Source organism: Carettochelys insculpta, chromosome 1 (assembly GCF_033958435.1).
Source record: "Carettochelys insculpta isolate YL-2023 chromosome 1, ASM3395843v1, whole genome shotgun sequence".
Lineage (NCBI taxonomy): Eukaryota > Metazoa > Chordata > Testudines > Carettochelyidae > Carettochelys > Carettochelys insculpta.
In genome coordinates this window covers 273,480,549-273,768,906 of record NC_134137.1, presented here as the reverse complement: position 1 = coordinate 273,768,906, position 288,358 = coordinate 273,480,549, and the positions used below count along the sequence as shown (strand labels likewise).

The window sequence follows — 288,358 nt, the reverse complement described above, 5'->3', positions numbered from 1 at the left end:
TGAGGGTTCCATTCAATTCATCCTCATGTAACCTGGATTTTGTGTAAGTGGGGATCTGGCTTTTTCCCTGGTAGAACACACATTTTGCAGCCGGGGAAGCAGCAGAAAAGTAAGTCCTGGGGTGTGGGGGGCAGTTGGGGGGGCTTAAGCCTGACAGTGTGTTGGGACCATGGAAGGTGGGCTAAGCCTGAGGTGGGTTAGGGCTGCAGGGGGATGAGGGGTGGAGTTGAGCCAGAGCTGTGCACGGGGGTAGTGAGCCAGAGTCCTGCTTGGGTGGTGAGCCGGGCCGCAGGGGGTTTGAAGCAGAGCAGGGGGTGATCTGGAGCCAGAGCTGGGCACGTGGGTGTTGAGCCCACAGGGGGGTGAATCGGGGCTGGGGAGGTTGTGCTTGAGTCATGCCTGACAGGTGGTGAGCTAGAGCCAGAGGCGGGGTGAGGGGGTGAGCAGGAACTATGTGCTGGTGGGGAATGGAGGTGGGGGGAGAGGAGGGCTGAGCCGGGGCTATGCAGAGCTGGGGAGGAGAGGGTTGAACCAGTGCCGATGGCGGGGGAGGGGGAGCGAGTTAAGTGCAACTGGAAAACGTGCATTTCCAGGGTTTACTGTAGTAATTGGGGGTTAGCTGCGTAAAAGTGGGGTCACATACTCTGGGTTCGCGTACTCGGAGACCTTACTGTATTCAAAATTAAAAAAAAAGAAAAAAAGAATGGAGGATGACCACAGCCATGTAGTAACTAAGAACAGTGATGGGGATGGTTAGGCAAATTTACTCAGGTTGCAACATCTGTTTTCTGAGAGCTGCCACTACCAGGATGGAAGCTTGCATTTCAAAGTGGGTTATCAGGGGACCAACAGCTAAAGAAGGGACTATTGCTTAATTAACAAGAGTTAAAAACTGACTCATGTCAAAAACTAAATCCTAAGTAATTGACAGGACTGTGCACAGTGGGTCCCAATGGGTTAGAAGTACTTGGTCCAGTCTGTGTTACGAACCTATTACTACAAAAACATACTTTGGCAGAGTTTGAAGGAGTATATACAGAACCCTTGTTGGAGCTGGTAAGCTTATTAGCCTACGTGTAGGTTATTTTATTGTTTTAATATGTTTGCTCTCTAATGCTTTTTACCTTGAGAATAAATGTGCTTGCTTAGAAAAAACTGTGTGATAGCTTATTTGACAATTGCATGGTGTACTGTCTCTTAGAGAAGCACAGCAGGCCTGGTTAGGCAGTCTGGAGAGCTGTAACTATAACTAGGGGTGGGCCAGAAGACAGCTACTCGGAGTGGAAAGCCATGGGGGTGAAAGAATGGGGCAGAAAAACGCTGGGAAAACTCATCAGAAGATGCAAATTTACTCACTCAATCCAGAACACTAAAATGTCTAGTTCAGCTCTGTCAGCATGTCTTTTGCTGGGGATATCAATGTGTAGTCTGGGAATGGTGCAGCCTGGAAATATCCCAGTCAGTGCAAGAGATAGAAACATGTCTCCAAACAATGGGTGTGACAGTTGGGAAGCCTAGAGCCTGGAGTCGGAGCTCTTGCTGGAGCACAGAGGGGAAATACAGATGGCAGTTGTGCCAAACTGAAGAAATGATTTTAAGGAATATGTGTAATTTGGAAGTTGGTTTTGCCTGCAGCAGAGTGCCCTGTAAATCCAGCTGGGATAATGGCTGAGTACTAACTCAGAGGAAAGAAAGACTGACAGCCTGAGTGTGTCAATGTTTTCCTGCTTTAGTGTTTTAGAAGCACTGAAGTTGAAAAGTGTTGAACTGCAATGTACCTGCAGTCCTTTTTTGCATATCAGTAAGATGTTGGAAATGTCCCATTCTCCACAGTGCTCAAGTGGAAAAAGAGATCAGTGTTTTCATTTCACATGCCAGTCATCTATCCAGCCTTACATGTTCAGCATTAAAGAACTTACCTTTACATTTTCCTTCAACTTGTTTAACTGTGCACTTCATGAGGGACATATTTCAAAGCTATTCATGGTCAACAGAAAGAAGAAGTACAAAATCTATCCTGCTCATGACTTCACAAACGGCATTGCAGTCTACTCTGTCAGCTGCTAAAGCTTTGTCTGGACACTTTTATAAGCTCATGAACCTTCTTTATTTGCATACTGGGCCAGATATATTATGAGTTTCACCTAAAAATTCAATGGTGTCCTTAGTTCCTTCTCCTCTTCGTATTCAAAGTTTATCCAAAATAGAAAAAAATCTCTGTTGTTTATCAAAGGCTGGTTACCCGTGAGTTCTTCATGAAGGAAACCAAGACTGCCACATAACTGAAATAGAAATACTCCATTTTGTTTTTCTGAATGATAGGCAGTTGCAATATTTTTACTTCAGAGATTATTGCTACAAACTACTGCAGTGGTTCCCAACCTTTTCAGTAACATGGGACACTTCAATGAGATAAACGATTCCATGGCACACATTTTATTCATTTGAATCAATTAATAGAATCATAGAATTCTAGGGCTGGAAGAGACCTCCAGGAGGTCTTCTAATCCAGCCCCCTACCTAAAGCAGGATCAACCCCATCTAAATCATCCCAGCTATGACTATATCAAGCCAGGACTTAAAAACCTCTAGGGATGGAGATTCCACTACCTCTCTTGGTAACTCATTCCAGTCCTTCACCACCCTCTGGGTGAAATAGTTTTTCCTAATATCCAACCTACGTCTCTCCCTCTGTAACTTCAGACCATTGCTCCTTGTTCTGTCATCTGTCACCACTGAGAACAGTCTCTCTCCATCCTCTTTAAAGCCCCCTTTAAGAAAGCTGAAGACAGCTGTCAAATGACAGAGTCTTCTCTTCTGCAAACTAAATAAGCCCAAATCTCTCAGCCTCTCCTCATAGGTCATGTGCGCTAGACCCCTCATAATTTTCTTTGCCCTCTGCTGAAGCCTCTCCAATGCATCCACATCCTTTCTATACTGGGGGGCCCAGAACTGGATGCAATACTAAAGATGAGGCCTCACCAGAGCCAAGTAGAGGGGAATAATAACTTCTGTAGATCTGCTGGAAATGCTTCTGCTAATGTACCCCAATATGCTATTAGCCTTTTTGGCTACAAGGGCACACTGTTGACTCATATCCAGCCTCTCATCCACAATAATCCCCACATCCTTTTCTGCTGTACTGCTACTGAGCCAGTTGGTCCCCAACCAGTAACAGTGCTTGGGGATTCTTCTGTCCCAAGTGCAGGACTCTGCACTTATCCTTGTTGAACCTCATCAAATTTCTTTTGGCCAAATCCTCCAATTTGTCTAGGTCACTCTGGACCCTATCCCTACCTTCCAATTTATCTACCTGACTCCCTACCTTAGTGTCATTTGCAAATTTTCTGAGGTTGCAACCCATCCCCTCATATAGGTCATTAATAAAGATGTTGAATGGTACTGGCCTAGAACTGATCCTTGGGGCACTCCACTGGAAACCAACCAGCAACCAGATGCTGAACTATTGACCACTACCCGTTGGGCCCATCTGTCAAACCAGTTCTTTATCTATCTCACAGTCCACGTATCCAATCCATACTTCCTTAACTTATGGGCAAGAATATTGTGGAAGACTGTATTAAAAGCTTTGCGAAAGTCAAGGTATATCACATACATTGACTTCCTCATGTCCGCAGAGCCTGTTGCTCATCACAGAAGCTAATCAGACTGGTCAGGCATGACTTGCCCTTGGTGAATCCACATTGACCACTCTTGATCACTTTCCCCTCTTCTGAGTGCTCCAAAATGGATTCCTTCAGGGTAATAGCCCCCCTCAAGGATTGAGCTCACAACCCTAGGGTTAGCAGGTAGTGCTCAACCCACCATGCTCTCCCTCCCACATTTATTCATAAATGTCACATTTACTTGCATTTGCTATGGTTATGGTCTTACTAGAGAGATTGCAACACAGCAGTACATTCAACAAGCTAAACTAGGATCAAATGCACTCATGTTTCAAATCTACCATAGAATACACTGTCTTAGCGAGCACAGATATATTTTCAAAATCTGCTCACTGCCATACTAGAGAGGTTGAGTAACTGAGTGACCACTGAAAGCAGGCTCCCTGCCCCACCAACCCACTGGAGATAGGACATGGGATTTAAATTGCATCCCAGCTCCAACAGGGTCCCACCCTCCTTTCCGTTTGCCAGCAGGGAGTGGGGGTGGGCTCCCTGGTAGCTTGTTTAGGCCAGGAAGCAGCATTTCAGCTGCCTCCTGGCAGGAAAGGGATCCTGCAGGGTCAGCATTTCCCCTCATGGTAGCTCTGCAAAGAGGCACTGTGGGGGGAAATTGATGAACCCTGCACCAGCTGGGACTCAGGCAGCCTTGCTGCTTGAGCCCCACCTAGCACGGGGTCATCAGTTTCCGCTTCTGTGGTGGCTATGAATGCTACTGAATGCTGCAAATGGAGACAAGGGGAGAATATTGTTCCAGCAGGTATGTGAGGGTGACTATGAAGAATTAAGATTAAGAGATGTCAAAGCCTAGACTCATAAAGGACTATCTGTCAGATCTGACAGTGATCTGTGCATTTGGAGAGTTAGTTTTCTATGACTCATTTGACAGAATTGAAAAACTTTTTCTTACGCTGAAGCCTGAAAATATAGGTTGTTTATTATTCAGAAATTTGAACAAAAGTAGAATGACATTCCTGGAATTCTGTTAAAAATGCAGTTGCAGTGGATTACTTAAATGTTTCCATATGATTCTTAACAAGAGAATAAATGCTGTGGGTATGCATACAGGCCCATCAAGGAGATGGGAATTTGTAGAGGAGAATAAAGTGGCAGCTATGTACCCATGAATAAAATTCTATTTGTAACAAGTTTCATGGGAGTTTTTCAGCTCATTCTTGTGAGATACAGGACATTTAAATGACCCATTTAAACGTCTCGTGTTGGGGGATTGAGATAAAATGGAACCCAGGTCCAAACCAACTCTGTTGTTTGAATTGCTAAATCAAGAAACCACAGATGCAGTTTGCAAAAACTTGGCTTTTTTCAAAAAAGTAGATTTACCCAGCTCCAATAATTACACAAAAGTGGAATGAATAGTAACAGAGAGGAAGCCGTGCTAGTCTATACACTATCAAAACAAAAAGCAGTCATGATTGTGTGTTAGGGAATGTTTAAAAGAGTTAGGAAATGTGAGAAAGTTAAGGCTTGTCCTGTGCATGTAGAGGTCATGGTATAATCAGAAATGCAGCGTAGCTAAGTGTTGACTGCCTTAGATTATATTGTTTGCATGTTGAAGTTTATTTTCATTAACATTTGATTGTAGTGTACAGTATAAAAGCAATATATAAGAATGTGTGGGCCAAGCTCAAAAGAAGTTTGGTCTCTTAAGTAATTAAGAGATTTTGCTTAACTAGTCTACATCAGAATTAGGCAAAATTTTTCTAATAGTTTATTTTATTCTTTAAAGGCCATAAATGAAGTCTTGAACAGTCTTATCGTGAAGCTTTTGCTGCAAAATGGTGTAAGTTATCTTTGCTCTCTGATGAATCAAAGGCAGTTTTCGAGCTCAAGATTAAATTATGTTCAGTACAGCTTCAGTGCTCAGTATATGTTTAGCGATCTGGGTGTATGCCATTTGTTCTCCGTAATGAGATGTAGTGTCATAATATAACCTCCTTTGTAGAAAACTTTGTATACACCTAAGTGCTTCAGAAGCCAAACCCCTCTGCCATGTAGTATTACTACTGGATTGGTGAGTGCATGTGCACTATTTTATGCTTTCTATTGTATTCTGATTCTTTAAAAACTGGTATTCCATTGGTAAAGTATATCTCTCAATTAACCAAAATATCTGATTAATCAGCACTGCACATTTCTCCAACATGCAGGATAACAGCTCTTTTACTGTACGGAACCTAGGCAGTGCTGAAGTTGGGACATTGCTTGCTGGGGCTCGGGCTTGGCAGTCCATAGTCCCGGCACCTCTGGGCTTGGCACCAGTGTTGCCTCTAATTTTTTCTATCTATGGATGGAATAAATTTTGTTATGTGCACCAAGACATGTGTAGCTGGGAACTCCCACTAGAAACACACGCTGCCCACTGCGGGTGGCTGTGGGCACTCTGCTAATCAGCTGGATGGCACCTGAGTTTCTCATGGGCAGCCACTCAAGCGCTCAGCTTACAGGGAACCCTGGCCGGCACATCAGTCATGAAAGTAAGGAAAGAAAACCCTATACCCCACCCCCCCATTTAAATTTGTTTTTTCTCAAAATTTTCAGCACAGTTATAGCCATCATGACCATAACTAGGATGGGGTGAGAAGGACAGCTGCCCAGGGTGCAAAGCCGGGAGAGGGGGGACCCATAAAGATAGGGTGAATTGAAAAAAACAAAACAAAACAAAACAGTAAGTGGCAGAGCCCTGCCAGAGGACTAGGACCCATGGATCCCATTAGCATACCATACCGCCCTTACTGCTGCACTGCTGCTGCTGGTGATGCTGCCTACAGAGGTGAGCACCCAGCATGGTATGGTAATGGGACTTGTGGGATCTCAATCCCACTGCAGAGCTCTAGCTATCTCATTTTCTTCACCCAGCCCATCTTTCCACTCCTCCGACCCTGCTTTGCACCTTGGGCAGCTGCTCCTCTCACTCGGCTCTGGTTGTGGCCCTGCAGCTGCCAGAGGAGTGTCCCTGGAGCGTTGTGCTGCTGCTTGTGTGATGTTTGAGCCCTGCTTAGGGTTGCCATCTTTCTGATTGCTGGTAAATGGATCTCCGAGACTGTGCTCCCAGCACTGCTTCTTTCCTCAAGGTCTTGTCCCTACTCTGCATCTGTCCCTCAGGCCCCACCACCTGCCTCACCTCTCACCCCACCCTGGCTCTGTCCCTGCCCTGCCTCTTCCCCACAAAAGCCCACTCCCATTGTGCCTCTTCCTTCCTCCCCACTTTGCTCACTGGATCATTTCAAGGGACCTACCTGCTGGTAGGATATGGCCTGGGTTAAGCAGGGACTGGATGGGTTAATGACATGGCACCTCCCCACATCCTGCAGTCACCTGGCTTTTGAATTGGGTGCCATTTAGGGTTGCCAGGTCACCTTTCTGAGGGGACTCTCTGATTGAAAACTAGGCACCTGTTAATTAGGGTTGCCACGTGGACACAGAAGACTGTCCAGGTAAAACCTAGATGGGCAGCCACTCTAACCCTGCTGCCCTGGCATCTCTGGCTTGAGGCCTAGCACCTCTTTACAAATGAAGCACTGGATATAGGTTAAGTGCTATAGTGTGCTCCTTTAAATTAAGGGGCTGGGGCATACAGTGATGAGGGAAACAGTATGTATGGAGCCTCTCTCCCCACAAAGGCAATAGGGCAAGAGCACTTCATGGTCTCCAGAGTCATAGGAGACACAGGGTAAAAAGTCATTCCATGTATCAATTCCTCAAGGGAGATTGGTCTGCTAATTAGGAGTATGTCAAATGCTTCCAGCGATAAGCTGCAGTCAATACCAAGTACTAGTCTATCAGAAGTAGCTGTAGCAATCTATTATGTATTGCTCGCAGGAACAAAATTCACCGAGAGTCTGTACCCTTTCAGCCATCCCTGGAAAAATTAGGCACCAGATAGGAATCCTTTAGCACAGAACACACTGCTTCTGTTTAATTCAGTCACAATCAAGGCAGGATTTAATCTTAAAATTAGTTTTAATACACAAAAGTGCTTATGGGTCATTAGCCTTTGAAAACACAAGCCTGATTTGATCTTTGTGGGAAAAAGTTCTAAAAACCCGATTTCCTTGGTGATCACTGTGTCACTAGGATTTTTAGGAGTCTGGAATGTCGTGTGTAATAGAACAAACCAGTTCTCAGATGTATATCTCTGACAAAATGCTAACTTGTCTTAACTCACAGCTAAATCGAAATCTGGGCAAATGTTGACTCCACTTGTATATGAGGCAATAAACAACGTCTAACTTTTTCAAAGCATGCGAACCTGAAATATTTATCATCATCTGAATTTGTTTTTCATGCACAGCAGTTTTAGAACTAAGGATTACATAAGTTTCCTCTAACCTCAGTTTAGTTGAGAGTTTTGCAGGCAGTTAAGTTAGACTTGACATTCCTCCCTTTCCAAACTAGGTCTTCAAAGACTTTGCAAACAAGAGAAGAAAGGAGATATTTATTTAACAGGCCTATTAAGAGTTTGGGCTAAATACTTATACATTTGGAAGAATTGTAACAATTAAGTGTTCTGGCCAGAAGTAGAGCTGCTAGACTGTTTCCTTAGCTCAGAGAGGACTACTCAGCATCATACCCAGTCTCTTTTCAGGATCATCCTTCAGGGCATATCTTATTCTTCAAACACGATAAACCAGTTCAACATAAGTTCCACATGTTAATCTGCACTTCCCCCCGATGCAAGGTTTTCTACAGCAGTTCAGAAAGATCTGTCATGGTATCTCTAACTGCAGTGCAAGCCTGGGCTGAGACTCAGGCTTGAGCTTAACCACTTTGTGTCTACATACACATCGCTCCGACTTGGAGTTGGACCCATGGGCCTAGAACTCTTCAGTGTGTAGGTTCTGAACTTGATTCAAGCCAGGACCCAGCTTTCAAGCTCTAATGCGTTGCAGTTTAGACTCAGTCGGCCCTGGCTAAGGTCCTGGGAGTCCTCCAAAAGTATTCCACAATCCCACAGGACCAACTTCCAGTAATACTCTTTGTATTGTTTCTGTTCCAGATATCACCAGTTGACTCCAAGGGGATGGAAGCAGCCCCCCTTCTTGTAATTCAGGAGTGCAGTGAGTCAGTGTTTAACGTACCATTGTTTTGTGAGCACTGTGCTAAGAACACTAGAGGAGAGCCTTCTATGTTTGCTTATAGCAAGCTGAACCGACAGCGTTGCCCTTGTGTGTGTGTCTTTACTCCTAAGGCCCCGGGCAAACTGCTCACAAATCTTCAGGCAATTCTATGAAAGTTCTGGACCCACTGCTGATCGTCCCAGGTCTGCAAGATAACATGATCCCACCAGTCTGCTTCTAACCCTAGTCCAGAAGCTCTGGTCCATGTATGGGAAATCCATGTCTTTAGCAAGTGTCATGAGTAGCATCTCATGGAAATCTGTATGTTTTCCTGACACATAGGACTGAATGTTCAAACGAAAGAAGTTCTTCAAATGATGCCTTCTCCATATTGGTGGGTCCAATTGCAGGGAGCACACAGACCAAAATTACCACTTAGCAGACAGTATTGGCTGTAAACTCTCTGTCATGTGCTGTGGTCACATTTCAGGCAAGCACTAGGCAAGCTGTGATGTGGCTGATTTTACTTGGGTCTGCAGCATGGATGCGAGAGCGCTAGGTTCCAGTCTAGGTTAGACAATTCTTGCTGAGATGCCTATCTAGCCCCATTGTTTGTGTCAGGAGCTCAGGTGCCTAACTGGGCTTTGCTGATTGCAGTGTTGTTTCTGTGACTTTCTAGACACCTAAAAGTTACATGCACTGCTACACTGAGAGTTACAACAGCCATATCCCTTTGTAAAGCTGAGCTGCAGTAATTACCAGAAGCCCCTGAACACTTTTTAGAAATGAGTCCTTCAAGCATTTTATATACATAAACCCTTGAGAAGTGCAAATCATAACTGCCCCTCCCACCCCCTGGCTTCTCCAGCTGAGAGACCCCAGTGCACGCAGTTGCTTGCAGTGCAGTTTCTCCCAGCTGGGAGAAATTGCACTGTAAGCAGCTGTGTGCCCCCGACCTGGGAAGAGCCGGGTGCCACATGGTTGCCTCCCTCTTCCCCCAGCTGTCTGCTCCCCCATTCGGGGGAATTCTGGGGATCTCCCCAATCCCCCTCCATCCCAATTTATGTGAAATGTGATTTATGCTGACGTTGCCTGGGATGCAACCTTGGCATAAATCAAGGGGTTACTGAATGCTTAACTTTAAGTGCAGAAGTAATCTCACTGACTTCATTGAGTAGTTCCATTGACATCATTTGGGCTACTCACATGATTAAAATTAAGTGTTTCATAGCCTAGATTAATATTTCAACAAACATCTTAAGTGCAGTTGTTTTTTAACTCATTTCAAAAGATTGCTGTCAATGACAAGATCAAAAGAGTATTACTGGAAGCCATTGAAAAGGCCTGATCCATCACTTTAGTTATAATTTATAATATTAGCTCATTTTAAAAAAAATGACTTAAAATCTGCTTCTGTTCTGACTTTATCAGGCATATTAGAAATACCGTACCCCTTTGTTTGCTCTTTAAATTTTCATATGACGTAGGTGCTTATACTGCAGCTGATACCTTCAATGAGAACTGGGATATATGGAATTTTTTAGTTATTGCTGAAATCTTTCTGGCATTTATCTGTGTATATTTGTGAGAGATGACCTGATTAGAATGAAGGGTATTTTGAAAGTGTCAAAACAGGAGATAAAACCTGTGAGATTGGCTAAATTATACCTAGGGAAATAATTGTAGTATAGATACCTGCACATCCACCAATGTGATTCATGCCATCATGTGCCAGCAATGCCCCTCTACCATTTATATTGGATAAACTGGATAGTTTCTGTGCTAAGGGATTAATGGACATAAATCTGACATCGGGAATGGGAACAAACATAAACCTATCTCACTAGCAGGGTGGTGAAGCACTGGAATGCATTACCTAGGGAGATGGTAGGTCTCCATCCCTAGTGGTTTTTAACTCCCAACTTGACATAGCCATAGTTTATGATGATTTACTTGGGGTTGGTCCTGCTTTGGGCAAAGGGTTGGACTTGATGACCTCCTGAGGTCTCTTCCAGCACCTATGATTCTGTGACCATTTTAGTCTCTTTGAAAATTCAATAGTGGATTTAAAAGTAGCCATTCTTTTACAAAAGAATTTTACCACAAGATTACAGAGGGAGACATCTGAATTGATACTCATTTACCAATTTGACACCTGAAACCATATCTTTATCTATCTTACGCATTACAAGGGCACTTTGGCTCTGTGGATAGGGGAAAATCAATGGATGTGATTTATCTGGACTTTACCAAAGCTTTTGATACGGTGTCCCACAACATTCTTGTCAGCAAGTTAAAGGAATGTGGATTGGATAAACGGACAGTAAGATGGATAGAAAGCTGGCTAGAAGGTCAGGCTCAGAGGGGAGTGATCAACGGCTCGATGTTGGGATGGCAGTTGGTTTCTAGTGGAGTGCCCCAAGGTTCAGATCTGGGTCCTGTTCTGTTCAACATATTTATCAATGAACTGGATGAGGGATTGGATTGCACCCTCAGCAAGTTTGTGGATGACACTAAGCTATGGGGAGAGGTAGATATGCTGGAGGGTAGGGACAAGGTCTAGACTGACTTAGACAGATTGGAAGACTGGGCTGCAAGAAATCTGATGAGGTTCAATAAGGGCAAGTCCAGAATCCTGCACTTGGGCTGGAAGAATCCCAAGCATTGTTACAGGGTGGGATCCGACTGGCTTGGTAGTAGTTTTGCAGAAAAGGATCTGGGAGTTGTAGTGGACGAGAAGCTGGACATGAGTCAACAGTGTGTCGTTGTAGCCAAGAAAGCTAATGGCATATTAGGTTGCAGCAAGAAGAGCATTACCAGTAGATCCAGAGAAGTGATTATTCTTCTTTATACGGCTTTGGTGAGGTCGCATCTGGAGTACTGTGTCCAGTTCTGGGCCCCCATTTATAGGAAGGATGTGGATACACTGGAGAGGGTCCAGTGGAGGGCGACCAAAATAATTAGGGGTCTGGAGCATGTGACTTATGAAGAAAGGTTGAGGGAATTGGGACTGTTTAGTCTGCAGAAGAGAAGACCGAGGGGGGACTTGATAACAGCCTTCAACTTACTGAAGGGAGGCTGCAAAGAGGCTGGAGAGAGGCTGTTCACAGTGGTCATGGATGGCAGAACATGGAATAATGGTCTCAAGTTGTGGTTGGAAAGATTCAGGTTGAACGTTAGGAAAAACTTTTTCACTAGGAGGGTGGTGAAGCATTGGAATGGTCTACCCAGGGAAGTAGTGGAGTCTCCATCCCTGGAGGTGTTTAAGTCTCGCCTTGACAAAGCCCTGGTGGGGCTGATCTGATGGGTTTGGTCCTGCTTAGAGCAGGGAGCTGGACTCAATGGCTTTTTAGGTCTCTTCCAGCTCTATTGCTCTACGATTCTGTGATGTACATCCTACTTAATTTGCTTCATTAACTGGTCCTACTAGTAACAGGTAACTCCCTCCCCCTAGCTCCACACTGTATAAACCCTGGATTCCGTTTTTCCTCTTCATTTTCATCTGATGAAGCAGGTTTTACCCACAAAAGGTCTTGATCTAATAAATTTGTTAGGTGTCACAGGTCTGCGTGTTATTTGTGAAGCTACAGACTAACACAGCTACCTCTCTGATACTATGCACAATACAAAGAGTATTTTTAAAACAGTCCTGATGTTTCAGTATTGCTGGTTATCTACACCTGCAGCAACATGTTACAGTCATGCTGTTGTGCAGGAGAGTGAGAGCACACACAACAAAAATGTTTCTCTCAAATGACTCAAGAATTATCAGATTTTCTGTCGTGTACAACTGAAGGAAATTTTAGGTCAAACTGGACAATCACAGAAAAGGCACAAGACGTGGCATCTGGTACATAGTTATTTTGGTGCCACAACAGGTTTGGCCTTGTTCTTTTATTAATTCATTTAGGGCCCCACGCAAGCAGAGCACTTACGCACGCTTCACATAGAAGTCAGTGAAACCATCTGTGTTCAGAAAGTAAAGCATGGGCCCAAATGCTTTGCTGGACTGGGGCCTTCATTCAGAAGGAGAAAGAAAAGAAAAATAACCACATTTGTAGCTCATGTAAATCAACAAAGGAATGTTGGCTTAAGTGAATTTGGCCCATTTGCACCAGAAGAGAGTTTGGCTCAAAGAGTACTTCTTGCTTAACAGTATCACTTCTGTTTTTGTTGCAACGGAAGCACCATTTCTATATGGTATGCACAAAAACTTAGTCAGACCCTAAGCTGAGCTCAGTTGGAGTCAGTGAAACTATGCTAATTTACATCTGTTGAGAATCTAACTCACTATTTTATTATAGCACAACGTATATGTGGCAACTCATATCCTTGCCTGATTAAAAGCAAATATAGCAAATTTTTTTTGTACATTACTGCGTGAAGGTTAAAATGTCACTCTCTAGGCAGTTTGGAGCAGAAAGACCTTGCCCCAGAGAGTTTACAGTCTAGGCCATGGGGGGGGCAATAAAAAAGCAGCAGCCCACTAGGGTTAATCCCTGGTGGGCTGCTGCCTCTATATTTACCTGTGCATCCACAGCTATAGGACGATCACAGCTCTTGTTGGCTGGGGATCACTGTTTGTGGCCAATGGGAGGGGCGAGAAGTGGCATGGACTGGGGCATAGCTTCCCTCTGCTCCCATTGGCTATGAACAGTGATCAGGGCCCAACAAGAGCTACAATTGCCCAATACCTGTGGAGGTGCAGGTAAATATAGAGGTGAGACCTGCCAGGGACTTTGCCCATCCCTTGTCTGTGTGATAAACAGAATGTAACAAGTGGGCAAACAGACAACTGAGGGTTAGGAGGTAGGTTGGGCTGATGAAGTAACAATAAAACAAACCCAGTTTAGTAGAGACACTATGAAGTTCTTTAACGTTAATCGGTACTGGTGAGGCCACATCTGGAGTATTGCGTCCAAGTCTGCCTCCCCCCGCCGCCCAGTATAGAAAGGATGTGGATGCATTTAGTTAGGGTTGATCCTGCTTTGGGTGGGGGCTTGCCTCAATGACCTCCTGAGGTCTCTTCCAGCCCTCCAATTCTATGATTCTTTTGACAGAAAACTCTCAAATGCCAGAAACACACATCTGCATTAGAACCTTTATCATGCCTCTCTTATTCTGTTGTGTTTGCTGCTGCACAACCACCCAGAGCTGTGCAGACAGGACTCCTGTTGTGTTACTATTACCAAGGTTATCCTGGGAATTATCCATATTCATTTCATTTGAGAACTGAATCCCTTTGAATTCTAAAGTCTCTCCCACATTGTTCTCTTCCTGACCAGGTTCCCATATATTATATCAGAATATGTACCACATATGAGCTACGTCTACACGTGTATGCTACATCGAAATAGCTTATTTTGATGTAGCGACATCGAAATAAGCTATTTCGATGAATAGCGTCTACACGTCCTCCAGGGCTGGTGCCGTCGACGTTCAATGTCGACGTTGGGCAGCACTACATCGAAGTAGGTGCTGCAGGGGAGCGTCTACACGCCAAAGCGGCCCACATCGAAATAAAGGTGCCAGGAACAGCTGCAGACAGGGTCACAGGGCGGACTAGCACTTCCGGGGCAACAGCTAGCCGCTCCCTTAAAGGGCCGCTCCCAGGCACACTCAGCCTGCACAGCACGTGGTCTGCAGAGCCACAGGCATGCACACCCGTCGAAGCAGTATGGACCCCCAGCAGCCGCAGCAGCAGCAGCAGCAGCAGCAGCCAGAGGTCCACACAGCCACCCCTGCAGGAGCAGTGCTTGCCCTGCTCAATGCTATGCAGGAGGCAGCTGACCACCTTTTATTCACAGAAGAGGAGCTGCCCCCAGGGGAGGAGGAAGCAGCCCCAGACCTTGCTGTCCTCCGCCCCCCACCAGCCCGGCCGCACACGCCGCCGGCTGTGGAGCTACCCCACAAGCACTGACTGGTGGGAGTGGCTGGTGCTTGGTGAGTGGGACAACGAGTGCTGGCTCCAGAATTTCCGCATGAGCCGGCAGACATTCCTGGAGCTCTGCCAGTGGCTCACCCCTGCCTTACGGCACCAGGACACCTCCATGCGATGTGCCCTCACCATCGAGAAACGGGTCGGCATCGCTGTCTGGAAGCTGGCCACTCCAGACAGCTACCGCTACGTGGGGCAGCAGTTTGGCATGGGCAAGGCCACCGTCGGAGCTGTCTTCCTGGAGGTAAGAGGACCCACGGGGGGAGAGACCTGTGGGGGAGGGCAGCCCTGGGGGTGGTGGGAGCCCTGGGGGGTAGGGCAGCACTGGGGGGGAGGGAGCCTGGGCGGGGAGGTCCAGACACACCCTGCACACCCCTCACTGGTGCTCTCCCATGTCCTTCCCCTGCAGGTCGTCCGTGCCATCAATGCCCTGCTCCTCCACAGGCTCGAGCGGCTTGGGGACCCGGATGCTGCCATCGCGGGGTTTGCCAGCCTGGGCTTCCCAAATTGCTTTGGGGTTCTGGATGGGACCCATATCCCCATCCGTGCTCCGGAGCACAGCGCAGGACGCTTCCTGAACAGGAAGGGCTACCATTCGGTGGTCCTCCAGGCCTTGGTGGACAGCCGGGGCCGCTTCCTGGACATTTATGTTGGGTGGCCTGGCAGCACCCACGATGCCTGGGTGTTCAGGAATTCGGGCCTGTGCCGCCGGCTGGAGGTGGGAACTTACATCCCCCAGCGGGAGATCCCTGTGGGGGACACCACCATGCCCCTCTGCGTCGTTGCAGATGCGGCATACCCCCTCCGGCCCTGGCTCATGCACCCGTACACAGGCCATCTGTCAGCCAGCCAGGAGCGCTTCAACCAGTGCCTGAACCATGTGCGCCAGGTGGTTGAGTGCACTTTTGGCCGCCTCAAAGGGCGCTGGAGGTGTCTCCTCACCCGCCTTGATGCAGGCCCCACCAACATCCCCCAGATTGTGGGCACATGCAGCGCACTCCACAACCTGGTGGAGAGCAAGGGGGAGGCCTTCTTCCAGGGCTGGGCTGTGGAGGCTGGCAGGGCTGACGTGCAGCCACCCGCTGCCCCCAGTCGCCAGGTGGACCCCGAGGGGATCCGGGTTCGGGAGGCCCTGCGGGCCCATTTCAACCAGGCCGCGGGGTGAACACTGGCAGGCCCCCCATTGCACCCCCCCATCCTCCACAACACTCCCTGCCGCTACGCCCACACTACAGAGCACCCAAGAGCACCCCCCCCACTTTTCTTGCAAATAAAAATAGACCTGTTGTTTTTTAAACCAAAACCAGTGATTTTTCTTATCATTAATAGTACAAATAAATATATATATATAGAGAGAGAGCAAAACAAAAGGGGGGAACTATTTACATGGGGGGGCAGGTACCATATAAAACAGAGCAGGGGTGTAACACAAACTATTTACAACAAATAGGTATGATGGGGGATATGTACAAAGGGGGAGGGGGGGCCACGTCCTCGGCCCCTCACCCCTCTACTGTCCAGCGCCCAGGGTTGGCGGGCGCGACCCTCGCCTCGGCCTCAGCTCTGGCTGGGGCTGGCTGGGGGCCGGGCGAACCGGCAGGTATGGCCAGCGGTTGTCAGGAGGCCCCAGGTCCCCCTCGTTGGAAGGCCCCGGGGTGGCGGACGGTGGTGGGATGGCGGTCGGAGCAGCAGGTGGAGCGGCGGGCAGGGCTGGCAGAGCGGCAGGCGGTGCAGTATGGGGGGTCAGGTAGTCCTCTATGCACTCGAAAGTACACATAAAGGCCCCCCATGCCTCCTGGCGCCAGGCCAGCGCCCACTCTTGCAGTTCCAGCCGCCGCTCGTCCACCCGCAGGCGCCGCTCCAACACCTCCAGTTGACGCTAGAGGGTCGCAAGCAGTTGGGGGTCCATCGCCGTCCTCTGGTGGTTGTGGCTCCGCCGTCGCCCCCACCCTGGGGCTGGTTGGTGCTCCGCCGAGGGGCTGGCCTGCAGCGATGGCCCTGGTGGGCTCTCCGGGACCACAGACACCTCGCTGGCGCTCTCTGGGCCCTCCGATGGTGCAGTTGTGGAACACGGGGGGGAAGAAGAGTGGAGACAGCCGTTAGTGTGGCCCCCGAGCTGTGGCCCTTGTCCTCCCACCCCTCTGCTGCTGGTTCCCCAACCCCGTCCCTGGGAGATGCTGCTGCTGCTGCTGCTGGGTGTCCCACCCCCACCCCTCCGGGGGACCCTAGGTTCCGCTCCCCCCATCCCCAGGGATGGGGCATGGCACTGTCCTGCTGGCGGGGCAGGGGCTGATGCACTCTCCTGAGGGACATGCCACTGCTGTCCTTGGGGCCATGGTCATCTGGGTATGTGGAGGGCCCTGGTCATGTCTCTTGTCCCCACCCCTTAGCCCCGGGGGTGTGCACCGGGGGGGTACATACCTGACGGTCTGCTCCCACGGTTGGGGGACACCCTCTGGGCAGACGCCCTGCTGGAGCTCCGGGACGGCAGGATGATGTGCAGTGCCCCATCGCTGGAGGAGGATTCCCCCTCCTCCTCCTCCGGCATCCCAGGGGTAGGCTCCTGGAGGGGCCCCTGGGGTGCGGGGCTTGCCTCTGGGGCGGACTCCGTCTCCAGGGCTTGCTGGGGCTTGGCAGCCGAGATGTCAAGAGTGGCCGGCGGGGAGGAGGTGTGCCGGGGGCCCTGGATGGACCTGAGCTCCCTGTAAAAGGGGCAAGTGGCGGGGGCGGCCCCAGATCGGCTGGCCGCATCCTGGGCCTGGGCGTAACCCTGCCACAGCTCCTTAACCTTACTCCTGATGTGGTCAGGAGTGCGGGCAGGGTGACCCCAGGTGGCCAGGCCCTCGGCCAGCCGAGCGAACACATCCGCGTTCCGCCTCTTGCTCCCCATTACCTGGAGCACCTCCTCCTCGCTCCAGAGCCCCAGCAGGTCCTGGATCTTGGCCTCCATCCAGGAGGGGCCCCACTGCCTTTTCCCAGGCTGGCTGGATGCCTGGGAGCCCTGGATCCCCTTGGGGTGGGTGCCCTGGGGGCGCTTGGGGGGCTGGCGGGCGGCCATCGCAGCGGGGGGGTGGCTTGGGGCTGCAGAGGCGTGGGCAGGCTAGCCGCGTAGCAATGCTGCTGCCTGCACAGGAAGGCAGGGGGAGGGGAGCTTTAAGGGGCCACTGCACGCGGCGACCATAGAGCTCAGGGGCTGGAGAGAGCGTCTCTCTACCCCTCAGCTGATGCCGCCATGGCGGACCCTGCTCTTTCGATGTTGCGGGACACGGATCGGCTACACGTGCCCTACTTCGACGTTCAACGTCGAAGTAGGGCGCTATTCCCATCCCCTGATGGGGATAGCAACTTCGACGTCTCGCCGCCTTACGTTGATGTCAACTTCGAAATAGCGCTCGCCCCGTGTAGACGTGGCAGGTGCTATTTCAAAGTTGCCGCGGCTACTTCGAAGTAGCCGGCATGTGTAGACGCGGCTATGTAGTGGTAGTACTCGTGATGAACTAATCGCATGTATCCAGGTCCTTTGACGAGCTCACCTGCAGCCTGCTTACTACTTCCTTTACCCCTCAGGCTTATTCTAACATTTTAAAACCTTTGAATGGCTTAACAGGCTGCCATTAAAAAAAAATCCCTTCCATCCCCACATAACATGTTAGGCTTAAGACCCAGGATGGGCTCTGTACAATCCCGAGCTAGTGATAGGTTTACTGTTTGTCATTTCTCACAAATTACAATAGCTAGAAATAGTAGGTTTAATTCTCCTTTCATTTACACCAGTTTTAGACCAGTGTCGCTCCATTGACTAGGTGCAGGGCAGTGGTTTTCAAACTTCTTCTCTCATGACCAGTTGAAGAGAATTGTTATGCCCGTGACCCAACTGACTAGAGTGCAGCATCCAGGATGGGTGCTGGGATGTGGGGGTTTGGTGTGTAGGGGGCGCAGTCTCCATTGGGAGGTGTGGCAGATGAGGAGTTTAGGGTGCAGGAGGGGGTTCAGAGCTATGGTAGGGGGTTAGTGCTTGGGGTTTGGGTGCGGGCTTACCCTATGTGGCTCTGGCTGAGCAGCACAGCAGGGGTGCCAAGGCAGGCTTTCTGCCTGTCCTGGGACCGTGGTCTGCGCTGTGCCCTGAAAGTGGCTCGCAGCAGATCCCGCTCCTAAGCAAGGAGAACAGACCTGCTGCTGTCTACTTCCAGGCCAAGACAGGCAGGAAGCCAGAATTAGCACCACCACTGGTAACGAGGTCACCCCTCAGCAATTCCACCCAGTACCTGACCTTCTGTGACCCACTACTGGGTTGTGACCTGTAGTTTGAAAACCACTGACATAGAGTTACTCCAGATTTACATGACTATAAATTACTGAAAACATTAGCTATAGGCAGTGGAGAAAGAAAATCTACAGCTTTTCAGTGAGACACATAGCATTTGCTCTTAGAACTGGAAGGGTCTGAATGTACATACTTGACTTCTACAGCTTTGATTTCACATTTAATTTGTCTCTCTGCAACAGCAATTAACTCAGAGATTAAGTGCCTTTTTCTTGTATTAGTGGAGTGTTTGGTGTGGGAATGATGTAATGGTGATATGCTCTGTTGGAAGAAAGATTTTTTTCTCATCCATTCATTTATCCAAATGCTTCTTGCCTTATTTTTTAATCCTGAAGCATATCTGTCAAGAAATAACCACAAGTCCATTTTTATGTTGCTGTTGTCCCTTAGCCTCAATCTCTACTTCCGTAAGGAAAAGCCAACATGATTTGCACGCTTGAGCATAGAATATGCTGTGAAATCAGCTGTGAGTTATTTTTGGGTTGGCAGCACACCCTAGTGGACTATAGGATTGCTCACCCATTAATAAACCCTTTTAAGTGTGGGGCTGAAAACTAAGGCAAATTTGTTCTAGGCTATAACATCTAAGAAGTCTTTTTATTATATTTGTCATAAGTATCTTAAGAAAATATGAAAGAGTTGGATGAGAAGGGGCTAAATAACTGTGTGTGAATCGGGCAAATCACCAGCTGAATGCAATGCGTCATCTGTACTTCGCCATGAGAATATATTAAGCTGAGGTTGCAAAGAGCCAGTCCATCGGTATAGCTTTGCAATTATTATTTCAGTATATATTTCTTTGTCTAAATCATTTGAGTAGGTAAAAGATTTTTTTCTGTTTATCCTCTACATCACCATCTCACTGCAAATTCATCATGCCTTCTCTCTCTTCTGATCTGTCCTGCAATCAGTGCACAGGCAGGGCTATGGCTACGCTGTTGTTGCTATTTCGGTATATAAATGTATCCTGAAATAGCAACTCTGGGGCTAAGCACCATCCGCAAAATAGCAGTGCTATTTTGAGCATGGTGTACCCCTTGTTGTGAGAGGGGTAGTGGAAACCTAAAAATACCCTTATGGACAGCACGGAATTCAAAATAAGGTAACTTGATATACAAAGCAAATTGTGTAAGTTATTTCAAGTTACCGCTACAGGGCAGCTGTAGCCCAGATGTCCAAATGGTGGATCTTAGTAATATCCCCAATGAAAATACACAAATAAAGATCTTTCAGCAACATTGATCAATACCAGAGAAAGAAATTCTGTCTTCTCAAAGTCAGAGGCGCCATGAGCAAAAAGGCTAATGTATGAGACTAATACAACTAGTAAATTTGGCCACTGAATTTTATGAATGTAGAATATACAGAAACCAGCATTAATGTCTTAATGAATATTTGGAAGCACTTTTTACTGAGGAACTATGGCTGTTAGTTCTTACACACTGGACCAAAGACTATAGCTGGAGAGTACACACAAAAAGAGAACATCAAAAAAGAAAAAGTAGCTTCAGGTTTTCAACCTCCCCACAAAAGTAACTGTCCTTAGAACATCTCCTTATTCATAATGGCCTTCTTTGAAATTGAAAAGTTTATTAAAGGACCACTGGTGGCCTTATTGCATAGCCAGCTGTTCTAAAAGGAAGGGAACAACTTCTCAGTGAGAATGTACGGAAATGTATATTGAAATGAAAGGTCAACTTTTTCTGTCCATTGCACATGCCAGCAAACCAGCTGGTGGATGGGAAAAAGGGAATAGTTCTGCTTCTACCAAAACTCAGATAAGCCACCTCATAGACCCTCAGAGATCTGCTTCAGACCCTTGATCCACGACGCCAGGTGCACAACCTCACAACAATCCAGGCAGATCAGTTTTATTCCTAGAATAATAAGTAACGTTCACATCATATAGCAGCTGGTGGGTAAGCAACTAGCAGTGCCACCTAGTGGTCAGAGTGGGTGTGGCAAGTGGCATCCCTGTTGAAAATAAAGTCCTGTCATTTACTGACTCTTCCTTCCCGACACCTGCCAGGGTTTCCCATCCTTCCTGTTAATGGGGGCACTTTGGGGTCTGGGTTCTTGAATAAACAATAGGGTTGCCAGATGTCCTCCACAAAAATACTGGACACCAGGTGCTGGGGGGCTTGTGTGCCTGTAAAAAAAAAAAAGTGTTTTCTGTGGGATGGAATGGGTGGGCAGCCAGCCCCTTCACCAGCCAGGATGGGAACAGGCCAGTGAGGGATCCCCAATACCTGAGACATAGCGGCAGTGGCTGGGAGCAGTGAGTTACACGATGGCTTCACAAGTTCAGACTCCGCATGTGCTACAACTTTGCCTCCAGCTCCACCACACCTACTATTGCACCCCTTTGCTCAATCACAGAGGCCAGCAGGATAGGGGCAGGGATGCGGAGGCCGGCAATCAATCAGAGTTCCATGGAGGGGCGGAGATGAGAGAGGCATCCTGTCCACACCAATCGTCCCATGCAGGAGGCAGGCTCAGGGGTGCCGTGCTGCCGATCACCAAAGGAAGCCTGTGGTGAAGACGCCCACCACCAATCCTGGAAGAGTGTGGGACAAGACCAAGAGCCTTCCCCCCAATCAGACACCGCACTGAAGGCGGGACAGGGTGGGGGCAACGTATGGTGAGGCCAATCGTGAAGCCATGCGTATTCAGAAAGGCCCTGCCCTTCCAGTGGCTGAGAACTTACAATAAAATTGAAATACCAGACATTTACGTGTTCGGTATTTGATTTCTTTTTAACTGGACAGAGAACCCAAATACCAGACTGTCCGGTGCAGTATTGGACACCTGGCAACCCTAGACAAGGTCTTAAAAGTCTGGGTTTTTCCCTGAGGCGAAGGCACCTGTGGTCATATCTGTTTGGAATGGGATAGAGGAGCCTGAACCACCCTCTACTGGGCTCCGGTCAAGGTTCCAATGGTGGGCAGCTATGCTTCGCACCTTGGGGTGAGAAGCAGCCTCTCCCATGTTTCCTTCCCCCCACAGAAGCTGTGTCTACACGTGAGCACCCTTTCGAAAGGGTGAAAATCGATGTTCGGTGGTCAAAACAGCGGCCGTCGAGAGGGAGCGACTGCACGCCAATAGCAGATGGATGTGTTGATACGCCCTTTCGAAGGGCTGCTGCGATCTTTTGAAAGGGAGTGTCCACACAGCTCCAAGCCCTCCTTCAAAAGAAGGGAGGTAGGAGACACAGTGGAAAGGGTCCCATGGCTGACAAGTCTTTCCAGGGCCACAGCCAGCTGCTCCCTTAAAGGGTGCCTCCCTCCACCCTGTACGAGCTGAGTGCTGTCCAGCTGCCTCCAGCCCAGCAGAGCCCACTTGTGCTCCAGGATGGAGGCACAGCAGCAGCTCCTTCATGAAGACACCCTCATCCTAGAGACCCTGCTGTCAGTGCTCTGCACCGTCGCCACAGCCACCCTGCATCTACTTGGGTGGCTGGGCAGTCCCCCTGGGGTCGTGGGGCTCCCTCACCCAGGGCACCACTGGGTTCCTCCCCGGGTGCCCTGTCACCTCTGGACCCACACCAGCAGCAGTGACTCACTCAAAGGTGGCTGATGAACTTCCCCATGTTCAGGCAGACCTTCCAGGAGATCTGCCACTGGCTCGCTCCTGCACTCCGGCACCAGAGCACCTGCATGTGGCCTGCTCTCACCCTGGGGAAATGGGTCACGATCGCCATCTGGAAACTGGCTACCCTGGACTCCTACCGCTCCATGGGACAACAATTCGGGGTTGGCAAGGCCACTGTTGGGGCTGTACTTACGGAGGTAAGGCAGGGCAGGGTCATGCGTCTGCCATGAGTGCGTGGGGTGGCTGGGGCGAGGGGAACCCCTTGCTGCAGGGGGCAGGATGGGAGGGGGCAGGACGGGGCTGGGGGCGGGTGGGGATGGCCCACCACACCTGCACTAGAGCACGTCCCCTTCTCCCCCATGCAGGTTGTCAGAGTACTTTGGATGGCACACACATCCCCATCCGCACCCCGCCACACAGTGCCAGCCAGTATGTCAACAGGAAGGGCGACAATTCAGTGATGCTCCAGGCCTTGGTGGATGCTAGGGGCTGCCAGTTCATGGACATCTATGTGGGCTGGGCCGGCTGCACCCATGAAGGCCGGGTCTTCTGGAACTCGGGGCTCTGCCGGCGCATGGGGCCCAGCACGTTCGTCCCCCAGCAGGAGACCTCAGTGGGGGGATGTCACCATGCTGCTCTGCAGGGTGGCAGATGTGGCGTACCCCCTCCAGTTGTGGCTCATGTGGCTGTGCACAGGACACCGCGACCCCACCTGGGGGGGCATTCAACCAGTGCCTCAACCATGTCCGCAACATCGTGGAGTGCGCCTTTGTGCACCTTAAGGGGTGGTGGAGGTGCCTCTATATGCAGTTAGAGGTTGGGGTCCTCAATGTGTCCCAGGTGGTGGGCACCTGTGGCATCCTCCATAATGTTGTGGAGGGAAAGGGGGATGCCTGTGTCCCAGGGGGGCGATGCAGATGGCGCTGGCTACGAGCAGCCAGGCACCACCCCTATCTGCCAGGCCCACCAGGACAGCCACCACATTAGGGAGGCCCTCAGGCAGGCCTTTGTAGATGGCTGCCTGTGACCCCCCCCATGCACATCTGCTACCCACCACCCACCATCCCTGCCCCCACCACCCCTGCTGTCACCCCTACCAGCACTGCACCCACACATCTGCCACCCACCACTCCTCTCCGAGGAGCACAGCACAAGGAGGTGTATAGGAATTAAACATTTATCAAGAACAGGATGGTATGTGGAACTATGTACAGGTGTGGGAGATGTGGTGTGGAGGGGGGCGATGGGGCACCGAACCTGGAGGAGCGAGGGGTTCATTCTGGGGCTGGGGTGGTGGGCTGTGAGCTGTCAGCCCCTGGATCCCCCGTCTCCCCAGGCACGGGGCCCTGGCGGGGAAGAGAGGGTGCAGGGAGCACCGGCATGTGAGGCTGGCGGGGAGCTCAGCAGGGGCGGTGGGAGCAGGCTCGGTGGGAGCAGGCTTGGCAGGGGCGGTGGGAGCAGGCTTGGCAGGGGGAGCTGCCGGGGGGGCCAGGAGGTGGGTGACGTTGGCCTCGTGCTCCTGGAGCGTCTGGCCAATGCCCTCCAGGGTGTGCATCAGTCTTTCTCTGCCCTCCACCACTCCGGCTCAGCCTCCGTGAGCCGCATGTGCCTCTCTGCCACCTCGGCCTGGTGGTGGTAGGCTGGGTCCTCCTCAGTTCTGCAGTGGGACCTCCAGCTGTGGCCCCAACGACGCATGGTGTGGGTTGGTGCCTGGCCACCTCCGATGTCTGCTGGGGGGCTCTCGGGGACCAGTGACAGCACTGGGCTCTCCTGGTCCATGGATGGTGCAGCTGTATGGAGGAGGGGACAGCATGCTGGTAAAGTGCCACGGCCAGGGGGAGGTCTGGCCACGGGCCAACTCCCTCCTGAGGCCCCCCACAGGGCACCTGACCCCCACAGAGCGCCTCCCCTCCATGGGCTGGGTATCCCATACTATGGTGGTATGGCCAGGGGCTTCTCATGCAGGCGGGCCTTCCCAACCCACAGTGTGCAGTCCCCGGGTGCTGCCCAGCATTGACTGGATGTGGCCCTGCGTGCGGCTCGTGGCGCTGTCCCCTGCTGGTGGGTGTTGGGCACAGCTGGTGAGCCACCATGGGGTGTTGTGTGCCACAGCAGGCTGGCATATGTGCAGCCCAGGACCACTGGTCGTATGTGTGGTGGCTGGCTGGTGCATTGCCCCCACCCTATGGAGCAATGTCCAGGCAATGTCTAGGGATGCCCGGCTCCCAGTCGCCCAGCTGGATGAGTGGGAGGGGATATAGATGGCGACATCTCCCTCCTCGCTCAACCACTCTGTGGTGCCCTCGTCCTCCTGTGTCCCTGGCCTGGGCTGCTCCTCCACTTCCGGCTGTGGCTCGTTGGCCGATGTGTCCAGGAGCACCGGGGCTGGGGAGCTGTCCCGGAGCCTCAGGAGGCCCCGGCGCTCTTGGAAGTAGAAGCAGGTGGCTGGGGCTGCCCCAGAGCAGCTGGCTTGGTCCCTGGCCCAGGCGTAGCCCTGCTGCACCTCCTTCACCTTGGAGCATACCTGTTCCACGGTACGCTCCGGGTGGCCCCTCATGAAGAGGCCCTGGACCAGGCGGGCGAATGCTGCGGCATTGCGCCGCTTCACCCCCATCTTGTGGAGGACCTCCTCCTCTTTCCAGAGGCCCAGGAGGTCCCTCAGCTCCTGCTCCATCCAGGAGGGGGCCCTTTTTTTTCTCCCCTCCAGAACCCTGGAAGCCCCTGCGAGAGCTTGGAGCGGGGGCCATGGGGCTCGTGCAGGGGCTGGCTAGTGGCCATGGTTTTGGCACTGGAGCATGGGGCTGCAGCACTTGTGGGGGATGCTCCTAGCACACTCTCAGCTTCCTGCCACAGAGTTCCTGTGTTCATGCTGCTTGAAGGCAGCCAGATGCAGGGATCATAGAGCCCCGCTGCTGCCAGCTGGAGCAGCCCCATGCTCCAGCTGACCAGCGCCATGGCAGACCCCTCTTTCAAAAAAGCAGGATGTGGAGCATCTACACGTGTACCCTTTTGATTTAGTTTTTCGAAAGGGGACCAGTGCTGGATTTGGATGTCTGCGCCCCATTCGTTTGATTTCCTTTCGAAAGATGGTGTTGCATGTGTAGATGCTCCTCCCATTCTTTTGAAAGAGGGCCACTTATTTCGAAGTTTCGTGCATGTGTAGATCCAGCTAGAGTGAATCAGATCACCTTAAATAAAGTCTGTGGCCTGCACAATCAATCAGTTGCCTGTCTCCCTTTGTAGGTTTGCATTGTCAGATCTCCAGCAATGAGATCCTGGGCAGAACTTGCCTTCAGAGCAACCATCTGCTCCCTTCTATTGCTTGCCTCAAAGCTGCTGTTCCCCTGTGTAAGCCCCACTTCCAGCTTGTGCAGGCTTTCCAGGTGGGGATGCTTGGGCCTGGAGCTGTTCCCTAACCTTTGCTTTCCAGTGTGGGATTTGTCTACTCAGTCACACAGCTAGATGTTGTTATTCAGACATACAATATTGCTGCATTTTCAGTATGCCCGTGTGCCTGTTTTTATGGCCAAGTGGTCCAACAACAGAATTTGGCTGAGAGTATTATTTGCAACTGGCATTTTTGATCCTTTTTCTGGTTGAGGTTGTCCTGCTGAAATGTGATGTAAGTGGTTCTTCTGGAAGAGTCTGAGCCAGTTTCTAATCTCCTGCAACAGTGGTTTCAAAATTATGTGTTTAAACACAAAGGTGATTAAGAAATGAAGAGGCTGATTCTTAAGCAGCTGCACTCGCTTAGTTCTTAACATTTGCAAAGTGGGCATAAAAAGCAGCCATACTGATTTGCATGGACTTTTGGTGTAAATGACTATATAAGGTGCAGGGCATTGAAGAATCAAGCCTGAAAGCTGATTGTCTGTTTTGCTGTTGCACAAACAGTTTGATCATTTCAAACGCATATGCATTATTTAACTTTTAAAGAGCCCCTTTGCAGATTGAGCACTATCTACATTGATCTCAAGCTAGATCTTTAAGATGGTATGGCTGGATATTCAGTTTATGTCCATCACTGGTATCACTCTATAGCTGTGTCTACACGTGCACGCTACTTCGAAGTAGCGGCACTAACTTCGAAATAGCGCCCGTCGCGGCTACATGCGTCGGGCGCTATTTCGAAGTTAACTTCGACGTTAGGCGGTGAGACGTCGAAGTTGCTAACCTCATGAGGGGATCGGAATAGCGCCCTACTTCGACGTTCAACGTCGAAGTAGGGACTGTGTAGACGATCTGCGTCCCGCAACGTCGAAATTGCCGGGTCCTCCATGGCGGCCATCAGCTGGGGGGTTGAGAGATGCTCTCTCTCCAGCCCCTGCGGGGCTCTATGGTCACCGTGGGCAGCAGCCCTTAGCCCAGGGCTTCTGGCTGCTGCTGCCGCAGCTGGGGATCTATGCTGCATGCACAGGGTCTGCAACCAGTTGTCGGCTCTGTGGATCTTGTGTTGTTTAGTGCAACTGTGTCTGGGAGGGGCCCTTTAAGGGAGCGGCTTGCTGTTGAGTCCGCCCTGTGACCCTGTCTGCAGCTGTGCCTGGCACCCTTATTTTGATGTGTGCTACTTTGGCGTGTAGACGTACCCTCGCAGCGCCTATTTCGATGTGGTGCCGCGCAACGTCGAAGTTGAATATCGACGTTGCCAGCCCTGGAGGACGTGTAGACGTTATTCATCGAAATAGCCTATCTCGATGTTGCTACATTGAAATAAGCTATTTCGATGTTGGCTTCACGTGTAGACGTAGCCAACAAGTCTTGTTAACCACACGATTGCCAGTGGATTTGAAACATTCCTTTGCAAACATGCTTCAGAATTTATTGGTCTTCCATCCTAATATGTCCATACCAAGCTGTTGAAATCAAATTAGTGCTGGTAAAGATGGTTGCTGGTTTGGCTTTGAACTGCCTCAGCTGGGCCGTGGGCAATGTGTATGTGTGTGGGGGAGGGGTGGGGGGAGTCAGCTGTAGGGCCCCGGGAAGGGGTAGAACCTTGGGCAGAAGGGGCAGAGCTAGGGGCAGCCATCCCTTAGTGCCACATGGACCATAGTGTGTGTGACTGATGGTGATTTAAAGGGTCCGAGGCTCTGGCCGCCACTGCTGCTGCAGTAGTAGTCCAGAGTCTTGGTCCCTTTCAAATCACTGGGTCCCAAGACACCTGCCTCTCTACCTACCCTAAGGGCAACCCTTACAGTAGTTACCATAGGGCCTGCTCTTGCTCCCATTGCAGAACTCCCACTGACTTGAGGGGTACAAGATCAGGCCCTAGATTTCTGGTTTTTTTGGCTTGGTTGCATGCCATAATAAAAGAATAAGACATGTTCCATAACTTAGGTTTCTACTGTGATTTCAGTATCACCCTGATTTTGTGTTTTCCCGAGCTCCAATATCCACCAAAACTCATATCACCCTCAAAATTGGCAGGTTTAATCAGGGGGAAAGAAAAAAGTTTGCTACAGAATTGGAAGTGAATTGAGTCGGGGTGTCTGAACTATGAAATGCTAAACATAAAGGGTAAAATGGTGTGATGTTAATGGGGCAATGGTTATTATGCAGCTGAGTACTTCTTCAGAGATGTTCAGGATACATTTATTTGAAGCAAGCTAGCTTGTGAACTTGTTAGATGTATGCTAAGACACACTAATGTGTCTATTCTGTGTACTATCCTTATTGGTAAAATAATCCTAGAATAAAACAGTGAATAGCACAGCTGCCCTATTCTAATTACAGTATGTAACATTCCTCACTAGGTTTGGGCAGTGAAGAGTGACTCAGATTTGACACTGGTCAGCAAGACCACTTTCCCGATGACTATAGAATTACCACCAGTGACTGTCATTACAGAGCGTTTGTCTTGAGATTCTTTGTCGGAATGTTCTCACTAAGCTAACAGGGAGGCAGTGCCTCTAACATATATCTCAGTTCTCAAGGGTAATGGGTTTTGTAGGCAACGTTGCTACTTCAGTATTATTGCTGCACCAGAAAATGCAAAGAGAATAAATTTTGAAATATATTTAATATCCCATTAGAAAATATACTGGAGACAAAATATACAGACAAATTAAAATGTCTGTTTGGCCTCTGTGAAGTGGTCTTAGTTCAGTTCCCAGTTCAATGATTTGAACAAGTTGAGAAAACAATTCAGCTCTTGCAAACTTTCACTACAGTATAGTTGCATCTCAGTTACAGCATGCATGAAAATAGCTCTGCTTTAGCGTCGGTATGAAATATCTGCTCTCACTACAAATGTCTGTTAATTGGATGAGAGCATTGTGGATGTAAAATGTGTAAAATATGGATTTCTTAGAAGCTCAAATGCAAGGATATTTATTCTATTGAAGATGTGACTTTGTTCTTGTATAGAAAGCAGGTTTATTTTTGTATTGTACAAGTAATTTGAAGTCATGAACTGTACTTTACTCCAGTGTTTATAACTAGAAGGAAATTCATGTTTTTATTATATATATGACATCAACCCCCTTTTCATATGTGTACCAACAGCCTTATCCAGCCCCATTGAATTCAGTGAAAAGACTTCCATTGACTCAATGAAAGAGCTGTGGGGATTCAAATAAGTTCTGCTCAAAACCACCAGTAGCTCTGTCGCTAGGTATTTGCCTTCTCAGGCTTTGGACCTTCTATTATTTGACGCGTTAGTCTAGATGCTTGCATCATTAGATGACAACTGAATTTCCTGATCAAAGCTCTAAGGCAGGATCCAGGCATAGTTGTCTAAAGTGGCTACTGTTGCTTCAGCAGTAAAAGTATAATAGTGTTTTTCCATTGTTTTCATTGGTATTCATGCTTGTTAGCTTTTGTTCATGGAAAGGCACCTATTGAAATCCTCTGTGTCTGGGCTCACCTCTGAAATTTTGCAATTACTCGTATTATAGCAATGCTATAAGATATCAGAGTGCTATTTGTACAGCACATGTGTTGGTAATGTGACCTGCATAATTTTGAGCTCCAGTTTTTATCAGATTACCACAGCATTATAGCTTTCTGTTGAATCAGTGGGAATTCAATACCATTTTATAATCTCTTTTCACCATGTGCAAAAAGTCCTGGTTTTACCTGATATGCCTGCTTTACACAACCAGCACGAGTTACACTGGCTAGCTAGACCCATTCTCAGCTCTTATAGGCTGTAGGTGCCTGAAACCACTCTATAGCCGTGTCTACACCTGCCGGCTACTTTGAAGTAGCCACACCAACTTCGAAATAGCGCTCGCCACGTCTACACGAAGTTGAAATCGACGTAAGGCACCACGAAATTGAAATTGACGTAAGGCGGCAAGACGTTGAAGTCGCTATCCTCATCAGGAGATGGGAATAGCGCCCTACTTTGACACTGAACGTCGAAGTAGGGCATGTGTAGCCGATCCGCGTCCCGCAACATCAAAAGAGTGGGGTCCGCCATGGCGGCCATCAGCTGAGGGGTTGAGATATCATACTTCCCCTATACAAAACTATGGTACGCCCACATCTTGAGTACTGCGTGCAGATGTGGTCTCCTCACCTCAAAAAAGATATATTGGCATTAGAAAAGGTTCAGAAAAGGGCAACCAAGATGATTAGGGGTTTGGAACGGGTCCCATATGGGGAGAGGCAAGAGAGACTGGGACTTTTCAGTCTGGAAAAGAGGCGATTGAGGGGCAATATGATAGAGGTATATAAAATCATGAATGGTGTGGAGAAAGTGAATATAGAAAAATTATTTACCTTTTCCCATAATACAAGAACTAGGGGACACCAAATGAAATTGATGGGTAGTAGGTTCAGAACTAATAAAAGGAAATTTTTCTTCACACAGCGCACAGTCAACCTGTGGAACTCCTTGCCCGAGGAGGCTGTGAAGGCCAGGACTCTATTAGGGTTTAAAAAAGAGCTCGATAAATTTTTGCAGGTTAGGTCCATAAATGGCTATTAGCCAGGGGTAAAGTATGGTGCCCTGGCCTTCAGAACAGGGGCAGGAGATGGATGGCAGGAGATAAATCACTTGATCATTGTCTTCTGTTCTCCTTCTCTGGGGCACCTGGCATTGGCAACTGTCGGCAGACGGGATACTGGGCTGGATGGACCTTTGGTCTGACCCAGTACGGCCATTCTTATGTTCTTATGAGACGATCTCTCCAGCCCCTGAGCTCTATGGTCGCCACGTGCAGCAGCCCCTTAAAGCTCCCCGCCCCCTGCGTTCCTGTGCAGGAAGCTGAGAGTGCATGCAGGCGGCAGCACTGCCACGCGGCCAGCCTGCACGCCTCTCTGCAGCCTCATCTCACCACCCCCGCAGCGATGGCCACTCGCCAGCCCCCAAGGGCACCCCCTCCAAGGGGAGCCAGGGCTCCCAGCCAGCCAGCCAGCCTGGGAAGAGGCAGCGGGGCCCCTCCTGGATGGAGGCTGAGATCCGGGACCTGCTGGGACCCTGGGGCAAGGAGGAGGTGCTCCAGGTAATGGGGAGCAAGAGGCGAAATGTGGATGCATTCGCTCGGCTGGCTGAGGGCCTGGCTGCCCGGGGTCACCCTGCCCGCACTCCTGACCACGTCAGGAGTAAGGTTAAGGAGCTGCGGCAGGGTTATGCCCAGGCCCGGGATGCGGCCAGCCGATCTGGGGCTGCCCCCGCCACTTGCCTCTTTTACAGGGAACTCAGGTCCATCCTGAGCCCCCGGTACAGCTCCTCCCCCCCGGCCACTCTTGACACCTCGGCCAACGAGCCCCAGCAGGCCCTGGAGACGGAGTCCGCCCTGGAGGCAAGCCCTGCACCCCAGGGGCCCCCCCAGGAGCCCACCCCTGGGGTGCTGGAGGAGGAGGAGAGGGAATCCTCCTCCATTGACGGGGGGCTGCGGATCGCCATGCCATCCCAGAGCTCCAGCAGGGCATCCGCCCAGAGGGTGTCCCCCGACCGTGGGAGCGGACCGTCAGGTATGTACCTCCCCGGTGCACACCCCCGGGGTTAAGGGGCGGGGACAAGAGACATGACCAGGGCCCTCCACATGCCCAGATGACCATGGCCCCAAGGACAGCAGTGGCATGTCCCTCGGAAGAGTGCATCAGCCCCTGCTCCCCAGCAGGACAGTGCCATGTCCCATCCCTGGGGATGGGGGGAGCGGAACATAGGTTCCCCCGAGGGGGGGGACACCCATCATCATCAGCAGCATCTCCCAGGGACGAGGATGGGGAACCAGCAGCAGAGGGGTGGGGGGACAAGGGCCACGGGTCGGGGCCCACACTAACGGCTGTCTCCACTCTTCTTCCCCCGTGTTCCGCAGCTGCACCATCAGAGGGCCCGGAGAGCGGCAGTGAGGTGTTTGTGGTCCCAGAGAACCCACCGGGGCCATCCCAGCAGGCCAGCCCCTCGGTGGAGCGCTGACCAGCACCAGGACGGGGCCAACGGCGGAACCACCACCAGAGGACGGCCACGGACCCCCAGCTGCTCGCGACCCTCCAGCGTCAGCTGGAGGTGTCGGAGCGGCGGCTGAGCTCATGGGAATAAGGGGACTTCGACGTAGGCGGGGTCCTTTCGAAAAGGAGCCCCATCTGGACGAGACGCGCGGCGGTGGGGCGCGTCAATTTCGAAGTGCCGTGGCGGCCCGCATGCTAATGAAGCGCTGAATATGCATTTCAGCGCTTCATTAGTAAACTTCGAAATGGCCATTTGCGTGGCCATTTCGAAGTTTGGGGCACTTGTAGACGTAGCCTATGAGAAATAAAAATCACTGTTCACAAAACTTTACAAAAGCAAGTAAGTACTAAGAACATTAGTAAGACACACCTATTTTTATTCCTCCTGGTAGTTGTGTTCACATATTCCTGTACCAATATGTGTGAAGGATAATAAATGATACGGGAGTTGAGTCAAAAGGATTCTTTTCCAGTCAAGTACCTCCAAATCTGGGGTGTATTACCAGGGCATAGGTAGAGCAGAATTGTGTGTGCCTTTGAACAAGTGAATCCTAAGCTCTGTTTTTTTGCTGAATTCTGGAACCACTATCTCAAGCAACGCTGTTGCACAACACAAATTGGATAATTAATATTCTGCTATAATTCCAGGAAGTCCCCAGGAGTTTAATACAGGTTGATCCTTTCTTGCCTGGCACCCTCAGGACCTGACTGGTGCAGAATGAGAGAATTTTGTGCACCCTGGGAGGTCAATATTGTCTAGCATATTACCAACACTTGCACTGCTTACTGGGCTCTTAGCAAACATTAGGGGTAAATTACAGCTAACAACAGCAGAGAGCACTGAGAGCCAGGACTGGTGGCTGTCAACAAACTTTATGGGACCATGGGGTACTTGTCCACGCTTATGATAAGTGGCTCTCCAGCTAACTAAAATCATGCTGGATTACGGATGTTGCCAGATGAATGAGTTCCGGATTAGAGAGGTTCAACCTGTAGTACTTCCAAGAAGGATAGCGTTGCCTTCTGGTTTAAGACTTTTGGAGTAATATTAATTGTAGGAGGAAGGTAAGTGAAAAGATCCAAGGATAGTAATTTTTCAGTCTCAAAACTAGCTTTGTTATCCAAAAATACAGAGAGCAACAAAACATCTCTGGACAAACATGACTGGCGAACTGACTCCCACGAGCTGGTCGAAAGTTTCTAAGGTTTTACAGCTGGATGTATTTGGTTTAATTGTTAAGGGTCTGGTTCTGAGAGATGCCAAATGGTTTTGTGGAGGCTCCAACTAATATTGTCTTTGGTGAATACTGAGCATGCTTAGAGCCTCAAGGACATGAACAGCACCTCATGGGATTGATCCCTCAGTTCTTTAACATACAATTTCTTTTTACAGAGTTTAGGGTACAAATTTAAAAAATAAACCTGTTTGTTCATTAGCTGATTATCTACATTACTTAATGTTTAACACCAATCTAGCGCAGAGCATGTTTAAAAGGTTGTGCAAAGGTTAGCTAAATTAATTCTCATAAAAACAAAAAAACAGTCAAGTAGCACTTTAAAGACTTACAAAATAATTTAATAATAATTGATAATTTTGATTGATAACCTTAATCTTTTTTTTCTGATTTGTCCACCTTGATTACTATTTTTGTTCTCTGTGCCTCAAATATTGAGCCTGTTCTGGTCTGGCTATGGTCTGAAGAAGTGGGTCTGTCCCACGAAAGCTCACCTAATAAATTATTTTGTTAGTCTTTAAAGTGCTACTGGACTGCTTTTTTGTTTTGATAGTATATAGACAAGCATGGCTTTCTCTGTTTTAAATTCTCATAATACCTCTGGCTACGTCTACACGTGCAGCCAACATCGAAATAGTCTATTTCGATTAATAACGTCTACACGTGCTCCAGGGCCGGCAACGTCGATGTTCAACTTCGACGTTGCTCAGCTCAACATCGAAATAGGCGCAGCGAGGGAACGTCTACACGTCAAAGTAGCACACATCGAAATAGGGATGCCAGGCACAGCTGCAGACAGGGTCACAGGGCGGACTCAACAGCCAGCCGCTCCCTTAAAGGGCCCCTCCCAGACACAGTTGCACTAAACAACACAAGATACACAGAGCTGACAACTGGTTGCAGACCCTGTGCCTGCAGCATAGATCCCCAGCTGCCGCAGAAGCAGCCAGAAGCCCTGGGCTAAGGGCTGCTGCCCACGGTGACCATAGAGCCCCGCAGGGGCTGGAGAGAGAGCATCTCTCAACCCCACAGCTGATGGCCGCCATGGAGGACCCAGCAATTTCGACGTTGCGGGACGCGGATTGTCTACGCGGTCCCTACTTCGACGTTGAACGTCAAAGTAGGGCGCTATTCCTATCTCCTCATGAGGTTAGCGACTTCGACGTCTCGCCGCCTAACGTCGAAGTTAACTTCGAAATAGCGCCCGACGTGTGTAGACGCGACGGGCGCTATTTCGAAGTTGGTGCCGCTACTTCGAAGTAGCGTGCACGTGTAGACGCAGCTCCTGTGATGTAGTTAAATAAATAATCCTCATTTTAGAGAGGGAGAAACTGAAGCAAAGAGGTGACAGGACTTGTTCCAGACCACACATCTGGTTTTTATTAATAGATAGTCATCACTTCTCCTGCCTGAGAAAATTCAGAACGAAAGTAACGTTTCTTATGAGAAAGGGGCTGCAACCAGAAGCTTGATTTTTCATTGCTCGAGATACTGATAACAAAGAAAACAATGTGAATTCTTCTGAGTGCCACACAATAATATGTGAGATCCTGAAGTTATTCCCTATTCTACGAAGAAAACTGTGGACATAAAAGTCATAGTCACTGCTTTGTGGTAACTTTTGACAAGTAGTTTTAAACTGCTATGTTTATTATATTCAGATGTCACTAAAATAATGGTAGGTAAGCTGCCAGATTCTTAACTGCAGTATGTTAGCAAAGTTAAAGAGTTAACCTATAATTTGTGTATTTTTAAAGGTTATGCGTCGTCTAATAATCCAAAAATACCTTCTGGCTGGGTCTACACGAGGCCCTTCCTTTTGAAAGGGGCATGTTAATGAGTGGGTTGGAAAGATGCTAATGAGGTGCTGCAATGAATATGCAGTGGTTCATTAGCATAATAGCGGCCCCGGCGTTTGAAAGTGTGGCTTTTTGAATCGCTTGCCACCCATGGAGATGGGACCTTCCAAAAGGACCCCCCGCAGTTTTCGAAAGTCCTTCTTCCTATGGGCTTTCGAAAACTGGAGGGGTCCTTTAGAAAGGTCCCGTCTCCTCGGGTGGCGCGCAATTCAAAAAGCCGCACTTTCGAATCTCCACGGCTGCCATTATGTCAATGAGGTGCTGCATATTCATTGCAGCACCTCATTAGCATCTTTCGAACCCACTCATTAACATGCCCCTTTCAAAAGGAAGAGGCTCGTATAGACACAGGGTCTGAGAGAGGTTGAAAGCTTATATTTTCCAGAATTTGACTCTGAGGGTGCATCTACACTTGCATTCCTCTTTCGAAAGAGTTATTCAAATGAGGTAAACTGAAAATGCAAATGAGAGATACATCTGCATATTTGACATCTCATTTGCATATTCTAATTTTGAAAGCGCGTCTTTCAAAAAAAGAAAGCCAGTGTAGACGCTGCTCTTTCGAAAGTAAACCCATCTTTGAAAGAATCATTCCTTTTATTTAACGGGAAGAAGGATTTTTTCGAAGATGGGGTTTACTTTTGAAAGAGCAGCATCTACACTGGCTTTCTTCTTTCGAAAGAAGCTCTTTCAAAATTAGAATATGAAAATAATGTGCCATATATACAAATGTATACCTCATTTCCATTTTCAATTTACCTCATTTGCATACCTATTTCGAAAGAGGAATGCAAGTGTAGACTCACCCTGAGTTTCCAATAGAAATGTACAAACCCACAATAAATATTTTTGCTGTAGTTTCCCCAGGAGACAAGCAATGCAATAATACAGAGATGTAATAAAGATAAAAGATAAAAGATGACATGCAACTCTTGACTAAAACTTTACAAATCAGAAAGTAGTGTAATTATAGCATGAGTTGTACCTCATCTAAACTAGGTAATATTTACAAATTATATTTATCATTAGTAGGTTATGCAATGCTTACAGAATGATTCCACTACAGTATCTACACTTCAATCTCCCTGGACACTCAGTGGGAGATTTAAGGGTGACGGTTCTGAAACAAAAAAATTTCAAAAATGAAATGGAGAGAGAAATCGCTGAGCTGCAATTTATTTGCAAATTTGACTCCATCAACCATGGATTAAACAGAGACTGGGAGTGGCTCGCAGTCTGCAAAGGCAGTTTCTCCGCTCTGGGTGCTAATATCTCCCCATTAGACTCTGACAAAGGCTCATATCCTGCTGTCTGATCTGACTTGTTTTTTCCTCTTTTGATAAGTGCTGTTGATACTGGGCCATTTCCACCTTGCTGAATAGACCTTGTCAGCTCTGGCCCTCCCTCTTACTAGGACCCCACTCTTTAAATACCCCTCTGAAACCACCCCCCCTCCACTCATGCATCTGACAAAGCGGATCTTTGCCCACGAAAGCTTATGCTTCAAAATATCTGTTAGTCTATAAGATGCCACGAGACTTCTTGTATGTCAAAAACTGAACATCTGAGGTGTTTTCCATTACATTTCTAGTTCCATATTACTCACAAGTGTTATCTATTTAAAAATATTAACTAGACTTTCAAATCCACTGAAAATTGGGTGTAAAATTCTAAAACAATGGGAAGAGTTGTTCTTTTAAAAACAGTATTTATACACACAGCAGAATTCCCATGGTATTTCACACGCACAACCTCAAACTTTAGGCTATGTCTAGATCACAGTGATTTGTTGATAGAAGCTTTGTCAGTAGATATCTTCCAGCAAAACCTCTGTTGACAGATCATGGCCAGATTGCCAAGCGGGCTGCCCACCTCTTCTCTCGACAAAACGGCCAACCGGAAGCACCGGGTTGCCCAGTGTCCCAGAAGCCCTGTCTGTCAACAGAGGGCCCCCTGGAACACCCGAATCAGCTTTTTGTCGACAGATCTCTTGTCAACAGAAGCGTTATGCCTCACAGGAAGCAGGATAAGACTGTTGACAAAAGTGCTGTGTTCTGGATGCTCCCTAGGTTTTGTCCACAAAACCCTCTACTGTAGACACAGCCTGAGAGAGACAAGTAATGTGTTATTGGCTGATTTCTGCTGGTGAAAGAGATAAGCTTTCCAGCACCGCAAATCTTTTCTTCAGCTTTGTGCAGCTTGAAAGCCTGTCTCTTTTACCAACAGATGTTGGTCCAAAATAGGCATTACCTCACTCACGTTGTCTGCCATATCCTGGAATGACTATAGTTACGACAACACCATAAACAACCTCTAATTTGTCACTCAGGTACAGTGCTCTAAGCTGAATGGATATAAGAACTCAATTCATATTTGACACTGGCTAAGCCTTTATAATATTCTATTACCATTAGTATAATTTTAGGATTAGTAGAAGAACTTCTCTGCAGTTCATTTATCTCAAAGAACACAAAGATTGCTTCTGCTTTTGACTTTCTTTTTATGCTCAGAGTTGAATGCTGATATTAGAATTAAAATATTCCTGCTCTTCCACATTCAGCAACCTCAAACAGATTTCAAAGGGTGACACAGTGGTGACAGAAGTGGGAGAATCAAATAGGGAGAGAGATTAAAAAATAAACAGCAGGCTTTTTAGATATCTTTTCAGATAATTATCATGACTCTTAAATACTGGTATCAAAATTTAAAGCCGTTAAAAAGACTTTTCAAGACATTTTTAATAAAATGATTGCAATGTTTTAATAACTTCATTTTCCTTGTATCTTATCTTTCCCATGAATATTTTATATCAGATTTCTTTATATCTTCTGTATAATGAAGAAACTGTGTAATATTTTTTTAAATATTTTATTTTACACATAGCTTCCAGGACAGCTACTAAATAGCTCTCTTCTCGCTTTCAATTTAGACAAGAAGCAATGGGAGCTTTAAAGAAAGAATTTAGATTTAAGGGGTAGTTATTTTGGTCCTGATCACACTGACAGCTTTGAAATCCAATGGTAAATTTTTGTTTAATTTCAGTTTCACAGATTTCAGAGAGGTAGCCATGTTAGTCTGTAGCTTCGAGAAGAACATGAAGTTTTGTGGCACCTTATAGACTAACAGATATCTGTTAGTCTATAAGGTGCCACACGACTTCTTGTTGTTCTCAAGTTCACAGAGTAATTCTTACAGCTACAATTACTCTTTGGCAAATCTTGACTTTTTTCACTCTACTAAAGGAAGCTGGAAAAAACATGGTAGTGAATCAAGATTTGGATATAGAAGTCTGATGGGAGAAAGACCCTGTTCCTCCGTACATTTCCAGAAAAACCTTCTCAGGCCCAGCTTGAGTGCAGACATCAGAGTTGTTTTACTAAACTTCAGAGGATCATAAACATGGAATCACTTCTGTTCAGAAATTCATCTGAAGATGTACTGAAAAATATCTCAAATAAACATTTTTAAAGCTACTTCTTGCAGTCCTTGAAGTAAAGATATTTAAAAAAAATCTATCTATGACAATATCACATTATCAAGTCAACAAGAAAGCATCAGTCCTTCAGAACTAGCAAATGATGATCCCATAACCATTTAGCTTTGTCCAGTGTAAATAAAGTCTCCTGGTCTCCAGGCCAAAGACTTGTTTCATTATGAAGCCATGCTTAAAGTAAAATTGTCTGTCCACCTATTACTGTCTGTCAAGCATCCCTACCAAGCCCTTACAGTACAATTAACTCCCTGAATTGCTCATTCAGACCCGTACCAGGTTAGAAAAACCTCTGCTCTTTCAGAAAGCAGCATAGTACCATGTGCCTGGGAGGTATCAACTCCTCAAAACACCTTTCCATCGAAAAAAATATCAATTTGGAAAAAAATTCATAAAACTGAATTACAAAGTAATTCACTTAAGTAAAAATATGGGGGCAATTATATGCATGTACACATGAAGGCCCGGTTTCAGGAAAGCATCACTTGACTTTAAATATGCTTGAAGCTAAATGCATTTGTTAGTGCTGGCCAGAGCCAGAGCCTACACTTCTGTAGACAGTGGAGAACATAATATTAAGAAAAAATGCACACACATTTCAGTACAGAAGCATTATTCAAGGGGAGATATAGTGGATAAATCAGGAGATTTGTAGCAGGATTCAGTTTCAAAGAGGTCCCCCAGAGCTCACAGCTGCTGTGGGCAGTGTGTGTGGGGCACCCTAGATCTCTCAGCCACTGAGGACAGTGGGAACCCTGGACCTGGCCACTGCAGTGGTGGCAGCTGCTGGACTCTCCTCCAGCCCATCCTGGAACAGGGCTCAGACTCAGCCCCATTTTGTTCAAGTTAGTTTTAGTCAGAGTCAGGGACAGGTTGCAGGGTCCCATGAATTTTTGTTCATTGGCCGTGACTTGTCCTTGATTTTTACTAGAAATAACCGTGATAAAATCTTAGCTTTAATAACGATTAAGTGTTTAGCATCTTATTAAAGGAAATGAGTAAGAACCTTCAAACCGGATTAAGGAAAGCACACTTCCTGTTCTCTCCACACCAATTGCTTCTGCAGTGTCTTTGTTTAGCCTTTTCTCAGTCCAAGGTCATTTTCAGCTGTAACACATCACTGTGAGACAATCTGGCAGCTAGCTTTGTTGCTTAAAATGTTGGGAATATTGTACTATAGCAGTGCATAACACATTTTCTGTTTTCCTATCATTGTACTTCACCTGCAGTGCCCTGGTGGGAGTTTCTTTAATATCTGCATGGGATCATTCTTAGCTCTTGCATAAAGGCTCATCTATTATGGATTTCTATAACTAGTTAGGGGCTAATCTGCAAACATATACAGTCATACCCCAAGATACGCCCATTCGAGTTACGAGAATTCGACTTTATGAGGAGTTGCATTTAATACCCCTACTTCAGCTTACGAGGCATTTACGAGGACCGATTTGGAGGCTGGTGGCTCTGGTAGGCAAGCACTGAGGGGATGGAGTTGGCTGCGTTGGTCTTGACAAAGAGGCCGTTCCGGGGGGCGGCAGTGCCTGTGAGAGGGTGGCAGTCTGGTGCAGGGAGGTAGACTCGTCCGAGTCCTGGCAGGAGATCATGCTGCTCTGTGAGACATGGATGCTGGGCACGCAGCCCATCCCAGCCCCGCTGCTGCCACTCGCCCCCCGGACGGCTAGGGGACCACCACCGCCCACCCTGCGCAGCTGTGCCTTGGGCACCACTCGCCATCTGTGGCACTCCCTCCATAGCACCTGGCTCACCCGCTGCTGCTGCCTCGGCTGCCGCTGGCGGGGCCTCTCTGATGTGCAGCCCTGCACAAGAGAGGCATTGCCCCTCGCCAGCCGGGGGCCCCCTGTGCCTGCCTAGCTCCCCACGCGGCCAGCCCCTGGCAGTGTCCCCTCCCCACTTAACCTAAGCTGTGCTTAGGCCATGCTGCCTCCCTGTGCCCTGTTCTGCCCTGCCCACCCCCTTGCACTAGATTTAATGGGATTTGGTGTTGTTTTAGCACAAATGGGTGTACATTTTGGGGCTCAGGAGTGCATAATATTTTTTCCCATTGAAATTAATGGTAATTACATTTTTGACTTATGAAAATTCGCCCTAAGAGGGGTTTTTCAGGAATGAATTACCCTCATAAGGTGGGGGAAGACTGTAAACCTTTGCATAGCCTTACTTACATGAGCTGGACTACGTCAGTAATCACAGACATCAACAGTAGCTGAAGTTACTGACGTTTGCTGAGCATCTTCAATATCTTAAAACAGGGGTGAGCAAACTTTTTACAATGGGCCCCACTTTTCATCCCTTCAATTAGGAGGGCCCCTCACCTTTTAAATGTAATCCAAACTGACAGAAATTTGGTTATGTTCATATGAAAAAAACAAACAAACCCTTTTGGAGCATGTGAGAAAATAAGTCTGTAGCATGTAAAAACTTTATTAATCGGTATATAAATGTGAATACATGTACATAAAAACTAAATTTCAACAGTTTTAAGGAGATGGATGAACCTGAGACCCAGCAGCTGATTGCGCTAAACCCCCATAATGAAATTTCACTCCCCCAAGAGGGTCTGCCCCCACTTTGTGCACCCCGTCTTAAAAGATCATATCCCACCTGATCAAAATTATGAAAAGCAAAGAATTTAGATAGTGATGTGATTGCATATGTAATTTATACTGCATACAGTATTTCAGTTTTCTGCACAGTGAAAATTAGGATGACCAGATAGGAAGTGTGAAAAATCAAGACAAAGCCCCAGGATTCAGGACTGCTCCTATAAAAGTGGGATATTCAGTCACCCTACTCAAAAGATGTTACCATTAAGCAAACACCACAAAAGCAAATGGTCAGAACCACAGTGGGAACAATTCTGCAAGCATTTTCATGTGAGTTGCCCCAGTGACCAAGAGGCCTCTCAGCCTAACAGCAGATTCTCAGAAAAATGCAAAAGAGAATTTTCAGTCCTGTGTCTGATTATCTACTGCCTTGCATCTTATATCGTCACTATGTGGGTGCAAAGTGAGCATAAAATGCCAGCATTCTAATTTGGTAACATGCACAGGGGTAAATAACTACACAGGGTGGAAGAGATGGGCCTTTAAAGTCTAAGGCTGCATCTACACTATAAGATAAAATCGAATTTATTGGTATCGATTTTGTAATGCTGGATTTTATAAATTTGAATTTGATTATCCTCACCCCCCACGTGCTCCTCACAAAGTCCACGTGCTGCTGCCACACTCAATTGGCAAACATCAGCTGTTGCAGTAGTGCATTGTGGGAACCTATCCCTCAGTTCCCTCATCCCCGTAGCATTCGGGGTATGCTCGCTGGTCTTTTACATCATCTTCCCACTTTGCATTGTCCTCGTTCCTCTTCTGTGCTAAGAAATGTCAGTTTTTCCCATTGGAAGGAAGGAAAAGTAGGGCATCTACAGAAAAGGCAAAAAGTTAACAGAAATCTCTTCTGTAACTGAATTCTCAACTGGCCATCCACTGAGTGTCCCCTCTCCTCGGATTGCAGCCAATCCCTGAAAATAATACAGGGACCCCAAAAAGCTTGAAGACAGAGAGGATAGGAAAGTTTTTGAAAAAGAGAGTTGCTGAGCGGCACGTCTTTGACTTCCCAGTGCACTATGTGTTCTCTACTGGCCATCCACTGACTGTCCCCCTTCGTGTGATTGCATCCAATCCCTGAAAATAACACAGGCACAGACCATATTCTCAAAGTTAGAAGAAAGATGATAGAAAAGTCTAGGAAGAAAGATCTTTGTCTTCTCTCTTCACTACACAGATGCTGCCAACACAGGGGATGGCAGTGAAATCTCATACACTGAACTTATAATGGAAACAGGAATCTCAACTGGCCCTCCACCCTGTGTTTTGGGGGGCGGGGGGAGATTAAAGCATGAAGGCAGACAGGAAATGTTAGGAAAAAGTTTTTATAACAGAAATATCAAAGCAGTGGGTGCCTGCAATGAACAACAAGCTCCCAAAAATGTTTTTGGGAGTGGTGGGCAGGAGCTGTGGTCTGTGGCTGCAGAGCCAGTTGAAATGTTGAAGTAGCTGAAGTAGTGCCCCCATGTATCTTAGTCACTGGGGGAAACTCCCCCCCAGAAGCAGCAAGCCCCACTGGTCCCTTGCTAAGGGCGTGGGGGTGTTTCAGTGGGGGGCCCAGTTGAAGTAGTCCCCCTGAATATCTTAGCTGCCAGGGAAGACTTCACCCCGGCAGCTGCAAGCCCCCGAAATTCTTTTCCACCAGGGGAGACTTCCCCCTGGCAGCAGAAAGGCCCCAAAATATTTTTGGTAGGGGGCCTGTTGAAGCGGTCCCCCTCAAATATCTAAGACACCAGGGAAACTTCCCTCCTGGTGGCTGCAAGTCCCCAAAATTCTTTCCTGCCCTTGGAGCCCTAACTGTGCGCAAGCCAGGACATGGTGCTGCCTGGCAGTGTGGTCAGCCCCAAAAGGCAGACGCATTCTTTTATTGGGTCAGGGGCTACCCATGTGATGTGGCTGAGCTGCGTGGCACCTGTAGGGGAGAAAGGGGTTGCACACAAATGTAATGCACACAAATTTTCTTATCTTTATCCAAACTTGTAAGAGGAATATACTTTATAAGACGCAATGCTGGAATATCTTTCCAGAACATACACTACTTGATCCTTAGTTCTCTCAGACTGAGAACCTTGCGGTGCCAACGCTCCATTAGAAGCAAAGAAAAACACTAACTTCGTTCGTCCTACTTAATGCTGCATTAGTTTTCCTTTGGGGGTTACTATTTGACCTGTGATGGTTGTACCCTCACCTGGTTAATGTTCTTGGTACTTGTGTCTTTAGAACCTGGAGATATTTTGGGCTGACTTATTGTCTGCAGTAAAAGAACAATGTGCCAATTCGTATTGATTTTGGTTGAGTTTAGGGATGAATTTGGTCCACCCTTTATAGTAAATGGACTATCTCCTCCTATTCTAACTTTTTTTTTTTAAATTTTGTTACAGGTGAGTAATTAGCGATTGGGGCTCCAGAATGGTCCTCAAAAATCTCCGTGCCCTTGATTGCTGCCATTATGCTGTCAGTCCCCCACGTGGCCACAGCAATATCAATAGATGAATGTTTCAACAAAATAACTACATTCGAGGAGGTGATGTTCCTACACTGATGGGGAAAAGACATTTCCATGTAATCTATGGGGTTTGGCAAAGTTGTGTTGACACAGCTACACTGGTATGGTCTCCGTAGTGTGGAAAAATGTTTTCTGTATCGTTTCATTTTTGTATGGGGGCCCTCATAGTGATAGTTCATGTGGATGGGTACAGGGACTTCTTGTCTCTGTGCCAAGGAGCTGTTTCATCAAGACAAAGTAATGTAGTGCTTCCCTCTCAGTAGAAAGAAGATTGATAATGAAAGCAAGTAACTATGGTGGGGAAATGCTTTTCCTTCCCCTTGCTTTCTGTCTTCTGTATGTTTGTGTTTCTTCTGTTTCCTGCGTATCCTTCAGAAGGTTGTAATTATATACTAACCAGAATTCCTTATCAAACTAAAGGAGAAAAGAAGAGCAAGAGACGAGAGTTTCCCTTGTCTGCCTTTTGGAAAAGGCTATATCTGCTCTTCATAGGAAACAAGAGGACTTGTGAGTCCATGAGATACAAGAACACTTCTACAAGAAAGGTGGAAAAGGTTTACTTAAAAACTGCAACATTTCAGACAGCCATGGCTCACGAGCCGTGGGTCTCAAAACCCAGACCTGACTGGGGAGATCACAGCAGCAATACTCACTGATGTAGGCCTTCACATCAAAGACAGATATTTGTCTTTGCTGTTTGAGAAGGAGCAGAGACTGCTCCTTGGCACACTAGGAGTTAAAGCAAAACTGTGGGTTCAGCTATTCCCACCCTGATACACCTGCAGCCAATGCCAGGCCTGGAGGGGATGGGGAGAGGCAGGGGAAAAGAAGGCAGCCTGCCTCAGTCAGGCTCAGCCCTGAGTGGTAAAGAGTCAGGAGCTCTTTGTACGTTTGCCTGAAGACAAGGCTGCAACTTGCCTGCCAATGCAGTGTCACTGGAGGCAAGTAAGACTTCCCCTGCCAACATGAGCCTACAGGTAAGCTTTAGCTGTGGGAAAACTGGACTAGTAGGGCCATGCCCCAAATTAAAAGGACTTGCTCTGCTCATGGCTGGGAGAAATAGCCGTCTTTCATGTTTTGGGGTTGAGTGACCCAGGACTCTGGGCCAGGACCTGAGGGAGAAAGAGGCAGAGCTATCTTGGCCATAGGATGGTTTGGGGCAGCTGCTCTGCACTTTGATGGGCCCCACAGGCCCCAGGGCAGGCTGGGGGATTACTGAGGGGAACCTGGTGCTGGCTGCGCTCACCAGTGGCTGCAAGAGCTGCAGGAAGTAGAGCAACACCCACTCTACTCCAACACAGCTAGGACCTAGGCCTAGGGGAGCAAAGTGGGCTGGGAAGCTCTGCTTCAGGCTGGTGTGGTGAGTGCAGAGGGAGAACCCCCTGCTGCCATTTCCAGGTTGCTCTGGTAATCCCCTTGCTTGTGTTGCTTGGGGCAGGAGTGCATTGGGGGTGGGAGAAGGCAGAATAGGGTTGGGAAGAAGCAGGGTGTGGGCAGAGCAGGGGCAAGGCTTGGGGGAAGGAGAGAAATGGGGGAGGGGGGAAGCAAAGGTGGGATGAGGGCTGAGGCCTGGGCCAGTGAGAGAGTCTTGTTCCAGTCTCTGCATCCATGTAGGGATGGTCCTGGGAGGAGGGATCAGGTTCCTCTATAGCTGCCAACCAAGGATCTTGCCACGAGGCTGCCCAGTGACTGAAGGTCCTATCACAATATGCTGTTTTTTCACAGGGTAAATTATATGCATGGTCACTTTTGGAGACAGAGAAAGTGAATTTGGAATTGTATTTGCAGTTGTAAGAAGCAGCTTGGGTTTGATGTTTTACTTTGTTAGCGGGAACAGTGCTTCTTCTTCTTTGTTGAAATAATGAGTTTATAAAGGTTTTGAGAACAATTTAAATCCTGAACCTGGAATTTTGAACTTTCTCCTAAATCCCTACTCCCTCTTCTTGCACATATGGTTTTCCTAACTTTTTTGCAGTACATATTGGTCTATTTGAGTGGTACTCAGGAAACTTTAAAAAATCCACCATATATAGTTTTGTGGTCTAAAGATGTGAATGAAAAATTCTATAACAGTTAAGTATCAGAATGGCAAAGGATATTTTAAAGCAGTACTTAGAGTGTTTTTATGGAATTATTTTATTTGTTACATTTTGACATGCTGCTTATATTTTAAGCTTCATACATTTGGTAATTGGTATGAGCAAGTGTGAGTGGGAGTTTGAGAAATACTAAGTTGGCTGAAAAAATTACCTTTATATTGTTAACATGGCTGTTGGTATTATGCTGAAAAGAAACATAGTGTATGCCACAATGGGAGGCCTGACTAACAGTAAAACTATGAAGTTGTGTGTTCTAGTAGCATAGTTCCCACATTTCCACCCGTTCTTATACAAAGAAACTAAATGGACACTATTGAAGATAAAATGATATTGGGGGTCAGAAAACAATGCAAAGTTATTCTGTATTGGAGTAGAAGAAATCTGATCGCCATTATTTCAAACAAAAATCAGACCTGTTTCTAAATCTCTTCCATTTGGAGAGAGAGACTTTCTCCAGAGGGCACTACATTTAATTTTAAGCATGAAGAGAAGAAAAAGGGTGTACAGTTCACATGAATGAAAACATGGAATTTTTCAAGTATTTAAAGTAATAGCAGCTACACTGAAAAACAATTGGAAAAAAAAAACTGGGTTTGTTTAGTCTGGAAAAGAGAAGACTGAGGGGACAGGATAACAGTTTTCAAGTGCCTCAAAGGTTGTTACAAGGAAGACCGGAAAAGATTGTTCTCCTTAATCTCTGAGGACAAGAAGCAATGAGCTTAAATTGTAGCAAGGGAGGTTTAGGTTGAACATTAGAAAAAATCTGTAGCTGGCAAGATGGTTAATCACTGGAATTAATTTGTAACAATATAACCAATATGGTTTCTCTAGCCATTTTGAGAGACCTATAGCTTGTCTGCAGCTAGACTAAAGAGCAGCAGCCATTAACTGTGAGGGTACAAGTCACATACTCACATTCCATCTACAGTCCAGTAAAATAGTGTCACATCAGGCTGTTAAGAAGAAGACCATATCCTAATGCCACCCACTGTTAAACAGGTCTCAAGATGGATAAAGAAAACTTAATTAACAGGATTTCATCTGGCAGGCAATGACTTATCAATAGCCGAGGTTGTGGAATTGCCATTCTATGAGGATTGTCTTCACTTTTCTACGTTTTCTGTATAATCTCTGTCTGGTTTCTAATTGCTCCCATCTGCTGCATAATTAATTTTGTTAGGTGTACATCAGTTAAGGTGGTGGGTTATGATTCGCTAGTGTAGGGTGCGAGAAGACATTGTAACGGTAGAGAGTGCAATCCGACCCCTCTGTGAATCCTCACGAGAATCTAAACAGACCAGTCTGTGCAAGGTGAAAAGCTGCAAAATAACTGCCATGGGAACTGCTGCAGAACAAGGCGCGCTTGCCAAGATTTCAAGGCTATGCTGGCAGTAGGCCACAAGAGATAGTGATAGGAATGCATAGGCAATTTTAGGCAATCTTATGTTAATGAGCTCAGCCTTATCAGCTAGGGTTAGGAGACCTGTTACAGAGCCTCTCCCCGAGTGAAGCTCCAACGCGTTGGGTTTTCCCCCACTGGTGACTGCAGCGTCTCCGGGGCTCCTGTCGCGGGTGTCACGTGCTTTCAGTAAACCAAATATAGCACTCGCCTTCTGGGTGCAGCCTTGTTTGGGGTACCCGAGCCTGGTTGGCTACAATTGGCGCAGCGAGCAGGGTTCTCCAGGTACAATGCCTTTTTGGTCGAAAGTGGGGGAGGCAGGGAAGCCAGCGCTGTCCCTGCAGCGCATACCAGGATGGCCCTCGACAGAGTGATGGGGGCTGGTAGCGTGGATGGTGGCCTGTTGGGCAGTCCCGGCAGACTGGCTGGAGTTGCAGGAGGCAGCAGGCGTGACGCCGGTACAGGTAGAAGGGGCGTTGCGTTGGCTGCGGCTGAGCTGCCAGCCGGGGATGGAAAAAAGGGCGGTGGGAGAGGTAGCATGTCTTTTCCTAACTGCCCTCTGGGCCCTGGATGATGAGCTTCTCCGCCTGCAGAAGGTGCTGGCGGGGACGGAGCAGGAATGTCGCCATTTGGCGGATGCGCGGGCAATAGCGCAGGAGGTGGTTTCCTCGCAGTCCAAAAGGATGCAAGAGTTAACCCATCATTGTGAGGTGTTGGCAGCGAGAGTTGCGAATCGGCAGCGCGTGAAATTAGGGAAACCACCGGTGTCGACGGCCCAAGTGTGTGCGGTCCTTGCGCTAGCCACTTGGGACCCTGAGACCTGGGATGGGAACATTTGGAGCTCTTCCTCGTCTGAGGGGGAGGAGGAGGTGAACGGGGAGGCTGTGCAAACTGTCTCGAGACAGGCATGCCCCATTCGGGAGCTGAGGTCAGAAGGGGAGCAACCGCGACCCGAGGTCTGGCGAATGTTTAAGACAAGTGAGTTGCAGGAGATGGTGAAGAGTTTAAAGCAGGAGCCAGGGGAAGGCCTGTTGGCCTGGCTAGTGCGTGTATGGGACAACGCGGGCAACACTGTGTTGCTGCTGCTTGCGGAACTCCACCAGATGGGCGTGTTGTCCCAGGATTCACAGGTCAGACAGGCACTGCAGACTATGCAAGGTCTGAATGATGCACAGGGACACGCCGTGGAAGCGCTGTCCCTGTACCGCTGGTTGACTGCGGCGGTGGACCAGGTCTACCCCTCCCTGGGGGAACTGGAAGCATTGGTGAGGCCCTGGCGTATGATCCCAGAAGGGGTGAGTGCGCTGCAGCAGCTGGGCATGGCGCGGGCTGTGGCTTTCATCGACATGGGACCGGATGATATAGCGGTCCAGAAATCCATCAAGGCCACTCTGTTACACCTTGCCCCCCTTGAGCTCAAGGCCTCCCTTATGGCTGTGGTCATGGCAGTGGGCGGGAGTATAGGTGAGTTGGTTGGAACGTTGATGCAGTTAGAGGCTGTCATAGGCGCGAAAGCGGTCCGCGCCACAAAAGGGAAAGGTGGTCGGGCGGGAGCACCTGGGCAGGAGAAAGGGCACGCTAGGGTGACCCGGAGAACCATGTGGACGGACTTGCTGAAGGCAGGAGTGCCCCGTGAGGAGATCAATGGTTTGCCAACAACAGACTTGTACAAGCATTGGTTACAACTGCTGCCTACTCAGCGGAGCGAGGATGTGGGTGCCTCCAAGAGGGCTGGTGAGACTCAGGCACCACAGAAAGGTACAGGAGCTGGGGGGAGGACCGAGCCCAGCGCCCCGGTCGACTGGACCCTTCCCCCCAGGAAGTGACGGGGAGGCAGGTCTCCTGTGTTATGGGCTGTGGCTGTGCGACAGGTAGCAGGGGACCGGCGCCCATTCGTCCCATTAACCATCAAGTGGCCCCGGGGAGGGGAGCAGCATGTGTTAGCTCTGTTAGACACTGGAGCTGAGGTGACCATTCTGCATTCTACCCAGACTGCAGGTCATGAGGTGGTTGTGCAGGGCCTCGGAGGAGCGGAGACCACCGCTTATTCGGTGGAGGTCACCCTCATGCTGGGGAAAGCCCCTCCCTTTCGGGCGACTGTGCTGGCTGCACCTTTGGCTGAATACATCATTGGCATGGACGTCTTGCGTGGCCGGTGTGTGGATATGCTGTACGGGCTGTTTGCCTTTGGGCACCCCCGCTACATTCGGGCAATCAGAACTGTGGAGCCCCTCCTGCGGGGACATCCCAAATGGGACCCTGTGCGCCTGCCGGTCCCCCAGACCCCGGTGTCAGTCAAGCAGTACCGCATCCCCGGTGGAGAGCATGAAATCAGTGACACTATTGCTGCATTGCTACAGGCGGAGATTATCCACCCCACGCTGAGCGCCTTCAACAGCCCCATCTGGCCAGTGAAGAAGCCGGATGGATCGTGGCGCATGACAGTGGACTATCGAGAACTCAGTAAGTTAACCCCGGAGCTAACGGCCGTAGTTCCGGACATGGTTACCATCCTGGAGCGTATCACCGTGGCGGCCTTGCCGTGGCATGCTGTCATAGACCTGGCCAATGTGTTTTTCTCTATTGACATTCATCCCGAGAGTCAGGAGCAGTTTGCCTTCACGTGGCTAACAAAGCAGTACTCGTTTACTGTGTTACCACAGGGCTTTAAGCACTCCCCAACGATCTGCCATCAGCTAGTGCAGGCTGATCTGGAGCGTCTGGACCTCCCTGACCAGACAGCCTGCTACCACTACATCGACGACGTTATGATCTCGGGACCAGATGAACCGACTGTGCAAGCTGCCCTGGACACTGTTGTAACAGGTTTGCAAGAATGGGGGTGGGCTATTAACCCCAAGAAAGTGCAGGGGCCAGCCAACAGTGTGGTCTATTTGGGTGTACTGTGGGTGGGTACAGACAAATGCATTCCGCCGAAAGTGCGGCATACCATCCAGGCGTTCCCCACACCCTCGTCTAAACAGCAGTTGCAAACCTTTCTGGGCCTTCTCGGTTTCTGGCGTGCTTTTATTCCACACCTTGCTTTTCTTATGCGCCCTTTACAGTAGCTTGTGCACAAAGCCACCCAGTGGAACTGGACAGAGAAGCACCAACGAGCCTTTGATCTCTGCAAAGAGGCGTTGGTGGCACACACCCGCCTCACTGCACCGCTGCAGGGCCAACCGTTTGAACTGGAGGTAACAACCGTTGGCGATGTGGCATCCTGGGGTCTGTGGCAGCAGGTAGGAACCCAGCAAAAAGAACCAATCGGCTTCTGGTCACAAACCCTCTGTGGAGCTGAAGGTGGGTACACCCCCCTGGAAAAGCAGATCCTAGCAGTGGTGTGGGCTTTGCAGGACACTGAGCGGGTCACGAGTGTTGCCCTGTTACTGTATAAACCCCGATCCCCTTAATGGGGTGGGTCACGGGTACCTCTAGACTGCTGTAGCAACAGCCTCAAAGTGGGGCCCACATATCAGTAACAGCTCCAACATATAGGTAGCATTGGCACAAGCTGCTATCAAATGCGTCTGCCTTTTGTCTGCCCCACAGTATGGCCGTGGGACAGCTCATGAAGGCTACGTCTACACGTGCAGCCAACATCGAAATAGTCTATTTCGATGAATAACGTCTACACGTCCTCCAGGGCCAGCAACGTCGATGTTCAACTTCGACGTTGCTCAGCCCAACATCGAAATAGGCGCAGCGAGGGAACGTCTACACGTCAAAGTAGCACACATCGAAATAGGGATGCCAGGCACAGCTGCAGACAGGGTCACAGGGCGGACTCAACAGCCAGCCGCTCCCTTAAAGGGCCCCTCCCAGACACAGTTGCACTAAACAACACAAGATCCACAGAGTTGACAACTGGTTGCAGACCCTGTGCCTGCAGCATAGATCCCCAGCTGCCGCAGAAGCAGCCAGAAGCCCTGGGCTAAGGGCTGCTGCCCACGGTGACCATAGAGCCCCGCAGGGGCTGGAGAGAGAGCATCTCTCAACCCCCCAGCTGATGGCCGCCATGGAGGACCCAGCAATTTCGACGTTGCGGGACGCGGATCGTCTACACGGTCCCTACTTCGACGTTGAACGTCGAAGTAGGGTGCTATTCCTATCTCCTCATGAGGTTAGCGACTTCGATGTCTCGCCGCCTAACGTCGAAGTTAACTTCGAAATAGCGCCCGACGCGTGTAGACGCAACGGGCGCTATTTCGAAGTTGGTGCCGCTACTTCGAAGTAGCGTGCACGTGTAGACGCAGCTGAACACATGCTTTATAGGTGTCAGTGCTACTCCTGCTCTCTTGCAAAGCTATACCCTTTTGTGTAACTTTGCTTTCACTGCTCTCATGTACTGTGGTCAAGTCTGTTCCACAGGTGCACACTGTGTTGCCAGGAGAGCATCAACCACCTCACTTGATTCCTACTAGCCTCGGAATTCACAAAGGGGTCACGGGGAGGAGTGTAGGGTGCGAGAAGACACTGTAACGGTCAAGAGTGCAGTCCGACCCCTCTGTGAATCCTCAGGAGAATCTAAACAGACCAGTCTGCACAAGGTGAAAAGCTGCAAAATAACTGCCATGGGAACTGCTGCAGAACAAGGCGCGCTTGCCAAGATTTCAAGGCTACGCTGGCAGTAGGCCACAAGAGACAGTGATAAGAAATGCACAGGCAATTTTAGACAATCTTATGTTAATGAGTTCAGCTTTATCAGCTAGTGTTAGGAGGCCTGTTACAGAGCCTCTCCCCAAGCGAAGCTCTGGCGTGTCAGGTCTTCCCCAACAGGTGACTGCGGCGTCTCTGGGGCTCCTGCCGTGGGCGTCACACGCTTTTAATAAACCAAATATAGCACTTGCCTTCTGGGTGCAGCCTCGTTTCTGGGGAACCCGAGCCTGGTTGGCTACAGCTAGGTAATTCTGTTACCGTAGGCTATGATTGTTTAGTAAAATTGTACTAAAATAATTGGTCAAGGTATAGCTAAGCAGAACTCAAGTTTCACTATTTAAAAATGGGGGTCCAGGGAGAAAGAAGAACAGAACATCAAACAGGAGGGAAGAAGGAACACCTTAAGGAGGATTCACCCCCACCCCACTCCCCCAAGACCCTGAGATGCAGCAACCAGCAGCCAGAGAGTGACTTTGTCTATCCAAACAGTGGAAGTCTGCCTGCCTACCTTATCAGGATTGGTGTGCATGATACTGTGTGCTTAGCATGTATTCTGCTTTCTTTGGCAATTGTAAATAAATAGAGAATAAGAATATTACTGTGTAAGGCTTTTTCAGTGACACAGATCCCACATACCTACAGGTAATTACGCTCTAAGCCCTAGGAACTGGATATGGGTGGGAGTTTAAATTAACAGGGTCACGCCTGGAGCCCTACTGGGTAAAGGTGTGTATGTCCCTGAGTGTGGAAGGGATTGCCCATGGGGATTATGGAATCTCCAAGACAGGACATTTTTAAGAGCAAGGAGACCTCTCAGAGATTGTCCATAAACAACAGAGACTGCTTGAGCCAAACAAGCATTGATGTTTCCAGATGTTCTATCTTCTTCCATTTTGCTGGACAAAGATTTTGAAGAGGGTGAGAGATCCTAAGCTGAAAAAATGTCCAGCCTGCATATTAAGGAAGGGCCCTTTTAGTGTGAGATGCTACTTGATTCAAATCCTTTAAGTGTAGAGAATTCAGACTGCAATTTTACTTTTATTTAAACTTTGTTCTGCATGTTTATTACAGTAAAACCCTCGATTCAGCAGACCCCAGTTTAACTGACTTCAGGAACAACGGATGTCCACCAGCCCCCCAAGAAAGTAAATGCCAGCAACTCACCAGAGCCGCTGGCGGCGTTGCCACCGCTGGACCCATCACCAAAGTGGCTGGAGGAGCCACTGTGGCTGGGGCTCTGGCAGCAGCTGGAGCCGCCATCTGCCCCTCCCATCAGGGGTGGGGGGCATACATGAGTGCCACCTGCCCATGTACATGCCCTACCTCTGGTGGGAGGAGCGCATGGTGGTTCCTCTGGTGGCGGCACCTCCAGTGGCTCTGGTGAATCACCAGCATTTATTTGTGGGGAGAACTGTGGGAGCAGTAAACCCTCAGATTTAACAAACTGTCTGCGTGAATGGACACCCCTTCCCCCATTGGTGCGTTAAATAGAGGGTTTTCTGTACTTTCTGTAGTCTGTAAATGTGGTTTATATTTTACCTAAAACAGTAAGTTTTGCTTGAGGTGTCTGGGAATGCTGCTTATTTATACAGGAGCTGTTGCATGTTCTCTCTAGTTGTGCAGGGAAAAGGGCAGGGGACTAGATAATAAGCTTACACCGGTCAAGCTTCCAGGAAGGACAAGAAGGTACAGCTCTGGGATCCTAGGCTAGGGAGCTGCAGGGAACACACTGGAGCCCATAGGGAGCGGATTAAGTTCTGCCTGAGACCCTGCTTGTGCTGCCTAGGACAGTGTAGGACCCAAGCACCCTTTTCTCCACCTCCGCCCACTGCTGTAGAGACAGGCCATCCCTATGCCAGCAGTGGAACATGTTCCCAGCCTTCCTAGCCCCATGAGAGTTGGTACCACAGGCCCAAGTCTCGGTGGGGCTGAAGCCCAGAGAGCCCCAGGAGATGGCTGGGGCAGATGCTCTGAAAGGAGGTGGGGTGTAGGGACAGAGTTCACAAGGGGCTGGCCTGCCTCTTCCACCTCCTGCCCATGCTGGAGCCTCTCTATGACTGGTTCCTGAATGGCTAGAACCATTTAACTCATCTGGGGATGTCTCTGTCTCTGTCCCTGGAACAGCTTGCAGCTTGGTACAGCATCGCAATGCGCGACGGAACCTAGGTTGGTGAACCAGAGGCCTGGGTGGTACTCCACAGGCAGATACACCCAAGGTAACCTGTGGTACCTTCTCCCTCTTTCTGGATTAAAAAACATCCTAACACTCCAAGTAGAAAAAATTGCAACACTTCCCTTAAGGTCGGGGCTTGCAGGGCCGCCCCGGCTGACAGCTTCACCTTAATGTAGGTGGTCGCACGGTGGACCTCCCCCGGGGTGAGGGAGGCCATCTCCCAGCAGCTGCACACAGCCCTGGTTTGGGGTTGTGCAAAGTCCTCGCTTTGCTCAGCTCGCGCTGGGAACCCGCTGCTTGGCTCTGGCCCGTCCCACGGGGCGCGGGGTCTGCTCGGGGGGCGCTTTCCCTTCCCCTCCTTAAAGGCTGAGGAGAGCCGCCGCCAAACCACGCGCGCAGCTGCAAAGCCAGCCCTGGGCGTGCCCGGGCCCGGGCCCGGGCCAGCCTCCCGGGGAACACGTGCAGGTCCCCGGCACGGGGAGCGCCGGCTCTCTTGCTGATCCCGCCCTGGAGGCGGCGCGCGAGGAAGTGACTTCAGCCGGCCGCGGGGAGCCACGCTGCGGGCAGCAGGGGGCTGCAGCAGCGGGCATGGCGGCGGCGCGTTCCCTGCTGGTCGCCGGGCGGAGCGGCGGGGCGCGGCGGTGGCCGGCGGCGGGCGCGGGGCTGTGCTGCTGCAGCGCCTTCTGGGCGCATCCCCATTGCACCGGTGCCCCACAGCCGCAGCCGTCGCCTGCGCCGGCCGGCGACATGAAGCGCTACCTGTGGGCGTGCTACCAGGAAGCCAAGAAAAGGACCAAGGGTGAGTGTTGCGTCCAGCTCCCGGCTCCCGCCAGCCCCGCCGCAGTGTCAGGCAGCCAGAGGGCGCCTCCCGCCTCGGCACGCGGGCGGCAGCTGCAGGCGGGCACCGCTCGGCTTCCCTGCCAAGGGGCCAGGCGGCCCCGGCTGCTTCAGTTATAGTCTCTTGCCACCGTACATCCCCGGCTCCAGCAGCTCCCCTGGGGCGAAGGGCCGTAGGTACACGGGGAATTTCGTCAACTCGGGTGGGGCACCCAACCACCATTAATGCCCTGGGGCGTATTGGATCCTTATACGGAGGCCCTCGCCCAGGCCCCACATGCAGCAGCTTGGTGCCAAGCTGGAACGTCTGAATGCCTTCTGCTCGGATTTGAGCTCGTAGCTGCAGGGAGCCCGGGCCAGGGCCAGCAGCTTTATGACACCAAGCTGGCTGCGTCAGTCGTCCCCATGCTTAAATTTGCCATTTAAGGCTACCAGTTGTGTAATGGATGCTTCCCCATAGGAAAACTGAATGAGTCAATAAAACGTTCCTAAGGAACCTATTTTTGTGTCATCAAAGGGCCAAACGTTGCATGTCTTGCTTTCAGAAGAAAGCAGCAGAAATGTAGCACTTTAAAGACTAACAAAATGATTATTCGGTTATGAGCTTTTGTGGGACAGACCCACCTCTGATCAGATCTGAAGAAGGGGGTTAGTCCCACGAAAGCTCATCACTGAATAAATCATTTTGTTAGTCTTTCAAGTGCTACATTTCTGCTGCTTTGTTTTGTTGGAGTATAAACTAAATAGGGCTACCTCTCTGTTGCTTTCAGAAGAGCATTCATATTGTAATCCAACCTGATGTCCATCTGTAGATAGTAAAATCAGAAAGCATTTTTATGATCCTCTGCACTGGCCTCCTGTGTAGAACAGGCCAAAATATTTCACTGAAAATAAAATATGTGGTTTTATTCACTTCTTAGAGATACCTGCGCTAGCTGGAGTTTTGTTTGCTAGATAAGAGTGAATGAACATAGTTTCCACATGATAGTGGGTTTAGGTGGTAAATTGAAGGTAAACTGAATCCATCTTGAGCTTTACTATCATACACATCCATTAAAGTGTATTTTGTTTTTACAGTTTGGAAATATTGCTTCTTATGTCTTCGTGGTGGCAAAATGGTGCCTACACCATGGTGACTGTAACTAGTTGCAGATGGCTAAAATATGAATCTGCGTATGAATCTGTGATATGACTGAAGACTGTTATGCAGCAGCTCAGTTTTTCAGTAAGAATATGATTTATGTGGATAGCTTTTTCTTTATGAAAACTACAGTAGCCTCTTTAGGCAACCATGCATTGACTTATGCCTGACTTTTCCCCACCTCTTATCTTACCAGAGATAAGAGACATATTAAAACTGATACATTTCTGAAGACAGAACTATCCACAGAAGTTACAATTCTATGTGCAAGGGCAGCATCTCAATTTTTCAGACCACGTATATAAAGAAGCGATTGTGAACCATGCTAATTAAATTTTGGAGCTAGAAGCTATTCAGTTCAAATATTTAAAACTATTTTGAAAAAAATGTTCTACGATGGTGCAGCATAGCATTGGTAAAACTCTTTTATAGATTTGTTGTGAAATCTCTTCCATTGTAGCAATTAGGCAACATTAAATTAGCAAATCGAGGTATTAATATACACGTGTGATCTTTTTGTTTGAGGCCCCTTTTTGCAAAGGCTCAAAAGTGTGGAATGAAGTGACCTTTGAATTGGTTCTCTTTTGGCTGAATGACCAATTAATTGCTATTTAAACCTGAGAGTGCTGTATGCAGTAAATAACTCTGAGGTACTGAAGCAAGGAATCAAAATGGATGGCAAGTAGCTTGTGTGGAATACCTTCAGATGGTTTTCTGAACTTTACTGGGTAGGTTACCCAACAGGGTTCTAACAACTCTTGCTGGCGGCCACTCTAAAAATTTCCACTGAAATATTTAATTACATTTTGAAGAAACAAGTAAATGTGTGCACATACTCTTCAAGCACTCTGTCCCTGCCTCCCACGGGCCTTCTGTGAGAGCCTGCCCCAGGGAAGGTGAATCTGGAACTCAGTGACTGCTTGTAGAGTCCCAGGCTCCCTGGCTATGTGTACACTAGCACACTACATCGAAGTAGCCTATTTCGAAGTAAGGACATCAAAATAGGCTACTTCGACGTGTATCGTCTACATGTCCTCCAGGGCTGGTGCCGTCAACGTTCCACGTTGAAGTAGTGACAGGGAACATTGAAAGGAGCCGCCTCGGAAGGAAATGTGGAGTGTCCACATACACAAGTGTTCCCCGTCAAAATAAGGGGCCAGCAAAGCCCCAAGCCACTCCCTTAAAGGGCCCCTGCCAGACACACGGCCTGCACAGCAAGAGATCCACAGAGCCAACAACCAGTTGCAGACCCTGTGCACGCAACATGGACCTCCAGCTGCAGCCAGAAGCCCTGGGCTACGGGCTACTGCCTGCAGTGACCATAGAGCCCCGCAGGGGCTGGACAGCACGTCTCTCAATTCGTCAGCTGATGGCTGCCATGGAGGACCCTGCTATTTCGAAGTAGCGGGACGCAGATCGTCTACACACGCCCTACTTTGACGTTGAACATCGAAGTAGGGCGCTATTCCCATCTTTGGATGGGAATAGCGATTTCTATGTCTAGCCGCCTAACATCGATTTCAACGTCGAAATAGTGCATGGCGCGTGTAGATGCGACACGTGTTATTTCGACGTTGTGCCAGCTACTTCAAAGTAGCTGGCTAGTGTAGATGCACCCCCTATGTTCCTTTTGGATGGGAGTAGGGGGTCTACCCAGGGGAGTGCACCAGCTACTGAACTCTGCAGCTGCTTCCACTGACAACAGCTGCCTCAGGTACAGCACACATCTTCCCCACATGTCCCCAGAGATGTGGCTCAAAGCAGTCCAGGAGGCTGTGCAGTGCAGGGCACCAATCCCTCCTGGTGGACTGTTGATAAAAACCAAAGAGGCACATCTCACTGTGCTTGGTAACAGCTAGTTGGGCGCAACAGCTGGGTGCTGATTTCTGGGAGAGGAGGCTAAGGAGAAAGAGTGCCATGACTTAAGCTATTCGAGGGTTGGCTGAACCTTTACATTTGTGCTCCCCGGCCCTATTATCAGTATACACAGTTTGGCAGGAAGATGGGCTCCCACCATTCCCCCCCCAGCCAGTGCCCCTCCAATCTTTGCCCAGGCTGTTATGGCCACAAACAAGTTTGCTGGTGCTGCATGTGGCCACGACAGTGGTATTTGAGAAATGCTGACTTACAGTATATTTTCCCTGCAATAAAAACCGTGTGGCAAAGGGTGGAGGATACAGCACTATAAAATTGCAGTGTAGATGCTTGGACATGAGCTCTGACTCCTTGCGGTGTCTCAAAGCCAGGGCCCCAGCCTGAGTCTGAACATCCACACTGCACTTGTATGTATTGATTCCTTGTATGCCTAAGTCAGGCTAACCATGGCTGTGCTGTTTTTCTTTTCTTTTCTTTTTTTTTTTTTTTTTGATTGCCGTGTACACACACCCTTAGCCTCTCTGTGCCACAGTTCCCATCTGTTAAGTGGAGCTAATACTCTTCCATAGATTGCCTGTGTAAGGTTGGGAAATACTCTAGAGATTGTGAATCCCTTGGAGATCTACTATGAAAAGCTGTATGTAAGAGCTCTTTGTCGTACATAATCGCCCGGCTGAGTTGCTAGATGGGAGTTTGAAGGCCAAGTGACTTCGTTCGCATGGGCATACCTTCGTTCGCATGGGCATACCTTCATTCACACGGGTATACCTTCACTGTATAACAGCCTGCTCTCTGCACCATCTCTTACAAAAAGTTGGTAGTGACTGAGAGTGCCCGATGGCTGTTTGGCCTGTGAGAAATTATTTTGATGGTCTCAGTCCATTTCCTGCCATGCACGTTATCGTTGTGGTGGGGGCAGGGGAAGCATTACTGAAGTGCACAGGTCTGCAGCTTCATTGGACAGACAAAGGACTCAGTGGGATCTGGTAACTGGGCTAGAGGTAGTTCCTCAGTTCCAGCATTCAGGCTTATTGAAAGATGTGGGGGAGGTTTGCCCTGTTCTGCCGGTGGCGTAATAATTCCGGGTAACACTTCAGTCTCCCTGCTTTCAGAAGTGCTAAAATCGCAGGCAGGTGCACACTCAAATGTGCCATTGCAAGCATGTTTTTGCCATATATGAGAGAGTTCAAAGGTTAGCGTAATTTTGGGAGGTGGGGCATTGTAGAGGTCATTCAAACATACGGTATTCTGGATCTTTTCTCTTTGGCACTCTTTATCCATATTGGCTGCAAATACCACACATAAATGTTGTGGAGGCATTGCCTTAGTGTGTTGCTGAGGAGGTGTGGCCTGGACTGGGGAAGGAGTTCTGTAAATGCAAGGGTGGGAACATAGAAGGAGGTGGAAAGTATTGTTAGGCTCACTCGGGAATTCAGGTTGTTACAGGCTATCTGACATTTAGTTTTTTATTTCACTGTTAATTCAGGACTGATTAGTCATTTTACATTGTCGTTCTGGATTAAGAAGTATGTGGCAATGGGATATGTTAGCCAGCCAAAGTACAGAGTGTACTTCCCTAATTTGACACCCTCAGGACCTGACCAGTGCCGGACGTGAGAATTTGCCAGACTATAGGAGGTTATATTGTCTAGTAACATTACCAACGCTTCACTGCTCTTAGAAGACGTTTGGGGTAAATTACAGCTACATTGCAGCACAGAACACTGAGCGCTGAGAGCCAGGACTGGTGGCTGGAAACAAAGTTTATGAGACCATGGAAAAAGTGGCCACACCCATTGTAATCAGTCTTCCAGCTAACTAAAATCATGCTGGATTACGTAGTTTTCCAGATGAGATAGTTACAGATTAGAGAGGTTCAACCTGTAATTAATACCTGTTTATGGAATTTGTTTATAACAGCTCTGTTTACAACTTTCAGCAACTATGAAATAGGTATAAAATGAACCCTGGGCAAAAACACTGAGGAAAAAGCAGAAATAATCATGGCTTGCTGAACACATTGTTGCTGAAAGAAAGCAAGTTCCTTTCAGACTCCAGAGCTATATCAATATCTACTTCACTGTTGCTTGGGAAGAATAATTGTTATTTTATCTTTATCTGTCTGAGCTGGAATTGACTGGCACAATTGTATTGTTAAGAGGGAAAAAATACACAGTCACTTCAGAAGACTTATACGGAGTTTTAGACTGTGTTTCTTGTGTTGCTTTATAAATCCTGTACTTGAGTAACTCTCTTTGATTTTCTGCTGTATTTTGTTTGTACTTCCACACATACATGGGCTTGAAACCAAAGTTGAAATGGCTAATAAACAGCTTATGAACTCATTAATGTTATGGAAAGAGGTACAGACTCGAAGGAGAGGATGCTGCTGGTAAAAGCAAAACAGAATGAAAACCTATTTATGAAGGCGTAGAAAATGCACGTCTTGTGTATGAAACAGGGGCCTCTGTTAAGTATCCCTACATAAATCTCTTTCTTACTTCAAAAGTAGTAGTAGATGTGTGTGTGGTTTAATATTATGGGTAGCCAAACCAGTTTAGTAAAATTATAAAGAACATTTTTTTTTGTTCTGCGTTGAGGATCAGCGCAGGGGTCAGCAACCCCCAGCATGGCTGCCAAGAGTGGCACACAAGCCGATTTTCATCACCATGTGAGGGGGGAGCTCAGCCCTGCCCCCAGGCAGCCTGGAGCTTGCTCAGGGCCGTACTGCGTGTGGATTAACAAAAGACCAGGTGATGCTACCAACCACCACTTAAATGGCAAAGCTTTGCATCTTCCTTTATTTATTAATGACGCTGTTGTAAGTAGGACTGTTAGTGACTTTGAAAATATCACTGCCGCTTGGACCGTACATAGAGGTCAAAAGGTTAAATGTCAGCACTCTGCTTTGGAATGGTTGCTAACCCCTGGTCTAGCCCAGTAGTCTGGTCTTCTGACAGTGGCCTGTGCTAGATGCTTCAAAGGGAATCATCAGGACAGGGCAGTGATCAAGTGATCCATCCCTCATCCTCCAGTCTCAGCTTTTGGCAGTCAGAGGCTTAGTGGCACTAGAGCATGGAGTTGAGTCCATGGCTGTTGTTTTTGGCTATTAGCTGCTGGTGGACCTATGTTTTGTGGATTTATCTGATTCTTTTTGAACCTTGTTATAGCGTTGGCCTTCATAACATTCCGTGGCAATGAGTATCGCAGGTTGACTGTGTGTTTTGAAAAAGTATGTTCTTATGTATTTTTAAACTTGCTGCCTGCTAATTTCAACAGGCATTTGTGTTATGGCAAATAACACTTCTTATTCGCTTTCTCTGCACAAGTTATGATTTTATAGACCTCTATCTTATCTCCCCTTAGTTGTCCTTTTTTTTTTTTTTTTTTAAAGATAACAGGCTTAGTCTTTTTAATTGCTCTTGATTTGAAGCTGCTCCATACCCCATAATCCATTGTTGTGGCCTTTTTCTATATTGTTTCCAGTTCTAATGTATCCTTTTTTTGATATGGGGTGATCAGATCTGCACATAGTATTCAAAGTGTGGAGGTACCGTGGATTTATATAGTGACATTAAGATAGCTATTTTCTGTCTGTTCTCTCTCCCTTTCCTAATTGTTTGGAATAGTCTCTTCAGGTTTTTTGACTTCCACTGCATGTTGAGCAGATGTTTTCAGAGAACTATTCCTATGACTCAAAGATCTTCCTTGAAATAACAGTTGATTTAGACCCCATTGGTTTGTGTTATTGGATTATTTTTTCAATGCGCAATACCTTGCAACTAACATTGTATTCCATTTGTCATTTGTTGCTTAGTCACCCTGTTGTGTGAGATCTCTGTAGCTCTTTGCATTCAGGCTTAGACTTTACTATCTTGAGTAATTTTGTATTGTCTGCAAACTCCCATTTACTCCTTTTTAAAGATCACTCATGAGTAAGTTGAACAGCACAGAACATATATTTGGGAGGCCCCCTCCATATTTATCTCTTTCTGTAGTGAAAACTGGCTGTTTACTTGTACTTTTTTTTCATATCTTTTAACCTTTTACTGATCTATGAGAGAATCTGTCCTGATGTCCATGACGACTTACTTTGCTCATGAGCATTTGGGATGGAATCTTGTCAAAGGCTTCAAGTACACACTTTGCAATGAATCGGGCCTTCCCGTACATTTACTGGCCCTCTCAAAAAAATTCTCTAATGGCTTGGTGAGACATGGCTTCCCTTTAAAAAAGCTGCATTAGCTTTTCTCCAATGTATCACGTTCATCTGTGTGTCTGGGCTAACGAAATTTGGTTTGCTGGTTTGCAAGTCCCAGAATCACCTCTGGAATCTTTAAAAAGTCTGTGTTGCATTAGCCATCCCTCAGTCATCAGGTGCAGAATCTGAGTTAAGTGGTAGGTTAAATATCACAGTTAATAGTTCTCAGCTGCACAGTTGGGAACTCGGGTGAATACCAGCTGGTCCTGATGACTTTGACTTATTATATTGTTCCAAAGCTGCTTCTATAGCTGTTCCTATCTGGGTCAGCTCCTTAGATTTGTCACCTGAAAAGAATGGCTCAGGTCTGGAAATGTCCTTCATGTCTTCTGCAGTGAAGACTAACGTAAAGAATTCTCTGCGCTTACCTGCAATGGTCTTGTCTTCCTTGAGTGTGTCTTTAGTACCTTGATCTTCCAGTGGCTCCACTGATCTTTTGGCAGTTTTCCTGCTTTTAATATGCTTACATTTTTTTTCTATTAGTTTGCGTGTCTTTTGGCTAGTTGCTCTTCAAATTCTTTGTTAGTTTGTCTGATTGTATTTGTACACTTGATTTTGCAAAATTTATGCTCCTTTCAGTTTTCTTTAACAGGATTTGCCACCCAGTTTTTAAAGGATACCCTTTTTGCCTCTAACCATCTCTTTTACTTGGGTGTTTAGCCACGGGGGCATATTTTTAGTCCTTACTTTAAAAAAAAAATGGAATATAGGTTTGAGCATCTCTTAGGGTGTTTTTAAATAGTTTCCATGCAGTTTGCAGGCATTTCACTCCAGAGGATGTTCCTTTTAATTTACGTTTAACTAGCTTTCTACTTTTTTAGGTGGTCCCCTCTTTTTTGAAGTTAAATGCTACTATGGTAGGTTTCACTGGCATTTTCCCCTGCTACAAGGATGTTAGATTTTATTACATTATATTTGCTGTTACCAAGTGGTTCAGTTGGACTACCTCAAGAATTGCCTCTCCCTTCATGGGTTCGTGTCTAGAAATATTTTTTCAGCATACTGTGCTATGGTGATAAATACCCAGTCAATATGGAAATAGTTGAAATCCCTAGCGGGTTTTCTGTTTTTGTATCCTGTCTTATCTGGAACATTTCACAGTCACTGTCACTATCCTGGTCAGGTGGTCCATACAGGTTGCACCTCCCTTGTCTGGCACCCTTGGGACCTGAGCCCTCCTGAATGAGGGAATTTGCCAGACAAAGGAAGGTCCCGTGCCTCATCTCCCCTCTCCCACCAGCCCTAGCAGCCCCCTTCCCTACAGCTGGCTCCTGCTGGGCTGATGCTGCCAGCACCGACCTTGCATGGCTGTGGCTTCAGCCTAGGCTGGAAAACTCGCAGAAGCCCTGGCCGGGGAGCCAGCTTCATTCCAAGGTGGGTTGCCAGCTTCAGCCCCAGCCATTGAGCCTGCACAAGTAGCTGGGGAGCTTGCACAAGCCCCCACCAGGCTGCTGGCCCCAGACCCAGCTGGGGATCCTGCACAGGGAGCAGGCTCTTGCCTTACAGGGAGCCTGGCAAGGAACTGGCAGGGGGAGCTGACAGATGCCCTTGCTGGGGAGCTGTCACCAGGAACACAAGCTCCTGGCCTCCTGTGCACAGGGCTGCCAGCCCCTTTGTCAGTGGGCTCCCACCTGCCCTTCTGATAGCAGCCTCTCTTCTGGGGCACTCTGACCCAGTAACATCTGTGGCCCTTCCAGAGGCAGATATTGCTGGATGAGAGAATTCTGGTTTTGAGAGGTGCAGCTTTAAGTATATTCCTATTGCAGTGATTGCTGAGGCCTCGCAACTTTTCGGACTATCAGCCTCGGAAAGACAGAAGTTCTCCATCAACCTGCACCTGGATCAAATGCTCCTGTCCCGAGTATCTCCATTGACAGCACTCAGCTTAAAGTAGTGGAGAACTTTAAATACCTGGGTAGTGTCATATCCAGTGATGGACCACTGGATAATGAGATCAACGCGCGAATATCCAAAGCGAGCCAGGCACTTGGCTGTCTGCATGTCAAAGTTCTAAACCACCGTAACATCCGGATGTCAACAAAACTGCTCGTGTACAGAGCTGTTGTTCTCTCATCTCTTTTGTATGGGTGCGAAACATGGACACCATGTAGGCGTCACATCAAGCAGCTCGAAGCATTCCACATACACTGCCTCCGTAACATCATGAAGATCCGCTGGCAAGACAAAGTGCCCAATCTTGAGGTCCTCAAGAGAGCCCAGATGACAAGCATCGAAATGATGATTACGAAGTCACAACTACGTTGGACCGGTCATGTCAGCTGCATGGATGCCAACAGAATCCCTCGCCAGCTTCTGTATGGTGAACTCTCCCAGGGCATCCAGCGTATAGGTCGTTCATGGAAACGCTACAAGGATACCATCAAAGCCAATCTGCAGTACAGCAGTATCAAACCTAGGGACCTTGAGGATGCCACCAGTGACAGAACACCATGGCCTGCAACAGTCAGAAATACCTGCATTGCCTTTGAGGAAGACCGCCGCCGGCATCTACAAGAGGTACGCGAACGATGTCACAGAGCATCAGCAATGCACAACCCACAGATTGCAAACTTCCCATGCACCAACTGCGGCAAAATGTGCACCTTTAGAATTGGCTTATACGGTCACCAGAGGGCACACCATAAGACCAATAACAGATGATCTACACAGATTTGTCATCGGATCGATGGACTACCATTATTATTATTGCAGTGATGTGTTTATATTGTAGCATTGGATATCTGTTCATGGAGATTATATGGTACAGATTCTTTTCAGTTTGTTTGTTTGTTACTATATTTGACTCTCTGTTTTCTTTCACATATAATGTTTCTGTCCTTCCATAGTGACCCCCTCTGTCATTCCTGTGTCTTTGGTGTTTGATATTATTGCATCCTATTGATCATCATTGTCCTACTATATTCATTTAATATTCATTGAAAAGGTGTAATAATTTCCATCAACTAACTTATTTTTGTAGAATCATAGAAATAGAGGGCTGTAAGGGACCTCAGAGTCATCAATCCCAGTCTTTTGTGTTGTGCAAAACCAAATAAACCGAGACAGTCCCTGATAGGCATTGGTTTAGCCCAGGGGTAAGCCATAATTTTTCATGGGATACAACTCCCAGATTTTGGTAAGTGGTCAAGGGCCATACTTCTCCACTGAGGAGGTTTGGAGTCTGGGGTGCAGGCTGGGTGTAAAAGGGAGGTTGGTATTGAGGTGTAGGAGATAGTGGTGGGGATCTGAGAGGGAGTTTGGGTGAAGGGGGAGTTGTGACATGGGACAGAGGATTGGGGTGCAGAGTATGGGAGAGGGTATGGATGCAGGAGAGGATTCTGGCTGGGGGAAGTGGTGTAGGATGGGGTGCAGGGTCTGGGAGGGAGTTGGGGTGCAAGAGGGGGTGGGGGGAACCAGAGGCAGGCCAGGAAGCATGTAATAATATACGGAGATATACCTATCTCATAGAACTGGAAGGGACCTCAAGAAGTCAACAAATGCAGTACCCTGCACTAACAGCAGGACCTATCGCTATCCTGACAGAATTTTTTTAATCTATTTGCCCCAGACCCCTAAATGGCCTCATCAAGGATTGAGCTCACAACTGTGAGTTTACAAGGCTAATGCTCAAACCACTGAGCAGCTCCTGGCTAGCAGCATGCTCAAGCAAGCTTCCAGGCTTGCTGGAAGCCCATGACCACTCCACGTGGCTCTTTGTGCTGCAGGGCAGTCTTCACCTGCTGCCCCCACCTCTTGCAAAATCAGTCAGCTCCTGTTAGCCAAAAAACAGCCAGTGGGAGCTGAGGGAAGCTGGGGGTGAGGGCAGCACGTGAAGCCTATCCCACCTCCTTCACAGTGCAGAGAGCTGCAAGAAGGAGCTAGCAGCTTTGAGCAGTGCACTCCATGTGCAGGAGTGGGCTGGCTTAAAAGGTGTGATAGGCTGGATCTGGCTTGCAGTCTAGCCTGTTCTTAAAACCTTTTAATCACAGGGATTTCACAACCTTCCTTGGAAGTCTGGTTCCAGTGCTGTGCTTTTATAGTTATGTTTTTTTCCTAATATTTAATCTAAATCTCCTTGGCCGTGTCTACACGTGCCCCAAACTTCGAAATGGCCACGCAAATGGCCATTTTGAAGTTTATTAATGAAGCGCTGAAATGCATATTCAGCGCTTCATTAGCATGCGGGTGGCTGCAGCACTTCGAAATTGACGTGCCTCGCCGCCGCGCGTCTCGTCCAGACGGGGCTCCTTTTCAAAAGGACCCCGCTTACTTCGAAGTCCCCTTATTCCCATCAGCTCATAGGAATAAGGGGACTTCGAAGTAGGTGGGGCCCTTTGGAAAAGGAGCCCCGTTGGGATGAGCCGCGCAGCAGCGAGGCGCGTCAATTTCGAAGTGCCGCAGCCGCCCGCATGCTAATGAAGCGCTGAATATGCATTTCAGCGCTTCATTAGTAAACTTCAAAATGGCCATTTGCATGGCCATTTCGAAGTTTGGGGCTCGTGTAGACGTATCCCTTTAGTGCAAATTAAGACCATTGCTACTTGTCCTACCTTCAGTAGACATGGGGAATAACTGTTCATTGTTTTCACTATAATAGCCCTTAACATATTCAAAAACTTATCAGATCACCCCTCAGTTGTCTCTTCTCAAAACTAAACGTGTCAAGTCTTTTTTAATCCTCTCTCATATGTCAGTATATCTGAATCTTTTTGTTGTTGTTGTTGTTGTTGCTGTCCTCTGGACTTTCCACATTTAATTTGTACTCTTTCCCTTTATCAACCTTCATGTTGTTGAATTCAGACCAATTCTCCCTTTTGTCAAGGTCATTTTGAATTTTAATCCTGTTCTCTAGAGTATTTTGACACCTCCCAGCTTGGCGTCATCTGTAAATTTTATAAGCATACTTTCTACCCCATTATTCAAATCATTAATGGAAATACAGAATAGTACCAGATGTAGAACTGACTTCTGCAGAGCATTACTAGATCTATCCTCTCAGTTTGACAGTGAATCCTTTATAATTATTCTTTGAATATGGTCCTTTAACTAGTTGTGCAACCACTTCATAGTAATTTCATCTATGCCACGCTTCGCTAGTTCCCTTTGGAAAATGTCATGTGGAAGTGTGTCAAAATCCTTACTAAAATCAAGATATAGCACATGTACTTCTTACCCCCATCCACTGGGTCACCTTATCATTACAAATACCTAATTATAAATGTCAAATTTAGAATATAAGATTCATGGGGTTTGATTTTTATGCTTAGACTGGAATGCTAACTCATTGGGTTTTTTTTATTTTCTTCAGATTCAGTTCCTTCAATTATGAGTAATTTGCTGAATCCAGATGCTATCTTTTCCAACAATGAAATGAGTCTGTCAGACATTGAAATCTATGGCTTTGATTATGACTACACTCTGGTCTTTTATTCCAAACATCTACACACTGTGATCTTTAATGCTGCCCGGGATCTTCTCATTAATGAGCATCGGGTAAGATGAATAAAATTACTTTATTTGTCTATAGGAGTGCTGTGAGCAGTTTCTTGTTGACAGACGCTTAGTACATCTGAGAATGGTTTTGTACCTGGTTGGCTTCCTTTTGGTTCAACTTATGTGGTAGTGTCTTACAGACCACAAAGTTCCTAGTTCAGTCCAGTTTCTGTAATGTGCACATTGCATGTAGTACAGGAACTAGAAGGAAGATTCTTCTTCGAGTGTCCCCGTGGGTGCTCCACCATAGGTGACGGCTTGGCCGGCGCCGCAGATCGGATCTTCCAAGCAGTCTCTGCCGGACCGCGCATGCGCCGGCACGCGCCGCTCCCTGGCGCGCTCCTGGCCATGTGCGCGATCCGGTCCCCGCCAGTTCCTCTCAACCGCCGTCGGCTGCAGACGGAATCCGACTAGGCTAAAGCCACATAGCGTATTCAACGACTTTATTTGTTTTTCTCTTTAAAGTTTTTCAGTTCTTAGGATACCATAAGTAACCGGTTGTTATTTTGTAAAAAAAAAAAAAAAAAACAAACAAGCTACGGAGGGACAGCTCAAGCCAGTCCCAGTAACCAGCGCCGGAGGCCGGGAGCTAGGGCCATCAGCCCTCCTGCGGAGGCAGGCCATCGGACGGGGAAACAGCACAAAGAAGTGCTAAGTACCCACAAACAAACTCAAAGACTCACCAACAATGTCCTCCTCAGGCTTTAAAAAATGTGAGTCCTGCCGAGAGGCGATGCCAGTGTCCGATGGGCACAGTCTATGCATAAGGTGCCTGGGGGAGTCCCATGTGGCACAAAAATGCGCCTTCTGTGCAAAGTTAACGACCAGAGCACGGAGAGACAGGGAGATGAGAATTAAACTGCTGCTTCTTGACAAGGCCCTCCAGCCAGACGTGCCGGAGCGGCCGCAGCAGGAGGGACCCTCCGGGGCCCTTAGAAGGAAAGCTGCCTCCCTCACTCCATCAGCACAAAAACGGAGGAAAGTTTCTCCAACCCGATCCCTGCCGGCAGCAACAGTGAGCGGGACGGGAGGAGCGAGCAGCCCCCAGCCGCAGCAACAGCTGATCGGCGGCGGCACGGAGAGCCACGTGGAAGCGGCTCAGCCTCCGATGATCAGCCAGCCGCCCCGCACCGCAGGCAGGGCGGCGGCTAAGCAAGCGCCGGTACCAGCGGCACCGCAGGCAGCGGCACCGATCCCCGGGGAACCGGCGGTGCAGAGCGCGCAGGCACGTAGCCTGCAGGCGCACAAGGACTCCGCACGTGTGGCACCGCCCTCGAGCGTGCCTAGCACGGTGCCGACGGGGCCGGGATCCCCCGCCCATCAGGGGGCGGAGTTACCTCCTCAAGGGAGGGGGAAGGCTGCACACAAGAGGAGGCATTGCAGCCCCTCTCCAGACAGGGCTGTGGAGCTCTTCTCTCACAGCCCTCCGCTCATGTTGCAGACTCCAACCAGAAGGCAGGGGCCCCCCCCTAGCCTACCCGGAGCCCCCTTCTCCTTTCCTGCAATCAGCCTCCCCATGGCTGGCACCACCCTCGCCCTTCCTGGGATTTGAATCGCTGGACTATTATGCAAAATCGCTCTCTCCAGTGTCTCGACAATCCCCCTCTCCCAGACACACAGGGTACGTGCAAAGGGAATGGTCAAGGTCACCTTCCCAGGAACAGTGCCTATACTGCCATGGTCGTCCCTACCACGCGGGGCATGGACACCATCGGCAATCTACCAGGGAGAGATCCCCACATATTACCTCGTACCCCCGAGGGCAATCGCGATCGGGGACGGAGACTCAAGCATCCCAGGGGGGACTGGCCGTGGACCCACGAGATTTTCCCTCGCAAACCTCCAGCGAGAGGGCGCACCATCACCATCAAGAACCGGAAGGGTCCAAAGAAATGTACCCCAGCGGTTCCTCGTTTTCCTCCCCGGATGAGGCCACGGCCTTAGGGGACGTCCATCCCAAGGACGATCTCAAACAGTTTCAGGAGCTGTTTAAGAGGGTAGCTTTCACGCAAGGCATCCAGACAGCACAAGTGCAAGAGAAACATCATAAGCTCCTTAAAAATTTGAGCTCCCCGGCCTCCTCCAGAGTAGCAATCCCGCTTAATGAAGCGATCTTGGAGTCCGCCACTACCATATGGCAGACCCCGGCAACTATTCCGCCTGTCCAAAAGAGAGCGGATAAGAAATACTTCGTGCCGGCGAAGGGCATGGAGTTCTTGTTTAGCCACCCCCAGCCAAACTCCTTGGTGGTGGAGTCCTCGCAGCAAAGATTAAAAACATCTCAATTTAAAACAGGGGGAATGGACAAAGATGCCAAGAAGCTAGAGCTGTTCGGCAGAAAGGTCTACTCCTCCTCCACTTTAACCTTGCGAATGGCAAATTATGCAGCGCACTTGGCGAACCATAATTTCGACAACTATGCCAGGTTAACTTCCCTCATGGACTCGCTTCCAGAGGACAAAAAGCCGGTCCTCAAGGCCATAGTGCAAGAGGGCTACACGGCTGCGAGGATGGAAGTTCAGATTGCTTTGGACGTTGCGGACACGGCAGCACGTTCCACAGCAACTGCAGTGGTGATGCGACGGGAGTCCTGGCTCCAGACCTCGGGCATACCGAGAGATCTGCAGGCGAAGATAATCGACCTTCCCTTCGACTTGCAGAAGCTGTTTGCTGAATCAACTGACTCGGTCCTTCATTCCAGTAAAGACTCAAGAGCCACACTCAGGACCCTGGGGATTTACACCCCTCCATACTCAAAGAAAAGGTACTACCCACAGCAAAGGCGGTACCAATACCAGCAACAGCGCCCCCAATATCACAGGGGTTACGAGCAAGGGCGGCATCAGCAGCACCAGCAGTACAGAACCCCCAGGCGACGCTCACAACAGGGCCGTACGTCCTCGGGGCGGGGCCAAAGGCCACAAGTTTGACATACAAATCCAGGGCTGCGCCATCACCACCATTGCACAAGATCATCCGAAACGACTTTTTCACCATCGCCTCCGACCATTCTACGACCAGTGGCAAAGGATCACCACAGACAAATGGGTGCTGGAGATCATAGCCACGGGGTACGCCATCCCCTTCCAGTCGCTCCCGCCACCGCGACCCCCGCCCAAGCCCCACCCCCAGGAGGCCTCCCATGTAGCCAGGCTCAGGCAGGAGGTGGCCCACCTAGAGTTCATAGGGGCGGTGGAAAAGGTGCCGGAGCAACTGCAAGGGAGAGGGTTCTACTCTCGGTATTTCCTGACGGAGAAAAAGACAGGAGGCTGGAGGCCCATCTTAGACCTTCGTGGCCTCAACAGGTATCTGCGCAAGCAACGTTTTCGGATGATCACTATTGCCTCCATCCTTACAGCACTGGACGATGGAGACTGGTTCGCAGCCCTCGATCTACAAGACGCGTACTTCCACATAACCATTCATCCGGCTCACCGACGTTTTCTCCGGTTCATGGTGGGCAACGAACACTTCCAATACAAGGTCCTACCGTTTGGCCTTTCCTCGGCCCCCAGAGTCTTCACCAAGACCTTGGCAGTGGTGTCAGCCTACCTGCACAGACAGGGGGTGTTTATTTTCCCGTATCTGGACGACTGCCTGCTCAAAGGGACCTCGAAAAGGGAGGTTCTCCGCATGATACGCGTCACAGCAAACACGTTCTCCGCACTTGGCCTGGTTATCAATATGGCAAAATCAAAGATAGACCCCTCACAGGACATAGAGTTCATAGGGGCTCGCATAAACTCAGTCTCGGCGAGAGTATACCTTCCAGAGGCTCGCTTTCGAGCCATCGGTTCCCTCGTGCAGGTCATCACCTTCAGCCCTACGGTGCCGGTCTTGACGTGCTTGCAGCTGCTGGGCCACATGGCAGCGGCTACGTTTGTGGTACAGAACGCCAGGTTGCACATGCGCGGCATGCAACATTGGCTGGCAAGTGTATACAAGCCGGCAGTACACACCGTTCACAGGGTGGTGTCGCCCCCACCTGGGGTGCGCGAATCCCTGCAATGGTGGGTAAACCCCGGGAACTTGCTAACAGGGGTACCCTTCCATCAGCCGCAAATATCGGTTTTCCTCACTACGGATGCCTCCCTCATAGGGTGGGGAGCGCACATGGGCGAAGAGGTGGCTCAAGGACTGTGGTCACCCACGGAACAGTCTCTGCATATCAATGTTTTAGAGCTCAGAGCAGTGTTCAACGCCTGCAAACACTTTCGAGACCGTATACAAGGCAAAGTCGTCGGGATCAGTACAGACAATACCTCCACCATGTTTTACATAAACAGGCAAGGAGGAGCTCGATCCCGTACCTTATGCGCGGAAGCAATCCGCCTATGGAACTGGTGCATCGCCCACGATATAATCCTGAGAGCCTCCTACTTGCCGGGCACGCACAACGTGAAGGCAGACCAGTTGAGCAGACGTTTTGCGCTCACCCACGAGTGGCAGATCCGTCCCGATCTACTACGGCCTATTTTCCACGCATGGGGGTTTCCCCAAATAGATCTGTTTGCCACTCAGCACAACAAACAGTGCCCACGATTCTCCTCCAGAGCAGGGCTGGGCCGGGGGTCCCTGGGGGACGCGTTCGCGATCCCGTGGGGAGGCCCCCTGCTTTACGCGTTTCCCCCCGCAGTGCTGATCCACAAGGTTCTGCAAAAAGCCAGGAGAGACAAGGCTCGGATGATCCTGATAGTCCCAACATGGGATCGCCAACCATGGTTCCCCCTACTCCTGCGCCTGTCGGACCGCCCACCGATGCCTCTTCCGGTGGCGCCGGACCTGCTCACGCAAGCCCAGGGGTCCATAGTGCATCCACACCCCCAAAGCCTGCGACTGCAAGCGTGGCTAATCCATGGCTCAGCTCCCTAGAGAGCACATGCACAGTGGAAGTACAGCAAGTCCTAGAAAGTAGCAGGAGGACTTCCACTAGGAAAACCTACAAACAAAAATGGACTCGCTTCATGGCTTGGTGTTCTACCAAGCAGCTGGCCCCCCTTTCGGTGCCTATACCTACAATTCTAGAGTATTTACTGGACCTCAAGAGAGCAGGACTCTCGCTATCCTCGTTAAAGGTCCACCTGGCCGCCATCTCGGCGTTCAGACATGAGGAGGGAGGGCACACGGTGTTCGCCCACCCTATGGTTACCAGGTTCCTCAAAGGGTTGGTAAACCTATACCCCCCTCGGAAACCGATTCCACCTTCGTGGAGCTTGGACCTGGTGCTTACCACACTCATGGGACCACCGTTCGAGCCCTTGGCCACGGTTCCCCTTCGCCTCCTTACAGTAAAGATGACCTTTCTTCTTGCAATTACGTCAGCCCGTCGGGTGAGCGAGCTTGCGGCAGTCATGGCAACGCCACCCTGTACTGTCTTTTCCAAGGAGGCGGTAACCATACGGCTGCATCCAGCCTTTGTTCCCAAAGTTTCTTCCGAGTTTCACATCAATGAACCTATTGTTCTACCCTCGTTCTATCCAAAGCCTCATAACTCCAGCGAAGAGGCGCGCCTACACCTCCTGGATGTGAGGAGGGCGCTAGCCTTCTACGTAGACAGGACCAAGTCCTTCCGAAAAACGGATAGACTCCTGGTCTCCCTCGCTCCCAAATCTAAAGGAGAAGGTCTCTCATCGCAGAGAATCTCAAAGCACATTGTATCCTGCATAAAAATGTGCTACGAGCTCAGAAAGACTCCTTTGTCGGCCACTCCCAGGGCTCATTCCACCAGGGCGGTGGCAGCATCAACAGCCTTTTTCAAGGGCGTTGCATTGAAAGACATTTGCAGAGCGGCGACCTGGTCATCCTACGACACGTTCGCCAAACATTACGCCCTTCACAGGGTATTCCAAGAGGATACCCGTCTCTCTGCAGCGGTCCTCTCGGGGACCAGCTGCACATAATCCGATTACCCACCACCTATCTGGGTTACTGCTGGGTAGTCACCTATGGTGGAGCACCCACGGGGACACTCGAAGAAGAAAGAGAAGTTACTCACCGTAGTAACGGTGGTTCTTCGAGATGTGTCCCCGTGGGTGCTCCACTTCCCGCCCATCCTCCCCGCTTCGGATCTCTGTTAGTGTTTTGCAGGGGCAACCGAGGCGGTTGGTCGAGGAACTGGCGGGGACCGGATCGCGCACATGGCCAGGAGCGCGCCAGGGAGCGGCGCGTGCCGGCGCATGCGCGGTCCGGCAGAGACTGCTTGGAAGATCCGATCTGCGGCGCCGGCCAAGCCGTCACCTATGGTGGAGCACCCACGGGGACACATCTCGAAGAACCACCGTTACTACGGTGAGTAACTTCTCTTTCTATCCTTGTTTGCTTTTGTCAGCGAGCAGAGACATCTTCCGACATGAGGATTTTTGTTGGTTATATTTTAAGCAGAAGTCACTTGATGCACTGTGAATGCAATTATTATTAGTTTACATTTGGAATATTTTATACTGTCTAATTTGGACTGAATGGACTTTGTAACCATGGGTGTTTCTGATCCTTTATTTCAGCCCAAAAACTAACTGCTGTATAAATGTCTATAAATATCCCTGAACTAGCAAACAATGATAAAACTTCATAGGTACCATAAACATGCAACACTTAGTGCTCCTAAAATTATGCAGCGTTTTGGTGGAAACCTCTGCAAAATACATTAGTGAATTGTGTTAGATCTCATTTTTGTAACTGAAACTTACACATTGCAGTAGCAGTGGGGTTGCCTGCTTCTAGAATCTTCTCTCCTGTAGTGTGCTAGAGAGACACATGGAAGGACAGTCATTATGTTACACCCACAATAATTTGACAGCCACAATAAAATCAATACTAGCCACAGCTGAAGCTTTAAACTAGTCCTCCATGGGTAGCACTAGTCACTTACAATATGATGTAATGCTTGAAGCCACCTGTTGAGAGAAGTGGTTTCCCACGGGAATATATTTTTTCAGTCCAAGGGAAACAACTCTTACTAGTTTCAGTCCTTCTCTGGCTAGGTTTTTATTGATCTTTATGTACTATGGCATTGGAATTACACTGCAAGTGAAGGTTTAGGTGACAGAGACCTTTTCATCCTGTTTCCATCAATTTAAAAGATGGCTTATTTTTGCCATGGAAATGTAACCTGCCTAGGATAAATAAAAATTGAATGTCCTTGTGTGGGAGCATGGAATCTGGAAATACATTTAAAGTGATATTCAAATGAATAGATCTTACCCCTGAAATAATCATATTATTAAAAAAGTTTTAATTGATCAAATCCAATCTGAATTAATATTTTGTTGATTAACACATCAGAGTGTTTTCCTCTCCAATGTTTCAAATCAAACTTTTGTTTTGTGGTGTTGCTGCATAATGAACTGTATGCAAAACCTTCACATCCAGGGTAGTAAAAAAGCCCAAGTTCTTATTGTTTTTACAAATGTCTTGAAAATTTGGGCGAAGACTTTTGAAATTAGGTATCTAAAGGCTTTTTTTTAAATTTCAGCTCAATTTTCATAGGACATGAATATTTAGAAATGTCACAGAAGTTAGTGACTGCATGTGCTCCTCCTCTTTGCAAACAGGGCCACTTTCCCTTACATACCTAACTTCAGTCACTCATGTTTGAAGATTTGAGTTTCAGATTATTTTTCCCCCAGGTCGTCTTCCCATTCTTGTATCTGAATTGTGGATACTTTCACATCATATTGAAGAGCATACTTCAGTAGATTTTAAAAGTGGCATGTAGGAAGCTAAGCTTTTCCAAACTGAGAAAAAAATTCTCTAGGTTTGTAAATAGTTTAAATTAACCTTCAGTTTTTATTCTTAGTATCCTGCAGAAATAAGAAAGTATGATTATGATCCCAATTTTGCAATAAGAGGACTTCATTATGATGTACATCGGGTAGGTATAAATGAAGTGGTGAGTTACATGGTGCTAAATACATACTCCATAAAAAATAAATGTTACATTATGTAAATGTCTTCAGAGGATTATGCTGACACGTAGGCAGTTTGTTATCCCCCCAGGCCATATTCGTGACAGCTTAAATTGTTTTAAAGACTGGTTTTTATCAAAGGTTTTATGTCAGATTGGAAGACAATAAACATAAATATTCCAGTACTGTTAGGGAAGGTTATTTAATAGAATGATAGACTAACAGAACTGGAAGGAACCTGGAGTGTTCGTCAGGTCCATTCCCCTGCACTCATGGCAGGACCAAACACCATCTAGGCCATCCCTGACAGGTATTTGTCTAACATGCTCTTAAAAATCTCCAATGATGGAGATTCCTCAGCCTTCCCAGGCAATTTATTCCAGCAAATTGCCACCCCGACAGGAAATTTTTCCTAGTGTCCAACCTAAACCTCCCTTGCTGCAATTTGAGCCCATTGCTTCTTATCCTGTTCTCAGAGGCTAAGGAGAACAATTTTCTCCCTCCTTGTAACGCCCTTTTTGCGTTCTGCTAGTCAGCTTGGCAGCACTGAGTCTCTGCTGAGCGGCTTCACGAGCACCTAGTTTACAGAGAACAGTGTTGTGAACTGCTGCACTTCCCTTCCACCTGTGCCCCCATTCCCAGCCTTGTGCTGTAAGTGTGCCTACCACATTGCCTTTGTGCCCAGCACCACCCAACTCCTTATGCCCAGCAGCCCCCTTGGCCAGTGGCCCCACAGCCATGGATCTATACACAGACCCCAGAGCCAATGTCTTCACTGCCCAGCACCCCATATTACTGAGGGCGTTCAGCACCAAAAAAAATCTATGCACAATATTTTAAAATTCTGCATATTTTATTTGTCAGTAAATACATGTGGTGGCTCCAGCATGGCAGTGGCAAACATAAGCTACTGGCTGCATAAAGGTAGATCATGCTATAGTCTCCCCTTCCATCCCCTGCTGGGACAGGAACTTGGTAGTGCGATACCTCTGTGTGCATGGGAAATGGCCACATGGAAGCATTTTATATGGTGGCTGGGATGTCTGTCATGACTCAATCACAGAAGTATAAGGTTGGAAGAGACCTCAGGAGGTCAAGTCCAACCCCCTGCTAAAAGCAGGATCAACTCTAATGAAATCATCCCAGTCAGGACTTTGTCAAGCCAAGACTTAAAAACTTCTAGGGATGGCGATTCTACCGCCTCTCTAGGCAACGCATTCCAGTGCTTCACACTCCTCCTGGTGAAATAGTTTTTCCTAATATCCAACTTTGACCCCTCTCACTGCAACTCCCATTAATCTCCATTCTGTTATCTGTCACCACTGAAAACAGCCTCTCTCCATCTTCTCTATAACCCCCCTTCAGGTAGTTGAAGGCTACTGTCAATCCATTTTGAATGACAAATAGCTGATGCCAATAACTGAGTCCAGTCCTCATGTAGGCCCTGGCCCATCACTTCCCAAATGGCCTTTGCATTTCCTTCTAAGACTGAATGCTAAAGAGGAGTTTGGGATGTACAGCTTAATAAGAAAAGAAATTTTAGTCAGGCTCCAGGCCTTTTTTTTCCTGTCCTGATTTACACCTGTAGTTACAATGTACAGCTCTGTAGGAGTGTACTGGGTATCACTCAGCACACAGTTCCAGTAATGCTTCAACAATGGGGTGGGAACCAGCCAAGTCTCACTGGAGCCGCCGTGGCTCTTGTTCTGGGTTGTTTAAGCTAGCTTTTAAAGGTCTTTCCCAGGGGTGTGGAAGAATGTGCTGCGTTCTTGAAGGGACCTTTCTATCTCGCTCAGCTTTACATGGTGAGAACTTTCCCTCATTCAGATTGCTACCTACTGGAGAGACAGACTTGGATCCACAAGGGAAAAAAAAAAGCCTCTTTTCCCTGAATAAAAGTTTTCAGCTATTCCAGCCTTGTCAAAAGCAAGTTCATCTTCCTCCCCAGACAACAAGTTGCTGCCTCTCTTGCATTCTGCAGCCCGGACTGCTACTTTTTTGCTTTGGTTACATCCCCACTACATGCTTTAGTGGTAATTTACTGTTGACAAAAGCATGTGGTTAATGACGGGCAGGAGCAAATGTTACTTTCATTTCTTTTCCTTTAACTTTCCCTCCCTCCTGTCCCTCCTCCCAGTCCACTTCTGCTGCTGGTCTCTGCTGGGGAAGGAAGGAGAGGGAAAAAGTCCAATGGGGATCCTTGGCATCTGGGCTTAAATTTCAGAGCAGAGGGAGAGAGAGTGACAAGAAGACTAGAGAGACTGCAGGGCTTTTCTGGCAGTTCAGGGGATGTAGGCAGAGGAGAGGAGAGGGGCAGGTGTAATGAGGGATAGCTTGGAATAGCTGCACTCCCCCAGGGGCATCAGCTTGCTCCCAGGAGGCCCTAGCAGTTCCTTTGCTGCCAGCTCACTGAGCCAGATAATGATACTCTTCCCCCACATGTGCTTTTTCTCTTCCCAGCCTGCATCCGTCCTGCCCTGCCACCCCCAGCCTGGTTCCTCTTCTGACCCTCTGCCCTGCCCTCCCCACCCCTCTGCTCCATAACGTTCCCTGCCCCTCTACTGACAGAGCTTGGCTCACCCACTTTCTAGCCTCCAGGTGTCCCTCCAGTTCTGTTCCTAGCCTTGCCTGGCCTCACCTGCCCAGCCTGGCTCTCCCTGCTCACTCGCATGCAATGCTTCTGGCCTCGCCTCTGCTAGAGACTGAGCAGCACAGACAGAAGAGAGGGACTCACTCAGCCTAGCACTGGGCTTCCTGGGCTGGGCAGGGAGTTGTGTGTGTAGGGAGGGAGGGTGGCAGATTGAGCTATAGCCCTCAGTTTCTTCATGGTTACAATTCCACGTCCTCTGAAAATTAATAGTGTCTAGTAGTTTTTACAATCTCTGAATTAAATTCTTTTGAGAAAGTACCCTGCTGTCCTTTATAAAGGACTGTGGTGGGTTGGATCACAGAGATCCCCTGAGACTGATAGTTGGGGTGCTGCTGAAATACCACTGAGTCTGCCTGCCTGCCCTCTGGGGCACCCCACCACCGTGTCCCGCCAGGCCAGACCCTCTGGTCTCCTCCAGCAGTGGCACAGAGTTGGGGCTACAGCCCATTGCTGAGCAACCCAGACAGACCCTGAGATCAGCTCAGTTCTGGGAAGGCCTGGTCACAGGGACTTGACACAGCACCTGGATGCACAGCCCCAATGGGACCAAAACCCCAGATAAATCTGGCTTATGCTGCATAAAGTTTTATATAGAGCAAGATCAAGACCTTTTATCAATGAAAGAGATATTTACAGCTGTTGTCCCCCCCCATACAACTGCTATGTCCACTGGATTTATTGATAAACATAAGTGATATTAAGTATAAAAAGCAGGATTTAAGTGTTGGCATGTGATAGGGGACAGATCACAGTAAGTTACTAAGCAAAATAAAACAAAACACACCAGCTAAGCTTAATATACTAGGGCTGTGTCTACACTTGCATTCCTCTTTTGAAAGGGGCATGCAAATGAGGGAAATCAAAAATGCAAATAGGGCACAGATTTATATATCTGGCACCTCATTTGCATATTCTCTTCTGAAAGGAAAAAAAGCAGTGTGGACGTGGCTCTTGCGAACGGAAACCCCATCTTCAAAAGTACCCTTCTTTCCATTTATTTTAGGGACAAGGGTTCTTTTGTATCGAGGATGTGAGTGACGTAAGAATAAATTTGAATATTGATTAGGCTAAGTCAGTCACACCAGAGCAATGGACTGGACTAAAACTAAGTCCTTTCCAATGCTCCCAGGATTTTACCCCGCGACCCTGCTCGCCGTCTACGGTGGGTCTAGTCACAACGGGGTTTCAGGGTGTGTGAACTGCGCTGCTGCGGTGTGTTTACCCAAGGAAGAAATACAGACAAGGTGTCAGGTTCAAACAGGGAGAAAGGGTTTACTTTATAACACAAAAGTATGGATTATGGTAAGCTAAGTAGCACAAGATATGTGGACCCTTGTTTTTCTGAAATAAGCACAGGATTTGAATACTAATTGGCTTATAGCCTTAAACAATAGGTAACTGCTGTAACAGCACTGCTATCTAACCCTTCAGCTACTTACTGCGCTTCTGGGACGGGCCGTGCAGCCTTCGATGCGTGCTGTAAAATGGAAAGATTAACTTCAGAGCTGAATATTGTATTTATTTATTCCTGGATCTTCCTGAGGTTCACCAGGTCGCTCAACCCTTGGCCGACTACCGCGGGGAGCAGATCTTACTTAGAATAAGAATTTGCCTGCACTAAGCTAGGTCAATTCTCTAGTTAAGTGGGTTGCCCTGCTGGCCAAGCAGGGGAGAGCCCAGTATATGCGGGGTTTCGTTCTGAGAGGTTATCCCCTTAGTTAAATGGTGGGGTTTTCCTAATTAAAGGTTATCCCCTCAAAAATGGTACTGCCTATTTCGACCACCTTGTTATAGTAGCCCTTTATTGCAGACCTTCATTACCCTTAAAGGGTTACTAAGAACACCAGGGTTTTCCCTTTATAGGGTTATCCCTGACCGCTCTACCCTCCTAAATAGGGGGGAGCTTATAGCTCTGGATTATAATTATAAAGCAGTTTGCCTAACTACCCTTCTGTGTACATGTAATAGTTTTAGGCTAGACCAATAGCATTGGCCTCCTGTGCCTTTACAAAGAGACAAGGAGTACAAAATATAAGACGCAGATCATGGACTTGGGGAAGTCCCAATCCACTTTCTGTTACAAAACTATATAAAAACATTAACTGCTCACCTAATTACTTATATTAGCCTTAAACCCAGAGCACCAATACCTCCTTATTCCTGCTCTGTAATCCAGGCGCTGGGCCTGTAGTTCTCTTCGAGCTAGGAAGTTATGACCCTCACGGCACACTTGTACGGCAGCCGCGTCAGGTCAGATAGTAAAGGAGGAAGAAAAAAGAAAGCCAGGAGGAAAAACCAGCTTGGTTAACAAAAACCTCCTGTGTTTTTTAGGAACGACCTTGATATTTCAGACACCGGCCCGAGCTAAGGTCAGTGACTGGAAGGGCAGGGTTGCTGCTGCGGTTTCCCCGTGCAGGGCACCATTGTTTGGGCGGTGCGGTCTGCTGGGCAAACCCTCCGGATAAAAGAACCGGAGCCTTATTAGTGATCTTTTGCTCTTTGTAGACTGGAGCTCTTCTGGTCTTCTTCGGCCCACAGCGGCTAGCGAGCGATAACTGACACGCAGGTCAGCTTCGGCTCTTCCGCCAGCGATGTTCAGCTACAGGCTCGGTCCAGCTCTTAGCTCAGTCCTTCTCTGTAGTCTTCTTTCTTCTTCTGCTCTCCTCTGAGGTCTGGTCCCAAATGCCCCAAGCAGGGCTGCTCTCCTGAATATATGCTGCCTGGGTGGACCTGTTTGACAACTTCTGCCTGCTAGGTCCTCCTCAGTGCCACAATGTATCAAAGGGGCATTTGACTACTACATATGTATAAGGATTCTAAATTAACCAATCAGTTTGAAACCTTTCAAACCATAACTTCATACATATTCATAGCCCGCCGAATATTAATTGCAACTGTCATTCTCTAACTGTCATTTTCCAGTGGCCATTTTGTGTATCTAAACACCATTTTAACAGTAAATATATTTTTCAATTTATCTAATTTTGATGTGGTTTGTGAGGGAAATATGTCACCACTGCTGGTAAAGCAGATTATAAATTTTAAATGCTTAGCTTAAGGGCTGTTTGGTCAGGATGCAGGGCAACCACACAGACACCACGGCTCATGGACAGGGACATATAAATCACCTCAGAAGAGGATTTGTCTACATTTTGAAGGCGTGGTTTACTTTTGAAAGAGCCGCATCTACGCTGCTTTTCTTCTTATTGAAAAGAGGATATGCAAATGAGGTGCCAGATAGGTATATCTACACCTTATTTGCATGCCTCTTTTGAAAGAGGAATGCAAGTGTAGACACAGCCTAAGAAGCTTGTTACATGCAATTTTTTACCCTAACAGTAAGTCTAATTGTCTTTTCTCACAAGCTGGGAAGCCTCTCAACTTGGGCCTCATCTTTCCCTCTGTTCAGTTTTAGATGTTTCCAGCAGTCATCTTGGGTGGTAACCAGGGGTGCCCTAGTGGCTAGCAGCAGCCCCTCATGTTTGATTTCCCACCCTTCTACCCCTGTTGCCAGGGTAGAAGGCAGGGATCCTTTTGTGTTCAGTTCCAACTTTTCACACTTCCAGTTGGAAAGTTTAACATCAGGTGACCTGGCCACATGTCTTGGCAGGACCAATCATAGTTCAGACTTACAGGAAAAACAGGACTATTCACAGATCATTATCCTGAGTACCAGGCCATTTAAGCTGTTTGAGTACTAACAGCCCTCACTAATAGCCCAGGTTTATACTTCATATTTCTAATTTGGCATACAGTAAGGTCTCAGAGTATGCGACCGCGCTCTTACATGTCTGATCCTGATTCCTGTAGTAAACCCTGTACTGCGATTTCCAGTTGCGCTTAATTTGCTTCCCCCCGCGGCCCACTGCCTTGGCTCAACCCCCTTCAGCTCCACATAACCCCAGCTCATACAACCCCCCAGCTTGGCTCACCACCTGCGCATAGCTCCTGTTCAACCCCCCTCCCCCACACCTCTGTCTCTAGCTCCTCAGGCATGACTCCGGCTCAGCCTCCCTGTCCCCAGTTCAAACCCCTGCCAGCTCATCCTGCACGCCTGGCTGTGGCTCTGGCTTACCACCCCTCACGCAGGGCTCCAGCTCATCCTCCACCCCAGTTTAAACCACCTGTGTGCAGGTCTGGTTCAAGCTACCCCCACAACCCCTGCCAGCACACCCTTCACGCCTGGCTGTGGCTCTGGCTTACCACCCCTCACGCAGGGCTCCAGCTCACCCTCTGCCCCAGTTTCAACCGCCTATGTGCAGCTGTGGTTCAAGCGACTCCCACACCCCCTGCCCTGCGTGGCTCTGTTTCAACCCCCCAGCCGGCTTACCACCTGCACAAGGCTCTGGTTCCGGCTCAAACCCCTGCTCCCCGCAGCTCGGCTCACCGCTTGAGCAGGTCTCCAGCTCAACTCCACCCTTCACCCCCTGCAGCCCTAACCCACCCCAGGCTTGGCCCTCCCCACCCGCCTCCCATGGCCTCAACCCACAGCTAGGCTTAACCCTCCCCAACTGCCCCCCTCGCCCCAGGACTCACCTTTCTGCTGCTTTCCAGGCTGCAGAACATATGTTCTGCTAGGGAAAAAATCCAGATCCACACTTACGCAAAACCTGGGTTTACATGAGGGCATGTGGAACAGAGCCCTCGCGTACTCAGAGACCTTACGCTACAGGAATGATACATGGGCACACGTAGAATCTACACTAGATATGCTTTGCATAAATCGTCCAGTTATGCATATTCATATTAAGGATGTTAAAGGTTAACAGGTAAACCTCATCCACTTACTGGTTACAGTTAACCAGTAGGGGCTGGAGCAGGCCCCCAGTCCGCCAGAAGCAGAGGCGCTCTAGTGTCATGGAGCTAGGTGGGGATGTTTCAGCGTGGTCGGAGCCACCCTTGTCTACGGTGGGCCTGAGGGCGCTGTGGGTAGACTTGCTCTATCCAGGCCAGAGCAGCTCTGGTTCATGGGTGTTCCCAAGACGGCTGTAGGTGGAAGTGGGAGGGGGCTCCAACTGAGCTGGAGCAGCCCCTTTGTATGGTGGTGGAAGAATCACTCCAACCTCGCTGGGCTAGAGAGGCTCCCCTCTGCCCTCCATTCCCCCTGTTTAATTGGTTAACCAGTTAAATTTAACTTTTAACGGATTAACTAATTAAATGGGATTTTACATCCCTAAGTCATATTCATAAACATATTTCCATAAACAATATAGGGTGCAACATCACAAGCACTTTATAGTTATTTCAAATGGCTTCTAAAATTTAGCCGTTTCCGAGCGAGTCCTACTCATTGTGGCTACGTCTACATGAGCCCAAAACTTCGAAATGGCCATGCAAATGGCCATTTCGAAGTTTACGACTGAAGTGCTGAAATACATATTCAGCGCCTCATTAGAATGTTGGCAGCCACAGCCACTTCGCAATTGACGCGGCTCGTCCAGATGGGGCTCCTTTTCGAAAGGACCCTGGCAACTTCGAAATCCTTGTATTCTTAACAGGAGGTAGGAATAAGGGGATTTCGAAGTTGCTGGGGTCCTTTTGAAAAGGATCCCCGTCTGGACGAGCCCTGTGGTGGCGAGTTGCGTCAATTTCGAAGTGCCGCGGCTGCCGGCATTCTAATAAGGTGCTGAATATGTATTTCAGCGCTTCATTAGTAAACTTCGAAATGGCCATCGGCATGGCCATTTCGAAGTTTTGGGCTCATGTAGACATGGCCTGTAACTGATAAAATGATTATACTTTTTATACCTGCATATTAAGACTGCTTGTATGAAATATAAGCTGTCTGTAATTATTTTTTTTTTTTTGTTCAAGGCATTATTGATGAAGATCGACGCTTTTCACTATATTCAGTTGGGAACAGTGTACAGGTAGGCTGAATTATTGCTTAGTTCTTATAAAACACACTCACTGTTTTTGAATCCACTGGATGCTCTTCTTCAACACATTGAAGAGTCAGGCCTGGGGCAGTGCAGCAGAGTTTATGTTGTATAGCCTTCTGCTGGAAGGCATTAACACACTGGTGTGCTCTTTACTGGTTGAACCAGAAGTGGTTCTTTATGGAGAGCTAGCTGGTCACATGGTTCTGACTCAGCACCTTGTCCCCAGCTGCTGAACTTCATTGAAAGACAGCTAAAAATATACTGATTGCTTCTCCAGCGTTAGCTTTCTGTGTGAGTTGTTGTTGCAGGGACATTGCAATCCCAAGTGAGGGAGGTGCTCTCTAAGACTCTCTTGTGATATGGTTGAGATTGTGTACCTAGAATAGCATAGGGGGAAAAATACGTTGTATTTGGAATTCGTACTTGAAAGAGTAAAAGAAACCCTATATGTACACAGCTGATCCATGAACTCTGGCAATAAAATGGATCCCTTGGCAAAGCTGAACATAAACTTTGCTTCTGCATTCATAATTAAGCATGCTTTTCTGTGCTGTCCCAAAAATGGTGTAAATATGATCTCTGAATTCGCACGTAACAAATGCCTGTTGTTTACAGGTGGGCTTGTTATTATATAAGTAGCTTATGATTCACAAACGTTCTGTGTAGCGACACTCCAGTGATATTTGGCGGGCTTGTCTGGAAGTTAGAACATGAATTCTGTTCTTGGCTCTGTTACTGAATAACTGCACCTTAGGCAAACAATTTAACTTATTTGTTGCTGTTTAATCATCTGTACTGTAAAATGGATGATGGTGATAGAAAATACTATGCACATGTGAAATATTCTTTTTCTTGAGTACGCTTAGAATCTCATGTTGCTTTTTTAAAAACTGATGTTTACACCTCCTGACACGCCTCAAGTAGGTACGATCAGGAAGCTGAGATGCAGAATTCACCTGACTTAGGTTCTTCAAGAAAGCTGTGGCACATCCAGAAATAGGACTCAGATGTCTTGATTTCCATTTCCATTTTTTAACCACAAGACTATCTTTTCTCACTACTTCTTCCTAATGCAGAGATATGTGTTGAAAGTGTACTAACTGTCTGAAGTACTCTGAGATGATCCGTAAAAGTTGTTCAACACCATAAGTGTTACTGGTAGAAAAACTAACCTTTCTAATGGCTGGTACAAAAATATTAGGATCAAATCTAGACATCCTTTACCCTTGGTATTATGATTTTATATCTGATGTATTTGTCACTGTTCTTTAATTTTAATTTCAGCTCAATGAGAGTCAATTGTAATATTGTTAAAAAGAAGTCTGGTTGTTTGGATAAGAAGGTTGCATTTTTGGCATCAGTTCCTCAAGGTCACACTGCAGAATAATCTGCTTAAATGTTATTGCATCATCTGTACAGTGTGAAACAAAAGCAGAGAGGGAATTGCATTTTGTTGAGAAACTAGAAGCTGTAACTGCTCTTTATAACCCCTGGAAGTAAAGTTTTAATGAACACTATTCTTTTGATGAAGTAAAAAGAACTTGAAAAACTGGAATGAGTTACATGTGTGCCAGTTTTTGTTTTTTTTTTGAGGCGTTAGCAAAACAGTCTTATAAATTGCAGACCAAGGAGAAACCCTCTGATTATATGGTAGCATGGATATTTTAAATAGTTTAGTGACTGTATTTATATATGTAGTCAGGCTGTCATACAGTAATTACCTAAAATGTCTGGTTGGACTTTTAAACTGAAACTAACGTTGGTATTGCCAGAGGACTCAGTGTCGTCCCAGATGAAGAGGTCATTGCAATGTACGATGGCTCTCATGTCCCCTTGGAACAAATGAGTGACTTTTATGGAAAGGTAAAAACAAAAAAATATTTCTCTTTAAAATGTACTGAAACCCACCATGTGCCACTGACTTGTTTTGTATTTTCAAACATTCCTGCTTGTGTTTGTTATATTTGTGTTTACAAAATCTTATTATTTTTTACCACTCATCTTCAATAACCACTTGAAAGAAGCAAAACATGTCTTAAGGTTGATCTGCACTGAAAATGTATTTCGGCGTAACTCCTTATGTCAGGGCTGTGGAAAAATCCACAGCCCTGAAAGATGCAGTAAACCCAATTGAACTACCAGTGTAGACAGCACCAAGATGATGGAAGAATTCTTCCATTGACCTTGCTACCCGTTGGGGAGATGAATTAACTACAGCAGTGTTTCCCAAGTGGTGGTCTGCAGAACCCCGGGGTTCCACAAAGTGAAAATAAGGGTTCCATGAAGAAATTCCATTACAATAGCTGACTCCTCTGCAGCTCCCTGCCCTGTCACAGCTGGAACAGTAGAACTAAATTTAGTTGGTTGAATGGCTGGCAGGGTGATGAGAGGGATCTGGCCATTAAACCAACTGAATTTAGTAACAATATTTCAGCGGCAGCAGGGCAAGGAGCTGCAGAGAAGCTCCTCACTTGCCCTGGTACCCCAGAAGCCACACCCCTCTGGTGGGTCTGGCTCGGCTCACCCCTGCCAGTGAAACATCTCTATGCCAGCCTCCCTTCTGCTGGGTGCACATGGCTGCCCGGCGCAGGCTCCCTAGCCAGTGCCACGGATGGGTTTGTTCCAGGGGCTGGTTTGGGGCTGAGAGGGATTAAGCCTGGGGATGGGGGCAGTAGGTTTGCAGGGGGGGGGTAAAGCTTAGGGATAGGGAGGTGGATTTGGGGGCAGAGGCCTGAGCCTGTAGATGGGGGCGTGTTTTGGAGGGCTGACTGGGCGTAGAGTCTGGGAATGGGGTTCTGCAAAATTCTTTTGAGTTTAAAAGGGTTCCGTGGCCAAATAAAATTGGGAAATACTGAACTACAGTGATGGGAGAACATCTCCTGTTGCTGTACATGTTGAACCTCTCTCGTCTGGCACCCTTGGGATCTGACCAGTGTAGCACGAGAGAATTTGCCAGACAACGGGAAGTCAATATTTTCTAGCACGTTACCAACATTTTCTCTGCTTACTGGGCCCTTAGAAGACATTTAGGGGTAAATTACAGCAAAATAACAGCACAGAACACTGAGAACCAGGACTGGTGGCTGTAAACAAACTTTATGGGACCATGGGAACTTGTCCACACCTATGATAAGTGGTCATCCAGCTAACTAAAATTATGCAGCATTACGGAGTTTGACGGTTGAGATCATTCCTGATTAGAGAGGTTCAACCTGTAGTAAGTATCTATGTTGAGATGTTACAGCACTATAAACATAGCTTAATACTATATTACCTGTACTTTAGCATTTTTTTAGTCTGTGCAATACGTAGAAGAAGCAGACTGCAAACTTCTAGACATAGGGGTCCAGGAGGATTCACGTGACACTATATTTAAATAAGCACCTAGTTTGTAAAATATGTTATGGTATTCCTAAATGGAATTACTGGTCCTTAAACTAAAAGCAGAATGTTTCTAACTTTATCTCATATTGATGGGGGGAGAGGGTTCCCTTTCATTAGTGCAAACTGAATTTTGCACAGGTAAAATACAAATAGTGTAAAAAATTGGAAATAAACCCTCAATGTTAGATATACAGTATTTGGTTTTGGTAAATATTTCTGACACACATATCCTTATTTGCAGAGTTCACATGGAAACACAATGAAGCAGTTCATGGATATATTTTCATTACCAGAGATGACTCTCCTCTCTTGTGTGAATGAATATTTTCTTAAAAACAACATAGATTATGAACCTGTTCATTTGTACAAAGATGTCAAGGTATTAACTCTGTTATCAGAAATTCATGGGCACCTCGATAATTATGTCTGACTTCTATGACAACTCGAAGAAATTTCATCACTCTTTGGCACTGCTTTATAGAACTAGTAAAAAAAAATGCCTCAGCTTGTTACGGTGCTCCAGTTTCTTACAGAAGAATGCATTACAATAAGAATTGCAAAAACCCATGCAAAAGATGGTAGACATCAAAAAGCCTTAACTTTAAATTTTTTACAAACCTGTTATTAAAGTTCTAGTATATTTTTTTGTATATCTGGATTGAGAGGAGAATGGGAAAAGATGTAGAAATAAGTCTCACTCCCATGTGAAAAATATTCCTCTGGATCAGCATGTGAAATGATGCTAGTAGCTATTCCTTACCAGCAAGGAACAGCGGAGTCAGTGATAACTCAATATAAAGTTTCCATGTGTACTACCTCCATTTTAGGAAGTGTTCTCAGGCAGCAGAAACTTGAGTGACTCTGCTCTCCGGACTTCTTGTGAGATATCTAAAAATTTATTTTGAAAGAAGAGAGAGAGGTCACTATGTAGTCTGGGACCAGAAAAAAGTCCTGGGCCTCTCCTGTTTGGAACAGCTTGATGTCAATTGTGACATCTCTAGCCTATTTATATTTTAAAATATAAAAAGTTTTTTTTTTTATAAGTATCAGAGAGGTAGCCATGTTAGTCTGTATCCTCAAAAACAACAAGAAGTCCTGTGGCACCTTATAGACTATTGGATTAGATTTATTGGAGTATAAGCTTTCATGGGCAAAAACCTACTTCATCAGATGCATCAGTTTTTTAAAAATACTTTTCTTGTATCTAATCCAGTATTACAGTTCTAAGGTAAAAATTTACAACTATGATGTTGTCTATGCTTATATGCGATGCGTCTAAATGTAACTGTCCGCTTTCCTCATTAGACAAGAAGCATTTTTAAGAAACTTTATTGCTCAGATGTCATTCGTTTGACATTGTCAGGCTTCTGTGTTTTTGAGACATTCTGGAGGTTTCCCAAAACTTCCAGTTTTTCTTCAGCTTTTGCCTCAGTATGTAGAGATGTTTGCTTTATCCCCCTTATAAAATGTATGAATTATTGTAGATAGTGCATAGTGTTTACTATGTCCTGTTGTGTAGCTGCACTAGTGGCAAAACAGCAGGAACACAGTCCCACCTGGAAGCCTCTGGCGTAGCTCAAGATGAGGAAAGCAGCCAAGTAAAGTCAGAGTTCTTTTTTGTTTCTTTGCTTAAACTTTTAGCCTCTTTCATCGGCTATTAAATCTCTCTAGTTAAATGACAAGCTATTTGGGAGCGAACCTAATCCGAGGAACTACAAGATACCAGTTTCCTCAGGAGGAAAGGAATGCATAGTGCTCTGCATGTCAACAAAAATCTGTCGTGCCAAGCCCCCCGCACTAAGGGCCCTAGGTCCGCATTACCCTGAAGGGAGCTGTATTGTAATCTGCACTTATGTAAGGCTTCCGTTACACTGAACTTCCTCCTTCTGGGAAGTAGGAATATGACTCTATCTTGGATTATAATTATCAGAGAGGTAGCCGTGCTAGTCTGTATCTTCAAAAACAACAAGAAGTCCTGTGGCACCTTATAGACTACCAAATATTTTGGGGTATAAGCTTTCATGGGCAAAGACCTGCTTGCCCACAAAAGCTTATGCTCCAAAATATCTGTTAGTCTATAAGGTACCACAGGACTTCTTGGTTTTGGATTATAATCTTCTTAACATAGTAGTGATGTACAAATAGTGAGAATCACATGGTAACAAATTGTTCAGGGGATATAGAGCATAGATCAGAAAAATTAGTTACTATGAAAGAAACACATAAGTTTTCATGCTTGAAATAAACATTTCATATTTATAAATGCTGTTTCAATTTTGATAGGATTCAATCAGAGATGTTCACACCAAAGGAATAATGTACCAAGCAATTGAAGCAGATATTGGTAAGTAGTAGTGAGATCACATGTAGGGATAACTCTTTTTTTTTTTTTTTTTTCCCCACTCTCCATGATTTTATTGTTTGTTTGGTTTTTTTTTCCCTTGCTTTCTTATAATATTTAAAAATCCTGAGGTCGGGGGGAGGATATTTTCAGCTTTGCATGTCTCCCGTGGATTTTCTTCATTAAATATGATCTGCAATTACCAAAAGTTTTGGACATATTTCTAGTGAAAGTAGCAAAGTTATTCTCTTTAAATTGGTGTTCAGCAAAAAATTGAAATTAACATTTTCCCTAGAGAAGTACATCTGCTATGCTGAGCAGACCCGTGCAGTGTTAGGAAAGCTGGCTGATCATGGCAAGAAGATGTTTCTCATCACAAACAGTCCCAGTAGCTTTGTGTAAGTTTCCTGCCATTTACTGTGTAACTGTACTTGTCAAATATTAAAATCAGGGTAGTGCTGTTGTTTTGCCAGGTGCTGTATGTCATTGCTGCCGTACATCATTGCTGTTGTGTGTTCTTTAGGGACAAAGGTATGAAGTTCATCGTCGGAAAGGATTGGAGGGATCTCTTTGATGTAGTCATTGTTCAGGCTGACAAGCCAAACTTCTTCAATGATAAGAGAAGGTGGGTCTCTTCCTAGCATAGCTTGATTCAAGGGCTTCACTCCATGCATGCTTATGCCATATGTTATGAAATATTTTAAATAATCCCTAATATGCAAATAAAATTGCATTTGAAACCCCGTTTACATGGTCATGAGCAGGGCTCCCTCTAATTTTTTCCATCCATGGGTGGAATAAATTTTGTTTTGTGCACCCAGGCATGTGCAGATGTGTACTACCAATAGAAACACAGGCTGTCTGCTGTGAGTGCTCTGCTGATCAGCTAGGCAGTAGCTGAATCTCTCTTGGGCAGTTACCCAAGGGCTTAGTTTACAGGGAACACGGGTCGTGAGCTAATGCAGGGTTACAAAACCCTGAAGTCTGAATTCACAGCTGATGGTTCAGGGAGTAGTTAGTTCCAGTATCTTCTGTGGGATTGCTGGACTGTGTAAGGGCTGCAGGACTATTCCATTATCACTTGATCTTGCAGTGTGTTTGAGGGCTCTTGTTTTCCAATTGAAGAGAATTCACCATCTTACAGGATTAGACCTTGAGTTTGGAAATACTCTTGCATTAGCTCAAAGACATGAAAGAGCAAACTTGTTTAGCTGGGGTCCCTGAATTGCCTCTTAGCTGAAACAAACAATTCAGAATGTGCTGTCTAGATGCAGAGTACTTGCTTGTCTTTTAAAGAGACTGCAGACGGTACCTCCATGGTCTGGGACCCTCAGATGATCCCAAACAAGGGAATATGCCAGACCAAGGGAGGTCAGGCCTCCAGGCTCACACTGGAGGTGGGGGCTCCCCTCCTGGCTGCCACCAGCTCCCTGCTCCCAGACTGCCTGGGGGGCTCCCTGCCCCAACCTGGCTCCTTGCAGCTGTGGACTGCTGCCAGGGATCTCCTGCTAGGCTCCCTGCTGCCTGGGAGTGGGATCCCTGCCCCCGGCTCAGCTATCCTCAGGGCTCTCTGTTGGTATGCGACTGGCGAGGCTTCCTGCCCCCAGTGGAAGCATCCCTCCAGCCAGACCACCTGTAGGCAGCTGGGGCTCTCTGGTCCAGCAACATCTGTGGTCATGCTGGAACACGGATGGTGCCAGAAAAGAGAGTTTCAGCCTGTAGTTCCTTTCTGATTTTTGTATGATTTGGAGAGATTTTTCTACCCTTGCTATGATGATGTGTTTTTTAACTATTTTTTTCCTCTTAACAAAAAAAGTAAAGGACTTAGTTCTAGCTGCTCTCTTTGCTTTGTGTGTATAAACCAGGATCTCTTGCCCATGTTTCGTTCTGAATTTTTAGTCTCTTCCCACCTCAACTTTGTTTACCAGTAGCCTTGCACCATCCCTCTGATAGGCAGGCTGATTTTGTGTTTCAACTTTGAATTCTCATAACATTTAGGTGAAAACAAATGACTGTTAATATTTTACTTAGTGACTTTTCTTAAACTTTGGTATACCAAATTTAGTGTAAATATAAAATATGTTGGCTGCATCATCCACAGCTAAAGTTTTGGAGGCTCACTTTTGGTTTGAGAGCGTTTGATGTAACTTCTCCTATTTTTTTTTAAAAATACTGGTTTATAGTCATACTCTCTCCCGCCCCATCTCTAAAATTGGCAGCCTTGCTATGACTGTGTGACAATTCTATACAATTCTGCTGTTTTAGACCTTTTCGGAAGGTGAATGAAAGGGGAGTGTTGCTTTGGGACAAAATTCATAAATTGCAGAAAGGCCAGATTTACAAACAGGTACACTTTCAATATATCCTTCCATTACATATCTAGATTTCATATCCAGTTCCTAGAATCTTTTATGTTTCTGTAGCCTTCATAATAGTTGTTTGAAATTGGTTTAATATGCTGAAGATAATTACATTGGTAACTGAATAATTTTTAGAAACCTCCATTATTGGAGTTGTAAACTTTCAGCAGACTGTATCATGTTCACGTTAAGTGTGGTTGTCTTCTGTTATAACAAAAATGGCATGTATAGTTTAAGATCTAATAGTTTTTAATGAAATTGAGAGTATCACTCTTTAACATTTTCATACCATAATAAATATTGTTTTGTTTTTAACTGGTCAGATTTTCTGCAATGTTATTTAACATGAACATTAAAGGTTACTTTAGTATACACACATTTTGCTGTTTGTTTCTTCAGGGTAACTTATATGAATTTCTAAAGCTTACTGGCTGGAGGGGTTCCAAAGTTCTTTATTTTGGTGACCACATTTATAGTGATCTGGCAGTAAGTAATGTGTTTCTTTTCTTTATAGCATTCTATGGAAGCTAATGCCTTTTTCCAGATTTGAAAAGTGAGTTAGTATTACAGACACTCAATAGTTCTAAGTATTACATTTTAAACAAGCTAGGCTTGTAGAAATGCAGTCATACTATATTTCTATAATAACAATTAAGAGAAGTAAAAATGATTACCTAAAAGGATGAGCATCGTAATTCCCCCAGCTGCCTTGTAGATTTTAGCTAGTCTACAGGTTGTTAAGAATAGCCGGACAAGCCTATGCACTTGACAGGCATGTGTAACTAAGAATTTAATTCAGATACTCTGAAGTGCAGGATATCGCTAGGTTGGATGACATTTACAGCTAACTGTAATAAGGGATGAATGAGCTTCTATTTTTAATTTCTCTTTTACAACATCTAGTTTTATGTTACACTGTGGATTACAGCCACAGTCTCTACCTTTCTTTATCATGCTATACAAATGAAATGATGTACTACCAGTTAGCTGTATTTTAAATTCCATTTAAATATCACTGATTCAGTGTTTTAATTGTCTTCTGATTGTTGTCTTCCCTTACACCAAAAGTTTTCCATTTCTCCTGTTACATGTTGCTGTGTCACAGCCAAAAAAAAAAAAAAATCAGGATTCCTCATTCTGTCATGGTGAAAGGGCCTCAGTCAAGCACACAAATAAGTACTTTGAGGAGTCAGGGCCCCAGAAAGAAAAGTTCAGTCAAGTTCCACTCAGGTGCAGTGGGGAAGGGAGATCAGGGAAATGGTTGTAGTTCCTGCTAGCCTTGGCAGCAGTTTTAGTAGCTGGGCCCTGTAATGGCCCATGTGCCACTGAAGGCTTGGCTTGGTTTAGCGGAGCACTGCTTTCATGCTTTGGTGCACCTCCTTCAGTCTTATGCCTGCGTAGTTTCCTTATGCGAGGGGAATTGCTTACAGGCCAGAAGCCATTTCCATTGTGTCCCCAGAATCTGCTCCTGAACTTGGAAAAAGTGGGATTAGAAGCTTACTCTAAAAATAAGCCTCCTCACAGGCTGGCACAGTAGACCCACTGTATTTATTGTTTTTGCTTACACATGAGGGGGGCGATTTAATTAACATCCCTGTGGGGCTAAAGACTGGCAAAGAAGTAAATCTCAATTCTCTTCAGGCTTATACTTGCTTTTTGCAATTCTTGTTGGTGAATAGGATTTGACCCTGAAGCATGGCTGGCGCACAGGAGCAATTATTCCAGAGTTACGGTCAGAGATTAAAATCATGAACACAGAACAGTACATTCAAACCATGACCTGGCTACAAACCCTGACTGGATTATTGGAACATATGCAGGTTTGTTGTGTGTACGTGGTTTTTGTCTGTGGTTTTTCTAATAGTTCTTATTTAGCAGAGGAGATTTGAACTCAAGTGTTCTAAGACCAACTCTTTAAGGGTTTGAATTAACAACCTTACGAGTATTTTCAGTGTGACTTTAATTTAGTTACATTTAAGCTTTCAAATCTGATTGTAGCTACAACCATTCTTGCAACTCAAGTTTGTTTTGTAAGCCAGGTTACTCACAAACTCTTACAAAACACACCTGTACTGGCAACAAAAAGCATGCCAGATCTGTCTCAGGGCCTCCATCATGTGTTGATGAGTAGGGAATAATGCAGTTTTCTCCACATCCCTTCTGTTTATGATGATTGCTTGATTCTTGATCCTTCACGTTTTTTTCAGGGCGCAGAGGTGGTGCACCAGCATTACCTTTTAAAGCAGCATTTTTGTCTTGCACCAGCAGCAAATAAGTCTTTCTCCCTTTATAAACTATTACTCTTCAAGCACCCCTAGTTATTTGTTGAATACATTTATATTTCAGGTTCACCGAGATCCAGAGTCACAAATAGTTTTACAGGAATGGAAAAAGGAAAGAAAAGAAATGAGGTAAGAAATGAACATTCATATACTTGTACTCAAAAAGGGATGTTTTGTTTGGACTTTACCAGTGTTTTCCAGAAATCTGTATCCTCTATACTAGCTACTGATACGGATAGGGACAAGAATTTATATCTGTCTTCTGTGTGCCTCTCACATGGCTGCTGTCGCCCTCTGCATAAGTGAATTCTTTCCCACAGGGCCCCCCTGCAGAACCATATTGTTTTCTTCATGTTCTGCAATGATATGTTATGGTCTCACTTAGGGTAACTAAGTTACACTAGTTACCCTGATGCTCTTCCCACCCTGCATAGTGCTGGTCCACCCCTTTCCCCCCATTCTGGATCCCTTTGCTTCTCTGTCCTCTCTGCATTAGCTGCAACACATCAATAACTGTTCCCCTAAGGCAATTTTTGCATAACTCAGCCATGCTTTTCAATGGGGGAGTATCATTCTTTGGCTACATCTACACTACTGTGTTCTGTGGACGGAAGTTACTGTCTGAAGATATCTTCCGGCAGAACTTCTGTCGACAGATTATGTCCACACACAAAAGTAGATTGAAAAAGCAGTCTGCTCCATCGACAGAGAGCAGCCAAACTGCCAAGCTGCTCTCTTGACAGAATGGCCAATCAGAAGTTCAGCAAACAGGACTGGCCGGTGAACCAGAAGCCCCGTCTGTCAACAGAGGGTTCCCGGAGTATCTACATGGCTTTTTTGTTCACAGAAGCTGTCGACAAAGGCATTATTCCTCATAGTGGAGGGGCAGCACACTGTCAGCGGAAGTGCTGAGTTTTGTGGACAGACTTTTGATAAAATGAATTTTATATGTGGACACTCCACAAGTTTTGTCAACAAAACCCAACCTTTTTTGAAATAATGTTACTCAAAATAACTTACGCAATCTGCCTCTTCCAGTCCCATTTCCAAAAAGACTCATATGTTCCAGTTGGAAAAATTAGTGTCTGGAAGAGACTGGCTAGGCTGCAGGAGCTCAAGATTATTAGAGTATTGTGTCCAGTTCTGGGTACCACACTTCAGTAAAGAGGTGGAGAAATTGGAGAAGGTCCAAAGAAGAGCAAAAGAAAAACGATTAAAGGTCTAGAAAACATGACCTATGAGGGATGACTGAAAAGAACTGGGTTTATTCATTTTGGAAAATAGAAGACTGAGGGGGGATGGGCTAACAGCGTTCAAGTACTAAACAGGCATTACAAGGAGGAGGGAGAAAAAATATTCTCCTAAGCCTTTGATGACAGCAATGGGCTTAAATAGCCACAAGGGAAGTTTAGGTGGGATAATGAGAAAAACTTGCTGTCAGATGGTTGAGCACTGGAATAAACTGCCTGGACCTGATGACCTCTTGAAGTCCCTGTCTATTCTAGTATTCTGTGATTCTAAGTGTGACAATGTTAAGGTTATGTTTACACTGTATACATTACAGTGGGACAGATGCTCTTTTCTAGTGGGAGAAAGTTCTACTGGCAAAATAAAGCTACCCTCAACAAGCAACAGTAGTTTTGTCAGATGACACTGACAAAATGCTGTCCACATGGGCCCTTTTCATCAGCAAAGCTTTTTGTCAGTCGAGAATGGACATTTTGTTTTTTACACACCCCTGACTGACGGAAGTTCTACTGACAAAAATGTAGTGTAGAAATAGCCTTCGTGTGGGAAGTAGAAAACTTTAGAAGAAAGGTTTTTTTCTTTGTCTCCTCCCCCCAGCCCTTTAAAATAGAACTTGGAAACACTGGGAACCAATCTTATGCCATCGGTTTCAGTGGGTAGAAGATCAAGGTCTTATTAATCAAACTGAGGACGTTTACAAAATAATGTATTGTCACATGAAATGCTTTTCAAAGCAAGTTCAGACAGCTTTGAGTGACACTACTAAGCGAATAATAGACATAACTCACCTTATGTTGCAAGTTCTGTTCATTGCAGATGTTGGGTTATATATAAATTGATTAAAATGCGCCCTTCTCCCTAGTATTCTGTCTTCATAAATTTTCTTTCTGGTTACAGGGTAATGACCAGAAACTTCTTCAACTCACAGTTCGGGAGCTTATTCAGGACTGACCAGAATCCAACCTATTTCTTAAGGCGTTTATCTCGATTTGCTGATATTTACATGGCATCACTGAGCTGCCTCTTGAACTATGATCCCAATTACACATTTTATCCAAGGAGGACTCCTTTGCAGCATGAACTTCCTACCTGGTCAGACCAACTATGCACTGGCACATTCAGAATACCGTTCCTGCAAGAGATGGTTCAGATCAAATGAACTTTGGCATATATATGGGTTATTTTATTGCACCCCAATGGATGACTATACCCATCAGTAACAACCAGAATGTAGGTTTATTTTTAAGCACTTAGTATCATCTGTCTATCCTGATCCAGTTACTGGACGTCTGTGTCCTGACAGAGCAAGTATTCATATATAACTTGTCTCTCCTATGTTGCACTTTAGGGAATTCTGTGCCAAAGCCCCAAAAGTTCTGCCCACAGCATTTTAACATACATATTTTGTCAAAATAACACAGTATAATCACACCCATTTCCATCATTTTGGTCATTTTATTTCAAGATACCAGTGAGCAAACATGTCTGTAACAATACAGTCAACAAAAAGGGATCAGGAAACGTTTTTTGACAAATGGATTCCTTAGTAGGCGTATTAATAGAAAACGCCGAGTAATAAGTCATTTCAGCTACAGTGCAGAACCGTATTTCTGGCAGCCCTCTGAAGCAGTACAGAAGCTTGGGGGAGTGAGAGAACAGAGGAGCTAAGGGAGAGGGGAGGGAAGTAGTTGCTGGGCCGGATCCTGGGAGGGAACCTGGAGGATTATTGGGTGTGGGTGGGTGAAGTATGGAACGCTTTTTGGCTGGGGGTGGAAGAGGAAAGGGAGAGATTGTTAGGGAGTTGAGGAGCACGCCCCCCCCACCCCCCAGCAGATCCTTACTGACCTAAGCCCCTCCTATTCAATCAGACACATCAGTCACTGTAGGTGCCCATACCATCTTGCCAGTGTCCCTGTTGTCCCTGAACCTTCTGCCACACCTGCCATGCCTCTCTCTTCCATCCCCATGTAGCCTTTCATCCCTACCCCCATGCCCATTTGGGCATGCACTGCCAGCTCCCAATCAGCCCTTGGTGCATTGCTGTCACCAAACTAGTTCCTGTGCCCCCTACTGTAGTCTGCTCCCCCACTAGCCCTTCCAAACCCCAGTGTGTGAACCCTCAGCCGCCCTGTGTACGCCACTCTGCCTCTCCGCACCATATTGTGCGCCTCTCCTTGTTCGGCTCTGCAGCTGACTGTTCTTGCTGCTGAGCTGACTACTGTCTGTTATGGTGCTGTAGCAGCTCCTGGTGGATGAAGAGTGTAATTGCAGTGCCTCTCTGGCAGAATCTGTTTTGTGGAGTTGGTGGGGGAGAAGAGGGAGGAATCTACAGGGAACATGAATTCTGCACATGGCCATGGTGCAGAACTTCCCAGGAGTAGTTAAGCATAAATATTCTTTAAAATAGTGAGACTTATCCTTGTACAAAGAAGGGAGAATAGATCTTCAAAACAGAATTGGCTGGAAAGGAAAATTTAGGCTTTTCTTCATATTGAAACTCATTTCTGCAACCTTCTGGTTTACAAAGATACAAAAAAAAAAGCATCCTATTTCTTCTCGTGTAGGTCTGATGGAGCTCCATCTGATGATGCCAGGTGTATCTTGCATGACGGAAAATGTTAAGTTCTGCTGGCAGTTTAGAGAGAAATAAAATTCTCAAAGAATTTACCATGAGGTGGGGAAGGAGCAGTCAGTCCAAGTACAGGCTTTGAACCTCTCCAATCTGGCACTCTCTGATCTGGCAAACTTCATGGCTACGTCTACACTAGCACATTACGTCGAAGTAGCCTATTTCGAAGTAAGAACATCGAAATAGGCTACTTTGACGAATATCGTCTACACGTCCTCCAGGGCTGGCAACGTCGACGTTCAACGTCAAAGTAGCGACGGGGAATGTCGAAAAGAGCCGCCCTGGAAGGAAATGCAGAGCGTCTACACACACAAGCACCCTCTTTCGAAACAAGGGGCAAGGAGAGACCGCGGACCAGGTCACAGAGCACACTAGCCCTTCCGGGGCAGCTGCAAGCCACTCCTTTAAAGGGCCCCTCCCAGACACACCCGGCCTGCACAGCACGAGGTCTGCAGAGCAGTAGCCACTCTCTCGCAGACCAAGTCACAGCAGATATGGACACCCAGCAGCAGCTGTAGCAGCAGCAGCAGGAAGAGGAGGCCCTCCAGGTAGTCATCCAGGGGGGCAAGCGCCCTGCTAGGTGCTGCCCCGGAGGCCGCCCAGTGGCTCCTACCAGAGGAACCTACCCCGGAGGCAGACGGGGACGCCCCTGACCAGCGGGCTCCCCTCTTCCTCCCTCACTGTCTGCTCCCCCTGCCTCTGGAGCGATCCCACCAGCTCCAAGTGGTGGGAGCAGCTTGTCATGCAGGAGTGAGATGATGATATGTGGCTGCAGAACTTCCGCATGCGCCAGCAGACCTTTCTCGAGCTCTGCCAGTGGCTCACCCCAGCACTGAGGCACCACGAGACCCGGATGCGGTGCGCCTTTCCCGTCGAGAGGAGGGTTGCAATAGCCGTCTGGAAGCTGGCCACTCCAGACAGCTATCGCTCCGTGGGACACCAGTTTGGAGTGGGAAAGGCCACGGTCGGGGTCGTCGTCGTCGTCATGGAAGTAAGGAGGCCCGAGCACGCACCCCCTGGGGGGCGGGAGGGTCGGGTGTGGGCTTGGGGAGGGAGGGACGGAGGGAGGGGCCAGGTGTGGGGCTGGAAAGGGAGGGGTACCGGGGAGGGCTGGGCTGGGCAAGTGGGGTGCCTGGGGGAAGGGCCCCGGGGCACTCTGCACAGCCTCATGGGCATCTGTGTTCCCTCCCCACAGGTGGTCCGTGCGCTTAACGCCATGTTGCTCCAGAGAGTCGTCCGACTCGGGGACCTGGACGCAGCCGTCACCGGATTCGCCTCCATGGGGTTCCCTAACTGCTTCAGGGCCCTGGATGGGACCCACACCCCCATCCACGCCCTGGACCACAGCGGAGGAAGATACATCAACCACAGGGGCTACCACTCTGTGGTCCTGCAGGCCATGGTGGACAGTTGGGGCCACTTCCAGGATGTGTACGTGGGCTGGCCCAGCTGCACACACGATGCCAGTGTTTTTAGGAACTCGGGCCTGTGCCACTGGCTGGAGGCGGGGACCTACATCCCCCAGAGGGAGATGCCTCTGGGGGACACCACCGTGCCCCTCTGCCTCGTGGCAGACGCGGCCTACCACCCCCAGCCCTGGCTCATGTGCCCGGCCACCTCAACGCCAGCCAGGAGCAGTTCAATGCCAGCCTGAACCACGTCCGCCAGGTGGTGGAGAGAACATCTGGCCTTCTGAAGGGCCGCTGGAGGTGCCTCCTTGCCCGACTGGATGTCAGCCTCCAAAACATCCCCCAGGTTGTGGGCGCGTGCTGCACGCTCCCCAACATCGTTGAGAGCAAGGGGGAGGCTTTCTTCCAGGGGTGGGCGGTCAACGCTGGCACGGGCTTCCCCCAGCCGGCCGCCTTACCCAGCCGCCAGGCCCACCATGAGGGGGTACCGGTCCGCGAGGCCCTGTGGGCCCACTTAGATCAGGGAGACTCCTGAGCACCTCCCTGGCCTTCCCCAGAAGACGCCCCCCCCCCCCCCCCCACACACACACAGCCCGCAATGCCCACACACGCCCCCAACACCCGCATGCCACCCCCCAACAAGCACACGACTCCAGCTTTTTGGAAAATAAAACTCTTTTTTTTTAAACTGGATAACTTGTTTGATTCAACAAAGAAACTGCAACTAATCTACAAAAGGGAGACAACTATATACAAAAGCGGGGACAACTCTATACATGGGCCAACAGCCAAGCCGTCCGCCAGGCCCCCATCAGTCCGGGGTGGGGGTAGAGGGGCGTGAGCCCTGGCGGGTATGGCTCGCAAACCCCCCCCCCCCGTCCGCGGTCCCCGGCGTGGCCAGCTGGGGGCTGGGAGGACCAGCAGGTATGGCCGGGATGCCTCTACTGGCCGGTCTTCAGCCCCAGTGGGCTCTGTGGAGCTTGCCGGTGGTGAGGCGGGTGGGGAGCAGGCGGGGCAGCAGGCGGCGAGGCAGGTGGAGCGGCGGGGAGAGCAGCCTGGGGGGCAGCGGGGGGCGGGAGCCGTGTGACGGCCTCCTGGATCAACCCAGCTAAGTCCCTGGAAAACCCCCATAAAGTCCTCCCACGCCGCCCATCGCCGGGTGGACTCCTCCCGCTCGAAGCGGAGTCTGTCTTCTGCTACCTCCATCTGCCGCCGGAGAGCTGCCAGCAGCTGAGGGTCCACTGGGCCCATCCCAAGAGTCCGGCGGTGGAGGGACCGTCCTGCTGGCCTTGGGGGTGTCTCCGGCCGCTGGTGGTGGCTGGCCTTTGGTGGGCTGTTGGGGACAACGGATGGTGCCTGGCTGCCTGGGGCATCCAATGCTGTAGCTGGAGAGAGGGGGAGAGGGAGGGGAAGGCTGTTAGTCCGGTGCCCTGGCCCGTGGCCCGTTCCCCCTGCCCCCTCTTGGGTGTTGGGTCTCCGTCCCTGTTGGCTGTCACCATGGCGTTGTCCCCCCACCCCTGGGGTCAAGACTGAGCTCTGTCCATGGGTACGGGTGCTGACAGGCACTGATGGTTGTGCCACCGTCCTGGGACTGTACTGTGGCTGGGCATTCACGGGTTGGGGTCCGCTGGGCGTGTGTGAGGCTCCCAGTCGTGGCTGGTGCCCCCGCCCAGTGGCCCATGGGTGTGTGCTCTGTGGGGTACGTACCTGACCATCCATTGCCACGGGTGGGGGAAGCCCGGTGGGCGGATGCCCAGCTTGTGCTCCGGGAAGGGAGGTCAATGAGGAGCTCCCCCTCCTTGCAGCTGGACCCCTCCTCTGCTGTCCTGAGCGGGGCTCCTCGGGTGTGGGGCTTGCCTCCGGGCCGGACTCTGGCTCCGAGGCCTGCTGGGGCTCGTCGGCCATGGTGTCAAGGGTGACCGGGGGGGAAGAGGTGTCCCGGGGGCCCAGGGTGGTCCTGAGCTCCCTGTAATAGGGGCAAGTGGCGGGGGCAGCCCCAGACCGGCTGGCTGAGTCCTGGGCTTGGGTGTATCCCTGCCACAGCTCCTTCACTTTACTTTGGACATGATCCGGAGTGCGGGCAGGGGCGACCCCGGGCAGCCAGGCCCTCGGCCAGTTGGGCGAATGCTTCTATCTTCCGCCGCGTGCTCCCCATCACGTGGAGCACCTCCTCCTCGCCCCAGAGCCCCAGCAGGTCTCGGAGCTCGGCCTCTGACCAGGAGGGGCCCCACGTCCTTTTGGTCCCCTGCCTGGCTGCTGGGGGTGCCTGGGTCCCCTTAGGAGGGGAGCCCTGGGGGAGCTCGGGGGGGTTGGCTGGAGGCCATGGATAAAGGCAGCGGGGATCGGGGCCTGTGAGAAGCCTGCAGGGCTAGCACGTGCCTGTGCTGCTGCCTGCATGCTCTCAGCTTCCTGCCACAGGTAATCCGGGTCGGTGGTGCCTTTAAGGCTGCTGCACGCAGTGACCATAGAGCCCCACAGGGGCTGGAGAGAGTGTCTCTCAACCCCTCAGCTGATGGCCGCCATGGAGGACCTCGCAATTTTGAAGTAGCGGGACATGGATCGTCTACACACACCCTACTTCAACATTCAACGTCGAAGTAAGGTGCTATTCCCATCCTTGTATGGAAATAGCGACTTCGACGTCTCGCTGCCTAATGTCAGTTTCAACGTTGAAATAGCACCTGGCGCGTGTAGACACGACGGGTGCTATTTCGACGCTGGGCTGGCTACTTTGAAGTAGCCAGCTAGTGTAGATGCACCCCATAATCTGGTATGATTGTAATTGGCCAGACAACCACTTATCATGGTTGTGACCAAGTTTCCCATGGTCCCATAAAGTTTGTTTACAGCTACCAGTCCTGGTCCTCAGTGTTCTGTGCTGTTGTTTAGCTGTAATTTACCCGACTGTCTTCTAAGAGCCAGGAAGGAGGTCCCGAGGGTGATGGATGAGAGAGGTTCAACCTGCATAGTAACTTTCCATGCTGGATACTTGAGTTACAATAGATCTTTAAATCTATAATCTTACCAAGACTCATTTCTCACAGGCTGCCTTTTCTCTCTACATTCATTTTAAGTTAGTGTAGTATAATAACTTGAGTCTTACATGTGATAAATATGTCATCCCTGGTTGTAGGCACGAATTTTCAAATACAGCTAGTGACTTTGGGTGCCAAATTTGGGCCTCTTAAGTGGCTTCATTTGCAAAAAGTGCTGACAGTTTCTCAAAATAGGCACCAGTTCTCAGTGAAATGCTATGAATGAATGTTCAACTAAAATGCAGGTGTTTTGTTGTTGTGGTGTTGAACAGTGTCTTACTCTGATGTGCTCTGTTTCAGAATATTAAGCCTTCGTCACAGGTTTGATGTAGCTTTCCGTACTTTTACATTTCAAAATAAATACATAATGTTGGCGTATGAGTTAGAAAAAAACAGAGGAGGAAAAGGAAAGAGGAAAAAAAATGAAAAGCAGAATTATGTCTGATCTCTTTGGTTTTTAAACTCCCAAAGTTGGAGGAAAGAAGATCAATTGGATCTCGCAGAGTAATGGGGACTGTACAGACTAGCAAGGAGCTTTGTTTACTTAAATTACTGAGACGCTAGGTGATAGATGAGCAGTTAATTTCACATTGCATCGTTCCCAATATTTAAGACTGAGTTGAAGATTATCCAACTTTTGCACAAAGGAAGCATCTGTTGAAATGTTTCCTCAAATAGACACTTCAGTAAACCCCGACAGAAGTTTCTAAGAAGGGTTTTTCCCTCCTCTGTGACCAAAGGTGGAAAAAAAAAAAAACCCACAGTGCTTCCCTACCCACCCGTTTCAGAACACACATAGCTTGACTCATTTTAGTATTTCCTATGTTGTATTCCTAATTTTTTTAAAGTATACGAAAATGTAATTGGCAAAAATATAGGAAAACTTATTCTTAATTTCCTTTTAGGGCTTAATTTGCTTCCAGCAATGACCATCAGGGAAAGAAACTTTTGGTGACCAAAAGGTTATTTTTTTTACCAGTCTGTTTTTTGTGCACTTGTGTTTATAATGACTTTCATATGCAATATGGTTCCAATTTTGAAAAGCATGTTTAAAAATGAACATTTTAAAAAAGCTTGCACAAATCCAGTGTAGGATTTCTTTAAGCCTGGATGCTTGAAATAAATCTATATTGGCCATGGAGGTTTAATGTGACAGCATTGTTTGTTTGCAGTTTTTGCTAGCTTGGCTTCCAAAGCTATATGAGACATTTTTAAGGGGTGAGTTACATTTTTTTTTTTTTTTTTCGTTACATCTGAAGACACTGTACTTGACTTGAAATGCATGAGTTCCACTGACTGTTCTACTGTTTGCTGGAGAGAAGAATACACTTCTGCTGATTCCTAATAGAGTTTTATGGGGGGAGGTGTTGGCTGGAGTGGACAGTGCCAGCACTAGTTAATTTAATCTTTTACATAACTTGATATCTGTTCTATTTTATATGCTGAAATATGGAGGATGGAAGTAATCACATTGCCACCAGTGGGTTATCCTGCTATAATAGTACAAAATGTGATGTTACTGAACTTAGCACATTTCATATCCCAAAGGATACCAAAGTGCTTTACAAAGTGATGATTGTATTTGTACTGCAGAGCATTAAAAATACAGCCTACTTTTTCCTTCTGACTTCCTCCTAGCAGACAGTAGTTAAATGTCACATTTTAAACACTGAATATTGTTAGAACATTTTAATGCTTGTGGCTCTTGACATTAGCTTTTGTTGCCTAATCTTGTAAATCTAGGTAAAGAGTGAGTCCTGAGCATTACTAGCCAGTTAAGCAAGAAGAGTTCAAAATCTTCAAGCTGACATAAAATACAGTAAAAATGTTACATTATGCTTCTTGTTTATTACTTGAAGAGCTGTGGGAAAGCACCTAATATACTTTCTTTATTTATAGTGCATGACATTTTTAGCTACAGGGTATTAGTGTTCAAGCAAACTGTGTACAATATGAACTTAAGACAAGTATTTTTGAAAATATAAATACATGAATATGCTTCAATGTTCGAATACTCTTCCTGTTTCAGCCTAACTTTAAAAATGTTTTTGATTTTTTTGTAATTGCTTTAGCATTCTTGAGTTGTGTATTTCCTACTTCCCGTATTAATTACCTTCATGAGCACTGCCACGCACTTTTCTCATGTGGTTTTTATAGCATGTTTAAAATGCAGTGTGTCTTTATTGATTTCTGGAATATATTTCAAATGAACTCTAGAGAGGTGAATTGTCTATATTTAACCTAAACCAGAAGCCCAAAAATTAACAGTTTGTCTAAGAAACTATCAGAAATGTTGCTTTATGTGAAGACTATTTAATGACTGATACAAAAATAAATGTGTGCATATTATCTGGTCCCTAAAGAGCCTTAATCTTTCTGACAACTGGAAGAGAGCGGCAGGAAGCTTATTAGCCAGGTTCACCAAGTAGAAAAACTGTCCTAGATATTTTAAGAATTCAGTTTAAGTAAAAACCATGTGTATTTGGAGAATAAGAAGGAAGGGGGTAAACATGAAAATGACTTTAGCCTTTGCCTCACTGTTCAGTCATTTATAAACTTAGAATCCCTCACAACAGATTGACTATATCAACAAGCGCTGTGCCTCTGGGGGTCTGCCTACATCCACATTTTGTATGTGTCAGCCTGAACATCTACACTAAAGTTTTTAGCCCTTCAGCCCAAAACCCGAGTCATCTGGCACAGTCCAGCTGCAGGTGTTACATTGCACTGTAGACATAGGCTGTATTACGGTAACTGGTCAGGTTTGCTTGTATTGCTTAAAAGATCCTGGGATATTTATATGGAAGAAATCCTGTGCTGCACAAAAACTGAATTGTTGCAAAATAGAGGAAAGAAAATGCTAGTAACTATATTGTTGCTGTGATATGTTACCACCACTGCCATCACAAACACAGATTTCTCTTCTTGAGGTTTCCAGTCATTTGGAGACTTGCTGCAGCATTAATACGTAATTTCCCTACCTCCCCCTTAAATCCCTTCCTTTATTTTCATATAGGACATGCAGAAACAGCAGCTGCTATTGCTGTTCGTTTAAAATTTACATCTCCTGTGTAACTCATAGAAACACACGACACAGACAGGGCAGAAGACTATTTTATGCAACGCGAACCACTGAAAGGTGAACAACAAAGACAAAACAGGCAGTAAGCAAAAATTGAATGTCTGTTCTGCACAAAAATGGTTTGAAATAAAAGCATGAAACAAGGTTCAAGTCCTACACAACTTGCAGTACTCATTAATTACTTTACAATGTCTTTCTTGTTCATAACAATGACAGAATCTATAAATGGCTCAGAGTGGACAAACCAGACATACTATATTTGCATTTACAGTTACTTGACTTTTTAGAAGGAAGACGTTTGATAACAAGATTTAGCAATTTTTAAAATGAAGATCTTAATACTATTAAGCAACGTTTGCTGCTTTTGCTCCCTGTAAGCCACGTCTTAGTTCAACACCAAAACAAAATTAGGTAGAAGTTACAAGAGTAGTAAACCCAGAGTACATCCTCCAAATAAGGACATCGGGACTATGTGTTTAAGAGGCAGTCTGATCTCTTTACAGAAGGATGGGTGTTGTAAATCAAGCCATGTGTTGTTCTGAAAAACTGAGTCTGTGCTCACGAAAGCTCATGCTCAAAACTTCTCCGTTAGTCTATAAGGTGCCACAGGACCCTTTGTTGCTGTAAATCATTGTGGGCTGTTGTCTAGCAACTGCTATGTCCATAAAAAGAAATAACCTTTAAGTGTCTCCTAGGCAGAGGAATATCTCCATTACTTCTTTATTTGTTTAAAAATTGAGCTTGATATTCCTTATATGCTACCAACTTGTCAGCAAATTCCATATTTCAAACACCAGATTGCATTTTAAACACATACTTTAAATAATATATAGAAGGTCTTTTTTTTCCCTGAAATGCTTAGGCAGGGCTTAGAGGGGTAGCTGTGTTAGTCTGTAGCTTCACAAATAACAAACAGACCTGTGGTACCTTAGAGACTAACAAATTTATTAGGTCGTGAGCTTTTGTGGGTAAAACTCACTTCTTCGATGAAAAATGGAGAAGAAAAACAGAATCCAAGGTTTATATAGCAGGGCAGAGGGAAGGAGAACAGGATACCTGTCAGTAGTAAGACCAGTTAATGAAGCAAATTAAGTAGGATGTGTCTCATTCCTGTGAGTATCAAAGGTGGGGAGTTTGCCCTTGTAATGCATAAGGTAGTTAAGATACGTTTTTCACTGATAAGTCCAACTTCAGTCTTCAAAACTGATCGTGAGGCCCACTCATGACAAGCTGCTGTTCATCAGAGTCCTATAAAATATAAATCATCAGATTCTAATATTGTCCAGTCTATAACTTCCCTGACGTTGAATTTCTATATTTTTTTCTGTCTGCTGCATGTGCATCAAGCAAGCCAAACCCCAGTACAAATATTAAACTGCATTTCAGATTTCTCCTCAGCACGATTTCCCCACCCACGAACCTCAGTCATCCTGCATCTGGAGTGGTACTGCTTCATGCTGTTTGGCTTCAGCCACGGTGAAAGGACCTAAGGAAACCTGAGCCAGCCCTATAAGGGCCTCAGTTTGGCAAAGTCCTAAAAGCTCAGATTTTAGTGCTACTGAAATTAATGGGATTTTTTAAGCACACACTCAAGTGCTTTGCTCAGTTGGTGCCACAGGGACTAACCCCACCTGTCTTCAGTTTGTTTAACTGTTCTCTGCAATTATGGAGTGGGGGAGGGAGTGCACAGTGCCCTAAATAATTGAGTCCCCTTGCTACAGCCAACGTTTGTGAGTGTAGCAGCAGCCAAGCTGTGAAATGCTGCTCAATGTCCCTCTAACTGATACAAGAGCAGAAAGCATGTTTTATTATAGGAATATTTACTTTTACAGGGGGTCACAGTGCATGAAAGCCACTGCTACAAGATGTCTGCAGCTGAGGTAAAGAAACATTCTTTTTTAAAAATAAGGCCTCTTCCACACATCCTCCACCTTCCCACCTCCCCCCTGCCCTTTGCACACCACTCAAGCAACAACTGAGGATGGGGCTATGGAAGTGTTTGCATAAAGTTAGCAGCCACCAGCATTTTAACATCTGTGTTTTCTAGAGCTAGATCTGGGGGGGTTAGGTGCTGCTGAGTAGTCTAATGCAGTGTTTCTTAAACTAGGCTCCATGGAGCAATGGTGTTCTGTGAACAATGCACAGGTGGGCTGTGAGCATTTAGAAAAATACACTGCTGGTATATGATTTCTGTTATTAAAACCAGAATCAATGTTACTTCTTTATTGCTATGATACACGATTAAATTACTTCATTTTGGTTGTGCTGTATATGTTGCTGTTGGATTTTTTTGGAGTCTGAGAACAGGGTTTTTTTTAAGAAAAGTTTAGTAAGTGTTCTGCATTAAAAATATTGCTGTTTGGTGTTCCATGGTATCAAAAAGTTTAAAGAAATAATGGAACTCTAGACCAATGTTGCTACTGGTGGCGCTGGCTCACTGGTAGCAATGGTGGAATTTTTATTACCCCACAACCCACAAGAGAAAAGGGAAAGAGGGCACCCAAGAAACACCAGGCATAGAGACCTGAAGGCAGACACTAAAAAGATGGGATACACTTGTTCAGAACTGGAAAAGTTAGCCCAAGATGGGGGATGCTGGCAAATGGTTGTTAATGGCCTATGCTCCAAGATGTAGGAGTGGAAGACGCTTACTACTTCTACTATAAGAATAGACTCCTCTTCCCGACTTTCAGCGAGGTGCTTTCTCATTATAGAATTCCATCTTCACGGTCTTACGCTAGTATCACAGTCCCCAAAGTCAAAATAAAAACTTACAGAAAAAGGATCGTAGGTTGGTTCAGGCAGCGGAGGAGCTGAACTTTCATATGAGGGATTTGTGATATTTGAAGGCTTGTCGAGTGCCGTTACATCTATGTCTTCTTTTGACTGTATAAAACCACAACACCTCTTTAATATCCATCACTTGGCTACTAGATTATCAAATGAGACACTCAGCAGGTCATTGACTGTGCCATGTATAAACAATTCATGGGGTGGGGGTTGGGGACAGTGGTGTCTGATGGCTAGAGCACCAGAGCTGGACTTGGGAGATCTGAGTTCTGTTGCTGGCTTATGCTGTATGATCTTGGGCAAATTGCTTCACTTCTATGCTCCTTTTTTCCCGCCTCACTGCTTGTCTTCCCGACATAGATTGCAGATGTTTTAGCAGGGGGATGGTTATTTGTACCATGTCCAACACAAGGAATTCCCAGTCTCACCTGTGGCTTCTGGATGCTACCAGAATATGCAGATATCAAGGTTTCCCTTGGTCAATATGCTTCTTACTATCCTGAATGACTATTGATGTTATGCAGGAACCAGAATAAGCAGGGACTACTGGCTGTTTCCAGGGGCTGAGAGGGAGAAGGAAGGGATTTTCTTATAGCTCCTTTTACATGACCCTCCCTCCACATTTTTTTTCCAAATCTTTTCGTATCTCATGCTGAACAGTTCTGTTGCTGGATTGCTTCCTAGGAAGGTGCTGTGCAAAGCTAAGCAGTGTTGGCTGGCTCCACGTCCAATATGGTAGCTAGCTGACTTTTCTGACTTGAGCAAATGCTTTAATTTGTTTTTAATTTTCTTGTTGCCACATCTCTTTTCAAACATGCTCGCTGGACAAGCCCAGGACTAGCCTGACTGCGGGCAGTAGAATGGGGGTATTGGGTGGTGATGCACTTTGGTGGGCACAATTTGGCTTCCAAGTTAATGGCCTGCAGTGAGTGTCTGGGTGTGTTGGAGAAGTTGGACCTTGCGGCAGGGCTGCTGTAGAATGCAAACTTAGCCAGACTGTGGCTGTGGTTGTGGCCGTGAAGTTCTTGGAAGGGCTGTTCCACAGGCAAGCACCATTTCACCGTGGTGTATTGGTCAGCATGCACACCGCATCCCCACAGAACCCACGGGCTCACTCAAGACTGCTGTTGTGTAGTATGGGACCTGGCCCTGCCACCTCTGTGTTTAGGCTCCTGCTCTCTCCTGACTCCAGAGACTATGTCTCTTGCCCTTGTTTTGAGGTAAATGGGCCAAGGGAAGGAGGAAGACTGGGAGGCTCCTTGTGCAGGCTGTTGGTTTGCACAGGCCAGGCTGCCTGCCTCACAATGGTTTGAAAAGACTGCCTCTTTCCAGGTTTTGGCACAGACTTTAAATTGTCAGGAACAGAGTTTTTGACCCAACACACAGAGGCAGCTGGGAGGTGGCTGGAAGCAAGCAAGCATATTTACTAATTAGCATAGTAACAAGGAAAGATACTTTTGAAGACCAACACAAACATCTGCCTGTAAAGGGTGTGGGCATGAGAAGGTGCTGACCCCATCTTGATTCAGTTTCACACTCAACCACCTCCTACCTTGAAATACCGGAAGCCAATATTTCTCTTCTTGAATCTAAAGTACGAGTACCCAACAAAAGCCAAGATTCCAATAACCAGGATGATGGCAAAGAATATTCCTGTTCCAAATCCAGCATGGAGAGAAGCCTGACCAGAGAAAGAGAGGAATGAGAGTTTGGAGCTAGGTCTGAGCATCACTCTGTAGTGGGAGTCCATAATTTAAAATGTTGTGCTCTGTAGAGCTGCTGAGGGCTGGGTAGGAGGCTGCCTCCAGTTTAATTTTTCTTGAATCGCTTTTGTTTCAGAACCTCACAAACATAGGTTAGAGCAAGCCCACATTTTATAATAGGATACAAAGCTGCTCACTGATGATCCAGTGATTTCTTTCCCCAGGGAAGAGTCCCTCTTCTGAAAAATCATGGTCAGACAATAGTTGTTTCTGTTGAGGTGCAAACGCAATCATTTCCTGATAGTTTGCAGGCAGGTAAGAGTATGGGAGTAGAATGATACAGTCCTGGTCTACACACAGGTTCTGTACTAACGTAACTTACCTGGGAGTGTGAACTGTTAACTAAATACACTAGGATAACCCCTAATGTGAACGCAGTTATATAGTAGAAAGATGCAGCATATTGATGTAATTTATTCCCCTTTCTGTACTGCGACAGGATACACCATTATAAAGGCTTATAGCAGTCTAATTGTACTGATACCAGATGGGGTTGTTCCACTATAACTAGACTGAGAAGGTCAAACTAGTACAACTATACCTAAAGTTGTATAACTTTGGTACATTTACACTACAGGGATCATTCAAAAGAAGTCCTTCAGGAAGATCTCTTCTGAAAGAACTCATTTCAAAAGTCTGTTCACACACAAAAAAGTGGATCAAAAGAGTGATCTGCTCTTCTGAAAGAGAGCGTTCACACGGCCCCCACTCTTTCAAAAGAATGGACCAGGGATCGAAAAATCAGGCACCATGAGGACTGCTCTTTTGAAATAAAGGGCCTCTGGAGCGTCTACACACGTTTTCTTTTGAAAAATGCTTTCAAAAGAAGGCACTTTTCCTGAAACAGGAGTGGAAGAGCACTTTCGAAAGGAGCACCATATTTTTAGATTTAATTTTGAAAGAACATTGTGTGTGTATAGGAGCTTTGTGGATATTTCAAAAGAACCCATTTCAAAAAATATTTTGAAAGAACTTGCTAGTATAGATGTGGCCCTTATGTGTAGACAACCTCTTAGGGGGATTGTGCTCAGACTATTACAAAGTGCCAAGTTTGCACACACTGGTTACGTCTACACGTGCACCCAACTTCGAAATAGCTTATTTCGATGTTGCGACATCGAAATAGGCTATTTCGATGAATAACGTCTACACGTCCTCCAGGGCTGGCAACGTCGATGTTCAACTTCGACGTTGCTCAGCCCAACATCGAAATAGGCACAACGAGGGAACGTCTACACAGCAAAGTAGCACACATCGAAATAAGGGAGCCAGGCACAGCTGCAGACAGGGTCACGGGGCGGACTCAACAGCAAGCCGCTCCCTTAAAGGGCCCCTCCCAGACACACTTTCATTAAACAGTGAAAGATACACAGAGCCAACAACTAGTTGCAGACCCTGTATATGCAGCACGGACCCCCAGCTGCAGCAGCAGCAGCCAGAAGCCCTGGGCTAAGGGCTGCTGCCCACGGTGACCACAGAGCCCCGCAAGGGCTGGAGAGAGAGTATCTCTCAACCCCCCAGCTGATGGCCGCCATGGAGGACCCCGCTATTTCGATGTTGCGGGATGCGGATCGTCTACACGTCCCTACTTCGATGTTGAACGTCGAAGTAGGGCGCTATTCCCATCTGCTCATGGGGTTAGCGACTTCGATGTCTCGCCGCCTAACGTCGATTTCAACTTCGAAATAGCGCCCAACACGTGTAGACGTGACGGGCGCTATTTCGAAGTTACTGCCGCTACTTCGAAGTAGCGTGCACGTGTAGACGCAGCCACTGTGAGGAGAGTATAAGCAGAGCCCAAAATTTGTATCCGCATCTGCAAAAATGAACAGTGGATAACTACATCCATGAATGTGGATAACTCTGGGTATAAAGTGGACATCTGTGGATTTGCAGGGCTTTATGTATTATTGTGCTCATGAGACCTACTATCTTGGTATGATTTGTGGCGATAATCTGCCAATCAAAACTGTGCAGGAATTGGAATTTTCATCCTGTAGAAAACTTCAGTTTTTTGTTCTGACTCACAGTAAAAATCCCAGAAATGTGAAGTTTTCCCTAGGACAGAAACTTTCAAAGAACTCTAGTTTAGAAGAACCAAAATGGAGTTTTTCAAAAATTTCTGATATACCAAACCAGCTTTCCATGTAGCCTCAGACCAGGGGAACCTCATACAAGATAAAGTTTCCATAGAAGGTTTTGGTGGAACTGACAAATTCACAGAATCATTTGATTCAGTCAAAAATTGGCATTTTCCAGTAGAAAATTGTTCTCTCAGAAAAACGTTGACCACATCTACCAGCAATCCTGTCCCTTGAGTTTTAAACTCAACCTTTGTCCTTATTGTGGAAGAAAACCTGAGATACCAAAGGCCAGGCTACTTTTCAGGAATTACAGGAAGATGTTTTATGAACAGGTTATTCACAACTGTCAGCAATGCTCTCAAATGATGTAATAAATACTTACAGGAGGTAGAGGAGGAGCTTTTAAAGGCTCTGAAATGACATGGATTACTCCATTAGAAGCAATGATATCCCATTCCAGAATAGATTTTCCATCCACGTATCTGGTTTCATTCTAACAAAGAAAAAGAACAAAAGGAACTGAGTTTTGACCTTCCTGACTTCAGGAACAAAGTGTATTTTAAATTTATTTCTCTTTCACTGATTAGAAGAGGGCGACTTCTGTGTAATTACACATTTGCCTAAAGTACCTTGCCTTGTTATTGGACATCAGCCTTACAGTTGCTCAAAGCCTCTGGGCCAGAGCTAATCAACTGAGTGGGAATGCAGGAATGGACAACACCAGGAAATTAATTTGTCACTCAAACTCTGTCATAAATGAATGCCTGCAAAGGGTTAAAACCAGAGGCAGGGGGGCTTGGTGGGGGGCAGCCAGGAAAGCCAAGGAGATGAAAGAGAGTCTCTTTTGAAATGAAACAATTGCCTGCTCAGGGAAGGTTTTTGTTCTGTGTGGCTGATGCAGAGAAAGACAGACCAAAATGATTGATCTTAACTTAATCCAGTAAATATCCTGGCCACATCATAACCAGCATATAGATTTGTAGGTAGAAAGGAAATATTTAGTTGGATGCTATCAGGTTAATTTTATTTTGGATTTGGTGTGAAACTTGTAGGCTGACTAACGTATTTTTTCCCTGTACTCTGTAACTTCTAAGTGAATCACAGGGGAGTAATTCTCTGTGTTCTAATACCAATAATTTTAGTTGTTTTAATTACATCTAGCAACCAAGTATGCTTATTTACTTTCTTGGTATTTTTTCATCTTTTGTGATTGAATTACTTTTTAAAGTCAATGATTTGATTCCTGTGTCCTAGAAGAGCGTCTATGTGAATGCCTGCTTAGACCAAAAGGGTCAGCTGTCAGATTACAGCTCTTTGTTTCCAAGCTATCTTCTAAGGAAAGGGTGAAGGTTGGGGTTCTCCCAGAGGGAGATATCCAGGCGTCTTCCTGCGTTTTTCCACTTGGTGAGGTTGGCAATTATCCCCTGAGGGTCAGAAAATCTTTGACTTTTGGGAGTTTTATTTAAGCAGAACCTACAGAAGCAAGTTATTTTTTTAAGGTTTTAGCAAGCCTCCACTTTCTGCACTCGGAGTGTCAGAATGGGGATCAGCCCTAGTGTTATGTTTTTAGTGATTTATGAAATTGACAGTCTTAACTCAATAGCAAAGAGCAAAACAGACAGCAAGAAAGCAGCTGTTTCCTTCTGGCCATATTATAGTATTTCAGCGCTGGCCAGGAGCATTCTTACCTCCGTGCTCACCAATTTCTGTCTTTCTGCTGAGGCTACCTTTAAATGCTATTTTGTTGGTGTCACTGACACCTGTCAGCCAGTCAAAGGCCATGGAACAGGAATGGGGTGGCAGTAGTTTGTCACTGCTTCCTGGGGCTCTAGCTGGACGATCAATTGTGAGTGTTAAAGGGAACAGTAATGGGATGTGGATCAACCCATCCCACAGTCATTCCCACCTGTTCTAAATCCATTTGGCAAACTCCTCTTGAACTCTTGCTCCCTATGCAACTATCCTGAGCCTCCGTCTGGTCCCTTTATCCTGCTTCTGTTACGCAGCGGAGCTGGAGCTCCCCATCTGGTGATTCTCCCACTGCAGAGGAATCATTAGCTGTGGCAGAGCTCGCCCACCCCGCTTCCTACACCATGGAGCTGTGCCAGGGGAGTTTCGGGTGCAGGGGTTGACAATCTGTGGCTGATGGGGTGGGACTGCTCTCAGTGACACAAGTGGCAAACAGGTCTCGGCTTGGCTCCGAGATCAGGAGGCTGCAAACAGCTTCTCTTACCCAGAGCCGTGCCCATGGGCTGGTGGGGCATGGCCGAGGCTACTGTCGTTGTACCCATTTTCTAATCTCTGTAAAAATACATTGTTATGGAGTGGGGAGTGTGAGAATTTTATTCCCCTTGTTACATTGCATGTGTTTTCTACTGTCCTGTAGTTAGCCTTTGTGTGCCTCAGATTCCCAGTTTTCCCACGCATGGTGATGGGAGTTGGGGGTGTGATAGCTTCTAGCATGTACACAGTGACCTTGTCCTTCGTAACCTGAGCCTGGGAGGGGTTGCAGCCAGGTGACACCTTTTGTTTGCAAAGCTCGACAAACCCTTGAGGAGGTACCTGGCTAGTTTGGTTTGAAGTGGGGCTGTTGGGGGTGGGGCAGTCTCAGCTGGTTTGGCAGGCAGGGGGAAGGGCCAGAGCCAGGACTCTGGCCCACTCTAAGGCCCTCTTCCCAAGATGGATTGTACCGATTGCTTCTGATTTCTGTGCTGACAAATCTGTTCTATGCTGTTGACTAATAAACCTTCTGTTCTACCTGCTGACAAAGAGTCAGATCTGACTGTGGAGGAGGGTGCAGGGCCCAGTGATTCCCCCACACTCGGTGACACACATGCCAGGTCAAACCATGTCTAAAGCATTTTATTTTATATAAGATTTAGGGCAAATGGTCTTGCTTGCGAGTAGGTTGTAACTTCTTTGTTGTGGCAACAGTGAGCAAATCCACCTTTTCTACGTAGAACAGAAGCACCTGGCTTGTTGTCTGCACTACATACGAGATGGTGAGAGCCACCAAGTAGGACTCTGAGCTATTAGTGTCTCCTGGCAGCATGAAAGTTGCTAGGGAAAGAATTTATGGGCTCAGCTGCTTCCTGCGGAACATCGGTTTCTACGTCCTGGTGGCGTTTGGATGCAGGTCATTGGCTTCCAAATAACTCCCTAGGCAGGGGCCCTCCCATGTGAATGTGTGGATCTGTGCCACAGATTCAATGATTAAATTCAAGCATTTTTGTTTCGCAAACACAAATGCCATGTTGCCACCAGAAGGAAGAAGTGAAACAGGCAGTATCAATGGAACACTACAGTATTACTGCCACTGTCTGTTATGGTCTCAGTCTTCCTTACTTTTATGAGCACTGGTGGGCCAAGCTCATAAAGCCATGAAAGTGCATTGTTGATCTGTGCCACTGCCCTGGAGAGGGGCAAGTGCTTAGCTGAATGGAGAGAGCACAGTTAAACTCTTACGGGCCTCGGGCATTGCGGGAACCAGGAATATCAAAGCTCTCTGGAGGAGGAGGGAGATTGTTTAACTCAGCCAGTTGAAGATTCACACCGTAAGCATGCACCCGCCCATTGTACATCCCTCTGATCTCTTTTAAAGGGCTAGACACCTTTGCAGCGGTACAGTTGTGCATGCTGGAGTATATTTCTTGATAAGAGTGCACTCGAATGTTAGAAGCACACCCATTCACGTGCAGGCTGAGAAGCCTCCAGTGCTTCTTACACAAATCAAGGAGACTAGAAAATAACATGATTTTTCTCTGGAGGGATTTGAAATGAAGGGTGGGAGGGGTGTATATTGCAATCCCCTGGAGCTCCAAATTAGCTGGACACATGAGGTGCCACAACACATCTCCCTATCCCCTCCTGAGCCAGCTTTCAAGCAGCGCAAACCCGTCCCTCGAGTAGATCTCTGGGTATTTCCTAATTCACGTTTCAGAGAAGGGGAAAGCGGCAGTGGAAAGATTATTTTACTGAGTGATTCAGCTGAGTAGTGTGCTAAGACAATGAGTCAGCTGCTACAGTGTGTTCTAACAGGGTGGCAGTGTGGAATGGAGGGTGGGATTTTATTTTCAAATTCCTCATCTGATGGTGTAACCAACACTCCTGGCAGTTCTGGAGATGGGGGAAGGGAAGACTTTCCACCTCTCCTCTGTTCTCATTTATTTCCCCTGGGTCACCTTCCTCAGAAGCACACGCTTCTGTTTTAGCCAAGGGATACTAGCCACACATTCCCTGGGAGCTTGTCTGCAACATTCTTGCCTTGAGGACAAGCTCCTTAGGGCCAGGACTGTCTCTTGTCCGGCAGGTAGCAGGGTCTAGCACAAGGGAGTTGCTGTGGGGAGGCTGTTGTCATACACAGCGTTTGAAAGGGGCAGAAGGTGAACATTTTCATTGTGAATGAAAAGCTCTGGGTTTTCCAAAATGTAAGAAAAATGTTTGATTTTTTTTTCTTTTTTAGGGGGTGGGGCGGTAACATTTTGAAGAAATGGCAGAAAATATTTTAACTGCCCCCCCGCAAAGTTTCTGTGAAAATGTCAAGGCTAAAAGGCCAGTTTTGGCCTATTTTTGTTTTTAATGAAAAACTTTGCTCAGGAATTATGAATGTTGCTTACTAGTAAACTAAGTACCATGCCCCCTCTCACAGTGTGCCAGCTGTCCCACTGCTCTGAGGGGCCAGTTGGAGTCATGCCCACACTGTGCCATTACATGGTTTTGGCCTTACTGGCATTGCACCATCTCCCCACACCCCGGGTTTCAAACTTCCTGCAACTTATCAACAGCCTGTAATGCAGGGGTGGGGCCCGAGTCCAGACCACAGCTTGTCTGGATCCAGACCCCTGAGTGTTTCTTTTCCCCTCCACGGCATCTGGCCCATCATGGGTGTGGAGCAGGGGCTGTGGGAGCAGGAAGCGTCTCTGGGCTGCGCTGCTGCTCACTGCTGTTCCCCCAGTTGTGGGGAGGGAAGGGAGAGCAGCAGCCGCCTCTACAGCCTGCCTGGAGGCTTCGTCTGTCTGCTCTGAAAATTCTGGCCAATCAGAGCAGCAGAGGGCAATGCCTGGCAGGAGAGGCAGAGGTCACAGAGCCATGTGCATCCAGGGGTAAGGTAAGCTGCAGCCCCATTGCCCAGAGCCTGTGCCCCTCAACCGCACTTGCACCCCCCTCCCAGAACCCTCCCACCCATCCTGACCCCTCCCACCCAGACCCTGGACTCCAAACCCTACACTTCCGCTCCCTCCCAGACTCCCCTCATGCACTCCACTCCTGCCCCCTCCCTTCCAGACTCCTCACCCCCACCTTGACTCCTCCCTTCCAGACCCTGCACCCCTTCTCCCACCCAGAATCCCCCACTGTCATCCTGCTCCTGCTCTCTTCCTCTTGCTCAGACCTCACAGACCTAGCCCCCTACAGTTGAGGGCCACATCAGTGGTGATGGTGGTGAGGTTGGGGGGTTGGCTTCCCACTTATGTGACCTAAAACCTGAGAAATGTTCCCCACCCCTGCTGTAGTGAAATGCTGGAGAACTTGCACCAAAAATCATTGCAGGCTCCAGGCTTGCTGCTGCTCCCAGAAGCTATGCCAGATTTTGCTGTGCTTACTAATAAGACAAAGGACAAGATGCAGGAGAGGACTAAGCAGAGCAGAATTATCTTCAACACAGGTACCTTCTTCATTGTTGGAACTGGGTAATAGTGGTCCATGCCATATGTAATTAAGAGTCTTTTCCCTATTCTTGTTTGAAGAGTAGTCCCATTGGTCAAGTCTTCAAAAAACAGCATGCTGGCATTGGAGAGATGGTACTCAATGTCTCGTCCAGAAAGCGTCTAAAGAAGATGGAAAATAGACATGTTTAACAGTCTAAGTTATCCAGCTGATTTTACTGCTAGACTAACTCCCTAGGCAAATATTGAAATTCTCTGTTTGCATTCCCTGATATAGTGATCTTACTCAAAAGTCCTATGGCTCTTTTGGCCCTAGAGTATTACTCAAAACAAACCATGTTAACTAGACAGAAGAATTCCCCTTCTTGCTGGTTTTTCTGCACTATTACAGGCAGGGAGGAGCCTGGAAGGCTCAAACAATGATTCAAACCACCTAGCACACTACTGGGTGGTAATGCAGGCCTTCGGATGAACTTCTGACCTCAAGGAAGTCAATGGCCAGGATTCCACCAGTGAAGTTTAAAGCAACAATTTATTGGAAAGGATGAAGAATGTGATAAGGCAGAAGAATAGCCGCTTGTGAATGGATGTGCAACAAATACCAGATAACAAAATTACACACAACTGTCTTTCACTAGCTACTTGTAGAGATGCAGTTGGGCATGTGGTAACAAAAACCATAGTATGAAAAATTCTTGAGTAGCAAAACAATATGCAACCTTCCATTCACAAGTACCTGAGAGAAAACACAGGGAAGAGACTTATTTGCCTATCTGATTGGTGAACTACTAAAACTGTTTGACTTTTCAGTTCTTCCTGAGATTTGTTCAAATTGAACAGTTACTACTTGTCTCCAGCAGACCTGTTCAGAATGATGTAACACTGGACGTTGCTGAACCTCCATCAATCAGCACTGACAACTATACGTTAGAGGTCATCCACGAGTTCGTTTACCTCAGGTCCACCCTCACTGACACCCTGTCATTGGAGTCTGAGCTAAATAGGAGGATCAGAAAAGCAGCCACAACTTTGTCCAGACTCAGCGAGAGAGTGTGGAATAACATCAAGTTGTACACCCACACCAAAATGCAAGTCTACAGAGCCTGCATCCTCAGCACCCTCCTTTATGGCAGTGAGTCTTGGACCCTGTACTCCTGCCAGGAAAAGAGGCTGAACGTCTTCCACTTGCGCTGCCTCAGGAGCATCCTTGGAATATCATGGAAGGACAGAGTGACCAACACTGCCATCCTTGAGCAAGCTGGAATCCCAACCATGCACACCCTCCTCAGGCAGCGGCAGTTCCGCTGGCTTGGCCACGTCCACAGGATGAATGATGGAAGTATCCCAAAAGACATCCTGTATGGTGAGCTAGCATTTGGCAAAAGACCTCCCAGATGCCCCCAAATGCGCTACAAAGATGTTTGCAAGAGGGACCTCGGGGAGGTAGACATCGAGCTGGACAGCTGGGAGGAGCTGGCAGATGATCGCAGCAGATGGAGGCAGGAACTACACAAGGGCCTTCAGAAGGGCGAGATGAGGATCAGACAGCTAGCAGAGGAGAAGCGAGCCCACAGAAAGCACAGTAAGGACCTGCCAGACACCCATTACACATGCAACAGATGCAGCAAGGACTGTCACTCTTGTGTGGGCTTCACAGTCACAGTCGACGTTGCAAATGATGATCCCAAATGGAACTACGAAGGGCGTGATCCACAGTCTATGTAGACTGAAGGATGCTACTAACACTGATACCATGAAAGGAAAAGACAAATAGATGCTCACATCATTTTCTTGTAGTCCATTATTGTTTGGGGCAAAGAGAGTGGCCTGGGTCGACAAGTTTGTGAGGTATTTCAAGAATTCCCTGCCTTTCATGGAGCTGTTGGAGTAAACCAGGACTTCCTAGAAAGAAAAAAAACACATTTGTTCATATTTGAGGGCACTCTGGATTATGGTTCAGTTATTGTGACAAAAGCTGAATCAGTACTGTGTAAAACCCCCAGCACTTCCTTGCTAACACTGAAAGAATTTTGAAGTGACAACCATTTTATCTCACTGAGATAAAAGAAGGAAAATTTTCCACTAAGAAAATTTTCAGGAAGAAGGGGCCTGCAGCAGGAGGACTTCCTTCCGGAAGACCCCCTGAGGGTCACACTTCTACACGCCGTTGTGGAGTCTGGAAGAGCATCTTCTGGATGCCAAATCATGTGACCTTATGCTAATGAGGTGCAGAATTTACATATGTGCCTCATTAGCATATTTTGGGTCCTTTATGTAGAAACAGCCTAAGGGAATATGCCTGAGGTGTAATTATTACGGTGGGGAGACTTACCCATGCTACCAGCTCTATATAATGGTGTAGCTGTAGCCACCAGGCAGTGAGACTGGTTACCCACACAAATACAATCCTGTCTGAAACCTTAGGCCCTCCTCCTGCCACTCATGTATCTGAGGCAGCACGGCTGCCTTTAGCATACTAGCTCCCCCAGAGCTGTGCGGGTATGCTAACCTCAGCTGGAAATTAGCTCCCAGGCAGACACAGCTTTAGAGAGAAGTTTTTAATTAAGAACATAATTTTAGCTTTTGATGCTTCAAATGCTGAAACACAGGCTCAATCTTTAAACACATGATGTAGTTAATTACACTGGTCCTGTGAGGCAAGTTATGTATGTAGCTTACGGTTTGAAATTTAAGGCCCTGATCCTATAGTCTTTTCCTTTTGCCTCTAGCAGTTGATAAAATTCAAATAAAATATTCTACCAGTTGTGGAATTAAAAAAAACACCCAAACCAAATCCCCCATTAACATATTAATTCATCCTAAATTCTTCAAAAGCATAAATTTTCAAATTCTTTTTACAATGTCTCAACCTGGTTTAAAGCAGCGATTCTTAAAAACTTGGATTTAAATAGCACCCTCTGGCTTTAATGCCACATTTTTCTAAAGCTCATATTTACTTTCTCATCTAGCAAGAGAAGAGTGTGGTTACCCAGCCATGTGCCCAATTTCACGTGACCAGAATGGGCTAATAAAGTAGACATTTACATGTCAATAGACGTGTGGGGTATTTGCTAGGCTATAAAACTTGGTTTAGTTTGTTTGCATCTCAGAACAACACACTTGTTTAGTTCATACCGACAAGAAGTTTGTGAACATGGGGAAAGACATCAGGACTTGTAGCAGGTTCCCGCTACATGTGAAGCCATTACCCACATATCCGAGTTTACAGGTGCAGTTCACATCTGTAAAATACAAAGGCACGTGCATATCAGATAACAAACCAAGAATGAACATTTGCTGCTGCTCTGTGGAAGAAAAATAATTTGTCAGTTCAAGGAAATTTTCCTTTGCTTAGAAAGAGAACCTGTTGCCAATGCTATGGTCTGGTCTCTTTCAGCTTATGGATGTTACTGGAATGCATTACTGTCTTTTGAACCAAACCACCTTAGACGTAAGCACTATTACCTTTGACTCTGTAGCAGAAGACATCCCAGGTTTCACTCACATTGACTCTAATCCCATAGTCAACTATTCCAACAAATCCTGATCCACAGTTTGGGGAAGAGAAGGCAGTTGGATAGCCAACTCTTTCACCATCCAACCAGCCAGCAGCGCAGAAGTGGTATCTTGCCTGTAACCAACACATTCATCACATAGCAATGCACAGAAGAAATGGAACTGTAACTAATCTAACACACTGTGAGTGAAACTCATCCTACCACAGAGGGACAACATAATACCTACATTCCTCATAAATCCTACTAAATCCTATTTTGAGGGCTTCAGCTCTTCATTGGCTTTGTGTGGTCTCTCTGAGCAGGGTGAAGTCCAACTCAGCTCAGTCCTGCACTAACCGTTGCACCGTGCGGGTGATGTCCCAGGTACAGGGAGTCTGTCTACTTAGAGGTCAATGCCGGGGCAGGGCAGAAAGAGTGTTCAACTGCAGTTGGGTGGCTTTGGTGTGCAAAAGCCAGATAAATATGACTGAAGAGAACCCTTTTTATCCACACAGAAGAGCTGACAAGTTCAATTAAATGTGAATAATAAATGTTGAATAAACTCAAAGCCAACATGATTGCTGGTTTTGCTACCAAGCCTGAATGACTTTGTTTAGGTACAGAGCAGCATGTGCCCAAAGCCCAGAGAAATCTGGATCCTTGTCTTTGGTTCAGGCCTCTCTAGTGACCAAGAAAAAATTTTCCACATAACTCACTCCAACCCTTTATTTTGCAAGTATTTCTTTTTTTCTTTAACTGGTGGTCCTTGGTGCTACCTTTTGAACTCTGAGTAGGGGTGAGTCAGGAAGAAACTGTCAAGTAATTTAGGGTGCAATGAGTTTGACCCAGGATTTAAAACTAGTTTTACAAATCCAGAATGAAATCTTGGCCCCCAATTAAAGACAATGATAAAACTCTGACTGACTTCAACCATACATGAGGTAGAACATGCTTAATATATACAATAATAAAAAGGGTTATTCTATGCCTACTCCAGCTGGTGGGGAGAGGGAAAAGCCTTGTTTGAAGAAAAACAAGTGTAAACTTAATTCTATAATAAGTTCCTTAAAAATGAGTCTAATTAAATTGTATAATAAAATCTAAAATTTGATTTCTGAAGAATCTTGCTCTACTACCACTAAAAACAATGACAATTTTGCTCATTTTAATTTGATTTTAGTGGAAGTAGACTCAGATACAAAGTTAGTACAGCACATACTTTTTTACTTGCCAGTACTGCCAAGTTTCAAGCAACTGCTTAACATTGACAGATGGGCGTTCTAACATTGGCTAGCTGCTTGACGTGGAGTTGAAAGTTGGCCAGAAGAAAACAAGGTAAGTGATGTTTTTCAAGCAATCTACAGTTCTAAATGTTTTGATTCAGCTACAGTATTCACAGTGATAATTAATTAAGGGTATTACTGTCCCATTGCGTATTTAGGTCTCGTGTAAAGAGAAAAAAATCCCCTATTTTGATTTCCATTGTTGGGTTTTATCTTCCAGATAAAAAGCTAACTAACTCCTGCCTTGACAAGTGCATATGCAAGTCCTATCTGAAGTCAGTGAATCTGTGTCTACACTGCATATTTTTGGCAATACTCTTTTTGACCTTACACAGTTGAAATAAATACAATAGTCCCTACAGTTATGCAAGTGTTGCTTTCCCACGCACACTCACATAACTCGAATTTCACATAAGTTGGGGGGGAAGGGGCTTTCTTCCTGTCAGAACACACGTTCTGCAGCTGGGGCAGCCACAGGAGCACCTGGAGCTCCCTTTGAATGGTAAGTCCTCAGGTTGAGGGGGCAGCTGGGGAGGGTTAAGCCTGGCTGTGGGTTGGGGCCATGGGAGGGGAGCAGGCAGGGTTAAGCCTGGGGTGGGTTAGGACTGCAGGGGGAGTGTGGGGGTGGCGAGCTGGGGCAGTGCAGCCCTTTGCTGGGGGTTGAGCTGGAACTGTGCAGGGTGTGGGGGGTGAACCGAGGCTGCATTGGGGGGGGAGAGCCACAGCCAGACACAGAGCCAGGGCCAGGTGTGGGGTGGGGTGAGCCAGAGTTGGAGCCAGGTGAATGGGGTTGTGTGAGCCAGAGCTGAATGTGGTGGGCAGTGAGCTGGAGTCGGAGCTGAGTGTGTGGCGGGGGAGGGGTGGTGAGCTGGAGTTGGAGCTGGGCGCAGGGGTTGAGACAGAGCTGGGCATGGGGCAGAGGGGTGAACTGGGGGTCAGAGCTGGGTGTGGGGGGGTGGTGAGCTGAAGTAGGAGTCCAGCACAGAGGTGGTGAGCTGGAGTTGTGTGGGGTGGGGGTGAACTGGGGGTGTTTGAACCAGGGTCACCTGGGCTGGGGAGGAAGGGGATTGAGCCAAGGATGGGGGAGCCAGATTTTGAGTTGCATTTAACTCGCATTAATGCAAGTTAAGCACAACTTGAAATCACTCATTTCAAGGGTTTACTGCAAAGTCAAAAATCACATTCACACAGCAACAGCATTGTGAGACAGAGCTTTCTAACTCCCAGCCACAGTTCACAGCCACAGCATTGCAAAAGGAGCCTTCACATAAGCTGATAATAACTGTGCTTTGTTCACACCTTTTCCTTTTTCACCTTGAATTGCGGGGGACTCGACAAAAGTTGTTCACAGAGCTGGAGTTATTACTTTGAGGAAAAAGCCCTGTTATCTCAACATTTTATGCATGGCCGTGTGAATGCCCTTTTTTTTTTTTTTTTTTTTTTGAAAAAAAGTTTTTTATCTAACAAAACAAAACGATAAACAAAACAAAAAAGCCATTCAGATATAGAGAAGCCCTAAGATTTCTTTGCCTGACTCAGGAGAAGCACTTTGTTCATAGATAGACAGGCTGCGAGGTTTAGATTTTTACTGGTAAATGTCAGTGAATGTCAGTTTCACTGTACCCACAAAATGGATGAAAAAATATTTCCATTAATGATAATTGAAATTTACAGATAGACAATGTAAGAGAAAAGCTGCTTGAGAATGTAGCATCAAAATCCAGAGGTTTAGACTTATGAATTGGGCTTGTTACAAATGGACTAGTTAAGGAATATTAAAAACAGGAATAACTTGTTGATGAAAGATTATATTCTTAGCACTTTTTGACATATGATGTCGGCAATTTGTGTTTTAAGGGTTATAAACCTAACTTTTTGGATTTCAACACTTACTGTAATTAAATAATTTTGTCTGACTCTCTCCCCGATAATTTCCCATAAAAGTGAAAATTTAAAATAAAAATGCTTAAATCCATAATTTTGTACAACTGTGAAAATTTAAATCAACAAAAATCTTTGTGTTGAGATAAAAATAAATCTCATGCTACCCAGCCTACTCATAGAGCGAAGAAGTTGCACTCCTTAGACTGCAACTGTCTCCCCCATATTCCACTTTCAAATAACTACATCTTACAATTCTGTTTCACCCTTGTCCATCCACTACATACAGCACACAAACTGAGTCCATTGACATTGCAGTTCAGTACTATGTCACCTTCTGAGCATACGACAGCTGATTGTAAGTTGCTATGGTTGCTCCTTCACCGGCACAGGTCTCCTTTGCTTTTTCATAAGTCAGTTTGTACTGCCCTTTGGGAGAACGTAAATGGAAAACTCCAACTGTCGCATCTGTAAGCAAAAATAAATAATATTATACCTGAACATATTTTAACTATCTGGGCCTAAAGTGGACAGCTCTGTAATAGATTGAATAATCCTTAAAGGATTTCCATGCAACGTAGGTGGTATGTAACTAACAAGCCTCTCTTGGGGTAATGCTTCCCTTTGGAATCATTTTAATTTTTACTTTAATGGTCCCAACTCAGAAATTATTATGGTACATTCTCAAACTTTAAGCATGTCCATACGTCCCATTATTTCAACAGGCTTTGCTGTCCAGGGTGGACTATTGAACTGGGGCCAAACTACTGCATAGTATGCATCTGGGCATAACTGCTTTCACTTCAGTGACCCTTGACATGGACACAGGAGTCCACCTGGATGGATCCCACGCCACTTGCTTTTTATACCACGCCACTTCTGAGTCTGCCTGGCATACTGACCCTGGAAATGGAGATCAGCACAGTTGGCATCGGCATGGCACTGCCCATTGTCTTGCAAACAACGGTCAATCGGCAGCTGCATCACAGTGCAGTCCAGCCCATCCCCCACATAGTTATTTTTACATTCGCATTTGCGTTTATCCTGGGAAGAGAGAGAATAAAAAAGTCCTAAGAGAATGTTTAACAAACATAAAAATGACAACTTAAAATAGCATTTTCTAAAGAGCTGGAAGTACACGTTGAACCTCTGTCATCTGGCACCTTTGGAACCTGACGGGTACCAGCTGAGAGAATTTGCCAGGAGGCCAGGATTGTCTGTCAGGGTTACCAACACTGCCGCTGCTTACTGGGCTCTTGGAAGACATTTAGGGGTAAATTACATCTAAATAACACCAGAGAACACTGAGTGTCAGGACTGGTGGCTATAAACAAACTTTATGGACCATGGGAAACTTGGCCACACCTACTGCAAGTGGTCATCCAGCTACATAAAACCATGCTGCATTACATGTTGCCAGACAAGAGCGTTCCAGATAAAGAAGTTCAGCTTGTAACCTATAGGCTGAGTCCTGCGACAGCACAATGTGCACTGGCTAAAGTGCCACTAGCGAAAGTTATGACTCAATAATCTCCTCACACACCTACCACAGCTCATCTTTACTGAGCAAAACACTTAAGTGTACACACTTAAGCCACTAAACCTAAGCCACTAAGAATACACTTTGAAGAATTATAACAATAAATATGCAGGGTATCCACTCAAAATACAATTAAATAAATACATGAAAAGAATCTAACAATCCACTAATTGCAACAGGCTGACGAGTGAGATTTACCAGTTGGAACACATACATGTCTCCTTTAGGCACCTTATACTTTTCAACCTGCCAAGGCCCAAACACAGCATAAGCAAATTATGCATAAAGAATACTTGAACAGTCTATGGGACCCATTCCTTCAGTGTAGATAACATCAGCTTCATCACTCTGCACTTCTAAAGTAAAGTCTCCATCAATAAGCTGAATGGACACCAAAGTTACATGACAAGCAGGCTGGGATTAACGAGTGATGTGTCTCAAAGTCAGGGATGTTTGAGAGGTGTGGTCTGACCCCGTTCCCACCGAAATCACTGGAAAGATTCCAGTTGTCTTCATTGGGATGTGGCTTGGAAACCTAGTGAGGATTTCCAAGACAAATTTTAACCCCCCACATCCTCAACTTACAGGTCCTGTCATTGTACAAATGGCATGTTCATGGCAACCACCATTGAGCCCATCAGCACATGGATTTATAGGAAGGCAGGTACGACCATCTCCTGTGTATCCTTTCTGGCAGCTGCAAAAGACTTTTATACCCGTTTGGGTACATTTTGAATTCTGGTGGCACCCACCGTTGTTTTGTTTACAAAGATTCACAGCTACAAAGCAAAAAGAAAAGGTGTAAGTTAGTGAGTGTTTAGAGTGTGTGTTTCCTTCACAAGGAAATTGACTTCTGGTTCTTTAGAAGCAAGTGGAACAGGGGTTTTTGGCTGACTAGGCTGTAAGCTTCTTCAGCTTATCTCTATTTGTGGAGAGGCTTTCACAAAAGGGGCACCAATCCTCCTCAGGGATTTGGGCGCTTCCCTAATAGAAAACATTAAAAGTGGCCCAGACCTTCCCCTCCTGCTGCAGCAAGGAAATTTTTGCAAGGAAACCTCTGTGAGGACTATAGATTTCTTGCATTATCCCAGAGGGCTGCAGGGCAAGTATCTCCAGATCTCAACCCCATCAAAAATTGTCCCTAAGAGTGGCAGATTCCCCAGTGGCCAGGGCCACACATGTGCTGTACCTCACAGTGGCACTGGCTCCTGGTGGCTGTGCTTGGCCCCTTGGTACTATGAGGGGATCCACTCTAGCAGGGATTCCACCCAGGCCAGCGTGACTCCTAACGGCTCTGGGGGTGGATAATAGAAGGGTTGATACAAAGTGGGTATGCACCAACTTTTCTGGATGACTTCTGGGACGGAAGAGGGGCAGGGCGCATTCACCCTTGTCCTCCATACAACCAAGAGTGGACAATGGTGCCAAACCCCCTTTCCACATGAAGGAACCTTCCAGAGTTGGGTCTGCAGAAGACACGATCTGTCCCAGTAATAATGGCTGACTAGCTCTCAACTAATATTGCCAGAGAATTGCTTTGCCTCAGGTAATGGAAGATTGTGGCAAATGAATTATTAAGCTGAAAACCCCCAAAGTCTCACATGCCTTAACAGAGCAGACTAGCTGTCTGGTTGCCCTCAGATATACCCGTGAAATCCCAGTGAAATCATCTTCCAGGGCCAAACTCAACTGGTTTATTAGGCTCTGTCTACACTACCAAGTTTTGTCCACAGAAGCTGCCTTTTGGTGACAGAACAGTGAGAGTGCATATGCTGAAATGTGACTTTTGTCAGGAAAGACTCCCAGTTTTGGCAATGAAAAGCTTCCACCTCTACAGCTGACTTTTCTCCTTTTCTCTTCTCTTTATTGTCCCCAAATGAGCCAGTGTAGACTGCTGTCTGTTTTAATGACAGCACTGGCTTCCACCAGCATACCACAAAGCCTACCCTGATGGCTCTGCTCAGTGTTTTCAGCTCTGTTACCCTGCAAGCAAGTGCCCCTCCCCATTCAGAGCTCAGGGAGATAGCTGACAGCTGAGCGAGATGATCCGTTTGGGGGAAAAAACAAACAAAATCAGTGGAATGATGCAGACTGTTACTGCTGGGGGAGGGGAACAGGCTGCTGGGTGGAAAGCTTACAGAACTGCTCATGATGCCGCTCCCTGCAGCTGAGGCGGCTCTGGGAGCACTCAAAGGGAAACCCAGGATGCGCAAGGATCATCCCTGCCTTCTCCTAATATTGTACTGTGGGCGACGTACCCAAAATGCACTGCTTACACTGTTGATGATGGTGCCCCTAGTGTGGACATGAGCTGGTGACAGGGAGGAAGTGCAAACATCCTCTGGTGTTTTTTGTTTTGTTGCATTTTGGGTGTCAACACAAGATTTGTTGCCAAAACTTGCTAGTGTAGACATAGCCTTAGAGTAGGGTCATCCATGAATTGATCCCATGCCCTTTAGAAGAAAAACCTGTAACTACATTTCATTTGTTTCACTCTCTCTCCTCTGAGAGTCTTGAGACTACAAGTTTTGGTTCAGTGTCCTCTTGGATAGGTAACATTTCACCTACGTTAGTCCTATGTATTAAAGCAAATGGCTAGGTACAAACAACATTTGCTTTCAATGTCTGGGGAGAGCCAAGGTGGGTGAGTTAATTACACAGACCTGTTAAGGTCTGGGACTGCTGTACATGAATTCACCTGTACATGTGATGCCATCTCCTTCATAAAACGGCTTACACTGACACATGTTGTTTTCTTTGCAAACAGCATTACTGGAACAAGTAGGTGAACACACGGGTGGCAAAGCTGTGAAGAATGTAAAACAGCCGATCAAAATGACTTTTCATACGACAAAAAAAGTGCTGTCAGCTAGGGAATAAAGGAAAACTTGAATACAGTATATGTTAACTTAAAAACCTGTGGGACAAGTCTTATGTCTACAGAGTGTAACGCCCAGTTCTTATCTAACGCTTTTCATCATTGATCTCAAAGCATTTTACATGGAAGTTGAGTATCATTAGTCCATATTACAGATGGGCAAACAAGGGTGCAGTGATGTGTTCCAGATCACACAGCAAGTCAGTGCAGAGGGACAAGCTGCTGTGCTGATTTGACATTCTTCAGCATGATGAGCTCACAGAGTGCAAAGCCTCATTCAAACTATATCTGCTGGGCCACGCTTTGATGCTAATCAGTTACAAGAGAGATCATCTTCATTAATCTGAAGTACACTTACCGTAATAGGCTGATATGATAAAAGGGGATATTATCTAAATAAAATATTCACTATGGTTTTCGTATCTTCTGTTAACAGTACAGGTTGAACCTCTCTAGTCCAGCACCCTCAGGTCCTGGCAAGTGTCGAACGAGAGAATTTGCTGGACCATGGGAAATCAATGTTGTCCAGCTCATTACCAACACTTCCACTGCTTAGTGGGCTCTTAGAAGCCATTTAGAGGTAAATTACAGGTTAAAAAAACCAGCCCAGAACACTAAAAGCCAGGACTGGTGGCTGTAAGCAAACTTTATGGGACCACAGGAAACTTGGTGAAACCCATGATGTGGCCATTGGGCTAATTAAAATCATGCCAGATTAGAAAGTACCTGATTAGAGAGGTTCAACCTGTATTATATTTTTCAGGCATCTAGTGCTCATATTTTAAAGCACCTTATAAACAATACATAATTAACTCTGTTAACATCCCTGAGAGGTAGAGTTAAATTGTCTTTTAATTGAAACTTTTTTTTCAGCAAAAAAATGCAGTTTCTATGATACTAAAATACTTTGTGAATTTTTGTCAATTTTTCCAAACAGTTTCGGTTAAATGTCTACCAGGAAAAAACAAAACAAAACAAAACATTTCATTTTGACACTATCAAAATACTTCAGTTTTTAACTTGAAACGGGTTTGTGCTTCAAAATTTACTTAACTCGTATTACAGAAAATTAAATGTTTTTAAAAATCTTTTTGATTTCCTTAAAATTTCAGTTTTAGTTCAACCCAAAATGATACCCTCCCACCCCTCAGTTGTTCATAATTGCCGGTGACACAAAACATTCATTATTTACCCACCTCTGCTGGGAGGTAGAGCAGTAAATATGATCTCTATTTTACAGATAAGGTCAAAGACGCAGAGTAGGTAAGCAACTTCTTATGAGAACTGAAATTAGCTATTAACCAGGATGGGTAGGAATGGTGTCCCTAGCCTCTGGGTGTCAGAGGTTGGAACTGGGTATCAGGAGAGGGATCACTTTTGTGATTATCTGTTCTGTTCATGCCCTCTGGGGTATCAGACATTGCCCTCTGTCATAAGACAAGATACGGGGTGAGATGGACCTTTGGTCTGACCCAGTATGGCTGTTCTTATGTTCTAAATTGGAACTCTCGATCTCACTTCTCAGGCCTGTGGTTGGTATGCTAGACCAATCTTTCTCAACCTTTTCAATAGCATGGACCTGCTTGCTGCTTTTCCAGGAACTGACGCTGGTCCCCAGATGGGTCATTAAGAAACACTGCTCTGGACCATGCTGCCTGCTCACATAGACAACAGAGTAATCTGCTTAAAGCAGCCCTGTAGCCACCCACGTTGAGCAATCCCAGAGTAGACAAACATACCTGTATGTGACACAGACCCCACTGCTGCTGTACAGCAGGGGGTAAACTAGATCAGTGACACTCAGCCACTGGCTAGTCAGGCTTTTTTTACCTGGCTGTAACATTAATGAACAGCTTCTGTGCTGAGTTCCTGTGCACTGCTGCTATTTGCCCCTCATCTAGGCGTCTTAGGCTCTGTCTACACTAGCCAAAGTATGTCGAATGCAGATACACAAATCTAGCTGGACCAATTGCATAGCTAGACTTGATGTAGCTGCACTTGGCTTACTTGGCTGTCCGAAATGAAGAAGGGACTTTCTCCTTGTATCTCATGAGGAGAACAGAGGTCGACTGCGAGCCCTGAGTGGTCGATTTCATGAGCCCCTACCAGAAATTGAACCCCAGAAGATCAACCCTGAGAAGGTCGATCTTCTGGGCTAGTGTAGACATAGCCCTAGTTTCCACACACAACAGATCTGTGTACTCTGCAGGGTAAGCCCGGGGTTAGCTCATTTAGCATAGCCTGGATTTGTTAACCCAGGGAACTGAACATCTATAATTACTTATAAACATAGGTTAGGAACTGTTTGTTAGAACCTGAGTCCCAGTCTGGGGCACCAGCAATTATACTGCATTATGTGGGTCCAAGTCTAACCACTCATATCTCTGGCAGTCTCCCCAAAGGTGGCTGCACCAGCCCTTTTTCATGGTGCAGCATGGAAAAACTTGACTATTTTCTAAACTGTCCAGAGTACACAAAAAGCGGCCCATAGGACTGTGGGATATTTTTGGTGGACTCCAGGAGCACTAACCCAGTGGAGCTGCGTCTACACTGTGAAGCAATAGGGTTGGCTAGGGCTCAGACCCGTCACCTCCATGTGTTCCTGGGAGCCTGGGTTAGTGTGATTTGTGTAGAGAGTGCACCTTTGCTACATTCTGCAGTCAGTCCTCTAGTAGGTGTACAAAGCTTCATATTTAGAGGAACCACAGGTATTTTTGGGCACTGTGCCGACTATGGCAGAATGCAGCACAAGATAATTTTCACTACAGGTTTCAATCCTCCTTGTACTGAACACAAAACTCTCCTTCAACATTTATCCTGCATAAAGCAAGATGCCTGGAATTAACAACTCTTTCTGGCCACATCCAGTGTATGAAAAATACTGATTCAATTAAACTTGCTCGGAGCGCTGTGACCTATTGCTTTACTACAGATGCGAGTGAGAAGACAGAGACCTAATTTGGTTTCACAGAATTGACCAGTCCATCCAGTTTCACAGAAGCATTGTCCCGATCCGGAGTATCCTTCATCACATTGTCCATGGGCCTTGCAGTCACAGGCTGTAAAAGAAATGTAGATTGATCACAGACAGGACAGTAATTAGGAGAAGAAAGTTCTTTCCTAGGGCAATGTCACTTAGGTCATTGGTTTTATATATAGCATTAGCTAACAAGAAGGCAGATGAATTAACTGGTGTCAGTTTAATAACACATCCAGTGGCACTGAAACAGTTTTAAATGTGGGGGGTACTGAAAGGCAGTCCCTTTGCCCTACCCCTACCCCTACAGAACTAGGGTTGGGAGCAGGCCATACCTTGGGGGGTAGAGGGAATCTGGAAGGGGAAAAGGGGCTGAGGCGGATCCACAGCTAGCAGTGGGCAGGGGTCTGGCAACCAGCACCTTGAGTGTGGGGTGATAGGCAGGACCCCAGGTGCAGGGCTGGCAGTGGAGCTCCAGGTGTGGGACCGGATGCTGGGACCCCAAAGATGGGATGGGTAGTGGAGCCCCTGGATATAGCGCTGGCAGCCAAGACCCTGGGAACGGGACCAGAAGCTGGAACCACTGAGCAGGGTTGACAGCTGACATTTCAGGCATGGGGCTGGCAGCTGGAAGCCTGGTCGCAGGCTGGGCCTCGAGCCCCTGCATAACAACCCTAGTACCCATGCCTATGCACACAGCTGAAAACGGATATAGAGCCACATTGTAATGGGCAGGACCAAACCCACACTGGCTGGAGGCAGAAAGAAGTTAAAGATTTGTTTTGGACACATAGTCAGAAACCAGGCTTAGTGTACAACAGCTGCTGGCTATATCAAACTTGGAGGACAGGCTCTTCAGCCAGGGGGAATAAACAGAAAAGCTTAACAGTTGAGTTGCTCCACCAGAGAGCTCTTAGGCAGCGAATATTTAAGGGGTGGGGCTCAGGACCCTGAACTAGGAACCCTACAGGGAGTCAGATCCAGGAAGCAGGCTCAGGCAGGCCTTTGTATTCTCTTTAACAAGGTCAAAGCCTCTGCACGGGGTAGGTGGACTTTGTCTCCAAGCTAGCGTGAAAGTTACCTGCTCACAAATGTGCTTACCCTGAAAAATATCTCAGCTATTTTTCAGGAGTGACTAAGATTTTCTGGATGGGGATGGCCTCTTTTAGATAGCAGGAGGATGTTCTCCTACCCTCTTACTCCCCTGCCCTGAAACCTTAAAGCACAAAGTATTACTGAGCAGTAGATCTTTGTGGATACACCAAGCAATAGAGCTGGTCTGTCATGAAGAATCTTTATTGTTGACAGTTCGGTGTGGCTATGGTTACACTGTAGCTGTAACTTGAAATAACTTACTCAATTTGCCTTGTGCAAATTGCATAATTTATTTCAAGTTAACTTATTTTGAACTTGGCACTAAAATTTGAAATAAATGCCTTTTTTGAAGTTTCTGCTACCCCCATCAGACGAGGGGTACCGGAACCAGAATGCAAAGCTCCAAACAGTGCTGCTATTTCAAGCACTGTGTTTAGCCATGGAGTTGCTATTTTGGGATACATTTGTATACTGAAATAGCAACTATAGTGTAGCCATTGCCTATGTGTTTTGTTGTTCAGTGGAGTTTTGGCCTCTGCTTGTCCAAGCTTCTGCCAAGAATGTTCTCTGTGCACATGGGAGCGTATTGGCATGGGATTTAACTGACAAGCAGTTCTGATTCTATGGGTGAAATTCTGGGCTCCCAGAAGTCAGGAGCAAAACTTCCAGTAAGTTTATTCGAGCCAAGATTTCACACTTTGTTATTTGATTTATGAAGCTTTTAAGCTGGTCAATTAATGTTTGATTTGTATAAACACAGGATTTATGCATATGTAAAAAAAAGGGTTATCAGGCCACAAGACCTTTGGCTTTCCATTTAGTAAACTAACAATTTGAGGTTCAGATTGGCCATGTCTACATGGGCACCTTCTCTTGACAGAACTGGGCTTTTGTTGGCAAAACCCATGGAGTGTTTACATAGCTATGGTGCTCTGTCAAGAGATTGTTGATAAAACGTAGCTCTTCACCTGGCAGAGTTATACCTCTCCACGTTCGGGTATGGGTCTTCTGTCAACAGCATTCTATCGACAGAGTGCCTGTGTAGACACTTCTGTTGACAGAGAGGGCTTCCAGTTACGTGGGCAGCCCCGTTTGCAGAGCTTTCCATTAGCCATTCTGTTGAGAGAAGGCAGAGCAGCCCGGCTGCTGTATGCGGACTGCTGCTGTGTGTAGCTCCAATCTGTCGACAGAGGTCCTGCCGACAGTGATATCTGTCAAAAGAGGCTTCCCGTGTAGACATACCCATTATGTTTATGTCACTATCTAAACTATTACACACTGCAGTACAATAGATGCCAAATGGATAAACTCTGGGAAAGTTCGGAACTTTTACACACATTGACATTGTGGATTTGGTGCTAGTTACTACAAAACTCTGTTGGACTGAAAACAGTAATTTGGGACGAAAGAGTTAATAGCCCATCTCTTCTGCTATTTTTAGTTTCTCAACTAAAATCTTTATGCTGAGAATATTTGTTTTTTAATCTCAGATGAAGTTTACCCCTATGAGGATGCACAAGGCAAACATACTGGTGAAGTCCTATCCAAGCCCACCATGAAGGCTAATGTGGGAATTTCAGTGGAGCACAGGTCCTGTCCACAAATTAATTTAACCTCCTGTGTTTCTCTCTTTTTCATATGGTAAGTAATAGTACTGCTTTTAGTGGCGGTGAGCTGTCCTTCTGATAGCTTGTATTTTACCAGCATTTCCATTCCAGAGTCTTGTCTATTTCTGGGGTTGGGGAGAAGGCTACATTTTGATTAAAAGGCCTGTCAGTCAGTGTAGTGATCAACATGTGAAGCCTCACCCTGCTTTGTGTTACTGCCAGATGAAACTGTATAATTGATAGAAGTGGGTGAAATTCACGCCAGTGCAATGGGCCAGCACAAGGCTACGTACTACTGAAACTCCATGTAAGCTGTCTATATTGAGCCTATGTGCTGACTCTCTGCATGGGAGTGATCTTCAGCTAGGCTCCAGGCCGTGGCAGTCACAGAGAGGTGTGTCAACTGTGAAATGGAAGAGCATGTACAAAATGGCAAATTGTAATCAGCTGTTAATTCAGAAACAAGACTGAAACTTACGTTTACAATCAGAGCCATATCGTCCCGGCAAACATAACTCACATGATGTCCCATTGAAGCCACTGTTACATTTACACACTCCAGTTCCTGAGTATCCATCATTACATGAGCCATGATTATTACATGGGGTCTCTGGCCCTCCAGGGCAGGCTAGGAAGGATAAAATACAGTGAGTTAATTGTCCTCAGCTTCACCTCCTGGTTGCATGATTGTTTGTTTTCTAAGAAAACTGGTTTTAGAAACTCTTTGAGCACAAAAATGTTAAGTCCTAATGTGATCCTAAATCTCTTAGGCATGGTTGAAAATTCCCTACATGCGCATGTAGTGGACCCCAGTGGAGTCATACAACCTCATTTAGTTGAAGGATGTAACCTGGAATCTACACATTTAGACTCTTGGCCCGCAGGACTGCAATCTGATCCACCGGGATGAAGCCCCGAGCCCATGCAGAGCTCTGATGAAGTCAAAGCCAACAGTTGCTTGGATTAAAACACATGCTGTCTGGCAAGCATGTTGGTACAGCTGAGCGAAGGTTGGGAAGTTAATTAAATGGTACAGTGCCAGCCTTGGTATGGATTCCACACAGCTATGGTTTTCAAAGTCAATACCTGTTTAAGCTAACAGGCCCCACAGCCCCATTAATGCTAAATGCTCTTTGAACTCATGTCAGGCACACATGTGCTCATGCACGGACAGTGATTGCTAGCAGAGGTGTATAATGCATACTGGTGTCATTCCCCAGAAGCTGGTTCATGATAATGATCTCATGTAATTTGTATTTTTTCAAATGGCAGTAACGTGTCTCCAAGTAATGTTACAAAAAAAAACATTATAACATTCATTTTACTCTTCTTTATCAACAGGAAGTTTACAAATTGCTAACATAAAATATTTTAGGGAGTTATTATTTGAACCAGAAAATAATAATATTCCTTATGTCTACACAAACTCTCACTACAGCATTAGCCTGTTTTATGAAGGGAGCGCACAGACAGAGAGAGGTTATTTCTGGTGATAGGGCAACCCTCTGTCAGAGCTGAGCTTAGCTCTCAGCAGCTGCTGTTTCTTAGGGCTTGTCTATATTAAGCGGAAGACCAAAACAGTCAGGGCTGATCTTCTGGAGTTCGACTTTGTACGTGTGGTAGTGAAACATGAAATCGGTTTGTCTGGGGTCAGCAGTCAACCCCTGTACTTCTTGCAATAGCAAGGATTAAGGGAAGTTGATGGGACAAATGTTCCCATCAACCTTCCTTAGTGAAGACAGTCAGGTAAGTCAATTTCCAATAGGTCGATTCTACATATGCAATTGCCGTAGCTAGAATTGCATATCAGAAATCGACTTATTCCCCTAGTGTAGACCTGGTCATGGGCAGTATACTGGATCATGAAGCCGATCATGACAGGTGCACAGTCACGATTGCAGGACTTTATTCAATGTCCTTTTTAAACAAATACAATCATAGACTCGTGGGACTGAAAGGGACCTCAAGAGGTCATCTAGTCCAGCCCCTGAACTCATAGCAGTACTAAATCTTATCTAATCCATCCCTGACAAGTATTTGTCTAACCTGCTCTTAAAAATCTCCAATAACGAATTATGAATGGCCTTGTCATTTTCTCAGTCTGCAGCAATTCCCAGAGAGAGCACAACTGTTAATCTGGCGCTCCTACCTTGGCAGTCTCGCCCATAGTAACCTTGGCAGCACTTAGCGACCCAGACGACCATAGTGCAATCCTGACGACAGCCATTGACACTCCTGCCGTAGAGTTGGTATGTGCACTTTTGTATCCCTCCCTAAGCATTGTACATTCCAGTACAGGGGGAGAAGAACACAGGTGAGTAAATGTTCTGTGGACTTACTTTTAACTCACTGTATTTTTTTTTAACGCAGAGCTGTTCAAATTGACAGTCCTGGAGACTGGAGTGATCTGACTCCTGAAAAAGGACAGCCGGTCACTATTGGTGCACGTTTCCCCCCAGTATGCTTCAGTCCTGATGTACTGAGACCAGCTCTGAGGAGAGAGGTTAGTTCCATCTGCTTGCCCATTTAATCTATGGCCCTTCTTCTGAGACAACCAACAGGCAGCAATAAAGGGGGAGGACACATCAAAAGAGAGCTGGCACCTCCTCAGTCATTTCATGCGAGCTATCAGATAGTGGTAAGTTTTGGTCACTCTTGCTTTAGACTGGATTTGAACCAATTCCCAAGAAGAGAAGGGCCATATGGGCCAGATCCTCAGCTGATGTACATTGGCCCAAATCTAATGAAACTAGTTCTGTTAGGGCAATTTACAAAAACTGAGAATCTGGATATTAATGCTTAGACTAGGAAAAATATCCAAGCCAATTTGCTGGAGCTCTTGTTGAAGAGTAGGTAGACTGAAGCAGAGTAACTCAAGAACAAAGAGGATGCCAGTCCAAACACTTTAGTTTTAAATTACTAAAATGTCTAAATGTTTCGGGTTCCTACAGGAGCAGATGCCAGACAGAAGATTAACAATGCTCTTTGACCCCACCGCTCTCCTCTAATTCCTAGGTGGGGGTCAGCAGCTCCCTGCACAGGTGCCAAGAGTGGCATGTTAGCCAATGTTCATCAGCACACAAAGTGGGACCTCAGCCTTGCCCCTCCTCCCCCATGCAGCCAGGAGCTTACTCAAAGCCATGTTGCCGGTGGACTAACAAAGACCATGCTACCAACTGCCACCTAAATGGTAAAGCTCTGCATCTTCATTTATTTATTAATGAAGCTGTTGTACGTAGGGCTATTAGTGACTTCTTAAAGTATCACCAGCACTTGGACCGTACATTGAGGTCAAATTTCAGCACTCTGCCTAGGAAAGATTGCCAACACCTGTCCTAGGTCCACTCTGCTCACTAAAACACAACCTGCCAAGTGTGCGGAAGCATCAAGTGCTTCTTTATTGTTCTTCAGTATGTGCTGGGAGGGGTCACTAAGCTTTCTGTCACAGTGCCTAACCCAGAATCCACTGAAGCCAATGGAAGCATTTGCTTGCCTTCAATAGTTTTGCATCAGATCTGTAAACCTCCACTGACTTCAGTAGGATTGGAATTTTATTGTTCCATTTAACCAAGTGATTTCATTGTTCACAGCTCTACTCTTCTTTGAAAGTGTGTGTTATTTTTACTTTATTATTGTGAGATGCACAGAAGCCCACCAATTCGACTTCTTTAAAAAAGTACCGTTACCTTCGGTTTAGTCGCTGTAGGGCATTTAGGATTATTGTAACAGCCAACACAATCCCCCTGTTGTAGGAAGGGGAAAAGATATTTTAAAATAAGAATCATAAGAAAAAGCTGTTTGAAAGAAGCACCTGAAAAGTGTCTGCTTTTCTACAGGCAGTATAATTAATGAGCTGAAAGGATATCTTTAAGATATCCAATTTCTTTACTCTTAACATAGACTATAGGAGCTTTTCAAAAGAAATAAAAGAGGGCAACAGTAAAAGGCAAATGACAACCAAACGAAAGAGAAATGAAATTTCTAGTAAAATAGTTCTAGAAGTGCACATTTGCTGTTCAGCTAACTTGGTAAAAGGGAGGCATGTACATAGGCCTCCACTGGCAAAAGTGACAATGTATTTGGGGTGTCTCCAATTTGTATGTCCAACCTGAGATGCTTTGAGAGACCTGATTCCAGGAAGGGCTGGGGACCCACTGGCTGAAAAGCAATCCTTTTTAAGGGGACTCAAGTTGAGGACTCAAGATTTCTAACAGTTTTTGGGCCTTATTCTGTTTCTCTTTAGCAACAGATCTGGCCCTCATCAACATAGTAAATGAGAACCTCATGCATATGAGAGTATCTAGAAATAGATATTTATACAAATAGCTCAAGCATCCACAGACATACCAGTTAGGATAAAAATAAGCACTAATAATCCCCCTGCTTATAGGGATCACCATCTAAGGTCAGGAAAAAATATCCCCTCTGTGTTATGACAATACACATTTAGATGTATTATAGTAGGCTTTTACTTGTTCCCGTGAAAGCATACAACATTAGCCAGTGTTGGCTGGCTTGATAGCAGATGGATGAATGCTTTGTTTCTTTAACTCTACATGAAACTCAGAAAGTGGCAGCAGCAACCTCTCATAGGTGATAACTTTATTTGACCCTCTGAACATGAGTTATTTAAAAGGGTCCAAAGGGAATTAATATTTCCACTCTATTCATGGTCATATTTGTCCATAAAGGCTTTGTCTAGACTAGGACAAGTGGCTGAAATTAGTTCAGGACTAGCCAACATATTTTAGCTAAGCCCAACCTAACGACCTTTTCCTTACCATAGACGCAGGTGGCATCTTTTAGGTACTGTACTTCACCTTTTATTTTAGTTTAGTGAGTCAAGGTCCTCCCTAGGTTTCTTGCTAAACGAATGCAAAAGAGCATTTTAAGCAGCATTCAGTGAAGGAGACAAATCCTGCTGCATTGAAATCAGTGGAAGTTTTGCCATTGATTTCAGTGGAGCAATGATTTGGCCCACAGTTCATGTCTCTGCAAGGGCCACAAAACTGAACTGAAGAAGGGACTGACCGTGAAGTCTGCAGTGATAAAACTGTCACATCGACCGCCAAGGGTGGGGTCCATTAACATGCAGTCAATTCCATAAGCGATGCCACCATCAAACTCCAGGTGCCGCTGCACTATTCTACACCTTCTGTCATTCAGAAAGAGGTCACCCTGAGAGAGAGGCAAGAAGACAAGTACACAAAATAAGGCATCTACGTCACTGGGTGCTTGTTCAGTCAATGTGCACTTTCTGTTCGGGAGTTAGTGAGGCCTGGTTTACATTATGTGGCACCGTCAACCTACTTCAGCTACGCTATTTGTATAGCTGATGTCAACATATTCACTGTGGCATCTTAGAATCATAGAATCATAGAATACTAGGACTGGAAGGGACCTTGAGAGGTCATTGAGTCCAGCCCCCTGCCCTCATGGCAGGACCAAGTACTGTCTAGACCATCCCTGATAGATATGTATCTAACCTGCTCTTAAATATCTCCAGAGATGTTTGCATCTCTTGTTTGCATTAAGGTCGGTGGGTGCTCACTTATTGACATTGGCTACTCTTTTTGTTTTGGTGGAGTAACAGCACCAATGGGAGAGTGCTCAGGGATTGATTTATCAGGTCTAAGCAGACATGATAAACTGACAGCCAATGGCTCAATCACTGCAGTGTTGATCCTGGCATAGTGAAGACATACCTAAGTATATAAATCTTCCCTTGAAGTCAGTTCTCTCTCTTCCAAAGTAAAAATTACATATAATTTCCAGATAGGATAACAGCATTTTCCACTGGGCTTAAGCATGCAAACTCCTGTCTCTGTGGGGATCCCAATTTGCTGTTTCCCCCTCAGCTAGGTGCCGTACGGAGTGGTGGTCAGATGCCAACACCCATAAGTCCCCTTCCCCGCATGCTTCCTCATAACAGTCCTGGTATCTCTTTATTCAATGTATATACATAAAAGTCCAAATGTTCAGAACCAGTTACCTGCCAAGTCAGGGCACCTGAATGCAAACAGATAATCACGCGCATATACTATGCAGTTTGAACCACAGATTTTGTGAAGGTTTGTATCTTGGCAACAATAATTTGCAGGCTCCTAGTTCTCAAATATAGCCTGTATTGTACATAGTGCACGTATGGCTGTTCTCTCAGAATGACCTTCGCTTTTTATGAGCTCTTCCTCTGCTCGGATGCGTTGCACGCTAAAGCCCAGCTCCTCAAAGGCAGCTGGGCACCTAACTCCCTCTGAACACGAGAACCTGGGTCTGAGGCAGGGTGGGGTTTCTCTTTTGACGTATGTGCCAGCCGGGTGTGTGGAGGGACTCTGGCCTTGTGATAAAGAAAATTATTATTCAATAAGCCACTTACCTGTAAGGCAAATTAGAAACCTGTGGATCTGTTTTCTAAGCCACTGTTCCTGCAGCACTGGCATACATTAATGTGGATCACCATGGTGTGTGTGTGGAGCACCACTGATTCCGGCAGTGCTGATTCCTTGGGATGTCTCTGTGTATACGGGGTGGGGTGTGGTGTGGGGGGAGGGAGGAGAGGAGGCTATGATGGTGGGGGGGCAGGTTGCACTACTGGTTCCCAATGAATCAAGGTCTATGTTATTAAAAAATACATTCCACCAGGATTCCCCATGTGCAGATATGTTGAACACTTACAATAGAGTTGTTGCTCTCCCCACATTTTACACTGAGATTAGATCCTTGAAGAGTCTTCAGTGAACTGGAGTTGGGGAGATCACAAGCTAAAATCTGGGAAAGAATCACACAGAATGGGACGGTTGGGTGCTGGAGAACACAACTTTAGCACTGCCCCTTCTAAACAGATCAGGAAATGTTTGAACGCACCTTGGCATCTCTGATGACATGGAATTTCAGATACTGCACGAGTTTGTCCTTGTTAGATTTTTTAAACAGGAAATCCTGCTGCTCCTTAGGTAGAGCTCTGAGAGCTGCATCGGTAGGCCAGAACAAGGTGACTGGTTTATGAAGAGGATCGCTGATGACACTCACCAAACCAGCATTCTGCAACACAGAGAAAAGGAGAGTGATTTTTTTCTTACTGTAAAATTACACCCACTGTAAAGAATTAACACTAAGAAAAATGTAGCTGGGAGTTACTTGGGCCAGAAGTGGGGCTGCTAAATAAATCATGGCCTTCTTAATAAATGGCTTGTATTTTGCCTTCCTGGGCACAAAGCCAAGATTTTAAAAAGCAGGTGTCTGAAATTAGGTTGTCTGTACTGAACCTGATTTTCAAAAGTGCTGAGTGCCTGAGAACTCTGACTAAAGACCAGCTCACTTATTTAAGTGCCTACCAGTGTTTGGGAGACTGTTTTTACAAATCTGGGCCCAAAGGTTTTAGCACACAAGGTGGATGAAAGAGCAGGGAGTGGATGGATCTTATGGACCCATGAGTGCTCAGACCTGCCTGCCATTCTCATGTGTGAAAAGGGAAAGAATTGATTGCAGGGGATCCTCCATAGCCTGTGGGAAGCCTGAGCCCCATTCTAGACTGTACACAGCCCCATCACTCAGGCTGTGCACCAGTTACATAATTTCATCCTGAAGGTGTGGATCTAAAAATTGTCCCAAATGGTCATTGCCTCATGGATTCGCTTACCTCTAGCAAGTTGCTGAACATGATGTAGCCTTGTTTGGCTGCAACCATTTTAAGGCTTTCCTAGAAAGAGATGAATGTTAAATGGGCTTACTTCTCATGGCTGGGAAATAAATCAGACAAGGATTTGGTAATAAGGCATTACTTTGGCATTTTTGATCTTGTAGTTCAGTTGTGATTGTGAAATCAAAGCTACCTTGAAGTCGTATTTTAGATGCTCTCTTTACAAAGCAGAAGATCTTTAATAAAATATAATCAAAGAATGATTCTAATAAATTTTAAATATAAAAAGTTAATTTAGGCAATGTAAAATCATGCTAATGGTTAAATGCAGGAGCTTTACTATGCCAATGCTTTTTCTGTAAGTACCTCCAAACAGAAATTGGTAAGAAACATTCCAGATTTCACTGGCAGAACAGTACAGGAATGAGGTACATACCCGCTCAGTGCCTGATGCCCCCTTAGGGAATTCCTGCATGTGCTGTGGAAGCAGGATTTTATCTATGATGTGTATCACACCATTTGTGCTGATAGTATCGCTGGATATAATCGTAGCCTTGGTATTCAGATACACTGAATTCTGAAAAGGTAAATAGAAAAGTGTTTTCTATAGAAACATGGAGCAGGGCAATGCTGAAATGAACACTCTTCAACATGCAAGGCCAACTCAGAGCTTGCAATACAATTGCAATCATAGGTCTCCAGTTTTACGTCCTGCAAACCTCAGCAGGTCTGCTTGTGGAGAGAGTGGAGATGGGGAAGAGTGCCTGGTGATACAAAAGGATGTGGTGCATGTGGCAGCAGCTGGAGACCCAGGTCCTTTAACTCACAGCTGGAGTGCCATGTGGCGTGCTCTGGGCAGCAATGAGGACTGGGGAGTAGGTGAGCATTGCAATCTGGGTGATATTGAGGACTGGCTGCCCCAGCCCCAGCCCTTCTGCCTGAGGCACTGCCCCTATTAAGGGCACAGAGCGCACACAACCCCTCACCTTAGCTAGGGGCCCGGCGAGGCTATTGGCCCCACTGACCCTTAGTCAAACAAAGAGTGCTATGAAAATCAATGGTGTTATCCATGTAAGCAAAGAGTATTCACATGAGCAAAGACTGTTCTCTGAGAGTGGTGAACAGAGATTAGCATTTAACCAGTAACCACCAGACAATTCTTATTTAAAATGCTATTTATTATTTTTAAAAATCTAAAAGGAATAAAGGGAGCATTCTAATTTTAAAAAAGAGAAAAGCAAACGGTCACTTCACTGTGCTAGACATTTTGCTTTAACCATCTTGTTACCTGTGAGAAGGTGACCTGGATGGGATCCCCCTGGAGTGAAGTGACATTTGTAATTGTGGTCAGGTCATTATAGAGAAGTCCAGCACAGCCCACAATATGGTACCGAAGGATCTGGGGCATCACTCCTTCGACAAGCCAGTCTTTAATCTAGGGCAGGAATGGCAGGAGTTAAAGGCCAGGACCAAATAACCTACAAGTCCAAAAGCTCTTCGCTGGCTCACTTAAAGTTAATTTCCTTTGTCTTACTTACTTTTGGTTCACTGTTAAATGCTTCTGTGCTGGGTACAAATACAGTGAAAGGACCAGGACCTGTCACATCTCTGAGAACAAGGGTCTGGAAAGTTTAAAAGGACCAAAATAAAATAAACCACTCGTTTATGCACATAATTTCATACACTGGGCAGATTGCAACTAGATCCCAGAGAGGGGCCCAGGCCCTGTACTGCAGGCAGCACAGCATCCCCTCAGCCAATCCCACCACAAGGGAATGTAACACTCTGCTGCCAAGGGGAACTTCCCCTCCCAACTCCATCAGTCTTATGGGACCTAAAGAGTTTTCTCTGCAAGGTTTGCTTCACCATACTCTCCCCCAGCTTCTTCTGCTGCTACTTAAGGGCACAAGACTCTTTTCTCCCTTCCACGTGCTGCCTTCCTTTATTACAATGAACAAATAGTGCTTGAAAGTAAAGGTAGAGAAACACATCAACTATTTTTTTGAAATTACAGACTTTATTTTTTTAAAAAAAAACTATCCTGGCAGCTGCACATCACAAATGCTATTTTTAAACAACTCCGTGGTGGGGAGATAGTGCAGTGGATTGAGCATTGGCCTGCTAAACCCAGCGTTACTAGCTCAATACTTGAGGGAGCCATTTGGGACATTTTGTTAAATAAATAAAAAAAAAAAAATCTGCCAGGGATGGTTATGGTCCCTGGTGTGAGTGCAGAGAACTGAACTTCTATGACCTCTGAAGGGCCCTTCTAGTTCTATGCAATATATATATCTACAAAGAATAGCAGCATTTCAAAATAGGTGCTGTTAAAGCAGGGAATAGCCCCTATTTCAAAATAAGCCATAGTGCATCAAATAGTTCTATTTCAGTAGAGGCTTTATGTGTGCAGGGCTACATCCACACTAACATTCCTCTTTTGAAAGAGGCATGCAAATGAAGGTAATCAAAAATGCAAACAAGGCACATATTTACATATCTGGCACCTCATTTGCATATTCTTTTGAAAGAAGAAAAGCAGCGTAGCCGCAGCTCTTTCAAAAGTAATCCCCATCTTCAAAAAACCACTTCTTCCTTTTTTTTTTCTTTCAGGAAGAAGGGTTCTTTCAAAGATGAGGTTTACTTTTGAAAGAGCTGCATCTACACTGCTTTTCTTCTTTCGAAAGAAGCTCTTAGACATAGCTGAATAGACATAGCCTTACTAAATAACTAGCACTACTACATGCAACACTCTACATTTTCTGCAAAGGTCCTGAACATAAGAGGTAATGGACCAACTCCAGTCCTGATTGCCTTGTGAGCTCAGGGGCCAGAGATGCAGTGGCAGAAAAATCGTTTAAGAATGTCCTTACCTTTAGATGGAAATAAAAAGTAGTAGTATTGGAATCCCTGAGAAGTTCCTGCAACCAAGAATAACAGCACTTTGACACTGAATTGTGTGACTTTAGAATTGTGTCTGAAGAATACCTATGAATGCAGTCCTCAGGGAAGGAACATGCCTGGTGTTAGAAAGAGAACTTTTTGGTCTAGATGATACACTAATCATCTGCACTGGTACAGCTTGTCAGCTGAACGCTCACTGTAGCTCTTATCAGGCTTTTTGTGTGTGTTATTCTGCTAGTTAATCAGAAAGCAGTTGTGAGAATCGAAGAATGGCAGCATGGTCTACGTGCTGCCCTCTAGGTGTCAGGTGTCTTTCATCATATTACAGTTCCCATCTTTTTATGGAGACCCAGAGAGACAAACACAGGCCTCTAATGTCAATATTGAAGATTACAACTTGGCAAGGACCATGCATGTTGCTGCTGCTGCTGCACAAAGTACAGTCAGCTCTTTCATATCTGGCAGCCCTGGGACACATTCTGGATAACAGAGAGGTATACCTACCAATCCATACCTACCAATTCAGAACACTAAAGTAAAACAAGATCAGATATTAAGAAACAAACAAAAACGTATGCAGAGTACTTTATTTACCAACAACAGTAGTATTGTGTACTGTACACTTATATTGTACTTACTGTATTTATTTTCACTAAACTGTACTTATGGAAAATGTAACTAAATTTACTTATGGTTAAAATGCTGGTTATTTGAGAATTCTGGATGATAGACTGCCAGATATGAAAGAGTTTACTGTACATGCTTTATTGAAAGCTATATACAGAAACCCAGTTTTACAAAAGTGACTAGCGATTTTGGAGGCTCATTTAAGACACTTCAAAGGGGTCTGATTTTCAGAAGTGGGGTCAGAACACTTTGTGAAAATCAGGTACCTTTAAGGGTCTGAAACATAGTGATCTTTTTTTTTTTTTTTGAAAATGTTGTTCACAGGTAACTTTTATGGGACTAGGGAGATACATTTCTATGTGTTATTGCAGTAACCCCATGGAGAGTTCTGCATGCAGTTCTGGGGTTTATGCAAAACCCAAAAGACAAGCAGAACAGCAAGCAGGTTTAGGAAGTAGGACTTATGAAGTTAAGGGCTGAAGAGTTTATAGGACATTAACTTTGAGATCCTTCGGCTGTATAAGGAGACCTTTTCTTCCCTTTCAGGTCTGGACATCCTATCATCTGCGAGAAGGGAAAGAGCCAGCTGTGCACTCTCCAAGGTGCAGGCTCTGCCATTCTGCCCAGGCTTCATATGGACTGTATGAAGGAGCAGAGGGCTCCTGAAACTTCTTTGCCTTTCCACTGTTCATCCATCAAAGGCCAAGTGGAATCTGTCTCTTTCAGAAGCACCTGAAGTGCCTGTTCACTTCAGTTGAAATAGTGAGAGCTCTCACAATTCCATTCTTGGTGTCTCAGGTTGGACACCCAAAGACTGAGCAGCCAAAATTACTGGGCACTCTGGAAAACTTTGTTCTATCTGGTTTATTCTGAACTTCATCAGCAAAAAAGAGAATAGAACTCACAAATTCCTCACCCCAGTCTCACGCCCAGGGCACTATTCCTTCACAAGCTGCCTGATGTGCAGCACCTGATTACACTTTAAAAGGGGCCTCTTCTCCTTCAGCTAAATAGATCATTTTACTTCAGCATTTGCAGTATTTCCTATAGCAACTGCAAGACACGTGTAGGAAATACTGGAGTAGCTGTGCCTAAAACTGGCACATTATAACAGTGGCCACTCTTTTACATAACTCCTTGAAAAATATTCCGTAACAGTGAACAAACATAATGTTTTACCTGGTAGATGTTGCCTCGGCATATAAATCCATCCCCAATGTAATCTGGTTTGCAGGTGCAGGTCCTTTCTGTCAGCTCAGTGTCATTACAGATTGCAAACTCACTGCAGCCACCATTATTCTTATAAGATAAGTAACAGCAGACAAAATTGAACTAGTTGGTGCATTTAAGTTTCAGTTCATTTGATCAAACTTGCAAAGCAGGGAAATATTCACTTTCTTATTTATAGTAAAAATATTCATGATTAATGTAAAGGTAGTTATTGACATTTAAAGCAAAGCATACTGCCCATTTCTTTAACACACGCTCCCTAACTCCTCATTTCAGAGTGATGAAACAGGCTGTTGTAGACTGTTACCCAAAAGATTTCTATGCAGCCTCATCGGTGACTCCTGGGTCATGATTCTGAGCTGCGCTTCTTAGGAGGTGCATCCCGAAAGGGAAGGGAACCTCAAGTGGCTTTGGGAGTTTAGGAACTGGGTTGCAGAGCCTGTTTACTCCTTAAGTGTCTGGTGGCCCATAACAGCTGGAACACTGAACTGCTAACACATCCCTACTCTCCTTTGTTCCATCTCCGGCTGGGAGGGAATAGGCATGGGTCTGTTAATCTGGCTTTCCGTCTCCTGGGAGCTACCTTTTTCACAGGAATTCCCCAGTCCAAAATTAGCACCCAAGAGATAATCAGTTCTTCAGCTTGCAAACCGGTTTACTTGTAGGCAAGGGGAAAAGTCTGTTCATGACAAACCAGCGAATACTGCCATATGAGAAATGTAGCTCATTTTCTTTTCACATGCTCAGTTCTGTAGCTTAGATGGTAGTCACCTGGAAGCTCACTTCACTGTTGTCTGAGCTCCCATTCTGAGTGGTGCTTGGGGGGTCCTTCTTCCACTACCATCAGGGCTGGGCCCTAGCATAGGAGAGGTTCTATTCTATGGGATGAGGTTGGGTTTGGTGTGCCGTTTATTTCAGTAGCACTAGCTAGATTGTTGGACAGGGAATTGTGTGTGCTCAGAGCTCTCTGTGTTGCTTTGCCATAGGATGCTTGGCTATTGTACACTCAAATTCGCATGCTGCACAACACTGACAAAAGGCAACCTTCTGCAAAACGATTCTTTTAATAGCATTGCGGCCAGTGAAGTGGAAGAGAGGCTGTCAGAATGAAGCTGACACAAAAACGTGTGCAGCAGTGCGTACCTCTGAAGAACACCCCCTCTCATGACTTTAAATTTACATCTCCTCACTCTCCTAGCAGGGCCCCCTTTGAAGTCTTAAAATATAATCCAGTGACAGACTGTTTCCAGGTCAGGGGATGAGAGTTACTGATCATCATTCTCTGGAGGCAAAAGATCAGTGAGTACAGACCAGTGAAAGGCATCAGCCATCCTTAGCTACGATCACAGGGAGGCAACTTTTGGATGTTGAGGGCTTTTCATCTGACACCAATGAGCAAGTGCTTGCATGTGTCACCGGGCTCGATCCTGCACCCCAAACTTCAGCTAAAAGGGAGTTTTGCTTGAGTCAGAAATATGGGATTGAGGTGGATGAGTAAAATTCAGCCTTGTGCTGAGGGCCAGCACCAGTGCTAGGAGACATATGGGAACCAAATGGGGCCTAGAGCTTGTGCCAAATCTCTGCACACAATGAATAGTTCCAAAGAGAGAGACAGTTTGGTTCTCCAATGCATCTGAATGCAGAATGGCAGTTCCCTGGTTCCACACACACAGGGACAGAGGAAGCTTACACTCGTGGGCAATCAAGCATAGCAGAGCTCTGCTGTCTCTTACTACTCCCACGCTACATTTTCACTAGAGAGATTTGTCAACAAAATCTGTGGAGTGGTCACATTCCCAAGGTGTTCTGTTGACAGGAAATCAGCAGAATGTGGCACTTCTGTTGATGGTGTTCTGCTGCTCCCCCATGTGCCAGAACACCTCTAGTAACAGATTCTGTTGACAGACAGGTGGTGTGGACATTCTGAGGGGCGCTCTGTTGACAGACAGGGCTTCCAGGACACTGGGCAGCCCCACCTGCTGTGCTTCTGGTTGGCCATTCTGTCAAGCGAGCAGCCAGACTGCCTGGCTGCTCTCTGTTGACAGAGTGGGTTGCTCTTTCAAGCTGCTTGGCCGTGTGGCCATGATCTGTTGACAGAAGTTTTATGAGAAGATATCTTCCTACAGTAACTTCTGTTAACACATCGCTCTAGTGTAGACATAGCCCCGGAGCACTCTCAACGCGCCCTCTTCTGTCACATGTGCTGAAGAATGCTCCAGAGTTAACATCAGTGAAGAGTTTCACTGCATAAGGGGAATTCTTCACCTGCCATTTAGTTACTTGAAGGTCACTTTTTGCCATTTTCAGACCCCTTAGCAGACTGTAGAATCTGGCCCATAGCACATCATCCTAGCAGCAGGTGAGATGACAAGAAGAGAGTTGTGAGATTTGATTCTTTTAATCTTGGAATTATCAGGGAAACTGGCATCAGAGACTTTTCACACATTATCATTGGAACCTAGTTATTTTATTTGGTCTCTCTATAGAAATTGCATTCACTTTTTCTAAAATTGTAGGGGCTGGTAATTTATAGAATGGATTTTTAAATTGTAACTAATTCCAGCAACACTGAAAAAGCAGTATAGAAATAATGAAAATTCTCTTTGCATTTTACCACAAAGAACCAGTATTTCTCCTAGGATTAAATTTAAGATTTTTTTTTTAAAAATCTTATGCACAGAGTAAAAACTCGATTGCTCAATAGTAACAGAGAGGAAGCCGTGCTAGTCTATATTTGGGCCTCAGTTCAATAAATCACCTAAGCAGATGCTTAAAGTTTACCACACGCTTGAGTGCTATCAGGAATACTTTAAGCATGGGCTTGCATGCTTTTCTGAACTGGGGCCCAGCTGGACTGCTCTACAGATATTTCGTGCATGCACACAAAACTTAACCAAAAAGATTACTGTTGTTATATATAAAACAATGCAACAATGAGAATATACTTTCCTGTAGGATGATACTAACCGATGAACACAGATTGATGTATGTGCATGTTTTACCATCTCCAGAATATCCTTTCAAACAATTACACACTGCCTACCAGGAGAAGAAAAGTTCCATATTAACACAGAAATAGATTAAATTTTGCTGTAATACCTTTTGATTTTATTTACTTCCTATTGGCTATACTGATCTTCATGGTAAAATACGGGGAGAAAAGAACTCAGAATCCCATTTTATCTTAATATCCATTTTGTACAAATAGACCCTCTCTTTGGGGGCAGACCCTCAACTGATGAGTGGGTGTTACAGCTTTGTTATCCTTTCTCACTTCTCCTCTGCAGATGAGGGTCTGAAATAGCCTTTCTTTTTCTCAACACTGACAGTGTAGTTCATTTCAGAGATCAGAAGAGAACACAGCTTCTTTCCCCCTCCCACTATCTGTGTTATTTAAATCATTAAACAAGTTGGCCATGTTTTCAGAATAAAGAACCAGGGCACATTTGGGGTCATGAAATAATCCTCTGAACTTGAACAAAGGTGCCCTGATGTCACTACTGCCACTTTTTACTCAGCGGTGTCACATGCATGTTTTCTATGTAGCTACACTCTGGCTGTGCTTTTTGCTACCTACAAACACCACACAACTGGGAGGTTAGCATGATTAAAGGAAATCCCTTATTCTGCCTTTAAAGACCAGACTCCATTCATGACCTTTCACTGGATCAGTCTGTGTTGGGAGAAAGAGGCAAACTTTTGGTCTATGTAGATCTGCTTCAGGTTGTCTTCAGGACTCAAGGAAGAGTTCTGGTAGCTTGAAAGCTTGTCTCTTTCACCAACAGGAGTTGGTCCAAGGAAAGATGTTACCTCCCCCACCTTGTCCCTCTAACATCCTGCTACCAACACAGCTACAACAACAATGCACACTGAATGCATGTCTGTAGGGTGCGAGAAGAGTTTGTAACGGTCTCATGAGAGCAGATCGACCCCTCTGTGAATCCTCAGGAGAATCTAAACAGACCAGTCTGTGCAAGGTGAAAGCTGCAAACTGCCATGGGAACAGCTGCAGAATAAGCCACGCTTGCCAAGATTTCAAGGCTATGCTGGCAGTAGGCCACAAGAGATAGTGATAAGAAATGCATAGGCAATTTTAGGCAATCTTATGTTAATGAGCTCAGCTTTATCAGCTAGTGTTAGGAGGCCTATTACAGAGCCTCTCCCCGAGCAAAGCTCCGGCGCGTCGGGTTTCCCCCCATGGGTGACTGCGGCGTCTCCGGGGCTCCCGTCGCGGGTGTCACGCGCTTTCAATAAACCAAATATAGCACTCTCCTTCTGGGTGCAGCCTCGTCTCTGGGGAACCCGAGCCTGGTTGGCTACAATGTCATTTTAGAATGTAGAGCCATTGCACTACATGATGCCGATGGTGTCATTACTCTGCAGTCATTCTTTCTGGGGGATTGGTATGTCAGGAAGCAAGACTACCAATCTGTTGCAGTGTAAGGACAGGTTATTTAGTGTGCCCACATTCTAAAAAACACTGATAAATCACCAGACGCTTTGAGGAAGGACAAGCAATTCAGGCATACGGTTAGCTCTCTGATGTTGAATAGTGACAGAGATAGCCTTTTTAGTTTGTATTCTATCAAAACAAAAAAGCAGTCATGTAGCACTTTAAAGCAGGGAGTACTCAGGACCTTATTCACTCAGACACATCATCTGAGCCCCAACCTGGATTATTCTATTTACTTCCCAAAATCCACAAACCTGGAAACCCTAGATGCCCTATCATTTTGGGTATTGGCACCTTTACTAGTGGACTATCCAGTTATGTAGACTCCCTCCTCAAACCCTACATCACAAACACTCGCAGCTATCTCCGAGATACCACTGACTTCCTGAGGAAATTACAAAACATCGGAAAACTTCCTGACCACACCATCCTTGCCACCATGGATGTAGAGGCTTTCTACACTAATACTCCATATGAAGATAGACTACAAGTGATCAGGAATATCATTCCTGATGTTACCACAGCCAATCTGGTGCCTGACCTCTGTAACTTTGTTCTCACCCACAATTATTTCCGATTTGGGGACAATTTATACCTCCAGATTAGTGGTACTGCTATGGGCACCCGCATGGCCCCGCAATATGCTAATATATTTATGGCTGACCTGGAACAATGATTCCTCAGCTCTCGTCCCCTATGGCCCCTCCTCTACTTAAGATACATTGATGACATCTTTATGATTCGGACCCATGGTAAAGAGACTCTAGAAGAATTCCACAGAGACTTTAACAATCTGCATCCCACCATCAATTTATGCCTTGACCACTCCACATGACAGATACATTTCCTGGACACTACAGAACAAATCAATGATGGTGTGATCAGTACCACACTCTACCAGAAACCCACTGACCTCTATACTTACCTACACGCTTCTACCTTCCATCCTGCACACATGACATGATCCATAGTTTACAGTCAAGCCCTTAGGTACAATTGCATCTGCTCTGATCCTACTGTCAGAGACCAAAAACTACAAGATCTCTACCAAACATTAATAAACCTGAATTAGCCACGAGGAGCAGTAAAAAAAAAAAAAAAAAAGAATACCCAGAAACCAGCTACTCCAAGAAAGACCCAAAAAAGCCAATAACAGAACACCACTGGTCATTACCTACAATCCCCAAGTCAAACCACTGTAACTCATCATTAAAGACCTACAACCTACCCTAAATAAGGATGCCACACTCCAGAAGGCCCTAGGTGATGTTCTTTTCTATAGGCAACCTCCCAACCGTATGAGGATTCTCACTAGCAACTACAGGCTATACCACAATAATACTAATCCTGGAACTTTTCCTTGCAACAAGCCCCATTGCCAACTTTGTCCACATATCTATTCTGGAGATAACATCACTGGTCCTAACCATGTTCATCACAGAATCATGGGCACATTCTCCTGTTCCTCAACTAACAACATAATATGCCATCATATGCCAACAAAGTGCGCACACCACGTATATAGAACAGACTGCAAACACTCTTTGACAAAGAATGAATGGACACAAAACAGACAACAAAAAACTCCTAATACACAAACCTGTCAGCCAGCACTTTAAGGGAATGGGCCATTCCGTTAATGACCTGAAAGTCTGTGTTTTACTGAAAAGGAACTTTAGCAACCGTTTCCAGAGGGAATGCTCAGAACTGTCGTTTATATTAACATTCGACATGTTAACATGTGGTTTGAACTGGGACAGCAATTACCTGACCCATTATAAAGATTCTTATACATAATTTGATGTTTTATCTAACTCTTAACTTCCCCACCCCACGCCCCTCTCCTGCTGCCCCTTTCCTCTTCTCATTTGCCAACCTTGATAACAATTTTTAGACCTCTGTGCTTTATATATTGAGTCTGTTCTGGTATGGCTATGATCTGAAGAAGGGGGTCTGTCCCACGAAAGCTCATCACCTAATAAATTATTTTGTTAGGCTTTAACTGCTGCATGACTGCTTTTTTGTTTAATTAGCTCTCTGGTTACAGGATTTTGTAGAAATTATATGAATAAAAATTAGCACATCATGGGGTCAGTTGTGAGCCTTTCTGCGCACCTGTACAGGGAGAAAGGCAGTGTAAGGACACTCTGTGGGGAGGCTACAGGTATTGCCTGTGATTGTGCACAGTGGAGGGCAGCCACTGCTGGGCTGTTACACTCCCTCCTGTACAGGTGGGCAGGGGCTTGGCTCCATGCTGTCCCCACCCAAGGTGCCATCCCTTACATGAGAGCTGAGGCTGGACTTGTTCATGTGGCTCCTGACCAGAGCTGGAAATTCAAGCCAGATTCCCCTCTGACCTGGTGGAGGGGTGGCCATGCCAAATTTGAGTCATGTTGCAACTTTTGCACTTCTCCTGGTGCCACTGGGCGCTGGGCATCCCCGTCCCTGGGGAAGAAGTCGAGCAGGGGGTGACTGGGACCTCCCAGTCCCCAGGAGGGTGAAAGGGATAGACGTGGGTTTCTGGTGCTTGCTGGGGAAGTGGAGACACAGAAGGGAATGAGCGTCTGGTGTGGAGTTCCCAGGACTGTCTGGTCCCAGGTGGGGATGGTGCTTTCCAGTTTAGTTGGCTCTCTGGGAAGAACTCAGTATTATGTGTGGTGTGAAGAGACCATCAGGCTGGGTGCAGGGGGAGTGCTTGGAGTTGGGGGGGGCAGGAAAATGAGGAGGGAAAAGGGCAGGGCTGAGTGTGGGGCAGCAGGCAGGGACTGTCTGTAGAGCTGGAGGCAGAGGGGAGACCTGAGAGCTGCAGTGGGGCAATGTGAAAGGAAGAACATGGGGCTGGGAGACGAGTGGCAGGAGAAAAGTGTGTATAGGCTGGGTGCAGTGGAGAGGGCTCAGGTGTGGTGCAGAGGCAGGGAGAGAGCTCTGGCATGGATGCAGGGCTGGGGAAGGAGAAAATTCTGGTTGTACCTCTAGCTGATGCAAAGGAGGAAGTCATCTGTGTCAGCAAAGGGCTGATGCAGGTAGCAAGCCCCCTGGAGTACAGCAGGAGCAGGAAACAGATTATTATTCCCACTCTCTGTTCCACGCCTTGCTGCTGGGGAAGCACAGCCATGTGGATTGTAGGCTACTGTCCAGCCCATAGCAATTACAGCAAATTAGCAATGTAGAAGTGTAGTAACAGGAACTTCCTTCATATAGCTAAACGTCCAGTCACGTGAAAACAGTGGTAATTACAAGTATAAAAAGTGTAACTACAGTGTTACTGCAACTAGATTGCAAAGCTAGACATCTCGGCTACGTCTACACGTGCACCCAACTTCGAAATAGCTTATTTCGATGTTGCGACATCAAAATAGGCTATTTCGATGAATAACGTCTACACGTCCTCCAGGGCTGGCAACGTCGATGTTCAACTTCGACGTTGCTCAGCCCAACATCGAAATAGGCACAGCGAGGGAACGTCTACACGCCAAAGTAGCACACATCGAAATAAGGGAGCCAGGCACAGCTGCAGACAGGGTCACGGGGCGGACTCAACAGCAAGTCGCTCCCTTAAAGGGCCCCTCCCAGACACACTTTCATTAAACAGTGCAAGATACACAGAGCCAACAACTAGTTGCAGACCCTGTATATGCAGCACGGACCCCCAGCTGCAGCAGCAGCAGCCAGAAGCCCTGGGCTAAGGGCTGCTGCCCACGGTGACCACAGAGCCCCGCAAGGGCTGGAGAGAGAGTATCTCTCAACCCCCCAGCTGATGGCCGCCATGGAGGACCCCGCTATTTCGATGTTGCGGGACGCGGATCGTCTACACGTCCCTACTTCGATGTTGAACGTCGAAGTAGGGCGCTATTCCCATCCCCTCATGGGGTTAGCGACTTCGACGTCTCGCCGCCTAACGTCGATTTCAACTTCGAAATAGCGCCCGACGCGTGTAGACGTGACGGGCGCTATTTCGAAGTTAGTGCCGCTGCTTCGAAGTAGCGTGCACGTGTAGACGCAGCTCTCTTGTTTTATCTGCTTGTGCACACGTCTGTTAGACACTGGGGCCAGAGCTGGCTGGGAGGTGCGGATTTTTCTGCAGAAGATTTTGACAAAAATGAAGTGAATTTCTTTGTCATCTGAATGCTCACCAAAATATACTTCACAGCTGAAAATTTTGAAAAAATGAAAAAAATGCAGGCCAAAGCCAAATCAAAAATGGTTTTGGCTGACATTTTTGGGGATTTGCTCAACATGTTTTAGGTTTTTGGTTTCCAAGAAAAAACAGAAAAACGGTGAGGAAAGCAAACTCTCCCACAAAAGTCAGTTTGTGGAAAACCCAATTTTCTGTCCCAGAAGAGGAGAAGAACAGAAAAAAAGTTCACTTGGAAATTTTTCAGTCAGCCCTAGTTGGGAATGATCACAGGAGGCCTTTTAATTGTGATGACTCATGACTTACCTGATTGGGTCCAGTCTGAGTGCATTCTGCATTTCTATCACAGCCACCGTTATTTTCTAAGCAAGGGTTGATTTCTTTATAACAGAAAACAATTGCAGAAAACCCAGTGATTTACAGATTCTCACATCATTAATTAGCGAATGCAACGTATACTAGGCAGGCAGGTTTTTGACAAATGTAAATCCTTCAGGTGGATTCTCATTGCTACCTAATGCTCTCCTGATAAGTATCTTTCATCTCTTTTGGCAATAGTAGGCAATAGGGAGGAAATATTACTTTAGAAAGGATACAGGGAAGTTTAATGACTTGTTTCAATTTTAAAAGCTGCAGTGGCTCAGCTGCACTGCTTTAGCACTTCAGGGTTCTCCCATCAGTATATGAACTCCAGCTCCCTAACAGCTGGTAGCTATGTTCACAGGGCAATTCTCCGGTTGACATAGCGCTGTCTGAAATGGGTGTTATGTCGGTTTAACGACATGGGGCTCCTCGTATAAGTTGCTTCACTATAAGTTGTTTCATCTATACATTGTCAAGTAATTCAAGAAAGCAGATTCATTATAACTGATCTGCACTTATGTTGTTCAGGGGCTGAGGTACCAAAAGCCAGGAACATAGAGGAGCTTTGTGGTGGCCAGGTGGCAGGCGCTGTAGTGCAGGGGCCCTGGAAGTGAGCCCTGAAGTCACGGGGGATTGGTGTGGATCTGTGGGGAGCTGGCAGGTAGCTGGAGAACCAACGGGGAACTGTGGGAAACTGGCGGGGAACTGCGGGGACAGGTGGGGAGCTGGCAGGAAGCTGAGGAGAGCCGGCATGGACAGGTGGGGAGCTGGAGGGGAGCTGCGGGGACAGGAGGGGAGCTGGCAGAGAGCCAGCAGGGAGCTGGTGGACAGCTGCAGGGAGCTGGCAGGAACAGGCAGGGAGCCATCGGGGAGCTGGGGGGAGCTGGCTCATCTTTTTCTATCTATTTCTTTATATATCTTATTATTTACTATTGCTAGTTAACTATTTATTTATTCTACTTATTTATTTCTATTCTGTTTCTATTTATTGTTTCTGTGGGTTATAGGTACGTGATATGTACCACATGTGTGTGAACTGTCTGTGTTGGGAACGTATTTCAAGCTGATTACACTCTTCCATATGGCTACTAATTCCCCTTTATATGTCGTTTGGCTCTAAGTTGTACTACTTAGGTCTGTAACCTGGGCTTATAACAAGGGCCCCCCGTACTTCACTCCGGGGCGTGGATTTTTCACATCCCTGAGTGATGCAGTTATAGTGACTTAATTTCCTAGTACGGGCTGGACCTTACTCTTTCGCCCTTTCCCTGAAGGCATAGAGGGGCCACAGGCTTGATCCAAAGTGCCCATTGAGATGGGTAAGAGTCTCTGACTTCGGTGGGCTTTGCACCAGCCCTCTCGAGCAGCGACCTGGAGGCCTAGGGCTCTTGGATTGAAGGTGCCGTTCACTACTCTGAGGTCAGTGGAGTCATTTTGTTTTGGAGATACTTGAATTTTGCATTTGCTTTTTAAGTTTCTTATGGTTCTCCTCAAGGGATGTACGTGTGCGTGTGCGGAGGGAAACAGATCTTTGGGGCGCCGCCCCACACAGAGTGGACAGCACGCAGTGTTAACACACACAGTGCCTCTGTTGAATAGATATCACTGTACTAGGCCTGCCCCTGAGAGTGGGCAAGGAGGGCAGCTGCAGAGGCCCCCTTTTAAATGCTATGGGAGCGTCACTCTGCCACTCTGCACGGCTTCTGAGCGTTGCGCAGGCAGCCAGGTGCTCTGGGTGGCACTTAGGCCTGATGGTCCTGGCCCCGCCCCTTCTGCCAGAGGCTCCACCCCATGTAGGGACGTGGAACCATCCCCCGACACCTTGCCCCTGGGCCCGTGGCGGCTGCCAGCTCTGCTGCATTGAACCACTTCCTTGTCTCATGACAAGTGCCCCGATACGCTGATCCCTTACCAAGGCAGACTATTCCATCGCCGGTGTACCCAGCTGCACAGACACATACTCTGTTTCCTGGAGTAGTTCTTCGACACTCTGCTTTCACAGAACAGCCACCATTGCTTGTCTCGCATGCATCAATAACTGTATAATGGGAAAGAAAATAAAAAATGAAATGAATGTGCTGAGTTTGTTTAATTGGCAGATTAACTGATCTTTGTTATGCCTCCAAAGGAAAAGGAATTTAGTGAGATTTCCTAGACAAATAAACTTTTCTGAGGTAGAGTCCATAGATGTAATTATAGTCTTATATGAATGTCTTATAAACTGAAATAGGGACAGGGGAAAGTAACTTTCTAATACGGGAAATAAGAAGTCAGCTGTGATTGGTTCTCCAAATGTTCCACCCTCCGATGCTGCCTCATCTAACTGCGAATAATAAAGAGGTTTCATGGGATGACAGGGATCCTTTCAACGTTTCCTTAATTTGGAAAAGTTTGCACCTCCTGTGATGGGGTGTAAACCCTGCACTGGCACTGAAAAGGAAAGGGGCCCTGAAAGTGCTAGTCATGTCACTTGGACACGTTAAAGGATTTTGGCCCTGGGAGTTGTTAGACTCTAAAATGTGTCTTGGCTAGAGGTTGAGGACATTCCTGTGGATGGAATAAGATGAAGCATCCAAGAGGGAAACAGAAGCACAGCTTCTGGAATGCCACATCAGACACCAAAGGGACCACCTCTGCTTACATGTCCCCATTCAGAATCAAATATCTTGCTATGGAAGGAGGTTAGGCTGATCCTGCCCATCCCAGACAATCCATGGATTACCCATTGGCAGCTTGTTGCTTCTACAGTGCACAGGTTTCCGTTTCGCTATCAGCCTACTGAGACAGAGGCTGGGCATAAAACTCAAACCCCTCTTCCCTGTTTGCTAAAGCTGAGCATGTTCTACTTGGCCCACGGGCTGATAAAAACAATACATCCACAGTATTCTGTTAGTGGTACTCACACTACTGTAAGACATAGCATTTTCAGTTACTGCAACAGAATGTATTGTTTTCAACAGGGACAGCCCTATCAGATCAATCAGACGGATTATGGAAGAAAGTCCCCATCAGGAGAAAAATGAAAGCCAACATAACATAAACAGAAGGGTCTCAGTATATCTAGGGTCTGCAGGATTTTGGCTATTCAGATAGACATTCTCGCCATTTCCTCAATGCTCCCAGATTTTATGCTGTGCTGGGTGGTGCAAAGGTGTGTATGGAACCAGCTGGTCCACTGTGAAAATTAGAGCAGTGGACCAGCTTACTGCTCATGATGTCCAAGACCTGTTCCAATAGCGAGAAGAGCTAGACCACAGAGGACTGGCAACATGGCCCATAATCCTTTTCTCTCAGGAAAGCCCCCACCCCAGGGGCTAAGAGGAGATGAAACAGAGCCTTGGTTGGTTCAGTGCCACCTTAGAGTCTCCCTACTACAGGGAATTTCTCAGTAGCAGATTAAACTGGCTTGCTTGCTGATTTGCGCCACTCGGGTGTTGCAAAGCAGGGTCCAGAATCTGGCAACAGGACAGTCCTATACAGCGTGGTTAGACAAACGCTCCATTGTTTCAAAGGGCATTATTTTAACCAGATAAGGATTAGGGAATTAATAACACATACAGCAGCAGGAAACAGTCTGTTTCCTAAAGCTGGATTTTCCATGCTTTCAAAAGAACACCTGGGATTATCTGCAATTGCCTCTTTCTTTGGCAAATCCATAGAGTAGTTTTAGTTTATCACCACACAAATACTTCAGTTCAGAAAACCACAGAACTAGCCAGGATTGTCACTGTACCTCCAATCAGCCTATGCTAATTAAACTGGGTTAGAAAACAAAAACCAGCCATAATCCATGTTACACCACCCCAGCACTAACTCAGCTCCAGTTGTGCACACTATGTTCTCTTTCCCCTAGTCTTTCACTTTAATACAATATGCTGTATTTAAGAGACTTCTAGCTCTTTGTTTTTGTGCACCCGCACCTGAGGCAGGCGCTTCGTTTCGAATAAACTGGCAGCAGGTCCTCATTCTCGCTTCCTGTGCGGAAACATGCATCTCTCAACACTCTTCTGTTTCACAGTGAATATCAAATGCTTCGAGCACGTTCTTCGAAAGGGTAGAAAACAAAGCCCACTTGCCTGTACAGTGTGTTCCATTCCCTTTAAAACCAGCTGCGCACTTGCAGTAGGCAGAGCCATCAGACTGGAGGAGGCAGCTAGAAAAGAGGAAGGCGGCATATTAGAAATCTGCTCTGTATTGTCATGGGTGCTCTACTGTATCTTTATTATTATTGCTTATTTTTTTGTATTACCCTGGTGCCTCAGACCAGTTAATGGACCAGGACCCATGACGCTAGGTGCTGTACAAATGCTGAACAAGAAAACAGCCTCACCCCAAGGAGCTTGCAATCTAAATATTAGGTGAGAATCAATAGTTGGATATGGGGGAGTACAAAGGAACAGGGGCACAACACCACTCAGCAGGCTAGGCAGTGGTCTCAGCATGCCCATGGGCTTCCCGTTGTTTTGTGGAGGCAGCCCAAACAAAGAGTGATTTAAGGAGGATTTTGAAGGAGGATGAGTGAATTTCGTGGATGGGCTTGGGAAACATCTCCTAAGTGTGAGGGGCAGCATGGGAGAAAGCACAAGATTGTTCACAAGTGAGTGACGGAGGCTGGCACAACTGGCCAGTGGAAGATGGGAGTCAGCAATGCCATCCAGAGCAGTTGTATGGCAGGATTGCTTGTGGCGGTAGAAAGCAGGCACAATAACGCTGGGGATCACTGTTGGTTTCTAGTTTATGTTTCTGAGGATATGATACACTGTGAAAAAATGCCTGCAGCTGGCCCGTGTCAGCAGACTTGGGTTTGTGAGACTAAGCCTACAGGGCTATTAAACTGTGGTATAGAAGTTCCAGCTTATGCTGGCACGTGATCTCTGGGAGCCCTGGATGGCAGAGTGGTACAGAGCTCTGAAAGTCTACACTGCAATTTTACAGCGCTGCAGCTTGAGACTCATGACCCCAAATCAACTAACGCAGGCCAGCTGTGGGTGTTTGGCTGCAGGGTAGACAGACTCCATAACTCATACTTTAGGGTTGCAGTCAGCCAGCCAAAATGGGATTCCCTCTGCAGTGTATTCTGGAAAGTTCTTTTGTCTCCTTGTTCTGAAGCATCGGGGGGGGGGTGGGGCATGTCTGGAGGTGGGACAGTGGACAGGGTGGGCCTCCGCTTGGTTTCATGGCATCTGGTTTTCAAACAGAAAGTCTGGTCAAAAGGAGGCTGCTGGCCGGACACCAAAAGTCTCGTTACTACAGTGACTGACTTCTGCTGCTGGGAGGGTGGGAAGGGCAGCTGTTGCTGGAGGAGTTGGACTGGGCAGAAGCTTCAGACCTGACTCCCAACTCCAGATGAGAGGAGGTAGGTACTGCTTTCTTAGCCAGGCTGCCCAGGCCCCATCTCTCTCTGATCCCTTGCTTGAGGGACAAACCCCCACCCTGCTGTGCCCTGATTTTCCCCAGCTCCTTGCTCTGGGGATTGGCTGGCCTCTACCCACCTGTGCCCCAATTGCCCGTGGCCCCTCACTCTGGAGACTGCCCCCCGCCCCCCGCCCTCCCATGCTCCTTGTGGGCAGGCAGCCAGGCTCTGCATCATACTGTCTGAACCCTGCACAGGCCAGATCTCTGAGGTGGCTGGAGCATTGTTTCTGCCAGATTCTTGGCTGGCTGTTTCTTGCTGATATGCTGAGTATAAGTGAAACCCATTGGTTGGGAAGGAATTTCTTCCCAGGTTAGATTGACAGCAGCCTTGGGGTTTTTTCATTATTTTTTGTTTTTTGTTTTGTTTTGTTTTTTGTTTTGCCTTCCTCTGCAGCATGTGGGGATGGGTCACCTGCTAGGATATATGGGCATATTTTACTTCTTTCCCTGCCAGCCACTGGGGGGGAACTTTGGCGCTGGTGAATCTTGGTCCCTCCTGCTCTTGGTCTGTTGCACAGAGCAACATGGCTTCTTGTGGGAGTGATGCTTTGGCTTGATATCAGTTGTTGGATTTACTTTGTGGGTGGTATTGGAGGGCTGTGACTGAGACTGGATGGTCAGATGGTCCCTGCTAGCTATCAATGCTTATAATTTTATTATGAGAGTAGATTGTAGGTAGGAGGGGGATGGGCTGTGAAGGGCCTTGACAGTAAATACATTGTTTGCTAGCAGAGGGAAGGGAAAGCAAGGGGAGGAATTCAAAGAGCGAGGTGAAATGGTCAAAGCAAGGGGCCAGGAAAATGATCTCTGCAGCAGCCTTCTCAATGGATATGAATGAGGCAACATGTTTAATTTGAGCTGATGACTAGACAGTCATGAGGAAATGCCAGCAAGGCAGGCATTTACTTTGGTCGAGAGACAGATGAAGAGGAAACAAAGATCAGTGAGTCACCAGCACAGAGAGGGTAGGTGAATTTGTGTTTGTGGATGAGATTACCCAGAGGTAAGTGTGGAGAGAAAAGGGTAGCAAGAATAGGGCCCTGTGGAACCACTGTAGAAAACGGGAGGGGGAACGAGCAGGGTCCTCACTGAAGAAATAATTAGAGATGTAGGAGGGGAGCTAGGAGAGACCAGCCACAGAAACCAACAGAGGACAAGCTTCCAAGAAGAACAGCATGCATTCTGGTATGAAAGGCAGCTGAGAAGTCAAGGAGGGTGCGGATGGGGCACTTGTTCTGAGCTTTGGCTGGGACATGGTCATGAGATGCTTTACTGAGACTGGTTGAAGTGGAAACCAAAGGCTGGAGGCTGGACTGGAGAGGATCTGGGATGAACTGGAGGACAGGAGCACCAGATGGAGATTGTAAACGTCATGTTCATGAGCGCAGGATGTCAGGGTACAGCTCCTCCCCTTGCCCTGCTAAGATGGTGCTGTTGGGTGTGAGGTTAGGAATTATGGCAACTGATGGGTAGAGGTGTAGCAAGGATTGGTGTGGGAGTGGAGAAGCCAGAGACGGAGGGGAGACTAGGGCAGGAACACACATCACCAGAAATGAAGAGCAATAGAAAGGGGAGGCGGCCCAGGTGTGGATGTGGGTTCTGGATTTAGGTTGGTGAGAAGGGAGAGGGATCAGGATTAAAAAGTGAAGAGAAGGTGGCGCTGGTAGGACTGCTAGAGGAATGAAGGTGATGAAGAAGTAATGAAACCATGTGGGGAGAGGGAAGGAGGACAGATACTATGATGCACAGTATCTCAGACTGAACTGCTTACAGAAACAAATGAACATGCTACCTTGAATAGGACATGGTTGTAAGAATGCTACCTCTTAAAATACCAAAACTTTAGTGCAACTTCATCTTAACCTCTAATTTTAGGCACCCAGAGCTTCTGCTCTGTGCACATTCTTACTTTCCATATGCATATATAGCAGGTGCATGTCTGTATACCCAATTTTTGTGCATACGTGCCCATGTCTGGAAACACAAACCCAAAGAACATTCACATTACGTCATGAGAATGACTCTGAAAGTGGCCAGATTTCATACATACTTAGCGCTGGTGTGGCACGTGCTGTTGCATGCATCATCTTTAATTTCTGGAAGAGACCAAAGGAATGTTTACACCCTTGCAAGTCAAGAGGCTAAAACTATGAGTTCCTTTACCCTTTTCTGTGGTTTCAAATTCTTCACTTTTTCTTTTGCAAAACCAGTTTCCGTCATCCTTATACTAAATCAGGGGTCAGCAACCTCTCTGAGGTGGAGTGCTGATATCTGTCCTTTTGACCTCTATGTATGGTCCGAATGTTGGTGATACTTTTGAAGTCACTAATAGTCCTACTTACAACAGCATCATTAATAAATAAATGAAGATGCAGAGCTTTACTCTTTGGGTGGTGGTTGGTAGCATTAGCAGGTCTTTTGTTCATCCACAAGCAGCATGGCTTTGAGCAAGCTCCTGGCTGCATAGGGGAGGAGGGATGGAGCTGAGCTCCCATCTCGCATGCCCATGAAAATTGGTTTGCATTCTGCTCTTTGCATCCGTACCGGGGGGTGCTGACCCCTGTACTATAAACAGTGCCCTACTGCCCAAGAGGTCCCACTGAACTCCCTGGGATTGCTTGGGGTAAGGTAGTGCCCAGTGTGAGTAAAAGTGAAAATTCTTCTCTTTGTATAAGGCAGCACAATTTGTTGGGTATGGACTACAGGTGTCTTATGTTGGGAGGTATGTGGGATAAAAGTGGTGCAGCTGACTAGGACTGCATTTCTTCCCTCTCGTTTTACTTGTTTTCAAAAAAATTAAAGACAAACATAACTGTTAGCACAATTTTTGCGTAAGCAGTGAAAGTGAGGCTGTCAGAAATTTAACTATAGAGTGCACAGAGGCATTGGAGCAGTGTAAAGTACGGATGACAGTGCATTTACAAAGTGATGTTACAAAAGTCATCAGTGGTTTATCTTTACACAGTACCTACAACTTGGCCGGTCCTTCCTCAGTCAGCTCCACAGCAAATCTGAGGATATGTCTACGCTTACTGGAAGATCAACTCTTTCAGGTTTGCTCTTCCAGGATGTGACTTAGCATGTCCCCACTATTCCTATCGGAGACACACTAAATTGAACCACTGGGGCTCCACAGTCGGCCCTGGTGCTCCTTACTGTCACAAGGAGTAAGGAAAGTCAATGGGAGAGTTTCTCCTGTCAACTTCTCTCTGTATGTCCGGCTACGCAATTGTCATACCTAGAAATAGGTATCTTAGAGAGACTTTTTGGCCTAGTGTAGACTTGACCTAAGATGGGAAAGAAAGTCTGATTGGTCCTTTTAATTCTTCTATTCTATTTTATTCTATTCTATTCTATCTATCTATCTATCTATTCTATTCTATTCTATTCTATCTTCTATTTAATTATTCTATTCTATTCAAGCCTATTTCACTTCATAACCATAAAATGCAGCATTTGACTCCATTATCCCAGCTCATTGTACCTAATTTCATTTTCAATCTCTTCCGAAAATCTCTCTGTTCTCCCCATTCTACATGCCCTGGAGTACGATTCACTCTGTGCAGAGACAGCACAAGGCGATGCACTGCACAAGGCCAATGTAAGCCCTCAAAATAAAACATAAGCAAGACTTGAATGGTAAGTAGAATTTGTGCTGACTGTTGCACAGGGCTCTTTCATAGGTTTGTTAGATGTTCTTTCTTAGCTCAGTATTGTATCTGCATTAGGAACTTCCAGGCACAGATTTTTGACTCTTCTGAGCCTATTTTGTTGAATATGTTTATTTATTGTGTTTCCTTTGTCAGTGAGGCCCAGGGCCTTGCTATTGGACATGCTCGAGTTTATTTAACTTGTGACTTCCACAGTAAACTCCTCCATATCTGGCAGCCCCAGGAGCAGGAGGTTGCTGGATATTCAAACATTCTGGATAATAGAGAGGTATACCTGGCAATGCATAACACTAAAGAAAAAATGAGATTAGATATTGAGAAACAAACAAACATATATGAAGGGTACTTTCTTTACCAACAACAGTAGTATTGTACACTGTAAACTTATACTGTATTTGCTGTATTTATTTATATTTACTTTTACTATACTGCACTTACGGAAAATCTAGCTAAAATTTACTTTTTGTTAAAAATCTGGTTATTTGAGAACTCTGGATAATAGAATGCTGGATATGAAAGAGTTTACTATATATAGATTCTGTTTCTGTATGATGATTTGTGTTGCATATGAGACCACAGTTAAGCACGAAGGTTGGTGTTTGCAAAGGAGCCCAAGGGAATTAGTTGTTGAAACCCAATTGAATTTCTAAGGAAGTTGGGTGCCTAACTATTTTGGGTCTCTTGAAAGTTCTAGCAAAATCAGCTTTCTACTCTAGGTCCTGGTCTTAGTCTCCCACCATCTAATTAAAATATCTCTTAATTACTCACAAGTAAATATAAAGCCATATGCAATATTATATAGACAAAGCCAATTTTGAAGGAATTGAGGGAGAGGGGCTCTGCAGACCAAAAGTTAATAGCAGAGAATTCTGCTCTGCAAACACTACACATTTACCCTTCATGGGAATTTTGTCATGAAAAAGTCCCTGATGAATTAGCTGTAGACAAGCAAATGGATATATTTAAATATGAAGCCTGTCAACTGGCTTGCTTCATTCTCCATTAGCCTTGATGCTAATTTCCTTCTCACAGGCCTGAAAACTTCCCAAAGACATTTTTTGCTCTGTCAGGCTGAGGGTCTCATTGCCTTTCTGCAGCCTTGGGTTGCTGCTTGTTACCTTACAGTGTGGGATAGAACCTTAAGTACCCTGTACATTGGGATGTATTCCTCGCTGCGGTACTGTATTCCATAACACATGTACTAAGAGTTCATCAAGAGGAGAAGAAGGCACACTTACCGCTCTCACATTTTACGCCTCTCCAGCCAACGTCACACTCGCAAGAGCCATCTCCTTCAATGCCACTGCTGCATTTCCCGTGGACACAAGCACACTCTAAATGCACAGATGTAAGTAAACCACTTAAAATATGCAGTGTAAAGTAGCACGCGTGTGAAAGAGCAACACCTAAAACAGTAGACGATTTGCCTACATGTATTCTCCCTAAACACTCTTTGTTTTCTAATGTGCTTTACTCAGTTGTATATCTCTAGTATATAGAACTCCAGTAGAGCTGCCTATAATATTTTCATACACACCAGAATACAAACGATTCACTGATTTTCTTTCATTTATAAGCATCCTGTCCTACCAACACAATGAAAGCATTTGACTGTTTCCCCATCTTCCACGATGGACAGAATTTTGCATACATGCAGTCATCATTTTTTTTTTTGATCAGGCATAGATTTAAAATTTGAATGAATTCTACATTGATTTTAGTCCTTGCCCACAGTGCAGAACACACGTGCCTTTGCAATAACTCTTCATAATAAACTCTTCCCTCATACTCCAAAAGGTTCCGCTAAGTGTATGTTTTCACTGCAATTGGATGTATGACTTGAGCACAGATAAATGTAGCAGTGAAGCCACAGCAGCATGAGCAGCAACATGGGCTGTAGAAACCCACCTATGACCCCTCACCCTTGGCATATACTTCAGCACCTAGCCCACGCTTTAACTCCCCTTTTCTTCCTTTGAAAATCCCTTGTAGGAAGTAGCAATCTATTTAGAGCAATACAGGCAGCTTGTCTGTTAGCCATTTAACAGAGAATAAATCTAAAAGTATAACTGTATAACTGTCAAGTGACTGTTTCCTGTTAGGGCTTTTTAACTTTAAATGACACAGTTGAGCTGTGAAAAGAGCACTCAGGGGAAGATTACACGCAGTACCCTACCTTGCTGCAAGCTGCTAAACCAGCGGTTCTCAATCTGGGGCTCACAGGCTGTGTGTGACCCAATTAGTGCACAGCTGTGGCCCAGCTCAGCAAAGTACTACAGGCTCCTGGCATGTCAGGGTCTGCCAGGCTCCCAGGTGCTGGACTTTGGTGGTCCAGGCTGCCCTGCTGCCCAGCATGGCAGGGTCAGGGTTGCCAGCCTGCTCCAAGTAGTGGTAGTCTGGGATCCATGGCTCCCCAGTGGCCTTGTGGAGTCTTGGGCTTGTGGTGGAGGCCCAGTGCTTGGGGTTCAGGGCTCGCAGAAGGGGTGCAGAAATGGGGTTTGGGACTTCTAGCTGACCATGGATGTTCTGGGGCATTTGCCCAGCCCCATACACACCAGAGCCCAGTGCAGCTGCATGGTGGGGTTCTGAGGCTCCCAGCTGGTTCTGTGAACACCAGGACCTGGGGCAGCTGTATGGCGGGGGTCCAGGTTCAGGGCTGGGTCTGCTGCTGCCTTGCCATCTGGTCCCCCTGACCTAGGTTACATATTGTGACATAAGCAGGCCTCAGTGTGTAATAAGGTGAGAGCTACTGTGCTAGACCAAGCCAGTGATGTTGGAGGCTCAGCAGGTGGAGCCAAAGAGCAGAGAAGGGCTGTGAAAAGCAGAGGAGCAGGAAAACACCCCCCCAGCTGGGTCATGCATCAGGCTGGCCCTCTGTAACATGGACATGTGGCCTTCTTAGGATGTCAGTAGCGGACATACAATAATGACATGTGCTTTTTGGGTTAAGAGGTGAGCCTAGATGGGCTGAAGGGAAAGAGGCTGTCACCTCCTTGGGTGGAAGGGTAAGGGTGGACTTTTTAATTTTAAACTCAACTATACAGTGTACAGTGTTGTAGCTCTTGGAAACTTATTTCATTTTCATGGTATTTGGTGCACACCATAAAGCCCCAGATCTGGTTAACGGTGGAGTCAGGAGAGGAGCTCAGCATTTGTTTAAAAACAAGTTCATTTCCAACCCTCCTGGCTACAGAGAAAAACTTAAAAATCTGGCTTATGTGTAACCTGTGAGCTCAAAAATGAATGCGCCGACAAACAAAACAGCCTCTCAATTTTAGAGCCAGTCATGACTTTTGTGTCCTTAACTCAAATTTTGAATACTTGGTATTGGTGATCTTGGGTTTAGTGTTTGCCAAGAACCAGCAAATGTCCCCTCATGTCTTCTCACTACGTTTTGTACAATAGGTATGCATGAAAAGCGAGGCTGATGCTCATTTCTCATGCTAGTTTTACACAGCTGTGGCTGAGGTGAGTTATTGTGAAGTTATTCCTGACTTACACCAGTGTAAGTAGGAAGATAATTAAGGCCTAGAATGTTGAGAGTATATCCAGGGCAGGGAGACTGGGAGAACTCACTTATATAGCCACTGAATTTCAGAGATTTTTGGCTGGTCATCCTTCCAGCTTGATAGCTATCAAGATTTGAGAAGCTAAGTGCATAGTCTGGAGGCATTGAGTACCTTGATCACAGTTGCGACCATATTTTCCTTCAATACATTTTTCACAGGCGGTTCCATTAAACCCCTCTTCACATTCACACACGCCTGTGCCATTAACACCATCCAAGCAGATGCCGTTTCCAAAGCAGGCATTTCCACTTTGCCCTGGACAGGGCTGGCACTGTTGACCAAAGTAACCTGCACAGCATTCTCTGGTCTGAAATGGAGAAACAACATATAACAAAGGCTAGAACTGGCGCTTTTAAGCCATTCCCTTGCATACAGCAGAGTGCAGAGCCACACTACTCCAGCAGAAGTGCCACAGACCTCAGTAGAGAAACACAATCTCGCCTGGGGGTGTTTCTTATGCACAGGCAGGTGAGCAGTAGAGGACTTCCCCCTGCAGTAGAGGACATTCCCCCTGCAGTAGAGGACATTCCCCCTGCATCCCCCTGGCTGTTAGAGAGAAAGCTGGGCCATGGTCCACCTCTGACTTCTTCCTTTTCAGACTCTGGCTTCATAGTGGGAAGTGAGCCCTGTGCTCCCCACAATGCAGAGGGTGCAGGGATTTTTACTGTGAGGAGATTCAAAGAGTTACTGTTCTGGAAACACTGCCACCCTTCCCTATCTCTGCACAATACCCCAGTACTGAATTCTGGCAACTGTCAGCCCCCTCTTACCTTTGGGGTTGGTCCGAAAATGGATATTCTGTCTGGTGAAATATATTTCAAGATAGATGGGGGAAAAGAATGGCCCCAAATTGAGAACAAAAGGCAATTTTTGAAAGATGTCACCAACCAAAGCTCAGAAAAAACAAAATCATTTTGTGTCATTTGAAACATTCTGTTCTGAGAAATTTAAAATGTTTTATTTCACATTTCATCCTCTTTATAGGTAATGTTAAAATATAAAATTAAGTACATTTCAAAACAACACAATGTTTCCGCATGAAAAATTGAAGATTTCTGCTCTTAAAGTCACAATTGGATGGCTCCCCATTTCCAAAACTGTTTTCTTTTCATATTTTTCAAAATCAAAACCTCAATTTTTGTGAAAAAAGTCTTATTCTAAACAGCATTTTCCAACAGAAAACTTAAAAATTTTTCAACCTGCCCTCTTAAACTTCTGATCACTCACCATAAGCTAGTCCATTAAGAGGTCTACCCAGAAAGTCATTAAACCCTGGGGCTGGAACTTCCTTTTTGAACTGTGTTTGTCCAGCACCTGGCACAATGGGATTCTGGACCATGTTTGGGGCTCCTAGACATTACCACAAAACACATAATAAATAACAATGATAATGAATAAAACTTACAATTATAGTTTTAATACACTTAGGCTGGCATCCAATCTGAATGGATGGTCTTCCCATAAAGTTTTCAACATAGATGCAATATTTCTTCTCTCCTACCTGTACAAAAGTTGGTAAGATAACTATTTCAGTGTTTAATATCACACAACTATTTTTAAACATTTAACAATGGTATTAACTTTGTGTAAACAATATACTTTATGCATCCGTATATAATCTGCCTCTATTGCTAAATAAATTCAGATCATATGTTAAGAAAAACATTCTGTACTGTAAATATAAAATAGGCTAACAGATAATTAGCTAACTAATTCATAGTCAATTTAACCAAGTGCCACTGGGCAAATCACTTCAATTTAAAATTAGTCATCTTTGTCCAAAATTTGAATTGAAACTCTTCTGAAATTTGGAAAGTAAAATTTCTACGGTTCTTTTTTTTTTCCATGCATTTTTGTGCACTTCCTACAGGTAGTTGTTTCTGAAAAAGAATTTGCCAAAATACTGTGAAAATGGCTATTCTTATATTATTCTAGGCCTGAACAGAAGCAGAAAATGCTGTAAGTCTTGGGAAAGCCTGTTCTTATAAGCCTGCCAGCCTAATTTTCTAGTTTCAAAAAGTTCAGACAAACATCCAGTCATCTGGGTGTTTATTAAAACAGAAATGCCAAAATTCTCCAAATTTGTCCATCACAATTTTAGTAGGGTTTTGCTAACCAATTGGCTGGATAAAGTGGAGGAATGTTTACAGTAACTGTGTAGACTTTTGTAATCACATTATCAACATAATTATACAACTCTAAATAAAATGTTACTACTACGACTACTAAAGATATATGGCAAAATCTACTCAGACTTAATTTAGATTCCTTAAAGCAACCCAGTTTTAACTTAATCCATAAGTCTTTCCATAAAAATAAATCCAATGATGATAAAACTCCTTGTGACTATTTGACCCTATCCTCACTGGCCAGAAAACAAAATGTCTAGGAAACAGACATCTAGGAGATGGAAGAGAAAAAGAGTTGTCATTAAACTTTCAAAACACCCTGGAACATTAATCCCTCACTTGGGGCAGATCAAGTGCCTCTTTCCTACGCTCTCATGACCTAAATGGGCCAGAAAAGCTGCACAATAGGGCATTATTATTCTGCTTAGAACATTCCCCGGCTGGTACAGAGTCAGTGTAGTGGGCTCTGTCCTTTTCCTGGTCTCCCACCCAATGTAAGTGCTGAGAGGGACCATGGTGACAGCACTTATTTTGTCTTGAGATTGCTCTAATGTGTGCTAGGGTCTGTACTGGCACCCAGATGCCTCAGGGATTGTTGAAGCATAAAGAGATCTTTAAAATATCTCAATCCCAGCCTCCTGGGGCCCAAGCTAGGAATGGCTCAGTTGGACTCAAGGTTTAGGGCTGCTGGGTCTGAATAATTGAAATACATGAATAGGTCCAATTCACTGAGGTAATTCCATTGAAATTAGTGGGGTTCTACCAGGGGGAAACTTGGCTCGTCACAGTCTCTTTCTATATTCAGTATTGCAAATGATATACATGTTTCTTAACCTATGTTCCAGAGAACACTGGTGCTTTGTGAACAGCTCACAGGTATGCCATGAGCATCCAATACTTTTTGATAGTGTCGACTGCTGGTATATATATTCTGTTATTAGAACCACATATAATGTTACTCCTTCATTGCTGTGATACTTGATTAAACTGCTTCATTTTGTTTTTGCTGTATGTGTTGCTGTTTGGGGATTTTGGTCTGACAATTTTTTTTGGAGAAAGGTTTCACAGCTGTTCCCCATAAAGAATATTATTGTTTTGTGTTCCGTGGTCTCAAAAAGTTTGAGGGACAGTGATATAAATGATGTGTGTTCAGTATTAATTGTATAATACTTACAAATTCTTTAGTTCCAGGAGGGCAGCGTGACTGATACAAGCACAGAGCGCATTTTTCCTTGGCAAACACAGAAGGGATACACAGTTAAAGTTTTACACTACTGCAGATAGTTTCTACCTTGTTTCTCTTCCCAGCTCTTGGGGAAGTTAGGAAATTTAAACCAGTGAAAGATCCTAAATTTGGAAAACTGAGCATCAGAGGGACTATCACTGCAGCTGGCTTGGGTGTACATCATGGCAGAAATGTAGGGATCGCCAAGAGGAAGCTGCCTACCGAGAACTCTTGTGAAGTGTAAAGGATCTGCAGGGTTTCCAACAACCCAAGGACTGTCCTGTTCCAAAGGAAATGCATCCCTAAGAATTCCTCATAGCAATAACATTATGGGCAGCCCAAAGATAAGGGTGAGCTGGATTAGCAGGAGAGCTAGGCTACATCTACACGAGAGGCTTTTCCTGACAAAGCTGTGCTTTTGTTGGGAAAATCCAGGGAGTGTGTACACACAACATGTGCTTTGTCAACAGTATGTTGTCAAAATGCAGACATCCACCTGCAGTGTTATACCTCTTCCTGTTCACGTATAACACCTCTTTTGACAATGTTCTGTCAACAAAACAGACATGCAGATGCTGTGGGGGACCCTTTATTGACAGACAGGGTTCCAGTTCACTGGGAAGCCCTGTTTGCAGAGCTTCTGGTCAACCATTCTGTCAAGAGAGGGCCAGGAAGTCTGGCTGCTCTCTGCTGACAGAGCAGATTGCTCTTTCAGTACACTTTTATGTGTAGACACAATGGCCGTTTCTACACAGGCCACTTCCTTCAGAAGTGGCATGTTAATACAGAGAGCGAAATATGCTAATGAGGTGCAGATGCAAATTCCTCATTAGTATAACTTCATGTGATTTGGAGTCCGGAAGACTGTTCTTCTGGACTCCAAAACACCGTGTAGAAGTGTGGCCACTGGGGTGGCTTTCGGAAGGAAGTCCTCCTTCCGGAGGCCCCTTCTTCCTGAAAATTTTTGGGAAGAAGGGGCCTCTGGAAGGAGGACTTCCTTCCGGAAGCCTCCCCTGGGGCTGTGCTTCTACATGGTGTTTTGGACTCTGGAAGAATGGTCTTCTGGACTCCAAATCACATGATGTTATGCCAATGAGGTGTGGGAAATTTGCATCCGCACCTCATTAGCATCTTTTGCTCCCTGTATTAGCATGCAACTTCCAAAGGAAGTGGCCTGTATAGAAACGGCCAATCTGTCCACAGAAGTTTTGCTGGGAAATCCTTTCCAACAATGACTTCAGTCGACAGAGGCTTCCCTTGTAGACATAGCCCTAGGGGATCTCTTCTCCTAGAGGAAATCCCTTTTGGTAAAGAGCTGGCTATGCAGCTAAATCCTGCTTCAGCAAAGCGCTTAAGTATGTATTTAACTTTAAGCACATTCTTAACATTACCAGTATTCAGCTATACACATGCTTAAGTCCAATTGACTTCAAAGGGACATAAAGACATATTTAAGTGCTTTGCTAAATTAGCGACCTAGTTGGGGGAAGTTTTCTAGGGAGGTCCAAGTGTCTATACTGAGGAATCTAAGTGTAAGGCTATATCTATTCTAGGCAAAGTAAGTCGACCACAGATATGCAGCTCTAGCTATGGCAATTGCGTATCTAAAATTGACGTATCTGCCCCCACCTAACTTGGCTGTCTCTACTGGGGAAGGTTGACAGGAGAGTTTCTCCTGTCGACCTCTCTTACTCCTTGCATCGTGCTAGGAGTACAGGGGTGGACTGTGACCCCTGAGAGGTGAATTTCATATGTCCATAGTAGATGCATGAAATCAAACCCCGGAAACTGACTCTGAGCAAAAACAAAAGCCCCAAAGTCATTTAAATTTGAACTGGACAAAACACAAATCTTGCATAGTAAAACACCTTTTCCAAGGCCAATTTCTGTGCCATGCCAGCCTTAAGAACAAGCAAAGTGAGCAGTCTATGGGCTGTCTTATTTGCCTTTCCAATAAGGACACCATCGACTGCCAGTCCCACTGAAAATTGCATGCTGTTCTCCAGAAGGCAGAGCCAGTGCTTAATTTGTACCAGGGCTTGTCAGGGCTGATCCCCAGCACCTCTAGGCTTTGCAGTCCATAGTGTCTGCATATCTGGGCTTGCTGCATCTGTTAGGTATGTAAAAAAACTTCTTGGGCCCCAGCACTGCTTTCATTACAGTTAATGCACTGGTCATTGCAGTCTGTGGATTGGTCTGACCTACGTGAAGAACACAATGGGAAGTAATGCCTCTCTTACAGGTTAAGGGAATGGATGCAAGTAGAAGGAATCTACATCTCAAAATGGAAAGCTGAACTTCTCTCTTGTTGAAAGTTTGGTTTGAAAGAGTTTTCACTAAACAAAAGTGGACCAACACCAATCAGTGCTTATTAAAGCAATGGGTTAACATGGGCTCTTGCTGATATACAGAAACATGGCAGGGACAGACAGCTTATTGCTGTGATATTGGTGTACAACGGAGCAGCATGATGCAGTATTTCCCATGTGCAATAACTATATTTTTGTACAAACATCTATGACACATTTTAAAACACCAGCCTCAAACAAGACACAACTTACAGTTGTAATTACAGTATCATTGATATCGCATCTGTTCTTCTGGATTTCAAGAATTTTTCCCAATCCATGAATAACTCCTTTGTCCGTTGCAATGTTTGTGTAATTTATAGGTGCCTCATTTATGTACAGCTGTAAAAGAAATGCAGTCAGTTAAAATGCAGTAGATCAGCAGAACTGCACAGCAGCAGTTCTGTCTGGACAGAGGATATAGACTCAGCTGGGAGGCTATAACTATAACTATAACTACAACTATATATTTATAATAGCTGTATATAGATATATATATATATATATATATATATATATAGTAAACCCTTGAGATATGCACCATCAAGTTGCGTGTGTCTTGGGTTTATATGACTGCTGCCCCTTACAGGAGCAGAAAACTGCTCCTGTCCTGGGCAGCAGCCTGACTCCTGCGCCCCTGACAGGAGCTATTTCCTGCTCCTGTCAGGGATGGCAGCCACTCCCGACAAGGGCAGCAGCCACGAGTCAGGCTGAAATCCCTGACAGGAGCACGGGACAACTGCTTCTGTCAGGGACATCAGCCTGACTCGTGGCTGCTGCCCCTGACAGGAGCGGTTTCCTGTTAGAGGCAGGTGCCACTAATCAGGCTGCCATCCCTGACAGGCAGCTGCTTGCAGCGCTGGTTCTCCCAGCTGGGAGACAGATGCTTTCTGCACGGCTGGGAGAACCAGCACTGCAAGCAGCTGTCTGTGCCCCGGGCTCCCCAGCTGGGCACATAACTGCTTGTGGCGTAATTTCTCAGAAACCGCTGGGTAAGCAGCTGTGTGCCCCCCATGTGAAAGAAGCCGGGGGCCATGTGGCTGCCCCTCCACTTCCCCCAGCTGCCTGCTCCCCCAACCCCCCCAACTGACGCAAAATTCAATTTATGCGGAAGCTGCCCAGTATGCAATCTCCATGTAAATCGAGGGATTACCGTATATAAAACCAAATCCACTCCTCTGCCCTCACAGCAGGACCGATCACCATTCCTGACAGATTTATTTAAGAATCTAACCTGGACCGCACCTTTGTAAGGGCTCCTCATGGATTGAGCTGCTAACTCTAGATTTACAAGGCTAATGCACTAACCACTGAGCTATCCCACCCACCACTATTGTGGAGCACTCGTTGAGTCTGGGACAACCAGGGGGCTACGGGTGAAGGAAATGACTCTGAGCTGGAAGAGTGGTGTCGAATGTGGTGCAGGGTCTGGGAGTGGATTGTGACCTGGGACAGGGACTCAGGAAGGGGTGTGGAGGGTTTGGGTTGTGACCTAGGACAGAGGGTTAGTGTGCCTGGTGCAGGCTCTGGCCAGGAGGTGCTCACCTAGGTGTCTCCCAGCCAGCAGCTCAGTGGGACTCAGGGATGGGTTCACTGCCTGCCGCACACCTGCATGCTGCTCAAAGTGGTCAGCTGTGGAGGCCATGTGCGTCTCTGCGCTCCATGTGCCTGGGGGCGGGGGGACGTTCTGCATGCTGCCTGTGTTTGCAAGCATGGCCCAGGCAGCTTCCATTGGGCATTTCCCAGCCAACAGGAGCTGCAAGATTGTGCTGGGGTTGAGGACAGAGCAAGAAGCCTCCTCCCCAGCACACAGAGATGCCCATGGTCTCCGCAGATGGCCGTCTTTAATAGCATGCGGTGGGGCAGCAGGCAGGGAGCCTGTCTGAGGCTCCCACTGGCTACGGGACAGTGCTGGGCCAGATCCGGCAGTTAGGTGGGCTGGATCTGGACTGCAGGCCATCTTTTGCTCAACCCTGGACTAGAGAATAGGATCGAAATCAAAGAAGCGTGCACTGTTCTCCTGGTTTTGCCACAGATTTGAGCCTCTCCTGTGCCTTAGCTTCCATATGAGTAGAAAGGTTGTTGGGAGAATAAATTCATTTATACTACGACACACTTTGGGCTCCAGGTATGAGAATGATTATAAAACTACAACATCAATATGTATTAGTGCTGTTGTTAAAATTACAAGGGAGTCTCCAGAAAAGCTGCTGGAAATAGGATTAACAACTGCTTTTCAATGCAAGCCTCTAGCCGCCAGTTGTATGACACCATCATATTATGTTGTAAAATCTGATGCTGAATCTGAGCAGCCCAATTTATACCTTGCTGAAGGTCCCTCCCAGTGTGCTTTGAATTAAGCAGGCTCTTGGTAGACCATCTGAGACTAAATAGCACATTTGAATGGGATCTCTTGTACTACTAAGGGGTCAGAAGGCAATGACGAGTCAGTAGCTTTTGCCACGTGCATTTCAATTTAAGATAGAAGTTTCATTCCTATAGTGAAGGGGACATTTTCCTACATTTAAACACACACAGCAGCACCTGGCCATTTTGAAGGAAGAATCCCACTTGATAGGAAAACCCCAGCATGGTCTCCCTGTGCATGCCATTGTGCATGTCGTTCTTCAGGAGCTTCTCCTCCAACACAACGTGATAGCGGATTTGGTCCTCATCCTGCAAGACATGGGGGTAAACCACTGAGGCGCTGCCAATGTTTTAACAAAGATGCACTTGCAAAACATTCAGCTCATTCAGCAAATGATTTGGGGGAAATACTTGTGTCATCCTCTAGTGTAGGGCTCAGGTTATGCCCCCGCTTTTTAGTCCTTCAATTAGCTGCCCCCCCAACCTGTGGGAGGACCACAGGAAGGGGTGCTGGGAGGGGTTCTATGGGAGGGGGTGCTGGAAGGTGCAAGGGAGTGCCCCAAAGGGGCAGCGGTTCTCAGAGGCAGGACCCCAGGAGGGTGCCTTTTCAACTGGGAACTCCCCAGCTCCCCCTCTGCTTGACTCAGGGCCTCTGCACATGCTGATTGGCCCAGCAGTGGGGGAGGGAGTGATGCAGCAATACAGCGGCTGCGCAGGAGAAGGCGGGAGTGGCAAGCTGGGGAGGCAGTGGAAGCTGTGGGGGGGCGGGAGCCAATCATGCTGCAACCCCCTTACAAAATGTCACACCCAATCTTGGAGGTGTGCTCCCCACTTTGCCCACTCCTGCTCTAATGAATTAAATAACTTTGCATGTTTGTGGTGGTGTAGCTGAGTTGGTCCCCAGATATTAGCCAGGTAATATCTTAATAAGAGTAAGTTGGTCCACTGAAAGATAGTACCTCCTCTGTCTTGTGTCTCTGGCTATGTCCAGATTGCAGGGTTCTGTCAGGAGCCCGGAGATCTCCTGACAGAAGTCTGCCACTCTGTGAGCCTTCTGCCAACATCCTGGTGATCCTTGTTCCAAGAGCAAGAAGGAGGTGTCGGCAGAGGGGATTTTCCTTACATTTGGCCCCATGTGGAAATGTCAGGAATGCCTCTCCCAACAGAACTGTTGGCAGGAGATAACGGAAATGTGTTGTGCAATTTGTGTATCTTTTGCTAACAGACCTCTTCATCCTAGACATAGCCTCCAATAATAAAGCACGCGCATATAGATATGTTATGGGTAGGGCTGGAAGAGCCCTTGGGAAGTTACCAAGACCAACCCCTCCCTACGCTGAGGCAGGACCAAGTAAACCTATGGCATCCCTGACAGGTGCTTCTCCAACGTGTTCTTAAAACCTCTAATGACAGGGATTTCACAACCTCCCTGGAAGCCTATTCTAGAGCTTAACTCTCCTTATGATAAGAAAGTTTCTCCTAATATCTAACCAAAATCCCCCACTGCAGATTAAGTCCATTATTTCTTCTCCTACCTTCACTGACCATGGAGAACAATTGTTTGTAATCCTCTTTATAACAGCTCTTAACATATTTAAAGACTGTGTAGTCAGATCCCTCTTCATTTGTCTTTTGTAAAGATTAAACATGCCCAGTATTTTTAACCTTTCCTCATATGACAGGTTTTTTAAGAATATAAGCATGGCCATACTGGGTCAGACCAAAGAACCTTCTAGCCCAGTGTTCTGTCTTCTGACAGCGGCAAATGCCAGCTGCCCCAGAGGGAATGAACAGCATAGGTAGTCATCAAGTTACTCATTCCCTGTTCATTCCCAGCTCCTGGCAAATAGCCTCTGACACCATCCCTGCCCATCCCGGCAAATAGGCATTGGTGGACCTATCTTCCATGAATCTATCTAGTTCTTTTTGAACCCTGTTACAGTCGTGGCTTTCGCAACACCCTTTGGCAAAGAGTTCCACAGTTTGATTGTACCTTACATGAAGAAATAATTGTTTGTTTTAAACCTGCTACCTGTTAATTGCATTTGGTGACCCCATACATCTTGTGTTATAAGAAGCAAATAGCACTTCTTCGTCTACTTTCTCTACATCATACATGACCTTATCAGCCTCAGTCATATTCCCCTTTAGTTGTCTTTTTCCAAGCTGAAAAGTCCCAGTCTTATTAACCTCTCCTCATATGGCAGCCATTCCAAATCCTTAATCATTTTTTTGCCCTTCCCTGAACCTTTTCCAGTTCCAATGTAGCTTTTGAGATGGGGTAACCACATCTGCGCACAGTATTCAAAATTTGGCATACTAGGGCTTTATATAAAGGCAATTAGATGATTTTTTTGTCTTATCTATCCCTGTCTGAATTATTCCCAACATTCTGTTAGCTTTTTTGATGGCTGCTGCACATTGAATGGTTTTGGAGAACTATCCACATTGACTTCAAGATTTCTTTCTTGAGAGGTAGCAACTAATTTAGATCACATCATTTTATGTGTACAATTAGAATAATGTTTTGCAATGTACATTACTTTGCACTTATCAACAAGATCAAACTTCATCTGCCATTTTGTTGCCCAATCACCCAGTTTTCAGAGATGCTTCTGAAGCTCTTTGCAGTCTACCTCGGACTTAGCTATATTAAGTAGTGTTATATGATCTGCCATTTCTTGCCTCCTCAAGTTTACCCTTTTGTCTAGATCATTTATGGACTGATCAAAGAATAGACCCCGCAAGGGACCCAACTATTTATCTCTCTGCATTTTCAAAATTGACTAATTTAGACTTTTATTTTGTTTCCTGTCTTTTAACCAGTTACTGATCCATGAGAAGAACCTTACCTCTTATCCTATGACAGCTTACTTTGCTTAACAGCCTTTGGTGAGGGACCTTGTCAAAGGTTTTCTGAGAATCTTAGTACATTGTATTTACTGGATCCTCCTTCTCCATGTTTTACTCAGCACTGCTCTGCCTCATGAAACTTCTGTAGTTTCCCTAGCAGCTAGGTCCCTCTGGGTCCACAGAAAATCATTTAGATTTTCCACAATAGCGTTATCATCCTTAAGTTCTCCTTTAGCTCTACAATTGTTTACAGGCCCCACTGGTTGTTTTGCAGGCTTCTTGCTTCTGCTGTACTATTGCTATTACTTTTTGAGTCTTTGGCTAGCTGTTCTTCAAAATTCTTTTTTGGCCTTCCCAATCATATTTTGATAGTTCATTTGCCAGTGTTTATGCTGCTTTCTATTTTCTGCTAGAGGATTGGTGGAGTGAACATTATTTCATTAAAATGACCAAATGGTTTTCTGATTTTAAAATGGCTTATGTGTGTCCTCAGGTCTTTCCCATATTGCTGGAGTTACTTTGTAACAAACATTTTGTATAGTCAGTAATGCTTTGTTTTAGTTCTGCTTGCAATGGACATCTGGGACCAGGAGAATAATTTTCAAAAACATGTGGGGCTACATATACACTGCAAAAAAAGAGGAGCAACGGCATGTCTCAAAGCCCAGATCCACTGACTCAGGCTCACGAATTTTTTAGTGATAAGGGACTAGCGACAGAGTGGAGTTTAGCTGGCAGAGGCACTTCCACACGGACTCTGTACTGCTGGCACCTCACTCTGCCAACAGCGAAATCTTGTGCAACTATGCTAATTAGCTGCATGTGTTTGCAAATAGACCTCCATTTGCAATGTCTAGAACCATCATTAGCATAGCATTGCTGGCAGCAGCACTGTGCTAAAGGGCCGTGTAGACATGGCTGCTCTGGGGCTAAAAACAGTAGTATAAAGTTTAGACTCTGAAGCCTGCTCAGGGGAAAGAGTGTCCGACACTGTGTTCTGCCTCAGTCTATCGATCCAGGCACTGAGGATTTTTTTTTGTTTTTTTTTTTTTTTTGGCAGCAGAGATGTACCCTAAATGACTTAACCTAACTCTGTTTTGAAACTCTTGCTTTAGATGGTTCCACTTTTAGCAAGACTGTTTTGTTTTTCAGGAAGGGGAATACACGTGGCACATGTATAAAATGTTTTTCCAGTTTACATCTTAAAGCTCATACCGTAGCATGCTTTTTAGGTCTTTCAGAGATTTATTCCAGAGAAAGAAATTACTCCAAACTACGACATTTGTCATTTTCACTGTGTCACTTTGGCTTTTTTCATGCATTAATGTAGTGTCAATTTTTAATCCCCACCAGACAGAAGTCCTACTGTTTTGTGTTCAGATATGTGATCTGCCTAAACTGGACATTTGGGATGGGAACATTAAATCTCACTAGTTATCATTTAAGATGAAGAGAGGTATTTCCTGCCATCTGTCATCAGCATGATGAGATGCTTCTCCTGACTAATGTTCTGCTTGGGGCAAATCTTGCCCCCACTGAAATCAAGGCGTAAGCACTGTGATTGCTCCAGACTCCTCCCTCTAAGGTGGAGCTGCTATAAAATGAGATGAGGTCAGGCAGAGCTAGTCCTCTGACCACTTCCTGTGAGCCATACCTCAAACAGGCTGAGAGGAGTCCCACAGGAAAACTGTCGATACAATACATAGTGGCAGAAAAGAAAGAAATGAAGCCCCCACATGACAGAATAAATAACAGCGATGCATAGAAAGCAGAAGCCTGAACTAGTGTGTGCACCAGCCAGTCACCGCTTGCTTTTGATTTAATTACTTGTTGAAGGCAGGCCAAAATTAAAGCCATTTATCCCCTGACTAGTTCTTAACCCAGGGTGTAGCTAAGAGGGGTATTTAGCTCTTGAACACCTCTTTGCAGTACAAAAGCCTGACTGATTAGCTTTTAAAAACCAAAACCATCCACAGCATGGCCCAAGTCTACCTTCCAGTCACTTTAAAAGGAGGAACTTCATGGAACAACCATAAAGCTTTTCACACTCCAAAAGCTTCACCTGTGTGTGAGTTGAATTCAGTGGGGCAGCTCACCTGAACTTAGTTTCATTCATGAGCATTGCAGACTCAGGCTGGGTTTATGCTACCAGCCTATGTCCGTGTAAAAATGCTGCTTGGGGTGTGGAAAATCAACACCCCTGTGAGACATGACTATACTGCTTTATGCTGACAGGAGGGCTTTTCCTGTTGACAACACTGACCAGAGATGCTTTGTTGGTGGCCAGGGCCAGAAGCTGGGAGCAGAGCCCAGTGGCCAATAGCTGGGGGGATGGGGAGCAACAGCAGAACCCAGAGGCCTGGGACAGAGCTTGGCAGCCAGAGCTGGGAGCCAGGAGCGGAACTCAGCAGCTAGGAGTAGAGCCTTGTGACCAGGGCTGGGGGCCAGTAGTAGAGCCCAGTGGCTGGAAGCAGAGCCTGGAGTCTGGCAGCAGAGGGGTTAGCACTGACCTCCACTGCTCTGGCAAACTCCCTGGTTCAGGATGAGGGTGTAGGACCAGGGAGTTTGAACCTGTATTGGCAGAGCTTTACGTCGATGTTATTAAGCAAATCAGAGAGTAGTGCTGAGCAGAGAGATCGCCTGTAACCCAGTCTAGGAATCTGAGTTCTGTTTTTGGGTCTGCTGCTGGCATACTGGATGATCTCAGGTAAATCACTTCATTTCTTTGTGCCACAATTTCCTCATTTGCAAAGCAAGCATAATATCCCCTTTGTAAAGTGCTTTGAGATCCACTGCAGAAAAACATTACCAAGAACACACCTGCTGTGCTTCAGTAGAGTTGAACAAAATCCAACCTCCCATTATTTGGGGAAAAATAGCTAATGAACCCATCCCCACCTTCCTCTTTTAATCCAACTTGACTGAATTTTTGCAAAATCTAGAGCCTGCTGTTTCATTCATTTCTATTTTCATCCATTCTGTAGCACACTAGCAGTTTCGACATTGAAATGGTGTGGTCAGTTGATAAGACTTATGAATAATACATACCAGAGTGGCAGACTTTTTATTCCTGAGGTAACTTTCAATTGCATCATTATTTGGGGCAAAAACGGTATAAGTGTTAGCTGCTTCTATTTCATTTGCCAGGCTATATTGCTGTTATGGAAAGACAAGAAAAAAACAACTTATAATGATATTCTGCTAGCAGCCCAAACACACATAGTCCAAAGACTATTGCACTTATATTCTTAAAGTAATATGAATACTTGCAATAATATAACCCCTGAAAATGGAGTAATCAGGCATCTGTTCTAGGCGGGCGAGCAGTTTTGGCAACGTGCCACTCATACCTCTGAGTGGTGTTAGAACCTGAAATAAAAGCATACAAGCAATGTCAATAGCTTGGCATGGACTGTGCTGGCTGCTACAAGGATTGGAAATAGAACAAATCATTGTACCATACGATGTATTTTCACAGCTGTTTTCCCCATAAAAGCTGTATCGCCTTGCTCAGGAGGCCGAGGAATAGAGAGCAAGGTGATAACATTTTAGCTGCATGGTCAGGTACCTTATCAATAACATGGATGACTCCATTTGTGGCTGCAATATCACCAACTACAATGTTAGCTCCTTCAATAGTGATGTTCTGGAAAGCAAAGGAAAAGAGTTTACTTCTGCAGTGCAGTTATCCCAGTTTTACTGAGTGTGTGCGGCAGAGTGCCACCTGTCTCTGCACACAGAGCTAGATAGCATCCTGGTCTAGTATACTCAAAGATGATGTATGGGAAGCAGCAAGCATTCCTTCCCCTGGCCTAGTCTATCTGAAAGCTCCCTGGATTCACAGTCCTGGTGTGTAGAGGCTGTAATCCAGACCATCTGCTCTGAGGAAACTAGGTGCAGAATGGGTAGCATTGTGGCTCTGTCTTCCCTGAAAGAGTGGGTGAAATTTTTCAGATGGATAGCTGACAAAAATGCAGTTTCAGTCACACTGAAATGACAAATTTGATAGAAATAGTTTTTGCCAATCATAAAATGACGGGAAAGAGAGGGAGGTGTGTGAGGGATGGGGCAGGGAGAGGGTTGCTGGCTCAGCTGCTGCTGGCCCCCAGTAATATTTTAACCCAGTGGTTCAAGTACTTGCCCCCCCTCCCCAAATGAGAGAGACCTAGGTTTGGATCTCTGCTCTGAAACTAACTTGCGTTGTTCAACACAATTTCTGAAGAAAAAGAAATCATATTCAATCCAATCTAAACCACGCTTTTTTCCATCAGTGTTTTGGGTTTGGAACTGACACCAAACTGAAAAATCAAGTACTTCCCCAGCTCCATTCTCTACACAATGGCCAGCAGAACTGGCTGGTGGCATCCGGGCAGCGTGGTGGCTTCTTTATACACTAATCCCTTCAGATACGAGCATTTGAAATGTGCATAACTCGCGTTTATGTGAGAGAGGTTGCGGGGGAGAGTCAATGCCATGTGGGCTCGGGGAGAACCTCTGTCCCACAGCTGATGGCTGGCAGAGCCAGCTGCAGGGTCTCTGGTCAGGGGCTGGGGAGACCAGCAGCTCTGCAGCTGGAAGCCAGCTGGGCTCCCAGTCCAGCCCCCTGCAGCAGCCCCATATGAAGCTGCCACTTGGTTCCCCTCTCCTCTGCATGTGGGACCCAGGAAACTGACTGGCCATGAGCTGGTCAGTTTCCTGGGTCCCACAAACGGCAGGGAGATGGGACTCAAGCTTGTGGGACTGGGAAGCTGACCAACCATAAGCTAGTCAGCTTTCTGGTCCAGCAAGCTGCAGGGAGACCGGAACTGGGTTCCCAGCTCCCTGCCACTAGTGGGCTGGTCTGTTTCCCAGCTCCTGGAAGCCCAGGGAAGCCTGTCTCCCCTTGACTTGCACGAAAATTCAAGTTATCCTGGGTTTGCTGGAGTGCAACCCCAATGTAACTCGAGGGTTTACTGTATAGGTGAAGTGAATTACTCCCTTTCCTCCCAAATGTACGTTGGGACCCTCAGGAGGAATTGTGCCCTGGAGGCAGAACCTCCTGGTGCATCTTCTGACATGGCACACCTATACGCTGCTTCTTTTATTAAGACTTGCATGCTAAAAACACCATTTAACCCTTAGTAATTTTGAGAAGTCAGTGCATTCCCAAAGCTTCAAAGCTTGACTGGTCTAGCGGAACCTCTTCAATGTGCTCCCCCAAAGAAAACTCATTCAAGGAACTAAATACTATGGTTTCCATACTCCCAGAAACATGGTTCCTACAATAACTCAGCCAGCTTTTGAAGGTTAGATTGATAGGTGCTCAAGGACACTTGGCTTTATTTATATATATCTTTGAAAACACTTTCAAATGATTTGGGACCATCAAGTTGTGCATATGGTCAGCCAACGTAGTTGCATGATCTTATTACTGTTACCCTAAGCCTCCCTCCCTACTGTTACTCTTGCTTGTGTTAAATTGGACTGTAAACTCTTCAGGGTATGGATTGTGCCTTTTTCTGTTTGTTTTGGTTTTCTGGCTGTTACAAAAATCCCACTAATAAACGTATACACTATGGTTACCAGACAAAACCTCTGTTGACAGATTGTGTGTACACACAAAAGCAAAATGGGAGAGGGCTCTCGAAGTCGCTGGGGTCCTTTTGAAAAGGAGCCCCGTCTGGACGAGCCGTGAGGCGGCAAGCCATGTCAATTTCGAAGTGCCGCAGCTGCCCGCATGCTAATGAGGCGCCTAATATGTATTTCAGCGCTTCATTAGTAAACTTCAAAACAGCCATTTGCATGGCCATTTCAAAGTTTTGGGCTAGTGTAGACATAGCCTTCGAGGCAGAACACTGCTGTTGACAGATTTCTGTTGAAAAAACAGCTCTGTAAACGCCCTCAGGGGGCCTCTCTCGACAGACAGGGCAACCACAACAATGGGCAGTCCTGTCTGCTATGCTTCCCGGTGCCTGTTTTGTTGAGAGAGCAGCGAGACAGTCCAGCTGCTCTGTCAACAGAGTGGAGCCCTCTCCCATTTTGCTTTTGTGTGTGTACGCAATCTGTCGACAGAGGTTTTGTCGGGTAACCATAGCCTATACGTTTACTAGTGGGATTTTGTAACAGCCAGAAAACCAAAACAAAAACAACAACACGCTGTTGACAAAAACCCATTTCGTGTATAACTCCTCCCTGTTTTGTTGACAAAACTCTCTACTGTAACCATAGCCGTAGGGTTTGTCTGTCTAGATAAAGCAGAAGAGAAAATATTTGTCTGAGAACTCAATGGTGAGAAAATGTTATAGGGAAATTCCTTTAGCGCCTATGCTACAGACTTCTTTAAATATAACTATACATGTGTATTTATATTATTATAGCATTACTAACACTGAGGGACTGAGGGCAAAATGGGATTTCAAGCTAGATGACAAGCAATCTTACCTCATTTTCTTTAGACAGATGCAGGAAATTGTTATGCAGAGATGTTGCCAGCAAATCACTTGAGGATAAATTCTGGAGATCAGCAAGTCTATAAGCTCCCACTAATATATGATACCTAAAATGAAATTCAGCTGGATTCTAGTGTTGAGGTTTTTTTTCTTTTTTACAGTTTACAGATAAAAAAATATGTATTTTAGACATGACTTTTTAGCTCAGGCTGCTGCTACACTGCCACTCTCCTGTCGGAGGTGGCATGGTCGTGAGGCAATTCAAAGCAGGCTAATGAGGCACTGGTATGCATATTCACCACCTCATTAGCATAATGGCAGCCATGTGAACAGACTTTGAATTGCAGATTGAGAGTGAAGATGGGGGCAGCTTTGAAATAAGTGCCCCACTTCGACATTCCCTTACTCCGACAGACCTAGATCGGAGTAAGGGAATGTCGAAGGGGGGCGCTTATGTCCATCCTGCCTCCATCTTCACTGTCAATCTGCAATTTGAAGCCTACACTTTGAAATTCACTATATGTAAGGATGTCCTCACTGTATTGTATTTAAGGATGTAACACAGAGGTCTCAGAATCACAGCCCATGGGTCGTCTGCAGCCCTAGCAGTTCCACAATCCGGCAGGCACATGGCTGCAGGCATAAAAGTCCCCGTGGCCCTGGGCAGATGCATCTACACTACCCACAAGTCCAGCCCCCTGCTCTTCCCACTCACCCTGCCTCAAGCACCCTCCCCTCCAAGGGATGAGGCCTTGGGGATTAGCCTAGTGCTGGGTTGCAGCAGGCATCAGAAGCTGCTCTATCTCCACTGTGCTACCAGTGGTGGTACTGAAAGCCCTTGGGGGTCAGCGTTTAAATCATCCCAGGTAGCAGGCAGGGCTGGGGGATGCAGGGGAGGGGAAGCAGAGGGGCCAGCAAATGCCTGGGGGTAATGTGTGGAGAACCCTCATCCCTCAGAGCCCTGCCAGAGAGGGGTGCCTGCTGGCCCACTAGAAGGGTATGAGGATTGGCACTGACCCTGAGATAAACTGAGTTTGAGACCCCTGATGTAATGCTTGCCTCACTGCAGTGAGTTTGTTTGCATTGACAACCTATTCATTTAAAGAAACAGATGCATCAAATATTAAACAAAACATCGACATACTTCAGCAGGATTGCAATGTTATTCTTTGACATCCAAAAGGCTTTCTCATTTTGATCCATGTCGTCAATTGCCCGAAGAGAGGGCACGAGCACAGTTAGATTTGAAGTCACTGACAGCATTGTGTTTATTGAAGCCTCCTGAATCAGATTAAAAAGCGTGTTATATTTTATGTTCCAAGAGCTATTCTGTGAATAAAATAGGTATGATCAGATGGACCTTTTAACAGGGTGCCGTGCATGACTTATCCAGTTGTTGGCATGGGGAGGAAGAACTTGAAGTGGCACACTGATTTGAACCAATGAGAGGCATAAAAATAAAAGTGTGAAAAGCCAAAACAGTGAATTTTTGTTCAGTGTATGAAGGATACAAATAATATTAAGGATAAAAAACCATTTTAATAGGATACCATAAAAATGAGTTGATCTACACAGTTATTTTACACTGTCATTTATTTCATCTATTTGAATTAAAAAATGTAGTACTTACTACTGCTGCTTGATAATATAGGTTGAACCTCTCCGATCTGGAACACTGTCATCTGGCAACATCGGTAATCTGGTATGATGTTAGTTACTTGGATAACCATTTGTCCTGGGTGTGGCTACATTTCCCATATAGTTTGTTTACAGCCATCAGTCATGGCTCTCAGTGATCTGTGCTGTTATTTAGCTCTAATTTACCTCAAATGTCTTCTAAGAGCCCAGTAAGCAGTGGATGTGTTGGTAATGTCCTAAACAATATTGACCTCCCATGGTCCTGCAAATTCTCTCATCCAGCACCAATAAGGATATAAATAATGATCAGTGGAAACAACTTCTAGATGGCTAGGTGTGTTTCTGCGTGTAAGTAAAATCTGGGGCAAACCTGCTTCAAGAGCCATGTACTTCTTATAGTTTAGCAGAATACTTGGTTTGTGTTTTCAACCAATGGAAATGAAAACATTACATATTAGAGGGTGTGTGACTGTGCATCTGGCATGAATGACTGAAGGGAATGGGTGAGGCTACGGATCTTGATAGGAGACAATTAAGACATTGCATATCATTGAAAGTATTTTTGTAGGTTATTTAAATAGCTACAAGGGTGCTGGAAAAAGCATCTCTGTAACGGAAGAAGGGGCATCACACAAATATACAGAACAGAAGCTGTCACTAACCTGATGTGTTAAAATCATGGAAGTTACAGTGGCTTTTCTGATGGATAAGTGAGGAGTGGGGTACGCTAAAACAGCAGTTCCCAACCTTTTCCAGATGGGGACCCATTTTGACAATACACAAAGATTTGGTGACTCAAGACAATTCAAAAATGTGGTGGGGAGCAGTGCCATAACTAGCTAATTTTGCTCTTGCGGCAAGAATAAAAAATTGCACCCGTCATACTTATATATTCATAGTAGTTATTTCATACAAAAGGGAATACAGTAATAATAAAATAATAACACTACATTTATTATAGTTAATTATTGTATTATTGTAGTTGATCTGAGATGTGGTGGGGGAAAGACCCTCATCCCCAAAACATTCCCCCCCAGCTCCCCAGCTTAAATCTCACACTCAGAGGCTGGAGGGGCTGGGAGGAGATACAAAGAAAAAAATTAAAACTGACACATAAGCTCCGTAGAACACAAGGGGGGGCGGCAAAATGGGGGAAAGGAGAGGGGAAGCAAAAATTACTTACTGCAAGAGTCTACGAAGTGGCTTGCCTGGGATGGCTACAAATACCAAAGGTGGAGAAGCTGTCTTTGTAAAGCATAATTGCTTCTCTATTGGTAGAGAGAGCTGCTGGAAGTGGTAGTGTTAAGGAGCTGCAGATGGCTCCTTGAAGATGCACATGCAGCTCCAAGTTGCTTGTGACCGTTAACAGATCTAATCGTGACCCATGATTGGGTCTCGACCTATAGGTTGGGAATCCCTGCTCTAGAACGTATTTTTCAGACTACAGCTCTTACAGAGGTGGAGTTTCTCTGAAGGACTGTCCATGTCCATTGATATGCACATGTCAATAGACTTTATGGTCTGCTCCCTGCATGGTGTATTATCTCTTGTCTCCTTCCCTTCTACCACTGGAAAAGTTTTGTGTGAGCTAACCAGCATTTTCCTAATGCTTAATTCCTAGTACAAGACTACCTATACTTATTTCCAGACTTGTTTTAGTATTTTCCGTCTGCATGTTTGCAGTAAAACATGCTGCTGTTTGAAAGCCTGGGCCATGTAGGCAGCCAGATCACTATTTTTAAATTAGCCACGTTCTCCTCCAAGTCCATTCTGTTGTGATGGCTACAAAAAGTGTGAAAATGGGTAGGCAGCTGGTGTGTTGTGACTGCTACTTACCCCACTGCTCCTCTGGGTCTGCCCATTGCATTGTGCTTGCTGTATTCATTTGTAGCATCTACTTCCTGTCTCTTGTCTTAATTTTAGACTGTAGGTGCTTTTGAGTTGGAAGTATCTTTGTGTGTTTGTACTGCACCTAGCATAATGGAGGTGGGGCTTCTAGGGTCTACTGAAATACAAGTAATAAATTACAGGAGTGGTCTGGCATATGTGAATCCATTTGCTGTTTGGAAGAGTTTTCATGTTGTGCAAACTGATGTTTCTTACCCTAACATAAAGTCAGACGTTATATTCTGACTTATGTGCTCATTCATTTTCTGTGGTTCAATCGAATCAGTGTGGACTGTTAGTTCCTTTTCACTTGCTCTGGCAATCAGAAGGATGAGCACTTCCAGTTCACGGTTTTGATGCTGTCCTGCTCTGTGCAAATATGCAAGAAAAAGAATTCCTCTCCAATCCCCTTTGCTGTGCAGTCTACTACAGCCATTGGCCCTTCAGCTTTTCTTGTGAAGGTGGAAATAGGGTCTGCTCAGTGGTGGGCTCTAATGTCATCTGAACGCCCATAGAGCTGAGCTCTGTGCCACTCATCTATGCAGTTTCCCACCCCGTAGATGAGAATTGACCTTGGTTCCTCTGCCAGTGGAACTTCTGCACTGACTGAGATTGGAGCTGGAATTTGGCCTCTGTGAAGAATAATTACATGAACAGGTTCTGCCCTGAGATGCACATATTCACCTGCTCAAGTCAGTACGGTTCTTGGCCTTTGTTATTTGATGGGAACATCACTAGAGATTTGTGTTTCTATATATTACAAGGATCATATTTTCTCGAATTTTAATAAACAAACAAAAATATACTCACATTAACCCACTGGTTAAATCCGGCTGCCTCTGACAGAAAAGACAACTCCTGTTTCAGTAAAGAGAAGAATGAATACAGGGGCTGTAGTCGTTAGCAACTATGTAAGAGGTTTGTTTTTCAGAGGTAATGAGCAATGTAGCTACTAGTGAAATCTGTGATGACACAGGACATCTGTTTTGGATGCTATTACGTGGAGATACAGGGTTCAGAAGGCATGAATCTGAACAGTAGCAGTTGTACCATCAGCAAAGAAATAGTAACATTTTTCTAGTACTATGGATCACTTTGGTTTCAGTGCGAGTTGTGAAAGCTCAGCACCTTTGAAAATCAGGACACCCAATGCCTAAATATGCATGTAGGTGTTTAATTCTTAGGCTAAATCTTTTATCTCTAGCATAAATCTTGTCTTAACTCAATCCCAAATAAAGCAAAATAGAATTCTTTGTTTTTGTCAGTGTGTACCTTGCTTAATACAATGGGATTATGGACCAGGACAGGAGCACCCGGGCACTACCACAATGCAAATTAAATAGTTAAAAAAACCCTGTCATTATTGCAGAGTTAATGTTGCCTGGTGATAATCTGTGCCCTCCTAGAAAGTTAAGTTTAGTCAAACTCAGTCTATTGAAAACAAAGAAATACTGAATTAAGGTTGAGTGCTCAAGTAACCTTAACTCTGCCCCTAAATACACATATTAACACTGCTTCTTTTGCTGTAATGCACAACTACTCCCTGCACTTGCCCCACACTCAAATATGGAGCCTAGTCCAACAAAATACCATACTTGCAAAATTTAACAGCTACCTCATACCCTTTTATAACCCTTTACACACATGCGCAGGATATCACCTAAACCTATTCTTTCCCCAGCTCACCACTAAATCCACAGACTGCTCTTATATCCTACTTCACTACTGACAGTAACCATGGCACAAAGACCCAGTGCCCTTCTGCTTGACGTAATTCACACAATTCTGTATTGCGTGTCACTACCAAGGACTGACATTCTAGGTCAGAGATGGGCAACCAGGGATAGTGGGTGGGCTGCATGTGCGACTCTCCTTCACCTCAGTGGCCCACAGCACCAGGGTTCTACCTTCAGCTTTGTAGCCTCCCGGTAGTCCCCTCCTCCACCATGCTCCTCTTGTGCACCAGGGCCCTGGAGCCCCACATTCGCCTGCTCCTCCCCAGTCCTCTCAGCAGTTTCAGAGCACGCGAAGTGCCTGGTTTGTGCTCCGTCCCTGCTCCTCCTCCACAGCTGGAATGCCATGAAGAGTTGATTTGCAGCATTCCAGCTGTGGCAGGGAGGGGCGGCACAAGGACAGAGTGTGAGACAGGTGATTTGCAGCTGTTCCGGAAGTGCTGGGAGGAAGGGGGAGGCATAGGACATGGGAGGTTCTGGTGCCCTGGTGTGCAAGAGGTGCCTGGGGGAAAGAGGCAGCCAGGTGCCTGTGGGCTACAGGTGGAGCCCTAGTGGGCTGCATGTTGCCCACAAGGGCAAGTTGCCCACTATTGTTCTAGGTCATCCAAGACTGCAGTGGGAGCTGTGGATGCTCATAAAGGAGCTGAGCACAGAGCTCTGAAATTGCCAGTGACGCAAGCCCCTCACCGCCTGTCAGTTTACATGGAAGGGAGAAGGGTTGTGGTTCCTTTAGTGGGGTGGGAAGACTCCAGATGTGGGCATACGCTATCAGTAGGTGCCCTTATTCCCCTCCAGTCCACTTGCCACTCACCCCAAGTCCCTTTCCCTGGATCTTTCCCCCAACTTCACTTATTCTCCTCTGGATGCAGCCTGAAACTTGTCTTGTTCCTACACCACCACTTCTTCACCCTGTAAAATGCCCCTCCCCTTGCCGTGAGTATTCTTACCTCCAACCTTTTTTTTGGGTTCAAAAATACTTCAAAATGATTCCTGCAAAATATCAACCTAAAGAGTGTCAGATTTTTTATATGCCTTTTTGCCCAAGGAAGGGCTTGAACTGCCACCAGGTGGATGAGTTCAGGGCATACCTTTCCTTTTCCTAGCCAATTAAAATAAGAAGTTAAAAATTAACCTCCTTCACTAAGGCTATGTCTGCGCTAGAAGCATCTGTCGACAGATAGCTGCTACACACAGCTTGTTTCATGAATCTGATGAAGCGGGTCTTTGCCCACAAAAGCTTATGCTCCAAAATATCTGTTAGTCTATAAGGTGCCACAGGATTTTTTGTTGTTTTTTGTCCACATAGAACTGCCAGACTGCACTGGCCTCTGTAAACAGGGCTGCCTGGCAACCAGAATCCCCTTCTGTCAATAGAAGTGTCTACACTGCACTTTTGTTGACAGTACTCAAATTTTGCTATGTCTACACTAGGGCTGGGTCAACAATAAATGGTTCTGTGGGAAAAAAGGGGCCTTCTGTTGACATAACTCATGGAGCATCCACATTCTCAATGCATTCCGGTGACAGATTCTCGACAGAACTCTGCATTTGACTCATCAGTATTATCTATCAAAAATCTGAGGCATAACAATCTGTCCACAGAGCACTGTTGACGGAAATGCAGTGTAGACAGCCTACTCTGTCGACAGATGTGGCTATGCTGCGCCTTTGTCGACAGTACTATGTCCAGAGATTGTTATGCCTCAAATTTTTCAGGGATAATATATAGGTAGTCCATCATGTCTGACGATGACATCTTGAGCCTGCACAAGCTCATTGGTTGTGGACTCGCATGTGGCTGAGGAGTCCAAGCTTTGAAAGGCATGGGTGTTCACAGTGGGGGGAAGGGAATTGTCCTGGCTCTGTTGGTGTGGCTGCTGCTGTTGCTTTCTTCCTCTCACGAGCATCAATGAGGTGTACGTGTCGCTGCTCTTCATAGTTGTCATGCGCGTGTCGTATGAGAGCACGCCAGCCTGAGGGATAATACTGTTGAGGCAAATGCAGAATTCTGTTGAGAATCTGTCGACAGAAATGCTTTAAGGGTGTAGACGCTCCCTGAGTTATGTCAACAGAAGGCCCCTTCCATCGACGAAACTCTCTAGTGTAGACACAGCCTTGGAGGGATAACTCTGTCGAGGCAAAAACAGAGTTCTGTCGAGACTCTGTTGACAGAAGGCTCCATGAATGTAGATGCTCCCTGAGTTCTGGCGACTGAAGGCCCCTTTTGTTGACAGAACTCTCCAGTGTATACACACAGCTTTAAAAGTGTAGACACTTCTGTTGACAGAGAGGGCTTCTGTTCCACTGGGCAGTCCTGTTTGCAGAGCTTCTGGTCAGCTGTTCTGTCGACGGAGGGCAGGGCAGTCCGGCTGCTCTCTGTCGATGGAGCGGATTGCTCTGTCTATCTGCTTGCGTGTAGATGCACTCCATCGACAGAGCTTCTGTTGACACAGCTCTGTTGACAGATGTTACTATCGACAGATGCTTCTAGTGTAGACGTAGCCTGTATGACCTGTTTTGTTTTCTATTTCCCCCGTGATAAAGTCTCTCTCAGATCAAAACTGATAGGGTCAGGTGAGACTCATATTCAAGGCTAGACTTCCATGCAAGCTGGGCATCCACAGAGCTCCATGACTTCAGATGGAGTGTGTAAAAATATATGAAAGTTAGACTCTTGTGCTGCCATTTTCAGAGGCTTAATGCAATTAGATGCCCAGTTCTCTTAGGCCCCTTTCAAAGTTCCAACTTCACCCTTCACAAACAACGTTGTGTTTCTGGGGTTTGCAAGTCTCCAGCAGAGCTCTCTTTACAGTGTGCACTGAAGTACAGTGGTTCCCAACCTGAGGTCTGCAGAGCAGGGTGTCAGTGAAATAAAAAAAGGATAAATAAAAATGATAATAGAAGATAAGTTTTACATAAATTGCAAAGTTACAATCCATTATTATTTTTAAATTAAATCTCTTCCAGCAAGGTTATTAACTGCTGTCTGAAAATCTGCGCTTTGGTCTCCTTTTTCATTTAATGAAGTGTACAGACTGGCTAGAACTGGTTTGCTGTGGGTCTGCGAACAGTTTGGGGGTTGACTGAGGGTTCACAAACAGTTGGGAGAGTTATTGGGGGTCTGCACTAGTAAGAAGTTTGGGAACCACTGCTGCAGTACATTACATTGCTGTGGTTGTCCAGAAGTTACTTTATTGTCCCCCTTCAGCCAATTTCACTGTAAGACTCTGACACAGAGCTTGCCGTTAGACAAAGTACCACTATCTTACTTACATCTGCTGCATTTCCATAGCATATGATTCCATCTCCTTCAAAGCCCCTTGGGCAGACACAGTCCCAGACACCAGATGACACAAACTGACAAGTTGCCTTTAAAAAAGGAGGGAGAGAAGATTTAATTTGCCAGAGATTTGGGGATAGAAGAGCTGTTGGTGTACCTATATCTATCTCATAGAACTGGAAGGGACTGTCAAAAGTCATTGAGTCCAGCCCCTGCAGTCACAGCAGGACCTCTCAAGTTCCTTGACAGATTTTTTTTGTTCAATCTATTTGCCCCAGGTCCCTAAACAGCCCCCTCAAGGATTGAGCTCATAACCCTAAGTTTAGCAGGGCAATGCTCAGACCTCTTGAGCTATTCCTCTCACATAACACAAAGTGATGTTGAGAGGCAGCAAAGTTAAAATAAGTGAAAATCCCTTCAATGATTCAGGAAAGTATCTCTATTTTGGAAAGCATATAAACATGTAGGCCGTTTCTACACAGGCCACTTTCTTTGAAAGTAGCATGCTAATACACAGCCTGAAATATGCTAATGAGGTGTGGATGCAGATTCCCTGCACCTCATTAGCATAATGTCACATGATTTGGAGTCCGGAAGACTGTTCTTCTGGACTCCAAAATGCCGTTTAGAAGCGCGGCCCCGGGGCAGCTTCCGGAAGGAAGTCCTTCTTCTGGAGGCCCCTTCTTCCCAAAAATCACATCTTTGAAGCATCCAACAAAGGCTGACTGAGCAGATGATACTGGTCTGGAGAGAAGAAATAGTAGCTGAGGACACTGGGAAGAAAGTCCATTAAGTATTCTAACTATTTGGGAAAAGCAAATTGAACTTTGATTTGAGACCCACAGAGTAAATTGCATCATACCAAAGTTATCCCCCTTTGATGAGCAGGCCCTCCTGAAAATTGAACCTATGGCTACTGAGAGTCTATGTATTGTTAGACTTGATGATGAGACTACTAAGCCCCGTTTCTTCTGGCATCTTTGGATGGTGATTGGGATAAATGTGAGCCATGAACTAGTTATTGAAAGCAACCAACTTATGGTGAATGGACTGTGGATTTGTATCAGTTTACAGCAGCAGAGAGTCTGTCTCTCTTTTCTTCATGTACCTTTGATGATGATACATATATAACCCAAAAAACCTCAAACCAACCCTCTATATCTCTATATATAACAGAGAACATGGAGCTCAACTTCCCAGTCTTCTTAACAGACCAAACTGCGGGGGCCTTACTCATTCATCACTTGGTTTTCATTCAGGAAAACTCTAATGGATCTCAGTGGAAAAACTGAACAAGCATCTCCAAATCTATCTGAATAGCATCAATCACTCCTCCTTACATTATAGGATATTTTCAAGCACTCAGCTGAGCTTTAAAGATCCGATAACATAGACCAATTACTTCTAGTAGGTTTCCATTAATTCTCATGTCCACTAAAGATACAGTATCCACTGATGCACACGGTAAAAGAAATGTTACTTGAATATTTTTAAGAGAATAATTAACTCACCAGATGATGGCACTTTCCATTTTGTTCCAAACAAGAGTTTATTGGTTCACATTCAATTCCATTCCCCCGAAATCCTGCCTTACACTCACAGTCATTCTGTCATTCCAACAAAACAAGGCAATAAAGTAAAACAATTAAAACATTGCAGATCTTCTAACCATTACAGATCAGATTTCCAGATGATGTTTGTCCACATAGTTCCATTGACTTGAGTGGCATGATGCACATTTGCACTGACTGAGACTGTCCTTCTGTACTTTACACCTATTATCGGATGTATGCTGAAATGCTGAACCTGTTGTTGCATCCCCAACCATGATAACAGTAAACTGATACCCAGCACATGGTAGAGCTGAGGTGTTCGATCTTCTGGCATCATTCATGTGGGGGTGGTCTCTGAGGCTACATCTGCAGGGTGGTTGCTATTTCGGGATACCAGTGTATCCTGAAATAACAACACTGCAGCTTTTTCCTGCACCCAAAATAGCGCTGCTGTTTTGAGTGCGTTTTTCTGGTTATGGTACCCCTCATTGTACAAGAGGTAAAAGAATTTTTGGAACAGCGCCTTATTCCAAACTTCAGAGCAGTTCAGATGGAACCAAGTTCAGAATAAGGAATTTTGAAATAATTTACGCAGTTTGTGCTATTTTGAAAACAACTTGCCTTGTAGACACGGCCTCAGTATGTCCTGCTTGGATGTTTAAAAGAATTAGTGATTTAAGTATGATATACATGAGTGTGCTAGAAATATCCTGTGGAGATAATTGGCATTCATGGTTTATGGATAGATTTTTAATTTTTTTTTCTGAATAGTTGTAAATAACTAAGGAATAAAGTATAGTCTCTTTCTGCAGAAGATTAATGTGGATTAGGTTTTTTTCCACCACCCTTCCACCCTGAGAAGAAGGAGTTGTAAAGCAAGATTTAAACCAAAGAGAAGGGTAGTCATGTGGAACATAGGAACACAGGATTTGAAGGGACTTCCTGCATCATCAGTTCCAGTCCCTTGCTATGGCAGTCAATCCCGTCTTGTAACCCCTTCATAAATATTTCAGGCTCTGTCTGATAACCACTTAGTTTCTTGTCCCTACTCCTTGAGATGAGGAACACAAGATATGGGAGGCTGTTAAAGGAACAATGGAGTTGGATGGAAGAGGGCCCATAGAGGGAGTGGGAGTAGATGTAAAAGGTAATAGGAAGCAAACTTGGGCAGAACAGAATGAGTTTGAGAAAGTGCAGGAAGATACGAGCAAAACTTACCTGACCTGGCCCTATGTATATGCAGGTCGCATTGTCATGGCACCCTCCAAAGTTTGGTAGCAGACAATTGTTGATCTCCGAGCAATCTCTTCCATTCCCACTCCATCCGGGCTGGCACACACATGTGTGAGTTCCAAGGCCTGTTTTAACACATTCTGCCTGTGGGGTTGTGTCAGAGTAAAGAAGTGTAATTAACACCTACCAGCATCACTTGGTCAGAACTTGAAAAGCTTGCTCAGGAGAGAGAATGCTGGTGAATGGTTGTTAATGGCCTACACTCCAAGATGTAGGAGTGGAAGAGGTTGAGTACTATTACTACCATCTTAAAATGGTCAGCTTGGAAAAAGACATGCTGGAGAGAACGAATTTTTGGCTATGACACTAGAGAGCTAAAATCAATTTTTTCCCCTTTAATATATTCTCAGGGAATTATTTGTTAGTGCTGGTTAACAGGGCTTAACTTACAGCCCTGGTGTTTGAAACCCCCCTTTATCCACATGGCTGGAAACCATTAGAGGGATCCCTAGTGGTGGCAGTGAAAGGTTTGCCTGCACCACTGTTTATTGACACTGACCTGGGCTGTTTCTACACATGCCACTTGTTCTGGAAGCAGCATGCTAATGAACAGCCCAGAAAATGTGATGTGTAGAAACAGCCTTGGAAAGGAGGAGGGACCAGCTTTAGGCGGTATGAAGGTCTCTGTTGACTAAATCAAATCTTTGCCCTCTGAACTGATGCAAATCAGCAAAGATGCCAATTAATGCCAGGCACTGGAGATGTTATTGTGCAGTCATCTGTGCCCTGCTAACTATAATGTAAGTAGCAACTTAGGCTTTCAAACAGTCATCAGATGATTAACTTGATCTGAATTGGATCCAGCAATTTAAACAATGGATTTAAAAAGTATTTCCATGCTTAATCTCATGTGCTATTTAGGGGGTTCCTTGTAGTAGATCCTGATCTGTCACCTCTAAAAAGGAAAAAGATCCCTCATTACTATAGCTTTAGCTTCACAATGGAATGAGAGGGGATCTAGAGAAATTTCTACAGCTTTGAAGTAAGATTTTACTTTGGATTATATTAAGTAAGTCCCTGAACATACAAAAAATTGTGTGGCATCCATCTTTGGGCACAACTACATAAGACAGCAATTTTCATAGCTAAGCAACTGTAAAGGTAAAAATTATAACTATGGACAGGATTAGAATTTGATTGGGAAATTCAGAATTTATTTATGTAAATATTTCCTAGTTTTTCCTTAGATTTCCTCTAAGCCAGGGGTCTCAAACTCCCTTTACCTTAGGGCCAGTGCCAGTCCTCAAATCCTCCTAGTGGGCCAATGGGCAGCTCCTGTGGTTGGGCTCGAAGGAATGGGGTCTCCATGCCCACGCTCCATGCATCTCCCAGCCCCACCTGTTGGCCCATGCCCTCCCCTCCAATGCATCTTCTGGCCCTGTTGGCTGCCCCAGGGTGATTTAAAACTACCTGGGGGTCATTCCTGGCACCCCCAGTGGTAGCACAGCAGGGTTAGAATGGCTTCTGCCTGCTAGCTCTATGCTGCTGCCGGCTTGCCTCTGTGTCTCAGGGAAGGTGTGGATGGGGCAGTTCTGCACACACCTTCCCCAGCCACAGAGGTGTGTTCTGGGGGGCCCTGTGACAGCCACCTGAAATATCCTGTGGGCAGGATGATCCCCTATACTAGGTTAGCCTGTGGTGACCTGGGTGGGCTGGGGCTGGCAGCAGGGGTCAGGCTCCCCCAACCCCTTCACCATGGCATCAGGCACCATGTGTGAGCACAGCTATGCAGCAGCCTGCTCGGCTCTGCCAGCATCTCCTAATCTCAGGGGAGAGAGCTTGAGGGAAGCAGTGTGGTGGGGGGAGAGGGCAGAGCAGGGGCAGAGCTGAGGCGGGATGGGGGCGGACAAGGAGCTGGACATGGGGGAAGGATACAGTTGTCCCTGCCAGGACCACAGGGATTCAAGGGCCGGCAGCCCTGTGCAGGCTGGATGTTGGAACTGCTTGGGCAATAAATGGCCCCCAGGCCGTGAGTTTGTGACCCCTGCTCTAAACTAAGCAACTCATTCTGTAAAAAGTCATATACTTACATTGGTATCACAACCACTTTGAACTAAACTAGCACACGGATCTACTTCACTGCAGGTTGTTCCATCTCCCTCATAGCCAGGCTTGCAAATGCAGCTATAAAAACAAGGGGGTTTTACCAAATCACTTTGCATGATTTTAAAAACTGTAAAAAAACATGTAAAAAGTAAGCTGAATTGTTTTTGATGCTCTTTTTCCTTTACCAGATAGTCTAAATTACAGGCTACTTAACAACAACAGCTTTGGTTTAATTATGCACACCACTCTAGTGTTGTCTTTTCCCAATATGGGATCATGTAATATGATGAAAATATATGGGAGCTAGTCTGCATTTATATGTAAAATGGGAAATAAAATGTACCCTTATTTTACCCTCTACCCTAAATATCTCAAGACAATGGTGAACGTAAAAGTCTGAAAAGAGTAAAAACAAGAGTAGCTTTTTCTTTCGGTGATCTGGAATATACCATGCCTTTTCAAACACATAAATGCTTAAGAGTGAACATCAGAAAAGTACACTGCCCAAACTTTTCAAAAGCACTGAAGTGCTAATTAAGTAATATAGGCATGTAGTCTGTGTCTTACAAAGTCAATCAATTTAAGCTCCTAAGGTATGTAGGCACTTTTGAAATGTAGGGTCCTTAATGCCTTTGATACTTCTGACTCTCTTACTTCTACAGTTTTACAAGCTCAAGCATATTGATCTTTAGTTCTGAAAAATCTCTCTATAAGGTGTAGAGATGAGCATAGAACTCAGCATCAAACAGATGAGGTCTAATTCCTGCTCTGAAATTCACTCATGGCCCTTCACTTGTCTGTCTCCATTTCTCCCCCTATAAAATGAGAAGAATGTGCACATATCACTTCATAGTACAGCTTGGAACCCTCCCAGGTCTGGCACCCTCAGGACCAGTCTCGTTGTAAATGAGGGAATTTGTCAGACAAGGGTTGGTCCCTTGCTGCTGGCCCTCCACTCTTCCACTGGCCCCCACCTGGCTGCCTTGGCCCTGGCTTCTGGCTGTGCTGTGGTAGCTCTGCCTGTCATGGCAGTGATGGGAGCTGAGGCCACCACTGCAGAGCAGTGATTTGGAGCTGCTGTGGCAGAGCTGGGAGTTGTGTCTGCCACAGCAGCCCTGGGCTGCCAGCCCTCCTGCTCCCTAAGCCCTGGCTACTGGAGCTCTCTGACCTGGGCACATCCATGGTTCGGCTGGACCATGGATTTTGACAGACCAGAGAGTCCCAGTTTGGGAGTTGCAACCTGTATTATTATAAGGTTTAATGTTTGTACAGCAGCATGAAGTGTTGTCTTGAAAAAGAAAATACCAGTCCAATACTTTGATTTTGAACATGGTACAACACACCTAAAATTAATTAGGTGTGCACAATGGACCTACCTCATGGCACCATTACTAAGCTGACAATTTGCATGTGCATGGCAGAACTGTATAAAAGGCCCACACGGAACTATCTGCTTATCACAGAGTTTCCCAGCATATCCACTTTCGCATGATCCAGCAATGCAGATACCATCAGCATCTATTCTGTTATCACACTTCCCATAAACACACAGGCATTCTGCAGGGGGCAAAACGAAATGTGAAATCAAACAATTGAAAAGCAATTGTCCCTATATGACATTTCTTAAACATTTCATATTAGCACTTTCTAAAATCTAAATCCCTCTGATTTAAAGTCACACCTTTTGAACAATTTTTGTGACATTCATTTACCATATCTACATATTTTCTATTGCATTTTTCGGGTGATTAAGGCATGATTGTCTTTATGTTTTTACAGCACCCTGGAATTTAAGCAGCCAAATCGTGTCATATCTTGGATTGAAAAGAATACGTCTCAAACAGGTCAAACAAAATCACTAAACTTTCACAAACTAAGGCTTTGATCATGCAAGAATATACCCATATACTTAACTACAGTGTCCTAAGGATAGCTCTGTTGAACTGCTCTGAGTGCAAAAAGATAAGCAAATGTGTATGAATTTGCAGGAGCACACATCAAAAAGATCTTAATATTCTATTTTTCGAATGGATCTGTGTTTTAACCTCTGTCCTTACATCACCTTATGGGAGGCCCAGTGGAACTCGTAGGCTTGGTCTACACTAGGGAACAAAGTTGGTACCATAATTCTAACCACACCATGGGTGTAGCTAGAATCAACATATCAGGATCAACTTTGTTCCCTGGTGTGGATCAAGGTTCTTCATGCTCACGCTGACATCCCTTACTCCATGCAATAGCATGGAGTACCAGGGTCAATGGCCGAGCCCGAGGAGATCAAGCACGGTGCGTTGAATGCGCCTTTAGCTACAGGATCTACCCTTAGGCTATGTTTATACAGGGATAAAAGTCTCATGGATGTCCAGGTCAGCTACTCAGGCTTTAAAGCTAAAAATTGCTGTATAGACAAAACAAAAAGGCGGTCAAGTAGCACTTTAAAAACTAACAAAATAATTTATTAGGTGGTGAGCTTTCATGGGACAGACCCACTTCTTCAGACCATAGCCATACCAGAACAGACTCAATATTTAAGGCACAGAGAACCCAAAATTGTTATCAAGGTTGACAAATCAGCAAAATTATAATCAAGATGGCCAAATCAGAAGAGCAGAGGGGCGGTAGGAGGGCAGGAAGTCAAGATTTGGATAAAGCAAAGTGTGTAAAAGTGTCCTTATAATAGGCCAGGTAATTGCCGTCCCGGTTCAAACAACATGTTAATGTGCTCTTCTGATTTATTATTTTGTTAGTCTTTAAAGTGCTACTGGACAGCCTTTTTGTTTTGATAGAATATAGACGAACATGGCTATCTCTCTGTTGCTGTGTAGACAGTCAGGCTAAGGCTGGAATCTGGGCTCTGGGTTCTTTCCAGAGTGGAGCATCCCTGATCTTGAGCTCATGGTCACTAATACAGCAAGTTTTAGCCCCACAGGCTGAGCCTGAGTCATCTGTCTTTGGATAGCTGCATGTTCTTTATTCCTGTGTAGGTATAGCCTGAGCCTTAGGGGATGGTACTTTTGCATACAATACCCCAAAAGCCATGGATAATTATGTAACTTATAAACACACATGACTGTCTGTATATTTCATGTTAATTAGTTTATTGTCTCTCACTTTACAGCACATATGACAACATGGACTCCTACAATGAAAAAATATTACCTTATGCCATTTTTCTTTTTGCTCTGGGCCCTATACTAATATAGCCAGTACAGGTTTGTACTCTCTGGTCTGGCATCCTTGGGACCTGACCATCCCTGAGCCAGGGAATTTATGGACCAGGGAGGCTAACGTTGGCCCCTCTGCTGCTGGCTGGGGAGCTCACTCCAGCAAGAAGCAGAGGGGCCAGCATTGACCAAGTGGGATGGAGGACCCTCAGTGAAGAGGCAGGGAGGCTTTGGAGCCCCATGGCCAGGGTCTGTGAGTGCTCCAGGTCTCACGTCTGACAGGCTGCACTCCCAGTCCCCATTGCCAGCTGCAAGACTGCCCCCCTGGCCCCCTGCTGCCAGCTGCTGGGCTCCACAGCCACCCTGCCCTTTTCCCCAAGCATCCCACCTGTCCCCTGCTCCTTTCTCCGCCTCAGCCCCTGAGCTTGAGTGCCACAAATGAGCTCTTTGTGGTGCTCCAGAAGCTTTGGGGAGGTGCAGGAGTTGTTGCTGAGCTTGAGGCCTGGCTTTTCCCCACGAGTGCTCCAGCCCAGGAGTGCCCATGGGGCTGCTGGATCACAGATGTTGCTGGATGACAGAAGTCTGGACTATATAGGTCCAACCTGGGGTTATCTCATAAGAGTGATGTTTAAAGAGGCTCTGAATCTGATTCCTATATAATTTTCAGTATTCTCAGACTGTGTTTTTAGGACAGTGACAATCTCCTCATCTGCAAGTAGACAGCTGCTTCTACATACGTGGACAAATTCCAAAGTAGTAATAAATATTGAGGAGGTGTTGGGACAATCATGCAAGGAAGACAGATGAGCAATTAATGTAAGGAAATCCAAGTTTGATACAAAGCCCTGTGAAATCAATGGGAGGCAAAAGATTCAACTGGCTTCAAAGGGCTTTGGTTCAGACGCTCTGATACAAACCATAGGAAATCAGTCCACCCCAAAGGCCTTCTACACAGAGTGTACCACTGCCAGTTAGCTCTTACTGTACTACCAACAGCGTTTCGATCAGAGTCTCTTAAATTTTTTGAGACTACGGAACACCAAACAATAAGGGTTTTATGTGGAGCACCTATGAGAATTTTCTTCAAAAGAAAAAAAATTGTTGTCAGACCCCGCCCCCCGCCAAAAAAAACAAACAAACCCGAGCCCGTCCCAACAACATGTAAAGGTAAAACAGAATGAAGTAATTGAATCAGGTATCACAGCAATGAAGAAGTAACATCATATCTAGTTTTAATAACAGAGAATACATATCATCAGTGTATGGTACCAAAAAAGTGTCGGACGCTTGCAGAACACCTGCCGGTTGTTCATGGAACATCAGTGTTCCTCAGAACACAGTTTAAAAAAACACTAGTTTAGAAGACAACCAACTATCCACACAATGGAGGAGGGTGCATCTGTACTTACTTTTGTCACACTGAGGGCCATATTTATTAGGGTCTGAACAGAACTGACAATGGGATCCTTGAAATCCATCCGTGCATATACAAGTTCCATTTCCTTTCATTCCATCCATACACTGCAACATAGAAGACACAGGATTTATAGATGAATGTTAAAATAATCCTTTTTTTTCTTTTTTTGTACTCCCTGGAGGGAAAGGTGCATACGGACTTGGCCTTGTCTATACCATGTTTGTAACAGCATCCTCTTTAAGCGTCAGAAGAATCTCAACTTGATGACGATATTTTTTTCTAGTAGAAACTTGCCCCCAGCTTGAGTGTCTTCCCTACTCCCATATGCCCATAATTCCATTATCCTCAATTTTAAAGTTAAGGTGATTATTTTTTTGTTGTTTTTGCCTCAGACAACGCTGGGTACCATAGAGGGTCACTTAAAATCCCTACCAGGCCCAATACAGTGTATTAAAACCACAGCATTGGCTGCTATAACCAACTGGAGGGTACCGTCTGCTTTTCCCTTCTGTATCTTTGACTCCCATTTTGCCAACCAAGACAAGCAGAGTGTGCATCTCTTGTGATACTTTTCACATTTGTTATGTGTTAATCAGCCTGTCTCAACCTGCAGCTGGAAGTGCAATTGCTGCTGATTGCTCCATTTACCTGTCCATTTCCTGAGCAGGGTTTGGAAAAACCGCCCGGACACTGATTGCAGTCTGGCCCATAGAAACCACTGCAGCACTTAGGTTCCTGTGAAGTAAAACACATACTACTGTACAGTACGTACAGTAACACTTTAGTTCCCCCACCTGAAGGCCTGAGGGACAGACCAACCAGTCAGGGCTAGATGGTGCTCTTTTAACACAGCACTGCGCTGTGGTGGACCTGGAGAGATTCTGTCCCAGATCACCTGCAGTCTGGCTCCCCAAGCTTCTTAGTGTGTGACAGAACACGCAAACTGCTGTACGCCTGTACGTTTTATGGTCAGGTGTAGAAGAGGCTCCAAAACAAAGAACTATCTGAGGCTGTGACATGCTGTGCGCCCAAGAAGAGGTGTGTGCCTATACTCCTTAGATCAGGGACTGCAAATCTGCTCTGCCAATTGGTGGGCCATGCACTGAGGGACAGATGCCTTAGCTCCTCTTCGCCTGCTTCCCCACAGGTGTGCACCCACAGCAGGCCTAACTGCAGTCTAGCCCTAAATTATTTTCTGTATATTTTTTTTATTCAGTAGGTGGGCTGCTATGCTGATTCATGACTATAAGAGCGTGGAAACTGTGTCAGAGAGAGAGCGAGAGCCTATAGCTTTTGCTAATTCACAGGGATGCATAGGTCTAAAGGCCTCTTTTGACTTAGAGATTTGTGGGTCTTTTGTACCTAATATGTGTCACTAAACCCAGAAACCTAAATAGAAGGAAAAGAGGAATGTGGAAAATTAATGGTACTGAGCTGTTACTGGCATTTTTTATAAGGATTAGACACCCCACAGGAGGCAAAATGGAGCAAAATTCTTGCAAGCCTTTAGCAATTCATTGCCAGTGAGCAGCACATAAAGTCTTGGAAGAATAATGTATACAATTAGTGTTACTAATTGTCAAACTGTGCAGTCCTTCGTAGAGGTGGCCATACAAATCAATGAAAAGTGTTTGGACAGTGCGGAGATTTAAAAGAAAGAAAACCTGAATTATGTATGAAAGTTCTGAACAGAAACACGTGGCGACTGCAAAGATTCATCAGAAGAATGAAGAGGAGCAGACAGCTCCTCTACTGATACTCCCTTGTGCAAAGTGTCTGGTTGGTACTTTTGGTCAGAAAAACAATCATGAAAAGGAGACCTCTCTAGGGCCATTTCTACACAGGCCACTTTCTCCGGAAGTGGCATGCTAATAAACAGCCCAAAATATGCTTATGAGGTGCGTATGTAAATTCCCGGCACCTCATTAGCATAAGGTCACATGATTTGGAGTCTGGAAGACGCTCTTCCAGGCTGCAAAACGGCGTGTAGAAGTGCAGCCCCCAGGGGGTCTTCCAGAAGGAAACCCTCCTTCCGGAGGCTCTTTCTTCCCGAAAATTTTCATTAGCATATTTTGGGCTGTTTATTAGCATGCATGCCACTGTGTAGAAACAGCCTAGGGGTGTGTCTACACTTGCATTCCTCTTTCGAACAAGGCATGCAAATGAGGGAAATTGAAAATACAAATGAGGTGCAGATTTACATATCTGGGATTTCATTTGCACATTCTTTGAAAGAGCTTCTTTCAAAAGGAGAAAATCAGCATAGAAGTGGCTCTTTCAAAAGTAAACCCCATGTTCGAAAGAACCCTTCTTCCCATAAAAAAGGGAAGAAGGGTTCTTTAGAAGATGGGGTTTACTTTCAAAAAAGTCACATCTACAGTGCTTTCCTTATTTCAAAAGAAGCTCTTTTTAAAGAATATGCAAATGCGGCACCAGATATGTTAATCTGCACCTCATTTGCATGCCTCTTTTGAAAGAGGAATGCAAGTGTAGACACGGACAATGTGCTGCACACATCTGAAAGTAAAATTAGTGAAGACCAATAGTAATATTTGGTCTGATTTCTATATGAACCGTGTATAATTTCCTACCTTTACTGTTACATTGCAGTACCTAGCACAGCCAGTTGTTGGATAGGACAGAACTTCATAAACACATCGACGTCTTGACAAAGCCTAAAACATAAACAAAACATAAATCTAGTTCTACATAGATATTCAACAGTGCAATACAACCAAACTGTCAGGGAACAATTTAATTGAAGGACACAAAATTGTTTATTTTTTATGTCGCTACTTATACGAAGATTTTGAATTTTAACATTACACGTATCTTCCTGGTTTCTTTTAACTGCGGTTGCATCTATCAGGGATGTCTATCAGAGATGGTGTAGATAGTAGTCGGTCCTGCCGTCGGGGCAGGGGACTGGACTCGATGGCCTCTCGAGGCCCCTTCCGGTCCTAGTGTTCTATGATTCTATGATTCTATGATTCTATCTCTACTACTTTGTACATGGCCTAGATTATCAAATACAAATGAATTTTGATGTACGTACAACCAAATCTCTTGACAGCAATATCTGAGTTTTGTACATGAAAAAATATACCACCAGAAATGATAATTTGTGCTTTTAAAGACAAAACAGTGGAAGCTTTTCTACTAGTTCCAAAGAATGTGCATGTTTATTATTATTACTACTATTATTGATAACAGTAATAATCACGTTTATTATGGCAGTGTCCAAGGGCCAATCAAGAGAGGGGACTCATTGTGGTGGGCACAATACACACAATAATAGAAGATGTCTACCTCAAAGAGTTTTCAGTCTAATTTGACAAGGCAGACGTAAATTAGGGGAAGGGGAAAAACATAGGGTGAACAATACGATGGCAGAAAATGCCATGTTAGTTCCCTGATTATTTTGACAGGTGGATGGGTTTGCTTTGAGGGGATCAGCTAAATGGGAGGGAAAGTGGGTGAGGGGAACAGGGCGAGTAAGCAGAGAGCAAAGGGGGAGGAATGGACTGAAGCTGAGAGAGACAGACCAAGGATGAGGGCTGGAGCAAACAGCTAATCACCACAGGACAAAGATACTGTCAAAACTGTAAAGTTCTCTTGAGTGTCCAGAGATCCCTGCTGTGGCTCCTCTGACCCTACCAACTGGAGTCTCTGATAAGAGGGGAGGTACACTGGTCCCAGTAACCCCAAGATGTATGGGGGGGGTCTGCTTTGTACCACTTTACATCCATAGGAATACTGTGCCTCATTTTATCCCTTTTCTCCGCTATAGATGCTCCTAGTACCAGCAGAGTTCCTTGGTGCTCCTTCCCACCCAACCCACGAGGCCTCAGCTCATGTTGTGAGGTGGACAAGTGAAGGGTAGGAGGAAGCTCAGGCTAAGCCTGTGTGTGGCTGCATGTTTTGCACATGGGCTTAACCCTTTGAAGAGAAACAAAGCATTACTTTGGTGGCTGAGAGAAGAATTTTAACATGTCTGGGTTTAATCTTCTCTTATTTTCACACAAAGATTCTCAAAGCAAAGTCTATCGCAACTGCCTTCTCTTCTTCCTTCCTCCTCTAAAAGACAAATACAAAACCACCCCACTCCCACCCAGAAAGCTACTCTAAGCAGAGCTTCCACTCCCCAAGACAGAAGTCAGAGATTCCATGGAATCTAGGGCCTTTGCTATGCCAATGGAATTAAAAAGGGAGTTGCCCAGGTACAGGACTGATGGCTATGAGTACAAAACTCTGAGACTGCTAACTCCCATAAAGCCCTAGTAAGAGGATTATTACTGTTTCCCCAAAATGCTAAGTAGAGAAACTTAGTTAATGTTTATGCTTGGGAAATCAATGTAGAAAACTGAATTCAAGTTTGAACAGTGCTATGAACTGTTTGGCAGGATCTGTATAGAAAAGTCACTTACTATGGGCTTTGAATTCCCTGGACAAGTGCTTCTGTAGAAAAAGGAACATTTTACACAGGTACCCTGAATGGAGACAATACAATAATCACATTTTAGGAATGCCATAGTAATGTCAGATAAACTTAATTCAGTTATGCCAAGAATCACAGAATTAATTAACAGCAGCAGACCTGGGAATCCTGCTCATCAAATCTCCAATGAACATTATTTTTTATCTTTTCTTGCTTCAACCTGCTTGCCTCCATTCCCCGTCACCTGGCCTTTTTCTCATGCCTTTCTTTCCTGACCGATCTCTGTTGGACAATTGGCACCTCCCTAAACTGCAGCAGGGAGTGACTGTTTCAGAAAATACATATTAAAATAATGGGTCAGAGTCTCTGTGGATTTGGATCTGCACAACTCATTGAAGCCAAAGCTGAATTAATTCATCTGAGGATCTGGCTTAATTTGTATTCTGTCTGTAACCATATAATAAATCTTACACTGGGCCATAATCCGGCGATGATCATCACCCTTTCCTTATCACCTTTTAGCTCATTATCACAAATGATTGTTTAGGACTGTGTGGCAATGACAAACAGCCATAGTAGAGAGATAATTTAGAATTAGTCAAAGATGAGGAGGCATAAAAACTCAACATCTACTAGTGATGGGAGCTGTGTGAATAGCTGAACTTTGGTTTGCTGGCCAAATGCATAAGATAGAATTATTTAACAATAAAACACATTTTGGGTTGACCTAAAACAATTGTTTAAAAATTTTTGGTGAACCAGAAAAACCTACAATATTTTGTTTCAGATTGAGCAAAATATTTTATTCTTGAGGTCCTGAACTTTCCAAAATAAAAATTAAGCAAAACTCAAAGCCAAAGGTCATTTCAAATTGAAACTTTTTTAGAAAATACAGAAATGTTCTATCCTTTCAGAATTATTTTTTAAACCAAACTAGCTTGGCAATTTTTTAAACAAAATTGCAAATGTTTCAGTGGACAATGAATCTGCATTTTTTTGTTGAAAAAATTTTACTTGCAAATTTTCACTCAGCTTTACTTACTCTGGGGTGAGGACACAGAGTTTGTCAAGGCTAGAAAATGGCTCTCCAGTTCTCACTTGGGTTAGACTAGTCACCACTGACATTGTGTAGATGCTCCTGGAGTGCTTCTTCCAGAAGAAGTGGTCTGCCATGGCGGCAGCCTGCCAGAGAGTGGGGACATTTTAAGAAACGCCAGGAGGCCTCTGTGGTCTCCAGGTCCTGCGGCTTTTAAAGCTGCAAGGACTCGGAGACCCCATGGCAGGAAGCTGAGAGTGTGAGACAGGCAGCATATGCAGGGCTGCCAGCCACAGTCATCCGAGGCCCTGTGTGATCCACTGAGTACGGATCTTGAGAGATGGCCAGCAGGCCAGTGCCTTGCACCACACATAGGAGCCCAGGAACCCAGACAAGGGCGGCCAGGACCCCGACCAGGCTCCCAAACAGAAGGCCCCCTACTGGACTGAGCTAGAGCTCCAGGAACTCCTGGGGCTCTGGCACAATGAGGAGGTCCTCCAGGACACCAGTGAGCGCTGGAGGAATGCTCCAGCCTTTGCCCGCCTTGCCCAGGGCCTGGCTGTCCGTGGCCACCGCTCCCGGACCCCTGAGCAGGTCCACTGCAAGGTGAAAGAGCTGTGGCAGGGGCACATGCAGGCCCAGGACAGCACCCGCAGATCCAGCTGTGACCCAGCCAGCTGCCCCTTCTACCAGGAGCTTCAGGACCTCCTGGCAGCGGATGACTCCTCTCCACCCCACACCACAGTGGAGATGGCTACACACAAGCCCCCTGCCGCACCGCAGGAGGAGGAGGGCCCCATCACTGTGGAAGTCCCATTGGATGGGGAGTCCTAGGATGGGTCCCTAGTCATAGTGCTGCCCTCCACCTCCAGCAGCCAGGCCCCCTCCATTCAGGCATCACCTGACATATACGAGGCCACCTTGGGTAAGTGCACATGGTGGCAAAGCCTTGGGGGGGCAGGGGATGGGCACACATGAGTCCTAAAGCTGAATAGCCCATCCCTGGTCAAAGCCGAGGGTGCACCCATGTCTGCAGGCAGCACTTGGCTCCCTCCCCCATGGAGCTCCCCCTGAGCATGTCAAGGGCCCCTCAGGCCACACAGCTACACTCAGACCCCCCCACGGCCATGTTCCCCCAGCCCACAGGCCTGTTGCTAGGATAGGCCACCATGGACAGCACCCCAGCCCCAACACCATGCCCCAGGGCCGGTGTGGCAAGTGCACGCAGGCCTGCACGGTGGCATCTCCTGGTACGCAGACATCCTGTGGGTCTGGGGAGGGGGCAGCCACCCAGGGGGACCTGGGCCATGCCACCCATGGTCTGGATGTGGCACTGACTTCCCCCTCTCCCCCCGACCCTCCCTCTCTTACAGCAGCACCACCAAGGGCTGGGGGAGCCAGATGAGGAGCCCAGGGCCTGCCAGCCCCGTCCAGGCCAGAGGACCCAGCAGCCACCAGCTGGGCCAAGATCAGCCCCCACAGTGCAGCGTCCATGCATGCGCCAGACCAGGCAACGGGGCTGCTAGGACACGGTCGCAACCTAAACCGCAGCCCTCTGCCACCAGAATGCCCTCACTGAGAGGCATCTGGCCCTTGATGAGGCTGAGCTGTGGTGGGGACAAGACTCTTGGGGGTGGTGGTGGGAATGCTCTGCACTGTGTGTGGGGCCCTTGTGAGCCAGCCTCCAGTCCTCCTGCTGCCCCCCACTGCCCTCCTGCTGGTCCCTTGGCTGCTCCCTTTCCCCCAGCCCATGACTCTGAGGCCCTGGCCACCCTACTGCCCCCAGCTGCTTTGAGGGACCTCGCAGCATGGCTTGTGGTCCCCATGGAGGGCATCCTGAGCCACGACCCAGCACCCCTGGCCCCTCTGCCGAGGCTGGGCCAGGTGCTGACCAGCCCTACCTGCCAGTGCTTCTGGCCCCATCAGTGCCCCGCATGACCATGCACCTGGGGTGGGAGGGGCCTTCTACCCTGTCCCTTGACTAGGGCCCCTGCATTCCTGTCCCAGTTCCCATCCAAGTTCAGATGCCCCTCCTGCCTTACCCCCATGTATATAGTTTGGTCACTATAAGGTTATTAGAAATCATTTTTATTATTTCCTAGTTAAATCATTTTCTATTGTAATACATAGTGGGTTCAATACATTTTTACATTTTGCACCCCTGTGTTCCTGATTATTGTGGGGGAAGCGTGCAGAGTTGGGGGTGTTGGGTGTGCATGTGGGGTTGTGTGTGTGGGGAAGGGTCGGGGGTTTAGTAGTCCCCCCAGGTGAATGCCTCCCAGAGCACCTGCTGGATCTGGAGCCAGTTGCGGTTGAGTCACCTGTCGGGGGCCACAGCGGGCTGCTGGTAGCAGGAGGCCAGCTCCGCCATCCAGCCCTGGGGCAGGGTCCCCTCACATGCCTTGATGAGGTGGTGGAGTGCACAGCAGGCAGCCATGACCTGCAGGACGTTCTCCACCCCTACACTGAGGCACATGAGGAGACACCTGAACTGCACCTTCAGACTGCCGAAGGTGCACTTGACAGGATACTGGGCCTGTATGAGTAGGGCGTTAAGCAGCTCCTGGGAGGGTATGAGGTGGCCCATGTATGGCTGCATCAACCAGGGCTGGAGTGGGTAGGCAGAGTCACCCAAGAGGCAGAGGGGCATCACGACCTCCCTGATGACACGCTCCTGCTGGGGCACGAATGTCCCGGCCTCCATCCTGCAGAACAGGGCAGAATTCTGCAGGATCCATGCATCAGGCGCCCTGCCCGGCCCGCCAACATAAATGTCTGTGAACTTCCCACGAGTGTCCATCACCGTCTGGAACACAATGGAGTGATACCCCTTGTGGCTGATGTATTGGCCACCACTGTGGTCTGGGGCCCTACTGGGGATGTGTGTCCTGTTGATTGCCCTGAAGCACTGGGGGAACCTGAGCATGGCAAAGCCCTCAATGGCTATGTCCAGGTCCCCGATGCTCACCAGCTGCTGCACCAGCACATGGTTGATGGCCATCACAACCTGCAGGGGAAGAGGAATGGGTGCACTCGCGGATGTACACATGGGGGTTCCTGCCCCTTTCCCCTTCCACCCCCTCCTTCGCCACTGGGCCCCCCCGATGGAGGACCCCTCCAGCAGTGGTCATGTGGTATGCCTTCTGGGCTGCACCTGCCTGCCCGCCTGGACCGGCCCCCACCCAATCGGCCCACTGCTCCCCCGCATCCCCCCGATGGGGCAGGGCCTGGGGCAGGGCTCACCTGTAGGACAACGGCCCCGACGGTGGATGTGCCCACCCTGAATTGCTGCCTGATGGACTGGTAGCCGTCCGGGGTGGCCAATTTCCATATGGCGACGGCCATGTGCTTTGCTGGGGAAAGGGCTGGCTTCATCCAGGTATGCTGGCATTGTAGCATGGGGGCGAGCCAGCTGCAGATCTCCAGGAAGGACTCTTCTTTCATCCGCAGGTTCTGCATCCAGTAGTCATTGTCCCACTCCTCCATGACAACCCTGTCCCACCCGTCCATGCTGGTGGTGTGGGTCCAGATGTGCTGGATGGTCTGGAGGTGGCCCGGAAAGGGCGGTGGGAGTTCAGGACCCATGGGCCTAGGTCTTTGTCTCCACAGGGGGTCAAGAAAGGTGGCTAGGAGGATGGCCAACCTGTGGGTAAAGGCAAACCTGCTGGCCGGTGGCTGCTGGGGGTCCATGCATGCTGGTCAGTGTGCGCTGGACAGAGACCTGTGTCTGCCTTGCTGTGCACAGATGCTGCAGGCCTCAGCAGCTTGTGTGGGGAGGGGCTGTTTGGGTGGGGCCCCAGAATGGCTTCCGGGCTGTGCAACCCTGTCCGTGCCATATCCTGCCCTGTTCTTCTGGAAGAGCACCAGTATATGTGTGGATGTGCTTTTCCGGAAGAAGGGGCAGCTCTTTTGGGGGCCCATTTAGCACGTAGATGCGCTGTTCCAGAAGACGATCCTCTGAAAGACATCTTCTGGATGATCGTCTTCCGGAACAAGTGGCATGTGTAGAAACGGCCTGAGTGATTGACCAAGGTATTTCCCAAGTTCTATAATGTTTAAGAGCCTGGTCTGCAGTATTTATGTCCCCAGACTTCTCTCAGGAGACAATAGGAATTTTATTTGTGAAAGACCTGTGAATCAAGCCTTCAAATGTTCCATGTTTTGGATTTGCACACCTCCAATGTTACACAGTGCACATTTTGTATTTTAGAAAAAAGTTAAACATCTTCTTTTTAGGGGGGACAAACACCTAAACAACAAGTTGACACCAAACAACTTTTATTTTTATTTTTCTGTTTGACCTCTGAACTGAAACATTTGGGCTACGTCTACACTAGCCAAAAACTTCGAAATGGCCAAGCCATTTCGAAGTTTACTAATGAAGCGCTGAAATACATATTCAGTGCCTCATTAGCATGTGGGCGGCTGCGGCGCTTCGAAATTGATGCGGCTCGCCACCGCGCGGCTTGTCCAGATGTGGCTCCTTTTTGAAAGGACCCCACCTACTTTGAAGTCCCCTTATTCCCATCTGCTCACAGGAATAAGGGGACTTCAAAGTAGGTGGGGTCCTTTCGAAAAAGAGCCCTGTCTGGATGAGCTGCGCAGTGGCGAGCCGCATGACTTTCGAAGCGCCGTGGCCGCCTGCATGCTAATGAGGCACTGAATATGTATTTCAGTGCTTCATTAGTAACCTTCGAAATGGCCATTTGCATGGCCATTTTGAAGTTTTTGGATAGCGTAGACATGGCCTTGCATAGGTCTCATGTTACTATTATTGGGACCTTAGGGATGCACTATGTTTGGCTGTGAATTCTTCTAAATAACATAATACACCTACATAAGAGTGCTTTTCATCCATGCATTTCATAGCATGTTACAAAACACTAGCATGTCAGAGACAGAAGCTGAAGTAGAGAGGTTAAGTCACACAAGTCAACAGGAGACTCGAGTACAGAATGCAGGCATTCTGATATCCAGTCCAGAATGCAAACATCAGCTGTAATCAAAACTCAGTTGCTTTATTTAGAGTTACTTTTTTTTAACACTGAAAGCATAGTCACTGAGATCCCCCACTTTAAATTACCTATAATTTTTGCAAGACATGTTAATCAATGAGGGAAACGAATACTGCTCAGTTGAAAAGGTTTGTTTTAATGAACTTAAAATACTAATGGATTTTAGACATCGCACAATTTCCATGCCAGGAACTGTTGTGTGGCATTGTGCCCAGTTTATGATTCTACTGCACATGGGGCACTTAGTTGTTATTGCCATGGTTAATGGCTTTTTATTATAACCACTTGTTCCATTTCATTACAAATAGATGCTGTCCAGTTCAGCTGAGCTTTTGTGTCAGAATTATGTTTTTAGGTTGTTGCAAAATAATGACAATCTTCTTTTATCATATTGTATCACTGGGATAGAAATTTCTTTGGCCCAGGTATGTATGTGGGTGTGATCCTAGAAGAGAGGATCAGAATAATACTTTCAGTAGTCAAGCAGCTGTACCTGACAGTTATTCTTCTATTGCCAAGTCTACAAGTCCTATAATATGCTACTGAAATTGAATTATGCTGTGGGATGCTCAATTATTCAAAATGTGTACATTTTGTGTTTCCTAATCTGAGGACATAAGGTACAAAATGGAGCACAGACTTACTTTACTTAATGCATTTTCATCACACTTCAGAAAAAAATATTGATCTTAAATAGTTGCTATGGGAACTAGAAGTGGCCACGCACTGGTATAAGCTCAAACAGAACTCTGGGAGGAAGACGGTTTGACTGGAAAAAATAACTAATTGTAAAGGATCACTATAGAAACTGGATGAGAACTTGAAGTGGGATGGGATGTGCTCATGCGAGATGCAACTGGTAACTGAGCAGTTTGCATGCTACACTCTCTGCAGGCTTTGTATTTTATCTGAAATTTTATCATATGTGTTTCTGATTTCTCTGATGTTGCAATAAAGAGGAGATCAAAATACCATGCACTGAGTGCTTAGTGGCTACTTTCTTAAACCTTGTTGTACTAGCTTTCCTTACCATTTTAATTTCACTCCTTTCCCTGTCACATCGGTGTGGTAGAATAGGAACAATCGAGGGAGGAATAAGAACACCTGCAAGAGTGTATATTCGACCATTTTTGGCAACAATATCTGTCTCTTCTGTTTCTTCACCATTCACCAAGATTTGTCCCTGGAGAGTAAGAGAATTTGAAATCATCCTTGAAAAGTTCCACACCGCTACCTCAACATGATCTCATTTCATTATTTAGAGTTATAAAATGGGTTAGCTCATGGTTCAGTTATTCGACAGATCCTATCTTTCACATCCGAAAAGCAAATATGTGCAGGCATTACACCTTTTCTTGATATCTGCTCCACAAACATAATAGCAATATCTGAGTCTGATTAATCAAGCCTTTCTGCTCTCTTGTAAGGTCAGTGAGTAAGAGTCTGATCATTGACGTCAGTAGGCCTTGGACTGGATCTGTTGTATTATCGCAATTTTGCAGACGGAGGAGAAAACAAGAGAGAGGCTGTGATTGGCCCATGGTCACAGTGACTCAGTGAAAGAACCAGGGTTAGAATTCAGGAATTCCGATCATGCTCCCTGACATTTGAATAACACTCTTTGTTATTCTGCTTTGGTAAATTACTTACACAGATCTAATATGCTCCTATAACCCACAATTTTGGCTATTATATGTGAACTATGCAGGGAAGTTTCATAGATCAATTAGCTTGACTTATTAAATGTACCTACAGTATTTTTTAAAAATGTACTGCACACCAAAAGTATTTTCAAGAGACTAATTTGCAGTTTGCTGACTAAAAGACTGTATCCTGAACTGAGAATGTGAACCATCACTATTTTTAAAAAGTATTTTAGAGATTAGAAATTTATGTAAGCTTGGCTTTTATTTTATTTCCACTTATTTTCATTAGTAAAGATCTCAGGATTTGGCCTGAGTTTTCACTCAGTCCTTAAGCATGTAAACTCCAAATGAAATTGGAGGGAATTTGACAGGTGAAATACCAAGTGAAAACTAAGGGTAGGTCTACACAGCAAAATTATTTCAAAATAACGTTACTGCAAAATAACTATCCTACCATTTACATAATGCAATCACTATTTTGAAATAATTTCAAAAGACCATTGGCTTATTTCAAAATTGGTAAACATCATTGCACGAGGAACAGAGCCAATTTCGAAACATCTATTTCAAAATAGGGGCTGTTTAGACAGAGAATAGCACCAATTTAAAAATAAGCCATAATGCATCCCATGCCTCTATTTCAAAATAGGTTATATATGTGTAGATGCTGTATTTCAAAATGGCTAAGTGCTATTTCAAAATGCAGTTTGTGTGTAGCAGCATTATTTTGAAATAACATATTCTGGAATCTCTCTTTGGCTAAATCTGCACATGCCCCTCCCATTTGGAAGGGGCATATAACTGAAGTGGGTCAAAATGCTAATGGGGTGTTGATATGAGTATTCAGAACCTCATTTGCACAATGGCAGACACCTGGATCCCTGAAAGTGCTGCTTTGGAATTGCAAATTAGCCATGTATACTGGGTTCCTTTGAAAGGAAACACTGATCTGGAAAGCACCCTTCTTCCCAAAGAAAAATTGGGAAGAAGGGTGCTTTAGAAATTGGGCTTCCTTTTGAAGGAACCCTGTCTACATGGCTGGTTTGCAATTCGAAAGCAGCACTTTCAGTGCTCTGGGTGGCTGATATTATGCAAATGAGGTGTTGAATATTCATATCAATGCCTAATTAGCATTTTCAACCCACTTCTTTTACATGCCCCTCCCTGTCAGAAGGGGCACGTGTAGATGTAGCCTTCTGGAATAGCTCATTTTGAAATAAGACTGCCACGCAGACATCCACTAATGGTGCCTCTAAGGCTAGGGAAACAGGTATGTTTTAAAACATATTGGTTTGCATATTATTAAATACAGCATGGCACATCGTGTAACTAGGGTTTAATACCTTCAAAAACATGTTAGCTGGGTTCATCATGACCACCTAAAACATTGTTAAAGTTGTTAAACTAAGTCTACACTGGTTCTGAGGCGCATTTAAAAACATGATAATTAAAATGTTAGTGAACGCATTTAAAAATCCCCACACATCTCCATGATTGAACAAGGCTGAATGAGGAACTCAGGATTTGGCCGAATATTAAAAAAAGTAGGCCTTCCTGACAACCCCACCCAAATATAATTGATATTGTCTTAGAGTCATTAATAGCGCTAATCCCTGTAGGGCTCTCTGTGTGGAATGCTGTGAATTTCCCACTTATTCTAATGGGAAGTTCCTTTGATCTCTTCTCATTTCACCACTACCAAGTTTTGTTTCCATGTCTGTAGCATAGTCAACATCCATACCCTGGGCTGACATAGCTATGTTAGCAAAATGCCCTATGTAGTCTCAGCCGCAAAGGGAAAAGAGCCCTTTTCCCCCAGAAAGTTTGTCGTTTGGGAAACTGGTTAAACTACGACATCAAAAGAACACCTGGTGTCTTCATAAGGAGGCTCTGCTGGTATAGCTATACTGGTATAGCTGAACTGGCAAAGTCTTTCTCATGTAGACAAGCCTGAGGCTCAATAGTTTTTCACTTGCTCCTAAAGTAACCAGATGAGTGTACCAGAAATAAAAGTTCATAAGTCAAAAGTTGACATCTCTTTGACTTACTTTGCTGGTTGTGTTAAAATAGATGAACTGTTTAGCCATGGTCTTGACATGCTCCATGGAGATGAGACTAGCAACCTCCAGCTGTAATGGGTAAAAGTGATGAAAATAAACAAAGGCATATGTGGTGGGAGTTCAGGCCTACCGTCATGCATTCTACGGGAAACATTATCAACAACATGAGCAGAAATTAGGAAAGTATACCATGAAGAAAGGGGATGAAATCCAGCAGGGGCTGCCCTGATGCAGACTAGTACCAGGGAACCCCCATCTGGGACACTGTGTGTGGCCTACTGCTAGTTTATTAAGACTCCTATCGCTAGTCTGGTGCAGCAATAGCAGCAGCAAGGCAGGGGCTGAGGCGCCTTTACACGTGCATGATATCATGGGGGTCTATGCTCTTCCGTTTTGGCTCTGCTCAGTGGGGCCAACAGCCACCATGGTCTCTGGGGCAACATAGGAGGAGGGCCCAGCACTGGGGCAAAAGGAGCGGCCAGGGGCCGAAGGGGTGAGGCCTATGGCAGTCAGCCTTTAGCACCACTCAGACTGCAGCACTCTCCCCTCACCCCCCCTGCACAGAGCGGCAGAGCAGCACTGCCATGTTGTTTCAAAGGGGCCTGGAGCTCCAGCCACCACCACTGCCAATGTAGCAGCGGTGATGGCCAGGGCTCTGGACCCCTTTGAAATGACAGGCCCCGGGGCAACTGCCCCCTTGAACACACCCATGCACTGTTGGTGGGCCTGGCTCTGGTAGAAAAAGTGGAAAACAGGGGAACGTGTTTGGATATCAACAAACCCTCTCCTCCGCTGGTGTCATCTTAATAGCATCACAAATAACAAGGAGTCTTGTAGCACCTTAAAAATGAACAAATTAATTAGGTCATGAGCTTCAGATTATTTGAGGAACTAGGACTTACCCATGAGAGCTCGTGACCTGATAAATTTGTCAGCCTCCAAGGTGCTACAGGACTGCTTGTTATTTGTGAAGATACAGACTCAGCCGACTATGCCTCTGAGACTATTTAATAGCATTAGTTCAGAGTCACGTGTGCTTATTTAGTGACAAAGATATGTTTTTTCTTCTTTTTCTTCCCATTAATGCTGCAGAGCCAACACTGCCAAGTAATGTACCATCTTATATATGAGTAGTTTAGCAAGTTCCAGTTGCAAACCATGATCCTGTCTCCACTTGGATTATATGTAAATAACAAAAAAGTATATTTACATTAAAATACCTATTTTGATTTGAAATCCTGGTGTAGCCAAGGCACAAATTATTTTCATGCGGATGTAGCTAGTTGAGGTTAATCCTTTGTGCCTTTTGGGGATTGACTGACTAGCTACATCTGCTAAAAACTACAGTACCATGTCTCCACTGCGAGTTTACGCTGATTGGGGCATTTCTATGCACAAACCACTCTTGTTTTGCGGTCCTTCCCCACTGTAGAATAGCCAGGAATGGAAATTGCGTTTAGAAAACACCTTTGCCTTCAGCAGTGCAGAATGTCTGAAATCACTGCCTGAAGGCGGTTTCTGTGGAGATAGCCCTAAAAGCCGTAAGGCAGGAGAGGACAGACACAGTTACACTAACCTGAACATAAGAAACAATGTGGTATCGAATGAGCTCCAGGCGTTTCCATTCACCCTGCACAAATGACCAAAGGACTTTTTTTAACTCAATGCAGATAACACAAAACTGACCTGCTTTAAGACAGCATGAACAAAATAAAAATATTTTTATCAGTTACCAGAGTCTTGAATATGTCTGTATTATTAGTGATGCTCCCCGGAAATCCAAACAGTGCTCCTCTTGGCATCTAGCCTATGCTACAGGTTAATCTCATCCAGTTTGTGTCCTGGTGCATCTGTAAGCCAAATGCCTAACGGAGGATATCTCTTTAAGAGGTCAATTGTGCAGGAGTGGTAGGAGTGAGTTGTGTCTAGGTCAGGGGTTGGCAAGATGCAGCCCGTGGTCCAGCTCTGGCCTGCCAAGCCTTTGGATCCAGCCTGTGGCCTGCTGCACCAGGACCCTGAGGCAGACGCCCTCCATGTGCCTCTCTGCATTGCCATGGGAGCTGGTATGATAGGGTTGGGGGCAGAGGCAGTGCACAAAGTCCTCCCCTCAACACCCTGGCACACGGTGCAGAGAGGCACATGAAGGAAGCAGCCAGCCACCTTGAGCAGTCTGGGACTGTGGCAGCAGCAAGACAGGGACTGAGGCATAAGATTTTATAAAGTTCCTTAGTTTAAATTTGTTTCTTTAGTCCCTTTTGGAACTTGAATGTGGCTGACCCTGTGCAGTCCTTGCTGGAAATCCCTAACTCTGGGTCTCCAGCTACTTTTCCATAGGAGCGAGAGTTTTGTTTTTTTAGGCACTGGAGAAGGGCAACAAAATAAACTCTGGTCCACCCAATGGTTACACATTCACCTGCATTTCCTCTGGGGTGGCATTTCGTTTCCTGTGCATTTCTTGCTAGATGCTCCCTAGGATCAGTAAGCAATCCTGTGGCACCTTAGAGACTAACAAAGTAATTAGGTCATGAGCATTCATGGCTCGAACCCATTTCATCAGGTGAACTGGAGCGGAACTTATACAATCCAGGGTATACATAGCAGCACAAAAAATACTACCTGCCATTAGTAGGACCAATTAGTGAAGCAAATTAAGCTGGTTGTGTCTCATTCCTAGCATGTGATGTAGAAATGCAAATATTAAAGGTGGGAAATTGACCTTGTAATGCATTAACCAGTTAAGATCTTTGTTCAAGCCTAAACTGATGGTGTTAAATTTGTAAATTAATTCCAGTGTAGATGCCTCCCTCTGTAATTCGGTGATTAAAATTTGTATATGGAAGAATGGTTACTGTTAAATCTTTAAATCCATTATTGAATCTCCAGGGAGGTTACAACACTCCCCTACAGCATTGTTTCCCAAAGTGTGGTGCATGAAAGGATTTCAAAGGGTACACAGCAGAAAATACACTGCTTAAAATCAGGAGCTAAGCCCTGGGATGGCACTGGGAGAGGGGTACATTGATAAGGCCGAAGTCCTGAAAGTTTGTGAAACACTGCCCTCCAGGTTTATGTGTGTTACTATTCCTGATGTCTGGTTTGTGTCCATTTATCCTTTGGCACAGAAACCGTCTGGTTTGTCCAACGTACAGGGCAGAAGGGCATTGCTTGCACGTGATGGCATATACTGTATTAGTTGATGCGCAGGTATGTGAGCCCTGATTTTGTGGTTAGGTCCTGTGGTGCTGTCACTTGTATAGAAATGTAAACAGAGCTGGCAACAGGGCTAAGTTCTTGGGTTAGTGGTTTTGTGGTGTGTGGTGGCTGGTGAGCGTTTACTTCAGCTCGGGGGGCTATCTGTATGTGAGAACTGGCCTGTCTCCCAAGGTGTGTGAGACTGAAGGATCATGCTCCACAACAGGTTGTAGGATTGTCAAGGCTGTGTTGGAGGCGCATTGGTTTTGTTTGTTTTTTCGCTGCCATGTATATTTCCTGGATGCTGTAATTTCAACTCCAACTCATCTGATGAAGTGGGTTTTACCCAGGAAAACTCACGACCTAATAAATTTGTTAGTCTTTAAAGTGCCCCAGGACTGCTTGTTTTTGCAGTTACAGGCTAACATGGCTCCCCCTCTGAGACTGAGGATCAGTGTGGAGATCAGGTCTGCCCATCCACCTCCCCCCAGATCCTATGTTGATCCTCTTTCCCCACAGGATCAAGTGGGAAAGGTTGGGTAGGTGCCAATGAGGGACATGTATAATCTCCTAGCTCCAGCAGCAATAAATCTACCTAAAATGTCATGAAGCCCGAACGTGCATTAACTCCTATTCAGTGTCCCCTTTGTGCTGTGAAATCTCCCTTCAAAGGTTCTCTTGGGTCAGCTCCCAGGGAAAGACTTGCTACTGGAGTTTCTTTTCCTGGTTGATGATTGAAAGAAAGATTGGCTGAAGCACAAAAGTTTTGTTTTATTAACACCAACGCTAGATATGAATCAGATACGGGTTACAGCATTTGAAGACTTAAACTCATACCTCTGTAGAAAGCAGGTAGTCAAGTGCTCCATCTTTCATGTTCTCCAAAGCATTGTTGTTTGGAACAAAGATTGTGTAGGGTCTGCTATCCTGCTCCAAGACCAGTCCCAGGACAGTTTTCTGTTTTTCAATTAAAAAAGAGGGAAATTATATACTAGCTTTGCTGTGCATTTAAAAGTAGCTTTAGAATTCCAATTCTATAGTCTTACCTCTAACATGGATCTAAATCGGCTGTATTGTCTATTGTCCTGAATCACAGTCATTATGGTTTCCTAAAAATGTATATTTATTTTGTTATGTTACAGGTTAGTTAAATTAGAATTGAAATAACGAATACATTTAAGATTTATTCCTTACAGGATTTTAACATTATTATCAATAGTAAAATATATTTTATGCTCATAAAATCCTTGTTTGCAAATACTTGAATTATTGAATGAATCTCAATCACTAAAGACTGGGCTACATTTGCTGTTTTTTTTTTAGTTATTTGAATTGCTGTCAGACTTATACCTGCCTGCTAAGATCAGAGCCTCATTTTAAAAGGCACTGTGCTTTCACATGGCAAGAGATGGCCCTACTCAGAGGAATTTACATTCCCAATCCACAAGACACATTGGCTGTGTCTACACATGCACCAAAAATCGAAATAAGTGGCTGTCTTTTGAAAGAGCGGGAGGAGCATCCACACGTGTAAACCCATCTTTTGGAAGAAAATCGAAAGAACAGGAGGCAGACATCGAAATCCGAACCCCGATCTCATATCCGGAAGAGCGCTCCCGTTTGACGTGCACCGGAGTTCCGGAAGACCTGGCCATCGTGGGTGCGGCCAGCCCAGCCCGCATAGAGGTCGGTGAACTGGCCCCTCGTGTCCAACAGGGCCTGGAGCACCACCAAATGGTAGCCCTTCCGGTTGATGTACTGGCTGGTGCTGTGTGGCCGGGCGCAGATGGGGATGTGTGTGCCATCCAAAGCGCTGATGCAGTTCGGAAAGCTCAGGTCCTGGAAGCTGGTGACGGTGTTGTACTGATCCCCCAGGCGGACGACCTTATGGAGCAGCATCACGTTGATGGCCCTGGCAACCTGCAGAGGGAGAAGGGGGACACATGCTCCAGTGTGGGTGTGGCGGCCGTCTCCTCTTGCTTTGGGCCCATTCTGCTCCCCTCCCATCCAGCCCCCACCCCATCCAGCTCCCTGCCCCCCTCCCTTCCAGCCCCCGCCCCGTCCAGCCCCTAGCCCTCCTCCCATCTGGCCCCCGCCCCATCCAGCCCCTGCCCTCCACCCTTCCAGCTCCTGCCTCATCTGGTCACTTGCAGTGGAGGGTTCCCCTTGCCCCAGCCCCCCCACCCAACTGGCTCCACCTTACCTCCATAAGTACGTCCCCGACGGTTGCAATGCCCACCCTGAACTCCTGTCCCACGGAGTGATAGGAGGCCAGGGTGGCCAGCTTCCAGATGGTGATTGTGACCCATTTCTCCAGCGTGAGGGCTGGCTGCATGCAGGTGTCCTGGTGATGGAGTGCGGGGGCGAGCCAGTGGCAGATCTCATCGAAGGTCTGCCTCGACATGCGGGAGTTCTGCAACCACCTCTCCTCGCCCCAATCCCCTAGCACCAAGCGCTCCCACCAGTCGGTGCTGCTGGGGTGGGTCCAGAGGTGTTGGGAAACTCGGGAGGGTGCCTGGCGATGGCCCAGTGGGGGGAGCCCCACGGCCCCAGGGGGACCGCCCAGCCACCTGATGAGATCGGGTGCAGCTGCAGCGATGATGTACAGCATTGCCAGCAAGAAGTCCGTGATGAGGGTGTCCTTCTGAGGGAGCTGTTGCTGTGTCTCTATGGTGGGCACGAGTGGGCTCTGCCAGGCTGGGAAACGCTGGGCAGCACTCGGCACATGTGGAGGGGAGGGTGGAGGGAGGGGCCCTTTAAAGGAGGCAGCTGGCTGCGGCCCCGGAAGGGCTTGTCCGCCATGGGACCCCGTCTGCGGCATTTCCTGCCTCCCTTCTTTCGAAAGAGGGCCTGGAGCCGTTGGATGTTCTCTTTCGAAAGACCCTGATGGCACTTTGAAAGAGTGGATCGAAGTGCCGATCTGAAAAATGGCGGCGGGTGCTCCCTTTCGACAGCCGCTATTTCGATCGCCGAACTTCGATGTCGCCCTTTTGAAAGGGTGCTCGTGTGTAGACACAGCTATTATGTATGTTTCCCATTGAAGCAGTGAAGTACAGAGCAATTAAGTGCCTTGTCTGAGATCACACAGGAATAGGCATCTTGAGACAGTATCTGAGGTTGGGCATTGAAAAATGGAAACATCTAAAATTAGTGGCTATTTTTCAAAATCACGGCCTTCTGTATTTTGGTTGTTGGTGGAACTGAGGTCTGGAGCTATCTCAAAGTCACTACCTTATAATGGCTGTTCCGCGACATGAATTCATGGTTTTACTCCCGTTCCCAGGGAACAGGTAGTCATTGTAAGTGACCCTTTCACTGACTATTTTAGCAGACAAGTAAATGTCTAAACAGCATGAAAACTACATCTTCCCCCTTTACTGTGGAGGTTGTCCCTGAAATTTAGAATTGAAGCACATTGGCAGGATAGAGTGAGGGAACTCATACTGTTGCTCTCCATTAGGCATCTTTCATGAGCACTGAATGTATTTAAAAATAATATTTTTAAAAAGTTCTGCTGGTACCTGTATGTATTAGGCCTCACCTCTTTATTACTCCGAAATGTTGGTTCCACATTGTCCATGGCCTTGTCAATAATGTGCAAAATCCCATTGGAAGCAATTATATCCCCTTGTAAGAGCCTTCCTTTCTTCTTACTTCCCTGAATCCTAATTTTTAATTGGCTGTCCTACAAGAAGTCAGAGAATAGGTGCTCAGTCCTTTTTCTTGGATCTGTTGCATTTTTGTGAGGAGTCTGTAGTGCCTATGTCTTTTAGGGCCATCACCTGCAATTAAATCTGTTAGGTGCTAGGGCCTGTCTCAGAGCTCATGAAAGGAAATGGAAAGATTCCCTGTGACTTCAGTGGACTTTGGATGAGGCCCATATTGCCTGGTTACAGGAGAGCAAAGTTCAAAAGAGAAGCCAGGATGGTGAAGAGCATTAGCCAACTGGTGAGGGGAGGGACTGAAGGTAGCAATAATACAGCTCTCATGACAGACACTCATGAAAATCTGTCAGGAAACCGTTTAAAATGTGATTGCAGCTAATGGATAAACATCAGCTCTCTGGAGGGAATATAAACCATTTCCTTATATTTATATATATATTTAAAACAACAACATTTTGCTGATCATGCTGTACTGAAATCTACAGGAAACCCCATGAGCCTCAGACTGCATTTGTGCTTTCCTGTTATAAATGGAATGACTGTTGAAAACTAAAAACCAACTATTTTCTTAGGCCTAGTCAGCCCTAGAAGATTAGCTCAGCATCACCAGGGGACGGGGTGTAAGAATTCACCTCCTGATCAGTAAAATCTGATTTAAGTGCCCTTATGTGGAACAGTGCTAGAGTGACGGAATAATTTTTCCATGGCCCTAACTACTACCCCTCAGGGAGATGACTTACCTATGCTGACAAAAGAATCCCTCCTGTTGGCACAGGTGGTGGCTACACTGGTGCCGTAGAGCAGCCCACCTGCGCAGCACAGTTGTGCTGCTGTAGCGGTTTAAGGAAAGAAATACTATGAGTTGTTGCTGAGCTACTGCAAAAGTGAGAGCTGGATTTCAGCCATCACACGGGCTTTAGATATCCAGAGAGATTTGTTTCGCTGTGAACAACACTACCTGCTTTATAAACAGTTTCTAAATATAGTACACGTGCATCTGAAAATATGTGATCAATACAATCATGATGAAACTTTAAAATTACATCCTCAGAGTTGCCTCAGGCTGCACTTTACCCTGCCCTTTTCACAATACACTTGTCAGACCAGCTTAAGTTATGCTGGTGATTTGTTTTGAATATGTCTTCCCAAAGGGTGACCAAATTCCGCTGTTGGCGTTTTATGCAGAGGTACAGGGGTCTGCCTACAGTCTTCTATCTCCATCTGAGCGAACTCTATTTTCCTTAGTCTTTGATTTAGATTCTTGTCTCTTACCCATGACTAGGGTGGAGAGTAGCACGCTGGCCACCTTTCTGTGTTTACAAGGGCTTTATTTTAGAGAACATCTTTACTAATAAATAAAAGTTTTTTGTTAGCCATTAAGTTATGCTGGAATTCTAAGAGTGAATTCCTGCCTCTGCCAGAGTCAGTGGGAGCATTGCTATTGACTTCAGTGGGGCCAGTATTTCACCCTAGCCCTTTGCAATGTTTGGACCCTGGCTATTGCACAGGACAGATTTTCCTAGTCAGAAAGCTAACTGCACCCAGCCGTCTCAGATTCATTGGGACCTGCTGTTCTCCTTGTTCAAGTATAAGAAGCAAGAAGACCGCTGCTGGTGCTACTGCCATAGTAAAATCCAGACAAGCTCTTACCTTATCACCTTTTAATATCTCCCCTGGCTTTCCAGTCAAGGTGTAAATTGTGTCAGTATTGTTCAGGCTATTGGTGTTCAGCTGACCCGCAATTATATGGAGTTTTACAAAGTACCGGGCATTCTCCCCATTGCTCAGGAGATCTCTTATCTAGAAGAGCAGAGAGACAGTGTATTCATTCTTTATATTACAGGAGTCATTAAAAATCAAAACAAAACCCTCTAATGAGTTTATGCTTTCGCCATCTATTTTTGCAATAGATGTATCTGAATTCAGTGTGGTTAATTTGTGAAATGAAGTGCCTTCAGGACCTGATCCAACGCCTACTGAAATCAGCGGGAGTCTCTCTGACTCATGCACTTTACGCTTTTGCTTAATCTTAAACATGTGAGTACTCCCACTGACTTCAAAGCAATAGCTGGATGGTCAACACTTTGCAAATCAGGCCACTTACTTAGTCACTGAAATATAGATGTGAAAGAGAGCAGGGTGACAAATTTCATTGCAAAATTTCTGTTGTAAAAAAATGCAAAGATTTTCATTTCCTTCAACATTTAGAATTTTTTGATGGAGTGAATCAAATAGCGTTTTTGTTGTTTTGTTTCGCTTTTTGCATTGTGTAACTCCATTTTCTCTACCTTTGCATACTGGTCCTACCCAGGTCAGGGAGGGGGGAAAAGGGAGAGAGATGGAGGAAGATTCCCCCAAACCTGAAAATTTTCAGTTTGAAACAAAATAGAAAAAAACTGTGGGAAAAATTTTCATCAAAATGAAAAATACATTTTTTGTTTTGGTAAAAAAATTTTCACTAACATATGTATTGACCAGCTCCACTTAGAGCCTAACTTTGGGCACCTGTTTTTGAAAATCTTAGCCTTAGAATTGTTTTCTCTGTAAATAACTGTGGCTGTGTCTACACTTTCATTTGCATGCAAATTGAGGGAAATCGAAAATGCAAATGAAGTGCAGATTTATGTATCTGGCACTTCATTTGCATATTCTCCTTTCGAAAGAGCTTCTTTCCAAAGAAGAAAAACAGTTTAGAGGTGGCTTTTTTGAAAGTAAACCCCATCTTCAAAAGAACCCTTCTTCCTGAAACAAAATAGGAAGAAGGTTTCTTTTGAAGATGGGGTTTACTTTCGAAATAGCTGCATCTACATGGCTTCTTTTCTTTTGAAAGAAGCTCTTTTGAAAGGAGAATATGCAAATGAGGTGCCAAATATGTAAATCTACACCTCATTTGCATTTTCAACTTCCTTCATTTGGATGCCGCTTTCAAAAGAGGAATGCAAGCGTAGACACAACCTGTATGTGTTGGTTAAATGAAAATAACAAATCTTAAAGTAATATTTCATTGTAGAAAATTAAAAAAATAAAGATGACTGAGAAGAGCTCTGTGTAGCCACAAAAGCTTGTCTCTCACCAACAAAAAATTGGACAAATAAAAGATGTTACCTTACATGCCTTGTATTAAAACAACAAAAACAGTAAAGACTTTCTTTTTGTTTCAAGTGTGGAGGTTTTAGTCTTTCACTCCTAGACACAAACATTCAGTGTTCTACAACTGAAATCATACTATCTTGAAAAGGTTCCATGGAATCCAAAATACCCACACAATTCTGATTGTTTCTATTAATTTGTCAAAAATCTCCCCCCCCCCGACTTACATTTATTCCTCTGAATCCTTTGTTTGTTGGCAGTAAAACAGTAAATGGTCCCAGACTACTTAGAGGCCATTCGTAGACGTTTTCTTACAAGAAAAAGCAAATGACAAAATGAATACTGTGAGGGATTGTGCAGTCTATGTTCTGTACAATGTAAGGTATACTGCCCATTTCAAAAAGCAGAATAGCAATACCTGTGCTTGTTAAAATTTAACAGCGAAATAACTTTGTGATTGACTGGGGACCTGAGCAGCATAACAAAACAATCAGTGACTTTGCCATGAATTTGCCAAATACTCTGGGCCAACACTTTTATGGCGCTAGATTTGCACAGGAACTTAGGTAACAGTGGAAACTGTAACCTTTAGCTTAGTGACTAAGGCCCTCACCTTTGATGTGGGAGGCCAGATTTGAGATGGGATTCAATCTTTCCTATTGATGCTGTTGCACTGTATGGCTACGTCTACACGTGCACCCAACTTCGAAATAGCTTATTTCGATGTTGCGACATCGAAATAGGCTATTTCGATGAATAACGTCTACACGTCCTCCAGGGCTGGCAACGTCGATGTTCAACTTCGACGTTGCTCAGCCCAACATCGAAATAGGCACAACGAGGGAACGTCTACACGGCAAAGTAGCACACATCGAAATAAGGGAGCCAGGCACAGCTGCAGACAGGGTCACGGGGCGGACTCAACAGCAAGCCGCTCCCTTAAAGGGCCCCTCCCAGACACACTTTCATTAAACAGTGAAAGATACACAGAGCCAACAACTAGTTGCAGACCCTGTATATGCAGCACGGACCCCCAGCTGCAGCAGCAGCAGCCAGAAGCCCTGGGCTAAGGGCTGCTGCCCACGGTGACCACAGAGCCCCGCAAGGGCTGGAGAGAGAGTATCTCTCAACCCCCCAGCTGATGGCCGCCATGGAGGACCCCGCTATTTCGATGTTGCGGGATGCGGATCGTCTACACGTCCCTACTTCGATGTTGAACGTCGAAGTAGGGCGCTATTCCCATCCGCTCATGGGGTTAGCGACTTCGACGTCTCGCCGCCTAACGTCGATTTCAACTTCGAAATAGCGCCCAACACGTGTAGACGTGACGGGCGCTATTTCGAAGTTACTGCCGCTACTTCGAAGTAGCGTGCACGTGTAGACGCAGCCTATATAAAATACTCGAGAAGATATTGGACTGCTCTGCCTATGTCTACACTACAGAGATCTTTCCAAAGAAGCCCTTCCAGAAGATCTCATCCAAAAGAACTTCTTTAGAAAGAGTGCATCCACACACAAAAAAAGCAGATCAAAAGACTAGGCCCGGGATGGAAAATGAAGACTGTGCTATTGAAAGAAAGGCCCTGCAGAGTGTCTACTCACATTGGCTGTGTCTACACTAGCCCCAAACTTCGAAATGGCCATGCAAATGGCCATTTCGAAGTTTACTAATGAAGCGCTGAAATACATATTCAGCTCTTCATTAGCATGCGGGTGGCTGCAGCACTTCGAAATTGATGCGCCTCGCCGCCGCGCGGTTCGTCCTGACGGGGCTCCTTTTTGAAAAGACCCCGCCTACTTCGAAGTCCCCTTATTCCCATGCTCTTACTGAAATGGGAAAGGAAGAGTGATTTCGAAAGGAGCACTGCATTCTTTCGATTTACTTTTGAAAGAATGCTTTTTGTGTGTAGACGCTCCATGGGCTCTTTCGAAAGAGCCCCCTTTTTTCGAAAAATCTTTCAAAAGAACTTGCTAGTGTAAACACAGCTTCTGTGAGAAGGGTTATATAGGCTGGGGGTTAGGTATGCACATGGAACAGGGCATACTATGGTGGATAAATATCAACTATTTAAAGAAAATAAAAAAATCAGACTTCTTATTTAAATCATATTTTTAAATCAATAAAATACTAAATTTCTCATTTAAAATAAGATTTACAATTACTTCTCATCACAAACATGCTCCACATACACTTAGGTTGTGTCTACACAGGCATAAATCTTTGAAATGGCCATACTAATGGCCATTTTGAAGATTACTAATGAGGTGCTGAATTGAATATTCAGCGCCTCATTAATATTAGGACACTTCTGCCTGTGGTGCTTCGAAAGCGCTGCTTTCGAATGTCCATGGCTCGGCACAGCTATAAGGGGGTCCTTTTCGAAAGGGCCCCACACATTTCGAAATCTCCTTATTTTGTTCAGCTGAGCGTTCGGAGGAAGCGTTCTAATGCTAATGAGGCTCTGAATATTCAATTCAGCTCCTCATTAGTAATCTTTGAAATGGCCTTTAGCATGGCTATTTCGAAGATTTGTGCCTGTGTAGACACAGTCTTAAGGGTGTTTCCACAAGGAACTAACTTTGAAGTTAACTTCTAAGTTAAACACTGCATTGAAGTAACTAGCAGAGAGCCTACACACATTTTCCCTTACTTCAAAGTTAACTTCCAAGTAGGGAGCCCAACTTCAAAGTCTTTACTCCATTCCTGGGAATGGAGTAGTGCTCCACTTTGAAGTTTAACTTTGAAGTTATTTTTTGTAGTGTAGACACAGCCTTACAGTCTCAAAAAATGAATTAATGGCTCCAGTGTTTCCAAACTAACTACTACCTCTTGCTTTATGAATATTCCTGGCTTTTAATTTCTGCTTTTCAGCAGACTAGTAAAACATGTAAAGAAAGACATAAGTTGGACAGGATTGCTTTTATTCTGTGTTTATGTGGTGGTGGACCTTGGCCAAGTATGGCAGAGGAGTTAGTTAAGACATTGTCTCAAGACAGGCGATATAGGGGAAAGCACAGGAAAGAAACAGTGGAATGGACTGAAAAGTAAAAGGGGAAACATTATTCAGCACAAAAAAAGATTCCTGTATTTCCTCACACTTTTGCCATCAGAAAAACCTTTACGGCTTCTGGGCGTAAGAGAGATCCTAACTGGAAATATTTTGAAGAAATTCATTCCCTGGGTGAAAAAGGAAAATGTGTCAATTGTAAGCAGCGCAAGGAGCTGAGGCAGGGCCTAGCTGCAAGGATGAAACATCACAAGGAAAATTGCTTATTGGGAGAAAATGATGTGACTATGTCTTAGTGGATCAACTGGTTAGCAACTTAAACAATTCACTTTACACTGTGTCATTCTTCAAGACTCTCTCTCTGCCTTTTAATGTGTTATTGGAAAAGTAAAGTCCCAAGCTGTTTTACTGTGTTGTTGGCTTGTTTAATTAGTTAAAAAGGTTTAGAATCTATCACTCAAATATACAATACAGAAAGATGCAGTAAGAGAATCTAAAGTTGCCAGTTGCCACTGAGTGTCATGTTCTTATTGTATAATACTTGCCCCTTCTTTTGAAACTTCATGGTCACAGGCCATAATGGTGATGTCATAAGTCTACTCTCTATTTTACTTCAGCATAATTCAGTTTTCCCAAGGGAATCCCATCCTATACTTGTATTCTCAAAAAACAGATGTGTCGGTGAGTTCAATTACTCCAAAATTAAGTACACTTTAAGTGCAGTCAATCTTAGCTTTTATGGTAATTTGATTTAAATCAGCCCACCATGGCATGTACACCTGGGTTAAGTCCCTGTTTCAGAACAGGAATTCAAATCTGCTTCTCCCACATTCTGTCCATTAACTTAAGGGTTATAAGTGGGGGCACCAACACCTTCTCCAGCTGTTTTGCAATCTATTCCTTTGAAAATGTCCTGAAAGAAAATGTTTCCAGTTGAAGTAAATGTTTGGGCAATGCGAAATGGAGTTTCCAATTTACCAATAATTCTGAACATATTTGTATTCAATCTGAGTCAAAATAACTGTTTTCCTTTTTAACTCCCCCAGAACTGTCAGTGAACTGAAAAGCCAGTTATTTGCCCAACTCCAGTTATAATACAATAGTAAAAATTTACTGACAGGGCACATTTGTGTTTTTATGGTTTATCACAGGTGTCGTGCTCTAGAATAAACACAGCATGTAGTTTAACATTCTAGAACTTGTCTGGAAGATGCAGAATGTTCAGGTTATTACTTGTTATTCTTTTTATTCTTTAGATACATTAACATGCAATTAATAGGTAAAATGAAGTAACCTGTACAGTAAACATGTAGATGTCATACCTAGCACTGGCAAAATGAATGGGAACATTCACGACACATAATTGGCTAAGTGGAAAGACGTCTTGTTTTCTGAATGTTATTTTTGGCTTACACCAGTGCCAAAAAGCACCAATTGAGACCAGGGCCTGTTATCTTTAGTCCTATATATATAAACACATACATCCACCCGGCAGCCGGGAGGTGTGATTGTCTCCTTAGGCAGACATACACATGCTAGCCAGCACCCTACACGTAGTGAGGTTGCTGTGGCAATCAGGTAGTCTGCCCATGTATATGTAATGGTGACAGAATCGGTTGTCATTGGATGGAATCAAACCTGGAATGGGACCCTTGGAGCTTAATATACAAACCAAAAGATATCTGTCTTTTAGCCAAGACTGCAGTAGGCTTATCTCTGTATTTCTTACTTTTAGGGATTTAACTCAGACATACAACATTTTAGCTGGGTCTACACTACAGAGCTCTGTCGACAGAAGAGGTCTTCTGACAACAAAACTAGGGAGTGTCCACACTACAAATGTGTTCTTCTGAGAATCTGTCGACAGAATGCAGCAGTTTTCCCAGCAGAGTTCTGTCTTGACCGTATAGGGCATAGCGCCTCTGTCGACAGATTCTGTCAACAAAAAAATCGTGTAGATGCGCCAGGGGACCTTCTGTCAACAGAGAGGGCTTCCAGTTCACTGGGTTGCCCTGTTTGCAGAGCTTCCGGTTGGCTGTTCTGTCGACAGAGGGCTGCGCAGTCTGGCCGTTCTCTGTTGACAGAAGGTGTCAACAAGGGGAGCCCCTGGGAAGTGTGAATATGTTCTGTGGATAGAGGTTCTGCTGCGAAATATCTGTCGACAGTGACTTCTGTCGACAGAACTCTGTAGTGTAGACACAGCTTTAGGGAGTATCTGTATGTAGCTTCAACTTGTTAAGATTGTGACAGAAGACTATGTATTTCCATTGCTCTCATGAGATGCTTGCAATAACTGGTAATACATGAAAACACTCCGCCACCTGAACTTTTTGAATTCTGATAAAATGGGATCCAGATGCAAGCTACCCTGGTTATGGATTGGCTTCCTGAAATCAAAAGCATCCTTGATTCCCCCTCTCATTTCTTCTTAATAGAAGGCAGTTCACAAATAAATCTGATTATATTTTAGTAACCAAACACAGCTCTGCACTCCATGCAAATGGAAAATCTGTCCTAGCTCCCAAATTCTTTTCTCTCTTCTCTCCAGCAGTTCCCTCCATGGTCACCATCCTTCCTGTTTTCCTCCACTTATAACTAGGCCTCTTCCTCCCATTCCTTTTTTAGTAACAGAATTAAAAACATCAGACATGCCAAAATTCCAGCAGCACATCTGCTTTATCGTGGTCAAAGCAGTAGCTCACATGTGGGGTTGTATATTTCCTATGGTTATCATCAGTGATTTTTTTCTAGGAAAAAAGGGTGCCAGAACTCAAGCTCCTGACCCGGTTCCCACACTGCTGCAGAACTGGTGGTGAAAATTTTTCTGGTGTTCTAATGGAAAAAAGATGCTGAAACTCTGTTCTGGTGCATTCTGCCAGAAAACAAAAAAAAAAGGAAAAAGAGCCCTGGTTATCCTTAAACTACACAAAATATTGAGCGGCCTTTACAAGGGGTTGGAAACCATGACCTAATAAGGTGGTAGGTCTTTGTTCTGTCTGTAGCATATATCATTTTATATGGTGTGCACCATCAACACAACGAATGAGCTGACACCATGCAGTACAATAACAGCTATTTTATACAGTGGTAGCAAAGTAAATGTAGAGTTAAAAATAGATAGCGCAAGACGTTGGAAGTCAGGATTCCAGAATTGTATACCTGGCTATATCTTTGACATGACTGTATGATTTTAATAACATCACTTTACTTCTCTGTGCTTCATTTTATGCCTGGATGAACAAGGATAAGAAGGCTTACCAGCCTCATCAGGGGCTCATACTCATTCACTATTTGTAAAATGCTTTGAACTCCTTCCACCTTATCTACATGTTTCCATGTCAGAGCTGATTCTGACATGATCTCAGGCTGTCTGTGTTCACTGAACAATCTGTGCTTCCTTTCACAATAACAAGCTGCTGGTTGTAGCCAAAGAATCCTACTGTTTACTCTGTAAAGGAGTTTAGCCAGAAGCAGGAATCGTGCTGCAGTCCTAGGCTATGTCTAGAGGGTGGGTGCTATCCCGAAATAGCTGCCTGCATCTATGCAATGTGCCCGTTATCTCAAAACAGTTTTTGAGATAATGGGTGTGCTATTCCGGCATCCCTGTAAACCTCATTGCACGAGGAGTACAGGGATGTCTCAAAACAGGGCTTTATTTCAGCATGTGGTGCCCTTTAGACAGTGCCACATGCTGACATGGCATATTTTGAAGTTAGGGCACCATCTAGACCAGAGATTCCCAACCTATGGGTCTGGACCCACACATGGGTTGTGATTAGATTTGTTAAGGGTCTCCAGAAGCTTGGAGTTGCATGTGGCTCTTAAAGGAGCCATTTGTAGCTGCTCAGTGCTGCCACAACCAGCAGCTATCTCTATCAACAGAGAAGCAATTACACATTACAAAGACAGCTTTTCCACCTTTGATATTTGTAGCCATCCCAGGCAAGCCACTCCATAGACTCTTGCAGTAATTTTGCCCCCCTCCTCCCTTCCGCTATTTCTCCCCTTCTGTCCTATGTAGCTGATACGTCCATTTTCATTTTTTTGTTTGTATCTTCCCCCAGCCCCTGAGTGTGACTCACCCAGCTCCTCCAGCCCGAGTGTGACTCCCCACACACAGTGCCCCCAGCCTCTCCAGCCTCTGAGTGTGGGGTGTAAGCTGAGGTAGTGGGGGAGAGTGGGGGATGAGCATCTTTCCCCCTTCATAACTCAGATAAACTATAATCATAAAATAATAATTAACTATAATAAGCACAGGGTTATTATTATTAATATATTTTCCTTTTTTCTATGAAATAACTACTATGAATATATAAACATGAGGGGGGCGCAATTTTATATTCTTGCCTCAGGCACAAAATTAGCTAGTTATGGCACTGCTCCCCGCACCATTTTGAATTGCCTTGGGTCATCAAGGCTGTGGCCACACTGCTCCTCCCTTTTGGAAGGGGCATGATAATGAGGGCGTTCAGCAGATGCTAATGTGGTGCTGATATGAATATGCAGCACCTCATTAGCATAATAGTGGCCATGCACAATTCGAAAGTGCCACTTTTGGAATGCACACTGCCCATGTAGCCAGGGGCCTTTCAACAGGACCCTCTGATGTCAAAAGCCCTGTCTTCCTAAAACCCAATAGGAAGAAGGGGCTTTTGAAGTCTGGGGGTCCTTTCTAAAGGCCCCTGGCTACACAGGCAGCACATGTTCCAAAAGTGGAATTTTTGAATCGTGCGCGGCCGCCATTATGCTAATCTAGACATAGCCCTAGAGTTCTTGGAAATAACCTGCAAGGAGCCGTTTCCTATGCCTGTTTCCTGATTAGAAGAACCCATGGCAATAGCATTTCCAGCTTCAAAGACTTGGTGTGACTGGACTCCGAGGCTACGTTTACTCCCCATTTCAAAATAAGCTTTTCCAGAATAGCTATTCTGAAATAGCTATTTTGACGTAGGCCTGCTACACACAAAAAAATGTATTTCAAAATAACAGTTTGCTATTTCAAAATACATAATCTGCACCCATAGAATTTATTTTGAAATAGTGCCTATTTCAAAATTTCTATTTCCAAATAGGCACTGTTAAGATGTGGGATAGTGCTTACAAAATATCCCGCATTTTAACAGCACCCATTTCGAAATAATTATTTCAAAATAAGCACTATTCTCCCTGCAATGTGGTTTATCAATTTCAAAATAACACACCTGCTATTTTGAATTTATTTCAAAATAGCATTTGCATAGTGTGGATGACAGCAAAGTTATTTCAAAATAACAGCTGTTATCTTGAAATAACTTGCTGTGTGGCCATAGCCTGAGTTATCTGTTAGTGAAAAATCATCGATAAGCCTTCAACCCTACTGATTGGCTTATATCTGTTTGCATTTTCATGGCCTTTTTGGCAAGGAATAGAACTAGAAATTTATTTTTATACAAATATAAACTGAGATACCTAAATCTCTCAAATTACAGAGGTCCTGCAGCTCATGTGGTCTGAAGGCCCACCAAAGTGAGAGATAAATGCAGAACATTTCAAAATAAACAAGCTGAAGAGTCACCTTTTGGAATCTTCTCTCAAAGTGACTAGAAGACTACTCAAGTGAGATCTGAGAAAGAGGAACCTCCAGGCAGAAACTGGCCAGGCTTCAGGCTAGATGTTGTTTCTTTGCTGTTTGGTCTTCAGACTAAATCCACATTATTTCCCTGAGGTACCTACCAATCAGTGCTATGGCAGATGTCAGTTTTCCTTGCCACTGTCCTCCCGGTTCAGTGTTCAGGTCTCTGATTCGTTCCATTATATTTCCATAGCATACAAACCCATCACCTACATATCCCTTCTGGCATATACACCTGTCAAAAGAACAAGACTTACTTTCAGCATCAGTTGGATACAGATGCTGTTGCATCAGTAACGTTTTTTGAGGATGTGCAAATACATTTTATTCCTCCTTTCCACCAGTTCTACAGATTGTCAAACAGCACTTGATGAATAAATGGTTCCTCAAGGTATGTCTTCTCTACCTGGTAGATTGACCCTAGTAAGAACACATGAAATCAAACTATCAGGGGTCGACAGCTGACCCCTGTAATCCTCAATACCATGAGGCATAAGGGAGGTCAACAGAAGTTTCTCCCATCATCCTCCCTCAGTGAGAACAGCCAGGTAAGTTGATTGTAGAGAAGTTGATTCCAGCTACGCAATTGCCATAGCTAGAATTGTGTATCTGAAATTGACTTTAAGGTCTAGTGTAGACCTGGCCTCAGTTTTCTGTCACATCAAATAATATTAATGTGTTTATTCATTATATAACCAGCAGTAGTTTTACTTTGCTGCACTAACAGCGTTTGTGTCCTACCTTAGAACAAGACCACTTAAGCTTATGAAAGTGACATGGCAACAAAGATGAAGTTTCAAAATTAAAATCTATTTGCCAGATTTTATTGTTTCTTATAGATAACTTCATTGGTCTTGCTTATATTAGTTAAATAGCCAGAGTTATGGTAGGAGCTCATGGATCGCCAAGCTGCAGCTATATACATTTGAAGCCTGTTTTTCTCTTACAATGTATGCTGTATTTCTCTCACATACCAGCCATTATTTGCCTTTTAAACAAAGCAAAGGGATGGTGGTGGAAATGCTCATCTCAGGCTAACAGTAATTTCTGTCAATATTTTGACGGGTTAGCATAATTCTTCTAGGGTCATGGTATAAAACCACATGCTTCCACTGTGTGTATATCTATCAAAACAAAAAGCAGTCAATCTGTTCTTCTTTGATGTGTGCATGACTGCCCTCTACTGGATGGACTGTATTAGTTGGTCAACTATCCAATGCCACTGCCAGCTAGAACAGTGATGGGCAACCTAGGCTAGGGAGTGGGCTGCATGACTGGCCTTCTTCCATCTCAGTGGGCCACAAGGCTGTTTTAACCAAGAGGGTCTCCCAAGATAGGCTAGTTTTGTTACTGTGCTTGCGTACCTAGAATTCGCGAGGCATACCAATTGAACTTTCATTGGATGCAGAGGGAGCACATGGCTCTCACAGTCAATGTTGTGTGCAATCAGAACCCTTCCCTTAAGTCACCAGCAAGTTACATTATTGAGTACACCTTATATTTAAGGATTCATCTGTCTTGAGTTTTCTATACACATCATTAAAGAGGGAATATTATACCACACAATCAAAAGAACCTTCTTTCTATAACCAAGCAATCTCAACAGTAACAGAGAGGAAGCCGTGCTAGTCTATACGCTATCAAAACAAAAAGCAGTCAAGTAGCACTTTAAAGACTAGCAAAATAGTTTATTAGGTGAGCTTTCGTGGGACAGACCCACTTCTTGGCCTGAAGAAGTGGGTCTGTCCCACGAAAGCTCACCTAATAAACTATTTTGCTAGTCTTTAAAGTGCTACTTGACAAGCAATCTCAAGGAGTTCATCTTCTGTTTATGTTCATTACACACACACACATCTGCCAGTCATACAAAGATCACATGTAGCATAGTGTTAATCTGAAGCCAGATGGTGCACTGTCCTTCCTGAAAATTTCCTCTGCTTCTGCAGATGGGGAAATGTATAAAATCTGCCTTCACAGTCTAACCCTTCTTGCTCTAAAATCCATAGAATCTTCCCTGAGTATGGAGAACTAGAGGTTTGGAAGGATATTTGGGATTGTGGTCAAGGGGCCCATGTATCAAAACAGTGGAAAAATAGCAAGAATGTTAATACAGACTAAAGGCTGCATTACTTTTCCTGGGAGACCTTCTATGCTGGTGAACCCTCCCTGGGGCATCAATTCTGCCGCAGACCCTGAGTGGGGAGCAGGGGGCTGCAGATCTCCTGCAGAGGCAGTGGTCTTCTTTGCTTTGAAACATTTGGGACTGAACCCTCCTATCTGTGGTAGGAGGGCAGTGGCTGGGCATGCTGTGGGTATAAGAATTCATATTTTCCTAGAATCTGGCATTTAAACAAAACAGACACAGGAGAGTCAGTTCTTGAAATAATGGACATCAGACAAAGGCTTGTAAATTAATGTTGCCTTCTTTTACAGCAAAGGCTTGTCCCAGAGAAAATTGTGGAGCACATTAATTTTGGGTGGTTTCTAGAGCGACTGTGAGCATAGAACTGTGTGCTGTGCATTGTGGTTTGAAGTTAAATTGAATTTATGCAGAAAAATACCACCTCTGGCTGTGCAGAATGAAGTTAGAAGCCAACGTGTTTGATTTGGATGGTGCAGGAATAAACATTTTGTAATTATAAGGTGACCACATTGACCTATGGTAAATACGGGACACCAGCCTCCGGGAATGGTGTGGGGGCTGCTGTCCCATGTCAGGTCTCCTTGGTGGTGAGGGTTGCTGCTCCAGGGTGAGGCACCAGCTATGGGAGCTCTGCAGCTTCTAATGGGGAAGCACCAAGGACAAAGGAAGTGGAGGATGAGGGCTCCAGAACCCCTAGGTGGGGGGTGTTCCAAAGCCTCCCACAGGGTGGACCAGGGAATGAAGCAGGAGCTGCCTCCCTGAGGTGTGTGAGGCAGGGGAATGAGACAGCCAACCCATAGAGGGGGCTCTCTGGCAGCAAGCTGTTGCAACAAGGTGCAGAGCTCCAGGGAACAGGGCAGTCACCCACTGGAGGCAGCCAACCCAAGACGCAGGACACCAGGGAACATGTGCCCTGCAAAATATGGGACAACTTGCCTATTTTCTTAAAAATGCCGGGATGCCAGTGACATAGCTTAAATAAGGGACTGTCCTAGGAAAAATGGGACAGATGGTCACCTTTTGTAACTATATCTTTTGCATGGGAGCACAGCTTCCAGTCTGAACTCCTCTTGCCTTTTAAATGACTTAATTTAGCTCTCAGCACTGGGGCAGGGAGCAGCCAAGCAGTTGCCTATATTGGGCAATTTTTGTCTCTTGTTTGGTGAATCTGCCTGGTGCAATGCGTACTGGGGAGAGAGAGACACTGTTTACCATTAGGGATGGCAACAGCTATGGAGGAGCAGACCTAATGCAAAGCGGGTTTGGTTATTTTTCAATCTTTGGTGTGGGAGTGAAACAAAGCGGGGAGGACTCATTGCACCAGTCATGTGGGGATGGGACTTGTGGGAGCATGCTGCTTACCCCAGCTAGGAAGTGAGGAAGTAGCTCTCTCCTTTGCACAGAAAAGAGACATCTAGTTTCCCTGCTTCTCCCCCATATATTAGCCTATGTCTATAGGAAAGAGGCTTAGCTACTTAACCAGTGTTTTTTATTTTAGAAAGAGAGTTGAACTAAAGAGAAACAATAAAGGAGAGGAGAAAACTCAGGGAAGACGTTTACATGCTCCAGCTAGAGGGCAAGAATTGGGCCAGTATTTTGCTTGGCACTGCTCCAAAGAGGTTACAGTTGAATGTGCTCCCTAATAATGTGTCCAATTGCCCAGCTGAGCTGCCATATTCTCCACCAGCTGACATTCCTGAGTGGTCCTCAAGGGCCTTGCTGTATAGAGCTTCTGTCTTGCAGAAATGTTATTTAAATATTTTAGTGCTGAAAAGGCCTACGTGGGAACAGAAACAGCAACCATTCTGATTTCCCAGGCTACTGCTATTTTATAACCCCTGAACTACAGGTGCAGTGTCTTCCTCTAAGCAAAGAGCTGCCAAAGGATGCTGACGTGACAGTGCCATTGTGCATTAAAAAAAAACAAAACAAAAAACAAACAAACCTGTGAAGGAAGTGACACAACACAGCATACAATTTCCAGTTCTGAGGGAGCAGAAAAAACACTCTGGGTCTAGCTCAGGGCCATCACACTCACTTCAAGTGTAACTAAAGTACTAAGCTAGACGTTAGAGACAAATAGCCACAGTCAAACACAGCAATGGCTTTGCTTCCTTCTATACCTGTCATACAATAGTAGCATCGGTAGCCCTTTATTATGCCTGTAATCTAACTATTACAATTTTCATTCCAATCTTTTTTTTTAAACAACAAATGGCTTTTCCCACAAATTGGGAATCCAGCTTTTTGGGGACAACCAGCACCCTCTCCCTTCCCGCCTTTTTTGTCACAGATTGCAGTCAAATGGTATTTTCTGAGCTGGAAAATGTAAGCTAAAATTAGAAGAAAACACTTCCTCGACTCTTGAAAAGTTAAATTGCCAAAATAAAAAATTATAAAGAAACCCCCTGGATGTCATTCATTTTACTTTCTATTACTTTCTTATTGGGTGAATTTCATTTTTAGCAGTTAAAACTGTAAGGCCAGAGTTGCAGTGCTGATTCCAGAGTTAGTCCAGTCATTAAGTTATATAAGTTTCTTATTTCAAATCCTACCAAATGGATGATTTTCTGTGGTGTTCTTTACCAGTAAAGTCATAACACTCTACTTGTTCATATAAGCTACGTCTACACGTGAAGCCTACATCGAGGTAGCTTATTTCGATGTAGCGACATCAAAATAGGCTATTTCGATGAATAACGTCTACACGTCCTCCAGGGCTGGCAACGTCGACGTTCAACATCGACGTTGCACAGCACCACATCGAAATAGGCGCTGCGAGGGAACGTCTACACGCCAAAGTAGCACACATCGAAATAAGGGTGCCAGGCACAGCTTCAGACAGGGTCACAGGGCGGACTCAACAGCAAGCCACTCCCTTAAAGGGCCCCTCCCAGACACAGTTGCACTAAACAACACAAGATCCACAGAGCCGACAACTGGTTGCAGACCCTGTGCATGCAGCATGGATCCCCAGCTGCCTCAGCAGCAGCCAGAAGCCCTGGGCTAAGGACTGCTGCACACGGTGACCATAGCGCCCCGCAGGGGCTGGAGAGAGCGTCTCTCAACCCCTCAGCTGATGGCCACCATGGCGGACCCCGCTATTTCGATGTTGCGGGATGCGGATCGTCTACACGTGCCCTACTTCGACATTGAACTTCGAAGTAGGGTGCTATTCCCATCCCCTCATGGGGTTAGCGGCTTCGACGTCTCGCCGCCTAACGTCGATGTTAACATCGAAATAGAGCCCAACACGTGTAGCCGTGGCGAGCGCTATTTCGAAGTTAGTGCCGCTACTTCGAAGTAGCGTGCACGTGTAGACACGGCTATAGGGGCTAAAATGTTGCCATGCTTTCCCTGGGCTTTTGCTCCCCCTGGTAAAAATGATACCATTCAGGTGTCTCTTCTGGAATGAAATGGCCAGCAGATTTTTAAAGAAATAAGTTATAGTCATCCTTTCTCTTTATTCAGTGAAAGAAAATGATTTATAAATATCCCCAACTTCATTTCCTATTGCATAAATCTGATCTGTACTTTACCACTCTCTCCTGTGGCACCTTATACACTAAGGCTGCATCTGCACTTGCATGCCTCTGTCAAAAGAGGCGTGCAAATGAGGGAAATTGAAAATGCAAATGAGGTACAGATTTACATATCTGGCACCTTATTTGCATATTCTTCTTTTGAAAGAGCTGCTTTCAAAAGAAGAAAAGCAGTGTAGGCACAGGTCTTTTGAAAGTAAACCCCATCTTCGAAGAATCACTTTTCCCCATAAAACCCTTTTTTTATGGGAAGAAGGGTTCTTTTGAAGATGCGGTTTACTTTCAAAAGAGCTGTGTCTACACTGCTTTTCTTCTTTTGAAAAAAGAATGTGCAAATGAGGCACCAGATATGTAAATCTGCACCTCATTTGTATTTTGATTTTCCTCATTTGTGTGCCTCTTTCGACAGAGGAATGCAAGTGTAGACACAGCCTAACAAATTTTTGGAGCATAAGCTTTTGTGGGCAAACACCAACTTTGTCAGATGCATGTCATACTCTGGTGTGTTCCTTCTACTCAGGCCATGTTGTGGGCTTTTATAAATGAAAGTTCTGTGCAACGCTGAAGTTTGACCTTTTTTCTTTTTTTAAAAGCAAATCCAATTTTGACCTAATTTTGCAAAAACAATTGAAATTGTCAAACTTCCTATTTTGATATTTTCTAATTCAAAAGTTCCATTTTGGATTTGCAACAACTATTTGTTTTGAAATCTAAGTTAATTTAAAGAAAAAATGTAAATAAAAATTAAAAAACTAAAAAGGTAAAAATCAAAATAAACCATTTCAAAATTATGAAAAGGAAACATTTTGATTAACCTTATTTGATTTTTTTCCCCAAATTTTGGTTTCTGATTTTTTTATACTTTGTTTTAAATTTAAAATAGTCAAACAGGATAGAAAAACTGTTAACCACCAAGTCCTACTTCTGTGTCCTTATCAAAAGGTAGATTGTGAAACACAGAGAGGAGGCTGTGTAACCTGCTCCACAGATAGGCAAAAGAGCATTCTGTTGAAGCTTGATCTAAACGCACAGTAGAAAAGCAGAATAGAAAACAGAAAAGTTCCATTAACATTGTAAGCACAGCCAGCTTGATAATGCAAAAAATCTACAAGATGTTTTAATGCTAAGTTTGAACACCAACATGGAAAGTATTTTTGACACCAGACATGAATTATCAGCCATAATCAAATTGTAAATAGGAACACAACAAATAAACTCTTATAAACTAAGCAGTGGCATTATTACAAAGTCCCTTGAAAGCAAAAAGGTTTATAGTTTAACTCTTTGCTTTTAATGCAGTACCCCATTCTAAGGTTTTGCATTAAACTGCAGGACATATTCTCTGTAGAATTACAGTGTATATTTTTTGCTAATGTGCTGTGCCACCAACTAAGACAAAATCATACTTTTTTGATACAAAGCCTGTTGAAATCAGTGAAAGAGCTTTTTTTCAGTGGACACTGGATCAGGCTGTAAATAAGCAATATAAATGCAATGTCATGTGTGCACTCTCTTCTCCAACGCTGAAGTATCTTTCTGTTCCCTACACTGTATCAAGCATTATTCCTACACTACTAGAAGGGTCTAATATGCTGTAATGTTGTATCCGGTGACTTTGTAAAGAAATGTAGAATTTCTCTGCCATATCTTTTGCTGCTTGTAGCCTATATACTGAATAAAATCTAGTCAGTGAAAGATTTAAGAAGGAAAAAAGACTCACATAATTTGTCCTGGTGCAAGCATAGTGCAGTTTGCATTTTTATGGCAGGTGTTGTTAGTCTCACAGATATTTGTCATGCTGCATCCTTTTCCAGGTATTAAGTTTCTGTAATGTTCTTTGCATTCACAGTGGGACTAAATCAGGGGAGAAAGCCAAAGTTAGATTGTATTTCACATATTGTTAGAGACTTGCTATTTTCAGCATTTTTCAGTCACAAAAGCCAGGGCAATGATTTAAAGACAACTTCCAAAGGCTCAGGTAAGTATCCAGCTATTCAGATGCAAAGATGCAATGTGATGGTGTGGAATAGGCCCCAAGGCCCCTTGGCGGAGGCCTCAGAGTTCTGCCATACCTGTCCCAGGAAAGGAGCAATAGAGGGGTTCTCTAGGCAGGCTAGAGTGGCTCCAGGGAAAGCACCAAATCATGGGCCAGGAGGGCCAAATAAAAGGAGCTCCAGAAGAGAGATTGCTGCTTGGAGTTGAAGAAGAAAGGACTGCAGGCCTGGGAGCCTGGAAGAACAACATGGCCCTGGACAGCTCAGTGCAGGCTAGGACCAAGGGAGCACACATCTGGCTACTAGGAGTGAGCCAAAGAAAGTCTGTTAGTAGGACTGGGGAGTGAGATGCTCCTGGCTGGTGGCTAGGACTTGGTAGGGACTGAGTGTGGGGTGGGCTGCAGGAAAACAGTGTCTTCAGGGAGCAAGCCCTAGCAAGACAGATGTCTACCAGGGCTAGATTATTTAAATATCAAAGTCCAGGGAAGGCTATAGACAGACCGTCCCCAGAGGACTGTTTTGGTTAACATGCAGATAGTGCGTGACTTGGCTGGGAAACCAGAACTGAAGACCCACTCAACCAGAGGGGCACTCATGAGAGGTGGGTAGCTGACGCATTGCAACAGCTTATCCAAATTTATTCAACCCTTTTCTAGATTTTATTCATGATAGCAAAATTCTGGCTTTTAAATGACGTCCTTAAAAAAGCAATGCAATTCTTTAGGTGTCATTGCCTTACGGGGAGGCATTTATTATAATCAGTGCTCATATTTATAATCAATACTCTTTTTCTTCCCCAGAAAGATCACAAAACATGTAATAATCTACAGTGTATGCTTATAGCATTACTGAAATACAGCCATGCCTGGAATAGCAAAGGCCAACAAACCAGCACACAGTGCACTACAAAAGAGTTGGTAGGATGCAAAATTTATGGGCAAGGACTACAAGGCAAGCTCTACCTGTTACAAAAAGTGCCAGGGGAATTGAATGTCCACTCAACAGGTGGGACCTTTGAAATACTAACTTGATCAACAGAGGGAATTTTACTGCAGAGCATTTAACTCAGGTAGCCAGCAGAATAATAAAACCTGGCTCTTATGTAGTGCTCTTGCATCAGTAGATCTCAAATTGCTTTATAAAGGAGGTTAGGGTCAGGTATCCACAGTTTACAAATACAGAAAAGGGCACAGAAAAAGAAAATGACTTGCCCAAGGTCACCCAGCAGCCAATGGCAGAGCTGGGAATTGAACCCAAGTTTCCTGAGGGCCCATTGAAACCTTTATCCACTAGGCAGGCCTGTCTCCCCACAGGAGAATCTCAATCTTGGTCCTAGTCAGTTGACTTTGGATATTTCATAGGCTCCAGCTCAGCACTTACCTTTCCTGGACCATCATATACGCAAATGGTAGACTTTGCAGGGCAGTTTCCAAACATCCCCTGGCAAGGGTCTATTGGTATGCAAACTTGGCCATCCCCTTTGTAACCATCTTGGCAAACACATTTATGTCTGTTTGGTCCAAGATAGGTGCAATAAGCATTTGGATCACAGACCTTTTTTGAGCATGGGTTGATAGCTGGAAAAAAATTAGTAAAACAAATGTATATTCAAATACTGAGTAAAGGGACAGTAGAGCCCATTAATATCAAGCAGAGCCAACAGGATAATCTGCCTAGACTAGCTAAATCCATATTATTGTATCATCAAGAAGTTATGAGATAGGAACTTATTTCTACCAACATCGCAAACAACTGTCTGCACTTTTGAACATAAGTGACTTTTAAAGTTGGGTGGTTACCCAAGGAAACCTGCAATAATGCGCTCATTTAAAAAAGAATGGAAACTATTGCCTGCTTCTTTGTTGAACGGTGATTACTGAGAATCAGGTAGGTGACGTGCCATAAAGTAACTGCCCTAAGGCATGACAGATTATCAGGAAAATTTCACTCAGCAGAATGGGGCTTCCTTATACAGCATGGATGAAGCTGTAGTTCTCAACCTTTCCAGACTACTATACCCCATTCAGGGGCTCGTGCACAAGCCTTGCCTCGCAGGGCTGAAGCATGCAACTTAGTTTTTTGGGTCATCCAAGGCGTGTCCTGCTTGCCACCTCCTATTGTGACACCCCTAATCCTGTGAGTCCCCTGGTGGGAGGTGCAACCCCCCAGGTTGCGAAACATGGATCTACATGAGCTGATGGGTCCCCTGGGAGGACCTCATTGTGTATCCCTGATGGAGAACCACTGGGACAGAGGATCAGCTCTTAAGTGCTTTAAACCATTTCCTCCACAGTGCTGTAGAGATGGAGCCAGATTTGGAACCCAGCAGTGACTCTGAAGTCAGCAGCATTATTCATGTGCATAACTGCTCACCCCGACATTGCTCAATTCACCTGTAATGTTTGTATTTGGGCTCAGTTATGAAGCTGAGTCACATGGTGGGACATTTTTTAACAAAGTAAATGTAAATCATTGTTTACCTGTGTTGATGTCTGTAAACTAGGCGACTGCAAAGTGCACTGTGATTCACAAGTACTTACGTTCACATTGTTTACTATCTCCATGGTAATTGGGAAGACAGGTACATTCCAACTTGCTTTCATCTTTACTAGAGACAGAGCATCTGGCATTTTCAGGGCACTGCAAGGCCTCACACTCAGGTATTGCTGGAGAGAAAGAAAGCAAAACATTATACTGTGACTGAACATCACACTAATTTACATTACGCTCCATCCTTCTGCTGTACAAGAACCAGTGCAGCATATAGATGAGTAAGGCACTGTGGAGTGGCGATGTGGCCACTGGTAATAATGATTGACGGTACAATGATGCAGTGATAATGATCATGAATCTTTGGTAGCTTTACATATGATGGAGTCTGAGTTGGGCATATATAGTTTGACACTGTATTTCATGTGCATTAAACTAATATATTTAGCCTTCACCAGTGACCACCATAAAGAAGTGAATATGTCCTGGATGATACTTACGCTGATCACAATTCAGGCCTTTGTATCCAGACAAGCAGGTGCATCCTCCATCTCCTGTAATTCCACTGTTGCATACTCCATGAGCACAGGTGCAAACTATATGTTGAAATTGATTTGTTTTGGTAAATAAGTTAGCAAATTTGAAACAAGGTTTTCAGTGGTTTTTTTTCATGCCACATAAGATTTAGTCATGGTATTAAACATTACTATTTCTGACATACCAAGTAAAATTTTCAAACATGGCTTAACTTTACTCAGTTTTGAAAATGGGACCCCAGCTTTTAAATACCAAATAGAACAGTTCACACACCAACATTAAAGGGCAGAGAAGGGAGTACATCAGCCACTTAAAGGTCATGATAAATAGGTCAAACCCTGAAGCAGACCTTTTTGGCTATGTCTACGTGGCAGAGCTATTTTGGGATACCTCGGTATCCCAAAATAGCTACTTTGCATCTTTGAAAGTCACCTGTTATTTCAAAATAACTGGTGTGCTATTTTGGCATCCCTGTACTCCTTGTTGCAGGAGGAGTAAGGGATGCTTCAAAATAGTGCATTATTTCGACATTTGGTGCTGTTTAGACAGAGACAAATGCTGAAATAACCTATTTCGGGATAAAGTCAGAATAAGATAAATATGCAATTTGTGCTACACAAATCACATATATTATTTGGAGTTTAGGGTGACCTGTAGATGTAGCCTTTTTGTTCTCCTGGTGTGCACATCAAAAGGACAAAATCAATCTTTCTGGGGACAAGGAGTGCACAGAATTCTGTGGCACAAAGTTGCATTGTACAAATTCCAGACAATGCTTAGGCCCCTTTGAAAATGTGTCTCTTAACCTTGGGTTCACTTAAATGTTTCACCAGCATAATTATTTCACTTAGGGGTGTGATTTCTTAGGGAAAAAGTTACACTGGTAAAGCCCTAGTGTGGAGGCAGTTATGTCAACATAAAGGTGGCTTATACTGGGACACTTTATTCCCCTTCCTAACCAGGATTACACTATACCAGTATAAAGCATTTTTATACTGGTAGCTGCACCTACTCTAGGAGATAGTACTGGTTTAGCTATACCAACATAGTTAAATTAGGCTAACTTTCTAGAGTAGACAAACTCTTGGACTGAATGCACAACAGGAGGTGAGTGCCTAAGTCCCTATTTCAGGCACCTAGGTCCTGGTTTTAACACTACTGAGACGCATGCCTCCCCCCGACATCAAATCTGATAGAAGCCTAAGCTTCTGCAGTGAAAATTCTCTAGAAACCTATGTCTCTGCCTCCAAGAATGCACACTGCTTCCTCTCTCTAGATACCATGGCCCCTATCTCTCACCTAGGCCCCAAAGTAATTCACAAGCCAAGGGAAGACAGCCTGCAGCCTCATTCCAGTAGCGTGCTCAGAGTCATCTTACGAGACCCGGCCTGTCAGGTGAGTTCACACAAAAGAGAGTGGCACTCCCTCATAACTTTTAGCCTAGTGAGCAGGATACACAGAGACATGGCAAAACTCTCGTTTAAGACCTCCTCAGGGAAGGTGGAAGGGAAGTCTCTCACCCCTCACCCTCTGGCTGTGGCATCATTTTCATGCTTCTGTGCTCTCTCTCTCTGGCCCAAATGACTCTTTAAGACAGAGAGTGAATGAGTGAACGTGAATTAGAGAAAAAGAGCCCCAGCATGAGAATGACTCTACATCCTGGTGGGCAGAGCACTCTCAAAATATGGGAGACAAAGGATCATCTCCTTCTTTATTTATATAAAGTGGATCGTCTTCCACAGGAGATACTGAGGTAGGCTCACATCAGCCTGTCCTGTAGCTCAAATGTTAGAAAATTCCCCAAGAAGATAACTGTTCCTGAGTCAAATCTCCTCTCCTCATTCAGAGGGGAGACTTGGGCTGCGCCTACACTATGAGATAAAATGGATATATAATAAATGCAAGTACTTAATCTCGATATTGAGAATTCGAATAAAGTGTCCACAAAGCTTCTTGAAATTTGACACACCTTTTCTCTAGGTCCCCTTTGCCCTGTGCAAGTTCGACAGCGTGAGCACTGCATTGTGGGTATCCAGCCCACCATGCCTTAGCTCCGGTTGCTTGTGCGTACTTCATGTTGGAATCCCAGAATTCCAAGCACTATCCCAGAATTCACTGCATTACTAACCACTCAAAAAAAAAGCTGGAGATTGCGCCATTTCCTGCTGCAGCATTCCAGCGCAAGCATGGATCCATGAAAGCTCCAACTCACAGCGCAGATCGTTTTGGCAACCACAGCGTCTGTCACTCAATTTGTTTTTCAATTCCAAAGCTCAATGATGGCTGGCTATCCTACTGCTGCTGCTGCTGCGGCTGATGATGATGACGAGGATGATGGTTTGGAACAGCAATTGTGCCAACTGCGGTCCAAGAACTCAGAGCTGGTGACTGCCATCACTGCATTGCTGACAGTGGAGTGGCAGTTTGGCACTTGAGAGACCAGTGCACACTGGTATGATCACATGATTTTGGAGTCTTGGTATGACCAGCAGTGGGTGCAGAACTTGTGCATGTGTAAGTCCACCTTTATGGAACTTTGTGATGCATTGGCACCCGCCCTGAAGCGCAGCAACACCAAAACAAGGTAGGCTTTAACTGTTCAGAGGTGAGTGGCAATTGCACTGAGGCAGTTTGCAACCCCTGACAGTTACTAGTCAGAGGCAAATCAGGTCGGGGTGGGCAGACCTACAGTGGGGTCTGTAGTGATGGAGGTGGCCCATAAAATCTGTCGGCATCTCCTCAGGAAGACTGTGACCACAGAAGATGTACAGGCCATAGTGGATGTCTTTGCTGCCCAGGGCTTTCCTAACTGTGGTGGGGCACTAGATGGCATGCACATCCTCATCATGGCCTCAGGCCACCTGGTGTCAGAGTATATTAATTGAAAGGGATACTTCTCCATGGTCATGCAGGGGTTCGTAGCCCACAAAGGTCATTTTACTGACATCAGTGTTGGCTGGTCAGGGAAGGTTCAGGACATGTGCATATTCCGAAATTCAGGACTGTACCGAAAGCTCCTGGATGGGACTTTTTCCTTAATCAGAAAACCAGGATTAGTGATGTGGGAGATGCCCATTGTTATATTGGGCGACCCTGCTTACCCTCTGCTTCCCTGCCTGATGAAACCCTACACAGGAGCCCTGGACCCCAGCAAGGAAAACTTTAATCACAGACTAAGAAGATGCAGAATGATCATGGAATGTGCCTTGGATGGTTGAAGCGAGGTTCAGATGTTTACTGACCCATTTGGACATTTCTGTAGCTAATGTCCCCACCTTTATTGCAGTGTGTACTATTTTGCACAACATATGTGAATCAAGGCAGGAAACTTTCACATCTATCTGGAATTCTGAAGTGGAGGCAGTAGGCTGGGCTTACTCGCAGCCGTGTACACTGCCATTCACCAGTAGCCATACTCAGGCTGTAGCAATAAGGGACACTTTAAAAAATAGTTTTATGACTGATCTGTAACACACATGGTACCTATGTATGTCTCTGCCATAATGGCAATAAATCAACTGTGCCATAATGAATGAATGTTCTTTTTTGGTGAGGGGGGGGTAAGTTGCAGTAAATAGAATGTGCTGTGCCTTCAGCTCCCCCCAGCCCACTCGGTTCCCTCAGCTGTGTGTCTGCTGCAGACCAGGGAATTTCACTGGGCAGCTGTGCCTTCAGCTGCTCTCACTCTCTCACCTCCCCCCACCCACTCATTTTGATTTGTGTCCCCCACTACTCCTGCAGAAGAAGAAATCACACCAAGCTGAAATAAATTATTTTATTTTGGAGGTAGGAGAGATTTAAGTGGCTGGGAAAAGAAGCCTTCTCAAGGGTGCTTGAATAGCCTTTTGCAGTGGCTGTTTGGGCTGCAGTGGCAGGGTAGCCTCACCCTCCCTCTGTGCATGTGGGGACCCTGATGAGAGGGGGTGGTGGCCCCCCTCTCATCAGGGGTCTCTGGCCAGTGGGTATCAGCTGATGACCTGCTGGGCTGGGAGCACCTCTGCAGCTGAAGCAGCGAGCACAGGATCTCCATCTGCTCAGTAACGGCCATTATGAGCTTTGCCGTGACCTCAGTCTGCTTTGTTGCGACCTCAGCGTGCTTTGCCACAGCCTCATTCATCTTTGACAGTTCCTGCTGCTGGAGGTCAAGCATTCTTTTGTTAAAGTTTACTTGACTCTGATGCCACTCAGCTGTACTGTAACACCACTGAGCAGTGTCCTTTTCAGGTTCTTGTGCTCTGACTGAGTGTTTTCCATGTGCTGCGGATCAGATCTTGTTTGCATTTCCTGTGTCTCCTGGTTTTCTCTGCAATCCTGGGTACTGGGTCTGGAAAATAAGCATCAAAATTAAGATACAATTGACATAATGTGCTTTGAAGTGCAATGAATGGGTCTTTCTCTGTACTGTCACTGAAAGTATACTTTTGAAGGACCCATGGGTTATTAAGGATAGGACAGTATGTGTGCGTTTCACAGTACCTCATTTGCCATCACTTCTCCAGCACATTGTTTGTGGGCATGGTAAGTTATAAGCAACTGTCCTCTTGTGGTGGGAATGGGAAGGTCTGCAAAGCAGGGGCAGCCACTGGGTGTCCTTGCTGGGTGTCCTATGACAGTGACAAATGGACAGCTGCGTGTGGGGCTTCGATGCACAATAAAAATAATGTAAAGAAAAAAATATTCAAAGAAAGGCTCGATGTAAAGGGACTGTGAGGGTGCAGAGGAATCCCCTGAGTGGCACAGGGGGATTCCTGAGAACTGAAAACAAATGGTGCTTGGAAAGGGACATAGGAGGGGAAATCCCCAGCAGAGCCCAGCAGCTGTGTGGCACTGGGGAGTGCTTCAAAATCAAAAGAAACACTGGGTGAAGGGGGATTGGGAGGGGAAACACCCAGCAGCAGCGTGGCACGGGGCTGGGGAGGGTCATGAAAAATGAAAAGAAATGCTGGTTGGAAAGGGACATGTGGGGTGGGGGAACCCCTCCACATTCTGCAAACTGCATTGTGTGGTGTGGAACAGAGCACCTGCCGGCTGCTGCAGACCAATGTAAAGGGACAGGAAACATGTTTAAAAAAAAAAAAAGATGAGAATTCCCGTGCTTCTGCAGGTTGCCAGAGAAGACATCACCCTCCTAAAACTAACAGATCTGGAGAAAGAACAGCTACTCCTGCTGTGTGACCAAAAGACTGGAAAATTTGCTAAAATGCTGTGTGGTACCGTGACACCAGATCACTAGCTGGTTGCCTGGCATGGCAAGGTGTGCTACCGTGGAAGCTGCAACAAGTCAGGCCTGCCCAGGAATTGCATGAAAAAAATACAAGAATGCCTGGATGAGGCCTTCGAGGAGATCTCCAAAGAGGAGAAGCGCTCTGTCCCAAGAAACATTAACACGCTGTTCTGAGGGGCACAGAAGCACAGCTAGCAAACCTGTACCTATGCAAAACCCTATACCCACCCCCAACCCACTTTTAGCATGCAGAATAAAGACTCACCAAAACTGCTTGCTCCAGAGGGCTTGGGGACTGGTTTGGGGGTGACTGGCATGGAGGGGATTGCTGTGGCTGTCCCAGCATGGAGGAGAATGGATGGAGGGGCCCACCATGGATGAGACTGGTTCCAGGTTGATGGTGATGAGCTCCGTGCTGTCTGGAGCAACTTCCTTTGTCCCTTGCTCATTGCTCCCTTCCTCTGCTCCATTGTCCTCTTCCTCTGGGACACTCTGCTCCTTCAGGCTCCCACTGAACTCCATACCAGGGCCTTCACATGTGTCGTAATTCAGTGTGGGCTGCATGGCAGGGTCGTTCCCCTTAAGCATGTGGAGCTGTTGATGATAGTGGCAGGTCTGTGGAGCTGCTCCTGACTGCTGGTTGGCTTCCTGGGCTTTTTGACAGGCCTGACGGAGTTCTTTAACCTTCACCCAGCATTGCATAGAGTCCTGGGAGTAGCCTTGGGCAGCCATCTCATGTGCCATCTGATCATAGATGGATGCATTTCTCTTGGCCAACTGATGTGTCTTCACCATTGATTGGTCTGCCCAAATGGCAATGAGATCCAGAATCTCCTCGTGGGTCCAAGCTGGGGCTCTCTTGTGAGCCTGAGAAGTGCTAGGCAGATCACAACCCTGAGTGCTCATGACTGCAGTACAGGACTACTGATAATTGCTACTGATGCAGTGCAATGGCTACCGATGTGATGCGATGCGATGGGCAAAGGGATTTTTTTCATAATGGACGCCCTTTTTATTAGGAGGTCCGGGCTGCTAAATTCCAAATCAAATTTTAATTCAAATTCAAATTTAATTCACACTGCATGGGCTTACTTTTACCTTCTTCCTGCACACGTGACAGCAGTGCACAACAAAGCGGCTATACTTGGAGGGTCACCATGTATCTTTTTGGGATACATATGGGACACTTCTGGAGGCTGACATATTTGAATTAAAGACCTGGTGCTTCCACACTAGCCTTGAATTGAGATTTTAAATTCGAAATAGACACTATACCCATCCTCTAATATCGATATTCCGTAATCGGCATTATGGCTCAATAAATCGAGTTAACAATACTACATGTGAAGGCAGTCACATTTTAATATCAAGCAAAAGCCTTGAAATTCAAATTTATCTTATAGTGTAGATGCAGCCTTGAACTAGAGGGTCTCTCTCATCCCAGCTGAATAGTTTAATCACTGCAAAAAAAGATTGTGAGAGAAGTCCTCCTTCCTGTATCACTTATTTGGGTGAGCTCAGCTGAGGGGCCCAATCCAGTAGGCAGCCTCTGAGCATGCCTGCCAGACTGGGTTTTACACGTGACCGACCACCTCCAGCTTCTTGCTAAAGCATTATAGAGCACCTACCTCCCGGAGGTGAACTGCAAGCAGAAATAGGCACCTCACTGAAGCCTGGGACTTAAGTGCCTATCCCCATGAGAAGTGTTGAGCTCACCACACACCCCTTTAGTGGGCATCTTATATTGATTAGCTTAGGCAATTCCCTGTTTATCATGCTGGCTTTTCTGAATCCCAGTGTAAGATGCTTGTCTATCAACATTCATTTGCAGATGAGCTACGTGCTTAATGTGGGCTTTGTGCATTACAGTGTGTTTCACAGGTAAACAGCTCCTTTTGTGCATTCAGGTCTTAACATCTGAAGCTACATGTGAGGCACCAGTGAAGGCATATTTGTACCAATGCACAATCTCCATAAGCCCCCAGAAAATTTGGAATAGGTATCAACAGCTGAAATATCTGCACTGGATACCCTAAAGATAATGACTTGATTCAAATGCCCCATTTGTATAAATATGTTATCTCAGGAGCATTTGTACAAATCAACACTGGCATCCAGTGGACAACTGTAGAAAACAAGGTGCCTCTGAGGTTGCACAGTTACTGTGATTATTATAGAAAAGTCACGACAAATGTTTAAATTACAGCCCATTCATTTTTTAATTTTTTTGTTTTCTGGTAATGTTTTGGTGTGTAATTGAATGCTAGGGTTAGAGTTAAGAAATGTATTACGAATACTGAAAGTTAGCATTTGATAAGTTACCACACAATGGTAAATACCACAGTTACGTCTCCTCCCAACTTAGAGCAAAATATATATGTGACCATGGAAAATACACAGTAGGAAACATTTCAGCACTAAATCTGAGATGACTTGGGTGATGTAGCAAGTCCTTCCCACCACTCAAATAAATATGAGTTCATTTGATCATGTGATATAGATATTAAATATACAAAGATATTTAAGGATGCTGTTTTTCACTGTGCTGCACACAGGCTACTGGCTGTGCAAGTCAACCTGCACTGATAGAGCTTTGATTTGTTTTATTTTTTCACTTCTACAAAAAGAGCTGTGATCAGACATACCTGAAGTGCAGTTGGGTCCAAATAAATTATCTTCAGAACAAGTTTCACAGGCTGTCCCACCATACCCTGGCTATAGAATACACAAGAAGGAAAGTCATTCTGCTGTATAATTAAATATTTGACTACAAGCAGAGTAGTCATGAGTAAGAAAACGTTGTAAGGCTGAGAGGACAACAGACATCAAGCTGGGAAAAAAACTGTCCCATGAAGATAAGAAGTGCTCATATAAATCTCAAGTAAAATCTCCTTTGGTCTGTTGTTCTTCCTCACATGTTTAGAGATTAAGCTTTATTTCTACTGATGACAGGCCTTTATGCTCCTATTTGGAGCTTTGACCACTTTCAGACAAATTCAGAAGGCTTGAAATAGAATCAGGAATTGTAACAGAACTTCTTAGCATTCTAATAATTATTAGGTAATCAATAAAGTGCCTTATTTCTATCCTTTTCCCCATTCTTCATCACATACACACATGCTCTAGAAAATATGTGCTTTGGAGTTTTTCTAGAAGATCAGCCAATATAGGATAAGTATGACTAATTTAATAGGGTTCACATGCACATTGTAAGAAGAAGAATTTGGCTTTCTATTTGTCCCTTTTGGATGGAGTTTATTTAACACTACGGCTATGTCTACACTAGCTCAAAACTTCGAAATGGCCATGCAAATGGCCATTTCGAAGTTTACTAATGAAGTGCTGAAATACATATTCAACACCTCATTAGAATGCCAGCAGCCATGGCACTTCGAAATTGACGTGGCTCATCGCTGCGCGCTTGTCCAGATGGGGGTCCTTTTCGAAAGGACCCCGGCAACTTTGAAATCCCCTTATTCCTAACAGCAGATAGGAATAAGGGGATTTCAAAGTTTCGAAAAGGACCCCATCTGGATGAGCTTCGTGGTGACGAGCCGCGTCAATTTCAAAGTGCCATGGCTGCCAGCATTCTCATGAGGCGCTGAATATGTATTTCAGCACTTCATTAGTAACCTTCAAAATGGCTATTTGCATGGCCATTTCGAAGTTTTGGGCTCGTGTAGACACAGCCTACATGTTGTACTCACAGCAAATGGACATTGCAGAAACCTTAACATAAACTGTAATTTGAAGTTTTAGATGAGTAAAAACAATTAAAAATAAACAAATACATAAATAAAACCAACCCACCCTGCCCCCAAAAGCTCTCTGAAAGCTATTCCTGAAATAATTTCAGTTTATGTATTTTTCTGGCACAAATTTGTCCCGTTTTCCAGATGTCATACACAATATTGCTCCAAAAATGAAAGGACATACTTGGCAAGTGCATTTTCCATCCCCATTTATACCCTGAAAACAACGGCCTCTGTTATTGCATGGCGATGCAGCTCCTCCTGGACATGCTGCAGAATAAAACACATGAGAAATCAATAGACCTGACTGCAATGGTTACCCAACATCCTTCATATTAGTGATGGTGGCTTTGAAAAGATCTGGGGGAATAGCTTCAAATAGACATTTCAAAGCATTTTTTTTTCTGAGTCACTGAAGTATCTTCAGTGAAAACTTGGCCTCACTAAAGTCCCAGGGACTTTAATGGAGTCAGGACTGAGCGTGGTAGACTGGAAAGAATAAATTTTTAAAATGGGATTTTAAACGCTTTTTCCTCTGGTTTGACTAGATGGAACTGGAAGGGGCACAACTCCAGGAAAACGAAATGAAAAGAAAAATGTAATTAAACTGTTCTGAGTTTTAATTTGAGTTAAAGTTCTTGTTTTTGACAAAGGATTGATAGGCAACCCAGCAATTGCTGTAGTAGTCATCTTATTCCATCGTTTGCCGTATCCAAAGAGTGAGTAATTAAAAATTACACTAAGTGAACATATTTGAAGGGTATAGCATAGTAAAAGCACTGTATCTTGAGATATTTGTAGCTTGGACAAAACTCTAGAAAATATACCACAAGGAACAGCCCTGCATTGGCAGAGAGTTAGATAAGATGACATAATAGGTATTTTCCATGTTGACTCTTTATAGTTTTCTAAGACCATGTCTATGCTAGCCAATCCTTTTGGAAAATCAGGCCCTCTTCTGAAAGAACAAGTGGACCATCCACACACAAAATGTGCTATTTTGAGTTCCTTTACAAAGAATGTGGTGCTTCTTCTGGAGGCCCCCTTCTTCCCCCAAATGAATAACAGCACCTTTCTCTGAAAGCTCTGGGGGCCCTTTTTTCAAAAGAGCAGTCCTCATAGTGCCGTATTTTTTGATCTTTGGGCCATTCTTTTGAATGAGTGGGGCTGTATGGACGTTCTCCTTCAAAAGAGCAGACTGCTTTTTTGATCTGCCTTTTTGTGTGTGGATGCACTCTTTCAAAAGAAGATCTTCCAGAAGAGATCTTTCAAAGGATCACTGTGATCTAGACATGGCTTGAGGGTATGTCCACACAGCAGCCTTATTTTGAAATAAGCTATTCCAGAAGAGCTATTCTGGAAAAATATACTTTGAAATAACTCTGTTGCACACAAAATGGCCATTTCTGCACAGGCCACTTCCTTTGGAAGTGGCATGCTAATACATGGAGCGAAAGATGCTAATGAGGTGCGGATGCAAATTCCCCACACCTCATTAGCATAACGTCACGTGATTTGGAGTCTGGTAGAGTGTTCTCCCAGACTCCAAAATGCCGTGTAGAAGCATGAACCCATGGGTGCTTCCAGAAGGAAGTCCTCCTTCCGGAGGCCCCTTCTTCCCAAAAATTTTTGGGAAGAAGGGGCCTCCAGAAGGAGGACTTCCTTCTGGAAGCGCCCCCCGGGGCTGCACTTCTACACGGCATTTTGGAGTCCAGAAGAACGGTCTTCCGGACTCCAAATCACGTGACGTTATGCTAATGAGGCATGGGGAATTTGCATCCGCGCCTCATTAGCATCTTTCACTCCGTGTATTAGCATGCCACTTCTGAAGGAAGTGGCCTGAGTAGAAACAGCCAATGCATTTTGAAATAGCCCTTAGCAATTTACACACATCTACACACAACAGAGCCTATTTCAAAACAGAGCCATTGAATGCACTATGGCTTATTTTGAAATAGGCTCTATTCCCTGTCTACACAGCCTCTAGTTTGAATTTGGTCAAAATAGGCAGTATTCCTTGTGGAATGAGGTTTACCTATTTTGAAATAAGCCAATACATTATTTTGAAATAGCGGTTGCGTTGTATGGACACTAACAAGGTTATTTCACAATAAGGGCTGTTATTTCAAAATAAATTGCTGTGCAGACATACCCTAAATCAAGATAATCTCAAATGTTATGTTCTGAAACACCAGGGCCGTTTCTACACAGGCCACTTCCTTCGGAGTGAAGGAAGTGGCATGCTAATACATGGAGTGAAATATGCTAATGAGGCATGCATGTAAATTCCCAGCTCCTCATTAGCATAAGGTCACGTGATTTGGAGTCCGGAAGATGGTCTTCTGGACTCCAAAATGGTGTTTAGAAGCGCAGCCCCCAGGGGTCTGACACAAGGAAGTCCTCCTTCCAGAGGCCCCTTCTTCCCGAAAATGTTTGGGAAGAAGGGGCCTCCGGAAAGAGGACCTCCTTCTGCAAGGCCCCGGAGCTGCGTTTCTACAAGGCGTTTTGGAGTCCGGAAGAACAGTGTTCTGGACTCCAAATCATGTGACCTTATGCTAATGAGGCGTGGGGAATTTGCATCCGTGCCTCATTAGCATCTTTCGGTCTGTGTATTAGCATGCTACTTCCAAAGGAAGTGGCCTGGGCAGAAATGGCCAAGATGAGGTCAAGATGAGTCTAGAGCTCTTTAATATTTTACATGGAGGAGTATGTAAATGTATATTAGCCTAGATTTTAAACATAGGTCCTCAAGTTAGACTTCTAAATCAGTATTTAGACATCTCACTGGGAAGGCTGGCAGTGCATGAGGAGGCAGGCAGAGAAGGCCAGGGCAGTAACAGGCAGAAGTAAGGATGGTATTAATGCAGCCCTCTCTACAGTAAACTCTTCAAGGGGTCAGGAACCTAAGTTTGAGAAATGCTGCTTTCCCCTGTTGAATTTGTATGGTATAAGGTAAAAGCGCACAAAAGATCAGTTTTCACAGGGGAAAACAGGTTTCATGGTCTGTGATGCATTTCTCATGGGCATCAATTCGGGAGGGCCCTAAGCATACGTACAAGTGTTCGTACGATTGGGGTTTATGTGATCTGATTTCACAAGTGCTGACTTGAATGGGAGTTCTTGGGTGCTCAGCTCTTCCTGAAACCTGGGCTTATATGTTGTCTTAATTTTGGGCCCCTAGTTTTGAGAGCTTTACCCATTACTCTTACTGGTGTACTAAGCAATGAAGAGTCCAATCTTTTCTAGAATTGATGCAACCATTTGGCATTTGCATGGAAAATTTCAATTTTAATTTGAAAAACTGAAAGCCTGAAAACTGAAATATTTGGATGTGCTGTCCCAGTGCCTCAGCCGAACTAAAGTTTGGCTACCTGGGGTGCATCTACACTCGCATTCCTTTTTCGAAAGAGGCATGCAAATGAGGTAAATCAAAAATGCAAATGATGTATAAATTTGCACATTTGGCACCTCATATGCATATTCTAATTTCGAAAGAGCTTCTTTTGAAAGAAGAAAGCCAGTGTAGACGCTCCTCTTTCGAAAGTAAACCCCATCTTCAAAAGGATCCTTCTTCCCATTAAATAAAGGGAAGAAAGATTCTTTCAAAGATGGGTTTACTTTCGAAAAAGCAGCGTCTACACTGGCTTTCTTCTTTTGAAAGAATCTCTTTCAAAATTAGAGTATGCAAATGAGGCACCACTATGCAAATTTACACCTATTTTGCCTTTTCGATTCACCTCATTTGCATACCTCTTTTGAAGGAGGAATGCAAGTGTAGACACACCCCTGGTGTCCCCGTTCCCTTGTATAGGCCAGACTTCCCATAGCTACATCTTTACTAAACAGTTTTGTCAACAAAATCCCGGTTTGTCAACAAAACTCATGGAGTGTCCACACTAAAAGTGTGTTCTCTTGACAGTAAATCGCCAGGACTCAGCTCTTTTGTCAACAGACTTCTGCCTCCCCCACAAAGAGTCAGAATGCCTTTCTTGACAGAATCTGCCCACATAAAAGCCATGTGAATACTCTGGGGGCCCCTCTGTTGACAGAGAAGGCTTCCAGGTCACCAGGCAGCCCTGTTTGCTGAGCTTCCAGTTGGCTGTCCTTCTGAGAGTGTGGCCAGGCAGTCTGGCTGCTCTGTCGACAGAGTAGATAGACAGAGATATCTGCTTTTGTGTGTGGCCACAGTCGACAGAAGTTTTGTTGTGAGATAGCTTCCAAAAGCAGCTTCTGTTGACAGATCACTTTAGTGTAGACATAACCCCCATGAACAACATCGTCCATGATGCACTGTGGCCATGAGGTGTGACTGAAGTGTATCATGAGAGAAAGGAGCTCAAGCTACAAAGAATGAGAGCATGAGACATGACAACAGCATTTCCCATTGAAATATGTCAACATTCATATTGTCACCCACTAACATCAGAATGTTGCATAAAGGTTAATTTTATATTTTTTGGGTTTGTTGAAATTTTCTACAGAAACCTCCTTGATTTTATGACCGGAGCTAAATGCAATCCTCCTCCACACTGCTGCAAAGCCTGCTAGCACTGAGCATCACTGGGACAGCTTGCACAGGAGGCAAAATCCCGTTGCATGCTGCTCCATGGATAGCCCCCTGCTTCACCTCTGGATTTAAATAGTTGATAGGGGCTCCTATTGGTTCTGTGAGAAACTGGTCAAAAAACTGCCAAGTTTTTTGCCATCAAAAAGGTTTTGCTGGTCCAGAATGGAATTTCAGGGGAAAGAAGAAAGAGGGGAAAACCCCATTAGCTGGCTCGCTGGGCAATTTAGGTGTTTACCTGTGATGGAGGGAACCCAGGACCAATCCCTGTTCTATTTTGTCTTTCTCTGGCTCAATATCAAAACAAAAAGCAGTCAAGTAGCACTTTAAAGACTAGCAAAATAGTTTATTAAGTGAGCTTCACACGAAAGCTCACCTAATAAACTATTTTGCTAGTCTTTAAAGTGCTACTTGACTGCTTTTTGTTTTGATAGTGTATAGACTAGCACGGCTTCCTCTCTGTTACTATTCTGGCTCAATATCGAATTATTTGTACAAGGTGAAACAGCTCAGTCAGGAGAGGTTGAGAAAGAGACCCAGGATTTTAATTCCTGCTCCAAATTCTGAGGTGGCTCACTCTTGCCAGGTTTCATTTTTCCTCTGATGTGGAACAAGAAACAAACTTTGAAACTTAAGAGTTTTTCCTGAGATGGAATTGTTGTTTTCCAGCCAGCCCTTGTGCTGGCCAGCGGGAGGTAAAATATCTACCCCGTGCAGAGAGGCAGCACAAGATTTATATACCACTTCTAATTTAACCCGACTTCAACATTTAAGGGACGGGGAAGCCTTGTTCTGTCCTTCTGCACCAGAGTGAATTGCAAGTGGTCTAAGCAGTTAGCAAATAAGTGGACATGCAGATGCATACACATTATGTCTGTGAACACTTTGGTTTGCATACTAATTTATCCCTTAAAGATGAGTCAGTAAACCAGTGAATGTTATTGACTTTATGTACACTTCTTCCATGAATCAGTCTCTAACAAATAAAATTTTCAGTCCAATGTACCTTGAAATCATAATGTGGTATTAAGATCTGAGAAGAGATAACTGGGGACAAAAGTAGAACAATACATGCATGTTAGTGCTATTGTCCTCATGGAGATTTGAGGTGTTTTCAAGATCTTAGGTCACAGATAAAAAATATTCTTAGGGCTAATGATGATACAAATCATCTAATTCATGGGCTGCATGGAAACCAGTTTGTTGTTTTAACTCACTGCCTGTACTAGTGCCTTTGTTCAATGTGCAAGGCTAGCAAATGAAATAATAGAGAAAGAACTCAAGATTTATATAGTACAAGATTGTGGTAAAACAGATGTTAAAAATAGCTGACAAAATAATTCATTGACTCCTGATTTGAATTCCATTTCCCTTTGACATCACTCACACCTTTGCCTCTTGTTTAGATACAACCAAAGCCAAGCCTTTATCTGCTCTTTTGAATATTTTCACATTGTTTTACAACTTCAGTTAGACAAATATAGAACTTCCACTTAATCACGGTATTCCAGAAGGCTATGGCTAGGATTCTCCAGTCCCTTACAGTGGTTTTACTCTAGAGTAACTCCAATGACTTCACTGTAGTCAAGTCAGCATAAAACTGATATAAATGAAGTGGAGGATCAGGCTCTTCCTTTCTGTTAAGTGTATTTTTTAAGAAATGGTACAAGAGATACGCTTTCCAGTTTAACCCACGAAAAGAGATGTGTGTGGTCTATCTTGTGGTCTGAGCATAAGACTGAAAATGGCTGAGAGCTCAGCACCTTTCAGAATCAGGTTATTTATTTTGGCTGTTTCTACACATGCCACTTTCCTCCGAAAGTGGCATGCTAATGACCAGCCTGAAGTATGCTAATGAGGCATGGATGCAAATTTCTGGTGCGTCATTGTCATCAGGTCACGTGATTCCAAACTCCAAAACAATGTGTAGAAGCGTGGCCCTCTGGGCGGTCTTCCGGAAGGAAGTCCTCCTTCCAGAGGCCCCTTCGAAAATTTTGGGGAGAAGGAGCTTCTGGAATGAGGGCTTCCTTCCAGAAGACCGCCCTGGGGGCTGCGCTTCTACACTTTGTATTGGAGTCCAGAAGAACATCTTCCGGACTCCAAATCATGTGACCTTATGCTAATGAGGCAATGGGAATTTGCATCTGTGCCTTATTAGCATGTTTTGGGCTGTTCATTTGCATGCCACTTTCGGAGGAAAGTGGCATTTGTAGAAACAGCCTTTGACACCAAAACATAGGTTTAGGATCCTAATTTTAAGTGGCCATTTTAAACATCTTTGGATTTTTGTTTTTATAATAGAACATTAAATTTTTGAAGCTTTCTGATTTTGAAAATGAAAAATTCTATTCTCAAAAAAAAAATCCACTGAAAGTTCAGAAAACAAAACCCAGACCACCTCAAGACATAATAGGGTGGGAAATCTTTTTGAATCTGTCAGAGTTTCTGTGGAATGACGCTCACTCCCAAGTTTTTGTCCAGAAATACTGTTTTGTAGTCAGAGCTTTTTTTGATTGGTTGTTTGTTTAGAAAAGCATTTAAAGACATACATTTTCTTACCTCATACAGTTTAATTAATTGAAACTGTTATCTTCACCCTGTTTTTCACTTCTGTTTGTGTTACACAAGCAAGGGTAGAATGGACTTACTGTTGCTAGCTCTTTAGGAAACATTTTATGCCCTTCTACTCCAATTTGATTATTATATTATACATTATATATGATTTATATATATATAATATATATATTATATTATACATTATATATGATCATATATGTATAAAAGCTATATATTATACATTTTCCTCCTTATTTTGACACTTTACTTAAATTGGCACAGGAAATACAGTTCTCAAGCCTCCATATAACAGTAGCAAGAAATAGCTCATATATGTAAAATTTAGAGAAAAAGCTAAATGCTGGGCATCTGCATATGTTCCTATATATGAGTCCTGTTTTCTGGGGCTTGTTATGCTAACTCTTATTCCATGTCCTCTGTTGTTATATCTCTGATAACAGTGTTAACTAGGCACATGACAAATCTTAGTTGTCAGTGTTTTCTAAATACCCAGAGAATACGTGGCTTTGATATCTCCTGGGTATGGATTAAAAATATAAATGGCTGCAGGAGGATGCAGGTGAGTGGTGATAGCTTGCAGAGGGGATGGGCAATATAAGGGAGCAAGTCAGAGAAAGGGAGGTTGTTAGGCTCTGAACTAGGCCTTGGGAGACCTCAGTCTGAATGTCTCCCTCTGCTACTAACTTGTGGTGTGACCTTGGCCACATCATTCAAGGCCCAATTTTCAAAGGAGCTTAAAGATACATATGGGTGCTAGTGTGATTTTCAAAAGTGCCTAATCCAGTTAGGCACCCAGCTCCCACTAACATTAAGTCAAAGTCAAATCTGTGTCTTTAGGCACTTAAATACCTTTGTAAATCTGCCCCTTGATCTCTTTGTGCCATAGTTCGGCAACTGTGAAATTAGGATAACATTATAATACTCCTGTGCTATGCAAGGAGGCCAGACCAGATGATCACAATGGCCTTAAAAATGAAGCTCTGAAAAAATTATACTGATTTGAACTGAAGTTTACTGCAGCAGATTTGGGACACTCAATAAAAAAGGTCTCCCATCAGTAATAATTTAATGTACATTAAAATGCAGCAGGTATTCTAGCTGTGATCTTGAAACCTCGGCCAAGATTTCCAAACATGGACTGCTGAAAATTAAGATTCTAGCTCTGTCTTTAGGTAAATTATTTAATTGAAGCCCTCTGGCTGTTCACCAACTTTGAAAATCAGACATGGACAGGGGCTTGTTTATTTTGAAAAAAAATTAGTTCTTGTCTTGTCAGGCTTTGGGTAGAGCTTCCTTGCTGCAAATAGCTTGACATTTCACGATGGTTCATGTTTAGATTCAATTTACAGTAGTCTGTTTAAAAGGGAACCAGAGTTTGGCTCTCTTGCATGGAAAGTCTACAGTACTGCTATCGTTCGGTGTGTGAGGCAAAGACAGTGGAACACCAGTTGCTCCAGTGCGGCCTTTCATATAAGGAAACAGAAGAACTATTTAAGAGCTTATTTTCTCATCACCATCAAATACAAAAGGTGAAGTATGCTCCTAGTCAGGGATTTTTCTTCTAGTTTTAGGAAGGAACTGCTTTCCTCTAAACTCTAAGTCACACAGTATGTTCTTAAACAGATTAAGATAAGAGAAGAAAATAGCACTCTTCTTTAAGTGACAGCAGAAACAATGCCTAGACCTTGATTCTTATACAGAGTTCCTTTTTTCTAGCCAGGATGTTTATTTGAAGGAAAAGGGGGCCTCTTTACTTACTACAGAATCCCTCCAGCATGAATTCTCACACTATTCCATTTGGAGTGAACTCTTTTGTACCCTAAAATACAGGCAGGCCATAACATGGTATCACAGAATACATTGCTGTGTATAAACTAATCAAGTACTGCTGTTGTCTTTGTGTACCACTGGATTGGATTCTATGCTTTATTAAAAAAAAAAGACAATAACTGAAAAAAATGGCTTGCCAATCTGTATTGTAAGGCTAGATTTAGCTGTGAGTAGGGATTCAAGAGATATGGTTCTAGTAAGTACAGTCAGTGGTTTACACATACTTTTGCCTATGTCGAAGATGAGACTCTGTTGACATTGTTTGCCTGTTTAGCCAATGGATGACTCCATGCATGCTGGATCAGGCCCTGAATCACTCTGGCTTAAATAGGAAAGGAATCTATGTAGCCTCAGAAAGAGCTCACTAATGTATTTTGGTGAGGAGTGGGAGTATTCCAAAACTGGAAGCTATTAAATGAGAAGGCCCCATGTTATTCCTCAGAATCCTGGCATTGGATGTCAGTAGATCCAACACAGTAACAGACATTGGGCAAGCAGACTATCCATTGGGCATATTGGTTCCACAGTGTTTAAAGCTTACATACTTGATGTGAGACTCTGAAACACATTCCCTGAATAAGATGCTCTAGTGGGCCAAGTGCTCCTAACATGTTTTGAAACTAAATCAGGTATACCATGAAAATAGTTTGTGAAGAAAAGAAAAATAATTGTTTCTTATCCATGGAAATTTTGTCAATAAAGTGAATTTACCCATACAATCTGGGCCCCAATATCCCTGGCAGCACTCAGGTTGTTGAAATTCCTTCATACATAAATGCCGACATCCAGGAAGAGACAGAGTATAAGTCCTGATTTCAAGGTAATACCTAAAGACAAAAAGTTGCAGACACATTAAAGTATTTAAAATCTCTTTTGGGGATAAACTGAGTTTGTAACCTCTTCATTCCTTAAAGTCAGACAACAGAACTTAAAAATTACAGATTCACAATTGTTTTTTAAATTTTTTCATATAAAAGATGGGATTTTTCTCCCATACTTGATTGAATTGCAGACATTTCTCTTGTACAATATGTCTTCCTTTCTCGCTGTTTGTGATTTGCATACTCCTCAATTTCTTAGTATCTCTTTAGTCTAAAGCAGGCTAAAGAACTGTGGCAGGATTATTATGGAGAGCTGGGCCTGCAAAAGTTTTGAAAATGATATTTGAGTTTTTGACTCAGAGGCTTTGGGAGACTAAACCAATAAATGCAACATATAACAATGGGAATCTTGATACCCCAGCTGGGGACACAAAAAGTACCACAGAATACACTTGAGAATTATTTCACTATGGTACTCATCGAGATAAACTGAGAGTTCGTGTAAACCAGTATTTACATCTTCCCCAAGATCTCATCCAGGACTAACTCTGAACATAAAATATCCTGGGTGAAATTCAAGATCCAAGTCAATGGGAAAATTACCATTGACTTGGATGGGACTAGGAGTTCGCCTTCTGTCTTGTTCTATCCATTGATGCTCCCTGTTGAAAGATCTCTTGGCAGTGAGAACTCAGAGGAACATTAACTCTATCTGTAGATTGTGAGCTCTTCAGGCTTCTTCTTTCATTACATATTTGGACAATGCCTTGTGCAAGAAGGCTTTAATTTTGATTGGGGCCCCTAGGTCCTATTATATTTTTGTAATGCAAACAATAATATTGCTCCAAGGGCTTCTATGCTTTCATAGAGCTTCTGGAATGGTTGTTTAAATAGGAAGATATAGATGAGGCAGGAATGTAACCAAAATTTTTCTACCTCTTTTGATGTGAAAGAAAAGTTCTGAAAACAAAACTCACTAAAAAAACATAATCCTAACACTCAGAACAATACACAGACACTGATTGACTCCATGGGTATTCTGGGGCTGTAGCACCCATGGAAAAAAACGATAGGTGTTCAGCATGTCCCAAACCACAGCTCATTGGTGCTGCTGTCAAACAGCTGTTTGGCAGCTTTGGGAGGAGAGCAGACAGCAGTGCTCACGTGTGCAAGAGGGTCTCAGAGACAGGGGCAGAGCAGGAGCAGGAAAGGGTGGAGTGGGGCAGGGCCTCAGGGTGGAGCACCCCGTTGGGAAAACCTAGAAGGTGGTGCCCGTGAAGTAGTGTATATTCTGTTGTTCCTGCTTCCACCTGCTGTAGTGTACACATAGTGTAGATTAAGCAGCCTTTTTGTAGACTTCATGAGTGCCACACCTCAAATGTGGGGTTAGGACAATGAAGACAATATTTAACAAAGCACAGGTTATTTTCTAATGCCGATTAACATTTTCTGGTTTAAGGTGAACAATATTTACAGTGATGAAGTGGGTTTGTCCCATGAAAGCTCATCACCAAATAAATCATTCTGTTAGTCTTTAAAGTGCTACATTTCTACTGTAATATTTGTAGTGAATAACTTATGGCAGAAGAAATACCTGCAGTCTCGTATTCCAGATCCATTGGTAATTTTCCTATAACCATCAGGGCACTGGATTTCAAAGTTTAAAGAACAAGATTGGCATTTGGTTTTGGTTGTAATGAGCATCTTCTGGTCACACTTATTTTTCACCTGTAAAAAGCCATAAAATGGTTTACATCTTTAGGGTGGCATTTTCAAAAACACTTACAGTTGCCCTAACTCTGCTCCCACTGGAGTTGATGGGCAAATCTGCTTTAATTCATAAAGTCTTACTAGAGTACATTTTCATAACCACTCAATCCCATCATTCTCCTGTAGCTGCAGTGCATTTTTTCAGCATTGCTATCTTGTTCACAGACCTAAAGCAGGTTGTAGAGCCCATCAGTGTGACATAATGTTATGCTTCTCTGCAGTGGAACCCTACAAACTATGGAGACTGATTTCTTATGCTGCCCTTCACCACCATCTTCTGTCTCTGATGGGATCAAGATAAACCTTTGGCCAATATTGACATCAATAAATGCTTGGTTTGGTAAGTTTGAAATGGAAACCAGAGACAGCTCAGTGAAAGAGTTGTGGTGCGTGAGGAAGGAGGTCCATTATTTTCTCCATGTGGAGACATACTGTGATATTTTTTTACCCTGAAGTGCCCTGTGCAGTTTAGTACAATTTCAGTCAACTAGATGGACCAGATATGTGATGGGGCCAACTCAGAGATAAGAATATAAAGTTGGATCTTTGTTGAGGAAATGTGTTGCTATTTAACCTGGCTGTACTACACTCTGTGAAAGTTCAGGGCATGTCTATACTTCTGGGAAGATCGATGCTTTAGAGGTTGATCTTCTGTGGTTCAATTTAGTCTAGTAGGAACGTGCTAAATTGAATGTTCAGGGTGCCCCTGTTGACCCTGATACTCTCTGCAATCATGAGGATAAGGGGAGTCAGCAGAAGAGTGTCTCACATTGACCTCCCACTATGGTGATAACAGAGAAAGTTGATCTGAGGTACGTTGACTCCAGCTATGCTATTCTCATAGCTGGGGTTGTGTATCTTAGGTTGACTTTCTTCCCTAGTGTAGACTTGTCCTTAGTCTCTGCATTTAAAAACATTTATCTTCCAGTACTCCCTCCACAAAATATGCTAAGAAAGCAATATCTAGATCTTGGGTAGGCAGAGTTTAAGAATGAATCAGGATGGTATTTCGTGTTTAGATTAGATAGACCTGAAATCATGAGAGATATGGCCAGAAAGTGTGTCCACATCTGAAATAAAAGGTAGAAACCTTTTAGGTTTGGGTCTGGTGCTGAACTGAAACCATGAGGGTGAGTTTGGATGTGAATGATCTGAATATGAAAATTTGAAAAAGTTGAAATTCAAAGTTGTAGTTTGGCTCATCTCCTTAAACCACCACCAACAAAACCTTAAAACCAGCTGACAGGTCCAGACAACTAAAACTGGTCAAAAACCATACATTCATAACATTTCAGTAGAGAGCATGATTGTGCTCTAGTATTTTCCCCTTTGATTTCTTTATATAATGTAAATATTTGGTGTAGTGGTCTGTTTTTCTAAGGGTAAAGTCACTTATTAAGAATAATAATCCTCCCCTGAATATTTGATTTTTTAGAAAAGGAAGTATATTAACAATGATTAATACTGGTATTAAAATTAAAGTATTAGGAATGTGTTTTAATTTTTAAAAAAAACTTCATGATCATTTACCCTCTTAACCTTTCCAACATTCATACAAAAGAGGTAGGTGAGTATTCGCATTTTACACAGGGATTTGTAGAAACAGAGAGGTTAAGTGACTTGCTCAAGGCTACACAGTGAGTCAACTACACGGACATAATTAGAACTCAGGAATCTGTCTCCTTGACAGCTCCTCTAGCCGTGATAGCACACCATTCAAAGCCTCTCATGGTCTTCTTTAAAACACACTGCTTTCAAACCATGCTCCTCTTTTGTAACTTGTATCTGGTAAAGCGAATGATTAGAGGTCTTGGGGCCGAAACGATCACAACTTTTTCTGATCAGACAACTCATTCAATTCCCTAAGGACGTAACTTTCCTATTCAATCAAGTGACTCAGCATCGAACAATATAACAAAATGCTCAACCCATTAACCTGTACTCCTATGCGTAGTCTCTTTATTGAGTAAATACTGAAGAATCTGGCCAGTTCTTCCTAACTGAGAGGTACCCTCTGAACTGTTCATTCTAGCATTTGTGTTTTAATTTAATGTGCTGTTAGGTCCTAATCTGAAGAGTTGCACAGGGAAAGTCACTGAGAGTTTAAAATCTACTTTCAACAAGCGCTACTGCAAAAACAATTGAACTGAGAAATCAAAGACTCTGGGTTGGCTTATTTCATGGAAGTGTTGTCAAAATAGCATTTTTTACTCCTAATTTCATTTTGATGAACATTTTCAATTTTTAAAGCTTTTGACATGAGAAAATTATAATAAAATTTTTTTTTTTTCAAAATTTTGGATTGTTTTTTGTTTTTCTATAGTTGGAAAATTCAAATTCTCTCCATTCCCTCTTTTCTTCTTGTTTAAAATGGGAAGAAAGGTAAAAAGAAATATTTAAGAAACTTAAAGGGGAAAAATACATTTTTTTATACTTCAAATGATTTTTTCCACACCATTTCCAGTTCAAAATAGAAGAGTGGTAATGTGAGTTGTTCCTTTTTCTGACACTTTCTCCTCTCCTCTCTTTCATTCCTTTAATAGGTTATTGAAGTCTTTTCCCCCAGTTATACTAGTGATGATGCAGTAATCCAAAACCATATGCTGAAAGGTAATTCAAGTGAACACATTTTTGAGTAGTTCTCATTTCCATGACTAGATCTCTAATACAATAACACTTTTCACGTCCCTAAATGTATGTTACAGAACACATTTTTGTGAAATTGCACAAATTCAGGAAATTAGCACCTGGTTGTGTTACATAAGCACATACATTAATCCCAGAATGTCTACAAATCTCATGCTGAATTTACCCTTTTTTGCAAAAGTAAAATATTGCTAAATTTTTCAGGACTGTTTTTCATCTGGCCAAAATAGTTTTTCACACAGATGGAAAACAAATGTTCTGTTTGCTATGGTAAAAACACTGTACTTTCTTCTCCTGATAGCATAGACAATGTTACAATTTCCATTTCTTGCTTTTAGAGAATCATAATCAAACATCAACTATTGGCAGTTTCATAATGTTGCCATTTACTTATATAATTTATTTTCACAGATCTGTTTATGGAATAGTTTATGAACCAGATTGTTAGCAGGTACAAGTAGCTCTATTGATTTCAATGGGGATACGCTAATTTACAGTAGTGGGAGATATCTGCCTAGGAGACAGTATCACATAAGCCCTGATGGACAGTGCAATGAGGGTTGAGGTTTTTTTGACCCACAAGACACAATGTATATGACAAACACACAACCCTTTTGTACTATAGCACCAACATAATATATCATTATTTAGAAAAGTAACCAGAAGAAAATATCAGAATTCTCATACCTGATTTTTGGGTTTTGGCAGTGAAGAGAAGTTATTTGTAACCAAAGAAGATGCAAGGAATAATATCACCAGCTGCTTTTCCATTCTGAAAAACCATTGACTTTTTTTCTTCAGAACTTTTCAGTCATGGATAACAATGGTATGGCTGAAAATGATTAGTATTTTGGTAGCCTTACCGCTTTACCACATTCCAAGGAAAAGACTCAACTGACTTCCCTCCTTTTCCTGAAGAAAGCAAACATGTGAAGCCTGCCCTGAGATAGGAAAACTACCCTAAAACATGACTTTTGCTGAAGGTTTTCATGACAAAGCTGAATAAACTCTCCCTGACTGAATGACAGGATTTCCTGATAGCAGATCCCTCTCTCTCTAGCTGTTGACAATACAATTCCAAGGACACTCAACTGTGGTGAAAGAAGATATATTTTTTGTAGGTGGACATGCATTGAAGTTGGGACTAGCTGTTGATCTTGTCATCACTTGTATGTGTTCAGGCAGAACACAAAATTTATGGAGCTGGGCTTATCAGTTGTTGAAACAGAAGGGTGTATCCACCAAAAGTAATTCTTAAAGCTAAGTTAAAGTCATTATCTGAGGTGACCAAAACAGCATCTTCTAGTTTTGGTTAGCTGGATAAAAGAAAGGACTTTTTTATCTCCTTTGTTTTTACCGTCTTTGAAGCTTCATTACATCATGTATGACTAATCTTTTAGAACTGGTACAAAGAAAATTGTCAGCCAACTTAGTAGGGTGTAATTGGAAGGAAAGACTGGAAGAGCAAGAGCTAAGGGAAGAAATTCTTTCTCATTCTTTTCAAAGCTGTTCAGCTCCTTTTAATTCTTTCAGTGTTATGGGGCCAGTCACTCTCAGTCCCAAACATAATGACCTACATTTTCAGGAATAGCTAGTGATTTTGGGTGCCTCAGCATTTGATTGCTTGACTTTATAACCTCAATAAACTTCTAAAATTTTCAGAAAGTACAAAAACTTCTTCATATCATGGAAGGCAACACTTTGGTTTAATGTTAGTAAGTACTTTTACTGAAGTAAGCAAGCAGATAATAAAACAGAGCTGAACTGTCTTCTTTTATTCAGCTTGCAAAAATGAAGGTCATAACTAGCTTGTTTTTCCCTTCCTGTCTCTCCTGTTTTTCTTCCACAGAAAACCCACTAGGGGCTACTAATTTTAAATTTGATACAGAATTGGCCCTGAACCAAGTCCTGACTATAGCTCTGAACTTCTGCCCAGACAGGCTGCTTACTTCTATTCAACCCAACCTTAGGGTTGATGGACAAAGTAGGTTATGGGGTGATCTGTACAGATCTCCCCTTTTGTCCTGGATGCTGATTCTTTGTTTCTGCCTGCTACTATTCAGGCAACAGACACTGTGACTGCTGCTTTCCCATTCTGCTCATATTGTGCACTTGGTTTGAGATTGAAGACTTTTAGGGAGAGAGAATTTGTCAGGCCTGCAGGAATGCTCCTGAAACCTCAGGACTTTGGGCTGTCCAGCTGGAGGACAATGATCACAAAAATATTTCATTTGGTACAAGAAGTGATAGCTGGGTCCTTCCCAGGCAGGCAGAAAGCAAGTTCCCAGGTTCTGCAAGTTCTCAAGTCTTTGTTTTTCAGGTTCTCTGAAATAATACTTTAAAAAAAAAACGTAACAAAGCAAAATTTGAAACCACGTTTTTTCCAAAATGATAGAGCCAAACGTGTGTGTAAAGGACATCAAAGTCCCAGGCCTTTCCATTTGTCCTGACATAAAGCCAATTGGCCATGGTTGTTGGCAGGCGGGTCTGACCCTGTGACTTTAAGGTCTAAAGCCATGTGCCTGTACAGTAAGGCTATGTCTACACTAGAGTGATCTGTCAATAGAAGCTTCTGTCTGAAGATATCTTCCAAGAAATCTGTCCACAAATTGTGTCCAGACTGCCGAGCAGATCAAAACAGTGATCTGCTCTGTCAACAGAGAGTGGCTGGACAGTCCAGCCATTCTATCAGCAAAATGGCCAACTGGAAGCACAGAAGACAGGGCTGCCTGATGTCCCAGATGCCCTGTCTGTCTATGGAGGGCCTTTCAGAATGTCCAGACTGGCTTTCTGTCAACAGGCTCTGTTGACAGAGGAATTCTGCCTCACGGGAGAACAGCAGAAAACAGTTGACTGAGGTGCCTCATTCTGTTGATTTACTGTTGACAAAACACCTTGGGAATGTGGATCCTCCATGGGTTTTGTCAACAAAAATGGCATTTTGTCAAGAAAACATCTAGTGTAGACACAGCCTATGAGCTAAAAATTCAATTCCCCCTTAGCTAAGACTGTGGAATAGACAGCACTTTTGTCAGTGGTCTCAGTGCCTCTGGATTCTACTGACAAGCCATTACAGTTCTTAGCCTGCTTCCTGAGGAGATAAAGATCCACCTTTGTTTTGCCTCTGCACTTGTGTCTATAAATCAGGCAAGAACAGACCCTCCTGCAGTTTCCTGTGCTGTTTGGTTCTGCTGGAGCTGAAGCACTATGAGACTACACCCCAGTATAGTATTTCTGTAGTTCTGCTTCCAGAAAAGCAGGAAACAGAAACTTTCAAGAGAAAACAGAGAAGTAATGGAACTGTGTTAAGCCTTAACATTTCCGTCATCTCCTATCTGGGGCAGGCATTGAAGTGATCCACCTCAATCCCTTCTCTCCAATTACAATATAAAGTTAAATATTGTGCAGCAGATTTGACACTATCACAGATAAAAATTAAATTGAATAACAGAATGGTTTCTTTGAAAAGAAAATGCTTTGGATCGTGCGGAAGGTGCTTGGTCGATCTGTAGAGCGCACTATAGTTGGAAACAATGCTTTCTTCTGTATCAATCTTGTGTTATTTTCACTGTTGCAGCCACGTGTGCCTCTTTGCTCTACTGGGGATTCCAGGAGCTTTGCATGTCAAAGGCTCTGGCTGGAGAGTTTTCTTGATCCTTTTACATATACTGTACCCACAACACTATTTTTTGCCTCTGTCCTGTTTGAAATAATTAAATAGATTGGCCTATAAATCTCCAAACTGACACCTGTCAACTTGGACTGTATATTGTTTATGTAAAAATCTCAGTTCTATAAAAACACTGAAAAAATTGTTGGTGGGGAACTGACAGGGCAAAGAGGCTTCCTGTGCACTCATCAGATCCTCTTCCTTTCTGTTACATGATGAGAAAAGTAAACCATTTCTTGTTTATGTAGACAAGCCAGAGGCCAGAGGCTATAATGTATATATTGAGGGCCTGTATAGTTATGTGGCCTGAACAACCACCATTTTTCTGTGGTTAGGTCAAGTTCTTCCACACAGCTTCATTTTTGTGCGCAATATTAATCACATCTGGTCTGAGTCAGAGACATCACAAATCTTGACTAAAGGACAGATTTTGTCCAGTTCCTATGTGGGTACAGAAGATTAGAAGAGCACCTCACTGATGTCCTGTTAGGGGATGGATTCCTCCATGGCCAACAAACCACAGGTTGAGGAAACAGTATATCCTGAGTTAAAAACACCCCAGCTAAAAAGTTTAGCTGGAGACTAATTGGGCTCTAGATCCTATCTCCTTGATAATTGGCAGCTGAAGGTATGGCTTTGCTATCTTCATCTACCAAAACGCAAAAGGAAGGATCCACATTCCTCCTGCCACCTGCAACATACCAGAGCTGTATTAGTCTTCTGAATCTTCCTCCTTGCATCAGTTCCAGGATGTTATATTATTGACTATGGCCAACACATGACAATGTTTTTGCAGGACAATTCTCCAAATAAACTGGAGATCTGGGAGCAAAAGAACTACAGTTAGGAGAGCAGCCCAGTGTTTGAATACGGGAAATAGGGTTACCAAGAGTCCCGTATTATAAGGGACACCCCTTATTTGTCATCTCTGTATAAGAAAAGTGGGAGTTGCTGAGTACCACAAAAAGCACTAAGAAATATTTCTTATAAACGTAGGTGACTACTGCTTACTAATTTATCATTAACTTAATTAATGATGATAATAGTGGGAGGAGGGATGGAGTCCCTTAAGTTTGAAATACTCTTCTCAGGGTTGCTATCTGGGCAGTGGCAGTGTTACCTCAGCTGTGTCCAGTTTTGTCCAAGACTGTGTCGTTCTTTAGTAACATATCCCTGAATGCCAGTCACTGGAGCAATTTTACGCCAGCCTGTTTTATTCCCTGTTGTCAGTGCAGACACTGCAGTGATAAGAGGAGTGGAAATTGAACACATCCCTTTCCTGTGCTGCAGATCAAGACAAAAACAACATTAATCACGTGCTTGTGGTCAGCTGTGTCACACCACTTATAGCCATTCCAACGAAGTAAAGTCTCTTTCACATGACTTTCTTCCTCCTCCCACTATACAGTTTTCCACTGGCTGACTCAATTTCTCCTCTCCTACTCTGGGTAACTTAATATGATCTCCTATTGATATCATGAATTGCTGTGCATCACAGGGATCACACATGGAATACATCAGACTGTGATGGAAACTAATTGGAGGCTTATTTCTTTATCTTCTGGGGCTAGATTGAGCCCCAGCCAGTGCAGTGGTATTGGGCACAGATGCAGCTGAGCATGTCGTCTGACATACGGGACAGGTGTGCTACTCTTTGAGGATAATCTGAATATACTTGCCGGCTGATGGTGGCCTAATTGTTAACCAAGTTTAGGACTTGGTTGCACTTGGTGCTGAGCGTGAAGGAGTGTACTAGATGGACTCAAGTCCTGGTGTGGTTCTGTGTGCTGTGGGAGAAGGTTGCCATGCTGTTTGCTCAGGGAGGAAGGTCCACCCGCCACCGTTCACTCATAGAATCAGAGATTCTGTAGTCTGGGATCTAGTCTGAGCACCTGCATAACACAGACCATAGACTCTCCCCTTCCCTCTGTTAAGTCCGTCATCAAGGTCACTTGTACACTGGCACTGTGGAGAATAGGGCTAAAAGTACCAGTGAGGCTAACAGCCACCTCGGACCCTGGGGCAAGGTGGGAGGGGGAGCAAGCTCTGTGCCCCAGAAGGGGTGGGGCCAAGGACAGAAGGGGCAGGGACTTGGGTAGTCAGCAGTCTTCTGTGCTGCCCCCTTCCAGAGCTGCTCAGAACAGCAGAGCACTGCTGCCACGGCAGTTCAGAAGGGCCCCTGTGCAACTGCCCCCTTTGCCCCCCCCGGGGGTGGGCCTGGAATGCACAATAAGGACAAGAAACAGGGCACACTTTCCAAAAGCACCTAAGAGACTTAGGAGCCTAAATCTCATTTTCAAAAGTGAAAATCCTAAACCCTGTTGATTTTCCATGGGATTTAGGACCAAATGCTCAAGATACTTAGGTGCCTAAAGATGCTGATAGGCACTAGTGGAATTCTCAAAGTTTCCTAAACTGGTTAAGTGCCTAACTCTCATTAATTTCCAGAAACTTATTTTTCCCATACTCAGATGAAAATGGGATTCAGGATTCTAATCCTAATGCATTTAAGCCCTTTGGAAAATGTTACCCACCATGCACATTCTACTCCAAATTAGTGTGATGCACTTCATGTCTTCACACAGTGACACAGCTAGCAACTTTATACAAAACCAAGAGAGAATGAAAAGTAGTGGGGAAGAGAGACATTTCTCTAACTACACCCACCAAGGTGCAGGAAGATAAATGACAGAATAGGATATATGCAGAAGCCACAACAGTGGTGGATGAATTGTCCTCATTCTGGGTCACTGTTGCACTTACTGTTAACAATTAATATGGTAAGCCAAAGTTGCACAGCTCAGTGCTTGGTCTTGGTGATGCCAGCAAATTAATTGCAGCTAATTGGATGGAAATGCAGAATTATCTTGAAAATGGATTGGAGGAGGCATTGTTAAACAGGTAGCAGAAGAAATGTCAGCACCTGTGAACTACTGAAACACAAGTCCACAGAAAAATACAAGTTGCTCAGCTATGAAGTAGAGGATAAAGTCATTGGCAATGCATTTGACTTCTTCAGTATTGGCATAGATCATAGTGGGTAATAAGCATTCCACAAGCCACATGCAGTTTGCCAGGTTTAGCTTCTTGTGGGCCACCAGACACTTCATTTACCTACACATCTGCAGGTAAGTCTGTCCGCAGTTCCCATTGGCTGTGATTTGACATTCCTAGCCAATGGGAACTCTTGGAAGCACCATGGGGTGGGCCACTGCTTCCTGCAGCTCCCATTGGCTAAATCGCAGCACAGGTAAATAAAGCATCTGGTGACCCACTGGGGCAATCTTGGTAAACCATGTCTGGCCCATGGGTCTCTTGTTGCCCTCCCCTGCTATATATGCTGCTCTTGTGAAGCTGGGATAACATACTGAATTATTATGAGAGCACAAGAACGTGTTTGGATTCTTGTGTGATGTGAAAAACAGTGCTAGACTTTTTTCAACAGTGATATGGAAAAACTATGCAGGAACCCAGAAGCAGCTCTGATGAGTTCTGATGGCATCAAGCAGGTAGGATCTGCTACATGAACTCCAGAGTTTTTATAGTGTTATTGTGAAGAATTGGATGCAATTGAGATGAGCGACATGCAGAAAGGCGTATCTCCAAGGGTAAGCAAATAAAAACTTATTTGAGATCTACCATGTCTTCAGAATGAATGGTAGGTCTGGCTACACTGTCTATAGGAAACAACATTTGCAAGACACTGGGGCATAATAGAAGAATATGACAACTGAGCACTTCATTGCTAAACATAAAAAAGTTAAGAAAAACACTCATACTTTTCCCCAGTAGTTATTCACTGACAAGAGTAAAACACATTTATTTATTTGTTTTCTTAGCTTCACAGATATTTGCAGTCAGTTCCTAGCTGTGGATTTCTACACCTCATTATTTGCATATTTTGATTAAATTGGTAATGGATTATTATTAAAAAAAAGGAAGGCCCTCGAGGTTCTCTCACGCAGAGCCTACAAATTTCTTGCTATGAACCTGTGACTGCCATTCTGCTCTCTGGTTCCCCTTACATTATAGGAGAATTAATTGAATATAGTTTGCAACAGAAATAGGTTAAATGCTTCCAGTGGTATATGTCTCCAAAGCCTAAGCTTTAGCTGCATAGCTTAAAGAAGGTCTGAGTTTGTCCGACTGAGAATTTCAGGAGGTGTGTAATTTTAATTGTGGGGTTATGACAGTATCATTTTGAAACTTTGTGACTATCAGAACGAATTAATTCTGCAAGCCCACAGGATGCATTGCAATGCAGCGGCAGCTGGCATGCTGAGCAATGCTGCCTGTCTGACAGAAGCCATCCGTTTTATCAATGTTAATGAGGGAGAAGGCACAGACAGCTGATCTAAACTCGAATGTGTTCATGATGCATACAGCTGATGGCAATGCAGACGGCCAGTCAAGGGGTGGTCTGAGCCATAGATTAGAGCCTCGTAGTGGCCTCTCCATATTTCTTTCTTTCACTCTTCCTTTTTTGTTCTCGCAAGTCTCAGCTGGTGAAATTGTAAACAAAAGGCTGTTCTATCTGAGACAACAGCAGAAAGGGCTTTGCTAGGAAGCACATTAAGAGAAGTTAGGTGGGTGAGGACAAGTCACACAAACTCCATGTACAATCAGCACTATGAATCAACCCAGAGCACAGCATCTTATACTTTACTGTCTTGTAATGCTGGCATTTCTGGTTATTTAAAAGATTAAAGGGCTGAACCTATTTCTAGATCTGACTATTATGCTTCATCACAGCAACAGCTATCTGCTATAAATACACTCTGGGGAGGATTTCCCCAAAACAAGAGCATAAGCAGACTTTTGCTGCCTGGCCTGCTCTTGCAAGTCCTGGTATTGAGGCAAAGGCAGAGTGTGTTAGAGTAAGAATGGGAGTATCTGTAAGACATTGGGTGACAAGGATTGTGGGCTAGCCCATGGAGAACAGTGGAAAGGGTGTTATAAGGTAGAGAGTGGAGTCCAGAGGTCATAAGCCACTTTTGTTTCTTCTTTCTCCGTTCTTCACCTTCTGTGCTGCATCTCTCAGGACACACAATAGAATCTGGCCTGCTAGGAGCTTCAAGCAGGGGAGATGCCACAATGCTAACCAGTCTTGATGGTTTAAACCATGTGACTTTGTATCACTAATATTTATTAAACTTATTTATGCTTATATTTGATGGATATTCTACCAGCCTGGGAGAAGGCACTTTTCACAGATATTTGAATGTGAGTTAAATGCATTGGGATCATGAATCACTTGATACATGGGACCAAAATAACCCGGTAATTTAAGTAAACTTTGTTTCAACCAACTTCATCCTATTAGTGAAATGCAGGAGTATAAGAACCCCTTGTTTAGTAAATGCCAGAGCCATTCTGAAACTAGGGAATGAACAGCACAGTTAAGCAAAATAAGAATTAAATTAACTTAGGACCAAAGGCTGAAGTAAAATTTCTTTGAGGTGTACTAAAGTTTGGGATTGCTTTTTTTTTTTCTTTTTCCGCATGCTTTTTGCACTTGTTGGTTCTATCTAGTAAGAGGCAGGATGAACTTTCTATACTCATTATGGAAGCAGAATTAATATTGTTGTACATGTGACCATAACTGTGAAGTACCTATTAGGCACTTATGTTTATATGATTTCTGGGTAGAACAGTAGTTCATAGTTCATTATTGCAGGTGCCAGGGTCAGCACAAGTTGAGGTTTTAGGCCCCATTGCATATATTGGTGAACAGAACATCCAGTTGAATTCTGTTCTTGTGCTAGATTGTGAAGAGAGCAGGGGTGCCATTTCAGAATTTGGTAAAGGGAGGTGAGTGAGGGCATGGGGGGCAGACTGAGGACAGTGGCTTCATCAACGTTACTGAGCATGTTCAGTACAAGCCAAGCAGCAAATTGGGGTAGGTTACTGACCCCATCCTCACTGCCCCACCCACCACCACATCACCTCTTTCCAGGGGCTGCTAAGGTACTTGAAAACTTTAGTTGCCAGATAACTTAGCAATTAGCTGACGGGAGCAGTTTCTAATTCCTATGTAAAAGAAGTGCAATTAAATAAATATTAAACCCACTCAGTTCTAATGCTAATGTGTTCTGACATCTTGTGGCGAGTCACTAAAAGGACACTGGTTAGCCTTGGAATTATAACATATAGGCTGTGTTTACATGCGCGCAAATCTTCGAAATAGCCATATTTCGAAGATCACTAATGAGGCACAGAATTGAATATTTATCGACTCAGCATTAGGATGCTTCCGGCCGCGGCACTTCGAAAGCACCGCTTTTGAAAGCACGTGGCTCGGCGTGGCTACACGGGGGTCCTTTTCGAAAGGACCCCACACCTTTCAAAATCCCCTTATTCCAGTCAGTGAGCGGGATAAGGGGATTTTGAAAGGAGCGAGGTCCTTTCGAAATGGACCCCCGTGTAGCCGCGCCAAGCCGCGCGCTTTTGAAAGTGGTGCTTTTGAAGCGCCGCAGCCAGAAGAGTTCTAATGCTAATGAGGTGCTGAATATCCAATTCAGTGCCTCATTAGTAATCTTCAAAATTGCCATTAGCATGGCTATTTCGAAGATTTGTGCCCGTGTAGACACACCCATATTCTTACTTTTATGCTAACTCTACAGAGAGGGCTCCTGGGTGCTAATCCAGCTCTCTCTGGGAGGGCAGTGGGTTCTAGTGGAGAGCAGCAGGGGGCAGATAGCTTTGAGCTCTGTATAAGAACATTAGAATGGCTATACTGGGTGACCAGTGGTCCATCTATATCAGTATCCTGTCTTCCAACAGCAGCCAGTGCCAAGAGGTAATCATCACATGATTCAGACTGTGGTGCTGTAGTGAGTCAGTATGGCCTCCTGCAGACCCGGAGTCAGGGGAGACTATGCAGAGGCCCTGGTGGGCGGGGCCAGAGCCAGGAGACCAGAGGCCCGCCCCTCAGAGGGTGGGGCCAAGGGCTAGAAGAGCCAAAGGCGGGACTCAGGACCCATTCGGGCCTGGGCCTCCGGGCAGGGAGGACGTGCCTGCACGAGCTCCTCGGCACCAAAGGGAGAGGGCCTGCTGCCGCCCAGCCAGGCCGGAGGAGCAAGCCCCCAGAGGCTCCAAGCAATCCCGGGTCCATATGCCCCAAGGGGACTACCCGGACTTCCCAGACCTACCAGGACCTTCACGCCGGCGGAGACCCCCCGCCTTGGAAGAGGCCCCAGGAGCGGCCTGCCCCAGAGTCCCGGCGGATCCTTACAGCACTCAGACCCAGGATCACCTCGGGTCTCCTGTATTACTGCCGCCCGACTACCCTAATGACATTGTTATGGACGACTGGCCAGAGCCCCTGAAGGTGGATGACCTGGAGGAGACCGACCTAGGGAGACCCCTTGACCAGATGGACTGGGACCTTCCGCCAGCAGAGGTTGAGGTAGGAAGTGGCCCGGGGAACGACGCTCATGAACCAATGGCAGTGTGTTGCGGTCTGGATCCCCACTGCTGGGGTTGTGTGTGAGCGACCCCCAGGGCCCCGGGCCGGGTCGCAGTGGAGTGGGAGGGCCTGCGACCCCCTACCCCCCTCCTTGACAGGGCCAGCCTGTGCTGGGCCTGCACTTAAACCCTTGTGTTGCTGCCCCGCCCCAAACTGAGGGCTGGGCTTGTGTTTAAACCCTTGTGTTGCTGCCCCGCCCCAAACTGAGGGCTGGGCCTGCACTTAACCCTTGGGTTGCTGCCCCGCCCCAAACTGAGGGCTGGGCTTGTGTTTAAACCCTTGTGTTGCTGCCCTGCCCTGGACTAAGGGCTGGGCCCAGAACTGTGCTAGTACTTGGGACTGCTGCCCTGCCCTGGACTGAGGGCTGGGCCTAGAACTGTACTATTACCAGTGAACTGCTGCCCTGCCCTGGACTGAGGGCTGGGCCCAGAACTATACAACTCTTGTGAACTGCGACCCCGCCCTAGGTTGAGGGCTGGGGCCTGTGCGGTGTTGTAGCGGTGAGCCGCTGACCACCCGAACTGAGTACGGGCTGGTGCTCTAACCCCCTTTCTTTGCTGCCGCCCGCCCTAGGCCAAGGGGCTGGGCGTCTCTGGACCTGTTACAGGTGCCCATTCAGAGCTTTAGGCAAATGGAGGCTAGGGACGCCATCCCTGTTAATCCTGGCTACTAGCCATTGATGGATTTATCCCTGAAATTATTTTGTTCTTTCTGGAACCCTGTCATAGTCTGGGTCTTTCCACCATCCCCTGGCAAAGAGTTCCACAGGTTTCTTTTGTTTGTTTTAAATCTGCTGCCTATAAATTTCATTGTCTGGCCTTCTTGTGTTATGTTATTGAAAGAGTAAATAACTTTTCCTTATTAATGTTTTCCACACCATTCATACTTTTCTAGACCTCTAACAGTCATTTTTCCTGACCTGAAAAATCACAGTCTTTTAAATTTCTCCTCATATGAAAGATGTTCCTTACCCCAATTATTTCTATTACTCTTCTCTGCTTTTTTCAACATCCAATATATCTTTTTCTTTTTTCTTTTTTTTTTTAAGATTGGTCAACCAGATATTCATGCAACATTCAAGATGTGGGCATCCCGTGACTTTATATAAAGGCAATATGGTATTTTCTCTTATTATCTATTCCTAATATTTTGTTAGCTTTTTAGCTTGCTACTGCACATTGAGCATTGGTTTTTCAGGCAGCTGTCCACAGTGAATGCAAGATCTCTTTTTTGATTCGTAAAAGCTATTTTAGACCCCATGATTTTTATACATACTTAGGATTACATTTTTCCATGTACATTAATTTGCATTTTTCAACATTGAATTCCATCTGCCCTGGTGTTGCCCAATCACCCAGTTTTGTGAGATCTCTTGTAACTCTTTGCTGTCAGCTTTGAACTTATTTTGAGTAATTTTGTGTCACCTGCAAATTTTGCCATCTCACTGTTTACCCACCTTTCAAGATCATTTACAAATAAATTGAACAGCATTGGACCAAATGCAGACCCCCGAGAACATATCACTATTTATGCCTACTGTTTTAAGTGGAGTACCCAGCAATATTTTCATGATCATCTAACAATCCTTCAATCATTAGAACAACAAGCCTTTTGTTCTTAATCACCCTGCTTTCCTTTCTTCATAAACAAACTCCCAGCCCCAGATCAAACTGCTAATAGTACAAGCTCTGTTGCAGTTAAGATCTGCCTCTGGAGCTAGGACTGTGCTTTAAGCAGACCAAGACTGTGTCTACACTTGCATTCCTCTTTTGAAAGAGGTATGCAAGTGAGGTAAATCAAAAATGCAAATGAGGTACAAATTTGCATAGCTGATACCTCATTTGCATTTTCTTATTTCAAAATAGCTTATTTCGAAAGAAGAAAACCAGTGTAGACACTGCTCTTTCAAAAGTAAACTCTATCTTTGAAAGAATCCCTTTTCCCCAGAAAAAAGGTTAGAAGGATTCATTCGAAGATGGGGTTTACTTTCGAAAGAGCAGTGTCTGCACTGGTTTTCTTCTTTCAAAAGAAGCTATTTCGAAATAAGAATATGCAAATGAGGTGTCTGATATGCAAATTTATACCTCATTTGCATTTTCATTTCACCTCATTTGCATACCTCTTTCGAAAGAGGCCAGTGTAGACACAGCTCAAGAGTATGAAGTCCAAAGGTTCAAATGTTGGGGGTGGGGTTAGCTACAGAGCTCCCAACTCCTTCTAAATGTCAGTCTTGGAAGAGAATTTGCTACTTTCAAGGATGGTGACAGATGTTGCTCAGCCCTGGGCAATACGGAGGGAACTCAGACGTGGGCCCCCTGACAGGGGTGGGGCCTTGGGATAAAGGGATGTGTTTAGGGTTAGGCAGACTTCAGCACTGCTTAGACTGCTGCACCTCTGGCAGTCAACTATCAAGGTGTGCCTACACTTGCATTCCTCTTTTGAAAGAGGTTTGCAAATGAGGCAAATTGAAAATGCAAATGAGATATAAATTTGCATATTTGACACCTCATTTGCATATTCTAATTTTGAAAGAGCTTCTTTCGAAAGAAGAAAGCCAGTGTAGATGCTGCTCTTTAGAAAGTAAACCCCATCTTCGAAAGAATCCTTCTTCTTATTAAATAAAGGGAAGAAGGATTCTTTCGAAGATGGGTTTACTTTTGGAAGAGCAGCATCACATGAACGTGTGTTAGCCGGTGGCCGGGTAATGTGCAGTGAGGTACCAGCTATGCCCTTTTTAGCATCTGAGTCTTTAACTGCTAGAGCGCTGGGCTCCTAGCACTCTCACCTTTGGCCAGGCTGTGGTAACCAAACGGTTAAAGTTCTTTTGATTGTGCCGGCTGTGTTGCAGTGACAGAGTAATAGCAGTCAGGCTCAGATCTTAACTAGTTACAAGTTTATTAAGCTACAGTTATAAGTGTGCGGTTACAAAAGGCTATTGTTTACTTTTTATATGCTAGCAGAGTACAGGTGTTAACAGGTTATGTTAAAATCCAATACAATGACATCTTAATACAACGACATCAATCTATAGAGCTCTAATTCTTTAACTGTGTACACCAAAAGGAGACCTTAATGTGGGTACATCTTACCCTCCTTGCGTCTCTCGATACCAGCATAGCCAAGCCAGGATCAGTCACTCAATTCCACGGAAAGACGAATACGAGGTTGGGCGTCCCCAGTTGCGCACCTTGGCAGGCAATCACCTGACCCAACCAGCAGGTAGTTGGTGGGAATGCACTCAGAATCAGTGTGCTGCTGGGTCCATATTTATACCCCCTGGGTCATGTATTCTCTTTCTTATCTATGGTGCCAGATCGTACTGGTCTGTCTTTTGTGACGCCAATTTTTACAGTTTTTACAGTTTTTACTTAATTTGCACTTGTAAGACAGGAGATAAGCAATTTGGGAGTGCAGGACATTCTGTTGCAAGGGCGGAGATTTCTCTTCTGGGATAACTGTGTGGGTACATCACTCTATTAATGCCAGCCAAGGGCAGTTCTCTGAGGCCCTTCGTTAACAGTTAGCCTGCTAGCCCTCTATCTGTGTTTTCAGTTCCTCAGGGTCACGATGAGCCAGCACATCTGGGCCCCTTTATGAAGGCATCAAAGACTGTTCTGTTTAACTGCTGTTCAGTGCCCTGTGTGCTCTGAGGCACCTTAGAGGGGAGGCAAAAGCTGGTCTGTAGTGGGAAGATTTTGTCTGGCTACAACGTGCTAGCCCTACACGCCCTCCAGAGGCCCTGAACATCCCAACCAGCACCATGGCTTCCAGCCAGCCCCCAGAGCATCCCCAGGGCTCCCCCCGGAGGGGACCCAGGCACCCCCGGCAGCCAAATGGGGAGCCAAAAAGAGGCGGGGCCCCTTCTGGTCAGGGGCCGAGCTCTGAGACTTGCTGGGGGTCTGGGGTGAAGAAGAGGTTCTCCACGCAATGGGGAGCAAGCAGCAGAACACGGAAGCATTCACCTGACTGGCCGAGGGCCTGGCCACCCAGGGTCACTGTGCCCACACTCTGGATCACGTCCGGAGCAAGGCGAAGGAGTTGCAGCGGGGTTATGCCTGGGCCCGGGACTCGGCCAGCTGATCTGAGGCCACCCCTGCCATTTGCCCCTATTACAGGGAGCTCAGGGCCATCCTGGGCCCCCGGGACACCTCCTCCCTCCCGGCCACCCTTGACACCATGGCCGACAAGCCCCAGCAGGCCTTGCAGCCGGAGTCCGGCCTGGAGGCCAGCCCTGCACCCCGGGGCCTACCCAAGAAGCCCCCCCTGGGGACGGCAGCAGAGGAGGGGTCCAGCAGCGAGGAGGGGGCGCTCCTCATAGATCACCAGACACGACTGGGAGCCTCACACACCCCTAGCAGACCCTGACCCACAACTTCCCAGCTACAACATGGTCCCAGGATGGCGGCATGGCCATCAACAGCCGTCAGCACCCACACCAATGGACAGCACTGTGCCCTAACCCTGGGGCCAGGGGGACCATGCAATGGGGACACCCAACAGGGACGTCATATGCAACAGGGACAGAGACCCAGCACCCAAGGGGGGTGGGGGGAATGGGCCAGGGCATAGTATTAACAGCTTTCCCCTCCCTCTCTCCCTCTCAACAGCTGCACCACCCAAGGCCCCAGGCAGCCAGGCACCCTCCATGGTCCCAAGAGCCCGCCAGAGGTCAGCCACTGCCAGCACCTGAGGACACCCCCTCATCCAGCGGGACGCTTATGCCACCGACAGACCCAGGGGATGGCCCCTGTGGACCCCCAGCTCATGGCAGGTCTCCAGCGGCAGACGGAGGTGGCCGAGGAGAGACTCTGGTTTGACCAGGAAGAGTCCACCTGGTGCTGGGCGGCGTGGCAGGAATTCATGGGGGTGTTCCAGGACATAGCCGGGTTGATCTGGGGGGCTGTCACCCAGCTCCTGACCCCTGCTGCCACCCATGCCGCCCTCCCTGCCACTCCACCCAATGCCCACCCTGCCACGCCGCCTGCTATGCTGCCTGAAGCTCCACCTGCTATGCCACCTGCCGCGCCACCTGCCTCGGTGCTTGCCGCCCCACCTGCTGTGCCACCTGCTGTGCTGCCTGCTAGCCCCCCCAGACTGGAGGCCACTGGGGCTGAAGACCGGCCTGTGGAGGCATCCCGGCTGTACCTGCCAGTCCTCCCAGCCCCTAGCCGGCTATGCCGGGGACCGCGGACAAGGGGGGGTCGTGACCCATACCTGCCGGGGGTCACGCACCTCTACACGCATCCCAGACTGATGGACAGACGGCTGAGCCATCCGTTGGGCCCTCATTTGTACATAGTTGTCCCCTTTGTGTATAGTTGTTCCCCTTGTATATAGTTTTATTTTCCAAAGAACCTGAGATATGTGCTTGTTGGGGGGATGGGTGTGGACAGTGTGGGAGGTGTGTGAGAGGTCCTCCAGGGAAGGCCAGGGACATGCTCAGGGGTCTCCCTGATCAAAATGGGTCCGCAGAGCATGGAAGGGGTAGGTCGCGTCCGCCACAAGGCAGAGGGGCACGGTGGTGTCCCCCAGAGGGATCTTCCTCTGGAGGATGTAGGTCCCTGCCTCCAGCCGGTGGCACAGGCCTGAGTTCCGGAAGATGCAGGCATTGTGTGTGCAGCTGGGCCAGCCCACGCAGACATCCTGGAAGTGGCCCTGGCTGTTCACCATGGCCTGCAGGACCATGGAGTGGTAGCCCCTGGGGTTGATGTATTTTCCCCCGATGTGGTCCGGGGCATGAATGGGGGTGTGGGTCCTGTCCAGGGCCTCAAAGCAGTTTGGGAACCCCTTGGTGGCAAATCTGGCAACGGCTGCCTCCAGGTCCCCGAGTCGGATAACCTTCTGGAGCAGCATGGCATTGAGCGCATGGACCACCTGTGGGGAGAGAACACAAGAGCCCATGAGCATATAAAAAAATCCAACGCATCTGTGAAAGGCGGACATATAAATAGTGGTAGTTTTTTAACGTGCTTTTACACTAATGCTAGGAGTCTGTCTAATAAGATGGGTGAACTGGAGTACCTCATATCAAAGGAGGAAGTTGACATAATAGGCATCTCAGAAACATGGTGGAATGAGGACAATCAGTGGGACACTATCATACCGGGATATAAATTATATCGGAAAGACAGAACAGGTCATGCGGGTGGAGGAGTGGTACTATATGTGAAGGATAATATAGAATCAAATGAAGCAAAAATCCTAAAGGAATCAAAATGTTCCATAGAATCATTATGGATAACAATTCATTCCTCTAACATGAATATGGCATTAGGAA

At 45.4% G+C, this 288,358-nt stretch overlaps 2 protein-coding genes and 1 long non-coding RNA gene across 3 annotated transcripts; 2 read left to right on the top strand and 1 right to left on the bottom strand.

Annotated features, from left to right (window-relative positions):
• Nucleotides 1-54,584: 54,584 nt before the first annotated feature.
• Nucleotides 54,585-99,358, top strand: NT5DC3 (5'-nucleotidase domain containing 3). The gene is made up of 14 exons (XM_075007708.1): nt 54,585-54,856; nt 67,480-67,664; nt 75,460-75,534; nt 84,033-84,088; nt 85,873-85,963; nt 87,726-87,863; nt 89,768-89,828; nt 90,121-90,223; nt 90,349-90,450; nt 92,091-92,172; nt 92,585-92,671; nt 93,865-94,005; nt 94,532-94,596; nt 96,613-99,358. The coding sequence occupies exons 1-14, from the start codon at nt 54,646-54,648 to the stop codon at nt 96,872-96,874; spliced, it is 1,659 nt and encodes a 552-aa protein (XP_074863809.1). The 5' UTR covers nt 54,585-54,645; the 3' UTR covers nt 96,875-99,358.
• Nucleotides 99,359-105,884: 6,526 nt separating this feature from the next.
• STAB2 (stabilin 2) lies at nt 105,885-271,864 on the bottom strand. The gene is made up of 69 exons (XM_075007690.1): nt 271,631-271,864; nt 268,122-268,255; nt 266,418-266,533; nt 256,920-257,005; nt 255,629-255,698; nt 247,723-247,818; nt 247,273-247,398; nt 246,113-246,309; nt 244,459-244,592; nt 237,155-237,288; nt 228,662-228,744; nt 226,995-227,144; nt 225,221-225,364; nt 222,726-222,788; nt 222,517-222,636; nt 220,064-220,117; nt 218,476-218,556; nt 215,812-215,964; nt 208,720-208,782; nt 206,884-206,967; nt 204,941-205,027; nt 204,285-204,396; nt 201,088-201,268; nt 199,696-199,789; nt 197,591-197,749; nt 196,331-196,426; nt 194,813-194,908; nt 190,617-190,664; nt 187,426-187,562; nt 186,274-186,388; nt 183,422-183,499; nt 183,124-183,222; nt 182,902-183,009; nt 177,178-177,309; nt 174,847-174,975; nt 172,235-172,291; nt 170,337-170,432; nt 169,043-169,238; nt 166,601-166,696; nt 163,742-163,787; nt 160,353-160,429; nt 158,189-158,314; nt 156,220-156,293; nt 150,293-150,364; nt 147,275-147,394; nt 145,438-145,485; nt 144,106-144,189; nt 143,856-144,002; nt 143,004-143,144; nt 142,568-142,627; nt 141,793-141,969; nt 141,604-141,696; nt 139,960-140,106; nt 138,615-138,671; nt 137,078-137,201; nt 135,407-135,556; nt 132,204-132,308; nt 129,070-129,177; nt 126,957-127,150; nt 125,734-125,875; nt 125,166-125,299; nt 121,636-121,801; nt 121,306-121,412; nt 119,953-120,072; nt 118,174-118,332; nt 112,890-113,000; nt 110,213-110,341; nt 108,646-108,756; nt 105,885-107,118 (listed from the first exon to the last, which is right to left on the bottom strand). The coding sequence occupies exons 1-69, from the start codon at nt 271,712-271,714 to the stop codon at nt 107,068-107,070; spliced, it is 7,668 nt and encodes a 2,555-aa protein (XP_074863791.1). The 5' UTR covers nt 271,715-271,864; the 3' UTR covers nt 105,885-107,067.
• LOC142020094 (uncharacterized) lies at nt 137,164-208,144 on the top strand. Its single transcript, XR_012647271.1, has 4 exons — nt 137,164-137,177; nt 137,299-137,431; nt 201,491-201,555; nt 208,083-208,144. It is a non-coding gene; the product is annotated as an uncharacterized LOC142020094 (long non-coding RNA).
• Nucleotides 271,865-288,358: the final 16,494 nt, after the last annotated feature.

Excerpts from the sequence above, each read along its gene's own strand:
- STAB2 (XM_075007690.1), bottom strand. The coding sequence starts at position 271,714 with ATGGAAAAGCAGCTGGTGATATTATTCCTTGCATCTTCTTTGGTTACA. Across the intron at positions 156,294-158,188 it reads CGATGGAATAGTCTGCCTTG|AAATCAACCCTTGCTTAGAA; the intron begins GTAAGGGATCAG and ends TCTGTTATAAAG. Across the intron at positions 120,073-121,305 it reads TGTTCACAAACTTCTTGTCG|GAAGTCCTGGTTTACTCCAA; the intron begins GTATGAACTAAA and ends TTTTCTTTCTAG.
- NT5DC3 (XM_075007708.1), top strand. The coding sequence starts at position 54,646 with ATGGCGGCGGCGCGTTCCCTGCTGGTCGCCGGGCGGAGCGGCGGGGCG. Across the intron at positions 54,857-67,479 it reads AGCCAAGAAAAGGACCAAGG|ATTCAGTTCCTTCAATTATG; the intron begins GTGAGTGTTGCG and ends TATTTTCTTCAG. Across the intron at positions 75,535-84,032 it reads TTCATTATGATGTACATCGG|GCATTATTGATGAAGATCGA; the intron begins GTAGGTATAAAT and ends TTTTTGTTCAAG.